Source organism: Vulpes vulpes, chromosome 3 (assembly GCF_048418805.1).
Source record: "Vulpes vulpes isolate BD-2025 chromosome 3, VulVul3, whole genome shotgun sequence".
Taxonomy (NCBI): Eukaryota; Metazoa; Chordata; class Mammalia; order Carnivora; family Canidae; genus Vulpes; species Vulpes vulpes.
This window is the reverse complement of record NC_132782.1, coordinates 134,400,746-134,689,103: the sequence shown is the minus strand read 5'-3', so window position 1 is coordinate 134,689,103 and position 288,358 is coordinate 134,400,746. Positions and strand designations below refer to the sequence as shown.

General features: G+C 37.1%; 1 protein-coding gene and 2 pseudogenes across 2 annotated transcripts; 2 read left to right on the top strand and 1 right to left on the bottom strand.

Annotated features, from left to right (window-relative positions):
• Nucleotides 1-108,322: 108,322 nt before the first annotated feature.
• LOC112924420 (tubulin alpha-1A chain-like) lies at nucleotides 108,323-111,890 on the top strand (annotated as a pseudogene).
• Nucleotides 111,891-154,809: 42,919 nt separating this feature from the next.
• Nucleotides 154,810-286,984, top strand: PKN2 (protein kinase N2). Of its 2 annotated transcripts, XM_026004831.2 has the most exons (22): nucleotides 154,810-155,173; nucleotides 203,655-203,955; nucleotides 221,362-221,516; nucleotides 229,551-229,668; nucleotides 229,982-230,127; nucleotides 230,213-230,426; nucleotides 245,538-245,723; nucleotides 246,876-246,985; nucleotides 263,325-263,468; nucleotides 263,765-263,840; nucleotides 264,635-264,809; nucleotides 265,047-265,173; nucleotides 265,657-265,787; nucleotides 265,870-265,945; nucleotides 266,023-266,114; nucleotides 272,551-272,727; nucleotides 276,070-276,132; nucleotides 277,062-277,138; nucleotides 280,629-280,771; nucleotides 283,955-284,062; nucleotides 284,275-284,355; nucleotides 284,441-286,984. In XM_026004831.2, the coding sequence occupies exons 1-22, from the start codon at nucleotides 155,126-155,128 to the stop codon at nucleotides 284,642-284,644; spliced, it is 2,952 nt and encodes a 983-aa protein (XP_025860616.2). In that variant the 5' UTR covers nucleotides 154,810-155,125; the 3' UTR covers nucleotides 284,645-286,984. The 2 variants fall into 2 exon arrangements, with proteins under 2 accessions (XP_025860616.2, XP_025860617.2); XM_026004832.2 differs by lacking the exon at nucleotides 263,325-263,468 and having other exon boundaries at nucleotides 154,905-155,173.
• On the bottom strand, nucleotides 176,051-177,213 carry LOC140598383 (glyceraldehyde-3-phosphate dehydrogenase-like; annotated as a pseudogene).
• Nucleotides 286,985-288,358: the final 1,374 nt, after the last annotated feature.

Here is a 288,358-nt window from a genome sequence, read left to right as displayed (position 1 = left end):
CCGGGGTCCTGGGATCAAGTCCCTCATCGGGCTCCCCACAGGGAGGCTGCTTCTCCTTCTACCTGTGTCTCTGCCTCTCTGTAGGTCTTTCATGAATAAATAAAATCTAAAAACAAAAAAACAAAAAAAAAAACAGGAGCTGATCTAGGTTGTGTGGATGTGAACTTTATTCATTTGGGGGAGGGAAGGGACTCTTTCAGAAAATAAAGAACAAAATTACATACAGATTCCTAAGTTCCCTCATTGGAACTTGGAAGGGGTCCTTACAAATAAAAGGCCAAGCTTTATTAGCTTCATGGTAAATTCCCCCTTGATGAAGAGCAAATATATAAACATGTAATGTACTCTCAAGAGTTATCAATAGAATTTACACCTCCATTGGCCATTTGGGTATAAGAAAAATATCAGAAATATGGAAACTCCATTAAAAGCCTCCGCTTTCTGCTATAATCATCTGCATTTGCCAAAATCTTGACTTGTCACAAGGAGCAGTTCTCATCTGAATATTCAATCAACAGGGAAATTTTTGTGCATGGGCTGTCCTCTCTCTTTCTCCCTGTCTTTCAACTGTTTTTACTGATTCCAAACCCTGACATTTTAGCAATGAACCTTTGCTTCATATCTGTCCTTTCAATAAGTTCCACCCAGAGAACTAGGCCATTTTCAAATGCTGGCACCCATATAGCTAGGATAGTAAGGTAGACTAGATGTGTTTTATCAGGTAGAAAAAAACAAGAGGGGGGAAAAAGCTGCTTTGGGGCAGTGTCCTTAAAAGTCTGGTTCTGACGCCAATATTGGCTGCTACATTTAGCTGCTTAGTTCCGTGGAAACCAGTTGTATGACTCTGCAGATAAAAGGCTGTAGACCTCTGGAATACAGGCAAGTAGCACCTCATTATACAAATAGAAGCAACTCAACTATGCATGCCCTCAAACTGAGCTCAGTGTTCTGCTGCATTTCAAAAATATCCATCTGTTCCAAGAGAAGAAACAGGAAGTTTTGTTAATTATCTCTCACAACCCACTAGTTAGTTTCCAGAAAAATCACTAAAGCCATCTTTCCTGAATAAATTTAACAAGTAAGTTACAAGATGCAGCACAGTAGATAAACTTTACATTACTCCTTCTAAATGAACCAAATCTATCAGTTGGCCAATTGCACACTCACTGCCTCTAAGTCCCTTCCTGTGTCCCAAGCACTCAACAGACATAATTATTTTCTGTACATAACTTTTTTTCATATGACAATATTGGTTGATAAAGCAATATCACATTAGCTATGTGCTAAACACTAGATATTACACAAGCACTCGAGACATATTTTCTGATTTGCTTTAAGCACAATTTTGTTTCAGGATTCCATTATAATATCTCACAAATTTTCACACTATTGAACAAAACAAATTCATGGAAAATATTTTCTTGTTAGTTATTAGCTAATTTAAATAGGTGTCTCTAAAACTTCTTCCCCAGTCCAATTATGTCGTGTTGACAAAGATCCATGCCAGAGTGCTATAATGGTATTAAGGATACACATGCCCAGTTGGACTCCTGCCATCATTCTATAAATCATTGCCAATTATGCCAATAAAGCAGCCTGGGCAATGATTGATTTCTTAGTTATGCAGTCAGCTGTTCTTCAACACTTTGTTTTCCTTCAAATGTCTCAACCATGGCCTCATTTCCTGAAATCGTGATGGTTTACATACCCCCAAAAAAGAGACATTTGTACACATCTGTTGGTGAGAAAGAGTTTAGAAATTCAGTGAAACCTCAGTAATTCCATCTAACTGTTGGGGAGGATAATCCAAATTTGTGAAAACCGTGGATTGTGAAAGAGTTTTTTTTTTAAATACAAAGTCTTTTTCTTTCCTGCTTTTATGTATCTATAACAATTCAAATTAATCTAACAAAGAATCACTTTTTGAAGGGTGCAGAGTCTGTGACATATATATGTCTATACAAATATAACAAATATTTAGAATTACGATGACAGTTTACTGTTAACTAGGGTCACTCCTTCAGCGGCAAAGTAAAGCATATTATTATGGAATCTTTGAAGCAATCGGCTTTTATTTTTAGTAGAATTATTTGCCAAAACTTAAATGTGTTTTTGATCAAATATCATGGATCAAGCCTGGATATTTGATATTTATTCAGATATTAAACACTAGACCCAGCTGGAAAACAAAGTGATCGAGCAGAAAGTGCATAGACCCTGAAGCCAAACAGACTTGGATTCAAATCCCAGCTCTATCCTTCACTAGGTCTATAGGATTTATCTGTTAATTCAGTCAACAAATATGTATTATACAGCTACTCTGGACTTCAGATACAGTGGTGGTAACTAGACTAAAGTCCCCATTTCATGAAGGCAAAATCCTCTAGGTTAAATTCCCTCTAGTGGGGAGAAGAAAATAAATAAAGGAGGAAAATAATTTCAAATAACATTAAATCTGTAAAGAGTGAGTAGAGGGAGGCTGCAGTGGGATAAGATGTTTAGGGAGTTAGGGAAGATCTCAAGGAGCAGACGATACCCCAGTAGACATCTAAATGACAGGAATGCAAAGGCTAGGAAGGAGCCGATTATTCAAAGCAAAGGGAACAGCACAGTGATCCTGAGTTGAAACCAGTTTGGTGTGTTGAAAAAAATGAAATAAGGCCACAGCACTGCTCTCTGAGTGACAACTGTCTTCAGATATGAGAAGGAAATAGCAATAATGCCAATTTTGCAGAATTATCATTAGAGATTTTCTTCTCAAAGTCCCTCAGGAGTGCCTAGCGCATCTTAGACACTCGAAAAAAAGTAAATGTTATTAACATTATCATTAATGTTTGGGGCCTCTGAAATCCTGTAACTAACTCAATATCTGCAAAACCACAAGAGGTTCACCACTCAGAATTACGGATAATTTCTAAATAATGCCAGTGAACTGTGTTTATCTAAAGTGCCCAAACTGAGTTTTGCTTTCTCTCAAAGAGGCAGACGTTCATATTTAACTTTAAATACCCATGAATATAGCTTTTCATTTTAAATACCCTTGAATATTTGTCCACTATGTTTGAAATATTTTGATAAAAACCAGCATTGAAAGGTGCTCTACAAATCTTGTGGATATGCAGTAAAAATTGATATTGATAAAGTGGCAATGTGACCACCTGGGTCACTTATAAATACACATATTCTCTATATTACCAATACACAAATGTTCAAGCGTGTAGACTGTGTCAGAATTGTCGTATCACTGTGATTAGAATGAAGTGTTTGTAATATACTTTCTAAAGTGGCTGCTTAAAATGGTTAATTGTCCTAAGCATAATCAAATGCATACACATTCCTCTTAACATTGAACTTTAAGTCACCCCTGGGTGATAACTGACTCAATCATACTACTTCATAATTATTACCCTAATATTTACTGAGGCCTAAGCTACTGAATTTTTCCAAACAATAAAAATGTCTGCACAGCAAGAAAGCCACTTTCAAATATGATTCAAGTTAAATAGGCAACACCTTGGAGCTCCAGAGAAAAAACAATTCAGTAAGTAATCCTGATTCAGTAAGAAATATTACCAATTAAAAGAAGCTATCATCTTTATTTAAAAATGCTAGCTAGTTGTCTAGAGATTAAATGAAAACTTGCCAATACGCATTATCTTCCCTATCTAGGTTGAGACTCTCAATCCACAGAAAATATAAGTCATCTCAGTTCCACTTAAACATCTTTGTCTTAAAATCAAAAAAGAAAACAGGGGCACCTGAGTGGCTCAGTCGGTTATGCATCCACCTTGATCTTGGCTCAGGTCATGATCTCTTGGTTGTCGGATAAAGCCAGATGCCAAGCTTTGCATGTTCAGCAAGAAGTCTGCTTGGAACGCTTTGTCTCTCCTTCTGCCTTTCCCCCTGCTCGTACTCTCCCTCTTTCTCTCTCTCTCCACCTCCCTCTTTCAAATAAATAAATAAGGTCACCTGAGTGGCACAGTCAGTTAAGCATTGGACTCTTGGTTTCAGCTGGGGTCATGATCTCAAGGTCATGGAATCCAGCCCTGCATCAGGCTCCATGCTGAGCGAAGAGTCTGTTGAAGTTTCTCTGTCTTCCTATCCCTCTGCTCCTCCCCACCTCACACATTCTCTAAATAAATAAATAAGTCTATCTTTTAAAACAAAATAAATAAATCTTTAAAAAAACGAAAATAAATTTGGGCAACAAAATAAATGAAGTACAATTGGATTATAATCCAAAATATAAAACAGATATCCATGAATCCATATTGGTATAAATAAATGATTGAATAAATGAGAGAGAATATGGGGCACCTGGGTGGTTCAGTCAGTTAAGAGTCTGCCTTCAGCTCAGGTAATGACTCCTGGGTTCTGAGACCAAGTCCCACACCGGGCTCCTGCTCAGAAGGTAGTTTGCCTCTCCCTCTACCTCTCCCCACTGCTTGTGATCCCCACCCACCCCCCTCTTTCCTACTCTCCCTCTCTTAAATAAATAAAATTTTGGAAAAAATGGAGACAAATCTCCTCTGCAAAAAATTTCCAAATAATATACATAGATATTCCATCCTCAAGAAGATGAAGCGTTACTCTGCACTTCTTAATTGTGGGTTATACATAGCAACATCCTTCCAAAGAGCAGAATTTGGAAAGTGGACAAAAGAATGTTAGTGGAAAGAGCTGACAAACACTACCTCAGCCAGGTGATCAAGGTGAACATCAATAGTGATGATTTATGTTAATAGTATACATCTGAGAGATGATGTGTTGGGAATGGTACTTTGTAATCTTCTTTCCAAAAATCTATAACCCCAATGGAATTATGAGAGAAACATGAGACAAATCTCAATGGAGAGACGGCCTAAAAAATACCTGACTAGCACTCCTCAAAACCGTCAAGGTAAGTCTGAGAAATTGTCAGAGTGAAGAAGAGCCTGGGACATAATAACTATATGTAATATAGTATCCTGGATGGGATCCTAGAACACAAAAAGGACACTGGGTAATAACTAAGGAAGTGTGATTAAAACACGGGTTTCAGCTTAAAAAAAAAGAAAAGAAAAGAAGGTACATTCACAAGTCTCCTAAATCCTTTGAAATGAGCTAAAAGAACCAGGAGTCAAATATACTATTTTCATTCATTGATTTTCCTTCTAGCACAGGTGGTTGGCTAACTCAACAGAAAACCACTACCAATAACTGAGAGGTAGCATTTGAGGAAAACATCAAAGCTATTAATACTGTATCCTCATAAATTGTTTTAAAAGTTTACTGATTTAAATAACAATGGTAACATGTGTAACTGATTTGGGAAAGCAACAAAAAAAACCTCAAGAGTCTCAACTACCCCTTAGAAATTGCTTTTTTGTGGAATGCTGCCCAGTGTGAACACTTACAGAAAAATAAGTTTAATTATTGGCAAATTTTTACCTATCCCATACTATCTACAAGGAGTCATTATAAGCCTTTTATATATATTAAGTCATCTAAGTCTCATGACATCATCATTATTATTATTTGTCTCCATTGTACTAATAAGGAAATTGAGGCACTGAGAGGTTAAGTAACTTGCCCAGTAATAAGACTAGTAAGTGATAGAGCCCCACCCCACCCCTTTTTTTTAACTGGGGCAGTATGGTTCCAGGACCTGGGCATGTTCTAAATGGGCTGCATATCATCCCCACTTGGTTCTCCTGAGGGCTCTTCCTCAACTGCTGGAAGTCTGCCCTGAGCACCTCCCTTGCCCTGCACCGAGTGTCCCCTTTGTCGGCCACCACCGCCACTGCTGGGAAAATTCTGCAGGATTTCTGAAGAGGCAAATCAGTTTCTTGTCCATAGTAGTTTACTTCTCCAGGAAGCACATTCTGAGATAGAGTTTTGCACGCAGGGTGTTGATTACAGAGGTCCCTCAGTGCCCACACCTGGAGAAGAGAGCTGGAAAGTACAAATAGGCAGAAGGAGAAGTCAAGCTGTCATGCAGGCCCTACCAACCTCAGCAGACCCACAGGGGCTCTGGGTATAAAATGGCCCTCCAAGCCATCTCCAGGTGGGCCAAGATAGCCAGGCTTTCATTAATTGCATGATAAATAACCTAATGGCCCTACCTAAGACCTGCTATGCTCAGCACTGAAGAAACCAACACTTTAGCCCCCTCTGTAGGCTGCCTATTCCAAAGCACGTGTGCTGCAATCCCTGTGGGCAGCTTTGCCCAAGCAGAGCCCATTTGGAGTAGGTAGTAATCAGAGTGATTTCATCTGACAGGTATCTCTCTCTACCTGTCAAGCATGAAGTTTGAAATTCCACCATTAGAAATTCATTCTTTTTTCTATTTTGAACCTCTTTTGTCATCAAAATGCTCTCACTAAATTGCAAAAAAGCCCTCCAAAAAGGCAATAGAAAGCATTTGCAGCTACTTCTGGTGGAACTTAATTGATTGTAGCTGTAAGCAAAGAAGAGAACACTTTGAAAGAGAAATGGGACACTAAAAGAAGAGGTAAGAGGGTGCCAAAAATAAATACTACCTTAATTCACAGGTTTACTGACAGTCAACTCTGGCCCCTAGTAACAAAGAAGTTACTCCCCTTCTCTTTATCTTCAGGTTATTTTAGTGCCCTCAGGATTCTCGGAAATAACATAAATATATTTCATGGAGCATCATATGTTTCATAATTGCATTGTAGTGCATAAACTAGACTCTAATTATTTCTCTGAAACCAATCTCTTCCCAATTGGACAATGTTTATTCCTACTTAGACCTTCTTGATTTCTATTGTGTAATGCCAGGGGGAAATATGCCTAGAGTCTCCTTAACACAGACTTTAGTCCTAGCAGATCATGGGTTCTCACAAATATAACTAAGGACTTAATATATACCCTTATATTTATGGATGTCAATGCAAGATGAAGATGTAAAAATTACTACAAACCAATTTACAGCAGCTGAAGCAAATTAGGGCTTTAGGGCTCATTGCAAAAAAAAAAAGAGAGAGAGAGAGAGGAAAGAAAGAAAAAAGAAAGGAAATAATGAAACAACCAGCTCTAGGCAAACCATATGTGCCATCCTGATTCTTTATTAATGGAAGCATAGCTACACGTTAAAGGGAATTTAGTTCCTAGGGCAAAGATGCCAGTAGTGATACACATAGATCGTAACTTTTCTTAAGGTGAGGTACCAAAAAATTGTACAGTGATTTAGAAGCAGTTTCGACAGCGCCATTCTACTCACATGTGTGAAAGACCTCTACGTTATTCTTGACAGTGCCCCAAACTCAGTGCAGTCTTTGAAATTTGGGGAAATGATACATTTTATTTTGCCAGTATTGGAAAACTTAATTATCTACAAAGAACACTCAAGATAGTTGGCATATTATGTCTTGACTACAACTGAGATCTTTACCAATTACCACAAAGATACTAAAGCTTGAAACATCAGTCATAGGTCAAAAGCTACCTTCTTCTAATATTAGTAGTCTATATGTGGTCACAATTTCCGTATAAGTTATGAGAAATTGATTGGAGAATGTGGCATCCCTGAACAAAAATGAAGCCTGAAAGGAACTTTCTGCTCAGATGACACCAAAAATGAAGCTTCAAATGAACAAATCATGTATTAGCTTTTATCAGTGTCTAACAGAGATTAAAAAAAAAAAGATATACAGCAAACATGTCACAAAGGTCAACTTGACCTCATCAAGTTTTAAGGAGTTGGATTTGTGACTCATAAGACTTGCTCAACTCTTAGAACAGATCCACCCATTTCAGAGTTTCTCTGAAAGGTTCTCCATCCCCAAATACTCACATCTTGCAAAAGTTGGTTCAGTGCAAAAGCAAAAACATGGAAACATCATTGTGAACAAGAATTGGGTCAAAACCTACTATGTCTTTGGCTCATTGGTATGATTCTCTTCTGATTCTCAACCCATGTGCACATGTTTCTTCATTTCTCCGGTTGACCTTTTTAGCTCTCCAAATCACCAAGTGTCTCTTAAACTTACCCAGCCAGTGACTAATCTTACATTTCAAAAACTTTATTATCAATTACATTGCATTATCATTTTGAATTAAAATATCATTAAAATAATATTGGAAAAGATCCAATTACCCAATTATCCCCATTATTTATAAACTGCCATTATGAGTAAAAACTACACTATAATTCTTATAATAATGCCCTAATATTAGTAATATTAGTACAAGTCTGTGTTCTTACCTACCATATTTGAAGTGGACTTGTTGATATTCCTTATCATTACCCACAATTTAGGTAGGTAACTATGATAATGAAACATTATCAGAGTTTGACCCTATAATTCGTTTTTCTTGAGAGGAATCAGCTACTCTTTGATTCCTCCAACTGCTAGTGATCAAGGTTGCTCTTTAACATTTGAAAATACCAGAACAAAACCCACCAATCACTAATCATCCATATACATGTCTCTCTGGAACACTCCATTACCAAGGCAATAAAAAATGATGGTGCTTTTGAGTACAGCATCAGTATTTATATACTGTAGATAGTTTTACAGTTGAACATGTTATTATGTTTATGCCTAGCAGTTATAGCCATGTTCCCTGCTTAGTGATGACATACTATAGGTGAGTACTCACAGTAAACTGACTAGAAATAATTCATACGCTATCATCATGAGATGGACAGCCTGACACTAAAAGTCCTATTAGCTACAACATTAAATGATCCTTTGTATATTACTTACTCCAAGATTAAAATACTCTGAGGTCAACTAATTCAAAAATTTGACGGCCTCACGATTATGCTACTTAATATGTTGATCTCAATGTGTGGATTTCATTATATTGCATTTTTAAATGATTAACATGTAGTTTGTCTAAGTTATTATGAAACCACAGAAGTTTTGATCCACCAGGTATATTGATCACATAATTGCCTAGTCATGTAATTCCCATAGTAGGTCTCTCACAAAGTTCTCTCAATTCCTTCCTTTCTTTCAATGTGTGTGGTACAGAATTCTTTCAACACGTGGTATGCACCTATCAGAAGTTGCACTACTCTGTTTTATTAAAAGGATGGAGGGTGTGATTTCCAATCCTTTATAATTTCCGGATTTACTAATTAAATTGCTTCAATCGTGTCAAAGGCACTTTTTATCACTTAGAATATTAAAATCAGCCCTTTTTGGAGAACAAAGTCAATCAGAAAAACTCTAAAAGCATGAAAAAGTGTTTCCTGTGTTCAGATGACTTAAAAGGAGCTCAAAGGAAATTCACCAAATTTAAATAAAAATTCATTATCCTAAAGAAAATAAGCCTGCAAATTAAAGCCACAGCAGCCAGCACCCTGACAACAAGCCTAGGTAAGAGGCAGCCCCACCTCCAACAGAACATTCTCCTACTATTCTTATTGCAATCTTTTTTCCATGCCTCTAATCTGTTTAGATGGATAGCAAATTCTTTATCTGATGTGGTCAGCAAATGGAGTGTTTTGACTAATGTGCTAGACAAGGACAACAGGAATTAAACATTTTTGACACCTATATGTGGCAAGCATGTTCCATTTTATTTTACATCATTTAGTTCTTACAGCGTTCTGCAAGGTAGATATTGTTATGTCCATTTTTCAGATCCAAAGACCAAGGGTGAGTGATGTTACAGAACTCTTCTGAAATCACTGGGCTAGCACATGAAGAGCCATGATATAAATCAAATTGTTTGATTCCAAAGCCCCTACTTTTGCATTTACCATGTTGAATATATATGTCACACTATATACAAATTACTACTACTTCCCAGGGAATTAGAATATGATAAAAATAAATTTGGGTCCTGGGAAATGTAACTTATTCTCTTTGAAGATTCAAAAAGCATTTAAGAATTTTGTCATGCCTCAGGGTCATCATTAGAAACATTAGTCATCCTTTCATTATCAATATATCAGAAGTGCCTATTAACAGAAGTTTATGGTTAATGGCATGACAAGGAATATATCTGCACGTGTGCCTGCTTTCTATAGGAACATGACAAATTTCAGACTTCCAAGGCTATCTAAGTAACCATTTCATGATTATACATTAAAATATGATTTCTCATTAAGCATGATTGTACGGAGCTGTTTGCACATTGCCCTCACATGAAGCCTTTGGAAATTACTCAATGCACGGAGCATGATATGCCCATCATCATACTTACCCTTTAAACTCCGTGGCACATTAAGTTCAGGCTTAACATCCAAATCCCCAGAGAGCTACTGCTTTTAATCCCTAATTAGGGAATGATCTCAAGTAGCCCCTAACATCATCCAAGGGAAAGGATTGTTTCAATTGTTTTTCCAATTTGTCAGACTAATAATAACCCTAAATAAAGTCACTTTCATCACATTACCACCATAGGGCCAAATACTGCTCAGCTCCTCTGAGGATATTTTGGGTTTTTGAAGAAATTTTTAATGATTGAAAGTTTTCCTGACCCAAAACATAAATTCTCTAACAACAGCCTTTTGAATCATGGCTTGTGGGTTGAAGAAAGATTGGGAAAACAAAGGCCTCCCTGGGCTTCCTTCACTCTTCATAGCATTTGGATGGCCTCCTACTCTACCAGGCTGACCTTGATTCCCTACACCCCAGACTTGAATCTCAGTGGACACCGGATCCCATGCCAAATATAAAGTTTGAATCATCTGTTTCAGTGTCTTTGTATTTCTTCATTGCTATGGAATGTTAGAATGGGCAAGCTTATGAGAGAAAAACAATAATGTACAGCCTATGCATATTCATAGTCTAAATGAATCTAGGTCTCTTGGTATTTTCTCCCCAAGTTCCATTTTAAATGATACAGCTCCCTGTCATAGATGGAAAATATTCCTTTTCAGATGACTTAGCTAAAACTATGATAAACAAACCCTTTATGATTTATAGTAACTTCCTAAAAGATCTCCTATTTGATATGTTGCAAAAACTAGGAAATATGCAACTGTTAATATCAGAGAAGGAGGTAATCTGGGAAAAATCATATGGTCAGATTTATTGGTGGTCTAGGAGATGCAAGGAAAGCCAAACAAACTTGAAAGTTTGCATAAACATGAAGCTTAGAATATATTTCAAACTTTCAAGGGCCAGTGATACTTGGGAAGGAAGAATAAAAATCTAGAAAATCGAGGTAGTTGCATTAATTTGCTGATATGGCAAAGTAACACAGAATGGGTGGTTTAAACAACAGAAATTTATTTTCTTACTGTTCTGAAGGCTTAAGTCTGAAATCAAGATGTTGCAGAGTTCATTTCTTCTGAGGCCTCTCTCCTTAACTTGTAGATGGCCATCTTCAACCTGTGTCTTCCATGGTCTTCGTCTGTGTATATCTGTGTCTGAATTTCTTCTTATAAGGATACTAGTCATATTGGATTAGAGCCCATCCCAATGACCTCATTTTAATATAATTACCTCTTTAATGACCCTATCTCCAAATACAGTCACATACTTAAGGCCTAGAGTTAGAATTTCAACATGAGGATTTGGGGAGGACACAAGTCAGCCCTTAACAGAAAGGACATGAAAAATATAATCCCATTCCAAGACTGCCTGTGCCCTCAGATGATTTCTGTTATGAAAGACGCAGAGCAAAGTGACCCATTGTGGAATGAGAGACCAGGACCTGAAGTATAGATACCAATGATGTTGCCATGGTTACATGAACAAAGGCAATATTAAAAGCAGCCTGAGTAGATGGGGCAATAATTTAATCATGAAAACTCATAATAAAAATTGTGAGGTTTGATATAAATTTTATAGATTTTTAAAGAAAAAGCACATATGATCTTCTATTCAAAATATGGTTCTTATGTTCAAATATACATTACAGACGCTTTCATTAATTTTATTCTATGTTTATTATTGACGCCCTACTACATGCTGTGCTATAACCAAAGCCCAAATAATAGCCAGTGTCAAGTCAGTGTTAAACCAGTTTACCTTTTGCTTTTATTGTTTACTTCTTTTAGTTTTTATCAAGAGTGGGCAACATAAATTTTAGCCAGTTTTCAAATGAAACACATAGGAAATAATTACATAAACATATGTATGCCATTGTTGTTTGTAGTCAAACATACCATGGCTAAAGCAAAGGTTTTCCTGGTGCTTCCATGTGTTTAGACCAGTAATTAATGAGTGTCCTTTCCTCAGTGGAAATATTTGGATTAGCAACAGTCACTATCAAGATCTGGAACCCTCACTGGTACCATGAAATTTATACTCAGATTGTGCCACTTAATGGCTCTGAAGATTTATATCTGACTTTTCCCTTAGTTCTAGATTTGAATAGCATTTCTAAGGAAATAACAAAAGGATGTCTGTAAATCAAGACATCCTCCTGAAGCAGTTTATCTTTATACTAAAAAGAAGTAGTAAGGAGATAGCCATGACTAAGTAAGGTCGTTCCAGGCTACCAGCTGGCTGCTGGCAATTCCGTGTCATAGGCTTTCAGGTAGTTAAATCCAATGTTCAAAATGTCATCTTAAAACACCAGAGCTTGGTAGGAAAGTTATAAAACCCACAAAGGGAGAAATCACTATAATATAGGATATCTCTGTTCAATCTTAATGGATTCCTATTACTCAAACAGATCATGTGACTTTAGAAAGTCTTTGTCTGCATTAAATTGAAGGATGGTTTCAACAAACTACAGATGCCATGGAGAGTAAAGATGGACATTTTTTTTTTCAATCTGAAAACATGTAATGGTTGCCTAGTACAGACATAAAAATCTGGCTGATCAAGTGACCCAAATTGACTTGTAAAACTCTTGAAAACAAACAACTTTTCATTACACATCTCATTTCTCATCTTTAAGCTTTGCCAGTGAGTATTCTTTCTTTGGAGAGCTGGTCTGATGAAAAACGCTTTTACTGCTCCATTTCTTGAAAACCATTGTTTGTGTTTCTGAGTTCAGTGAAAGTCAAAATTAGCCAGAGAGCGGGAAGAGTTAACATGCCAGTTCCAAAAATCCTCTAGAGATTATTAATCAGTTAGATGAGAGCACTGCCTGTTCTCCATGGAATCTTTTTCTTATAAGTGAAGCAAGTCTGGCATTGCCAGCAAATGTCAATGCCATGCAGAGAGAATAGATAAATTTAGAACAAATGATTTCCCAGTTAAATAGGGACCAACAGTGAGTTTATAATAAAACAATTTGCACACAGTTCGGAATATGACAATGGCAATTGTTCTTATGTTGAAAACAAATCTCTATTGATGTGTGCTTGTGGCAGAGTAGAGCATGTCCTAATATAGTCCTTCCCACATCTATATACAGTACCAGGAAGGCCATTTATAATTTGTAACACTTGCCCAGCTTAGACAAGATCATAACACATTGGGAGGCATGATTACACACAAGAGTTTTCAAACCCTTATTTTGAGCTGGAAAAACAGTATTCAGTACCAGACATTTGAAAGCAGAGAAAGAATGGAATGTCCTTTCATCTTCAGCTGGTGGTTGATGTTCCTGTTATCTGGAACTTCTGAAGATGTTTTAATCCTGCCAGAGCACTGACTCTCAACTGGCTGTACAATGAAACCAACTGAGGAGCTTTAATAAACTGATGTCCGGAATCCACCTCCAGAGAGCCTGATTTAAGTGATTTGGGGTGTGGCCAGGCATTGGAATATTTAAAAGCTCCCCCAGGTGATTCTAAAGAGCAGACATGATTCAGAAATTCTGTTGGGGAAAAAAAAAGAAGGAAATTATCCGATGGTGTTTTGTCATTTATAGCTATAAAAGTTAAATCTACCTAAATGGTTCATATCCCATCTTTACTAGCATCATAATAATCATCCAAATCATCACAGAAACATGAACAATATAATATCTGAAACCAGAAGGGACCCAAGAGGTCATTGAGTCTGAAGATTCTCCAACCAGGGGTTCTTGGGTTCCTGAGAGTCCTTTAAGTAGTATGTCAACCTCTTAAAATTGAAGCTAGGTATGTTTTGTTTTTGTTTTCGTTTTTGTTTTTGTTTTTGTGAAGAGTATCCATAGATTCCATCAGCTTCTAAAAGAAGGCTCTGGCTTCAAAAAGGTTAAGAACCAGTTATGTAGTCTAAGTCCTTCAATTTGCAGGCAATGATACTGAAGATCAACATGAAAACAGAAAAGAATATATTCCTCATCCCTCCATCTCTCCTCTCAGAACCAAGCCCATGACAGTCCATATGTTTTTGTACAAAACTGATTAAAAGCCAAACCAAAAAATTAACCTCTTAAAAAGACTGACATTCGGACTAAATAAAGATTTCAATCAGGTAGCTGAAGTGTCCAGAACTGCAGAAGTGGTAATATTTTGGAAGACTTTCTTAGACTTTACAGAGAAGAGTTCCACAGAATGAGGCCCCTGGCTAAGAACATTCCCCTCAAGGATTTCTCAGATTAAATATGAAGTCAAGAAGTGAGCAAATGTTAGCCAAGCCCAAGCAGAGATTATGTAATGCCCTCAATGTAGTGTTGTAACCTCAATGTGATTTCTCCAGAATTTGTATCATGTTTAATTTATACCATTCCATAACCCTAATCAAATGCGGTTCCTATGTATCTTCATTGATGATGACCTCATCTGAGTCCACAGCCATTCACGAGAAAAAGATTCTTCTCTAAGGGAGGTTACTGATATGTCTGCATTTCACTTACATAACACATTACAACTTTGGGTAGTAAAGACGAGAGGCTTTTTCTATAACAAAGACCCTGTCTAGACAGAATGATCATAGAAAATAGAACTTTATATGACATTTCTTTGTCTTTAGCTGTTGCTGAGACTATTGGGAATTACTCTAATATTTAATGTCTTCAATTTTCTAATTGTGGCATATGCTGGCAGAATTTTTTAGTTCCCTCTGGTAAAATATACATAATATTAAATACATAATATTAAAACTATTCTTCACTCAGTATCAATATACAGAGAAATCTATCAAATGAAACAGGTATAAGTTAGTAACTTTGAAGGTTGGAGTCAAACCTGTCTACCTAACTCTAGTTATAGCTGATACACTACAATGAACATGGGTTTTAGAATCATACTTTAATTCTCAGTCCTACTTTGGGGCAACTAGATGGCTCGGTCAGTTAAGCACTGGACTCCTGGTTTCAGCTCAGGTCATGATCTCAAGGTTGTGAGATCGAAACCTGCATCGGGCTCCATGCTGAGTACAGAGTCTGCTTGAGGTTCTTTCCTTCTCCTTCTACCCCTCCCCTGGATCAAAGTCTCTTTCTCTCTTTCTATCTCTCTCTGTCTCTCTCTCAAATAAAATGAATAAATAAAATCTTTTAAAAAAATAAATCAGTTCTGCTCTGTACTAGCTATGCGACCCTAGGCAAATACTGAGTCTATGAGACTCAATTTTGCTTCCATAAAATAGGATTAATTGTACCTCCATCAGAGAGTTGACGTTAGGTAGAGGCACTAACTACTATAGTGCCTTGAATATTACAGATACTCAAATGTGATTCACCTTCTCCCACTACCTTCTAAAGCTCATGTTCTTTGCACCAAACCAGGTGACTTTTAAGAAATTTTCCTATTTCTCTTCCTCACTACTAAAACTGAGCATTTTTTTTTCATTCCTAACCCATGGCAGCCTCACTTAAATGGTCTTTGATTTCTTGATTGTCTTTTAGATAGACTTTACATTTATTCACTGAAGCTTTTAAAGTACTAAGCAGAAAACATTGCATTAATGAATAAAAGATGTTGAATACTTTTATTCCCATGTGCTTTGCATTCTTACTCCAACTGCAATAATAGGTCAAAAATTAATATCATGAATTGAAAAAGGAAAGGGAAGAAGAAAAAAGAACCAAATCTAAGGGGAAACAAAGAAGAAATTTAGGAGAGAAAGAGGCATTTTGGCACCTAGTCATAATTCTGAGTTGAGATTTATTTACAAAGTGGTACCCAGTTTATTCACTCATTCACTAAATATTCTCCCGAGAAAGTAGATATTAAATGGAAGACTAAAGGATCAGAAAATGTCAATCTGTGAAGCAAAGGCAGGAAAAGGATCTATGCTAGTGGGGTAACATCCTAGGGTTGAGACTTGCTCAAGGAGCGTTTAAGAAACTAATGTCTACCAGCTGGTGTTTTGGAGTCCTACGAGATAAAGCAGTAAAAGGATTTCAATGTCATGACCATGTCATGTAGCCCTCGGACATTTTCTAATCTTAGTAAGTACATCTAGCGATAGAAGAAGAAAAAATAATGGAAATAAAATGCTTCAGAAGTACCCTAAGAACCTAAAGAAAATCGAAATAAAGAAAAACCTAAAATGGGCCCATTTTACGTTTTCCTCTGCTTTTTCACATGTAGTAACTTCCCAATAATTTGCAAAATGCTTTAGAGTTCCAAACAAACCTCAGACTACACACAAAAAGAATGGACAAGCCTGTGCTTCAGATTCCAGACTTGACGTATAATTTCTGCTCAGCATTCGACTGCTCAAGTCGCTTGGATGTATTCTCTTATCTTTTAATTTATCCAGCATTTTTAAAGCAGCAGACACAAAATTGTTTGCCAAAGCTCACAGGAATATTTTTTTCTAATGGTACATTGTTCCACCTGGCAAAAAGAGAAGCCGGTTACCGACTACCTCTTCCATAGATCTTAAGGATTGTCAGACCTCCCCGGGGACTCCCATCCTTGAATGTCCTACACCAGTAACTCCCTAGACTGGAGACGTGGCTTAGGCCTCGGAACACTGTCAGCACCTACAACACCATTGAGGGCTCATTTAAACTTGCACACTAGGACTTCACACGAACGACCCCGTGTGCGCAGAGGAAAAGGAACTAAATGGCCTGTTGCTCTCGGCCTCGGGCCTGCGGCGGGCTGCCCAGGAAACCGGCCCAACTCTGGTCCCCGGGGACTCGGTACACACTTGAAGCCGAGGGATCGCCGGCCCCAGCCAGCAAGACCGAGGGTCATGACCCCGGGAGTGCCAGCCTGCCCCGGCTATGGTCGAACTCGGCGGGCAAGGCCCAACGTTGTGACATGAACATCCACCTCCTTGTAGGTGGCAAAACCAGGGGAGCAGGAGCTAGTGAACAAACAAATGAAATAGATAAATGCAAGTGGGAATGAGTAGAAACTATGTTAAATATGAAGAGAAGGAAGCGAGTGAGGAGGCACAAGCGATGCAAACCGCATGCTCCTAGGAACAGAGCGGGCCGTTGGGCCGGTGATGCTAGGGATGCTGGGATGCTGGGGATGCTAGGGATGCTAGGGATGCTGAGATGCTGGGATGCTAGGATGCTACGGATGCTAGGATGCTAGGGATGCTAGGGATGCTGGGATGCTGGGGATGCTAGGGATGCTAGGGATGCTGGGATGCTAGGGATGCTAGGGATGCTGGGATGCTAGGATGCTAGGGATGCTAGGATGCTAGGGATGCTAGAGATGCTGGGATGCTGGGATGCTGGGGATGCTGGGGATGCTAGGGATGCTGGGATGCTGGGATGCTGGGGATGCTGGGGATGCTGGGATGCTGGGATGCTGGGATGCTGGGATGCTGGGGATGCTAGGGATGCTAGGGATGCTGGGATGCTGGGGATGCTGGGGATGCTAGGGATACTAGGGATGCTTCCAGCAGTGTCAAGCACTACTCCCTTTTTCTCCTCCTTTTTTTTTTTTAATGATATTGTGAAATATCTTTTTTTTTAAGATTTTATTTATTTATTCATGAGAGACAGAGAGAGAGAGGCAGAGACAGAAGCAGGCTCCATGCAGGGACCCCAGGATCACACCCCAGGCCGAAGCTAAACCGCTAAGCTGCCCAGGGATCCCCTCTTTTTTCTCCTCCTTAAACTACCATGGGCACCTCTGCACAAACTGCTATCTCCCTCCGAAGTTGAGCACAATATATCTTAAAGGCGTCTTCCCGGTTAATGCATCTTTACAATAAACTCTCCACAAGGTGTAAAGAACTGAAGACATAAATTGAAGTGGCTTTTAGTGGTGGCCGGGGGTGGGGGCGGGGGGGGGGGGTCGGATTGACAGCTTTGGAGATAGACGGCTGCTTTCCTCTCCCAAGGAGAGATAGAGCCTGAGAAGCAGGAGTGTGGGGTGTCCCCGCCTGCTTCCCCTGCCTTCACCCTGACCAAGTAACGGCTGCGAGAGGACAAGTCCCCTCTCCCAGCCAGCTCAAGAACTGCCACCAGCACCCAGGCGACAGGAGCCTTTCCCTTCCCGCCAGCAAGCCAGAGGCACCGCTTATTGCGCTTGGAACAGTGAGCAGTCAAACCAGAGAGTAATAACTCTTGACTACCCTCAGCCCCGCTGGATCCAAGGCGCAGAACCTAAAGTGAAGTTTCCCATTACGATTTCCCACGGCCGTCGAGCCCTCCGACGGTCCCCAGCGCTCAATCAGGTACCGCAGGAGAGTGTGGCTGTTTTATCTGGTTCTCCCAAAGATATTTGAAATGAGTACTCTGCCATCCATGAAATCAAATGAATCTCAGGGACATTTCTATTTATGCAGTGTGAGGGGGATCTTTCAAAAGAGAAAGGAAAAGCATAAAAAAGGATGGAATGTTTCCAAGAGAACAAGTAATGTACATTCTCCTTTCGGAAAGAAAAGCAGCAAATACTTATGAAAAATTGAGGGGCCTACGTTAAAGTGGAGTCTTCACATCACTTATTTATGTACTGAACTTGAGAACCACTAAAGTCATCTTCATCACATCACCTTAAAACGAGCAGAGACCAATATAACGAGACTATCAGATTACAGTCAGTAGATGTTAGGAAACATACGCTTTGTTTATCTTACACTTTCCTAAACAGTCATGCGCAGCTTTCTTTTGTTCCAGGAGTCATTCAAGCATATAATAAGGGTTCCAGCAAGTTGAAACCCTTGTATCTGGTTATTTTCAGGCAGTTGTAAACTTGCTGCCTCCAAGTCAGTAGTTTTCTTATGTTGTCAGCAAGGATTTTAAAAAATGCCATCATCCCAGTTCTTGTTAGTAAAGAGCTGCTCCATCTTTAGTCTTTCCCATTAACCCTCATTAACAGTTTGCACTTACTTTTAAAATAATTTTAAACATCTCTGATGCTTTCAAGGTAAAAAAGCACTTATACCGCAGTGTGCAGTTCTCACTTCTTGCTTCCTTAGCTGTTATAATTTCTCACCCCGGCTTTTTTTCTTCTGTACCTCCAAGCAAATCTACTATCCGCCTTATGGACCCTGAACTGGTTTTCCCATACATTTCAAACTTTGCCTTGTCTTTGGTCTTCTGTTGGTCCATGCATTCATTCACACAACAGACATTTCCATAACACCTCCTCGTGCCCTTACTTGTCCTACACGTGTGTTGGATCGAATTCGAGATAAAATATTATGCAACTAAAAAGGCACTAGAACAGAAATCCTGGATCCCAGTGTTAGCTCTGTCATCCATCAAGTATGTGACCTTGAACAAATCACTTTCCCTATATATACCCCTGTCAATAGGGGCTGGGTTATATCATATCTAAAATCACTTACAGCTCTGAAATCCTACAATATCATTGTGACCCCAGGAGTCAGTGCAAACAGACAAATCCATACCACCGTGTCAGTAACTTTGAGATACCAATTTAACTTTGAATCCAGGAGCTCTCCTAAAAGGAAAGTAAGGAAATCCTGACTTTGGTATTTGGGGCATATTAATGAGCCAGTGGAGGAGTCCTTGAAGACAGAGTGCTCAAATCCCATTTCAGAGACTAGTCTTGACTCTGCAATTCATCTACTTGCGATCTGCAATTCATTTCCAGCAGTTCTCCCTTAACCCTTCACTTCCACACAACCAGTGACTGCCCCCCTCAGAGTTATCAAAGGACTTTCACAGAGTTAGATCCATGAGTCTACTGTTATTCTTCATCTATCTTGACATGTCATCATCATCATCTGACATATTTGACCACTCCTTTCTCTGTTGGGCACCCACCTCTCTCCCTACCTCACTGATCACTCCTCATCTTTCTTTTCTGATTTCTCTTCTGTACCCTGAGCTCCTAATATTGACTGCTCCCAGCTCTGAGCTGTTGGCCTTTTCTGTGTGTGCTCACTCCCTTGGTGATCTTATCTAATCCCTTGGTTTTAAAATCTATCTATATGCCAAACCCAAGACCTCTTTCCTGAACTCCAGACTGGTATATGCAGATGGCTAATAGACTTCTAAAAAAAAGGGGTCCTGGCGATCCCTGGGTGGCGCAGCGGTTTGGCGCCTGCCTTTGGCCCAGGGCGCGATCCTGGAGACCCGGGATCGAGTCCCACATCGGGCTCCCGGTGCATGGAGCCTGCTTCTCCCTCCGCCTGTGTCTCTGCCTCTCTCTCTCTCTCTCTCTCTGTGACTATCATAAGTAAATAAATAAATAAAATTTAAAAAAAAAAAGAATATTAAAAAAAAAAGGGGGGGTCCTGATGTTCTTACCCAAATCTAATCCAGACAGTCCAGTTGATGTAAACTGCATCTTTTCAGATGCTCTGTCAAAAAAGTCTTTGGAGCGTTTTAGTCCTTTTATTTCTCTTATACCCTACATATAATCTATTAGGATACTGGCTCTAGTTTTAAAATGTAGCAGAATTGAATCACTTCTGGGACACCTGGGTGGCTCAGTGGTTGAGCGTCTGCCTTTGGCTCAGGACATGATCCCAGCCCCGGGATCAAGTCCCACATCGGACTCCCTGCAAGGAGCCTGCTTCTCCATCTGTCTGTGTCTCTGCCTCTCTCTGTGTGTCTCTCGTGAATAAATAAATATAATCTTAAAAAAAAAGAATCACTTCTTACCTCTACTGCCATCTCTCTCTTCGAGCTGCAATAGCTTCTAAACAGGCCTCCCGGCTTCTAGACTGGCTCCTTAGAACCTATTCTCGAGACAGAAGTCAGAGTGGTCTTTTGAAATACTAATTCAAGCCCTCCATTGGATCACTAATGTTTTCACAATGGCCTACAGGCCCTCCATAATCCCTCTGACTTCACCTCCTATCGCTTCCTCCCTTGCTCACTCCACTGCCATCAAGTAGCCCTTCTCACATCAAACACAACAGGCGTAGCCTTGATGCCAGCTCTTCTGCCTACACACATCTGCACAGCCAATCTCTTCACCTCCTTCAAGTCTTTGCTCAATTTTCATCTTTTCAGTGAAACTTGATCATTCTACCTCAATCACGTACTCCTGATTTTCCTTATCTGGATCTGTCTTTTCTTTTTCCATAGCACTTACCACCTTCCCATATTCTATATAATTTACTTCTATTTTTTGCTCATTTTCTGTTCTCCTGAACTAGAATGTAAATCATGGGAGGTCAGGAACTCTTTCCTGTTTGTTCGTCGATGTATCTCAAGTAACTGGAATCATATTGGGCACCCCAGAAGTGTGTTATATAGTGTGTTATATTTATTAAATAAATAAATAGATCACTGAGTTATGGGTAAATAGGAAAGAGTGGTTCTATAGCTATCAGATTATAGCCAACATCTCAAGAAGCTACATATGAAGTAATAAGCTTAATATAGCTTCATTCTAATTATTTAATCAATGCCCAACCCTGCTGTCCCTTCTTGATCATTTGATACCCCTGATGGATAGAGAGTGTTTGGAGTTCACTTCTCACTCTGGAGACCCTTGTCATTTGTCCACCAGAATTCTCGGAACAAATTACAACTTTGGGCTGTAGAGACCTGAAGAGTTCTATACTCATCTGGCAGACTTAGAATAAAGCTTATAAAATAACTATTGTATATCTGCTGTAAGAAGTATAAAAGAGAGAAGTAGTAATTAACAGGTATTGAGATCTAAGCCTATGACAGACGTTATTCTAAGGTTTCACAAGTATAAACTCATTTCTTCCTTGCAACAACCCCTATCTCTTGACCTCACACCTCTCTCCCCATTATTGGATGTGATCCATCTGTACAACATTCAGAAAGTGACAAAAGTGCAAGTGGGTTAAAAGGGAAGACACAAAACTAAAGAAATAGACCATGACCTTAATAACTCCTAAGAAAAATGTTACCTGTTAAGCACAGCCTCCATATCTCCATGAAGCCAGGTTGAGAAAACATTCATGTTGACACATTGAAGGTCGAATATTCAAGGGTAATTAGATTTCTCCAAGGTGAATCATGGAGATGGCCTACTTAGAAGTAGATATAGAACTTTCGCTGTCCAGCCATAAATCAATTCTAACATTCTTAAGCACATTTCTAAACATTTTTGCTTGTAGCTTCATCAATTATTTTACATATTTCCTGTTACTAGTCTTTTACAAATTTCATTAGGATCACAAAAAAATTTACTAACTTATCCATCCTCATCTTAGTATTATTTCTTATTTTTTTATTTGAGAGAAAGAGAGAGAGAGCATATGCACATGTACACATACACAGCGTGTGAGTGGGAGGTGGGGCAGAGGGAGAGAGAATCTCCAGCAGACCCCTGGGCCCTGCAGAGCATGGAGCCTGACAGGTGGCTCAATCTCATGACCCATAAGTTCATGACCTAAGTGGAAACCAAGAGTCAGAGGCTCAACTGACTGAGCCGCACAGGTGCCCCTTAGTATCATTTCAAGTAGTTTTTTATTACCCTACTTTCCCATATCCATAAATACAAGGGGAAAAAAAGGAATTTCAACTAACTTCTTTGGCATTACCCTTTACCTGTTTTCAATCATGGTAACCTTCTCAGAGTTGAAGACCTCCACTTGCTCAGACATTTTCATCAACTCATTCAGCATACATTGGTTGAATTGCAATGACAATGCTAAGTATAAAAAGGTGTGATCCACAGTCCCTGAATCAGGGAATTTAGTGTCTAATAGTAAAGGAAAAACCAATACACTGAAATAGCTTCCTATAAGAACCTCAATGTCCAGAAGCAGAGGATTAGAGAAATAAGATATTTATGTTGGTGAAATGGAATACTACCATTTAAATGAATAAATTAGATTTCCATGCACCAATATGGCTAGTTTTTAAAATATATTGAGTGAAATAAGGCAAATTTTTAAAAGATACATGCAATAATTACATTATGTTCTTTAACAAAACAGATTATAAAATGATATTTGCACTGCTTACAAATATACGGTGTGTAACAAAAAATAAGAAACAGAGCTTGAGAGGTTAGGTACCAAATTCAAATTAGTGGTTACTCCTAGAGAAGGAAGAGGTGAATGGGATTGGAAAATGTGTAATGTGAACCTCAACTTGATTGGTAAGGTGCTATTTTTTTATTTAATGAAAAAATATTTGAAGCTAGGATTTTTAAATGGTAAACTTTATTTATTTGGGGTAGTAGGATATATGGTATTTTTCTATACTTTAATGATTTTTCCCCCTAATGTCTTCCAAATTTAGAAATGAGAGAGAGGGGAGAAGGAAAGGTGTCACACTGAGAACTCTACTCACAAAAATGGGAAGTGACAAAGGCTACAGAGAACATACCAGAGATATATAAGCAGGCATCAACAAGGGAGCAGTACTAAGAAGGGCTGTGAGGTGACAGAGGGGAGAAACCAGAACGTTCCTGGGAGTCTTCCTAAAAATGCTAGAGTGGAGTCAGGCCTGAAGAATGACCATTGGGAAAGTTACTTAATCTCTCCAAAACTTGAACATGGGATAATATCTCCCTGGCTGCAGGATTTGCACAGGCTAGAGAAAGTATATTCAAAGATGCCCACGTATGGTAATACAGTAATGCTCACAAATGAAGATAGTGATTAATGATTATCACATGGGACAAAGACTCAGGTCTCCTGATTCGGGGGTCAGTGATCTTTTCATAACACCACATTGCTGATTTTGCAATTTACCGTTATTCTATGTTCATGTGGCCAAAACTTTCATGGTAATAAAGCAAGAGACCTCAGTGGAGTCCTGGGCAGCTCGCTGGATCTCAGTTATAAATTATGCCTCTTTAAAACAGCAGGGAAGTTCCTCAAAAAATTAAAAATAGAACCACCATATGATCCAGCAATTCCACTTCTGGGTATTTATCCAAAGAAAATCAAAACACTAACTCAGAAAGATACATGCACCCTCATGTTCACTGCAGCATTATTTACAATAGCCAAGACTTAGAAACAACTTAAGTGCCCTTCGATGGATGAATGGGTAAAGAAATTGTGGTGTATATATAGCTAACCCTTGAACAACACAGATTTGAACTGAATGGATCTACTTATACGTGGATTTTTTTCAATAAATACAGTACAGTACTGTAAATGTATTTTCTCTTTCTGCAGCTCATTTTATTGTAAAAATACAGTATATAATAGTTTAACATACAAAAATACATGTTAATTGACTGTTATCAGTAAGGCTTCCAGTCAATAGTAAGCTATTAGTAGCTCAACTTTTAGGGAATCAATAGCTCTACATGGATTTTTAACTTCACGACGTGGGGGCAAGGGGGGATAGCAGTGCCCCTAAACCCTACATTGCTCAAAGGTCAACTGTCTGTAGTGGAATATTATTCAGCTATAAAAAAGAATGAAGTCTTGCCATTTGCAATGCAGGTGGACTTTGAGGGCATTACGCTAAGTGAAATAAGTCAAAGAAAGACAAATGCCATAGGATCTCTCTTATACATGGAACCTAAAAGAACAACAATAACAAAAACCCCAAAACTGATCCTACAAATCCGGAGAACAGATTGGTGGTTGCCAGAGGAAGGGGTGGAGTATGGAAGGTGGGCAAAATGGGTGAAAGGAGTCAAAAGGTACAAACTTTCAGTTGTAAAATAAGTAAATCTTAGGAATTTAATGTATGGCATGGCAATCAGGATTAATAATATTGTATTGCATACTTGCAAATTGCTAAGAAAGTAAATATTAAAAGTACTCATCACAAGAAAAATTCTATATGTATGGTGACAGATGTCAACTAGACTTATTGTGGTGATCATTTTGCAATGTATACAAAGATTGAATTATTATGTCATACACATGAAACTAATATAATATTGTATGTCAGTTAAACCTCAATTTAGAAGAATATCTCTTTTTAGTGTGCAAAACAGCTGCAGACTCTACCTCTCACTCCATGCTGTTGATGGTTCTCTGGAATATTTCTAACTATTTTTGTCTGTCCTATATATGATCGTGAAACAGTCAAAGGTGGAACTTTTGGTCGATTGGCTTCCCAATTGTTGAGTCAGCTGCTGGCTAAAATTTGGAATACCAAATTTGTCTCAGCCAGGGAGTTAAAATAGGAGGTTACATGTTTCATGCCTTGGGGTCCTTGGTCTCCAATGTTTACAAAAAAAAAAAAAAAAAAAACAAGTGCACAGGACTTTGCTCACATTGCTGTTATTGATAAAGCATTCACAGATTTCCTCAAAAGACTCTAACATATTTTTCATTTTATCTAGGCTGTTATGCTTGTTATGAAAGCAAGTTTAAAGAGCATTTTTTAAAAAACACACTTCATAAGACTTACACAATGCTGTGTTATGTGAATGGTACATATTACTCTGAAAGTCCCCAGGCCTCTTTTATCATATCCAGTATCAGTAAAGGGAAGCTCCATCCACATGATTCCCAAGCACACCTCACTCCAAAGCAGATTGATGGTCCCTTGCCACTCTACTTAGCCAGCTGCAGCATGAGCTAAGCCCAAGTTTGGGTGATTGAATTATTTTTCTCAGTGAGGTTTTAGCAACCATTATCACTATCCCAGGAAGTTGTCCTTTCTTGGAGATAAATTGCCATAGGAAACTGTGTTCTCTCTTTTAGCACATATTTCCAAATTTCATTGCTCTGCATGGAGGGGAGAAGCATATGTTCCTTCTCAACACCACTCACTTCAAACAACTGAGAAACACAGGATTGTTTAGGCCACAGGAGCCATGGACATACACCATCCAGAAATCTTCTTTTGTCTGACAAAATGCCACAAACTTGCGTTGATAACATGCTATTTTTGTCCACCATCAACCCATTACCATGGCCACCAACCCTTCAAAACAACATCAGATTTCCAATCTCCCACACTTCTCCTATACCTTTTCTTTCATCTCCCAAAGAACAAAGAAACAGTTCTGTGATCTTATCAGGGTTAGTTAACAAAATTAATTAAAGGTGCTAACTCTATCACATTGTTTTTGGTTGCAGTAATGTTGTCACAGAGGGGATTTGAAATGGTCTAAGATGACATCTCAGCCTTTGAGAAAAATCAACACAAAGCCATAGCCAGGATTGGTTCTAGTGGTTGACATTTGGGTCTACATTCTAGACAAGGAAGCCAGAAAGAGGATAGGCCAAGAATCAGCAATTCTTTTAACTCAATGTCCTTCCAAAGCAATAGGGAAGCAATAGGGAGCAGAATATACCACCCCAAAATGTGCCTCTTTGCATAGGATTATTTTCAGCTTAAGGTAACTGAGAAGAAATAGATACAAGAAAACCTCTCTGTCCTCCCCCATTCACCTAAAAGCAGGATACACATTTGTAAAGGCGTCCGCTCTTCCCTCTACCAGGAAGGACAGATATTACCAAAGACAACTCTAGACCCTTACCAGCCTAGAGAAGGCACCAAAGGATTCTATATAACAAATTCCACTAACTAGAATTTATCTGCTATGAGTTCCCCATATATTAACTTCACCACAATTTGCTACCCTAGAAATTCAGTCCTTTTCCTTAGTCTTGTGCCTAGAATGTATTGTTCTTTTCTTAAGAAGTTATATATGCCCAAGTTCTAACCACTCCTTCGAGTTACTCATTACTGAGTACTCCCATGTGTACATAAGATGCACTTGTTAATAAACCTGTTGGCTTTTTCTTGTTAATCTGTCTTTTGTCAATCTAATTTGCAGGGCCCTAATCGATGAACCTAAGATGGGTAGAAGGAAAGAGAATTATTTTCCTCCCCTACAAGAGCATACTATAGGACAAAATGGGATGGTAAATTGCCTTTTTCTATTTGCTCTAAAGAGATTGCCCTTCACTGGGTTTATTGGTCTAGTGTCTTCTATGATTATAAAGCCTTCCAATAATTACAGGTAAGGGATAAATGAACATAGGAAAAACCATGATTTTCTTTCCACTTCTAATTTTGGAAACTTCTGAAATTAAAGGTATCTTTTCTCTTTCTTTAAGAGAAGCAGAGACCAGTCGGCACAGTATCTCTGATAATGCTTTAAAGGTAACACTTTGGAATTCATCCCCACGGATGGGCTAGGAAACAGCAGAGAAATCTGTGTATGGGACTTCGATTAGCCATCATAGTTTTTCATTTTATTTTTTGATTAACTTTTCTCATGCATAGCTGAAAAACACTAAACAGAATGAAAGGCAAGTTTTGTAATTAGACTAGATTGCCCAAGGCAAGAGAAAAAGAGAGACAAGCAAATCCTGTAATTCAGCTCCTAAGTAACATCCTCCACATGAGTTTCTTCATACATTTTTTAATCAGCTTTTAAGGTTTTGCATGTGTACATTGAAATGAGTGTTTCTTTTGGGAAAATGCATTAGTTTGCATCAAGGTTTTCATTCTCTCTTAAGCACACCTTCTCCCTCATATTTTAAAACATATAGTACATAAAGATGTGTGGAGGCAGGGAGGAATGGGAAGATATCATGAGAGAGAAACACATGATAAAGCTTACAAAGATGGGAAAATGTGGACTATGTGATAGAAGAGTTGAAGGAGCATACCCAAAAGAATATTGATGGCTCAATGTCACCCTGACGCAAGGTTTCTCTTTGCCTTTGGCCCAAGAACCTTTCTCATCAATAAGTTATGTAAAAGAATAAGCCCAGCCTATTGGTAACGAGTATACAAACTGAAAGGAAGAGCAAAGATGGTAAAATAAACATATTAAGATACCAGAAGGATTCAAGAAGTATAGACCAGAACTAAAAAGATGTAATTTAGTAAGGATAATCCAGTAAGGTATCATTCTACCCTGGGATAAAAACCTCAGGTGCAAATTCAAAAAATGGTGGAAAACTAGGAGCTCACGTCTGTATTAGAAAAAGTCCTGAATACGGAATTAAAGAACACCTGTGTTTTAAGTCCATTTAACTCCTTTATCTCCATCTGTTTTCTCATGGAAAAACGGGGCATAACAGCATCCACCTCTGGGGATTGTTAGGCCATTAAAATGAGATAACATGTGAGACCAAATCTTAGAGCCGTCTATGTGGACCAAGGTCTTGTGAGCCCACATGCAAAGTCAGGATCAGGTCAAGCAGTATCACAGCTCTACATGCTCAGAATTGGTCAAACCAAGGGAATAATAACACTGTGATCAGGAATAGGGGCCTTGATTTTAGAGAAAGGGAGGAGAGTCAGAAAACATTTATTGTGCCTCCATTTATGTGTGTAAGAGGAGGCTCTGAGGATATTCATGAGAAGCCCTGATCTCTACCCTCAAGGGGCTCTTAATCTAGAAACAAAGGACAGGAATGTTCCAACACACTGAAGTTGGCCAGTGTGTTGCCAGTTCGGTAAGCAAAGTCGATGAGAAACAGTTATCTGAATCACCCCGATGTCACCCACTCCATCTAACCCAGCGTTTGTAGCTACACAATAAACATTTTTTGAAATAATGAGTGATATAAATTTTGCCTGGAAAGGTGAAGATATAGGGAGAACAAGAAAACTCTCTTTAATATTTTGAAATTCTAACTTGAGAGAAGCATGTGATAAAGCTTACAAAGATGGAAAAATGTGGACTATGTGACAGAAGAGTTGAAGGAGTGTGCCCAAAAGAGTATTGATGGCTCAGTGTCACCCTGTTGATCTACATTCTGTAGCTCCAGAGAGCAGAAAAACGGAGGCAAAAGGTTGGGGTACAAGGAGGTAGATTACAGTTTTCTACGGAAAAACTTTCTACTAATGAAAGCTGCGAAATAGAAGGAACTAGATTAAGAATTGGTAAGTGCCCCATCACCGAGTGGGTCCAACAAGGGGTTACGCAGGATTGTCAGAATGCTGTAGAAGAAATTCCTACACTGGGCCATTGGCAGCTGAACTATGTGAGAAAAAATTACTTTGCATTTTAAAAGGGGCTCATCAGAGGATTAAAAGGCTATAGTCCTAATATCCTTAGTGCCTGTTTGCAAAACCCATCACAATAAGGGCTGGGAAATTAGACTGGGCAATAGCACTTGGTTCAAACAGTCACAAAAAGCAAGAGAGAAGATGACAACTTAAAAACTACCTTAGGTTATGATGAGGACTCCACTGACTGTGTGGCATCTGGTATTGGTATGTAGAGAGGTACAGTCCAGTCATCATGCACCACGACAGAAACTTCTCCTGGAGTCCTTGGCTCCGTCATGGAAGTTGGAATTAGAACAGCTATTCCATAGCTGGTCAAGTCCATAAAAAGGAATTTTTGCCAGTGGGCTTGCCGGAGAGTGTCATTGCTTCCGATGTAATAGCTCATGTAACAATTTCCAGATGCAAATTCATGTCCCCCAAGACAGTAACTTCTCTATGTCTACCTTGAATGAAGTGATCCAGCGGAATTAACCCCAGACCAGAATGAAAGGTACACTCATTCATGTCTTCCTTAGGGGCTGCCCTAAGTCCTTATACCTGGACACCTCGGGCTGAATCACCCATAAGAAAAATACTAAGACTAGCACTGCTGGTACTCACTCATGGCAGACACCGTGAAGATGCTACATGAATGTCCTATATTTGATAAAAATCACTCTATAACAGCAAAAATATTTATTGCTGTCACATTAGTTAAGGTTATGTCATCTGGGCCTGAGAATCCTAAAGCTTGGACTTCTTTGTGTGTCTCTGTTCAAAGATCACAAGCTATGGTATCTTTTGTGAGATATTTACATACATAATTAAGACAAACTCTCTGAGAACTTAAAGTAAGATTTGAATGGTAGATTTAAATCACCCCTTCAGGGAATTTGTGTACTTGTCTTCCTGTAAAAGTTATATTTTGTTCTGTTATGGAAAAAAAAAAAATCCCCTTAGGATACAAGAAGGAAAAAGAGAAAGGGAAGGAGGAAAGGAAGGCAGGCTGGCCAGCTAGACCTTTCTCTTTCCAGGCCTCATAATTGAGATCCAGGGTTTATGGACATCTGACAATGTAGGATCCTTTGACTGGCCCTGCTCTTTTACGTTTGATACCATATCAGGGACACTGATTGTACATTAAAATTAATATATCTGCTTATGATTCTTCATGGCTGTATGCACTGTTGCTTCACCTCCGGGCCTGCTGACTAGAATCAAGGTAAAAAGAACAATCCCAAGTTCTCTATCCAGAGTCGCACATAGAAACAAAACCGAAGGCTTAACACAAAAGGGAAGTAAACCTGCGAAAGGTCCATTTCCAAAATTAACAAATAGAGAAAGCCTGAAAACCACCTACCTTGGGGCCCCATTTCGTCTTCAAGAAAAATCAGGATCTCACTTTCCACTCGGAAGTTTCCATCCCAGGCCACTGCGGCAGCACAACGTTTCAATTCCATTATTGAAGGAATGGTTTGGAATATTCCCCGGTTCCATTTAACACATCCCCAAGCACATTTCCACGTGGGTAAGTGCGCTGCCAAGTCAGCCAGCCCTGCTGCACCCCAGGTGGGGCGGGGAGGCCAGCAGGGGAGGCCAGCAGGGGAGGCCAGCAGGGGAGGCTTGTTTAGCAACTTCCCTGAGGCTGTTGGGAGTTGAGACCAGGAGCCACTAAATGAGAAGTGCCTCTTGACGTTGGCAGTAAACTGAGCAGGACAGCAAAGGGCACAGCCCAGGGCCGGGGACAAAGGACAGAGCGGAGCCACCTGAAGCTGCTGCCACTCAGCAGGGTCCCCCACCCAAGGGCTGCCCCTCGTCCCTCCCTGGCCTCCTGGATGGAGGCCAGAACCCAGATCAGGGAGCCACACAAGGCCCTGCCATCGCCTCCCCGGCCTACATTTCATTGTTTCAGTAAACACAGTGAAAAATAAATGAGGTCGTGCTTAAGCTGTCCAAGGCCGCACAGCCTCACCTCTCTGGAGGAAGTTCTGACTGCGTGGTTCCACCTTCCCGCCACCTCCGTGGGCCACGAGTTGTCGTGATAAATTCAGGCCCATAGCCGCTCAGGCTTTACCGTTTCTCACTTAACTTCTTTTTTTTTTTCTTTTCTCACTTAACTTCTAAACATTAAGATAAACAGAAACCTCATCAGTAAACATTGTGACAGTTATCTTTTTAACTGTCATTTATATAAACTTTTGCACACCCCTTTCTAAGTCAAGCTCAGATGTATCGGTTGTTCAACTATAAACATATTTAGTGGAATTCTGTTATTTCCCCATATGTATATTCATTTGCGGGTGACTCACGTCATCCATCCTCATAAGCCGGAGAAGCTGCCTGTTGAGTCATTCACAGATTCAGGCGGTGATGCCGGTGGAGTGGGAAGCAGGTCAGCAAGGCGGGAGACGGGGCCCGAAGTCACAGTTCTGGGATCATTGCACTCTGGCTTCGGGTCCAGGAAGTGGCACAGAGCTTCTCCTGAAATAAAATCATCCCTTTCCCTTCGCTTGTTTTGTACCACCTAGTCCTCTGACTCTTTATTAAACATGATCTTTCCCATCTGCTCTGGTGAACGCTCAACACCTTGTGGACCAACCCTAGGCCGATCGGGTTTTGTGGGCAACATGATCTCGGTTTTATGCACACACTTAGGATTATCCCAAGGACAAAGAGGATGAACAATCCATTAACTATAATAAGCACCTAGGCATCTCCAGGTAGCTACAGCATATATTTGATTTCAAAAGAAAAGGCTGAATTAAAACATGTCCCAAAACGTCTAACCTCCAACATCTAGAAAGAGCGTTTTCTGTTCTCCATGCTCTGGTGAGCGGTGCCACTAGAAATCACGGCTCAGTCTCACTCAATCAGACTCTCCAGCCCTTAAATCTTATTTTAAGATCTGACACTACAGCAAGAAAAAGATCCTCTTGAAAGCCCTCTTCCTGATGATCTGTGGGCAAAGCATGCAGAATGAGCACGCGCGCACACACACACATGCACTCTTTTAAAGGAAAAATGCATTGTAATTGCTTTATGTAGGAAACTTGGTTCTTCAGTAACTTTATAATTACATGTATCCCGTTGCTTAAATTTATAAAACCTCAGTCATGACAATTTAGTCAAATATTCAGTTATCTGAGTCAATTTATATACCTAGCCAGTGTTGATTAGAGGCATTGGAAAATCATTGCTATTATTTACTCCAAAATTTACTGCAGTGCAAAGTAATCTACCAGGACCTCATTTGCCCGCATTATTGTAAAAGTTTTTCCTTACTTGATTTTGATAAGAATTCCTTCTAAGTACTCATCTTTGTGCCGCTGTTTTATTGATGAGCTCAGCCTACTTCTTTGACGGACCTTTCAAACAAAGATACTTGCCTTTTCTGTTGCTTCAAATCTTTATGATCTTGTAATAATAACGATTATGATGGCATCTGATCACACTGTATATATTAATGACAAGACATATCTGGCCACATGTCTTCACAGCTTACTGATCTCATTGATGAGAGCTGTCAGGCTGCCTCCTTGCAACTCGCATTTCAAGGTAATTAAAAACTAGCTTTTTTAGCAGCTTGAACTTTGTTTTGCAGTGAATTGGAAATATCGCATGCTGCAGAAATCCAGAATGTACCAGTCACCTGCTCGGCTTTATGCAACGGGAGGTGTGAAAACCAGGTACAGGAGTTAATCATGTACCCAGAGTGAGGGGCTTTCAAGCTCTTGCAGGTGTTTCTTTAGTTGTTGTTTTCACTCTAAGGAAAGAATGCTAAAGTGCAGAGCTGAGTGTCATCTTCAGATTGCAGCATAGGACCTTACTTACCAGGTCCAAGCCAAGGTGATGCCAAGATGAAGAACGAGACAGGTAGGCATAGATGAGCACAGGCTGTGCAGAAGAATGCACAAGCCAGCAGCACTGACCTCTGGGGACAGAAGAGAGGTGGGGTGGAAGGAAGAATGATCCTTCACTGGGTTCTCTTTTGTTCCATTTGAACTATTTTACCTGATGTTCATATTGCCTTAAAAACAAACCAACCAAGCGCTAGCTAAATAGTCTTTGCCCCTCACCCTCACCCCCCACCCCCAGCACTGGGACAAGCCACACTCATCCCCAAGATCAGCACTAGCAAAATGGTGCCGGGGCCACCACAGCTGTCTCTCAGAGGCCCAGCTCCTCCCTTTGTTTCCTCTCCACCTCCCACCTCAACCAGTGTCCTCAGACTCTCACCCGGCCAAAGCGAGTATCAAAGAAAACACCTGATTAATGAATACAGATGAAGGATAGCAGTTGTGCTTTCAGACATGCACATTAAAAAGCAACGACAGAGAGAAATCCATGGAAGTCTTCAGCGTTGAGAATGTCAGAAACAAATTTTCCTAGATTATACAATCGATTGGGGAAGATGCCTGCGGTGTGTTCGGGTTTGGAGGGAAGACGAGTATGTAAGCAGGGAAGAGGAGGGCTGTGATCACGAGCAGAAGATGGGGTCCTGTTCTGGAGGATGGCCCACAGGGCACTCAGCCGGCCTGACCAAACACACCTCTGTGCAGAAGCTGGACAAACGGGGTCCTTGATCCCAGTCCCTCCAGATGCTGCTGGTATCTCCAAGAGCCCTGAGTACAACGATATGCACAAAACACTACCACTGGGTACCTTCAACGTGGTACAGCAATTCCACCTGCAGAACCATGGGCTAGTGGAAATATTTCTGCAGGGTTCTTTTTTTTTTAAGATTTTTATTTATTAATAAAAATGGAGACACAGAGAGAGAGGCAGAGACATAGGTAGAGGGAGGAGAAGCAGGCTCCATGTAGGGAGTCTGATGTGGGACTCGATCCCAGGACCCCAGGATCATGACCTGAGCCAAAGGCAGATGCTCAATCATTGAGCCACCCAGGTTCCCTGCAGGGTTCTTTCAACTCTCTCCATGAGATTGCTCTAACCTTGCTTAGCTGCTTGCTTTTACTCCGTTCTGCCTTTCGATGCCCTCTTTGAACCCAAATGTTCTCCTTCTAGTCACACAAGCATGCATTAGAACACAGTAAGACAAAAAATTGCCTGCTCAAGGATTAAATTTTTCACCTCTAGGCAGTTAGCAAGGCCAAACTCATTAATCTCCTATTTGCTGTTTCCTGCGGTAGAATTTCATGGCACCGACCAGTGAAAATACTGGTAAAAGGCTTGTGTTCGGACTCTGTGGCTACCCTGCATGCCCAGGTTATTCTGCAGAGAAGTTGGCATGGAAATACCAGCTCCTATAGCTGAATATGCCATGCAAGATCTACTCTAAGACATCTGCTTTTGCCTCCATATGGGAAATTACTACATTGAGATTAAATATCATTGACCTTTTTTTCCAAAATGAAAACATCTTTATCGCTTTTGCTGGTTGTAAAATAATAAATACCTTACCTGCTTTACAAAACTCTAACACCAGAGAACAGGACAAAGTTGTGAATGAAAGTCCTCTTCATAATCTTCCCTGGCCGGATATCTACTGTTACCACTTTGGTACATATTTTTAGAGAGATCTGTTATATACAATCATTAATGAACATGCTATGCTAGATTTCTGTTCCAAGGGACAAAATCTAATGCAAACTATCTTCAGCACAAAAGGTTTCACATGACTTAAAAACTCCAGCTAGCTTCAGGCATAGCTTAATCCAAGGACTAAAATGATATTACCAGGATACGCTTTCTATCTACCTCTCACTGTTGCCATTCTTCATGATGGTAGTATTCTTGGGGTCCATCTGGTGTCTACCAGCAGCTCCAGGATCACCTGTCCTAAGATTAAATTCTAGCAAACAGAAGGCAGAGACTCTATTCCTACTATTTCTTACACAAGTCGTAGGATCTGTATGGATCAACGTGGCTCAAATGATCATCTCCAAACCAATCAATATACCCAGGAAAATGAAATACTCTGATTGACCAAGCCTGAGTCTCACATGAGCCCCTGGAGCCAGTTGTGAAATCAACTACTTCCTAATCACATGGACTAAGGGTGGATGCCTCCCAGAAAATCATGGACTGTTGACAGAAGAGTGCTGTCAACAATGCTAAGAAACAACGACAACAAATGTAGCAAATATATTTGCTTCTTTCACCATCAGCATCAGGGCCAGCTACAGGATTTGTGAGGTTCAGTTCATCTGAGGGGATCCGTGTTCAAAAAGTAGTAAAAAAGTGACATTAAGTACTAAAATATAAATCTGTTTCTGTTCTTCTTCAGTCTTTCCATCAACTGATCATGGTGGGGGTTTTTTGTTTTGTTTTGCTTTTTGTTTTTTTTTTTTTTTTTACTGTGTGATATTCTAAGCAAAGAAAAATTAAAACTTAAAATTATTAGCCTGGATATGGCCATTCATATATTTATTTTCTGTATCAGTTTCAAATGGAAATATACAGCTTTTAACTCATGTATGGATTACCAGAATTATACAACTTGCATTTTGCAGCTCATACCTGTACATGTATAGGTGGAAGCTAACTCAACTGTATTAATTTCACCCCTGGATAGGTATACCTTCTACAACACTGTCTCCCTTTAGCTTACCAGTAAGTTAGGGAAGACTTAAAGGAAATGTAATTATGTGTTTCTCTTCTCTCCCTTTACTTCTATGCCATCATTTCAGCACAAGTAGTTGGCAAATACACAGGTGTAAGACATTAAAACATGAATGAAAGGACGTGATGGGGTTTCTTGTCATCCACCTTTCTTAGAATGCCATTATATCTTTCTGCATTCAAAGCAAGTTTTGGTTTCCATGGAACACAATGGTCTCTTGGAGCTGTTAGGGCCCCCACCTGCTCAGCTGGAGATGGAACTCCCTTACCTTGTACCCACTTGAGTCTCACTAAACTCCACATGTGGTGGCTTAACTGGAATTCTGTGCTCAGAAGCACTGAGAATGCTGTGTGCCAATGGGATGGGAAAGGAGGCCAGGCACATTCACTGCATTTATCTTTTCTGCTCGTACATAGGTTCCATTGTCTTATCAAATTTCACTTATGAAACACAAATTCAAAAATAAAATTCTTGGGACACCTGGGTGGCTCAGTGGTTGAGCATCTGCCTTTGACTCAGGGCATGATCCCAGGGTCCGGGATCGAGTCTCCCATCAGGCTCCCCAGAGGGAGCCTGCTTCTCTCTCTACCTATGTCTCTGCCTCTCTCTCTCTCTTTCATGAATAAATAAATAAAATCTTTTTTAAAAAATAAATAAAATAACATTCTTAAGAATGCCAAGACAGCAACAGCCACATACTAAATGAAGTTCAGGACCTTCTGAGTACCAGACTTTACAACTGCATGGGTCACAGACCCAGGAAGCTGGCCTTAGGTCTCAATAAACAGAATGAAACTATTTAAATGACCAAAAGTGATTGAAAAGTTCCACAAACAGACTGAGATGTGGTTAAGCGAATCTGCTGCTCAGAAAGAAAAGGGAGGTTCCACAGAGAGCAGTGGTAACAGCTATGGGGAAAAAATAGAAGCCATTCAAATATCTGCCCTGCAATTTATGACTACTCAATCAAACCCATTACACATGTAAAATTCATTCATTTTTAATGATTACGTAGTATCCCATTGTATGATTGCACCATAATTTATTTTAACAGTCCCATATTAACATTTAGGTTCTCTCCAATTTTTCAATAAGACTTTTATGAATATTCTTGAAAATTCATCTGATTATTTCCTGAAGATAAATTTCTAGCAGAATTGCTGAGTCAAACAAGACGCATGTTTTAAATTTTTATATACATTACCAGACTGCCTGTCAAAATGGGATACCAGTTTATACCAGTAGCAGTGTATAAGAAAGCCTGTTTCCCCAAACCCTACACAGGATATTACCATTTGTTTTCTTACTTGCCAGTCTGAATGACAGAAAATGGTATCATTGTACTTTTTTGAATCATGGCTGAGGATAGGCATCTTTTTAGGCTTACTGTTAGATTTCATTTTTAACGTTTCTGAACATTCAAATTCTATGAGACACCCCCCCATCTCACATTCAATGAGAGATGACGGAAAATGAATGGACTGAAGCAGCATGCTATTATTTCCTACAAAAATGAGGGATGATAATAATAGACACCAGGGGTGTCTTGGTGACTCAGTTGGTTAAGCATCTGACTCTTGGTTCAGCTCAGATCATGATCTCAGAGTCTTGAGATGGTGCACCCACCCCCTTTCCAGGGCTCTGTGCTCAGCAGGGCATCTGCTTAGGATTCTCTCTCACTCTCTCTCTCCCTCTGCCCCTCCCCTCCTGCTCTCTCTCTCTCTAAAGTAAATAAATCTTAATAATAACAGCTACCATTTATTAAGCGCTTACTACACCTCATGCACTTTATACACATCATCTCTTCAAATCCTCACAATTTCATTGAGTCCTATAAATCAAGACAATGGTTACCTCCATTTTACAGAGGAGAAAACAGAGATTTGGAAGTTTTAAGTAACAGTTCAGTGGTAAAACAAGGTCTCTGTTGGAATGTGGTTCTGTCTGAAACCAAAGACCTTAAAATCCCCACTAAAGCCCCGCTATACAGCTAGATGCTCCGAAACTCCATCTAATGTTTCTGTTTTCATATTAATATGGCAACTGTTCTGCATCTGGTTGAATTAGAGCATAAAATAGTCCTTAACCACAGAATGGCATTGTCTAATACCTAGCAACTCCTGAGGATGTTAACCAAAAGGAAGAATGTTACCTAAACTCTATCTGTCTGGCCAGAAGCTGAAAGGCAACTAGGAAAGCTGAGTGTGCATCACTCATCTTGAAGCCTCGTAAAAGAAGGGAAATTGTATTTGCAAGTCCAATTTCTGAATGTTTGAGGAAGCCTCGCAGGAACACTGCAGTGAGGAGTTAAAATGAGGACCCTGAGAGGGGATGTGGATAATATAGTATGTGGGGCTCTCCACTGCAGGGTATGTAAATACTTTATACACTAATTCAATTACATTTTCAGATTATGCAGGAAGACTGATTTAAGCAACAGCCTGCACTGCTGTCCCATCACCCATGCATACATGCAGGAGAACAGAGTTAAGAGAGCTGGGTCGACCTTAACTCTGGATTTCTTGACTTTTATGGGCTTAAGTTGGAACTTTAATGTTTTATTAATGTCAAGTTTTTGGAGTTGGAATTCAAAATGTTTCAAGCAGAGATAAGATAAGTCTCAAAGACCTGGAAACTGTTCATACTGGAAGGTAGTAAAAAAAAAAAAAATCCACTATGTTAGACAAATTATCAACCACTCAAAGAAATCAGTGGGATTATTTTTGCATAAATTATTAACCCTGCATAAAGTGAAAATATTCAACCTGCCATTGTAAATGCATGGATGGTGTATATAACTATGAGCTTTGAAAGTCCTGTTCTAATGTATAACTAAATAGATTCTTAAATGGATCATCTTCAGAGAAAGGGCAAAAAGAAACCATAAATAAAGAGATTTGCTCAAAGCACAAAAGAAATGAGTGAACCTTTGCAAATGCCTCAAAGAGTCAAAAAATTCTAGGTATCTTTCATATTATTTATATCTCATATTGATTTATGCAAGAAGTCCCCTCCAAAACCTTAAGGCCCAGCCTGATTCTATATGTGATTTTCTAGAAGGAAATTCAAAGATGACCCAAGGTTGCAATTTGTGGTAATAAAAACTTTCCTATCAGACTGGTTCTCTTCTTTTTCGAAAGGTTTGGCCTTTGGAAAAAAGTGAGATTTATGTAATATATTTTTGAGGGAAAAGGAAAGAGCTATATTGAGGGTTAATTTCAGGGAGTTGTTTTTTTCATCTGAATAAATAAATATATTCGATCTCTATATTTTCCTTGAAAATATTATTTAATGACAGATTACCCTTTGAGAGACCAAGGATCAATGTGCTGCAAGCATTTTAATCAGGTTGCTATCATTAATGAGCGTTGGCACTTCTCCTCAGTGTTACTTCTGTGTCTACTGTTGTTTCTGACTTGCTTTACCTCCGTCCCAGTTCATTTGCAATGCCCACAGGTTTTATTTGGGGGGATTTTTATTTTTCTGGAAATGGAAGATTTTGAGTTACATGGTTTCATATTCATAAATGTCTTGACTATGAAGAATAAAGGGAAAAGAGATTTAAACTGGGCAAAAACACCGCTTATAAAACACTCACGAATAATCATCTCAACTAAAACAACTGTTTGTGTGAAGACAGAAGGGGCCAAATTCTGTCCTTGGATGTGCACACACAGCTCCCATTAGCTTTTGAAAACAGCTACGTGAGTATAGCCAAGGACAGTATTTAGCCCAATTTGGTCTAATTTATCCAGACGACCGCAGCCATGAAAGATAAAGACAGATTATAAGACATTTTGCATGTCAGTACAGTAGCAAGCTCGGGGTTTTTCCAGTCCTCAGGGATACCTTCATCAGGCCAAATGTCAGTGATCACATCTAAGAAGTTTTGAAAAGTACAGAGATCAAATTTACTTGCAATGCTGCTGGCCAGAATTGGCAGCCCTGTCTTAGAGAATGCCATTCTTTCTGTGTTGGGGACCAAACTCTCGCAATTTAAATTTACCAAAAAGAAACAGACTTAAGTCATATGCAAATGAAATTAAATGCTAAGATAAAAATAAAAGGACGTTGATTGTAAACAGTTTTTTTAAGGTCAGTCAAGAGATATTGAATTAATATGTTTTAGAAAGTCTTAATGCCCTAGTTTACAAGATATATTCCAAAAAGAGTGTTTTCTTATAGTTTGCTAAATTAAATTTCCCTCAAAAATGCTTATACCTCTATACATGGCAGTCTATACTGGCTATTTACTACACGATGGGGCTGAACTACTCTGTTTGAGCCAGTGCTTAGAAGGTTGGTCAAAGAAGTGTCGATTGCCCTGCCAAAGTGCTGCCTTTATGCAGCAGACATACCTTGACTATCAGATGGCCCATTCTCATTATACAATATTACACAATTATCCAAAAATGGGACTACCAGCCCCCTCTTTCTTCTTTCCCTGACATTTTATATGGAAAAAAAATAGTTTGGCAATCTATTTGATACATCCATGTTGAAATCAAACTGCCAAATGCACTCTGTTTATTACAGCTAATGGGTACCCAGACATATTTGCTTTCATGGTGGCCACTTATTTGACACCTCTTGATTCTTGGGCACCTTTACAATGCTTTTTGTCTGAGAGCCTGATCCAGGCCTTTTACATGAGTTAAATTCCTATTGACTGTCAATAGAATGTTGGAAGGAGTGCAAGATGTATCACTCAGGCCATCTCAGAACTTTTCAGGGCATGGTAAATATAGATTAAGGAGACAATACCTGGCATTTTCTTACCTCTGTGGCTTAGGAACAATGTTCTGCATATTTTTGCCGATTTCTTAATCTGTGTTTCAAAGTTAATAATAAATGTACCAAAGTGTTTCAAACTTTTGGGGGAGAGTTTGAGAAGTATGTAGAAATGCTTTTTTTTTTTTTGCAAAATCAGTCATAATAGCAATGATAGTTTCCATTTATGAAGCACAGATCATGAGCCAATTAAGATACTAGATATTTGACACATGATTTCATATGTGTAGCAATTCTAGGAAATGGGTTTTCCTGTTTCAGTTGTAAAATTTTTTTCTAAAAAGTGAGGGTTCAAAGAGGGTAAGAAACTTGCCCAAATTCATACAGCAAATGAATCGAGACAGAAGTGGCAGGTTGTTCTTCCTGCATGAAAACTGGACTCTGGGTTTGTGCTGGTCAGATCCTGGGGTAATATGGATCCAGGGTGAAATCCTCATCAAGAAGCACACTATGCTTTACTCCTATGCCTGCCCTTTTCTACAGTCATCAGAAAGATTCCTCGTTTCAGAAATACGAATTTCTCTGCTGCCTTTTCTCAGTATCTTCATGGCTACACATGTTTTCTGCTCCTTATAACAATAGGTGTCGTGGATTTCTCTGTTTTTGCTTTTGTTTTTCGAAAAAACAAAGAAGAAATGGAGAAACACTCACTACAAGTTTATATCCACAAATAAAGCTGAATTGAATTCATAATAAATGACCTCTCAAGCATTGTTTTCATTTGCTAGTGCTGTACCTAATGACTGACAATTTCCTCATCTTTATTCTCAAACAAGCTCAATGGCATTGGTGTTCTTTGCTCTGTAGCAAAGAAAGACAAAGTCAGGAATTTGCTTTATTTGACTGTCAAACTGATTTTTCAAGATTGGCAATTTGTATTCACACTTTGATATTGTTTGGGAACTCATCAGGGGCCTCAGTTACACCAAACAGGTGATAACACAAAAGCAAAGAACTATTAACTGTTTATCATGTCACCAGCTATGTTCCCAATATGCCATACAACCAACTGGATCTTTGCCAGCTGAATATTTAAAGTCATCCCTGAAACTTTCTCCTTAGGCTATTGTCTGTGATTTCTCCCTTTCTTAACGCCAAACCTTTTGAAAAATGAAAAGTCACTAGTGTTTAATCAGAATAATTTTCCAGCCCTCTCTACCCCTAGTCCTATATCCCTGATGAGTCAAACTGGTAAAGGCTAATTCTTTGGAATGTCTCCTTGAGCCCTTAAAATTCAAGGCTGCTCTTCAAGAAGAAAGTAAGATTGGTATGGGAAGCTCTCTGAGTACAATGATCCATGAGAAGAGATGACCACTCCCTGTCTCTCTCCTTTTTTTTTTTTTTTTTTTTTTTTGTCATTTTACTCCTTTGATCATTAAAGTATAAAGCAACAAGAAGTCCTGAGAAGAAAGGAACCTGGCATGCCTGCATAGAATAGTGTCTGAGAACCTGGTAGATGATCATTAAATATTTAGATGAATAAATGAAAAGTCATTCTGAATATCAGGGTTATCATGGAATTTTGATTATCCAAAAAGTCATGATTCTTTATTTTTCATGTTTTCATGAGGGATAAAAACAAAATCATGTAATTAGTATGATTACAGCAGGCTCATACTGCCTGTCTCCTTTCCCCTTCCCCATAACTAAAAATCTCCTCCAAATGTTTCAGGTCACAAAACCTGATTTTCTTCATGATTGGGACATTCCTATCTAGGCATGCTCCTACCGAAGATCTGATCCTTGCCCCTTTTAACACAGTAGTTTCAGACGGAAGGGTGGAAAGATTAAACAAGTAAATTTAAAATATCAGTAGGTAACAAATTTTATGTATTAAAAGAGATGGGACATCTCTTATCCAGAAAAAACCATGCCCAACACTACTGATTAGTTTACGTAAAACTGTATAGTGGTTTCTATTTATAATTTTTTCCAGTTTAAATTAAGCATGTAGAGGGAGACAAGATGGCAGAAGAACAGTGGTCATCATTTCATCTGGTCCCCCAAACTTACCTAGATAACTTTCACACGATCCTGAACACCTATGAATTCAACCTGAGATGTAAAGAGAAACCGTTAGAATGCTACAGAGAGAAAAGTGATCACTTCTTACAAAGTCATGGTTGATATTTTTGACTCTGCTCACTCATACAGCCATTCTGCACTGGAAAAAATGACTAGATGGAAGAGTTCACCATAGAAGAAAGAACCAGAAGTAATACACTCTGCCACAGATCTATGGATATGGATTTAAGTAGCATATCAGAGATACAATTCAAGGGTACAATTATAAAATTACTGGTGGCTCTTGAAAAAAGCATAGAGACCTCTAGAGATTCTCTTACTACAGAATTGAGATCTAATCAGGCCAAAATTAAAAATACTTTAACTGAGATGCAGTCTAAACTGGATACTCTAACTGCTAGGGTTAATTAGGTAGAAAAGAGAGTGACTGACATAGAAGACAAGTTGATGGAAAGGAAGGAAGCTAAGGAAAAAAAGAGAAAAATAATCAAGAACCCACAAGGAGAGGCTTTGGGAAATAAACGATAGTTTGAGAAGGAATAATACTCATCTTATTGGAATTCCAGAAGGTGTGGAGAAAGAGAGATTGGACCACAAAGTATATTTGAACAAATCATAGCTGAGAACTTCCCTAATCTGGGGAAGGAAAAGGCATTCACATCCAAGAGATAGAATGGACCCTCCCCAAATCAGCAAAAACCAATCAACACCCCAACATATTATAGTGAAGCTTGCAAATTTCAGAGATAAAGAGAAAATCCTAAAAGCAGTTTGAGACAAGAGATTCCTAACTTATATGGGGAGAAATAAAATAAGGATGTAGTAGAGAGAATTTCTAAAATGACGACCCAAAGATGCCCCACCCTAGTCCTTAGAGTGTGTTTATGATGAAACACCACACCCATGAATATGTTACAGTGCATGTCAAAGGGGACTCTGTAGATGTAATTCAGGTTACTAAGCAGATGTACTTAAAATAGGAAGATTATTCTGAATTATCCAGGCAGCCCCAATATAATCAGATGAGTCCTAAGAAGCTGAGAGCAAGGTTGGAAGGGTAATTCAGAGAAATCCAAAGTCCACAAAGGACTTAACTGGGTAGGAAAACAACCTAAGTGTTCATCAACAGATACTGAAATGAAGAAAATGCGGTACAAATATACAGAGGACTATTAAAACAAAGACAGAAATCTTTTCATTTGTGACAACATGATGAACCTGTTGAGCTTTATGCTCTGTGAAATAAACCAGCCTGAGGAAGACAAGCACTGCATGGTATCACTTATATGTGGAATCTTAAGAAAGAGAGAGAAGAAAGAAAGGAAGAAAGAAAAGAAAGAGAAAAGAAAAGAAAAAAAGAAAAGAAAAGAAAAGAAAAGAAAAGAAAAGAAAAGAAAGAAAAGAAAGTCTAACTCCTAGAAACCCAGAGTAGAAAAGTAGTTATCAGGGGCTAGGGGTGGGGGTAGGGGCAGTAATGGGATAAATAGGGAAAGGCTGATGAAAGGTTCTAAACTTTCAGTTAGAAAATGAAAAGGTGTAAGTATCTAATGTATAACACGGTGACTATAGCTGATAACACTGTATTGTATAATTGAAAGTTGCTAAGAGACTAGAACTTAAATGTTCACACCAAAAAAAAAAAAAAAAGTGATGTGATGGATGTGTTAATTTACTCAATGGGAAGAGTTCCTTCACAATACATATATATTTATTTATATATAATGTATACAAATATAAGAGTGTGTAGACATAAAACATACAAAAATATAAAATATATTAGAAATAAAAATATAGAGAATATTAAAAAAATATTGAATTATATTAAAATATTAAAATAGATAATATATCAAAATATATTTATATGTGTATAAAATCATCATGTTGTAAATATCTTACCATTTTATTTGTCAGCTACACCTCAGTAAAGCTGGGGGCGGGGGGAAAGAAGGACCTGATTTAACATTGCTGTCTGAAGATGTAAGAGCCATGTGAAAAGGGAAGGAGGGTGGCCTTCAACAGCCATAGGAGCATTCCTGGCTGACAGCCATTAAGGAACCCAAGACCTCAGCTCCACAGATGCAAGGAACTAAAGTTGGCCAACAACCTAAAGAGCTTGGAAGTGAATTTTTTCCAGAGCTTTCACATAGAAGTCCAACTCAGCCAACACCTCGATTTCAGTTTTGTAATACCCATAGCATAAAACTCAGTTAAGCCTACCTGGACTTCTAATCTCAGTGTTTGTGGCAATTTTTACTTCAGCGATAGAAAGCAAGTAAAAGGACAATAGGATATTTGCCTTCACATTATTAAAAATAAACATTTCTAAAGAGTTTCAATGGAAGAGAAAAGTTTGATTTGCAACTTTTTAAACTTAAAATAAATGAAGCAGTCTCCTCCGTGGAGACGTGCAGGAGGGTGGCAGGGGCAGGGCTGATAACCTGGGGAGAAGTGTACACTAAAATTAACAGTGAGCATTACCCAAGGAAGTGGAGTCACTCAAGTCGGACGGCACTTATTTTTTACCTGCTAGCCACAAGGCATCATGCTGTGCAAAGGGGATTGAAATTAATCAGACAGAATCCTAGTAAAAGATCTGGTAAGTAATAGAAAAATAAAATTAAAAGTGAAGAATGCTATAGTTTCTATAGGTTAAAGTGCCATGGTGAGATAGCAAGGAACTGAAGATAATTACAGAGGATAATTCAATCAGCTGCCAAGCCTTTTCCATTATTCTCCTTAATACCATTAAAATCCATCACATCTTTTTACCTTTTGCTGTCCGCATTACTGCTGGCTTGTATGAGGCCATGACCATCTGGGCTAGATTTCCATCACAGCCTGTCAACCAGCCTCCTGTCATCCCTCCACTACCCCTTGACTCATGATTTATTCAGCAACCTGAGTGATACTTCTAAAATAGGACTCAGATCATGTCACTTTTCTGTGTACTAATTTTCAATAGCCTCTCACTGTCTTTACATAATTTCCAAACTCTTTCAAATGGCTCTCATGGCACTCTATGACCTGGCCCCTGCTCTGTCCAGGGCAAGAGCTCTATTTCTTACAACACACTCGCCAGACTTTCCACTTCAATCACACCAAACAGATTGAAGTTATCTGAACATTCATGTTTTCTCTCTTTTGGACTTTGGGCCTCTTATCCTTGGCCCCATCCTACCTAGGTAGCTCCTAGTCAAACCTCAGTTCAGAAATAAGTGAAGTCCTCTTTGGCCCTTCAGGCCCAGGAATGAGTAATCTTCCATGCACAGACTTTATTTACTGATTGTACTTGCCTATTTGCTTGTCTTTCTTCTCCTTACATTGTAATATCTTTGGGGGCAGAGACCACATATTATGCCCCTTCGTGTCTCAAAGATTAGAGGAGTATGGGATGTCTCCGTGGCTCAGTCAGTTAAGTGTCATGATCCCAGGGTCCTGATATCAAGCCCTACATTGGGCTCCCTGCTTGGCAGGGAATCTACTTCTCCCTCTGCCTCTTCCCCTTGTTCGTTCTCTCTCTCTCTCTCTCTCTCTCTCTCTAACTCAAATAAATAAATAAAATCTTTAAGATAAAAAAAATAAGAGCAGTAGGCATTCAGTAAATATATGTATACTGATTGGTGTTCTGGAAGCATCAAAAAGTCAAAAGGGTCAAAAGTGCTGAAAACTGAGAAAATGTTGAGGCACCTGGCTGGCTCAGTCAGAAGAACATGCAAATCTTGATCTTAGGCTCTTTGAGCCCCATGCTGGGTATAGACATTACCTTTTTTAAAAAAGCTGAAAAAAATGTGGAAAATTGGAAATGGGGCCTTGGATCTACAGGGAAGTCATCAGTAACCTTAGCAAGACTAGGTGGTTCAGTGGAATAAGAAGAGAGTGGAAGCTAAGGAAGTAGAAACAGTTTTCAAAGTATTTCAGAGTTCAGGAGAATGTCTGAGACCCCCTTTTTTTGGTAGAAAAGACCAAACTTTAGCCCATCAGGTATGATTAGGATCCAGGATAAATGAGGAGGTACACAGAAGCAACAATCAGGGAAACAGACAAGACTAAAAATTGAGGATCCAGAAACAGGTCTTTAAAATGGGGTTAAAAACAAGGAAATAGAGAGCAGGGATGATGGGCTGGGAGAGGAGAATGAGGCAAGATGGGCAAGAGCTCCCAGGTGATTACCAGAGACAGGTGTGGGCTTTTCTCCTAATGCCCACTGCCCAGTGAACAGGGAGGAGGGTTGTAGGTGGAAAAGAGAGTTGGCTGGACACAGAGGGCCAAGTGTAGATACGACAAGAAGGGAGCTGGGGGAGGTTAAGGTAGTAGTAGATTGTGATCATGTCTGGAGGCCAAAGAGAGGGAATATGGGAAGAAGGAAAGAAAGAACTTGACATGTAGAGGAGAGGCCAGAGGAGATGGAAGCCAATGCACCCCAAAGGTTGACATTGGAATGAAGGTAAAACCCTCTTCCTTCAAGACTGAGGGAGAGACAGGTTAAAATCTGTGTCCTTCCTCACCTAGGTGAGTCTGTAGGTGGAAGCAAGGAATGTCCAAGGAGACTGCTCAGAAACTGCTATAGTCCCTGTGAATCATGAAGCCAGGCTAAAGCTGAGAATGAGAAGAATGACACAAGTTTAAAGGTTGGGAAGAGCTGCCTCACAAGGAATTTGAGGAAGCCAACCAGGGACAAGTAAGAAGATTGCCAGGTTGCACTGAGAACCCAGCTGAAGATTAGATCATTAAAGAATGATATTTTTCTGAATTTTAATTTCCATACACATGCAGGAAATATTGTCCTGCTTGTGTATGTTCCCCCTTCCACAAGAGAAAGAAACTGAGTTTGAAAGCAAGCAAGCCTGGTGGAATTACTTTTTATTTATTTGTGTATTAAAACAGTTTTACAGGTATCTGTGGTTAATTTCCAAATATTGGAAAATGGAGCATTTTTGTAAATCACAACCATATGTATTTTCCGCTTGTGTGTGTGCTTCTACCTTTTCACATTTGGTTAAAAAAAAAAAAAAAGAATTACAGGTGGGGGGGAAACATCAGCCAACAGGGTTTTGTGGATCACACAGCCCCATGCAATTAAGGCGCCATTGTTAATTTTCAAATTGTCATAATCCATTTGAGAATTTAAGACAATCCAAAAAACAATTATGACTGAATGAAAAGTGAATTGGGCAATCAACTGAGATGAAATTCAGCCCAGAGAAACAAAACGTTGAGAAAAAAAAACCTTGAATAAGGGAAGAATGAAAGGCATATGGAAGTGACTGATTATGTAGGGATGGTCTTTAAAGACCAAGGTTACTTGACAAGAAGGTGGTAGGGGTTTGTTTTACACTGAACGAGACTTAGTTATTTTGCTAAGTGCAGCAAATCTGGCTTTTTCATGCTTAAGTTGCATAATAAATATGTTGAAGCCTACCCAGATGCACATGGATCTAGCTATATGTTGTTTACCTCAGACTCTTGTACAACAATAACTAAACAAAGCCAGTCCCCACAGACATTATGGAGCAGTTTGCGGCAAATCAGAATTTCAATTTCTTATTCTGATTCCATGAAGGGATTAATTTGTGGTGCATGTAAATGAATTATTTTACCCTAAGTCAGCAAGTTCAAATTATCACATCTTGTATCTTTTTGTTTTTGAATTTGAAATAAATGTAGGTAGCAGGATCACCTTCATCAACAACCTGGAAATACTGTCTGGATGACTAGAGTAATGTGTGCTGAATGAATTTTTTTTTTAAGTGTTGATCTCTATAGTCTTACATTCCACCCAAGTAAATAGGCCCATGTGGAAGAGTCAAATATTGCATTATGACTCCTGCCATTTTAAATTCTTGCTAAACCTTTATTCCCCACCAAGCCATTTCCTACTATTCCATCTTTAGTCTATGCCTTTTTTAAAGGCATTAGCCAAGATTCGTCTCCAGTCTGATGCTTTCCTTGGCAAATCACATCCCATCATGATCTTTCTCAAGGTTTGAATTCCCTCTGAACTCATTCATTCATTCACTCACTCATTCATGCATCATTGTGCATTTACCATATGGGACCCGGATAGCATCAGGTTCAGTGTTCTCTGTGCAATAAAAGTGCATATATTCTATGCTTCCTTGGGGCCCTGGACCTATGCTAGGCACCATAAAGTTTATAGAAAGAAGAATATGTAATTATCTATTTCTTTCAAAAAGATTTAAAGCAACTGGATGTTTAAAACAAATTACAGTACAGTAATAGTCCACAAAATAAAAGAAAAAATCAAGTAATAAAGAGACAAAGAAAATTATATTAAAACTTTCCCCTGAGTTTCCAGCAGCTAAAAAAGGGAAATTAAATGGATCATAAAGCTCTCATTCTCTAATAAAAGAAATGCTACTACTAAAAAAAGATTCTGAGTTGAGCCAGGATGACAAAAACATAGCAGTATTGGTTCTATTACACAACCTCAGAATCCCTCTCTACACAGCATTCCAATGAGGAACTACTAATTTAGCAGAGCCACCACTCAAAATAAATTCTTCTCCCCATTCTTTATATAAATGATATTCTTCTGCCTCAAGAAATTTGCCATTTAAAAAATAATAATAAAGCACAGATACTGGTAAAAAAAATTAAAGCACATTTTAGAACTAAACTGTGTAGTGCTAAGTCTTAATATTTCTTTGTACCCCTCATAGCACCAAATGTAGTCCTTGCCCAGAGTGAAGGTATGAACACCCTTTGCCTGATTGACTTATTAATGTAGCATGAATTCAGAGGAGGAAGACCCTGGTGGGAGAAATCTGCGTTGAAGACCAAGAACTGAAACCAAACCTTGAAAGATGAGTGTTTGTTGAACGAGCACACTAAGATTTTGAGTCAGTTAACCTTTTGAATAGATTTTCTTTAAAATCATAAGTAAACTTATTGAATCTCTACTCTTGCTTAGTGACTTTTCCACTGAAGGTGCATTTTCCAATAATCCTCTGTTCATCTCATACTGACACCCCACATTCTTCTCCTTTCAGCCTATAATACATCAAAAATTCATGGTTAACAATTCAATTCTCTAGCCTCTATTAACCACCAACTCAAAGTGTCAAATGGGCACTTCATTGATATCCTCAACTTTATCTTCCTGAGATCCAACAGGTTCTATGTCACCTAAGGAAGGAGACGTTCCTTGTAAGGTTAAGTACTCTAGGGGCAGGGCCCCCGAGTGGCTCAGTTGGTTAAGTGTCTGACTCTTGATTTCAGTTCAGATTTTTATCTCAGGGTCATGAGTTCAAGCCCTACACTGGGCTGTATGCTGGGTATGGGGACTACTTTAAAAAAAAAAAAAGGAGCTCGAGGAGCAAGAAAACCATTTTAATTGTATCAGTAACCCACTCAACAGCACCTACCAGATTTGTCTACAAAATCATCCTTCCAGTTTTCATCAAAAAAAGGAACTCATTCTCATTTCCTCCTGTTGCTGGTAGTTAGAGTTTGCAATATGCAAAAGCCTATATGCTGTGGACCCCCTCAAATCAGTAAGTACTCAAAATTGTGTGCAAAATATGAATAAAATATTGATTTCATTAAAAATGTTAAGGACTACTTAATTCAAAAACATTTTATATGTTTGCATATTTATTTCTGAATTTGCATATTTGTTTGCATATAACTTGTAAAGATGAATGTTAATTATACTTTAAAATCATTTATAAATTGTAACTAAGAATGTTGTATGAATTTTTAAAACTGCCAAATTCTCAAGTACCACTAATTATAAAGTGTCATGTAAAGTACACTGGAGCAGACCTCATATTGAAAAAATATTGAGATCTTGACAAATAGAAAAGCAGAATTATTAACTGTGCTCGCTGATTAAATGATACCTGAGGCAAGTGAAACGTAAGTGACACTCTGTGCTTTTCCAAAGCATCCACTTACCTTCACTGAATTATGATGAGAAACCCATGCTCCGAACCAGACAAATATTTTACCTGGAGCCTCCATATCATCCCACATTTAAATGTGAGCTTCTGAGAGCTGTTCCACAGTCTAGCTGCGCACCTTCTAAAAATGACAAAGAAAGTTAAGTAAATAAGAATCACGATAAGCGGTAAGGCTACTCTGCAGCACCCTGTGTCAAATGAGGTGGGCTGAGAAGATCTGACTGTGCACTAATTGGATTTGTAAAATGTTTCAGAGTCATTTAAAAAACATTTACACAAGGTCAGCTCTGAACTGGTTTCCGAAAAGAACCATAGAGAAGAATGAAATGTCCAAGTAATTACACTGGACATGTAGATCTCACACTCTCTCTATTAAATTGGGCATGAAATTGGACTTTTTAAAAGTACAGGAGGTCTTGCACAATTTTCTACATTTTTGATAAAATGTTTAATTATCCTGAGCACAGATATGCCATAGATGGGAACTGCTGCTCATGCATTGTTTTTCCTAAATTAGCAACTACTGTAAGTCAATTTCTTTTGAAAAAGTTTTAAAGAGTTGCAGCTTATTGAAAACTGACTGGGTTTCAGAATATTACATCACCTAGAGTCCTGCCAACAGAAAGGGACATTGTTACCAGTCTGGCCTCCTCTACCACCACCCGGCCCCTGTCTCTATTAGTCTGGGGTTGATTCGTAAACGACTTACTACAGGAAATAATTATGCTAAATTATTCCACGTTGTTATATTATCAGTATCCTATCTGAATCCATACTAATATAATTAGAGATAAAGTCGACACTGAAATAACAAGTAGCTCTTAAAGTTCCATGCATGTTAAGTAGCATTTACTGTGCTGGAAGAACAAAACTTAGATCTCGAAAATAATTTGATATTAAAAGACAAAAGTAAACAAATTAGATTGTAAGTTTGTTTTTTTCCCCTGGGTATTAATCAGCCCTAGTAAACCTTGTATTGTACTCTTCAAATCTGTGTTAATCAGAATTTAGGTTTTGAAAAGCAAAAGGAAAAAAATTGTCTCCCTCTGGTGGGGAATAGAACAAGTTTTTCTTTCTTTCCTTTTTTTTTTTTTTTTTTTTTTTTTGGTAATTTTTTTCCCCTGTAGTCAATGTCAGATAAGTTTCATGATGTACTCTTGAGAAACAAGATTTCATCATCTTTTGAACAGGGCCAAGCATCAGAAAATCCAAATTCAAAAATGATCTTTACTTCTTTCACTTTTTTTTTCTGAAGAAAATAAAAGAATAAAAGAAGGAAAATATAAAACCAGCGGCAAGAAGCAGAAAGGCTTTGTATTTACATGAAATACTCAGCTTCTAATTGGATCGGGGTGCAAAAGTTCACTGTAGAATCTGTAGTTTTGAAATAATGCTGCTAAATAAGTAGTTTCAGAAAAGGAAACTCCTAGAAGGCCCCTTTCTCCCTTCACCAGATCATCTAAAGAGTTCACTGGCCTTTTTCCTGTCTTTATGATCCTGAAACACTTTCCCATTACATCACCTGTGATTTTGTTCAGATGTTAGTCTCTTCAGTAAGACTAGGAGCCCCCCGGGGTAGAGACTAACCTTCTGTATCTCCAGGTCACCAATGTTCAGCGTGGTATTTCACACAAAGTAAAACTTACGTTGTACAGGGCAGTGTCCAAAGCCTCAGACATAAACCATGGGCAAGATCCACCTGGTTCCTGCCTTGATGAAACTACAATCTAATGGAAAATAACGGATTAATTGAAAGTACATTTTACCATAGAACCCATACATTAAATAGGAGACTCCAGCCACAAAAGCCTACGCAATTCATATTGCAGTTGAAATGAATTAAAATTCCCCTTTATGTAGATTCATGCCTAAAAGCTCTATATTGTTATTCTTATTGTAATGTGTAGAGAGAATTTTGAGCTAGAAGTTTGTAGGCCTGGATCGATGCCTTCAACAAACATTCATTAAGTGCCTACTATGTGTCAGGCACTGTGCCAAGCCATGGAAACACATTCTGGTCAGGAAAGCCAGATTATAAATAAGTAAAAACAAACAAGCAAACAAAACAAAAAGAACTTAAGTTGAAGATAACTTGTCATTTGTGCTATGAGGGGAAAAAAATAAGGCAACAGAAGAAGGGTATAGTGATCAGGGTTCAAGCAGGAAATTGATTTTATACTCAATGGAGTAATTGAGGAGAGTTTAATAAAGGTACTGTTTAAACGGTGTGTGCAAGGGCTCCTGGGTGGCTCAGTCCATTAAGCGTCAGATTCCTGATTTCAGCTCAGGTCATGATCTCAGGGTCATGGGATCAAGTCCTGCATCAGGCTCCATGCTCAGCACCAAGTTTGCATGTCCCTCTCCTTCTTTCTCTCTCAAATACATACATACATACATACGTACATACGTACATACATATACTTTAAAAAAACAAGCAGACAGTGTGGGCAAAATGAAGATAAGCCAACACAGAACAGTGAAGTACCTTGGGACTAAAAAAAAAAAATGGCTCCTTAAACCACCCCTAGGTTTGAATGGACAAAGGAAAGGAGCAGTTAACCAAACCTGAAGAGAAAGTTCCACCTGAAGGAGGGTCTCCCAATAGGAACTGTGGCTTTTAGTAGTGAACAAGCCACCAAAGGCTTACAGTCATATTGCCAGGCCACCATGATAATAAATGCACTGACCTCAATTTCCTCCTTACTGCCAACACCCTGCCAAGTATCCCACTGGCTATACCCAACGAGAAGCCAGAGGGCAATGGAACTATTGATACTGTCTTTATAGGTCAACTCACTGGGGCAGGTAGAAAACAGTTCTAGAGGAGAAAACTGAAAACATGTCTATAGAGAGTCATTAGGTCACCCAATGTTGGAAGAGGTGACATTGGAGCGAAAACCAGGATACATTTGGGTGGGGTTCTTTTGTTTATTTTTTTAATGGAGACCAGTGCCAAATAGAGGTTTTGAGGCAAGAAAAATATTGGTTGTCTGACTCTAGAACTAACTAGATAAGTGATCTTGTACCAGTCACTTCATATTTGGGGCCACGTCAGTAAAACGGACAGGCTGGACTATGATGATCTCTAAACTTCCTTTCCACCTGACCCATTTGAGGATCTCTGAATTTCCTGATTCCACTTCCTCTTACTATCTCTATCATGATGCTTCAATGGCATGAGCATAAATTCAATGTTTATAAATTAGGACCTACTCAGATTTTCTAAGAGTTGACAGTCTCAGGGTGAGTCTCAGGGTGAGAATTAAAAGAACTGCCTATACTGGTCTTACTCATAGGGTTTGGAGTACAATCTCTGGCTCATGTGTGAGAGTCAATTAGGAGACCTGGCTCACATCACAACCAAAGTTGACACCTTCATGGAAAATGTTTTAATTAAAATTATCCTGAGTACAAGTTTTACTCCCTTTGAATAATTAAATAGTTTTTCCATTTTTAGTCAAAAGTCTTTCTAAACTGTATTTTTTTAAAATATACATTTTTTTTATTTGAGAGAGAATATGTGTGTGAGCAGGGGGAGGAGCAGAGAGAGAGAGAGACAAGCCGACTCCACACTCATTGATGAGCCCATTGCAGGGCTTGATCTCATGACCCTGAGAGCGTGACCTGAGCTGAAATCAAGAGTCAAACACTCAACTGACTGAGCCACTCAGGTGCCCCATAAATCATATTTTAAAGTTAGTGAAAGAAAATTCAAATAACATGGGTCTTTTTCTTATAACTAGAATTTTACTGTGACAGTCACAAGTGAAGTGCGTTCCATTAAATTATTATTCTCGTCTCAACTGACTCCTTGGCTGGGAATGAGTTCATACCCCAGTATTTGGGCTGACCTGTATGACTAGATCACCTGACTACATCACATCAATTAGCATGATATTTAGGTACCAACAGACTGAAAACTGGAAGACTTATTTTTTAATTTTTTCCTGTTTTCAAGGAACCTATACTGGAGTTCTACGTAGCATGTCAGAATTCAGCAGTAGAAAGGTAGACATTTGTCAGCTCATACTTTACGCATTCATTCACTTATTCATTCAGCGCTGACTTACTAAATGCCAGGCACCAATGTTTATGTGTTTAATGGTAAAGAAGAGCCAATCACTTCCTGTCTTCCTGGAGTTAATTCATCTAGTGGGAACTGCCACCACCAGGTGTCACTAACTCCACCCCTTACCGTTCACAGCTTTGGTGACCATGAGAACATCTTTCTAACACTGAAAAGCTTCGTATTCACTCATATTCATTCAAAAATAGATATATTTTATATTTTAATTGAAAAAATAATGGCACCTGGGTGGCTCATTCAGTTAACTGCCTGACTCTTGATTTCAGTTCTGGTCATGATCTCAGGGTGGCGAGATTGGGTCCTGTCTTGGGCTCTACACTTGGCAGGGAGTCTGCTTAAGATTTTCTCCCTCTCCCACTGTCCCTTCCCCACCCCTGCCTTCTCTCTCTCTCTCTCTCTTTCAAAATATATTGAAAACTTAGGATGCCTGGATGGCTCAGTGGTCAAGTGTCTGCCTTTGGCTCAGGTCATGATCCCGGGATCCTGGGATCAAGTCCGACACCAGACTCCACAGGGAGCCTGCTTCTCCCTCTGCCTGTGTCTCTGCCTCTCTTTCTGTGTTTCTCATGAGTAAAGAAATAAAATCTTTAAGAAAAGTAAAAAAAAAAATTGAAAAAATGTGTATTGACACAGGTTACTATGAATTCAGTAATTCTTTCAATAAATTTGTATTTAGTCACAATAGTTTCTACATACTTTTGTTTTGTTTTGTTTTAATAATAAATTTATTTTTATTGGTGTTCAATTTGCCAACATATAGAATAACACTCAGTGCTCATCCCGTCAAGTGCCCCCCTCAGTGCCCGTCACCCATTCACCCCCACCCCCCACCCTCCTCCCCTTCCACCACCCCCAGTTCGTTTCCCAGAGTTAGGAGTCTTCATGTTCTGTCTCCCTTTCTGATATTTCCTACCCATTTCTTCTCCCTTCCCTTCTATTCCCTTTCACTATTATTTATATTGCCCAAATGAGTGAGGCCATATAATGTTTGTCCTTCTCCGACTGACTTATTTCACTCAGCATAATACCCTCCAGTTCCATCCACGTTGAAGCAAATGGTGGGTATTTGTCGTTTCTAATGGCTGAGTAATATTCCATTGTATACATAGACCACATCTTCTTTATCCATTCATCTTTCGATGGACACCGAGGCTCCTTCCACAGTTTGGCTATTGTGGACATTGCTGCTATAAACATTGGGGTGCAGGTGTCCCAGCGTTTCATTGCATCTGCATCTTTGGGGTAAATCCCCAGCAGTGCAATTGCTGGGTCATAGGGCAGGTCTATTTTTAACTCTCTGAGGAACCTCCACAGAGTTTTCCAGAGTGGCTGCACCAGTTCACATTCCCACCAACAGTGCAGGAGGGTTCCCCTTTCTCCACATCCTCTCCAACATTTGTGGTTTCCTGCTTTGTTAATTTTCCCCATTCTCACTGGTGTGAGGTGGGATCTCATTGTGGTTTTGATTTGTATTTCCCTGATGGCAAGTGATGCAGAGCATTTTCTCATGTGCGTGTTGGCCATGTCTGTGTCTTCCTCTGTGAGATTTCTGTTCATGTATTTTGCCCATTTCATGATTGGATTGTTTGTTTCTTTGCTGTTGAGTTTAATAAGTTCTTTATAGATCTTGGAAACTAGCCCTTTATCTGATACGTCATTTGCAAATGTCTTCTCCCATTCTGTAGGTTGTCTTTTAGTTTTGTTGACTGTATCCTTTGCTGTGCAAAAGCTTCTTATCTTGATGAAGTTCCAATAGTTCATTTTTGCTTTTGTTTCTTTTGCCTTTGTGGATGTATCTTGCAAGAAGTTACTGTGGCTGAGTTCAAAAAGGGTGTTGCCTGTGTTCTCCTCTAGGATTTTGATGGAATCTTGTCTCACATTTAGATCTTTCATCCATTTTGAGTTTATCTTTGTTCTACATACTTTTGAAAGGAAGTACAGCATCCATTTGGGAGACATACTAGTTTTCTTATCAACAATACATCACATGTACGTGGAATTGTGGTCCTCTTGCAACAGAACTCAACCGTTCCCCCCAGAAACCTACAGACTTCAGGAGCAAAGATTCTCTGTTGAAGCCTGTGATGAACTGATCACAGCCAGACTGTGATCTCTGAATTGATCTCCTACTGTGTGATGCTCTAAGAATAATGCCATGTACACGTAGTGTTTGTATGTCAGTCTCGAGCAATTCTACTCTCTTGCCCCAGACATCTCACAGACAGTTTGTATGAAAACAGTTTCAGATGTTTCAGTTATAACCTCTTTCATGTCCCACCACCTTCTGACTCAAACACAACTGGAGAGGGGCACAAGGAAGGCTGAAATCATGAAGGAAATCCGTCCTCCTACCATAAAGGTGCTATGTTTTGGACAACGTGTGTGTTTCTGATTCTCTGTTTTCCCAACCTTACCCCCAACACCAGAAGACAATTCTCCATCCCTCAGTTAAGTGGACCCCTAACAGGTCCACCTTGCTAGTATGGCAGACATGCCCAAAGACATCCATATCCCAAAGGAAAACACAGCTTGACCTGTCATCAGGATACTCCACCGTGCTAGGCAGTAGGTAACAAGTACCAAACAGGTATATGACCCATGTGCTGGCAGAAAAAGAGAAGGTAGTACTGATTGTGATGAGGGAAGAGTTCCCAGAAAGGGAATTTTATTTGGACCTGAAAGAGGATAACTTCAACACTCCGTGGAGAGAGAAGGAAGATGATCCAGGCTGGAGGAAGATGGGAAGGGATCAAGAATACAGCAAGTGGCCTAGGGACTGGGGGGTTTAGTATGCGATAATTACTGGTTCAAACAGGTTGTAAAGTCAGTGTTGACCATTGCCTGTAGAAAGAGAGGGCATGCCAGTTGGGGAAAACAGCATCCCCCAAAAAGCAGATGGAAGAAGAAAAGAGAAAAACCCATGAGGACAGAACCTCAGGCAGAAAGGAGCTTCTCCTCATCCCAACCCTCTGGTATGATTCCTTCTGCTCTGATGATATTTATCACAGACCACCTTGCCTTCAGTCTTTTGTGTTCTTGTCTCTTCTCTGCTGGACTGTAACTAAACTCACCCAGGAGCAACAATGGGACAGAGTGGAAATAGCAAAGGATTTGTAGATAAACAGTTACGTTCAAATCCTAACACTTCCATGTATGTGACTCCAGACAAGTCTCTCAGCCTCTCTTAGCCTGCATTTCTCATAAAATATGGATGGCAATGCTTACATCTAAGGGTTGTTTTAAAGATGAAATGAACTAAGTAATAAGGCATGTGAAGGTCTTGCTTACATTAGACAAATAAGAAATATCTTTCTTCCCCGATCCCACTTCCATCTTATGTCCTTAATGCTTACTTTCCTGTCTTCCACATAGTTGGTGCTCATTATGGGCTGAGTACAAAGCAGTTGCACTGCATTCCAGATCACCCCAGATTATACTGCTTTGAATAATTTTGTTTGGTTGATAGTCTACAAAAAATTTACTCCAAAAATATTTATCAATCACCTTCAATGTCTGGCACTGCTAGGGCCCAGGGCCATAACTGCACATTCATCATGGGCCCTGTTCTCAAGGAGTTCAAGATTAGTGAGTCCTTCCTATGATGATTCATCCCCATAGAGGGACTTTTTAGGAAATAAGCCAATGGTACACTAAATGAAGCCATTAAACCTGAGTAATCCAAGAACATAATGTGAGAACCAGGTAGCTCCTGCAGGAGAATGTTTTGCTAACATTATGAGGGTTTTAGGCCAAAATAATGCCACAGTTAACATCAAGATTCTTAAGAAAACTCTGAGGAGAAAAGGTTTTATTCTAGGCTCACCAAAGCATGTTTGATCTTATTAGTGAATTGTCCTTTAGGTAGGATATTGATGAACAGATTTAAAACTGGTTCAAAGGCATAACCAAATTCTTGTGTACATACTTTTGTATAACTTCAGCAGCTAGGAAATGGCAGCCCCAGGTTATGATCCAAGATGAGGTGACTTTATGTAAGGTAGCACCAGGCAAGGTAGAAGCTTAGAGGAAAAAGGCCCAGTGACAGACAGCTGAATCAGTGGCCACAGTCACCCCTCAAGGACAGAATTTTCCACTATCCTACAGAGAGTAGGACTAAGTAAGGTGTAATTACAAACACAACAACCTAGAGGCGCATGATAGCAGGAAAAGATACGAAATCATAAGCTTGCCTTTGATCATCAAGACTAATAGACTGTCCCCTTAGAACTGAACTAGAGGAGCTCAAAGATCAACTGTAAATGAAATTAGGGAGAAATCCTCTCCCTCACACTGTCAATAACCCTATTCTCTCTCCTTGGCTTCCCTCTTCAGGATCTCAACCCATTCTTTTATCCTGCTCTCTATCTGCATGGAGAGAATATTCATAGAATCCCTCATATTGGAGCACCAGGGTGGCTCAGTTGGTTAAGTGTTGGACTCCTGATTTTAGCTCAGGTCATGATCTCGGGGGCATGAGATCAAGCCCTGTGTCAGGCTCTGTACTCAGTGCAGAGCCTGGTTAAGATTCTCTCCCTCTCCCTTTGTGTCTCTCCCTCCCCTGTTTGCTCACACGTGCACGTGCACACTCCAGCACACCCTCCCTCTAAAACAAATAGATAAAATCTTTTTTTTAAAAATCCCTCACATAGGCCAGATACTGTGCAAGATGTTTCACATACAGCATCTATTTAATTCTGTAATTACTCTAGGAATTAAGTACCACTGTTAGCTCCATTTTACAAATGAGGAAATCAAGTCTTAGAAAGTCTTCAGGTTCACCCACAACTCAGTGTAAGAGCTGGGATATGAACTCAGGTCTGTCTGAGGACAGTCTATGGCTCTCAGATTGTTCATGCTTACAATTTTTTACAAATTTCATTATTTTAAAAATTTAAGTACCTGTTTGAAGGTGACTTAAAGGTAAGTACCTTCAAACAGGTACTTAAATTTTTAAAATTCATGCTTCTGCAACTTTCATTCATTAGAGGCTCTTGATAATGAAAATTCCCTTTTGACCCAAGAGAATTGCATTTCTAGTGGTGAGATTTCAGCTGAGGTCCAGAGATAACCAGAGGCTAGAGAGGGAAGGTGGACAGTAAAAAATCATCCAGGTTGAACGTGAATCATACACTATCAGTGGCTATCTCAGCCAAGTCATAGGGCTACACGTGAGTAAGAAAGAAAATGTTTGTGAACTTGCAACAGAGCCTCGCAGTGGTTTGGTTGAAGGTGAATGATAGGGTTAGACAAAACTGTCTCCAGCTTAACCTCAGGTAAGGGAAAAAAGATGGGGATACTTTTCTGAATGGGAATGAGAACTGGGTGTACTGGCGCTGGGTTTTCCTTCTTCCTAAAATGCATCCCATGACCGTACTATTCATGAGTATAAATGTTGTCTAGCTTATTCCCAGTTAAAAAAAAAAAGCAATTGACCATATCCTTTCACCATTTTAATGTTGAGCCATTATAATCTCACATTCCAGTGGCCTTCTAACTGCATGGTTATAGTCTCCTTACACTTACTCTGAAATTGTTTTTCCATTGTTATCTTACATTATAGTCGCATCGTAATGTCATGTTTAAAGGTTCCCCATACACTTGTAATGAAATCGTTTTGCAGTTCAGAATGGCATCATATTGGCACTTTAAGCAGGGTATCCATCACCCTGTATTGATAGTTTTCACAACAAAACACCCTATTTTAGTGGCTGTGAAAGTAAATAGCTGTTGCCAGTGATCTGTTCTTCCATTTCAAACTTAAATGGTCTCATCTGTTTTATTTTACCTTGCAATTTTCACACCCACTCTGGTATGGGCCAAATTTATACTGTTTGCTTTCAAATGAGGACTGCCATTCCATTGGCTCATAAATGTGCCTATGACGAGCCACTTATCTGTTTTGGTTTGGCCTTTGTGCCATAGACAACTCCTTACAGTCTGAGAATCAATATGGTTTGGCCACTCCATTGGCAAGGCTAATGTGGATAAGTCTTCTGCTAATTGAAATCTGGAGGCAAATTATTCGGCAAATGTTTTCAAATCAAACTAACGGAGTATCGAAGTTCTTATATGTGATTCCTTCATCATGCAGTAACACCAAAAAAAAAAAAAAAAAAGAACTCTATTTCCAAACAGCCACACATGAAAAATTTGTGTCGTGTTTTAAGGCAAAGGCTCAAAGACAGGAAATCTGAGAAGAATACATGTTGCATTATTATAATTATTACCAAGAATTGGGCCTTTCTATGTAATTTTTTTAAGCGCCATCATCACCTGTGGGTGGTTAAACTTTGAGAGGTTAACAATTTGATTTAAATCTCCATTTCAGAAATTAAATGTTACCCAACCCAAGCCTAATCCAAACTAACTCTCACTTGGAAGTCGGCCAGGGCCAGTGCAAGTCTCCTGACAATAGGCTTCACTTTTGAGATCTTTCTATTCCCTGCTGTTAAAAGAGCCATTACTGCCTCTGACACCACTCCTCTATGGCTGTTCTGACGTTTTTTCACATGTCCAGCCAGAAGTCGGAGGAGCAAAAAGAGAATAGAAGCGATGCATTTTTCCAAGAAAAGATTTCTGCTAGCATTTTCATACTCAAAGAAATTTGGCATTCAGTTGGAGCTGGGAGCAAAGCTTCAGATAAGCCTTTATTTTATACAAAACTACTTCTCTATCTTTAGGAGCTAACACAGATAATGAGGATGACGCAGCCAGCAGATCAGTCCGGCCCAAGTGTTAAACACTGTAAATCCTCTTGTTTTAGGCTTTTTTGCCTGAGCTAATGCTCGAATACATTTTCTGTCAGGAAGAAAGCAGAAACAGCCACAGCAATGATTTTGATTCTTGGATAACCCAAGGTGCCTAAGAAGTGATAGCAAATTCTTTAGCATATCCCCCTGAATTTGAATTTGCTTTATGTAAAAAACAAATACATGCGCTCTCATTCCAAGAGATTATGGCTTGAATGGGAAAGCCAAACAAAATATGAGATAGGGTTAAGAATCCCTCCACAGCGTCCAGCCCAGGCCACCAACTCAGTGTGAAGCCCTCTCGATTCTCATTTCAATGCATTCAGAATGAACCCGAAGAGAACCATGCGTACCTGAATGACCACGCATGAAAAACCTGAATGCAGTTTTAAGATATAACCTTAATTATAAGCAGCTGAGCACTGCCTGAAAAAAATCTCCTATAACCTTGCAGAAGGGCATCACTACACATTCATGGTCTCTGAATTTCTCTGGCTTCAGGCTCTGATAAGCATTTTATCACCTTATAATCAGCTCCTTCCCCTACTCCTGAAAGTAACTGCTAATTCCAGATCTTCTCCAGCCTCCTTAGAGGCTCAGCCCCGCACCTCTCACTCACAGGAAGGGACACTGCCTCCCTCCTCACTGGGCAAATGTAATCCACAGGCATAGTCTCACCCTCCAGCTTTCCACCCCACTGCAGCCACATTTCCCCAGGAGTCTGCCTTTCAGACTCATCTCCCTCCTCTGGGACCTCATTTCATCAGTTGAACTCTCCCTCACTTATATCTCAACTTAAGCTCTTCTCTCCCTACAGTCTCCTTTTTTGCCTATAAACATATTCAAGTTGCTCCTGTTATTTGAAACAAAAAGCAAAAAAACATCTACCTTGAATCTTTGTCTCCCTTGTTCCCGTACCCCCTTCAGCTACGGTCCCAGCCTCTCTCCTCTCCCCACCATTATCTCCAGCTAAACTTGTCAAAACAGCAGTGTCCATTCATTTCCAGCCAGAGCTCCACTGCAATGTCTTCTAACCCCTCCTTCCTACTGGAGCCACCCTGGTCTCAGAAGTCATCTTTCTCTGTCCACTGAGACACACTGAATTATGTTGATAATTCCTTCCTCCTTAATGACCTCTACCCTCTCTTCAGAGCGATTCTACTATCCTCTCCTGACTTGCTTTAGTGCAGTCTAACTATCGTTTCTCTCCTTTTGACATGGGCTCCTCTTCCTCTGTCTACACTTCCAATGGTGTTTCTTCCCTTCCTGAATGCTAGTCTTCCTCTGCCCTTCTGTAACCTCTTCCACCCTTGTGACTCCAACTACTACATAAAAGGGATGTGTTCTCTGTTCCCAGCACTGATTTCTCCCCTGAATTTCATATTATACATATAACTGCCTCCTAAACAACTCTATCTAGATGCCATGTAGACATCATAAACAGCACGTCTAAAATGGCATGTACCATCTTCTCCCAAATCTCTCTCTTCCTCCTGAATTCTCTTTCTACATTGTTATCACCACAGTCCCCTGAGATGCCCAAACTAGAAACTTAGGAATCAACCTTGACTGTCCACTTCATTCTCTACATTAACCAAGTGTTTCTGACTTTATTAAAATGTTATTGAATACCATACCCTCCTCCCCATTTCTACTGTCGCTTCCTTATGTTAAACCCTGGGAATCAGAAACTAGTCTACTTAGTAGTTTCCCCCATGTGTCTCCCTTTAGATAGCCTTGTCACCTGCAAATGATCTTCCACAAAAACACCTTAGTTTCTGTCCAAAAAAAAAAAAAAAAAAAAAAAGTCTAATCACATCATTTCCCTTCACAAAAATTCTTTAATGTTTCCCTAAGCTATAAGATATTTTGTAGACTCCTTCTCATTTCTTACTTGGCCTTAAAAAGCTTGCCCCAGCTGACCTCCCAGCTTCATCTCTCTCTGACTCATATTTTATGATCTAGGAACACTAAATCTTTCACTATTTCTCCAAATACCACATAGCTTCACACATCCATGACTTTACTTGGGCTCTAGGGAAAATACCTAGGGTCCTTTCTTTAAGTTGACTTTGATCTATAGATCAAACAATGTATTTATTGGACTTTTTGGATGATACACTCAAATTACCTCGGTTAAAGGGGATTTATTATATCATAACTAGAGAAGTGAGAGACAGGAAATCCTATAAAGGCAATATAGAACCAGGTTTGTGAGAGAATGGAAATATTCTAAGTACAATAGCAACTCTAGTAGGATTACTCATAGTAACACTCCGCTGATACTCATGGAGATTCTCCTCCAGAAGATGTGTCTATGGCTCTTGGCTCAATTGTTCCACCATAGTGGCCCAGCTTTTTGTTTTACTGCTTTTGCTGCAACTTACTTGTTTACCATTACCATATTATGGCTCCTCTCTACTCTTCTTTCTATCCCTTAAATGCTTATTGCCTTCTCTTCTGTATGTCTTTCTGCTTTTACCACTTTCCTGCCTTATCAGTTTCTATATGCTAGAATTTAAACTTCTCATAGAGAGGATCAGATTAGTTGGCCAGATGCCATCGATACAGATACCATAGATACTTCTTTAGGTAGTATTGTCTCCCTTGACCATTTTATAAAAGTAAAGTTTCTTTTCCTGGGTGTGAGAGTCACATAGAGAAATTACGAAGATTCCTGAGGAAGTTGCCACCAAGAGGGTTGTAGATGTAAGCGTACCCTGAGATTTCACAAAATGAGGTAACAACTGGCAGAAACTCTCCATGACTCATAAGTTCACTTTTTAAATCCTTACAATAATACACCATCATAATAACACCACTTGTTGAGCAACTACTATATGACAAATAGTTTACATACATTATTTTTAATTCTTACCAAATGCTGGAAGATAGCCACTCTTAACACTTTGTTGAGTATCAGCAGGGATAGCTAGCATGCTTGGGGGTGCACAAAGGACCTAATAAATGCTCAAACCATTCAAATCCAAAAATACCTGGCTCTAAGGCAAATGCTATTCCCTCTGAACTTTGCTCTGTCTAGACTATATTCCTCCAGCCTCATGTCTTGAATTTATTACAGACCACTCTGTAATATCAGCTACCTCAAAGTTTTTCTTATTCCTTAGCCATTTCTTTGTATAATACAAGAATGAATTTGCATCTTTTGACACATGATAACTCAGTCTCACTGTCTAATATATGTGAGAACCTCTTCTCCGAATTTCCGTCTGTATCACGCTCAAAAATTGATCAAAGTTCAAAATTGACAGTACGATATCCTCATTAGTCCAGTTCTTCTCTCGAGAAGATGGCTTCAGTATAGAAATAGCCCAGCAGCATTTTTTCTTTAGAATGTGGCTATACATTAAATATACAAATATGCTGACATCTAAGTAATTTTAAAAAGAGAGAAATGAGCATGGAGTTTTAACTTCTTTTGGCTCAGTAAGGAGGATAGAAGAATTCATACTTTCAACAAATGTATGTAAAATAGACATGTGCATTTGAACAGAGTAGTAAAAATTTGTTTGACGGTGGGAATGCAAATATTCCCTTGTCTTTTTTTCTATGTGGAGTTTTTAAAACTGAAAACCTAAACACCATGAACGACTACGCACATCCCAGCTTAGCCCAGTTCAAATACCACTCAGAGGTGCTGAGCTGAGATCAGGGTTCTATTCAACTAAATGTAATTTCCAACATTTTATTTCCACCTTTCTGTTCAAATTGCACTATTCCCACAACTGCTCTCTTCCATTAAAGGTAAGGGCAATAACATTTCTACTTTTAAAACTACAATGATATTACAAAAGAAAAATAGTCAAAATTTGCAAAGTTCTTTTGGAATTCTCAATGGAAATGGAAACCAATCTCTGTTTAACTTGTCCTATAGCTGGCATCCCCCAAATCACTACCTGAGAATAATAGCTTACAAATTTTAACATTAAATAAATGTAAAGCATTAGAACTGATGCAAAGTACCATTATTGTGACATACTCTAATTTGAAAAGGGTAAATCAATTTAAGCCATTTTTGTTTCAAATCAGCTCCTTAGACTGTATACTCATAGTGGTTGCCAAGTTTCAACCCAAAGTGAATGTTAAGGTCTATGTTATTAACCCTTGAAAAATGAGCTCTATCATGGAAACAATGACAGACCAGGGGACTACCAGGTGCAGCTGCTGAAGCTGACAGTCAGTCAAATAAGAGTAATGCCTGGTTTCTTCATATGCAAATCACATAATATGTGCTTACCTTTAAAGGGCAATGTCAGATTATTGTAAAAAGTGTTTAGATATAAATACCTTTTTTTAAGAAACCAAATTCATTTATACTGAACTCTCTATGGCTGACATACCATGATAAATCACCTCATTACACAGGAAGCCACAAAGATGGCTATTGAGGATGAGTGTGATTGTAAATGAGCCTGCTGGAATTCTACTGTGGCTTGCAATGACCCTCAGTCAAAAGATACCTGTAGATCATGGCAAGAGTTTCCCTTGGAACTATCTGGAAATGGTGAGCAACTAGTACCCACACTTACAATGCTATCCAGATAAGTTTCCTAGGTCTTGAATTTTGATTCTTAAAATGAGGGTATTGGGATAGATTTTTCTTAGCAACCCCTATCAAACAAATGTAAGCCTTCTAAACGTGTTTTCAAGAGATTGAGAAAAGCACTTCAGTGAATCTGTATGCCAGGAAGAGTCACATGGTAGCCTCTGGATGCTGATGATATTCTAAATCTTTATCTAATAGTCATTACAAGGAGAGTGTGCATGCAATCACAGAGCTGCACACTGGAGACCTGTGTACTTTGTTCTCTATCAATTATTTTGTGACTTTTTAAAAAGTTAAAAAGCAAAACAGAACATTCTGACATCACTGTATCATTTTCTCAAGTGACAGCCTAGGACGAGAACTGCTAATACAAACTTTTAAGTGTCACTTCCCAAATTGGAGATCTGCTCGGAGCTCTCCTCTCCCGCCCTTGGCTCCTGAGCCTTTTCATCTTCTTCCTGTGGAAAGATGTCAAGGTAGAATTTTCCCTGGTGTGAATTTACTATTCAAATCCAGAATCGTGCATGCTAAAGTGAGATTTCCAAAAAAGACTATAGTGTTCTTATAGAGAAGAAATAAGATGAGAAGTTGTCCAGACAACGGGGGGGGGGGGGGGGGGGGGAGAAGGGTGGGGGACAGAGAAAGAAGGGGGAAAAAATAAAATGTTCTGAAGGACATACAGAGCTGGAGATCAAAGATCCCTGGTTTTTCCATCCTCAGGAGTCTTGATCCTCAGTTCACCCTTCCCACCACTATTATACTCTTATAACCTGCACCTCTCGCATCTGTCTCACCCCTCCTCACCTGCTCAATCACCAGCTATAGGACAAAAGGAACTGAGAAGTCCCCAGCTGTGCTGTCTGCCCGAGACAATGGGTGCAGTAACAATAGCTCAGCCTCATGTTTAACCATCAAATCATCCCTTTGATTTTCAATTTATTTTCAAGTTAGGAACTTTTCTGGTTCCTGGTAAAGAAAACCCAAAGCATATTCAACACCTGTGTTTACGCCGTATGCAGACACTTGAGTGTATGGTAAATGTGGCTTCAGGAGCACACGCTGTTCCTTATTTAATTCATCCAGCCCGACAGAGTTGGTAAGAATGAACGCAACAATAGTAATGTTTCATTTAGATCCACTGGCAGTTCTCATGATGTACACTAAAAAGATGTAATATATATTACAAATGTGAGAGCCAGTAGATACACAAGCATGCGTTTTACTCCAAGGTACATTAATAGAATGATAAATTCCATGTATTCAATCTACAAGAACCAAAATACTCTGAGTGAAGACATCTGTACAGAATTAGGTGCCAAATGAAATGTCACAATCAAATAAAACATTCTTTTATGAGAATCATAGGAATCTTTAGAGCTGGAAGGTTTGCTCTAATGTAGAGTAAGATTTGCTCCTTGACAGGCATCTAACCAATGTTTAAGAAAGATTAAATGACTTACACAAGGTCACACCTAGTTAACGGAAAAGCCATGACAAGAAATTTCCTTCTGTAGGCAGTGTTCCTTCTGCTGCACTATTATGGCAACTGCTTGTGAAACAAAAATTCACATGGGCTCACCATAACATCCTTGTGTGCTCATTAGTGTGCCCATGGCTGTTCTTTGTGATGCGTGTTTACAGTGTGTCACACTTCAGCTAACTTAGCCACACTCTTAAAGACTGAGTCTGGAACCAAACTGGATTCTTCAGACCTTTGAGTAGGTAACACAAATCCACAGCCCTGTGAGTACTCAAATGGTTGGTGATGGAGCCAAACATTGGCCATTTATGTCCTATGTGGACATACAGGGCCAACTTCTCCAAACAAGCAAGATTAAAATTATATTTATTTAATGTAGTACCTCTGTCCCAGCGAGACCAGCATAACATGAAAACCGAAATTAAGAGATATGTTACAACTCAGAACATTCCCACATAGAACTCAGAACCAAGGTACACAGATGCTAGGGCAGCAGGGAGTGGGAGAAAGTGACCATTTTAAGTTTCCAGACTCAGAGCACATCGGGTGAACCCCCATCAAGCCACAGCCACCAAAAGAGCTCCAAATTGAAACACAATTTTAAGGGATGGTCTAATCGCTGCAAAGAATATGGATTTTGAAGGATACCTGACTGACCCAGTCAGTAGCATACGCAACTCTTGATCTTGGGGTCATGAGTTCAAGCCCAACATTAGGCATAGAGCTTACTAAAATAATAATAATAATAATAATAATAATAATAATAATAATAATAAAGAATGTGGATATCAAAACTGCAATACTTTACCAAATAAATATCTGACATGAAATTACCAAAGTCTCAAACTGAAGGCCAGAAAGAACATTAAAATAAACATCCAGCATTGCTCCTGCCCGGTCTGCCTTTGAGAAATTAAGTTTGAGTAACACAAACCTCAGCTGACCTTCTGTACAGTAGCATAAAAGTCAGAATCTATGACTGTATCTCAACAAAAATGTTGCATGAACCAAGCATATGGGCTTCGATTCCAGTTTAGACAATACATTCTTAAAACAACTCTCAAGGACAGTGGAATACCACAGTAGGAGGTTGCTAACTAATACAAATGATTACAAGAATCGGTGCAAATAATTGCATTTAGGAAATTATCAAGGAAGCAAAAGAGAACCAAAAAAGCCAGGCTAACCCCGTACAGGTTGTCTTTTGTTCTTTTGTAGAAACGTGTAGCTGGGAACCACTAGCTGCACTGCCTTGGACACTAGTAAAATTCCTGTAGAGTGTTTTATAAAGGTAATGAACTTGTATGTGCCTCACTGAACAGGCCTGCTATTAAATCTTCCCTAAAAAATGGGATGAGATTGCTGGGGTGTTTTGTGAGCAATGTGAGCTTTGCCTGTAGCATAGTCAGGAATTTTAATCGCTGGCCCCAAAATTATGATTTTCACTAAGTAAAATAAAATTGAAAATAACCCAGCACACATGCCATATCATCAATTTTTAATCTGCCTTATTTTTAAGATTTCCCTTGTTAGGAGTAGATTTGGGGGGAAGGAGTAAAGAAGAAATCTCAAATGACAAATGTCCAGCCCTGACAACCCAATCGCAAACAAATTAAATGTCCATCTCTGTCACAGCTGGCAACCCCACTGGCCTGGGGGAAATCCTCTATGTTGTTCAGAACAAATGTATTGGAGGCTAATCAAAATCTAATGAATCCCTCAGGAAAATAGCTTCCTTAGTCCACATCTAAGAGAATTATACTCAATTTGGGGGAGGTGTCTACCAGTTGTTTTCTGATACAGCGATTGTTTTGTGAATACCAGAACTAGACACCCCCAGAAAGACATTTCAGCCAAGTCTATTATTCAAATCTATGCTTCACTCACCGAAGTGTCAAGGTGATGCATTTGCTGATCTGTCTCACAATACATTTTATTACTGACATGTACAGAGTAAAAGACCAGAGGAGGAAAGTCGGGCAGGGCAAAAGAAGCAATTTTTGACTTCCAAACAAAGCCCGCCTATAACTACTTGGACTGACCGGCTCTGCCAGTTTCTTTTGTCTAAAAGAATGAGAAAGAAAAAAACAAAAGAGAGGGGCAGATAAGGGTGAGTTTGGAACATTAATGTAATCTACAGAGGGCAAGAAAGAGGCACCGGAGAGTCATCACCAACATGAAGCAGATTTGTCCTGCATCCTGATTCCTTTCTGGACCTCTCTCACTGCTGGGAGACAAGCTCTTTCCATACAAAATAAAGGCCGTTGTAACTGTGTCAGATATTTCTCACATGCCTCCTAGGTCCCAGGCACTTTACACACTAAATCTCACAATCACCTGGCAAAGAAGGAGTTACTATTCCCATTTTATAGATGAGAAAACCAAGCTTCAGAGAGCTCAAACCTTGCTGAAGGCCAACCACAGAGTGATGAAGTGGCAGTGCAAAATTCAAACCCAGAGCCTAAGCCACTACCATAATTGAATCCTTCCCCACCACCCCTCCGCCCCAAGCTTCTCAGCAGTTCTCTCTCAGGAGGCTCCCGTTGCTTAGAGTTCCATGTTCCAGGAAGATTCAAAGCTGCCTCAGAGCAAAGCATCCCTACTTACAAACCATGTCATCAGTAACACAGGTAAAAATCATTTGCTTTCCTACTTTGCAGATTATATAATTAGTCAAAGCAAAGTGGGGCAAAGGCATGTGGAAGCAAAGAGCAATTTAGGGTTACACTTCTCTTATGTATATTCAGCCTTTGCACAAAGACTTATTGTTCTCACCTTTCTTGGCAGATGGAAAAGTGCTGGGTTCCAACATCATTTTAAGGTTTACAGTCCCTGGAAGGGCTCAGATGAAAATGAGGCAACATCCATATGGTTCTAGTTTTTTATTTTTTTTTCTTTTGGTTTTTTTCTTTAACAAAGAAGCCTACTACATACCTCTAATTAAAGTATATACATTAGCATTGGAAATGGTAATTAAAGGATTTAGACATATCTAGAGTCTTCTGACAACACATTCATTCATGACTATCTAAATGGTCGATTTGTTTCCTTGGGAATTCATAATTTGCATGCTATTTTATGGTCCATTCCAAAGACATGTTTTGAAGGGAGTGAAGACATCTCTGAAAAAAAATCTAGAAATTTAGCTTTGGGTTGATATGAATTTCTTTCTTAGTTGCCTGTAATCTTCCCAAGTACTGTATTAGTAATCTTTGTTAAGAGCCATGTGGCATCCACATATTAGCCCCCTTAGGAACCATGTGGTATGTATTGCCGAGTGGCACAGTAGCATGGGAGCAAGAATCTGGGAGCTAGAGTCAGAAACACAATGGCCTCAAACTCTAACTTCTCTTCTTGCTGGCTGTTGATTTAGGGTACATTATTTTAATCCCCCCCCCCCAGTCTCAATTTCCTCCTGTGTAAAGTGAGCTCAATAAAAATCACAGGGTGATCGTAAGGATTGAATAAGGTGAAGTATATAAAGCCCAACAGAATGCCCAACAGCAAGGTCAAAGGCTGTTCCACTCTATACTTTTTTTCTAGATTCTAGTAATATTCATTCAGTCTGTGTTCAACAAAGTTTGCACTTCTCCTAAGTAACAAGACACAGGTCTAAGATTCTTAAACAGGTCTAAAATTCTAACTAAAATGAGTAATTTACTGTCTTTTTTTTTTATTCTTACAGAGCTTATGGACTAGCAAAGGACTTATTTATATACTACTTACACATATATAGAAATGTTTCTCTTAGACATGTGATAAATAAAACTAATTGCTAATATGTATTGCACACTTTCATTGTGGCAAACACTGTGCTTTATACTACTTGGTTTAATGCACACAACCTTAATGTTATGGAAGATAGGAGTAAAATGCTATGAAATCCCAGAGAAGAAAAGTTATTCATACTAAGAAAAGAAATAATGAAGTCTCTTCCAAAACATTTGCGATATTTAAATCAGGTCCTAAAAGATGAGTCAGACTTTAATAGCCTGACATGTTTAATAGCCTAAGAGGGGAAGTCTGTTCCAGGTGGAGGGAATAGCAAGAGCAAACGTAAAGATCATAAAAGCATTCAGAAAACCACAAGGATCCCAGAGTGGCCACTGGACAAGGAGACAAAGCTGAAAAGATAGACTACAGAAGGCACAGAAGCCATGATAAGGACTTTAGATCATTCCCCGTGGGAGAAACTGTGAATTGCCTAATTGGATTCAACTTTAGAGAAAACCTTGGCAGGGATAAGGCAGATAAGAGAAAGGACTAACTGGATGTAGGAAGCCCCACCCTGGGCCTGGAAATGAGGGTTAAAAGAGTGCATATGTTCACCGCTGTCTCTGCCAAAAAGTGGGGGTAAATACAGTTCCTGCCAGTGGTGTTGGTGTAGAGAGGGGGAAATAAATGATTTGCACTGAATTTGTAGCTGTTACTGTCTTCCAGAAAGATCAGATTCCTAGTAGCCTATACTTTGGATTTCAAAGGCCTCCTGTGTGAAATCTAGTAGGCAAAGAAAAGGTGGTTTAATAGAACTTAGGAACCAGAGAGTAGATATGAGCCAAGTATAGGCCTTATGAAGATTCATACTGAGATTTTTAAACTTATCTGAGGCTTTTTAGTACACATCCCACTAGTAAAAAGCCAATCACTGCAAAGCATTACCTCCTCAAGACTTTATGACTTTTTTTTTCATGTTTGCGGTAGGTGGAAGGGTAGTGGATATCATTTACATGTTGAATGTCCCTCAGCTCCTCAAGGAAAGGTTCTGTTTATTGCTATTCTTGGTACCTCAGCCCCTACACCGGACATGGGACACGTGGAGAATGTTGCATAAGTCCCCTAAATGTTTAATTATTTAATCAATCAATTCAAGATACAAGACAGTTATAAGTTCCCCCAGACTTCACCTGGATCTAGTAACACGGAAACCACTCATTTAGCATTTCAGACAAGGGGACTCGGTAAGGTCCATTTCTAGGCCACCTGCATCTCTGAAAAGACAGTTCCCAGGCGAAGACTATTTCCTCCCCCAAAGCTCTGTAATATGCATAAGACAGTACAAAAGCAGTGGAACACTTGTTCCTAAATATTAGCTATTTATTCCACTCCTGTATATCTTCTAAGTATTGGCATTTGTGTGAATTGGTCTCTCCTAAACAAGTAAATGCCTGATGTATGGTAACATATATGATTTGTATATCTTTTTTGATAAGCATGACATGTACATGAAGTCTAGAAGTTGTTGCAAAACTCATTTACCTCTTTGAGTTTCCTTTCAGTCTATGAATGAGTCCCTCCTCTCTGATGTCCCTCTATCTTCACCTTCCATTTATGCCTGACCCTTCCACACAGTGTCCTGGCTTTTCTTCTCTTTACCTTGGACATGGTCTTTCAGTCAAGTGGTTCCAACCAGTTTTCTCTCTACTAGGCCTATGTATGGCTCTGTGGTTCTAGGGTAATGGAGGAAATGAAGGAAAATAATCATGCCTAGACCAAGCTCAAAGTTAAATATGTAAAAGACAAATCTCTCTTTTAGTTGATTGCATATTAAAGCAGAACTCCACTGTTATGTATATAGAGTCTTCCTGATTTGTTTTTTTTTTTCCCAAAGAATATCTTTTGTCATCATCAGCAGGTATGTGCCAGGGTTCCAGCAAGTACGATTAGAACCCCAGCCCAAGAAAGAGTTGGAGGAGAAAATTTGGATGCAATAGTATAAAGATATAAAGTAAGCAAAAATAATACAATGTTTTATGATCTTATGATGGGATTGTTCATATTTTAAGATTAAACATCTATCTAACAAATACCATTCAGTGGCTGTACCTTAAAACTCAGCTTAACCAGCTGGGATATACCATGAGCAGTGCTGGCATGCTTCAGCTAAATACATGGAATCTGATGTGGCCTTAATTTCTATAAAAGGACAAAAAAAGAGCTAGGGCACAGAAGACTTTGGGTAAAATTATGTTCCATGAAGCACGGCATTACTTTTAACTTTGCCCTCACTGGATATTTTACAGACCAATTTTTTTTAACAAAGGATAATTGTTGATTTATCTCCATATTTAAAAGAAAAAAAAATGAGGAAGTGAGCTAAATTTCAACTGAAAAAGATTTAAATTAAGTATAAGGTAAAATTTCATGGCTGAATTTAAAGGTTCTTCTTTAAATGTAAGACAAAGAGAGGGACTAGTCACAGAGAGATAGGACTTCAAGGCTTGTAAATAGCTAAATCACGTTGGAGGACATAGGAGAAGATTAATCATAAGAAACAATGCAAGGAAGGCAGTTCCTTGAGCACCCTAAGCTCCTGCCCATTCCATTCCTACTACTTAAAATGCCTTTCCCACTTGGCAAACTACTGTTGATCCCTCAAAACCCAGAGCAGATGTCACCTTCTTTAAGAAGCTATCCCTACCCTTTACCCTGGTCCATAGTTAATCACTCCTTTCTCTGTCATCCCTGTACTGTGAACATAGTTATGCTATTGCACTTCGTCTACTAAGTTGTATTTGTCTATCCATATGTTGACATCTCTCCCAGAAATATTAATCCCTTGAAAGCAGGCCAATCCCTTATTGATCTTTGAGGAAGTAGAATATCTGAGACCCAACAGGTACATTTTTCAAATTGTGTAACTGAAGAAGCAAGAATTCAATATGCAAAATTGCTAAGCAGTTCTTGGAACACACTCTGCACAGCCTGAGAAGCCACAAGAGGTTTGGTCTTCAGCACCCTTAGTCTCCTTTGGCAATTTCTTTCAGTCCTCTGATGTCAGCTGTTTTTCTTATGATTACTACATCTCCATCTCCAGCCCTGAACTTTTCTCCAAGTTCTAGACTCACATCTCCAACAGCTCGCTGAACATTTATTTCCACATGAGTAGCCCATGAATGCCTTGAATTTCACTATACCCAGAAAAAAACTTTTAATTCCTTTGCCACAAATTGACCCATCTTGCTGTGCTCTCTCTCTCCTTGGGTTCATTTCCCCCTGGATGACAAGCTGAACACCCAGAGTCACTCTATTATCTACCCTCTTCATTCAGTCGCCAAGTCCTTTCAATCTGCCTGTCCCTTCTCCGTCTCTCTCTTACTTGGGTCTTCTCTATTCCACTTCTACTGAATTACTTCAAGCTCTCAATATATTTCTCCTAACCAACGCGAAATAAACTACTCAAAGTCTTCCTGCTTCCAGTGTTTTTAACCCAACATTCATTATGCTGCAAATTACTTTCCTAAAACAAAGATAGATTCCAGTCAGTTCCGGGCGTAAAACATCACTGATGGCTCCCCACTGGTACAGCTACTTCTGGGGCCCCAAGCCCCTAGCAGTCTCTCCTCTTCCTGTCCATCCATCATTTTCTCATCCCTCCCTACACAGTGTGTGTCCCACACACACACACACACACACCCCACGGCCATACCTACCTACTCTTCAAACCCTCTCTATGCCCAGGCCCCAAGGTCTTTGCTCAGGCTATTCTACTGGACAGTCCTCCCTCTTCTCTTTCTCCATGTTCCTGTCAATGTTCTACTCATATTTCTTTTTGTAAGATTTATTTATTTACTTATTTGAGAGAGAGGGAGTGTGTGTGTGTGTGTGTGTGTGTGTGTGTGTGTGAGCAGGGGGAGGGGCAGAGGGAGATAAATAGACTCCCCACTGAGCCCAGATCGCCCCTCTCAACCCAGGACTTGATCCCAGGGCCCTGAGATCATGACCTGAGCTGAAATCAGGAGTCAGATGCTTAACTGATTGAGCCACCCAGATGCCCCCTCTTTCTCACATTTCTAAGCCACAATTTCTTAAACTGTACTCTGGATCCTCAAAGGGGCCAGAGATCAAATTAAGAGGATTTATGAACTTGGATTAAAGAAAAATTACATCTTGACTTTCACTAACTCCTAACTGAAATGCAGCACTTCCTTCTATTATGAATTTAGGGGACAAACTATAGAAACACTAGAAGTACATGTGATTTTGTCACAAAGAGAAATCAGATATATCCATATCACATTACAGTCACAGCAAATATCTTGAATTATCAACTTATGCTCATCACTACTTCAAAATTACAATAGTTATTAGATCTGCAACTGGAAATTTTTATTAATGCCTTTAGAAAGAAGTGTACTTATTACAACTTCACAATTTTTTTTGATATTTCAACAGCTGTGTTTCAATAAAATTGGTTTCCATTATAATCTTTGTGTCTTGTTTAATATGTTTCAAAACATTATTCTGGGAATGGTCAATAAGCACAAGAAAAGGTTAAGGAGGCCTCTCTGGGTTTCTCTCAAATTCTACCTTCTCGAAGAAGTTTTCCCAGGTCACCCCACCCCCACTACACACACGATTTAAATTAATATTTCCTTCCAGCTTAAACCCAACAGCTAGTTGAAACTCCCTCTGGGGCACTCATCACCCTGCCATCCTTTGCAGTTATTTATTAGTCATTTACTAGGTTTTTAAGGTCCTGAGAATAGGAACATTTATTTCCCACTTTTGAGTCTTTCCTGGAGTGTGTGTTCATGGTAGGTGATGAAACTGAATTGCACTGAATGCGTTCCTTTTTCAGGGAGCATTTTAGGTTAAAGGAATTCAAATTGAGAAAATAGATATGTTGCTGTGTATTTCTGTGGCTGACGTGAGCTTGCCAACGTGTAACTTGAACCAAATAGCCTATCCCCCTACCTAATTTCTGCATCTCAAAGCAAAACAGGGGAACATGGGCAAGGACAAAAAAGGTGACTCCAGAAATTCTCTTTTAGTAATCCAGACACATGACAATGAATTATACACACACACACACACACACACACACACACACACACACAATATAAGGTTTTCTTTCCAGCTCCATCACACAACTAACAGTATAAATGAGTTGGATTTGGACACTCACAAGATAACAAGAAAATATTTGGTATACAGACCATTCAATGGCCATCTATACTGCAGGGTCAAAAAAGTATTTTTGGAACAATGATTTTTATTGTTACTTGCTATTGCACGGCATAAGGTCTTTGTGTGAGGATATAAAATATTTCCTCCCCAATGAAGATATTTTACGTTCAGTGATACCCAAATCCATAACCTTAATCATGCGGTTTAAAGAAATAATGTACCATAACACAGGCAAGGGATACTCAGCTCTGAACAATTAAATGAGATTGATAAAAATCAACACCAGATAAACACCTTGATAGGCCTTATTATATGATGCTTGAGAAAAACAGAAGTTGCAAATAATAAAGCAGATATTTAAAAAATGCTGTGAAATATTTCAATTTAACACAGAGATAAATATTACAACCATGTGTTTAACCAAACAATCAGGAATTTGGTCATTCTTTTATTGTGTTATTAGTACAAAACCTAAGCCAGGAATATACATTTGCATATGCTGATATTTTATGATTCACAATTTGTCCTTACTTGTGCAAACTCCCTGCTCATTTTCTTCTTCCAGTTTCATCTATTTTAGTGTTCCCTGACACATTCTTGTTTCTTCTGATGACTGGCAAAGACACTACTAATACTGGTATAATAATAATAATAACATTAAATACCCCATGTCTGTATAATATTTCATAGCTGTCAATGTTTACCTACTAATATTTCAGCTTAAGTCTCACAAGAAAACTGTGAGCAGGACAGGATTATTATACTAAATATATGGATAAAGAGACTAAAACTTATGGAAGTCAAGTCATTTGTCCCAGTTCCCACAGTTTGTAACACAATCAAAGCACATATCTAGGCCTACTGAATCCAAATTCAGTTTTCTTTCCATGTTTCCATTCTAACTCAGGAAATAGTTGAAAATCAAATAACTTTATATGCATGATTTCTGAATTGAATTTCAGCCTTTCACCAATCATTGTGGTTAAGGGTGTGATAGACCAGCAGGCATTTAATCATTTATTCCTCTACTTACATAATGAACAATTTCTTAGTACCTCATATTTGCCAAACATATAAAATCACGTGGCAGGTCCACTTGTCTTTAAGAACTTAAGGCATTTACATTATATGGATACAACTGGTTTTAGATTGGCAATACTTAGATTGGTATTTTTAACCTTACAGTATAATTTTCAGAGGGAAGTCAGCAAATATGTGCTTCATGTTTGCACCCACTGTAACAGGGAGAAGGTGGAGAAGCATACCACATGGAAAATGAAAGGCTGTTGTAGTGAAGACCATGGTACACAACCCAGATGCCACAGTCCTCCCCACACCACCCCCAAGACTGATATACTCATTGACCCCGTTGCTAAGAGTAATGATGACAAATGGCTTGATGCTGAGTGCCTCAATAGTGGCTGCCCTTTGTTGACCAAGGCTAACAGTAAAAGATTCCATTACAAAACCAGACTCCTTGATAGCAGATGTGATAATAAGACACCAAAATTATAGAGGCCAGGTGGTAGAAGATAATCATCAAAATTAAGGTGGACATAGGAGCAAGATTGGAGTGGCAGTCCAGAGGGTTTGACCCACAGACCCACAGATGATTATTAGAAATGAAATTAGGGATCCCTGGGTGGCGCAGCAGTTTGGCGCCTGTCTTTGGCCCGGGGAGCGATCCTGGAGACCCGGGATCGAGTCCCACGTCGGGCTCCCGGTGCATGGAGCCTGCTTCTCCCTCTGCCTGTGTCTCTGCCTCTCTCTCTCTCTCTCTGTGACTATCATAAAAAAAAAAAAAAAAAAAAAAAGAAATGAAATTATTAGGGGCAAGATAGATGGGCAACCAAGAAAGGTACTACTCAATCTGTACAATTAAAAAAAAATCAGAGACAGGTGATCAGGAGACTGATGACATATAAAAAGTTGCAATCCCTTACCTAATTTTTGTACCTGTGGCAGACACACAGTATTAGCAAATATTTTGAAGAATTTTGGTCCAGGATCCATGTTGACATCTATATCAAGGACCCAAGATATCATTCACAGCCATCTATTAGAGTGGGGTTGCCTGAAGACCAGGTAATTTTAAAAAAGAAAAGTTCCATTCACCGAAGGTGTAGCCAGCGGTTTGGCGCCTGCCTTTGGCCCAGGGCGCGATCCTGGAGACCCGGGATCGAATCCCACGTCGGGCTCCCGGTGCATGGAGCCTGCTTCTCCCTCTGCCTGTGTCTCTGCCTCTCTCTCTCTCTCTGTGTGACTATCATAAATAAATAAATAAATAAATAAATAAATAAATAAATAAATAAATAAATAAATAAAAAGACCCATAAATAGGTCCTCTAATTGGAAGAAACTTTCATGGTGGTTGGTACAACCCCAAATTGGTTTCTTGGCCAGCCAAAATAGTAAACCAAAAACAACTTTACATCCTGAGGGAACTGGTGGAAGTTGGTGAAGTTGGTGCCACCCTTAAAGGCTATAGGACTAAAGGGGGGTGGTCCCCATCCTATCTCTTTTTTTTTTTTTTAATTAATTTTTATTGGTGTTCAATTTACCAACATACAGAAAAACACCCAGTGCTCATCCCGTCAAGTGTCCACCTCAGTGCCCGTCACCCATTCCCCTCCAACACCCGCCCTCCTCCCCCTCCACCACCCCTAGTTCGTTTCCCCGAGTTAGGAGTCTTTATGTTCTGTCTCCCTTCCTGATATTTCCCAACATTTCTTCTCCCTTCCTTTATATTCCCTTTCACTATTATTCATATTCCCCAAATGAATGAGAACATACACTGTTTGTCCTTCTCCGACTGACTTATTTCACTCAGCATAATACCCTCCAGTTCCATCCACGTTGAAGCAAATGGTGGGTATTTGTCGTTTCTAATGGCTGAGTAATATTCCATTGTATACATAAACCACATCTTCTTTATCCATTCATCTTTCGATGGACACCGAGGCTCCTTCCACAGTTTGGCTATTGTGGCCATTGCTGATAGAAACATCGGGGTGCAGGTGTCCCGACGTTTCATTGCATCTGAATCTTTGGGGTAAATCCCCAACAGTGCAATTGCTGGGTCATAGGGCAGGTCTATTTTTAACTCTTTGAGGAACCTCCACACAGTTTTCCAGAGTGGCTGCACCAGTTCACATTCCCACCAACAGTGTAAGAGGGTTCCCTTTTCTCCGCATCCTCTCCAACATTTGTTGTTTCCTGCCTTGTTAATTTTCCCCATTCTCACTGGTGTGAGGTGGTATCTCATTGTGGTTTTGATTTGTATTTCCCTGATGGCAAGTGATGCAGAGCATTTTCTCATGTGCTTGTTGGCCATGTCCATGTCTTCCTCTGTGAGATTTCTCTTCATGTCTTTTGCCCATTTCATGATTGGATTGTTTGTTTCTTTGGTGTTGAGTTTAATAAGTTCTTTATAGATTTTGGAAACTAGCCCTTTATCTGATACGTCATTTGCAAATATCTTCTCCCATTCTGTAGGTTGTCTTTTAGTTTTGTTGACTGTATCCTTTGCTGTGCAAAAGCTTCTTATCTTGATGAAGTCCCAATAGTTCATTTTTGCTTTTGTTTCTTTTGCCTTTGTGGATGTATCTTGCAAGAAATTACTGTGGCCAAGTTCAAAAAGGGTGTTGCCTGTGTTCTCCTCTAGGATTTTGATGGACTCTTGTCTCACATTTAGATCTCTCATCCATTTTGAGTTTATCTTTGTGTATGGTGAAAGAGAGTGGTCCAGTTTCATTCTTCTGCATGTGGATGTCCAATTTTCCCAGCACCATTTATTGAAGAGACTGTCTTTCTTCCAATGGATAGTCTTTCCTCCTTTATCGAATATTAGATGACCATACATTTCAGGGTCCATTTCTGGGTTCTCTATTCTGTTCCATTGATCTATGTGTCTGTTTTTGTGCCAGTACCACACTGTCTTGATGACCACAGCTTTGTAGTACAACCTGAAATCTGGCATTGTGATGCCCCCAGCTATGGTTTTCTTTTTTAAAATTCCCCTGGCTATACGGGGTCTTTTCTGATTCCACACAAATCTTAAAATAATTTGTTCTAACTCTCTGAAGAAAGTCCATGGTATTTTGATAGGGATTGCATTAAACGTGTAAATTGCCCTGGGTAACATTGACATTTTTACAATATTAATTCTGCCAATCCATGAGCATGGAATATTTTTCCATCTCTTTGTGTCTTCCTCAAGTTCTTTCAGAAGTGTTCTATAGTTTTTAGGGTATAGATCTTTTACCTCTTTGGTTAGGTTTATTCCTAGGTATCTTATGCTTTTGGGTGCAATTGTAAATGGGATTGAGTCCTTAATTTCTCTTTCTTCAGTCTCATTGTTAGTGTATAGAAATGCCATTGATTTCTGGGCATTGATTTTGTATCCTGCCACGCTACCAAATTGCTGTATGAGTTCTAGCAATCTTGGGGTGGAGGCTTTTGGGTTTTCTATGTAGAGTATCATGTCATCGGCAAAGAGGGAGAGTTTGACTTCTTCTTTGCCAATTTGAATGCCTTTAATGTCTTTTTGTTGTCTGATTGCTGAGGCGAGGACTTCCAGAACTATGTTGAACAGCAGTGGTGAGAGTGGACATCCCTGTCTTGTTCCTGATCTTAGGGGAAAGGCTCCCAGTGCTTCCCCATTGAGAATGATATTTGCTGTGGGCTTTTCGTAAATGGCTTTTAAGATGTCGAGGAAAGTTCCCTCTATCCCAACACTCTGAAGGGTTTTGATCAGGAATGGATGCTGTATTTTGTCAAATGCTTTCTCTGCATCTAATGAGAGGATCATATGGTTCTTGGTTTTTCTCTTGCTGATATGATGAATCACATTGATGGTTTTACGAGTGTTGAACCAGCCTTGTGTCCCAGGGATAAATCCTACTTGGTCATGGTGAATAATTTTCTTAATGTGTTGTTGGATCCTATTGGCTAGTATCTTGTTGAGAATTTTTGCATCCATGTTCATCAGGGATATTGGTCTGTAATTCTCCTTTTTGGTGGGGTCTTTGTCTGGTTTCGGAATTAAGGTGATGCTGGCCTCGTAGAACGAATTTGGAAGTACTCCATCTCTTTCTATCTTTCCAAACAGCTTTAGTAGAATAGGTATGATTTCTTCTTTAAACGTTTGATAGAATTCCCCTGGGAAGCCATCTGGCCCTGGACTCTTGTGTCTTGGGAGGTTTTGGATGACTGCTTCAATTTCCTCCCTGGTTATTGGCCTGTTCAGGTTTTCTATTTCTTCCTGCTCCAGTTTTGGTAGTTTGTGGCTTTCCAGGAATGCGTCCATTTCTTCTAGATTTCCTAATTTATTGGCGTACAGCTGTTCATACTATGTTTTTAAAATCGTTTGTATTTCCTTGGTGTTGGTAGTGATCTCTCCTTTCTCATTCATGATTTTATTAATTTGAGTCTTCTCTCTCTTCTTTTTAATAAGGTTGGCTAATGGTTTATCTATCTTATTAATTCTTTCAAAGAACCAACTCCTGGTTCTGTTGATCTGTTCCACAGTTCTTTTGGTCTCGATATCATTGAGTTCTGCTCGAATTTTAATTAACTGTCTTCTTCTGCTGGGGGTGGGGTCTATTTGTTGCTTTTTCTCTAGTTCCTTTATGTGTAAGGTGAGCTTTTGAATTTGAGATCTTTCCAGTTTTTGAATGGATGCTTGTATTGCGATGTATTTCCCCCTCAGTACTGCTTTTGCTGCATCCCAAAGATTTTGAACGGTTGTATCTTCATTCTCATTAGTTTCCATGAATCTTTTTAATTCTTCCTTAATTTCCTGGTTGACCTTTTCATCTTTTAGCAGGATGGTCCTTAACCTCCACGTGTTTGTGGTCCTTCCATACTTCTTGTCGTGATTAAGTTCTAATTTCAAGGCATTATGGTCTGAGAATATACAGGGGACTATCCCGATCTTTTGGTATCGGTTCAGACCCGATTTGTGACCCAGTATGTGGTCTATTCTGGAGAAAGTTCCATGTGCACTTGAGAAGAATGTGTATTCAGTTGAGCTTGGATGTAAAGTTCTGTAGATATCTGTGAAATCCATCTGGTCCAGTGTATCATTTAAAGCTTTCGTTTCTTTGGAGATGTTGTGCTTAGAAGACCTATCCAGGGTAGAAAGAGCTAGATTGAAGTCACCAAGTATAAGTGTATTATTATCAAGGTATTTCTTCAGTTTGGTTATTAATTGGTTTAAATATTTGGCAGCTCCCACATTCGGGGCATATATATTGAGGATTGTTAAGTCCTCTTGTTGGATAGATCCTTTGAGTATGAGATAGTGTCCCTCTTCATCTCTCACTATAGTCTTTGGGGTAAATTTTAATTTATCTGATATAAGGATGGCAACCCCTGCTTTCTTTTGAGGACCATTTGAATGGTAAATGGTTCTCCAACCTCTTATTTTCAGGTTGTAGGTGTCCTTCTGTCTAAAATGAGTCTCTTGTAGACAGCAAATAGATGGGTCCTGCTTTTTTATCCAGTCTGAAACCCTGCGCCTTTTGATGGGGTCATTAAGCCCGTTCACGTTCAGAGTTACTACTGATAGATATGAGTTTAGTGTCATCATATCTATTCAGTCCTTGTTTTTGTGGATTGTTCCACTGAACTTCTTCTTAAAGGGGAGTTTTAAGAGTCCCCCTTAAAATTTCTTGCAGAGCTGGTTTGGAGGTTACATATTCTTTCAGTTGCTGTCTGTCTTGGAAGCTCTTTATCTCTCCTTCCATTTTGAATGAAAGCCTTGCTGGATAAAGTATTCTTGGTTGCATGTTCTTTTCATTTAGGACCCTGAATATATCCTGCCAGCCCTTTCTGGCCTGCCAGGTCTCTGTGGAGAGGTCTGCTGTTACCCTAATATTCCTCCCCATAAAAGTCAGGGACTTTTTTTCTCTTGCTGCTTTAAGGATTTTCTCCTTATCTTTGGAATTTGCAAGCTTCACTATTAAATGTCGAGGTGTTGAACGGTTTTTGTTGATTTTAGGGGGGGATCTCTCTATTTCCTGGATCTGAATGCCTGTTTCCCTTCCCAGATTCGGAAAGTTTTCAGCTATGATTTGTTCAAATACATATTCTGGCCCTCTGTCCCTTTCGGCGCCCTCAGGAACCCCAATTAAACGTAGGTTTTTCTTCCTCAGGCTGTCATTTATTTCCCTTAATCTATCCTCATGGTCTTTTAATTGCCTGTCTCTTTTTTCCTCAGTTTCCCTCTTTGCCATCAACTTGTCTTCTATGTCACTCACTCGTTCTTCCACCTCGTTAACCCTCGTCGTTAGGACTTCTAGCTTGGATTGCATCTCATTTAATTGATTTTTAATTTCTGTCTGATTGGATCTAAATTCTGCAGTCATGAAGTCTCTTGAGTCCTTTATGGTTTTTTCTAGAGCCACCAGTAGCTGTAAAATAGTGCTTCTGAATTGGCTTTCTGACATTGAATTGTAATCCATATTTTGTAACTCTGTGGGAGAGTGGGCTGTTTCTGATTCTTTTTTTTGAGGTGAGGTTTTCCTTCTAGTCATTTTGCTCAGTGCAGAGTGGCCAAAAACAAGTTGTATTGGGAAAAGGAGAAAAAGAGAGAGAAGGAAAGAAAAGAGAAAAAGAAAAAAGAGAAAGAGGAAAAAAAAGGGGGAAAAAGAGAAGAAAAAGAAAGAAAAAGAAAGAAAGGAGATAAAAGAAAAAAAAGGGGGGGTGGGGCGCGGTAAGCAATCAGAAATCAAGAAGAAAGAAAGAAAAAAAAAAAGCACAAAACAAAACAAACAAATAAAAAAAAACACACACAAAAAAAAAACCAAAAACAAAAACAAAAAAAACCAAAAGCAAAAACCACGGGGGAGTATCTTCCGATTCTGTGTACTTTAAGTCCCTTGACTTCCCTTGGAACTGGTCCCTCTCGCTGGTCTTCTGGGGGAGGGGCCTGCTGTGCTGACTCTCAGGTGTTAGCACTTGGGGGAGCTGCTCTGCCCCTGCCTGGTGCAGGGCTCAGTGGGGGTTGTTCACCCCGTGAGGCCCCAGGAGGAAGCCACAGTGGCGGGGGCAGCTCTGGGACCCTGGGGTCAGCTCCCGCAGTAGCTCCGGGTCTCTCCGGCTGCAGGGCCTGGGGGCTCCCGGGCGGGGCCGCTGATCTGCTCAGTTCCAGGCAGGAGCGTCCTTGCTGTCCTGGGCCCTCCCGGCCTCTGCCTGTCCCAGGGGAGGCCGGATCCTGGGCTGTGTCCCGGCGCCCTGTGCTCCGGGGCCTGCGCTGTTGGATTCGCGCTCCCGCCCCGTAGCCCCCTCCGCGGAGCCGCCGCCCGAGCCCCTCCGAGCTGTTCCCGGAGCCGCGCCGCCCCCTCCGCGGAGCTTCTTCCTCCACCCGAGCCGCCGCCGCTGAGCTGTTCCCGGAGCCGCGCAGCCCCCTCCGCGGAGCCGCCGCCCGAGCCCCTCCGAGCTGTTCCCGGAGCCGCGCCGCCCCCTCCGCGGAGCTTCTTCCTCCGCCCGAGCCGCCGCCGCTGAGCTGTTCCCGGAGCCGCGCAGCCCCCTCCGCGGAGCCGCCGCCCGAGCCCCTCCGAGCTGTTCCCGGAGCCCCGCAGCCCCCTCCGCGGAGCCGCCGCCCGAGCCCCTCCGAGCTGCTCCGGGTCCCGCCGAGCGCTGCAGCCCTTAGGGAGCTCGGCGCACTCTCCGGGGCGCAGTTCCTCTGTTACTGTCCCCGGGAGCCCGAGGGCGTCCCCGCCTTTCTGGGGATCCTGCTCCAATTCCCCGGGAGGCCTTTCCGCGGGAAGGTCGGTGCAGCTCCTGCTCCTCCGGGACGGGGCTCTCCTGTCCTGGGGACACTCGCCCCGGCCTCAGCCCGGCTCCTCGCGGGGCCCCTCCCCCTCGGAGGCCTTTTGTTTCTTTATTTCTTTTTCCCCGTCTTCCTACCTTGATAGAAGCGCGAACTCTTCTCACTGTAGCGTTCCAGCTGGTCTCTCTTTAAATCTCAGGCCGAATTCGTAGATTTTCAGGATGATTGGATGGTTTTCTAGGTAATTTGTTGAGGACAAGTGACCTGGAGACCCTACTCCTCCGCCATCTTGCCCCTCCCCCCCCATCCTATCTCTATATAATTTGCAAGTCTGGTTCCTCCAAAATCAGATAGATTCTGGAGGCTTAACAGTAGACCACCACAAACTCAACCAAGCAGTCTCAATTGTAGTTACTGTGCCAGGTACATATCTTTGCCAGACCAGATGAGCACAGCCTCAGGCACATGGTATGCAGCCATTGATCTGGCTTATGCATTCTTTTCCATCTCTATCAGAGGCAGTTCTCACAACAGTGAACATTCACAGTCTTGCCCCGGGGCTATGCTAACTCTCTCACCCTATATCATAAAGTGATCTGAAAGGACCCAGATCATCTGAGATGCTGCAGAACATCACATTTGGCCTTCCATATTAATGATAAGTAAATTGAGCTGGAATATTGACAAGCAGCAGTATGTTGGAAGCTTTAGTAATAAACATAACCCTCAGGTGGGTAAAGATAAACCCTCCAGAGATTAAGAGATCTGCAACATCAGTAAAAGATTGGAGGCCCAGTAGTCTGGAAGCATGCCAGGATATCCTCCCAAAATAAAGATGAAATAATTGCATCTCCTACCTCCTACCACGAAGAAGAAAGCTAAATGTCTGGAAGGCATTTATGAAGGCCTGGAAAAAGCATATTCTACACTTACACTATTGTTCTGACCCATATACCAGGAAACATGAAAGACTGCCAGCTTTGAATGCACCCCAGAGCTGCCAAAGTGTGTGTAGCAGGTCCAAGTCATGGTACAAGGAGTTTTACCACGTGGGCTAGATTTAGAGGACACAGCAGACTTTGTGGGCTTATAGGTAACTGGTGGAGTGGCAGAGGGGAAACACTGTGTCACACCACTAGCAGTGGACAATTAGATACCTTTCAAAACACACACACACACACACACACACACACAACACAGCTCTTAGTGTGCTGCAGGGCCTTGGTAGAAATAAAATGCTTGAACATAGGACAATAGGAAGCACACTGTTAGGATGACCCACCATGAGCTAGACTCTGTCCAGCTGCAACAGTCGGAGCTATGGTTCATCTCATTAACCTTCCTCTTGAAAGTTTCCATGCATGAAAAGAGGCCCACCAAAACCCTGAAAGAGCTATCTCTAGAACTTCTACAAGGCAAATGGACCTGAGTGGCACAAGGAATGGACCTCAACTTGCATTCACTGACTGGTCAAAGAAGGTATAAAAAGCTCAATCCCCTTGGCTCACAGCCATTTTAGATTTGGAATTCTAGTAAGGGTCAGCTGAGGTCTGTTTTTGACATGAGAGCTTTCATTTTCCCTCTTTCCCATCCTGCATTCTTCACTCCCTTACAGGTGTCAATTCAAGAGTACTCCCTAGTAAACTTTCTGCATGCTAATCTCAGAATTTTCTTCCCAAGGAATCTGACTTGGAACAGCTGTAATTAGACCAGTGATCTTTCCTTGATATACTCTCTTTAACAAGAAAATCTTTCTTATAATACGAGATTTAAGGAGAGTCTCGAAAATCAAAACTCACATAGCTATCCCTAGTGGTCAGTCCACAATTCAAGAATTTAACCTTGAATTGAATTGTCTTTACAAAACTAAAGTTAAGACTAAAAAGTCATCTAGAACATATAAATATTTATACTTTATGTTGTTGTAGCTCTTTATTTAAAAAGCGATTTCATTACTTTATAAACATATTTTCCATTCTATAAAATCAGCATCACTGCTACATTTTCATACCTTTCTTCTTTCATAAAAATATAAAACCAAAGACTTTGATTTTCATTCAGCCTCTAAATCTTTCTTTTGAGAAATAACTATAAATGCCTAAAACTCTATTTGCCAATATTACCAATCCACCACTAAAGCTTTTGATGAAAGCAAACATTAAACAAATAATGACATAAATGATTATTTGAATAACAATTGTGATAAGTGATTAAACAAAAGTATGTTGTATGCACGTGCAAAGAAGGCCCTAACATAACCTGAGGTATCTGGGTTTCCTTGGGGCTATGGTATTTAAGTCTATCCAAAGAATGGATGAGATTAGTAAGATGGAAGAGGGGAAAAGCGATGTACAGCAGAGACAAGAGAATAAGATATAATAGAATTTCAAGATGGATGGAGGAGATGAATATCTTTCTTAGTGCTTTTTTCTTAGCCCTTCACAGTATGTTTCCAAATACACTGAACACTTAGGGTTAAGCGGCCTCATAAAACTAGTGACAGAGTATTCCTCAGTCTTTGGCCCCATGGGCAAAATGATATGAGTCACCATTTCCTTTTGAAACACAGGAAATATCCCCATCTTTTTGGGTTTTAAAATATCATCACCACAGACCACTTTGAACATGTTACAATTTTGCAGCCACAGGGTTTAATTGCTTAATAGAAGAGTCCATGGTCTATACTCTAGCGGTTTAAATGCCAAGGAACAAAGAATGTACATTGTACAAATGTGGAGATGCTCCATCACATTTGCTTTTCTGCATTAAAGCAGAATCCCATTCCATCCCCTCTATATACTCTGTTCCTTAAGGACAAGAATCACACAGAAACCAGATCTCACCCATCCCTGTATCACCAGCACTTAGCACAGGACCTGACACATAGTAGATGCTACATCTAATCAATCAATTAAATCAAAGCTTTAATAATAGTCATTTGTAATGAATCATACATTGAAATACTAACAGTGATAGACATGGCAGGGACATTTTATCGACTCCAAAACTTAAAGAATCTGTAGAACATTTTTTAAACTTAATTTACAAATTTAAAAAAACCTTCTATGTAATAATTTGTGATTAGCTATTGCTTTTGTGTATAACTAGTAACAGATACATAGACAATGCTTTCACCTGAAATCAATCTCTTGAAATGAATCCAAGCTAAAATAATCCATCCTGTTGATTCCTTAGCAGAGATTTCAGTAAAAAACTCCAGGAAAACCTTCAGTGTCAAGTTATGCTAGTGGAGGCCTAGAATATCTGGATGATATTTCAGCTTTTCACCAGTCTGTCCATCACTCCACTCTCAGATGACAGGTGCGTGTCTCCTGAAAGTGCCACCACACCTTTTTGTTAAAGTATGGAAACAACTGCTACGTGATTTCAATCATTGTCCTGTCATCACATTCTCAGCAGGTTATTTGGGGGCCAAGTGGCATTTTGTACTACCATATATATTTCAGCAAAGTGTAATTCTCCTTTTTAGTGACTGCATACTATAAAAAGGGTATCACAGAAGCCATCAGTATGATATTATGATAAAAAGAGTTTTATTTTAAGGGAAAAAGAAAAATCACTGCAAAAGTGAATACAAACTTTCTTGAGAACAAAACAAAAAGTAATTAGGACAATAGAAGCATGGTATATTGAAGAGAACTTCGGGCAGGACAATTTGACGGAGAAAAAAATATCCTATATCAAAATTAACCCTAAATATGTGTGTCCTTCAAATCAACTATTAACAAGTGATCCGGTAAGCAAGCAAGGTCAAGTTCTCTCATGGTTCTTAGGAGAGACTGTGAAACATATTAAAGTTAAATGATGTTTTAGACCATGGTTCCATGAATGTGTACTAGCACTAAAATCATGGACAGGAAAAATTCAAGCATAGAAGTTACGGTAGTCTATGCCCTACTTAACAAAATAACTGATAAACAGTATTTCTCTCTCTCACTCAACTGTAGAATTATACATACTAATATGTATAATGTATTGTACATACATGTGTAATATATACATGCTGATTTTAATAATAAATGAACAACTTGAAAACAAATTGGAAATTGATTTAGGGCATTCTGTTTCAAAACTTGAACATAACATACTTTTAAGAGTGGGGCACTTACCGTCACACAGGAATACTTATTGAAACACACATTTTTAACACCAGGGCAGAGCAGACAGCTTCGATTACGAAACCTAGAGGATATTTCATTTGATTGCACCAAAAGATGAAAAGGCAAGAAAGAAAAAGGATGAAACAATTTCAGATGCTTTCAATGGCATTTATCAAATCGGAATGAACTGCTTTTGACTGTGGGTGTAATAAGTCAGAAGGTATTCACTAAACCAAAAGGCAAGAACTTCTGTTCCACTGTGACTAATTCAACTTAATGAAATTATTTTTTTTAAAAAAACTATACATATGAGATACAAGAAGAAAAGGGAAGATGATAGAAAGGCAAGCAGCAGCTAGTATAGTTCATGAGAAGACAATGGCCGCAATTTTGAACCGATTAATGTTAGAATTTCTGCCTGACCTTGAATTTGACAAAATTCAATATAAAGGCCAAGCTTATAAAAGGACTTCAATTATAAGAGGTTATCTAAAAAGTGCTTAAACTGGTTTTCAAGATGAAATACTAACTGAAGTTTGTATTTATTTCGTAAACAACCATGTTAACCTTGCTATTTGCACTGCCAATGACATCTTCCCAAGACTATAGAATCCCTATGCTATAAATCTTTATAGATAAGCAGCTCATTCCTTGTTTGTCAAAGTGTGGTAGGAAGTTGTACCAAGAAAATAATATAGAAATGAATCAAATGCAATACTGTATATTACAAAAACAAAATATAGCACACGCCATATACTTCATAATAATCCCTTATTCCTTAGAAACAAAACTGACATCATAGTAACCAACACTTAAACCTCTGAGAATGATCTTAAGAACTAATAAAAGTTAACAGTATTAATCATCTCTTGCATGTGCTTATTGCTTTATAGTTTAGAAACCTCTTTGGCCAGTGTTCTCTGAGTTGATCTTTACAATGGCCCTGTAAACAGGTAAGGCATCTAAGACAGAGAGGTGACTTAATTTGCTCAAGGTCATATGGCTAATAAGAGGCAATCTTAGAATTCAAACAGAGTCCATTTTTTCCAACTGAACTATTTCTCTGCAGTTATTGTGTCTCTTCCGGAATAGGAGATATGCAAACAGAGAATTTTGCAATGTCAACACTCCTAAGATTTAATGTGATCTGTTATAAAGGAACAGAAGACCACAATTCTTTCAGCATTTAATATTTCCTCAAATTATCTTCTACAGATTTAAGGTTTCAACCAAGCAATATTGCATAGAATTTCTTATATAGTAGGAGACTTCTTATGAAACGTAATCAGGGCCAGTATTACGTGTAGCCAGTATTAAGTATTAAGCCAGTATTAACTGAAGAAATCAGTGAAAGTATGAAATCATTAAAAGATAATACTTGAAATATTTTATTTTGTTAAAAATATAAATGTTTTACATGTTTTATATAAAACATGATACAAAATATTTATTCACCAATTTATTAAAATGTAGAACCAGAGGCTTGTGTTTGAGAATGGATGGGCCCAGTGATTGCCATCCTACATATCTGTCTTATAACAACTCCATCTATAATTTATCATATACAATTTTCAGTTTCAATTTATTCAATTTTGAAGCAAGAACTTAATTAGTTGAGGAGAAACTAGATTTGTCTCGTCTCAAAGTATCTCACCTGAGACAGATATTACCTAGAAAGGGAAAGATAGAGACTTTACAGAAATCCAGCAGACACCACCTTAACCAAGTGATAACAACACCACCAATAATATGTCAACATCATGAACTCTTTGATGTGATGCACTCAGGATGATAGAACATCATTTTTGTGGTATTTTTGCCCAAAAGGCCCCAAATCATTGCATCCTGAAAAAAACATGAGACAAACCCAAATTGAATGACATTCTACAAAATAACTGATTGGTTCTCCTTAAAAGTATCAGGGTTACTAAAAACAAGGGCAGATTGTAGAAAAGTTATAGAGTGGAGAAGATTAAGGAGTAACAGCTAAGTGCAATGTAGGATCCTGGATTGCATGCTGGAACAGAAAAAGGAAATTAGTGGAAAAAGAGGTAGAATTCAAATAAAGTCTGTAGTTAGGTTAGTAGTTTAGTAGTGTTGTGCCAATGTTAACTTCCTGATTTTGTAGATTGTACTATGGTTATATGAGATTAACACATTAGAGGAAGCTGGTGAAAGGTACACAGGAACTCTATGTACTATTGTTATAAACTTGTAAGTCCAAGTCAAAATAAAAAGTTCAAAACAACCAACGCACAAAAACATTTGCAAAGCAATCTAATGGCATACCAACAAGAAGGCAGCCAAAACCCCAGGAGAAGAAAGAAACAGAGTGGAAAATGAAAAGGAAACAACCAGATAGTAGTAAACACAGAGAGAAAAGATTTTAATTCAGTAGTTGATCAAAGTAATGCAACTTAAAACAATGAGATATTTTTGTCTTCATATTGGCACATTAGTTTTACATGTAAAATTCAGTATTTCATGTGTACTGTTCAGTGTGTGAAGATATAGTGAGAAAGGGATTCATAACCACTACAGGTGAGCATGTTAATTGGTAAAAACTTTACCGGGAGAAAAATTTAAAATTTAAATGTGTATATGCTTAGGACCAGCATTTCCATTTCCTAAGACTTTATTTTGAAGAAATAAATGTCAAGAATACAAAAGATGTTCATTGCAGGGCAGCCCAGGTGGCTCAGTGGTTTAGCACTGCCTTCGGCTGGGGTGCAATCCTGGAGACCTGGGATCGAGTCCCACGTCGGGCTCCCTGCATGGAGCCCGCTTCTCCCTCTGCTTGTGTCTCTGCCTCTCTGTGTGTGTGTGTGTCTCTCATGAATAAATAAATAAAATCTTTAAAAAAAAAAGATGTTCATTGCAGTGTTATTTATAATCATGAGAATTTTTTTTTATTGATTTATGATAGTCACAGAGAGAGAGAGAGAGAGAGAGAGGCAGAGACACAGGCAGAGGGAGAAGCAGGCTCCATGCACCGGGAGCCCGACGTGGGATTCGATCCCGGGTCTCCAGGATCGCGCCCTGGGCCAAAGGCAGGCGCCAAACCGCTGCACCACCCAGGGATCCCCTAATCATGAGAATTTTTAAACAACCTAAATTTTATCAATAGGAAAAGGTTAAATTATTACAATGTACCATATAATAGAATATTATGCAATAGATTTTAAATATCTAGATTTATATTCATTGACAAAAAGAGAGTTACATGAATTATTATGTGAAATATGATTATAAAAGAACATTTATTATAATTATCCATTATAGTTCAATTTACAATATAAAACATTAATAGTATGTATGAATATATAGAAAATGTGAGCATGTATATGTACGTGTATGTGTATATATGTATATGTATGCACATATATACACATACGTATGCCTGGTCTTTTTATTTTTTCTTTTGTAATTATATCTTTTTTCTGTAATTGACATGTATTAATTTTGCAATAAACTTTTTCTTAATTCATGGCCCACCTAAGCTGCAGTTACTTTTCAAGGATCTAGGTTTGTGTGAGGCGGATCACCATTTCCATTTAGGGACAGAAGGGAAAACCATCTATGGGATGTGCTTAGGGTTTCAGGAATTGGCACTAGGTGGTACACTGTTTCTCTAGCAGATATTCAGACTTTAAGACTTTTTTTTTTGAGTAATCTCCACACCCAATATGGGGCACAAACCTACAACCCTGAGAACAAGAGTTGCATGCTCTAGCAACCAAGCCAGCCAGGTGCCCCCAAGATATTTTAACTTTCTAAACATGCTTAGTGCTGTGACCTCAGATATAATAACCAAGTTCCATATTTGTCTCTTTCATTTAAAATTTATTTTACCTTCTTCCAAATCACTTTAACTTGAATCAATTAAATTGACTTACAGTAAGTACTCCATTGCCTTACAGTTGGCACTCAAGAATTTATTGTTGGAAAAAATAAGGCATAATTAAAAATGAAAATGACATGTCAAAAATTGCAGTTTCTTCACATCATTTTGTCATCTTTCTAAACAAAGTTGGACTGGTTTCATAGGGCCTTTAAAATGATACTTTGCATTGTGAATCCAAGGAGAGGATCAGCATTTCCCAAATGTATTTCAATTCCTTTTTTTATAAAGCATCTTTGAAGGAATGACATTCCAAGGAATACAATTTGGGAAATCCTGTCCTCAACGCTTGTCTGTCTTATTTAATGTAATCACCCTAGTATCAACCCAGCTGAAGTTTCAATCTTCCTCACTCCTTGTTGTAGACTTCATCTTGGCTGCATTCGTATTCCCCACAGCCACCCAGTCCCATATTGGCATTGGCTGTTACACTGCCAGCCAGGTGCTGGAGTCTGTCAAATACAAACTCTCTGTACTTAAAGCACTTCTCTCTGACTGTCACCAGGCTCCTTGCAGGTGCTGATTAAGTAGATCTTGCTCCTATTCATACCTGATTTCCAGTCTAAACTGAACTCAATTTAAAGGCAGAAACATGCCTACTCCCCAGCTTCTAGTTCATGTGAGATAATAAAATCTCATTTCTCTGGAATGCCTATGAAGTAGAGCTAAGAAAGTTGATCTACCACTCATCAAGGCACACAATGAAAATGTTCTCATTATCTAAAGAAAAGAAAAAGTCAACCAGGAAGATATGCATCCTATATTACACATCGGGTAGTCTTATCACTACTAAGTAATGGTTTGCAGAAGCATGTATTATTGCCCAGCTACTTGTGTGTCTCTTCCATTAGACGGTGAGCTTTTGGGGAATAGGAAATATGGGTAGCTCATCTCAGTTCCCCCGATAACTAGCATGGCATCTAGAAGATTATAGTCCTTATTAGAGATTTGAAGAATGAATAAAGTAATAAGTGAGTAAATGAGTGCATAGAGTGATATGCTTGTTAATAAATATTCAAAGGAGCAGCTTCGTTCTAATAATACCAAAAAATCTTTATAAATATATGTTAACATTAAAATGGTTTTCTCATTCATTCATTCATTCATTCATTCAAAAATGCTTATTATGTTCATACTGTATTTCAGACACTGAGCTAAGGCTACTAAGACGAATAAGAATTAATTCTGTCTTCAAGAAGTGCACAGTGTAGTGAATAGAAATAACTTGCATTTACCAAATGCTTTTTCAAATACTTTCATGTTTGGTATTATAATAATCCAATGAGACTATTATCTTCCATAACTGCATTTTAAATCTTTTAAAAGTCACCTGTAGGTACAAAAGAATCCTTATAAAAATGTGTAAGGCAAAAGGCATAATGGTATAAAAAGCTTTTTTGTAGACACCACCCAATTTAAGAGCAAGAATATTTAGGTCTTCTCTGTCTTCTTTCATTTCCTCTAAGAGGAAATACAATCCTGATTTTTCTCTTTATCTTTGCCTTATTTTTATTTATACTTAACCATGTTTGTATTATTAAGAAATGTATTCTGTAGTTTTGCATGGTTTTGTACTTTGTTCAAGTGGAAACATACTGGAAACTTACTATTTCCGTTCAACATTATACATTTTGCCTTGTACATGTAAGTCTTAACCAACGCAGATTTGATTTTTTTGTATGTGGTGCAAGATAGGGTTCCAATTTCATCTTTTCACATTCAGATAACCAATTGTTCCAGTAGCATATACTGAAAAGGTTATATTCTTCTAAGCAATTTGCAGTGTCATCTCAGTCATAAATAAAATTTCCATTTTTGTATTGGTCTGTTTCTGGGCTCTCTTTGCTGTTTCATTGGTCAGCCTGCATAGCTCTGCACCTAATCCCAGGCCTTCTGAAGAAATAGAACTTTGTAATAGATTTCTAATTACTGATAAGGAAGTTTTTCCACCCTGTACTTCTTTATTAGGAATGTCTTATTTATTCATAATCATCTGCTCTTGCATATAAATTTTAAACTCAGTTTGCCATATCTCCTTTTACATGTAATTGAGCTGAACCTCAAAGTAGCTCAAAGTGAATTGTGGTGATGCCAAAATTTGAACCAATTCTAGGGCTTTTTCTATATAATACTCAGAGAACTACTCTTAAATATCCCTATCAAAAAATAAACTAATAAAGCTACTTCAGAATGTATCATGCAACTAACTTATCAGGAGACCCATCAAAATGCAGTATTCTTTAAAGTAAGAGGTTCCGAGATCCCTGGGTGGCGCGGTGGTTTAGCGCCTGCCTTTGGCCCAGGGTGCGATCCTGGAGACCCGGGATCGAATCCCACGTCGGGCTCCGGGTGCATGGAGCCTGCTTCTCCCTCTGCCTGTGTCTCTGCCTCTCTCTCTCACTGTGTGCCTATCATAAATAAATAAAAATTAAAAAATAAAGTTGTTTAAAGTAAGAGGTTCCATGGCCCATTCTAAGATTCTTTAATGGATTGTATGGCAAGATTGCTAAGTGTTTATTCAACATCCATTAATTCTCACATTATTACTTACTGATAGAACATATATTTTGCTGGACAATGAGGGCAAAGTGCCCAGCTAATAAAAACTAAATTCCCCAGCCTCCATTGTAGATAGTTGTATATATGAACAGAGGTATCCATATGCCAGGGTTTCTGGCCAAGGAGATATAAGCAGGTGTCTGAAGGCAGGAAAAATAAAAACCATTTAAGAAGAGGGGACAGATTCAGCTGGCATGCCCTTTCTGCCCTTTGTGCTCTTTTTAATTTCTCCTTCATGCATCCTCAAGAGCGGGTATGATGGCAAGTCCCAGAACAGCTGCTTGCATTTGACCACAAAGGAAAGGCTAACAGGAATTGCAAGAACCTTAGAGACCTGATATCTTTGAGCCTCTGTACCATCCCTAACTTCCTCCAGAAAAATAAACACTCTCTTGCTTAAGTCACTATTGCCTGGGTTTTCTATTATACACAGCCAAAGGTAATCTCTACTTGATGAAAGAGTAATCAAGTCCATATTTACTCAAAATTATATCTACTTAGAGGTATCTCATCAATTCTATATATTACAGAGCTTTAAGGCTTCACTGGCCCATTATATCAAAGCTCTTTTCCGGAACACAAAGGAGGCTCCACCTACAGGCCCTCCTACTACTCATGCGATGGGTTACCCACCTATTGAAGTGAGAATATATGCCTCACATAAACTTCCATTGTTATTCCCTTTCAATTTCTCTTATGCTGGGTTTCAACATATATGACTATCCTAGCAAGCACATATCAACACTTCAAGTACCTTTCAGAAAATTTGTAAATCCTTAGAGGTCGGCAGAATGGTAGAAGGCATTTAGCCTAACTTCCCTTGCAATGCGTGGAAGCACAGATGTCTGTCACTGTACAGACACTGACCATCTGGCAAGACAGCATGCTAAGGATGTAAAGGATTCAAATGTTAAGATATAGCTCCTGTTCTGAAAGACTTGGTAATAAATGTGATAAAGACAACAGACCTACTTGGTGATTCAGCCTTCTGGGGTCAGGACTCAAATAACCTTGGGATAAGAAATTGAGTGCCAAGGTCGATGGGAACCTGGTAATATTTTGCTTATCTCAGATGTCAGAGAGAACCTGTGTCCTTAATTTTATATACAAGACCTCTGTTCTCTTTTATCCCTATTCACCTTATTTTGCCTATGAGTACTCCCCACCTCATTCAACCTGTAATTTCTTTTGAAAAAAAGAGCATAAACTGATTTACGTGTTACAGTAGAGAGACCATTTGTTTTTGAATCCCAAATATTGGTTTCAAGACTCATTAGCTACATGATCTTTAGCAAGTCATTTAACGTCTCTGAACTCCATGTTTTCCCCCACAGCCTGAGGTTAAAGCCACTTACCATGCAGTGTTCTTGTGACGGTCAAAAGATAAAAATGTGAATTCAACAAAAACAATTCATTACGGGGCTATCATGAACAAATACTATGCAAAATACAGCAAACAACAACAACAACAAAAGTCCCTATAGTCCCTACACACATGTAATTAGAATATAGTGACTGAAAAAGGTATGTATAATAGTGTCAACAGTGAGTGTTCATAAGAAAAAGGGGGGTGTGTAATTATCATCATAATCAAAGACAGGGCATTAGGAGGTTAGGTGCTAACTTTTCCGTAGGCTCAACAGAGGAGCATCATCTGAGCAAAGTCCTGTATGAACTGAGGGAGTGACCTTGCAGATATCAAGGAGGAAAACAATTTCAAACAAAGAGACTAAAAAAAGCAAAGGCCTAGAGGCTAGAATGTGTTCAGTGTGTCAAGTGCCAAGTGGGTATCCAGAACGTGAGTTCCTCTGCAGTAGTGATATTTCCAGCTGCCAAAGCTGCACCACCTCTCCATCTCCTTTATTCTAGATTCTGTGGAGCATGTCACAAGTTCTCTCTCTTTCTTCTAGATTCTCATAACACACTTTCTGTCTTTCCTTTTAGCCCCAGCCTAGATTGTCTTTACATATGCTTAAAGTTTCTCTTTTTAAGTTAACAGGCCCTGAGAGCTAAATATGTGTCAAATATTTAGCTAAATAGTTTGTGTATCTAATTTGATGCTCATGAAAATCCTACCATATGGTTATTAATCTTGCTCCAAATGTGGAAACAACTTCGGGGGGTTAATATGGTCAAGTTTGCAAGGCTAATGAGAGGCTGAAATGGACTTGGAACCCAAGCCATCTTAAATTATGGCTAGCAGATTAACCACTATCTGTCCCTTCCTTATTAATTGAAGAAGGACCCCACAAACCTATCAATGAATAGATTTAATAGAGTCTTTTTCAGGGAAAATCAATTTTCCTAAAGGGATGATTCCCAACCCCAACCTTCCGTAACTTCTAGATGTTCATCTTCTTTCCTTCTCCCTTCTTTCCTTCTTTCTTTCTTTCTTTCCTTCCTTCCTTCCTTCCTCCCACATTTGTTGAGCATCAATTATATGCAAGGATTATGCTAGGTTCTAGATATACAGTAAGTTGCTAAAAAAGAAAAAAAAAGAAAAAAAAAGGCCTCTGTCTAGTGAGTTAAAGGGATATGAAGACCCTGAGAACGAAATTTATTTGCTCTGTTTTAAGAGCATATGATGTCATACAAATAGAATAACAAAATAATTATAAATAAGCCATTAATACCAGCATCTCAATTGCAAAGAGAGGTTGAAAATCACCTCTCTGAAGAAGAGGCAGTCTAAAGCAGTCTGCCTCTGACATAATCAGGTCCTGTTTACTACTCCCATGAGAATTCTCTCTACAATAGATTTCCAGGTATCCCATCCTAAGAATTAAGAGGCATTAGGTCCAAATGTGTTATTTATTGAAGGTTTCCATATATGTGCATTTTTACTACTTGGTGGTTGAAAGGCTACAAACTAAATTTCCAAAACCATAAAAATTTAAAATGCTACTAACTTACAGAGAACTTACTCTTTCATTTCCTGCCTCCTTCAGCCTTATTGGAGTTTTATCTTTCCTCTTTCCTCTGTGCATACTGGGCTCTGTGTGCCTATGTGAGTGAGTGGCTAGCAACCACCAAGACTGTATTGGTATGTTCTTATGCTCCACAGAAGATGAAGTCTTGTCCTTCCAATACAGACTGTAGGCTGGCAAAACCAAGAAACATTCAGGATATCATACTCTGTAAGGCAACAATGAATTTTATAAAGTTTAAATGATCTCTAATGACTTTGGGGAAGAAAATCCCACTTAACACAATCAGCATTGTAGAACAGAATTTTCTGGGGATGATGGAAACATTCTGTGCCTGTACTGTTCAATATAGTAGCCACTAACGATGGCAGTAGAGCATTTGAAATATGACTGGTGTGACTGAGGACTTGAATTTTTAATTTCATTTAATTTTAATTAATTTAAATTTTAAAGCCAGCATTTGGCTGGTGGCTCTCATATTGGTCAGCGGAGACACATTAGAGAAAGATTTTTCATTATTTTTAAATATACTTAATGGCTTTAAGACCTCTAAATTTCTAAGCTGATTTTTTTCATAAAACAGTAACTTCATAATCCCATCTTAGGGTTTCTACTGCTAATAAAAAGGTGGCAGTAATTTGATTTATTGTAAAATTACATTTTCTTCTTGAATGGCAATTGCAGATTTTATAGCTTGTTTGTTAATGCCACAGAATTAAATGCCCTACTTTAAAGTGTTTACATTTACCAGAGCAAGATTTGGGGGGCACACAGAATTTTAATATTCAAGATGAGATTCCACCTAAAAATCAGAAAAAAATAAAATAAAAGCATTTCAGTCCACCAATGAATGAATAACTAAACAAAATGAAGAATAGCATTCACCCTTAAGAAGGAAGGACACCCTGACACATGCTAAAATGTGGACGAACCTTGAAGACATTATGCAAAGGGAAATAAGCCAGTCATAAAAGGGCCAAATGATTCCACAAATAGGAGGATCCTAGATTCATAAAGACAGAAAGTAAAATGGTGGTTACCAAGGGCTGGATTGAAGGGGTAATGGGTAGCTATTGATCAATGGGGACAGGATCTCCGTTAGGGAGATGAAGAACTCCTGAGATGGATGGTGGTGATGACTGAGCAACAGTATGAATGTAATTAATGTACACTTTAAACGGGATAAAATGATAAATCTTATGTATATTTTATTACTATAAAAAATTTAAAAGATTTTATTTATTTGAGAGAGAGAGAAGGAACATGAGCTAAGGTGAGGGGTGCAGAGGGAGAGGGAGAAGCAGACTCCCCACCGAGCAGGGATCCTGACGCCGGGCTCAATCCCTAGACCCCATATTATGACCTGAGCTGAAGGCAGGTACTTAACTGACTGAGCCACTCAGGCACCCCACCATAAAATCTTTTAACAATTCTAAAAAAAACAAAAAAGCATTTCAGATTGTGAACTCTTGCAGAGCAAGTGCACGTTACAGGGTAGTTACCCCTCAGTCTGACTAAAGCTTATGAAGAAAAAATAACTAGATTTAGCAAATACTAGAAATCCAAGATTCCTGATAATTCAAACATTCTTTTTTTTAAAGATTTTATTGATTTATTCATGAGACACAGAGAGAGAGAGAGAGAGAGAGAGAGAGAGAGAGGCAGAGACACAGGCAGAGGGAGAAGCAGGCTCCATGCAGGAAGCCCAATGTGGGACTCGATCCCGGGTCTCCAGGATCATGCCCCGGGCTGAAGGCAGCACTAAACCTCTGAGCCACCCGGGCTGCCCTAATTCAAACACTCTGCTTGAGAGTTTGTGACCGAATAACTTTTACTTCACCAGTAGGATTGACCTACACAAATATTGAGTTGCCTGAGTACACACCACTGGCAGCAACTGGGCAGATTCTGAGAGATTCTGATCTAACTTAAGAACTTCTGAAGAAAGAATGTACAAAGTACCCAATTCACAAATTGATAATGTGCAGGAGGAGGAGGGAGCTGTCACCGTAGCACCTGTTAGATCTTGTGAGTAGGGTCATGTCAGAGGTGCTCACAGTTGCAACTCTAAGACCCAGAACATACCTTTATGTAGTGGACATTCAATAAAGGTGTGGACTGAATAAATAAGTGAAAATAATGAATGATTGAGATATGACTGAATCAATAAATAACAAAGGATTCCAATTTGAGCCTAAACTGGATCTCCACATGTTTGGACTGGCCAGGAAAATTTATGGGATATTATACATGAAACCTATTTATATATGAAACTGAGAAATAGTTCTGGGAAATAATTCTGCTAAGCATTAAACATACAAGCTTGATTCAATAATAAAGTTTCAGGGGTGCCTGGGTGGCTCAATTGGTTAAGCATCTGCCTTCAGCTCAGGTCATGATCCCGGGGTCCTGGGATGGAACGCTGCATTGGGCTTTCTGCTCAGTGGGGAGTCTGCTTCTCCCTCTGCCCACCCTTCCCCTCCACCCCGCTCTTGTGCTCATGCTCTCACTCTCCCTCTCTCTGTGTATCTCAACTAAATAAATAATATCTTTAAAAAAGTTTCAGTCATCAGAATAGAAGAATGATTTTGAGAACATCAAGGTCTGTGTTACTCAGAATTGTTTTCTATCCCAACACTTACAATCTTTCCATGAGTCTTAAGGAAAGAAGAAACCATGTTGCAAAGTCAGACTTACTGAAATGTCTAGAACATGTTGAAAGCCCTCATCAGTACATCATCAGGACCAAAGACTGAGGGTAGGAAGAGATTTATAATGAAGTTGGATGGCTGGTAGCTTTAGTTAATGCCAATGGCTTTAACATTAATGGCAGGCATAAGGGTGCACCAACAGTTTTGGAGAAAACGCTTTGAGAGTGACTAGAAATTACATATGTCACAGACTTTAGTCCCCTCAAAATGGACATCAGTGAAAATATTATTTGTAAGACACTTGCATATAGTTTCATGGATTTCAAGTTTCTATTGTCATAGTCTAAAAGAATATTCATAATTATGAAATACATCCTAAAGAGTTTCAGAAATATTTCAGGGAATTTTTGTGGATTCCTGGAAGTGGATAAATGCAAAAGTTCAATAAGTATTATCCGTTATCATATTGTGCCCTGGATTGATGTTGACAGAGAATGGGTAGTTACTTGAGCACTGACAAAGAATGTTAGTGGTCCCATTTTTGACGGCACATAGCCATCAAGGAAAAAAGAAAAGGACCACCCTTCCCAGTCTCCCTTGCAGCAATGAATGACCATATAATTCAATTAGAGCCAAAGAATGTGGGCAGAAGTAAAATATCCCCCCACAGGGAATATTTGGCAAATCTAGAGTGATTTTGGTTGTCACAGTTGGGAGAAGGAAGATGCTACTGGTATCCCGTGGGTGGAGGCCAAGGATGTTGCTAAACATCCTACAATGCACAGGACATCCTCCCTTCCAACAAACAATAATCTTGCCCAAATAGCAATAATCCCAATGTTGAGAAACTCTAAATTAAAGAGGAGAGACATTTTCTCCCCTTCTTTACCCCTGTCAGGTTGGAATTGGAACATAGTAGTGACCCATGTTGGACCATAGAGATGGAAGCCACACCCTAGAGATGACAAAGCAAGGCAGGAGTCTGGTCCTTTAGAATTTCACAAGGCAGAGTCACCACACTGTCTCAGCTTTAAACAAGAGTGGGAGTAACCTTCATTCTTTTTAACATACTGTTGTTTTGAGTCCCTATTTTACACACCTGAAGCTATATGCTAACCAACGGAAAAGCTAAACTTTACTGAGAGTCCTTTCAAGTGGAATGCCAAAAGAGAAGAAAAAAAATCAAGGGTAACAAAAATCTTTTCTTTGCTATTGAGCATCCATTTCCCCATTCATTTAGTAGCAGAACTCTCTGGGGAAATCCTCCCATCTCGATTCTCTGGCAACTCAGTTGGGTAGGAATGGTCCCACTCCTCACCTCCATGGAGGACCTTGGTTAAGTAAAGCAAAATCTCACAACCCCAGCTCCTTGGCCATGGTGATTATCTCTGAGAAAGATAAGCCTTCACTGTTCCATTGGATTTATAGCTGAAAATATGCAGCTCAGAAATCCTGCCACCCTCTCATCTTATTAAAGAGGCAACCCACAGGGATCCCTGGGTGGCGCAGCGGTTTGGCGCCTGCCTTTGGCCCAGGGAGCGATCCTGGAGACCCGGGATCAAATCCCACGTCGGGCTCCCGGTGCATGGAGCCTGCTTCTCCCTCTGCCTGTGTCTCTGCTTCTCTCTCTCTCTCTCTGTGTGACTATCATAAATAAATAAAAATTTTAAAAAAATAAAAAAAAAGAGGCAACCCACAGATGAAGCTGGCACACAAAGGAAGAAAATTTGAGAAGTAATAAGAAAACCATCATCAACCTGGATCAGACTGTATCCATGACAAATCCTACCTCTGGACCTTTAAATGTATAAACCAATCAATGTGATATTTACACAAATTTATACTAGGTATTCTGTTCACTTGCAACTGAAAGTTTCCTAAAAGATATAGAAAGGTTTATGGTGGAAAAAGTTCTGATAAGAGAAGGTTCACGTTTTGGGCCTTTTGATTTCAAACTCAAGGGTTTGAACCTCATCTGCAAAATTTCCTGTGGCAGGAAAATAATTACAACAGAAGTTCTGCTGTTGCCTGATACATCTTTACTAGGGGAAGTGTGTATGAAGATATTTGAATCATTAATGTCTCTTGGCATGATATACATCTCTTAGACTTAAGAAATAGCACTGCTACCTTTACACATGACATACCAGCTTCGCTTCACCATACCTACCTACACAGATATTCAAATTGGAGAGACTATTTTCCTTTGCTTTGTCATCCTTGTGATTAATTGTTGGCCAAGGCTGGAGATGCTTAGCAATTATTCTGACTATGTTTACTCAATTTCCCTAAGAATCATAAACTGTCAGCCCTACATAAACAGAAGTTTGTACTGGGGTTTCTTAAACTTCCACTTCATTTGCCCTTTTCTTATTTCACAGTTCCAGGTTTCCAACCATTGCCTAGGACCCTGTTTTGAGCTCTACTAGTTGTCAACTTCAAGGGAACGCGAGGAAACAATTCATGCTTTCAAGACTCAACTACTCTAATAATAGGACTTTAGGAAGAGGTCATGGCAGGTCATATCGACAATGATTTCAGACTAGAGGACTTGATCCATCAAATGAGACAAAGAATATGCTTTTGTCCATGATAAGAATTTGAGTAGCCTTGTTATTCTGTATTGTTAAAGGTAGTAGTCAGCCCGCGTGTTTGTTCTTGATCTTCACATATTCTAGTGGTTATGTTGCTCCTCAGGGACTCGGGACCACATATTAGAATCAGGTCTAGCCTGTATTTGCTTTAGCAGCTGCGATTTAATAGCTGTGGAAGCAGGAAAAGGTATTTGGCCTCTCTGCAACCCAGTTTCCTCCTCTTCAAAATGAGAAGAGATGGGATTTTTTTTACTGAGTACTCTGACAATTGCAGTGTTTCAGTTCAAATGCCATGCCTTAAAAACCAAAAGCTTTCGACTCTTAGCAATCCACTTTCCAGAGGTTGGGGAAAGGAAAAAAAAAAAAAAAAAAAGACAAAGATTGCTGCCACGCGTAGTACAATTCAATCTAAGACTTGAGGCCAAAGAACAGCTGCAACTGGATAAACTGCACACCTTTCATATGTCGGATATTCTATGGAACTAGCTACTATACTGTTCATAAATAATTCAGATGAAGATTTCTCACCTGGCAGAGCAGCTACCTTGAAACTTTTGTTGAACTACACTGACTCTTGCCTCAGGGCCTTTGCATTGTGTTCTTTCTACTTGGAACATTCAATCACCTTTCTTTGTCCTACTACCCATACTTCCCATGATCCTTAACATATTTCCCATATTTTCTCATGAGAGCTAAAAGATCAACTCTCCCTCCAGGTACCATTTTTGTGGAAAACTTTCCCTAACCACAGCCCTACTTGATCCAACCATCCCACAGTTCCCTTCTCAATTATAGCCTTTATCAATCTGAATTTAAATTGTCTATGTAAAAATAATAATAATAATAATAATACATTGTCTATGTACTATTTACACAAGAGTGTAAGTTCTATGAGGGACAGGGAACATGGACATTATAGGCAAACATGAAGTACTCGATAAATACTTGTTGAAAGAAGGAAGGATAAGACAGATGGATAGTTGAATAGTGGGAAGGATAAATAGATTAGTACAGTGAATCTCCTCACTGTACTAATCTTTTGCAAATTTAAAAGGTGACAGGCCAACCTACAATTGGAAAGCTTGTTTCATTTTTGAAGTATTTTCACACCTGTTACTTTATTTTACCTTTCTGACTGAGAAAGATAACAAGGGAAGACCTCTCTTTTAAAATAGGAGTATAGGATACCATCCTTGGTGCCTCGGTACCATGTCTTCTTCTCTACTCACTGTCAAGGAGGAAGAAAAGCACCCTCTGGACTTAACACTGCCCTCTTCAGATTTCCCCGTCAGTGTCTTGGGAAACCAATGAGCAAACTAACATGGCTTCTTACTCCTATGAACCTCTAGAAGATTTCAAACTCCTCTTCAAACAACAATGAAATGTCTCCCTGCTTGGTGCCCAAACTCCATCAATATAATGACTTCACAGTGACAGATGATCCTATCTACTAAAGGAGGTTCATATATGTTGCCCACGTTGGATTCAGGTGCCTCTGCCTTTTGTAACCCCTCTCTATTTTCTCGGCTGACCAATATTGACCCATAGGTAGGGACATCTCTATGCCCCTATTCAGCAGGAAGGAATTGCAGAAGATAAGACCTTCCACCTTCATCAACTCCTAAGGATCAAAATTGTTCAGGGGAGAAATGATGAGGGAGCAGAGGGTAAGCTGAGGACAAAGCACAAGGACACCCTGCACCCCATGGATGGAGAATGTGAAACATTCTTCCAGGAAACTTCCAACTATCTTAACATTAATGCTTTGCTAGAGGGACAAACAACCTTGATACAAACAACCTGATAATAGCAAGGCCTCCAGTATCCTGGGGGTCTGCTTTAGTATATGAAAGTCCTTTTGGACATTATCTCTCCCCACCCCATATTTTAAATCAACCATTCTTCAAAACCCCAGTGCAGCAGCTCTTTCTGCCCACAAGTCCTGTCCCTGCGCTTTAATAAAATCACCCTTTTGCACTAATAATAATAATAATAATAATAATACAATGTGAATGTAGGAGCACCTGGCTGGCTCAGTCAGAAGAATGTGTGGCTCTTAATCTTGGGGTTGTGAGTTTGAGTCCTTCATTGGGTGTAGAGATTATTAAAAATAAAATCTTTTTTAAAATAAATAAATAAAACAATAAAATAAATTGTGAGCGTAAAGATTGTTTAAAAAATAAGAGAGTGCAGAAAGCTTAAGATGACTTAAGAAAATATAGCTATATATATGGAAGTCTGGGTTTGTAAACTCTTTATTTGTTTTGTTAATCCACACTCCTCTCAAGTGTTTGAAGCTCAGGGGTTCTGGCACTAAAGAAGGCCACTGAAAAACCCAAGTGGTGTGACTCTCTGTATACAACATAAAGTTATTCTACTGCCATCTTAAAAATCTTCAATCATTTGTATTAGTAAAAATGAAGATATATTCAATGACGTTATCAAGAAAACAAACTAGGTTAATTGAATATAACCTACCTATAAATATACATGATTGCCTGGACTTACACAATGGTCATGTGTTTTGCATATTGTTGTTTTCTAAGGGAATGTGGATTGAAGTTTTGATTGATTGTACTAATTCTCAGATTCAAACTGAGAACTATGTAATTCTTAGGCCCCTTTCATGTCCTCTATAAGCCTTCCTTGGACGTCTTGAAAATGACTTTCAAACGCTGAAATTAGTTTTCTTTCTAATCCCCTAGAGACCAGTGCAGTGAATTTCATCATGCCATAATGATTAAAAATGCTAAAATGAGTCATGATATAATTAGGAATTTCTTTGTCCAAATCAAGCCCCATGAACTCCATCTAACATCGGTTTCATTTATAAACACAGTCCATCATCCATCTTAATGCTGAAGATGAATTTTTGCAAGGCAACATAAATATATTATAACTTTAGGTATATTTATTAGTCAGCCAAAAATTTTTTAAGGTAAATGATAGTAAAGTATCCCAGGTGATTTGGCAGAAAAAAAAAAAAAAAACCATAGTAGGAGAGAACAAGAAAAGCTATAATAAGAACTAGAGGGAAGCCAGTATAGCCGAAACACAGGTGACAAAAGGAAGAAAGGCTTACTGTCTTAGCAGCTGGTAGAACAATTTCTCTAGGATTGTAGCACCATATTTTTCAAGAAATATTTTAACAAGCTACTTGGGATGAGAGGTGAGACTCCACGAGACATATTCAAGCTAAAAATGATAGCACTAAGCAAGAATGGAATCTCAAAATAGAAGGACACTTTGTTTTGTTGAACCCTTGGATAGAGTTGGGAATGTACATTTATAAACAAGAGCTGGAGCAAAGCCAAATCACTCAGGATAATAAAGAGATGAGTATAAAGAGCTTGGTACGGGGGCGAGGAAGAGGGGGAGTAGATCCAGGAAGGCTGTATACCTTGGAGGAAAAGTAGAAACAAAGGGGGAAACAGTCCTAGAAGTGTCAGAGCTGAAAAGGAACTTTGAACAAGAAATGTCAAATTTTGAATTGGGGGGTTGTTACTATACCATACATGCTAGAAGATCCCTTTCATCTTCTCTGTGAATTCTGTGTTTCTTACCAAAACTTTTGTAGAAGTGGACTTAAGATAATGTGAAGATATGCAAAAGTTCTATGTCCATGTGGGTGTAAAATAAAACAAAGGTTGCTTTTGTAGAGGAGACAGCTGGCATCTGGGCTTATACGTGGTGTAAGAGGAAAATGTAAGAGGGATGAGCCTTGAAGAATAAGTAGAATGATTTCACGAGAGGTTGTGTGAGTCATTTTAAAATGTATAACCCTTGGAATACCTGGGTGGCTCAGCCAGTTAAGCATCCAACTCTTGATCTTAGCTCAGGTCTTGATCTCAGGGTTGTGAGTTCAGGCCTCGTATTGGGTTCCACGCTGAGCATGAAGCCTGCTTAAAAAAAAAAAAATTATGCCCCTTATCTTAGGGCAAATAAATTTCAAATACTTAAAGAGAAAAATAATATGATCAGGATTATAATTTAGTAAGATGACTCTAGCAGCAATTCAGAGAATGGGTTGGAGGAAGCAATGGTAGAGGCAAAGGAAAGTTGCAAAGCATTGCAGCCGTTGAGGCAAGACATGTTAATGATCTATGCTGGTTAGAGTAACAGTGGAGATGGGGAGAACTGGACAATCTAGACACATGAGAAAGCTAAAATCAATAGGTCTTGATGATTGACAGGTTGTAAGTAAAAGATTATCAACCTCACAGTTTGCCCAGGACTAACAAGGTTCCCAAGACATGAGACTTCCAGTTTTAAAGGTAAGAAGACAGCTCCAGGCAAGCCATTCAAGTTTTCATGAAACTATAGGGATTTCGTACTAACACCAAGAAAGCTCTAGGAAAATGGGGATGAACCGGTCACCCTAATGGAGGTTGAAGTTATGGGTGAGTGAGGGTGGCATCTAATTTTTGGCTAGGGAATGGAGGTACCAATCACTGAGATAGGCAAGGCTGGTGGGAAGAAAATGCTCAGTTTTATTTGGACATGTTGAGTTCAGAGGCTTATGGAACACCAAAGGAGAAATGTCTAGAAGACAGTTAGGTCCTTTTAAGATGCTGGTACCTGGCAGTTTCTCTTACATTGACCACCTAATAACCACCTAAGAGTCATACTGTAAGAAGCAACAACCTCTTCTCTTCCTTTCTGCCATCTGCTTGGCAGCCACAAAGCAGCAACCATGCATGAATGCATCTCCATCCATGTTGGCTGGGCTACTATCCAGATTGGCAATGTCTGCTGGGAGCTCTATTGCCTGGAACATGGCATTCAGCCTGATGGCCAGACGCCAAGAGACAAGACCATTGGGAGAGGAGATGACTCCTTCGACATCTTCTTCAGTGAGACAGGTTCTGGGAAGGATGTGCCCAGGGCAGTGTTTGTAGACCTGGAACCCATTGTCATTGATGAAGTTCTCACTGGCACGTACCGCCAGCTCTTCTACCCTGAGCAGCTAGTTCATCACAGGCAAGGAAGATGCTGCCAATAACTCTGCCGGAGAGCACTACACCATTGGCAGGGAGATCACTGACCTTGTCTTGGACCAAATTCAGAAACTGGCTGACCAGTGCACAGGTCTTCAGGGCTTCTTGGTTTTCCACAGCTTTGGAGGGGGAACTGGTTCCCAGCTCACCTCTCTGCTAATAGAATGTCTCTCTGTTGATTATGGCAAGAAGTCCAAGCCAGAGTTTTCCATTTACCCAGCCCTCCAGGTTTCCAGAGCTGTAGTTGAGCCCTATAACTTCACTCTCACCACCCACACCACCCTGGGGCATTCTGTGCCTTCACAGTAGACAATGAAGCCATTTATGACATCTGTCATAGAAACTTCAATATTGAACACCAACCTACACTAACCTAAAAAGGTTGGTAGGTCAAGTTGTGTCCTCTATCACTGATTCTCTTAGATTCGACAGAGCCCTAAATGTTGATCTGACAATTCCAGACCAACCTGGTGCCCTATCCCCACATTCACCTCTCTCTGACCACATGTGCCCCTGTCATCTCTGCTAAGAAAGCCTACCATGAACAGCTTTCTGTAGCAGAGATCACCAGTGCATGCTTTGAGCCAGCAAACCGGATGGTGAAATGTGACCCTCGCTATGGTAAGTACACGTCTTGCTGCCTGTTGTACCATGGTGACATGGTTTCCAAAGATGTCAGTGCTGCCATTGCCACCATCAAGACCAAGTGTGCCATCCAATTTGTGGATTGGTACCCTACTGGCTTCAAAGTTGGCATTAATTACCAACCTCCTACTATGGTACCTGATGAAGACCTGGCCAAAGTACAGCAAGCTATGTGCATTCTGAGCAACACCACAGCCATTGCTGAAGTCTGGGCTTACCTAGACCACAGGTTTGACCTGATGTATGGAACACATGCCTTTTTTCACTGGTATATGGATGAGGGCATGAAGGAAGGAGAGGTTTTTGAGGCACATGATGACAAGGCTGCCCTTGAGAAGGATTATGAGGAAGTTGGTGTGGATTCTCTTGAAGGAGAGGGTAAAGAAGAAGGAGGAAAATGTTTTTATTATGGGTACCTTAGCTCAAGTCTTCTGGGAAACACACCTGGAGGACTAAAATACTATTCTTCATGGAGCAACTGGGCGGCACAGTCAAAAAGCCAGTTCTTGGTTTCAGCTCAGGTCATGATCTCAAGATCACGGTGTTGAGCTCCATATTAGGCTCTGTATTCAGCGCAGAGTCTGCTTGAATTTCTCGTTCCCTTGTCTTCTGCCCCTTTCATTCATACCCTCTCTCTCCCTATAATAAATAAATAAATCTAAAACAAAACAAAACACTGTTCTTCATTTGTAAGGTGCAAGCCCAGGGAAATAAGGGTAAGGAAAGGAGGAACAACACAAGGAGAGACTCAAACCAATGTGATGAGCTGCACCAAAGCACTGACTGCCACCTTATAATGATCTGTGAAGAAACACAATAGAATGCTCAGCAGGTGTAACTGCAGGCCTTTTTGAAGGGCTGTACAAAGGAGATACACCTCAGAGTAGTCCACATGGCTTAGATGGGAGCATTGGGAATTTACTTTATCCTTTGCGACTCTTGAATCTCATTGGTCAATATTTCTCCTATTAGAAACTTACTCCTCCACACTTTCAGGCTATGTCACCTAATCCCCTTGCAGTCATCAGGAAGTTGAATTCCATGCCCTGAGTATAGTTATTAATGCAATCTGAATATAGTTATTAATGCAATCTGAATAAAACATTAAACGTACCCTGGAACAGAGAGCTCAGTGTTTGGGCCATGGGAGCCATGCAGGCTCAAGTTTCCAACTCAGACTGCAGCCAGGGTGCAGCGATGGCAGTGGTGACAGACAACACAGTCCAGAGTCAAGCAATATCTTTATTTTTAAAAGTAATCAAAAGAGTCTAAGAAGATGCCCAAAATTTGTTTCAAATTAGTAGACAAGATTCAACACATTTAAATGTCATTGGAATTGAATCAATAGAGAAGAAATTGAAGGTATAGGAGAGAAGGGATCTCACTGACAGAAAAAATAGGTAGAGATACAAATAATTTCACAGGAAAGGTGAAAAGTGATTGTACATTCCCTACATAAACTCTCTTAAAACCCCTCAGTCCAGAAACATATTTATTTCATGCTCACGTCTTGAGCTGGGCACCATGAGAAAATCTATACTGTAGTCCACTAACCTTGATCTAGCCTTCCTCTGCCTTTAGGAATCATATGATGCAAGTTAAAGCCTTGTGCTTTTGAGAGCAGAGACAGAGATATAGTTTGGAATAAGCTATAATAATCAAATGGTATCAGTTGAATCACTATATTGCACACCTGATATAATATAACTAATGTAACATTGTGTGTTAACTATACTCCAATAAAAAATTCTTAAGATAAATAAAACCCCTGGTCCAGAACAGTTGGAACCCTTAGAGCTTTGGCAAAAGCAAACTTGAAACTTTTCTTGGGAATCTTCCCAGGACCAAGGACTCCCATGAAAAACAACACACAGGAAGAAGCAATCCATGTTGAATAAAAGAAAACCCCCAAAACAGATTTTCAGAGTTTTCATCCTTAAGAACCAGAGAAAAAGAAAACTCTGAGAGAAACTTTAAACATATTTAAAATGTTCAAAATGATAAAAGAAGAATAAAATAGAGGAATAAAAGGACTATTTTTTAAAAACAGATGATAATGACACAAAATTTCTGGAAATGAAGAAATACAATCATTAAAATCAAACACATAATGGATGGGTTGCATTGTAGACACTGCTGAAGAGAAAACTGATGAATTAAAAGATGGAACCTAGGAAATCAGCCAAAATACAGTTTAGGGAAAAAAAATGGAACACATGAAAGCAGAATCAAAAGAAATCATGGATAGAATAAGAAGTTCCAACAAACAGTTCATAGGGATTTCAGAACATCAAGAAGCAGAAAGATAGAATATTTGAAGACATAATGGCAGAAAATGTTCTAGAACTAAAGAAAGATCCATGTATGAAGCATGGTGCCTCTCAGTCTTAGCTACCTGTCCTACCTATCTCTTGTTTGAGCTAGTGTTGCACTGATTTAACTTTGTGCAGGCACAACCTTATTACACCTTATCTCATGCCCATGCTGCTCACTTCTCACTTGTTGCCCTCGGTGTTCTGTGTTGATATAATGGCAGAGATGCTGCAGTACCCATATACCCCCAATATGATGTCAAAAGGAAGCACCGGTAACACCACCAGACAGCAGTTTTTCTTCTAAAATTTAGGTTTTGTCTAGTATTCTCAATACATGGGCTAGGAATCATTGTTCCCACCACGGACCCTAGGGCTACCGTACCCACCTGATCATGTGAGTAAACATTTAACTATCCCAAGTGGTGTTCATTTCATTTCATTCTTCACAATAATTGCTACAAACCCTTCGATTCCACTTGAAACAATGGCAACCTGTGTTTGGACAATACTAGCTTCCTGATCTTTATCAGAAAAAAAGATGCCCTCATTGTCATTTGAGATTGTAATCGGTTGAAGGATTTCATACTACACTATGGGATGTAATACAGTCCTTCCAGCTTTGTAGTTAAACATGATTTGATTCTTAAAGGAAAAATCATTTATAATTTTATATTTACTTTTCAAGAAACAAGTTTATATTGCTTCCATAAGACAAATGATCAAGATAGCTCTGATACCCAGGATACAAAATCTCAGGTGAATCAGTACCATGTACAGCAATGAGCTAAGGAAGTCACTTTCTGAAGGTTTCCAGTCTCCTAACTTTGCAAGTCACCTCAAGGAAGAGGTAGGGGAAGGGATAGGTTTACTCTTTGTGTACCTTAGGGAGCACCAGAAGGGAGGTTTCTTCCTCTTCCTTTCCTCCTCCTCCTTCTCTCAATTCTTTTTTTTTTTTAATATTTTATTTATTTATTCATGAGAGACACACAGAGAGAGGCAGAGACATAGGCAGAGGGAGAAGCAGGCTCATCGAGGGGAGCCCATTGTGGGACTTGATCCCAGGACTCCGGGATCACGCCTTGAGCTGAAGGCAGGCCTTCAATCACGGAGCCACCCAGGTGTCCCTCCTCCTTCTCTCAATTCTACCAGATGGAGATGTTGGTGATCTGGTAATCCCAGAAGCTCTATTAAAAAAGACAAAAACTTTGAATTGCACCCCATCCCACTCCCAGTGGAAAGTGCATCCTGGAAAAGAGTTACAAGTCAAAATCTATTGAGATTCCAAACCAAGACACAAAACAATCCCTCTTGTAATCCTCTAGAATCTCAATAACAAGACCTTCTCCCTTTCTCCCTTTCTCCCTTTCTCAAGGACGTCCTCATCCCAGAAGAGGGTGCTATCTAGGCCACTAGAAACATTTCCACCCAATTCCTCCTCTTATGCTCTAGAAACTGAGAGAAATTGAAGAAAAAAAAAATGAATGTGACGAAGACACAAAGATATGGGTGGAAATTTAGTATATTAAAGGTAGTATATTAAATTTATGCAGGGACACCAAAAAATGAATTTTATTTTCTGATAGAAGACTCAAAACTAAATTCCAGGGTTCTTTTCCCTTTCCCTAAACTCTCTTAACTGTCACAACACATTAATTCATGTTCTCTGTCCTCATTCTAAAATATAAGACTTATGACCGAGTACACCAAACATTCCTGGCTATTGGACTATGTTCTCCCACACCTATACCTTCTCTTCCCATCAGCCAAGTTGTCTGTTTATCAAAAATCAGTTTATGGAGCACCTGTGTGGCTGAGCAGTTGAGCATCTGCCTTTGGCTCAGGGCATGATCCAAGGGGTCCTGGATCGAGGCCCACTGCCTGTGTCTCTGCCTCTCTCTGGGTGTCTCTCATGAATAAATAAACAAATCTAAAAAATAAATAAAATAAAACCCCTAAAACTTTCTTAAAAATCAATTTGTGATGTGTTTTCCTTATTCTAATTGCTTTATTGAGTTAAAAATGTTATAAACTAATGAAGTATGCGTGAGAAAAGAGAGGTAGATTTTGGTGAAATTTAAACTGAATGCTTTGTAAAAACTAGATAAAGGCAGTTGCTAAAAAAAAAAACTGCTGTCAAGTTAAGTGAGTGAGATAAAAGATTGGTGAAAAAATTAAGATCTCAAGGGATATTGCACTAAGGTTGATTTGCAAATGTCTTTAAAGTTTTGTTCAGCTCTCAAGAAACCAAAACTGAAAATTATAGACAATGAATTACGATTAAGATTAAAGCAAAAATAAAACAACTTAGAACAATGAGGGGATTCACACATAAAAAAATAAAACAAGGCACTGGCCTAATATCAAAATATCCATGCATGTATGTACATCTTGGGGGTTTAATATAAAATAAAATGTCAATGTGTGTCACATTTTGAAAGAGTCCCTACTTTGAGTCTTTAAATTCCTTACCATTCTCTAGAGCCTTCCACTGTGCGATACTTCCATGCTTATCTTCCAAATGCTGTGTTCATTGGCTTCCCAATGCCTGCCCACCAAATGAAACTCTGGGGTCACAGAAAATTCTACCTAATTTTATCTAACTTGATTTTTTAATTTTATTTTCTAGCTGTATAATTTATGGGTAGCCCAACCAGATTCACAGTTCTCTGAACCCGTGTTCTAAATTTAAGCTCATGCTAGTCTCTTTACTTGGAAGAAAGAGAGGCAGGCAGAGAGGGAGGAAAGAAGGAAAGAAGGCAGGGAGGGAGAGAGGAAGAATTAGCTGGATGAGGAGGCTCCAGTGACAGGTGTGAGGCAGTGATGATTTCATCCCATCACAGAACCTCTCAAGGCATCTGACCTCCCACTCAGCTCTAGCTCCCCACTCAGTACACGGATTCATGATGATGTGCTAAAGTACTGCTAAATGTGGCAAGCATGGGGAATACATCAACAGACATAGATGACATCAATCACGGAAGAAAGCAGAATTCAAAAATACTATAAGCAGAGCGTAGGTAGCTAACCTTAAAAGGAATAGATATAAATTTTGAGTGATGTAGAGAACTAATGTTCATTTGACTGTCTTATTCTGTAAATTTGCTCAAGTTCACAATAAAAGGAAAATTTTGAACATATGCAAGATGCTCTACAAGCTGAAGACGTTAGTTACAACGTGAATTAGGGGAAACTAAAGTGTTCTGGGTTGGGAAGGAAAAGACAGGACCATTAGTTAGCAACCAGTTGAGCCCCAACCTGGGAGTTCTTAACCAACAGGCGATGTGATTTCAAAATAATTTCTAATATATTGAATCTTTTTAGTCCCTTCATTTCTCCCTCATTCCTGAACCAAGATGGAATTAATAAATCGATTATTTTTCTATCCTTTTACTTTACTTTCCTGCCTGTAATTTTATTTTTCACTGGTTCGATAAAGTTTTTCTTAAAAGTGACAGAATTATGAAAACTCTAAGCTAGAAAAGACCTTGAGCAATTATCTTGCACTTCCCTACTTTTAAACAGCATCACAATAATGCTATCCCAGGCAGATGATGAGCTATGTTATTTTTTTAAACCTCCAGAGGAGAAGATTCTACAATCTCCCAAAGTTAACTACTCTCACCGTCAGGAAATTCTTCCTTATATAATCTCAGTCTCTCATGCTGTTCTTCAAATCAGTTTCCACTCGGCAGAGCTGAGTCGATATTGAGAACAGCTGGTCTTTGGCCTCCACGTAGCAATTCCTCATTGCTGCCACTGTAACGTAATGAGATTGAATTTGCTGTATAGCTTTGATTTAGTCCTTAGCTTATATCTTTCTCCAAGCTGATTAACCCCAACTCCCCAACCTACCCAGAGAGTTCATTCATATTCTTATCTGTACTCCTGAATCACATTGTAAGGATCTCTACCAGAACATTATCACAATTTAGTGTGGTTATATGTTTGCCTGATTGGCTCCCCATACCTCCTTCTGCCTTATTTGTGTACCTATCTCTGTGATTGGCATATAATAGGTCCTCAATGAGTGACTTGAATGAATCAATGAACTGATGAAATGGCATCCAGATAACCCATTTTCTTCTAATCATTCAGCCATGGTTGTGGCGGTCTTCTGTTAAGTTTCTTTTGACAACAAGGAACAGAAACCAACTCTAGTAGTTTGAGGAAAACCAAGGAATTTATTGCAAGAAGACTGGAATATCTTACCAAATCTAAGGAAGAATAAACCAAGGCTCAGAAAGGGTTAGAAGTAGTGGAGTTCCGTGTATTTCTTCTGCAGGAGGTGGTAGGTCTTCCTTCCAGAGCAACTTCCAAGAATGCTGTTGCTCTTCTGGCAACATTTCCAGTTTGTAAGAGTGACAAACTGATTGACTTACCTTAGATAAGATGAAAGGCCTGTGCCAGTGAGCCATGGTCCAGGAGACTCTTTCCTAACATGGAGATGGCTGTCAGGGTGGAGAGAGAGCACAAACAGAGCTCAGATCTGCACATGGAGTGGCTCCTTCAAGACGGGAACCCTGCAATGTGGAGTCACCACAAGAGATGCCTCCTATAAATACTTACTGATCCTTCAGGCCCACTGTCACTGTTGAGTTCTTGGGAAGATGTGAGAGAGCTGAATAAACAAGGTAATTCAACCTTATTTTTTTTATTTTTTTATTTTCTGCCTATTTTTCTTCCAGCCTCTGATACCATGATTTAAGAAGATAAAAACCTGCCTTACTCAGTTGAAGTGTAAATTTCCTTTGAACTATGGATCAGTGCTTGAGCTAATGACAAATATTATCACAAGATTTATGGCACACAGAAAAGTCTTTCTTTCTGAAATTTGGTGCACTTTGTATGTCACTGAATTGGTAGCAGACTCATACATGAGATACTCAATAACAAGGAATAAATAGGTAGTGGCCAAGACTTCAAACACCCTTCCGGTTGGCTCAGCAAGGTTTCAACAACCTGTCTTGAGTTTCCTCATAAAGAAATCTGCACCAAAAAAAAAAAAAAAAAAAAAAAAAAATGGAGAAGGAGGAAGAAGAAGGAGGGAAGAAACAGTGAATGGATCAGCTACATACTAGTAACACTTGGCGATAATTTAGCAGTCTTCAATTTAAGTCAGATTCTTTTATAAACCTTATCTCATTTTGTAATTGAGTTAAACAGCTACAATAGGTGAAAACAAACAAATTCTTTCTAGTTCTGCCCATGAAGAGGAGTCCATTTCCCACTCCTTGAATAGGGGCTGGCCTCAAGATTTGGTTTAACTGAATGAGGAAGTGACATTGAGTAAGTTCCAAGCCTAAGTCTCAGGAGACCTTGTGAGCACACCACATAAGAGGACAAGAAACCATGTGGGAACTTCTGAGTTTTGGGGCATTTGCTACATAAAAATAGATCACCTGTACACCACCAAAACATATAGCTAATATTAGACTATAGTAAAAGAACTACGGGTCTAATAAGGCATTTACAATATATATATTTTTCAAAGTATCTCTTGCCTTTTGCTTGGTATGGAATAAATCTACAGTCTTCCTTCAAAAATTTTAATTATTTACACCACACACACACACACACACACACGCCTATATACATATTTTTATAACCCCTCAATTTAAAAACATGTTAATCTTGATTTCCTAACATTTGGAAATAACGTTCCTGTTCAGACTGGCTAATGCAGGATCATTCTTCTCCAGGTCTTTAAAGACATTTAGACAGTCTATAAAATCTTCTTCAGAATGTAAGACCATTTTCAAAATCCTCGCTACTCTTTTTGCATCATTTACGGAGAGAATTAAACTTATGTTTTATATGTTTCCAGTTCTGTTCTCCTGAGTGAGTTATCTGAAAGTTAACTGGGTAGTTGAAATCGATGGACCATCTCCCTGGTTGTGGAGACTTGGCTTCGTTCCACTTCATCATCCCTGACTTCTTGATTTGGAGATCTGTCACAAGCTCCTGCTGTGAGATCTTCTTTATTCTGTTTTCCTTTTATCTTTACCCAGACACTTTCAAGAATTCTTTGTTCTTCCTATTTCCATAGTTACTTTGGCATTTGAATATCCTCCTATGCCTCATCCTGCTAGATAGAGAAGTCTATGGATGCTTAGTTTGAATATGGAATGAGAGCTGGGATACTTAATAAGTAGCACAGAAGCCAGCCTAGAAATTCCCACAGCTGGCCATATCATATAGCCTCTGTACTCCTTATTTTACTTTGTTTTTGATAATATTCTGCTTCTCAAAGACTTAAACAAGTCACAAGTTCTTGCCTTAAAAAATCATATTCACTTTGTATGACTCCACCTTTTATTCATTTTTAATCTAATACCTTTATCCTTTGTAAGTTTCCACTTTCTGATTTTCTTTTTTCCCATGATAATTTGCTTTCTATTCCTCATTCACTCTACTCCCCTCCCTTTTATCTCAGAAAAGTAATCACCCAGATAAACCATAGACCAAAAAACCAAACTCTGTGGAACCAAGTTAGAACATTATTTTAGGATAATTCTTCAAACCCTACTATTCCCCCAGGCACCAGTATACCATAGAACCACATCCTTCTCATCACATTCACAGCTTGCTCTTCTAGAAAAAAATAACGCTTTTATGGAAGAGGGGATGTTAGTGTGCTTCATGAGGAGACGGAGTCACTATTGACTAAAAATATTGAAAAGAAATTCTTCTAATTTTTTTATATATGGAATTTAGATTAGAGGGGAGGGGAAAGCAGGAAAGACAACCATTTGATCCCATTCTTCAAAAAGCACTACCAAGCACCTTGGCAATATCACACTGTATTCCAATGCCTCAGTTTCTAATATGCTTTGCATAAATCGTCCCATATGTGAAGAGGGTAAGGAGATAATAAACGAACTTTGTACATGAAAAACTAATTTTAATACACTATACAAATGTAAGAAAAAGTTATTTCCTTTTTACACATAAGCAAAAGGGGGGGGGGAGTCTGAAGGTTGAAAACCTGCCCAATCTGATACACCTGGTCTCCTGACTGCTAGGAACTTTTGCATCACACTCTCTTCCCACAAGGCAAGGATACATGGAAATCACTGACTTGAAAGAGTTTACAATCAGTTATAGAAAAACGTCATACACACAAAAGAGCAAATAATATCATCATCATCATCATCATCATTTAGTGGTTTGCCTTGTTCTAGTCATTGTTTTACATACAATGATTCCTTTGATTGTCTCTGTGGTCTTCTAGAGTAGAAGTAACTCCAGCAAAGAGAGGTTTAGTGACTTGACCAAGGTCACTAGGAAGGTGAACGGTAACACCAGGATTTGAAGTCAGAGCTATGCCTAGCTCCAGAGTCTATGTGTTGGACTGCTAGGTTCTACTAACTCTCTATGAAACAGTATATAGAGTGCATTCCATATTCATGGTTTAATAAGCATGGTAGAGTGTCAGGGAAATTCATTTTGAGGGAAAGAAAGAAAGAAAAAAAAACACAGGCAAGCATTCATCTCACCAAAAACAGAAGAAAAAAAAAAAAAGAAACAAAACAGGGATGCCTGGGTGGCTCAGTGGTTGAGCTCCTACCTTAGACTCAGGGCGTAATCCCGAGTTCTGGGATCGAGTCCTGCAGGGGGCTCCCTGCGAGGAGCCTGCTTATCCCTCCACCTGGGTCTCTGCCCATCCCTCTGTGTCTCTCATGAATAAATAAATAAAATCTTTAAAAATAAACTAGTATAGAACAAGAAACTAGGATAAGATTTTTATTTAACTGGCGGAAGCTAAGAAAAGATCATAGCAGAAAACTGAAAGTCTGTACTTGGCATTTTCAGGAACTGCCAATTAAACCACTCTGACCAAAGCAGAGGATCGGGGTAAAGGTATAAGGATGACGTCTTAGGTATGTACATGTTGTGGCTGGTGTACAATGAAAAGTTAAGTTAAAACTCAGTAATAAACACTGGGAAATCACAAAGGCTTCTTAGTAAGGAGCTAAAGTCCTTACTAAGATGTGATGTGATAAATGGACGAGATTCAGGAGGGGAAGACACAAAATCTGCAGGAAGGAGTTCAGCAACTCTTGCAAGCATCCTGGTGGCATGAGGTAACAAGGACTGGTACTAGAGTGATGTGGAGGGGAAGGGGAGGATGAAGAGGCCAGAACTGACATTATTCACAGAACATTCACAGGTCCTGGTGACAGGATGGGGAAAACCCTGGATGTCCAAGACATGACCCAGACCCTCACACGATACATACTGTTCCCTGTAGAGCTCCTGTAGCATTAGAATTTGCAACCTCTCAACTGTATAGCTCTGGGAGAGTTCAGCAAAGGCATTTGCCTGCAGGAGATGGAAAACCAAAGAACTGTGGCCCCACCCTAAGCCAACAAAAAGGAATAAAAAATGAAGGAGATGTCTAATAACCAAGAGAGGATTTTTTTTTTTTCGAATAAAGGGGGCTTTAGTCATTAACAGCAACACCTTGAACAAGCAATTTATATTTTCTGAAACTCAGCTTCCTGGCTTGTAAAATGAAACTAATCCCCCCCCCCCCAAAAAAATTGTTGATGCCATTTAATGAGTCATGCTGCATACAACCCTCAGGATAGTGCCTGGCATTGAGTAGATACTAGTAAATGACAATAATTATAATTGTAGGTATTCTTTTCTGAGGCAATTACAAACTTGAGGTGCAAATGCAAGCTAGTGTTTCTGTGTATTTTATTCATGTATGTGAATTCTGTGTATTTTTATTCTGTGTATTTTATTCATGTACTAGCTCTGTGCAAAGCATCAGAAACACATAAAGAATAAACTTAGTTTACATCCTTGAGAAATTCCTTGGTAAGAAGTAGAATAGGGTGAAATGTATTAATAGAAGCATTTTTGAAGTGGACAATACCATCTAAGAAGAAAAATTGTGAATCAAAGACTGGGAAGAGGGGATCCCTGGGTGGTTCAGCGGTTTGGCACCTGCCTTTGGCCCAGGGCGCGGTCCTGGAGTCCCAGGATCGAGTCCCCCATCAGGCTCCCTGCATGGAGGCTGCTTCTCCCTCTGCCTGTGTCTCTGCCTCTCTCTCTCTCTCTTTCTGTCTATCATGAATAAATAAATAAATCTTAAAAAAAAAAAAAAAAGACTGGGAAGAGACAAAATTCAAGACCAGAGTCAAGAAGAAAGTATATGGGGAAAATGTCACAAAAGGTGAAAGTGAAAGAATAAATCTTAGATTATTTCTTAGATACAGAATTTGACATTTCTGGAAAGATACAACATTTCCCACTCCACAGAATAATGACTATCCACAAATAATAACTATGTAACAACTAACTCATGTATCACTTACTGCCTACCAGGCACTATTCTAAGAGCTTTATACATATTAGTTCACTTAATTTGCAGAACTTTTGACATAGCTTCTATGCTTTCACTTGTAAAAATGAATAAACAAAGGCCCACGGAGGTCAGTAATTTGTCCAAGATTAGTTGACTACTAAATGGTGGAACTACAACTTAAAACTAGGCACGTCTGGCTCCATAGAATAGGCTTTTAGGGGCATCTACTGTTAGATCCTGGAAGAAGGGAGGTATTTCATGGCATCTTACATCTTACTCTTAACATCTTTGGAAGAGTAAAAGAAAGTGTAATATGGCCAACCCAGTATGCCATTTTCCTGGAATATGTATGCAAGTAGCTTGATGGAATCTGTCCTTCCACTTTTTCTGATCAAACTTTGCTATCAGGAAAGACCAGAGTAAAACCATGGGTCTGAAGTTCTGAGGAGAAAAGTAACAAGCCTCAGGCATGCCTAGGAGCAAGGCATGCCATCCCTGCTTTCCAGGTGAGTGCTGGAATTCTGGGAGACAAAGCTGAATTGAGGAAATGAAAGACTGACCATCAAAATGAGGTTACAGAATGGGATATGGGTTGCTGTCACACTTAAGATATTGGAATGAAGACACCCTCCCAGAGTGAGTACAACGCTGCTGAGTCAGGGAAGAAAGAGGTTCCCGATGGCTTGCCAGATGAATACCTGGCTCCTTGATACAATTCAAGGGCACATCAGATGGACACGAAGAAACCCCTGAATACACAAAACAAAGTCAGTAATAATACCCGGAAATTTTTATCGAGTGGTTGTTCTGCATCAGATACAGTTCCAAGTGCCTTCCATGCAGTGTCTAATTTAGCCCCACAATTCTATGTGCTGCTGATGAAACCGAGATACAGAGGCCACACAGCTTTTGAGTGCTGCTGTCAGAATTCAAACCCAAGTAGCCTGATCTAGAGCCCCTGCTAACTGGAACAATTTATTACATTCAGGTACACAAGTAATCTTTATCTTTTTCACATTTCTTTTATAACTGGAAGTTTGTACCTCTTCATCTCCTCCACCTTTTGACTGGATTGATATTTTTCACACAAGTCAGAGCACTTTTCAGGCCTTATTAAGCCCTGAGTCAAAAACCCATGTTCTTAACTGGAAAAGAGCTAATCTCTTCATTAGTCTTTGTCTCCCACTAATCCAGGTTAGGCCTAAATTTTCTTATATTTTCAGGATGATATATGGGTTAAAAATACAGTTATAGGTATAGATATCAGCACTGATATCTATAGTTCCTAGACCGATTGAGGAAGAAACAATGATTTAAAATTTGAATTGGTTAGCAAATATGTCTTTAACTCTATGTAGATTCATTAAGTAATGATTTTTTTTCTTCTTATGTGGAGTAATTTTCTATTAACTAAAGTGGGACAATAAGACAGGGAGCCTATTAAATACTTTTTTCTACCTACCAGGACAAAATTTGAATAAAACCTCCAACATGAAAAACTAAAAGCTCTTCACTGAAGTCATATAACGGTTCACCACTAGATGGAGCAACTAAATTTTAAATTTTTCACTCATGGCAAAACTTTAAGCTTGTTTTGAATTTGGTCCTGATTTCAGGTCACTCATTTCTTATCTGCTCCCTTTTCTTTTTCTTTATCAGATGTTTGGACACTTATTATAGTCACTAGCAGAGAAAATTTAATAAAAACATCCTGCTGTTAGTGCATTTGATGCTTGTAAACCTAAAGCTCTGTGTAAAAAAGATGGACCACAGGGAAACAAAAATTCAGAATTTCAAGTAAAATAAATTAGAAATTCAACTTACACAGATTTTAACATGCTTCACAACTATATTAGCTGCTCTCCTATCTGTAATCTGCTAGTGAACAATGTGACCCATCCCGTTGAACCAAGGAAAAATTACCTCTGACCTACCAGAACAAATGTCACACTGTTTATGTGTAGATGTCCTCGTGTACAGATGGCTTTGTGTTAAACAAATGCACACCTGGCTGGAAGAGCTGGGATGATGTCTGGCAGTGTGGCATAGGAAACACAACAGTTCAGAATTGATAATTTCTGCCTAGTTCAGGAGAGTTTTTCTAGACCATGTGCATTATTCTCTCAGTGAAAGCCAGAGCAATCATCCATTCATTTAATAAATATTTATTAAGATTATATGCTGGGCATTATAATCTGCACTCACTTTTCTTTTTTTTTAATTTTTTTAAATTTTTATTTATTTATGATAGTCACAGAGAGAGAGAGAGAGAGGCAGAGACACAGGCAGAGGGAGAAGCAGGCTCCATGCACCGGGAGCCCGACGTGGGATTCGATCCCGGGTCTCCAGGATCGCGCCCCGGGCCAAAGGCAGGCACCACACCGCTGCGCCACCCAGGGATCCCTGCACTCACTTTTCATCTCAGGGACAGAACCTTGTCTCAGAATTAGGCCCAGGCTGACTGTGCACTGAAAATTTCAGCATCACATGGGTCTGTTCTGGAAAAACAAGATAGAAGGACAGCTAGAATGAGTGAAATAAGTGCTGAGACATGATAACAAGGGTGATAGAAGAAGGGGATTGAAACCAAATGGGGACACTTTCCCTTTATCCACTACTGACTATGGACGTCAACAATCCTAGACATAGATACTAGAGATCCATGTCAGAACCACACAGAACATTAAGATTTGTTTTGAGCATCATTAATAAGTACTTGTTAGTTATATGTTAATGTTTCAGGTTGAGCCATTTTTATCTAACTTTTTTTTTTGTCATTATAAAGACTTGAACCAAAGACTACTTTTACCACTGTGGAAAACAGTATGGATGTTCCTCAAAAAGTTAAGAATTGGGGCACCTGGGTGGCTAAGTGGGTTAAGTGTCTGACTCTCAATTTTGGCTCAGATTTTGATCTCACAGTCATAAGATCAAGCCCTGCATCGGGGGCCTGAAGCCTGCTTAAGATTCTCTCCATTCTTCTCCCTCTGCCCCCCTCCTACTCCTGCTCACACTCTTTCTCTCTCTCAAAAAAAAAAAAAAATTAAAAATAGAACTACCCTATGATCCAGCAATTGCACTACTGAGTATTTACCCAAAGAATACAAAAACACTAATTCAAAGGGACACATGTACCCCTAAGTTTATAGCAGAATTATTTACAGTAGCCAAACTATGGAAATAGCCCAAATGTCCATAGATTGATGAATGGATAAAGATGATGGGATATATGATGAAATATTATTCAGCCATGAAAAAGAATGAAACCTCACCATTTGCAATGACATAGATGGATCTAGAGGGTATAATGTTAAGTGGAATAAGAGAAAGACAAATACCACATGATTTCACTTGTTTGTAAAATTTAAGAAACAAAACAAATGAGAAAAGGAAAAAAGAAAGAGACAAACCAGGAAACAGACTCTTAATTATAGAGAACAAACTGATAGTTACCAGAACGGAGGCTGGAGGGGATGGGGGTGAAACAGATGATGGGGATGGAGGAGTACCCTTGCTGTGATGAGCACTGGGTGATGTATGGAAGTGCTGAATCACTATACACTAGTGATATACATTAGTTTACACCTGAAACTAATTATCACACTGTACGTTAACTAACTGGAACTAAAATAAAACCTTAAATTTTGTTTTAATTCTTAAAAATAAAAAATAAAGAATACTTCTGTATAACATTAAAAATTCTCTGTCTAGACCAATAACAGGAGTCAAGATTCTATTGATCAGAAGAAGCAAGTCAGGTAAGCAGCCCTCTTGACAGAATGATACCTCATTAAAGCTTTTCCTGCCTGAAGGGGACAGCTCAAACACTTTCCTCATGGGCTAGTTGGGTAGGCATCCACCCAAAGACCATTTAATTTTATCTCATTTAGTGTATGAATAAGCTTGATTATTTGGTTTCTTAGTCCTTAGCATATCTGAGATAACAAATGAGAAAGAGAATGACAGTAACAAATATTTACTGAGCACTCATTATTTTTCCAGGCATTGTTCTAAGCAGTTTTATTTCACTTAATCCTCACAACAACCTCATGAGCTAGGTGCTATTATGATCCACCAGTTCACACATGGGAAAAACTGAAGAGCAGAAAGGCTAAGTAACTTGCCCAGGGTTACATGTGACAGATCTGAAGTGTCCACCCCAAGAGCTGGGCTCCAGACTTACTTTCAAGATCACTAACTACTGTGAAGAAGGGCTGGTAATTTGCAGGCCTGTAGGAAGCAGCAAGAAATGGCCACAGCTAATCGGACAGCAAGAAAAGAGAGATGTGTGGAGGGCGGCTATACAAATTTAAAATGCACAATAATCTGAAGTCACTTAAAGTACCAGTAAACTGCTCTTTAATTACATATTTTCTGGATTTTTCAGGACACTTCAGATTTAAGTATGCTTCCATAACCCCATAGGGCTACTCAATATTTTCACACTGTTTTCCCTAATTTTCAACTCAGAAAATAGCTACCCAAAAAAACCTCAAACTTAATCAGCATTAAATACAGCCTAGCAATGATTATACTGTAAATCAGAGTTCACGAGAGTCGGTTCTGAGTGTGCCTGTGTCAAGTTATCTGAGAGTAATGTGTGCCCCAAGTACCAGGGACCATGATGTACAGAGCAGTATTTCTTCTGGACTCTGAAGAGCATATGCAGATGGCCTCTGCTAAGGGGAAAGCTTCTTAGAAAGAAGCTACCATAAATCTCATTAGGATGGCAGGCCATATGACCCATCCCCAGGAGAGCCAAAGTTACTGGAAGTGTGGGAGTGCTTACTAAGGAGCCAGGTCTCACTGCCAGTCTTGTGGCTTAACCCAGACCACACATATATCTCAGATGAGGATAGAGAAAAGCTGTGATAATACACACTGTTACCCCCACCTGTAAGTCAAATGGACACAAAAGAACCCCTGTATAATGCTGCTTGGCTCCACTGGGATCAATGTCCCTAGCCAACTTTTCAGGGCAATTCTCCCTTTCTTCCAAGAAAGGAAGAACTAGGGATCCCTGGGTGGCGCAGCGGTTTGGCGCCTGCCTTTGGCCCAGGGCGCGATCCTGGAGACCCGGGATCGAATCCCACGTCGGGCTCCCGGTGCATGGAGCCTGCTTCTCCCTCTGCCTGTGTCTCTGCCTCTCTCTCTCACTGTGTGCCTATCATAAATTAAAAAAAAAAAAAAAAAGAAAGGAAGAACTAGAAAGTCTTTGGGGAGCTCTGTCAACTTCCCACAGGAAGACAAAAACAATACTTTAAAAAGTTCAGTGTACAAATGATTCTGAGAGTGGGATGGGTACAAGGGTGGGTGCAGGTGCTATGATACCTGTTGTTAATATGATTTGGGACTGCCTTTAAGAAAAAGAATCCAGGGATCCCTGGGTGGCTCAGTGGTTTGGCGCCTGCCTTTGGCCCGGGGCCTGATCCTGGAGATCCGGGATCGAGTCCCACATCAGGCTCCTTGCATGGAGCCTGCTTCTCCCTCTGCCTTTGTCTCTGCCTCTCTCTCTGTCTCTCTCATGAATAAATAAATAAAATCTTAAAAAAAAAAAAAGAAAAAGAATCCAAAATCATGAATATAAAATACTTAGGTTAAAAATGAATATTCATACTGAATAAGAAAAGGAACTGTAACAAATGACAGATTTTGAAAAGCTGACAAACATTCCCAAATCCAGAAAAATAACAGAATATTTTACAAGTTAATCTTATGACATAATCTATAATCTTTTTTCCTATATTTTTGGCTGTATAATCTCTGATAACATCTGTAAATGACAGTAATTTTACAATATTATCTATAAAGGAAATTGAAAGATAATCTTTCCTCTAGAACAGTTAAGTTTTTCTCACTACTGATAGGTTAGAAAAGTTTCTTTCAAGTTCGCTGCTCACCATTCCCAATGTCATTTTTAGGACTGTTGTCAAACTTGGAAAATATCACGTTTTTATCATAAACAAACTGTAAGATGGCAGGGCAATTCAAGTTTTCTTGGCAGAGACACACTAAGGTACTCTTTGAATTCATGACACTAACCTATTCCTGGGGCCTTGGAAGGAGCCCAACAGGTGGTAAGCCCTGAAGCTTAAGCCTTAATAACTTCATGATAATGCCACTTCTGGGTGAGCAAATAATTTCCAATTCTGATTTGAGGAGACATAGAAAGCTCAGTAGAAAGTATGTGTGTGGGACCATCTCGTAGTGTAATACTTCCACAAGTAGCCATTTGGAGACTTAGGGAATCACTTGTAGTCTCTAAACAACTAAATCCCACAGCATAAGCAACAATTCAGAAGCTTCCTCTGGGGGATAAATCTCTGCAAGTAAACTAAAGGAAGCATTGCATGAATCTGGACCATGTCAGTCGGTAGAAAGAATGGCCTGAACTATTATAGAATATTGCCCAAGGGCAAAACATACACTTTCTATTTCCTTTCCTAAGACCTGATCCCTTTATAGTGGGTTAACAAAGATGCAGAAGACAAAAGCGCATCATAATGGGTGGTTTTCAAAAATCACTGCTTCACTTCATTTATAGAAGACCCAAGAAACATGGTATAGTAATAGATGGAGGTCCTGCCTGATAAAACAGTGTATGGGCTTTGGAATCAAGGGGACTTAGAAGCAGATCTCACCACCCAGTTTTATAATTTATTAACTCATGCTAGCCTTGTCTCACATATACCCCCAACACACATCCAATCCCCTTCACCTCCACGCAATTTTTAAATCAAATTCTGGAAATCGTTGACTATTCATTGGTAAATTTGCTAGAAGGTAGGAAAAAGGACTAAAGGAAAGGACTTGTCTTAATCAGCTTGGCTGCTATAACAGGACACCATAAAATGAGGAGCTTATAAGCAACAGAAATTTATTTCTCACAGTTCTGGAGGCTGGAAGTCTGAGATTAGGGTGCCAGCACAGTCAGGTTCTAGTGAGAGCCTTCCTCCAACAACCAGTTGAGTCCTCACATGGCAGAGAGCGGAGCAATGATGTAAGCTCCCTCCTGCTCTAAGGGCATCAATCCCATCCAGGAGGGCTCTACCTTCATGTCCTCAGCTGACCCTGATTATCATCTAAAGGCCCCATCTCCTAATAGTTTCATATTGGAAGGGGAAGGAATCAACATAGGAATCTTGGGGGAAACAAAAATTCAGTCCCTGAAAAACTAATAATAACCATAATATCACTATTATACTTTTGAAATAAATAGTAGTTCTGTAACATCAAGATCTAGTCATATACTTCTGCTATCAATGAAAAAAAAAAAACAACAGAAAACTAAAAAAGTTGAAAACAAAAGCCTCAATGAGCTGACAGTGAAAAAGATTGTGTTTAAATCTGAGTTTTGCCTAGTGTATGACCATGACAAATTCTAGACTTTGATTTTACCTCTCCTAAAATGAAGAAAATGCCTGGCCCACTTAACTCTCATTCTCTTGTCATGGTTACAAAGAACAAGTTACTTAACTTCTCTGAGCTTTAACAGGTCTTGTATAAAATGGGAATAATAATAACCACCTTATAAGGAAGTCATGAATATCGAAGAAGTCGAAACAGATGAAGTACTTGACGACCGTCACTCCAAAAGAAATGTTACTTCTCTTTCTCTTTTGACTCCTCAAATCAACTTAAAACACCACTGTTCCATTTATTAGTATACAATCCATGCTTTGATTTTCTCCCTCATGTATTCACAACAACCTGGAAAAGTAAATACCTGAGGTTGTGTGTAATCTAAGGCTCAGAGACAGATGGACTTACCCCCGGGGCACAGCTGTTAAATGCCAGAACCAGGATTTGACCAGAAAAGGCTCCTGGCTCCTCCTTGTTCTTTTGAACCTGTGACAGCAAATGAAAGGCAAAGCTTTCTCCTGAATATTCTGTTCACAGATGTAGGAGAACATGTAATAGTCCTAAGGAAAAGTTCCATCTAAAAATGTCACATATTTTAACTTGTTTGAACTAATGGGGAAAATTAAGCTATCTCAAAAACTCATTTCTTTAGGTGTTTAGGACACCAGAGGTTTCAGTGAACATGAGTCATGTGAAGGTTTTAAAAAATTAACTACATTGAAGCTCAAATGCCCAACTTATTACACATATAAGGTAAGTTTCTAAGCCTAATGTTGAGTGCCCTTAAATAGATAATCACATTTAAAATCTATCAGTGAGGATTCAGTGAGGATATCAGGCTTAATTTTTTTTAAGATATTATTTATTTATTTATTTATTTATTTATTTATTTATTTATTTATTTATTTATTTATTTTAGAGCAAGAGCAAGGGAGGGGGGCAGGAGAAGGGCAAGGGAGGACTCCTAGCTGAGCCCAGAGCCCCACGTGGGGCTCCATCTCACAACCCTGAGATCATGACCTGAGCTGAAATAAGAGTCTGACACTTAACCTACTAAGCCACTCACACACCCTTGTTTTTTAATTTCTAAACAAAAATGCTTATATTTTTTCATAAACAAAACTAGAAACCATTGCCTGTAAGAAACAAGGCAATTTTCCCCTTTATTCCCTTTCATTATTTTTTTAGAAAAAATGAGTGGGAAATATCAGAAAGGGAGACAGAACAAGAAAGACTCCTAACTCTGGAAAACAAACTAGGGGTGGTGGAAGGGGAGGTGGGCAGGGGGATGGGGTGACTGGGTGATGGTCACTGAGGGGGGCACTTGATGGGATGAGCACTGGGTGTTATTCTATATGTTGGCAAATTGAACACCAATAAAAAATAAATTTATAATAAAAAATAAAAAGAAAATAAAAATAAAAAGAAACAAGGCAACCTGACCAAATGCTTATTTTAATTAGTGTTCCTATTATAATTCGGGTTGCAAGTGACAGGATACCCTCAGAGTATCCTTCATTTTGTGGATTTAGAAGTAAAAAGTCAGAGTGTTGTGGCCTCCCACCCTTCCACTAGGAACCCAAGCATTCATTTACCTCATTCACTCACCATAATGCCTTCTGGGTGAGTGCTAAGTCCTTCTGAGCTACAAAACCTGTGCAAAATATCATTTTATAGCTCAGTAGTTTTGTATGTTTGTTTATGAGTCTTACATGTTTCTTCTTAAGTTGACTGCTAGATATTTCATGTAGTTTGTTGCTCTTGTGGGTGAAATTTCCCCCTTTAGATTTTCTCACTGATATATAAGGAAATTGTTGTGAGCCTAGGGTAGACCTGGTTGAGAGGACAGAGCTATGTTGTCAACTCAGTGTTCTCAGACAATGGATAACCATTATCCACCAGGCTGCATCAGAATTCAAAATGACCCTGGAGAAGAGTTGGAAACAAAGAGCACAGTATTGAGTGGAGGCAGGTACAACACAAACAACAAGGACAAACTGAACTATCAAAAAGGAAAGGCAGAAAGGGACTGTGGCTAGATACACATATAGCAGCAAAATGTGTGGGGTCAAAGTGAATAATTAGCTGACCACGAATGAGCAATGAAGCACTGCACTTTTTTCTGGTATGCAAGGACCATCAGGCCAGTTTCCTTGTGTGTTCCATGCTAGTGGATCCTCTACCATGACACATGCTAATTCTGACAACAACTTCTTTTTTTGAGGGTTTTTAATCCATTTTATTTCCAAATCAACAGCGATTGATACTACAGAATAGTAATTTAACAACTCTCCAAATGTTTCAACTATAAAGGACAAGGCATATTTTATCCAAGACCTGTCTCCTCAGTAGATTGAGGAGCTGTTACCCCTAAATCTAAGTTTGTTTACTATGTTAGATACTCAGGGGAAATAACAAACAACAGCAGCAACAACAAATATCCCTGGGGGAACATTTGTGCCTTCTCTTCACACCTGGACCTTATTTGTAAATGACCTTCCTTTCTCACCATGACCCCTATTGTTGAAAAAACTCCCCATCCACTCCTGGTATCCTGTGTTAGCTACTGCAGTTCCGTTCCTGGCTGTTCCTGGCTCCCATTCATGTTAATCCCTTGATGGTACTCTCCCGGCCACCAAAAACTTCTTATACAAAAATTTTCTCTAGTTTATTAGGCATTAGTCTGCACCCTGGCAGACACTATATTTACTGGCTGACCCATTAGCTATGTAAAATATATATTACGTTTTTTTTTTTCACCCAAAGACATTTTGTTGAAGAGGATTTTAATATCTTTTTTTAAGTTCTGGTATAATAAACCTACATTTTCAGATGTCCAATATGCTGATTCAACAATTCTATACATTACTCAGTGCTCAGCACGGTAAGTGTATTCTTGATCTCCTTCACCTATTCCCATCTCTCCACCCACCTCCCCTCTGCAACCAACAGTTTGTTCTCTATAGTCAAGAGTCTGGTTTGTTGTGGTTTCTTTGACAGCAACCACTTTAAGAGCAAAGTAGAAATCTTAGAACCAAAGGTGACATAAGAGCTAGAAAGAAGCATATAAAGTAAAAAAAAAAAAAAAAAAAAAAAAAAAAAAAGAATATGGAATTACAGACAAGATAAAGGAAAGGCTCTATAATAACAGGACAGTGGCCAAGAGTGGCCGTGTATACTGATGGCAAAACAAGAAAAAACAGGCTCAACCTGTGACTTGAAATCATGCCATAAATGGCAATGTTTTTAGACAGCAGATTTATTAATCATTAAAATGGATTACTACATGAGGTTGTCAAATGTCCTGGTCTGAAAGTATAATTTATTAAATTTTTCTGTTGTGCTGCTTGATTCTAAGAATACTGACAACTTTAGTGATCTCGGGCTGTTTTGAAGATGCTAGTGGCTAAGCTCTCCACAGCTGAGAAGTAAATAATTCACCTTACTCCCGAATACAAACAAAAGGACTTTATAGTCCAGATAGTGAGTGGCTGGGAACAATTAGAATGTTTATCTTACAGTGTTTAGTAAGAGGGACACAGGGTGTTTATTATGCCCAGCAACCGTCCAGGACTCGTCTGTGGTGTCTGCTGTGTTTCATAAGGGAAGACAAGGAGAAGCAACTTGGAAGTAAGGTAGGATATTGTTGGATCAAATTCAAACCTACCTCTTAACCAGCTCTGAAAACAGACACAGAAGGGATACCCAGCATCTGAGCATCTGAAAAACAAGCATTTATGATTTTCTTTTTTTTAAATATTTTGTTTATTTATTCATGAGAGACAGAGAGAGAGGCAGAGACATAGGAAGAGGGAGAAGCAGGCTCCCCGCAGGGAGCCCAATGTGGGACTCAATCCCTGGTCTCTGGAATCACACCCTGAGCCAAAGGTAGACCTCAACCACTGAACCACCCAGGAGTCCCAGCATTTATGGTTTTCAAACCAATGCTGGTAGAGAGCGGCAAATCCACTGAGAGAGGTTTGAGATCAGGTACTTGAGTTTAAGGTTAGTAGAGCCTCTTACAGAAAACACTAAGACCCAGCGGGGAAAGACAATAGCAGTGCTAAAGATTATACTAGAGCCTAAAAAATTATTCCATGCTCCATTTAAAGGTAAAGAAAGAGGGCAGCCCAGGGGCTCAGCAGTTTAGCACCGCCTTCAGCCTGGGTTGTGATCCTGGAGACCCAGGATCAAGTCCCACATCAGGCTCCCTACGGGGAGCCTGCTTCTCCCTCTGCCTGTGTCTCTGTCTCTCTCATGCTCTGTGTCTCTCATGAATAAATAAATAAATAAATAAATAAATAAATAAATAAATAAATAAATAAATAAAATAATATTTAAAAAGTAAAAAAGAGTATGCTCTGTGTCTCTCATGAATAAATAAATAAATAAATAAATAAATAAAATAATATTTAAAAAGTAAAAAAGAGTATAGCTTTTCTTTGATGGTGTTCTCAGGATTATTTGAGGTATGGCCTCTTGAACTGCCCTTGGTCAGTATAACATTTTTACTCTCTCCCTTCTGAAGGATGTTGATTACTCAGCTTTTTGTACACATCAGTATGTTTTTCCTTTCCTATAATCCTATGTTCTTTCTTTTGTAATATGCTTTTTTCTTACTTAAGACTTTTTTTTTTCAATTTATTACACTTACGTGACTGATTGCTTCCTATTGTTTGAAAGTGAACTTAATCTCATGACAATGTGCAGACAGATCTGTAACGCAAAATGACTTTTCCTAAATTGGCTGTCTTATTCTTTTCCCACTTTACTTATATCATTTCTTGACCTCTAAGATCACAATGCTAGCAATACTGAGCAATGATACTATGGAAGGCTGGATGCAAAATTGGAAATACATGTGGTAGCGTCAAGTGAATAATTATAGAAGGAATACCTAGGATACCTACAGCACAGAGGCTTCAATTGGTGTGGATTTGAACAAAACTCATGCTCCCCTCTTGAATACAGGGAAGTAATATTTTCTTCCTTCAGTTTTCTTTTTCAAATCTTTCACGAGATGTGCTTAGAGTATTGGGTCAATCCTGACCTGGGGCAGAAGAGAAATGCTTCCACTTTTTGCATCTTGCTGAGAATGGATCTTTGCACATAGGTAATAAATTATAGGATAAATCAACATATCTCTGCACAGAGAACAGTGACACACTTTTGTTCATGTTCACAGGGAGTCTTTGGTTTGGTTTGGCTTTAATAGTTTTTGAAATATTTTGTGAGAGCCCCAAGTTTTACAGTTAATAAACAATAACAAGATAGTATTTTTAGAGCCATTTTCAAAAGATGAAAATAACGCAATATTTAATAGTTCAATGAATCTAAAACTATTAGATTTGAATCATGGGATTTGGCAGGAAGAGCAAGAGATTATTACTCTGAAAAGTTATACCAGATTACAAAGGGCACTTATGTTATACCAGTAGATTGCACTTTATCTGGGAGATAATAGGGAATGGAGTTGGGAGTACCAAAATCTGATTTGCATTTTAGAAATGTACCTTCAATGGCAGTGTAAAAAAATGGATTATAGAAAAAATGAGACTAGAGACAAAAACTTTTCAGGAGGCTTTTTCAAAAGTCTAGAAGAGATGAGAAGCACCTAAGAGAGAACCTTAATGCAAAGGCCATAATGATTATGAGAAGAAAACTAATCTGAGAGATGTTTGAAAAGTAAGTTCAATATACATTAGGTGATGAGTTAGATGACAGGTAAAACACAGAAGTGAAGACAATTCTGAATGTCCTGGCTTAATCAGTTAGGTGGCTTGTGATGCCACTAACTGAAGTGGATAATATAAAAGGAAAAGCAGATTTGGGGAAAACAAACAAACAAAGAAAAAAAATCAGCTTTAAAATACGTAGGGCTTAGGTAGAAATACTTGGTTGTTTGTTGGAAATACTGCGTTCATTAGGCCGAAGATTTGAGCAGGATATATGTGTATGTGATCACCTAATGGGAGCTGTGAGTTAGTTGGCTACATGGGGAACACCGGGTCCTGACCAATTCCCAGCCCAGCACACCTGCATGTTACATCGCAGCCCCATCAGTAACTGTGACAATACAGTGATTTTTCAGAGATGTGCTCTCAGCACTCTCCCCTTTGAGTGTTGAGAAACAAACTCAATGATAGAATTCCTAAGGGTGGCAATATTTAAGGCACTACTGTTTAAACTTCAGTGTGTATAAGAACACACAGCAAGCTCACTAGGAAGATGCCTATGACCCACCCCCAGTGATCTGGATTCAGTGTGTGGTGTTGCAAAAGCAACACCTGGTGTTTCTTAAATATGCTGAAGTTTGAGAAGTTCTTTTAGAAGATCTAATAAAAAGGAAGAAGAGAAAAGTAGTCAGAACTTTACATATGTGAGGTTTGCCTTAAAAACAACCATGTGTTTAACTCACATCAGCTTATTTCTTTTGGTTTTAAAGTTCATGGTTTCAGTCAAAACCTAGAGATTCGTTTTCCTAGAAAACTTTATAACAAATAAACTTGCCTGCTTTGAGTCATAACAGCATATTTCCCTAGGCTGAACAAGGGAAAAATTTAAAGTTAAAAACAAAACAAAACAAAAAAGTGAGAAGCAACTGATTTACAAAATTTGAAAATGACTAATTTAAAATTGTGGATCATTATGTTTAATGGAAAGGGTCCAGAACTGAAATTCAGAAAATTTGCATTACTTGGCATTACTACTAACTTTGGGCAAGTCTTTTGAAATTTCTAGGCCTTCCTATTCCCATTTATCACAAGAAAAGAGTTGAGCTGGAAACATAAGATTCTGGATAAGATTGATATGTGGTCTTTTAACTTGTATATTAGGCTGAGCCAAATGAAAATGATATTAACCAAAAATGGCAATTTCATATGGTCCAACATATCTAGAACAGAGCTGACCTTTTAGTCCAGGGGCTTTGTCCACTCGCTCACACAGTCAGCTTGCTTCATTTTGTCCAACTACAACCAACCTTTCCTCAGGGCCAAAGCAGACCTACCTTCACATCATTCAGGTTCTGTGATTTCCGAGGTCAATAACTCTTTTCACCTCTAAATTGAAAAATCCTGGAGCAGGACTCAGGTTGGCATAGCTTGGATCATAGACTTACTTCAGCCAAATGACTCTATCAGAATAATATTACTAACTGGAAATGGATCATTTTCCTACTCCACTGACCCGAAGGCTAGAATAGTGTAAATGGCAGCTGTCAGTTCCCTAAGGAGGTGTGGTGGTGAACAGACAAAAATTAGATATTCTTTACATTGTCTGTATGTCTCTGGGTGTGTCATGATTTAAAATATATTTTATTCACTGGAAGGAGACATTATGACTAAACTAAGCCAGAAGGAAGATTTGGATTTAAAATCTTTGTGACTCGGGAAGTTATTTTCTTCTTTCGAATCTATTCTCTCATCCAAAAACTGTATTATAAATACTTCAAAGGGTTACCATGGGATTATATGAAATTACATGTGTGAAACTTCTTTGAAATTGTAAAGCACTGTGGAAGTTAAGAAATTTTTCATTCAATAAACATGTATTGAATGCCTACTGCGGGTTGTGACTTTTAGTAGGTGCTGAGAATATTAAGACAAATACAATATGATAGTATTGCTCTTTATAACATCACATAAGATCTGGATAATATCCAGTATGTAAATAAGCTCAGTGCATCTTAACTTTTTAAATATTTAAAGTAGACCAAATACTTGACAATTGAGTCAGCGAATACAGAAGTTTAACAAATGCAGGGATAGTTTATATACCATAGACTAAAGATATTGTTCAAAATTTGAGTGTAATATGAATTTATTTAAATTTTATTTTTAGTAATCTCTACCCTCAATATGGGGCTTGAACTCATAGCTCTGAGACCAAGAGTTACACATTCTTCCAACTGAGCCCACCAGGTGTCCCTAAAATTAATTTCTTTCAAGCAAACCCTCCACTTTTTTTAACCTCTATACTTTCCATAGCACTAGGTTTGTTTCTGCTTGCCTTTTTTTTTTTTTTTTTAAGATGTTATTTATTTATTTGACAGAGAGAGAGAGCACAAGCAGGGGCAGCAGCAGGCAGAGAGAGAGGGAGAAGCAGGCTCCCCACTGAGTAGAGAACCCAGAGTGGGGCTCAATTCCAGGACCCAGGAATCATGACCTCAGCCAAAGGCAGACACTTAACCAACTGAGCCACCCAAGCTCCCCACAGCTTACCTTTTGAACAAATCATTTCTTCCCCAAATTTAACATTGATTGCCTCAACAGTAGCTTTTTTCAAAACTAATCCTGTGGCTAATACTTTACTGAACCTGAATACAGCAATTCTTACCCCCAAAGTCTCCCTCACATGCTATCCTCAAACTATTTCCAGACACGTCAGTTTTGAACTTGATTCATGTTAGTTTCTATTTTTATCTTTTCTTGGCATAGTTCTCCTTTAAATTGTGTTGTCCCACTCAAGCTCATGCTTGGGAAAGGGTTGATAAAACTGAGACTTGTCTGTGAAATGATCTCACAGTTCTCCAGCCCTTCTGAATTTAAATTACCCGTTATCATTTGGAACAGCCAAACTGATTTCTCATAGTGGTTTATATTCCCATCATCCTGAAATACATTTTGAAATATGACTTTTTGAAAATCTTAACAAGATTAAACAACAAATTATGAGAGACTTTTCAGGAACTTCCTGTTAAAATAATATTTGCTTGTTACGCACACAAGTTTATATGCTTGATTGGCATATAAATACATGTTTATTCAGCATGAATGGCCACATTGCAGTAAGTTCCCGCCTCTACCACAACTGTATAAAATTCCCCAAACTAAGGCTGGCTTAGTGTCATAATGCCACTACTTATTACTGGTAGGTTATACCAATTGCTCTGAGTTTTGTCATGAGTTCTTGAAATTCTTTGACTGGCTTTGTTTATTCATTTCTTTCGTCAGCAAATATTTACTGAAGGTTTACTATATGCCAAGTGCTATTTTTGGCTGGGTGAGTACAAAATTAATAAGGCACAGTTTTTGCCTTCAAGACCCTACAAAGTAAAGGAGACAGAACTAAAAAGACAATTACAATACAGGAGATGCAATGGACAATGGAAACTGTAGTTTGTATCTGCCTTCTTCTAGTTCCTTCAGACAATCCCTCCCCCAATGCCTTGGTCTGAAAGGGCCAATCACAGTGGTTCAGAATGGACACATAACTAATCAAAGACCTCCTCAGAAGTTTTCTGTTGGAGTTAGAAGGCGAGGAATATCCCTAAGTTACTTTTGGATCACAAGATCTAAGAGTAGGGCGTGCAAATGATTTCACTATTCATGTTAAGTTCCAAATGAAAATTTGCTGATGCCATATTCCCCCCCATGTGGGAAGAACCAATATAGGAGATACCAAAACTAACATACAGAAACAGAGGAAAACAAGACCTAAGAGATGGAGAAAGCCTTGCTGGGCTATGGGTCTGGTATGCCCAAGGCTGTCACTCCTGTAGACTTAGAGCTATGCTATGTGTGGTTGCAGGCAGTCCTGCATTAGTATAGTGGTTCCATGATCATCGGAAATCCAGGTTCCTTCTGTCTTTCTGCTCTGCAATCCTTAACAATGACTTCCATCCTCATGTAGCAACTGCATTTTTTTAGATGGGCAAAAGACTCACCATTTCCTATAGTCCCCATTATTCCTTAATATCTCCCAGACATGTGTTCTGTGCCAGATGTCATTTATTCTTGAGCTCACACTGTTGTTTTCTTTATGCTCTCTGCCTACTTCATTCGTATATGTAACTTCGAGACTACATTCCCTGATCAAAAGAGAGAGAGACCTCTACTCAAATATATCCCTACTGAGATTAAGCAAGAAGTCCAACCACTCTTTTCTTGTAAAGCTTTTGGAGAAAAAAAACAACAATGACAACTTAACCCACTAATGGTAGTGTTCTCCATTTCAGTATCATGGAACAATACTCTATTTACCTTTTGGGAAGGATATGTGGTATATTCCAAATAATTTTTAGGATATAAATGTACTTTTATATACTTTTAGTTTGCTGATAGTACTCTTTTTTTGAGAGAGAGACAATTTAAGGTCCTTCCTATGATAACATCATTCTCTCTTGGATTCCTATATGCTTTATTGAGTGAGACAAAAAAAGGGGGGGTCAGAATTACTGGTTAATTCACATAGTTTGAAGCCCATTTATGAGTATATATTCATATATTTATGAACGTGCCACATATTTGGACTTCCCTAGCAGCAAAATGTTGAAAATATAACCCTGAAGCAGCAGCAGCAGCAGCAGCAGAATGTTGAAAGTTTAACTCCGAAGCAGATAGACATTATGGTAAAGCTCTGAATGGGATAGGAAGTAGAAGCCAATTGTCATCCCTAAACAAGCAAATGATTGAAAAATTCACATTAAGTGCCAAATGAGGTTAGCATGTTGGCCAACTGGGGCCCTGTGTGAACTTTAGTATATGTCAGTAGTCTCTTGGGAAAGAAGGCCCCACTTTATGATTAGGAAGAGAAGACTGAAGTTGGGTTTGGAGACATGGGGGTTGTGGGTAAGGAGAGAGAAAGAGAGAGGAATCTACCTTTGAGACCACAGCTCACTCCTCTAGTAATTCAAAAGGAACAAGCTGTAAACACAGAGGATCTAAAGTTAGGTGAGAATTCCAAATGAGAGATGGTGGTGCCAGAAATATAAACACTGCTACAAGATTTAATGAATAGAAAAAAAACCAGAAGGAATCTGGGCATTCAGGTATAGCTCCTAGCCCTAATGATGAAAAAAAAAAAAAGAAAACCAACTAAGAAAAAAAGTGCAGAAGAAAGAGTGCCAGAGAATTTGATACTAATATTGTCAACAGTAAGTAAGTAGATCCCAACAGAAGAAAATTGGGCAGGAATAGCTGATCCAAATATCCTGTGATTTTTCGGAGAATATTTAAGTATGAGATATGAGCCTATGAAATATATTGGGGATCTTGACAAGGGAAGTGGCAGTAGAAAAAAATAAGGGATGGATATAAGAAACACTAATGAAGTAACAAATAGACAAAACTTGACAATGGACAATGGATGAGGTGGGAAGGGAGAAGAGAGGTAGGAATTAAAAATCACTAATTATTTTAGGCTTGAATAACCAAAAGAATGAAGATGATCTTCACAGAAATAAGAAAAACCTGAAAGAGAGACTAGTTTAAGGGGAAAGGTGATGTTCTCAGCTCTAGATAATTTAAGTCTGAGGTATATGTGAAATATTCAGAATATTCAGTAGGAAATAGGGGGTCTGAGGCTGAAGTTGATGAGAGAGGTCAGTCTAGAATTCTAGATTGAGAGCTGTCTCTCAGTGATGTTAGTAGAAGCAGGAAAAGTAGATAAGATTACTGAGGGAGATGTTAAGGGCCAAAGATACTGTGCTAACCATAATCAGGCAGATTAAAGATATTAAATCATTAAAAAAAGATATTAAATCATTGTTTTGAACTGGTGATCATTTATTGCCTAGACACTAGGGATCCTTGGCTTGAATATGAATTTCAAAAAGATTAATTCAGTAAAGAAATTATATATAAAGAGTAAGAATATTTGAATACCAGAAAGTTGCTCCTAACTAGCGTTATAAGCTAAATCTAGTGTCAGGTACATCAAAATTTAAGATTTCCAGCCAATACTGAATGAATAGGTGGATGGTCTCCACATAACATTTTTCCTTAAATCTATTTGCAATATGTTTTTTAAAGAGAATTTCAAGGGACACCTGGGTGACTCAGTGGTTGAGCATTTGCCTTTGGCTCAGGGCCTGATCCCGGAGTCCTGGGATTGAGTCCCACATCAGGCTCCTTACATGGAGCCTGCTTCTCCTGTCTGCCTCTCTTTCTGCCTCTCTCTGTGTCTCTCATGAATAAATAAATAAAATCTTTTTAAAAATCAAGAGAATTTCAAGATCATTGCTCAATTTTCTTATTTTTATAGTTTTAAGTTATGCAAATGAAATTTGTTCTTTCAAGTATGTTTAAAGAGTTTACTACACTGTATAATCCAAAATACCTGTGCTAATGTTTAATTGTATAAAAAACATTATGCAAATGCTTAACTGAATAAGAAAATAAGATGCCATTATTAATGACTTGTGAATATAATTAGAAATGAGTAATTAGGAAAAATATCATAGTAATAAGAAGTATATTTCAAAAGTAGTACACTTCAAAAATAGTACACTGGGCATTTGAAAATAAGCCCTTTATATGTCCTTTACGTACCAGCAGAATGTACACGTGGTGTTCCTGCCTATAAAGATGGTTTGAAATAAAAAAGTAGGGGTAAAAAGGTCACAGTGGTCTCCTAGCTCCTTTGTAATTTTACTATAAAATACTACATTCTATCTATTACATAGATTTGAATTGACTGGGGATCGAATAAAATATATCCCCAGAGAAAGCCTTATCCACTATAAAACAGGCTATAATCTTATTCCCAAAAACCATATATATAAAGGAATTTGGTGCTTTTTATCAAAGAGGAAGATTTTATTACTATAAAGGAATATGTAGTCAATAAATATTAGAGAAGTCTTGAAGGCATGGCCTCATCTATCTGAAACTGAGCCCTGAGACTGTGCCACTGGGTCCACAGGCAGAAAGTAAGATTCTTGACTTATCCCTTATTTGTTGTCTTATAGATCCAAAAGGTCCCAGGCCTTCCTAGACAATGAACCAACAAAGAAATGTTGGATGTCTACTATAAGTAGGTGTAACAGGAAAACGAAAATAACCTAGAGGAAGGTGTTCAAAATGGTGTCCACTGTAGCTGAGGACGTGACAGAAAAAGGAGAATTACTCTAATGACGTCTCAAATCATATTTTCCTAGGAACTGCCTCATTCTTCTTGTTTGGCTTCTGCACATGTGTTCTGCTTCAACCCATTAGTAAATGGGTTTTAGCATTCAGAGCTGTATCAGTCAGTTACTAGCTTTAAGAGAGCATTAGGTGCTGGAGTCAGACAGCTTTGGATCCATTCTGTCTCTTCCAGCAGTGAAGCTTTGGACAGTTCATTTAACCCCTCTGAGTTAGTTTCCTTGCCTATAAAATGTAAGTTAAGTACTACTGCTACTGTATTGGGTTGTTGGGAAGATAAAATATAAAGTATTTAGAATAGTATTTGGCATAAATGTTTACTGTTACAATAATAATATTATCATTACTGTTGACATAAAAACATATTTGATCCATGCAAATACACACACTTGCAAGTCACGTGATGTCAAATATGATGGTTGGGTCCAATAAGTAAATGTGTGTTTTATTTAACTCCTAGTTCTCCTATAGTTTCATCCTGTAGTTCTTTATTCTTTACCGTTTACTCTTTGTGGTTCAGTTAAACAGATGCCAAGAAGGTGAGACAGAGAGGTACAAGATAGTGCAACACAGGTAAATCCAACAACAGAAGAATTGTAGGGGCAGTTTTAATTGTAGAAGCTCTAAAGCTAGAGCTCAAACCTTAGACTCTGCTTGTTGGAAGTGGAAATGAACTTTCTTTTATGTACCTGGTCTCATCATGTTGATCAGATCTACAAGATAACTCAAAAGAAGAAGCAAATGGGGCCCTGAGGCATTCCCTTGACATTTAAGAAAATTGAGTTTGGATTACCTGTAAAGAGATCAACAATTGCTGGACAGAGTTGAATAAACCATCCAATTAATCTAATTCTAATATATACATATACCTGAAAATTATTTCTCTTTTTTTTTTAAGATTTTATTTATTTATTCATGAGAGACAGAGAGAGACAGAGAGAGGCAGAGACACAGGCGGAGAGAGAGGCAGGCTCCATGCAGGGAGCCCGATGTGAGACTCGATCCCAGGACTCTAAGATCATGCCCTGGCCTGAAGGCAGGTGCTCAACCACTGAGCCACCCAGGTGTCCCTGAAAATTATTTCTCTTGTTTTCAATTGTTAAATGTAAAAATCAGAGAGCTATTTTATTTTTAAAGATGAGAGTAGAGGGATCCCTGGGTGGCGCAGCGGTTTGGCCCCTGCCTTTGGCCCAGGGCACGATCCTGGAGACCCGGGATCGAATCCCGCGTCAGGCTCCCTGCGAGGAGCCTGCTTCTCCCTCTGCCTGTGTCTCTGCCTCTTTCTCTCTCTCTGTGACTATCATGAATAAATAAATAAAATCTTTAAAAAAAAAATAAAGATGAGAGTAGAGAACTGATAAATTTGATTGAAAAAAAAATGTATAGATTTGAGACAAGGAAGACTTTTAAGTAAGACTAATTTAGAAGGAAAATATGGATATTTTTTCCTTCAAAAATTTTAAGGTTAAGATTGTTTTCTTGGGATAGGTTAGGTACAAATCACCTTAGAATTATAAATCCAAACCCTGAAATGAATAGAAGCTGTAGCTGTGGGATATTACCCATATTCTACATGTCTTACTTCACCAATCCATTTCAAGTAATTTCTAACCATATGGGGTAAAGAAAGAGGTGAGTAGGGGAGGCCAGGGGGCCTATGTCAGGGGGAAAAATGATAGTATATTGAAAAACATATTTTGCCACTTAAAGATTTAACTACTATTGGTCTCCAAGCTATCTCCATCAAAGAGACCACATCAGTATCACAGCAAGTGTAAAGGGAATGGATATGTAGAAAAAACCCTGACTATCACACTTCAAATCTTTCCCAGGAATGTCCTACTTTTTATCCATTAACACTGCCTTAGGCAGAGGATGTCCTGTATGAACTGCATACAGATAACAAATCAAATCTTTAATGCCCTGAGTTAGCTTTGCTTTTTATGCAACTCTTTATAATTTCAGGCTTCATTTACCTTTCAAAGAAAAACAAATGAATTGAGTATACCATTATAGCTAAGGAATTTAAATTCTTAGAGCATTTAAGTGATAGGAGAAGGTCCAAATTGAAATCACCTTTCACTTGGTAGCTAGGGCAAGTAAACAGGTGCTAATGAAAAATGACTCATTCAGAGTTGCCATTACTAGAATTACTAGTCTATATCAGGAACCAGTGAGAGGAGAAAAATGTGTTAGAAAGGTAATGAATGGCTTTGGAAAGTTAAAAGTAAAAAATGTGAGACAATGTAAAATCTGTTAAATAATCAACAGGCTGTAAGAAATTATTTGCTTTATTATTCTGTTCACTATAACCACATAAGTCTAAACCAAGAAGTTAAAAACAAGGAAGTCTAGCTTCTCTACTTGTTATTGTAAGCAAATATTACTGAATTTTAACATTGTACAGCTATACCTGAATGATGTCTACACAGTGAATTTTGACATAGTCGTGACGTAAATGGTATCTTTTAAAATAATGAACTAAAATTTTTAAAAAAGATTTCTATTTATTTGAGAGAGATTGCGAGAGAGTGTGAGTGGGGGTGGTGAGCAGAGGGAGAGGGAGAAGCAGACTCCCTGCTGAGGAGGGAGCCCAACACAAAACTCGATCCTAGGACCCTGGGATCATGACCTGAGCCGACGGCAGGCACTTAACTGACTAAGCCACCAAAGCACCCTCACTAAATATTTTTAAAGAACATTTAATTTTCCCTTATTTTGATTATTGTCTGTGTGTCTATACTTCTTTGTCTTTTTCACAAATTGATAACTATATTATATATGGTGATTTCAAATCTTAATATGGCTTACTCAGTATCAAAGTTTATTGTATACTCGATTAATGTAACATATTTTATTAACTTTCTCAGTAAAAATAATTATTTTTGAACTGTGTTTCAAATCAGGAAGGCATGCATACCTCAGGTGAATAATTATTTACTCTAAATACAGATTTTCTCAGCATAAAAAAAAAACAGTGAAAGGAAGATATTGATAATAAAGGCAAGCCATTTACCAATTTCCATGGAGAATTTTTACTAAGATAACTATAAGGCAGAACAAAATTAAAAGCATGCCATAATCTTTTGAGTAAAGGCCCTTAAAATATGTTTATATATATACATATACCTACAATAGGGGGAATAATGTCATTATATCTACAATACTATAGCCTTTAATAAAAATTAACTTGTAAGGTTGGCCATTTTCATTCTTTGTTTTAATATACGTTTTAGCTTTCCGTTCTTAGCATGTAAAAAATAAGAATTTTCCTATGTAGAAAATGAACTCATGAGAAAACTCTTGTATAAATTCTCTGCAGCCCCAATCTCAAGTCAATAGATTAGGTGTCCACATTGTTTGCAACTAAGTCACAGCTGTCTAAATTGCTTCAGAAATGTTTAGCAGACTGCTTTATAGCAGGATAACACAGTTTGAACCCTAGTTTCTTGAATACATCTTGCTGAGAGTTTATCTCATTCAAATGATGAAGGCAGCTGAAGCATGGTATTTGAATCACCCACATTTTGCTCTAATAATGAAGAACTTTAGGATGCCTATCATTGTGATAGGCAACACACTAAAGCAATTGAAATGTGGATCTTATATTTTACACCATTGAAACTGCTTGCGTATGTGGTGTGGTGATAAGATACTTTAAAAATAAAATTTCATTTGGTGAGAGGCTTACAGTTAAACTGTAAAAGCAATACACAGATCATGTGAATTACCAGCATATAAAAATAAATATGCAAATGACTGTAATACTCTTCTCCAAAATAGCATCTTTAATAGGAAACCCTTCATAAGAATCATTATAAAGTGACATATTTTAAAGCCATCCTTATATTTTATAAGTACTTATAACTAGCAGTTCCTAGTTTTAATTAGAAAATACATGTGCTTTCAGGTATACCTGAATAAACTGAATACCTGAATAAAATATGAACATGAAGAATGGGTACACATATACACTTCTACTATAAATTTCAAAATTATTATCAATCCAACAAGTTATCATCAAGTACTTTCTACCTATAATGAGCTTTACATATGCTAAATGCTGTGGAGATTACAGAAGTCTGTTTTGTTGTTTGTTTGTTTTTTTTTTTTTTTTTTCCCCACTCAGGAAGCTTTATATCTACTTGGGAAACATAAGAGTGATTATAACTGGGTCCTAAGGTGTGTGGTTTACAGATATAATCCCAGTAATTTATAGGTACTCTATAAATATTGTCAAATGAGTGGAGGAATTAGAAAAACTAAACTTTGCTTTTAATTGATCAGTTTAGAGAATTTCGATTAAATATTTCAGAAAAAATCTATTAATGGCAAGTTTGGGAAAAGGGCTTATCTATATATCCAGCTTGGAATGTATGTTCCAATTTTCTATTGCCATGTATATCTACTGCTTCCCCTACCCCTAAAACAAACAAATTCTTACTATGCTTACAAATTTGGTTCAGGAATTTGGACAGGGCAAAGCAGGGATTGTTTGTTTTCCTCCATAATGTCTGTGGCCTCAAATAGAATGATTCCAACAGCTAGTGACTTGAGCGGATGCAGGCTACAATGGCAGAGAATGGGTTTGTTACCAAGATGGCTTCTTCACTCACCTGTTCTGGTTCCTGGCCTGGGATGATTTGAAGGCTGAGCTCAACTGGGACTGTTGACCAGAACACTTACATATGACCTCACCATGAAGCTTTAGCTTTTCGGAGAATGGTGCTTGGGTTCTAAGAGAGCTTACAGGGAATATTCTAAGAAAGCCATCATTTAAACATAGGAACACTAGCTATGAGTGTTAAAAAACGTATGGTCCTTTTTATTTTTTTTTTAACTAACACACAAATGTATTTACTCTGGGACCTAGAGAATCTGACAGTTATAGATTTGGAACTTGTATTTTAAAGTTTGAGAAACAGAACACTTTGCTGATTGCAAAACACATTAGCTAAAAGTCTATGCAATAAATACTGTGAATTGTCCATCAATGTCCACCCTGTCCCTCTTGTTCAGTAAATGAGTTGTGATTGGGCCATGACTAGTTAGAAAGCACATTTCTCAATCTTGCCTGAAGCTAGATGTGGTCAAATGAGGACATTTTCACGATGGAATGCGAGCAGAAATGATGTGTACTACTTTTGAGCCTGGACCTTAAGACATAGGACATTAGATCCTCTATGTTCTCTTTTCCTTTCATAAAGGTAGATTATGGAGTTCCCTGACCTAGCTTCAACCATGCAGTTGAGAATAATGCCATAGCAGATAGTAGAACAGTAAGATAGAAGGAACCTGGATCCCTGGGTGGCCCCATGGAGCAGAGCCAATTTGATAACTTGAATTGCTTACCTTGTGCAATCCTCATGTGTGACAAAATAGCAAATTTCAGTGTTCTCTACACCATCTGTCTGGAGCCTCTTCATTACAAGTTTAGCTTTATTACTAATTCAAATAATAGATACATTGTTGAATAATAGCTGGGTGCTTAAGAAATGACAGATGAAAAGCTACCTCCTTGTTGTCCATGTGGGACCAACCCTTTAATATGTATGGTGTAACCAATGTTAACTTCTTTGTACCTATTGATTTTTATTACCACTGTACAGTTGCAAAAGAATTTTCCTCTAAAGGAAGCACAAGTAGTAAAATAGTCAGGTACATAAACTTTTTCATATTATATACTTTTTTCATTTTGACAAGGACAACTGAAATTTCTCATACACCATACCAATGTTTCAACTAAAGGCCCAAAACCTTGTAATAATTTTAGCACGGTCCTAGATCTTAAACTCCAGAAGTGCAGAGATCACATTCCCATATCCACATGTAGAGAAACTTTACTAATCCAGAATCATCAGGCATCCTTCTCAAAGTGCGGTTCAGGGGATCTGCAAAGTCAAGTTCATTTTCATTATATTAAGATGTTACCTGCCTTTTCACTCTTATTCTCCCACATGTATAAGATAGTTTTTCAGAGGTTTTATGACGTAAGATGAGGTTTTCATAATGAAATATGAGTTTGTCTATTATGTATCTTAAAAATGCTTTACTTTTAACTTCGAGTACAGAAACATCAGAAGATATAACCCATAAAAACAAAATCTCTTTGGAGTCTGATAATTTTTTAAGAGTATAAATGGATCCTGAGGGTTAAGATAAAAAGTTTAACTTCTCAGTGGTTGTTAAAACTTACTTTCTTTTTCATTACTTCAAATACATAAAACTCAAAATGTTACCATTCATTTGGCGATTAGGTTTACCAAGCTAGGAAAGTGGCATTTTCCGGTATCCTTTTCAGGAGAACATGTATATTTGGGGGAGAAAGTTCCAAACAATCTTATTTGTAATAACAGTTAAGAATCAGAAGAACCTGAGTATGGTCAAACTGTAACAGCCTGGGAAAGGAGGAGGATTTGCTTATTAACCTATTGAGGGTGGAAAACCAGAGGTAGATCCAGATTCAGGAGGAACCTTGAACTATAGTGTGAACCCTCTTAAATCTTTGGTGCCACGTTAATGTATTCACAAAAGCTTGATGAGAGTTGGTATTGAGTAACGGTCATGGGTTGAGCTTCAGGTCTGTATCAATATAGACAGAACCAAGGGATATAGGCAGTGGGGGGAGTACTGTGGGACTATTTGAAAGGGGGAAAGAAACAGGCAAATGTGTAAATAACCTCTCACAGTTCCAAAAATTGGATTGGGGGAAATAGAGGCTCAACTTTAGAGGCTATGACACAAGCTTATCTAATTTTCTGAGGGACAGAGGAGTTCCTAGCTGATGGCTATCCTAAAATACTTCTGTAATACATACAGAAACACACACACAACTCATATGCTATCCACTCACAAGAGATACTATTGTAGGCCATATAAGACACATGGGCTCTTTCTAGTGACTTTAGGTCTAAAAAGAGAAGAAAAAATTTATACAAGACTTTACAAAGAAATGCCCAAATTGATGTATCAGGAAAGTTTTGTGGGAAGATTTATATCAGGTTTAATCCTTGTTTGTAGCCTGTACATTTGCTGATGTTGGGGTCTTTGAGGAATAATAAGTAGACTGGATAGAGAAAGAATCATTGGAAGAGGAGAAAGCACAAATTAGACTGGTTCTACCTCCTTCTACCCCATAGCGAGAGCCATGGTGTCACTTTCCTCTGATGGTTCTCAACTTGGCTGAATGGTCTAGTTAGGGCTGTTTGGTTAATAACACACACACAATTAGCTTCAGTAAAAAGGGAGACTTATTAGGAGAACACAGAAAACTCAAGAACAAATAGAAAATCGAGTAGCTGGACTTCCTAGAAAACTGGAACCAGCAAATTGTAAGACATCAGAAACCAATTCAGCTATATTTCTTCCACCATCCTAGGACTACCTAGTCTCTTACTGCTGCTTCTTTTTGCACAGCGGTGGATCCTCCTATCTTTTAAATCTCTTGGCTTCTCTCAATTTTCAGCGGCATGACCCTATTATAAAGTACAATCCTTTTTTGCTTGGAAAACTGAAATGACCTCCTAATTTTTCTCCCCAAAACTACTCTTTCCCATTTCTAATCTGTTGTTCTGACCACAGCCAGAGAGATTTTTTTTCTTTTTTTTTTAGAGAGAGAGAGTGGGTGGAGGGTGGAGGGGAAGAGGGGCCAAGGTGGAGGGAGAGAGAAAATTTTAAGCAGGCTCCATGCCTGTCATGGATGGAGCCTGACACAGGGCTCAATTTCATGACCCTGAGATCATGACCTGAGCCGAAATCAAGAGTTGGATGCTTACCTGACTGAGCCACCCAGGTGCCCCTCAGAGAGATTTTTAAAAATATTTAATGGTTTTCCATTCCTCCTAGGATGAACATCAAACTCTTAAACATGGTATGGAACTGGATTCCTATTCACCCACATCCAGTGCTCCCCCTTTTATAAGATTTTATTTATTTATTTGTTTGTGTTTGTTTGTTTATTTATTTATTTTTGAGAGATACAGAGAGAGAGGCAGAGATGCAGGAAGATTTGGAGAAGCAGGCTCCCCTCAAGGAGCCTGATGTGGGATTCGATCCTGGATCCTGGAATCACACCCTGAGCCAAAGGCAGACTTCAACCACTGAACCACCCAGCCATCCCTCTAGTGCCCTTTTTTATTGTGTCCCTCTGTCAGAGGATTGTATGGTTCCTGCCCCTGTTACTTTCAGGTATGGCAAAGGTTTTGCTGAAGAAAAGTGAAAGTGAAATGTGGGCACACACTTGAAGAATCATCAGGTGATTTACTACTTTTCTTTTCCTTTTGCCATGACAATGGCAATGTTCCAGATAAAGACCACTCTGTCAGCCAGAGTACAGAGCGAAGATGACAGGCAGCAGAGCCTTGGTGGCATACTGTAGCATGAGATAAATAAGCCTTATTGCAGGCCACTGATATTTTTTGAATCATTTGTTATTCAGCGTAACTAGCCTATCCTAATTGATACACATGGTCTTATTGCTCAATCTCTTTGATTGCTATTGTTATAGCCCTACTAGCCTTTCGATGCTTACACAAGTTTCTCCCCCCTGCCTTAGAACTTTATCTGTTATTGTTTCCTTGAAAAGTTTTTTACACCCTTTTTTGCCCAGTTAATATTTACTCACCAGTGAGATCTCAGCTTAAGTGTGAAATACTCAGGAAAGGACTGCCTGACCCATGTTCAAAGTACTCTGAATTCTAGGTGCCTGGCTGGTTCAGTCGGAGGAACATGCAACTCCTGATCTCAGGGTCATAAGTTTGAGCCCTACATTGGGTGCAGAAATTATTTAAATAAATAAAACTTTAAAAAAAATGCAAAGTATCCCAAATTCACCAGGCCATTATGTTTCCATGAAGACAAAGACCAGGTATGCCTTAGTAAGCATTGTATTTCCAGTGACAGCAGGTGATTTTCCAGTGGTAAATCACCTGCTGGTTCTTACTTCTTTTCTCTTTCCAAAGAGATGATTTTTATGCATCTTTGTACATATGACAGAAAATGGCCATTCTAGTCCTTGAAACACCACACCTCCCACTCTATGGCCACCAATTGATCAGTATTCCAATATTTTATTTCCAGACTCTTGGAGTGAGAATCTTGTTGGCTAACCTTAGACATGTTCTATCATGATCTGCCTATAGTTTACTGGAAGATCTAGGTCAAGCAGAATCGACATAGCTACAGAGACTTCTTCTCAGGTACTAGGGGAAGTTCAAGAGGAAAGGAAGTGTGCAGACATCCCCCAAAGTATCTGCTTCAGTCACAACAGCTGACTCTGTTGTGACTTTCACTTTAACAATCTTGCTCTCGGGGGATCCCTGGGTGGCGCAGTGGTTTGGCGCCTGCCTTTGGCCCAGGGCGCGATCCTGGAGACCCCGGGTCGAGTCCCACATCGGGCTCCTGGTGCATGGAGCCTGCTTCTCCCTCTGCCTATGACTCTGCCTCTCTCTCTCTGTGTGACTATCATAAATAATTAAAAAAAAAAAAAACAATCTTGCTCTCAAAATTATCCTCATCCATACAAGGCAACAATCTCTACAGGGGGTTCCTTAATGAAGAAATTGGTGACCAAGTAGTTCTGACTGTCTGAGTTTTGTGTCTCCTATGGAGTCTGTCACTTGATTACCACTGCTACTTCACTTTGATCCCCTGGGAGCAGGGGGTAACTCTTCACCTGTTCTATTAACACTAACACTGAAACAATGGTAAACAAAACCCAAACCAAAAAACCTTTCCCTTGATACTCCATAATGTTGTTGGGAGAGATAAGCTGGAATTCTTAAAAACATTTTAATAAATATTAAGCAAGAGCAAAAGGGAAATGGAAGACATAAGACAATAAAAACACTGTAGCTCACAAAGAAAAGGTTCTAACTCTTTCCCTGGATATATAGGTCTTATCTTATTACATTTAGGATCAAAGGGAAAAGAGCTTTATCATCTGAATATCTGAATGTTTCTCACCAACAGCACAGAAAATAACAACAAAAAAATAAGTTCAGCTCTACGAGGATTTTTCCTGTTACATTTCTTCTACTTACAAAGGAAAACAGGGGTGCCTGGGTGGCTCAGTTAAGCATCTGCCATAGGCTCAGGCCATAGGCTTGATCCTGGGATCAAGCACCACATCAGTCTCCCTGCTCAGTGAGGAGTCAGATTCTCTCCCCACCTCCACCCCCACTGCTCATGCTCTCTCTCTAATAGATAAATAAAAACTTTTCAAAAAGAGGAAACAGAAAATAACATTTTTTATCTGATTATTGTTAATTGAAACTACTTCAACATGTTTGGTCATTTCTACCTTTTTTTTTTTTTTTTTTTTTTTTTTTTTTTTTTTTTTTTAGAAAGATTTTAAGTAATCTCTACACCCAACATGGGGCTCAAACCCACAACTCAAGATCAAGAGACACATGCTCTACTGACTGAGCCAGCCAGGCATCCTGGTCATTTCTATTTCTTAAAGACCAAGAAAATATTTTAAAGGCACCTGCATAACTAGTGATACAGTCCAGATATTTTTTGGTTTTTAATTTCTTACATGGACGTTTGTTTAAAACAAGAAAAACAGCAAAGCTTTTTTTTGTTGTTAATATAAATTAGAACATAACTTGAGGTAACATACGTAGGATTCCCTAAAAACATTTGCAAATAGGGACGGAATACAATTAATCTGAATCAACATATGTTTCCACTAAAACCTTTTCACATGTGCTTCATTTTGATAAGTATGTCCCATGTCCTATTACATTTTTTTTTTCTAAACAGAGACTGTGAGCTGGGTTGTAGTTTTTAGCTTAAATTAAACTAATTTTATGTTTAAACTGTCACATTTTCCAGATTGTCATGCAGTTTTTATATTATCTCACCTCCCTTCTGTATGCACTATTTTCTCCAGCATACCTAATCAGAAATAATTCCTATAGCTTTAAAAACTTTTTATATTTGTTACATTTACATGTGATATATAAAATTAAAATTATTATCAATATCTTTTGAGCTCTAGAAATACGTAAAGTTTAAAGTCTTTTTCTGTGGTAAAAAATAATGAGAGACTATAATGCTTTGAGTTCAGTTTAAATGAGAATTCTATTTTAAAGTATTTATAGTATCACGGTGTAGGTTAAAACAAGGCTGGGACTGGCAAATACATTTAGGTTCAGTCTCCATCTCTGTCATGCTCCTTATTAGTTAAGTAAATTATGGCCTATTTTCTTTACCTATATTAAGAGTCATTGCGGATATTTTAAGTCTCTTCTAGTTCAAAAATTCCATGGTGCTAAAATATGAATATTTTCTTATACCTGAATTTTTTAAAAAGAATACTCATTAACTTTGTTTCTAACTCTTTACACTGATAAATTTTTTTAAAAGATTTTAAAGTAATGTCTACACCCAATATGGGGCTCAAACCTATGACCCCAAGATCAAGAGTCATATGTTCAACCAACTGAGGCAGTCACAAGCCCCTTTACATAGGTAATTTTTAATTCCATCATTAAGTACAAACTATATGCATGCCAGGCATGTCAAATCCATTCAAAAGGAAGGCAGGGCAAAAATAAGCAAAATATATCTGCATGCATTTATTTATTTTTTAAAAAATATGTTATTTATTCATGAGAGACACAAAGAGAGCGAGAGGCAGGCTCCATGCAGGGAGTGGGACTCTGTCCCTGGACTCCAGGATCACGCCCTGGGCTGAAGGTGGGCGCTAAACCGCTGAGCCACCCAGGAATCCCCTCTGCATGCATTTAATGCACTGAATTGTACCTTTAAAATTGTTTAAATGATAATTTCATGTTATGTGATTTTTTAAAAAGATTTATTTATTCATGATAGACATAGAGAGAGAGAGGCAGAGACACAGGCAGAGGGAGAAGCAGGCTCCATGCAGGCTCGATCCCGGGACCCCAGGATCATGCCCTGGGCCAAAGGCAGGCGCCAAACTGCTGAGCCACCCAGGGATCCCCATATTATGTGATATTTTATCACACACACATTATATATGTATACATATTTGAATACAGTGCTTCCCTAACATTTTGTGCCTGCCATTTAGAATTGCATCATATTTATTTGGACACAAGTCTGTTTCTCCAAAAGACTCAATCACTCCAAGGACAAGGACTCTCTTAATCTTAGCTGTAACTCTAGGGCCTAGAACACTGTCTGGCTCTTAGTTACCAAAAAGGGCAATCATGTCCTGGCTTTTCCAAGTGTTGCCATTGCATATATTTTAATTATCATTTCAATCAAAGCAATGCATGAAACATTTAAAATGCTGCAAAAAAAAAAAAAAAAAAAAAAAAAGTAAAATATACAGCAGAAAAATTCCCTGTCGCATATTAGGAGTTGGAGTTCAAAAACCCAGTGGCCACAGACGCTAGATCTTCAATAAATGTTTGTCAAAGGAATCCAGGAGAATTGAGAAGACAAAGAGATACACCAAAGTGCCAGCATCCCCCCCCCCCCCAACAGATCTATCTCACGCGGAATGTAAGCGAAGTACAAGACCGAAGTACAAGATTTCTTAAGAAATATGCCAATTAAGGCTTTCAAGGATAAATAACCCTTAGCGCTTTCTCCACGTAGGTTTTAACAAAGACGTGGTGGTATTCCAGCCTCGATCTAAAGTGAAGCAGCTGCCTGGAATATCCATTCACTGCTCAAACAAAAAGGTACCTGTTTGGGCACTTTATTGACATTCCTGAATACTACAGGGTCGTTTTCTTCAACGACAACTTAACACTATCCCCTCGCTGTACGTCGCCGATAGACAGGTGAGCTTGGAGGGTGCCCGCGGTAAGGGCAAGTTGGCTGTTTTCCCTTCGCGGGAACTGCCCTGCCCCGCCCCACCTCCTGCAGTTTGCACTCGGCTAAAACCACCCAAGACCTTGCGGATCAGACTCTAAAGTCGGGGGCGTTCCGCGGCCCCAACCTTCCTGGGCAGGTCGGCGCTTGGGGAGGCGCATCTTACACGTCGTGCACTGAAGACGCCCAGAGATCCCGGGGGCCTTCAGTTCTCGGGGAGGTCCGGGCCGCGCCCCGGTTAGGGCCGCGGAGCACCTGGCCCGGCGGGAGGGCGCGCGGGGCGCGGGGGGCGGGGGGCGCGGCCTGGGGCAGGATTAGCAGCTGGGGCCGACGGGAGGGCCCGGCAATGACCTGCACGATTTGAGCCCCGAAACTCTTTGGCCCGTGGAGGTTAGAAAAAGCGGCTCGTTTACGTTAGGCCTAAATAAACTTCGACAAGTGGAGTGCGGCGGGGGGGGGGGGGGGGGGGGGGACACACACAAAAAAACAAAAAAACCCCAAAGAGTAAGCTCCCGAGTTGTAGTGTCCACCGGACGGCCGTTAAGCGCAGCAGAAAAGCGGGCGTGTGGTTTTTTTTTTTTCTTCTTCTTCTTCTTCTTCTTCGTCTTCCCGCCTCCCAGGAGACGCGAGGCCAGTCCTCTCCCCTCGTGTTCACCCCGGCGGGGTCCTCTCCGCCCCACCTCCCCCCGGCCCCCGCCTCGCGACGGGAGGTAGCGGCCGCGGCCGTCACGTGTTCTGGCAGCCGCCAAGTGAGGCCGCTTTTGCGACGCAGTGACAGCCAAATGGTGCGACAGGAGGAGCCGCAGCTGCGGCAGCAGCGCCCCGCACCGAGGAGCTTGAGGCGGCTCCTGGCGTCGCCCAGAGGGAGCGACTGAGCGAAGCGAGTCCGGCGCGGGCGGGCGGCGGCGGGCGGTGGCGGGTGGCGGGCGGCGGGCGGCGGCGGGCGGCGAGGGGGAGCCCGCTACGAGTGCCCTCGCTCCCCGCCGCTCTCCATGAACCGGGCGAAATAAGCCGCGCCTCCAGCAGGGGCTGCGCCTCCATGAATCCCTAGGCTTTTTTTTTTTTTTTTTTTTTTTTTGCCCCCTTTCTTTCCCCGCTCCTCGCCCCCCCGCTCCGGGTCCCGTCCCGCCCTCTCCCCTCGCCAGCGGCGGCCGCGGCCAGGTGCGGAGCGCAGAGCGGAGCGCAATGGCGTCCAACCCCGAACGGGGGGAGATCCTGCTCACGGAGTTGCAGGTAAGGGCCGCGGCCCGGGCGGGAGGCGCTGGCGGCGGCGACGGGGGAGAACGTGTGGCGCGGGGCCGGGGGCCGGGGGCCGGGGGCCCGGGGCGGGGGGCGGGGGGGCGTGCGGCCGCCGCGCCCCGACCCGCTAAGTGCGGAAACTCGGGGATGTCACTCGGGAGCGCCGGCCCGCCGCCGCCGCTGGAGTCCGACCTGCCTAGCATCCCGGAGGCGGGGGCCGCGCGCGTGGGGGCCGCCCGAGCCCGCTCCCCGCACCCCCGCCCGGCGCGGCCCGGCCCGGCCCGGCCCGGGAGCCGCCCCCTCCCTGGGGTCCGCGCGGCCCGCGGGCGCCCCCCGCCCCGCCCCGCCCCTGCCCGGCCAGGCCCCGCCCCGCCTTTCCCTCGCACCCCGCTCCTTAACCTCCCTCTGAATGACTCCCAAGCTGCTTTCTTGTCCCTCCCCTTCCCCTCCGACTCCGCACAAAGAGCGCCCCCATAACTCCCAGCCCCCAAAGTTTTTTTCTTTTTCTTTTCTTTTTTTTTTTTTTAAGCGTGTCCTACCGAATGCCGCCTCCCTTCGCTAGCCCCTCTCCAGGTGACTCCGTCTCTTTCCCCTGCTGCGGGGGCTCCTTTCTCTCTCGGCCTCTCTAACCAGATGATCTAGCTCGACGATCCCCTTCTCTGCTAACTCCCGGCTCAGATCCGGAAGCTCCGCTCACAGATGCTGATGCTTTTTCGGACTTTCGTTTTCCCTCCCGGTTTGAACACCAGAGAAAAGCCGCAGCAGTTGTTTACAAAAGAGCAAGCCGTAGACGGAGGGGAAAGGTTGGGCTCCACATGCCCGCAGAAAGAGAACAAAGTATGTCCCTGAGCTAGTGAGGTCTCTGCCGAGTAGCAGGGTTATTATCATTATCGTCTTCCATTTGCGGCTGGATATTCAATGATGTAGGCAGGAATTTTGTCCTTAAGTCTGTGCTGTGCAAGGATACCTACGCTCCTCTATGGAGTTTATTATTATTATTATTATTTATAATCCGGGGGTGTCCCAGAGATGTTCACATCTGGATTAAAGTTTTACCCTTGTTTTCTTGACTTTTAGCTTTATTTTGGTGTGTTTTACTGTAGACACCTTTAGCTATTCGAAAATTGAAGATAGGATTTAAGACAAGAAAAAATACACATACATTTCTTTTTTTTTTTTTTTTTTTGGTTTTTTTTTTTTTTTTTGTGGTGCTTTGGGCAGTTACTTCTTCTTGAAAGACTTAATCTAGATACTGAAGGGTTGATTCTTCGTGATATCAAAATTAAGTGTTGCAACTGCTAATTTCCCCCCCCCCCATAGATCTTTTTATTGTGCAGTTAGATGTAAGCTTGAAGGCATTGTTATAATATTTGACATTTAGTGACCAAAAGTACAGATTTCAGCAAAGCGTACCAATGCAGGCTTGCAAATTTGGAATCCTTTGAATCAGCTTTGAATTTCATGTCATTGAATATGTTGCCATATAGTAGTCTAATTACTTTCACCCTTTTATGACGTCTTACAGCATACCGCATGTGCTAACTGAATGGAATTTATTGTTTTATTAATTAACGTGAGCTTTTAAAATGAGGTTTGTTTGAGGCACCTCGGAAATGCTTTCCCGCTGCCTAGTTTTGAAATATGAAACACATACTTTGGTTCTGAGAAAAATCCACTAAAATGGACAGGAGCATTTTTTCTTTGAATGGAGTGGCTTCAGAATTATGATGTATTTGGCATCCTAATTTGTATTTTATAGAAAACTATAATAGAAGACACTCATTTTGACACTGGACCTGAAAATATGTTTTCAGATGTGTTATAAGTACACTTAGGGACTTTTAATAGGATCAATTTTGACGTGAAGGAAGCAAGTCAAAGAGAGAAGAAATTTATATATGAGTATTTTAAAAATGGGATCAAAGTAGGGGAACACCTAATCTATAGTTATATTACTTTTAATAAGTCTAACTCCTTCCAGAAAAAGAATGATTTTTAGTGTTACCTTATAAGTTGATAAGTATGTCCAGAGCATTTTTCTTGGTATATTTGACTCTTGGTTTTAATAAAAGTTATTGCATTTGGACTTTATCATATGTATTAAATTAATTGAGAACATTGTTTATATTTACACTTAAGATAAATGGTGATAAAATTTGCTTCAAGTATATCCATCTATTCAAATCTTTTACTGTTTCACTGGGTCATGGAACTAGTATATAGTAGCCAAATATTTATCAAACTTGTTTGGAGAACCAATTTTTAAAAAGCCTCTAAGTTTGAATTTATTTCAATCGAGAAAGTAATATGTAGTTCTTAATGCCTCTCTGACATACTGATTTTAAGTATTATGTGGCAGGCTTTAAAACTGGTGTTTAGTAGTTAAAAACTGTTACTTTGCCATATCTTGTGTCAGATTCTTGTGTCACTCTGAAAGTTACATGTTACAACCTAGGTTTAATGAAAGTGATGCTTACTTTTAGAAACATTGTATATCCAACACTTTACAACCATTTTTCAAGTTATATTCCAGGATTTGAAATACTTTACTATTTGAGTTGGAATTGGGTTATTAGTAACCTTAAGTAGTGGAAAGACAAAACAAAATCTGAAACCATAGTGTTTTGCCTTTATTAATTACTGTAATATTTCTCTGGAGTAATGTTTCTAACTCTTGCTAGTAATTTAGGAGGATTATTCAACAAGGAATCATTAATAAAGTACACATAAACTTTGATGGCTAGAGGCTTCAATGTATAAGGAAGAATATTTGCTCTAGTAAAAATAAAAATAGGCTGTTAAAAATATAAACTTAATTGGCAGTTTCTAGTTCCTATCTTTTGTAACCAGCTTGTTTTTATCTTGTTCTCCTTGTTTTTCATTTGAAGTAGAAACAGATTTTTTTGTGGGGCCAAAGAAATTAAAGTTTATTCTTAAGGAAACTTGATTAATGAAAACTATATAAAGAATCTCAAAATGAAAATATTGGCTACAACAGTAATTTGGTAGACTGCAAACCCAGATATTGAATACCATACTATTAAAGTTATCTTGTTGATTTTTTTTTAAGATTTTATTTATTTATGACAGACACACAGAGAGAGAGAGAGAGAGGCAGAGACACAGGCAGAGGGAGAAGCAGGCTCCATGCAGGGAGCCCGATGTGGGACTCCATCCCGGGTCTCCAGGATCACACCCTGGGCTGAAGGCGGTGCTAAAACGCTGGGCCACTGGGGCTGCCCATATCTTGTTGATTACCAGTGATTTATCTTCATCAAAATGCCTAATAAAGTATTGGGCCAAGCATCTTAAATTCCATTCTCAGCAGATTTTAAGTAGAGGTGACTTGCTCAAGTGGAGGGTTGAGGTAGTTAGCCTTAAATTACAGGGATTAATTTCAAGAAACATTTATTATCTACAAAATCTATTACATATTATAGGATATAAAGATGAGAAGATATGACTAGAAGAGAGTACAAATAACATTTTATGGAACATTTGCTATATATCAGTCATTGTACTTGGTGCTCTAAATACCGTTTTTAACCTTTATGATAGTCCAGTAAGGTGGGTATTGTTATTTCCATTTAACAGATCAAGAAACTGTTTAGGAATGTTGGATAGATAGTTCATGGTTACACTGTAAACCTGAGTTTGAAATCACATCACTGTTTTCTGCTATACCATTTTTTTTTTTTTTGAGCTGCCACAGTTCTGTGGACCCATAAATATTTTGGATTGCAATGTTATGTATGAACTTAAAAAAAATCAGCCAAAAATGTAATTAACTATAGTTAACTTTAATGCAAATTTTATACTCTTTGTTAGGTTCCTCTATAACAAGGAAAAATGATTTATACTGTCTTTTGGTAGTCTGTAACTTAGTAGTGCATTATTGTTGGGAATTAGGTGTAATATTCTATAGAGACTAACAGTACAAAATAACCTTTCTGCAGGTTTTCATCATTTAACAGTTACTGTTTCTGATGAAAGTTGTTGAATGTTTGCTGAAATCCTTTCAGAAGATTTTGCATTTGTTTGTAGTCTATCTGTAAGATAAACTTACCTTTAAAATTTTAAGCTCATGTGTTACCAACCAAGCTATGTGTTTGGCACTTAGTAGGCACTCAATAACATGTTGATGTGATGTCCTCCATTTGTCACCTACACTGAGAAATGTCTTGACTGTTGTGACTGAAGTTGATGATAATCATTGCTCTAAGAAATTAGTTTTCTTTAATTTATATTTTGAATCCTTTGTCCACAAAATATTTCCTTGAAAAGTTCAAAAGGGATTTTTGCAATAGTTACATTACACCTACGTACAACATATTATTTTACCCATTTAGTGTGAATGGGTAAATGGATGTCACCTAATTTTGCACTGATGCTGGAAAGTAGAACATCTCTGTTGTGAGGATTAAGATTTTATGGTGGGTTGGGAATGTAGTATGAGAAAGTAAGCAAGATAGTAAAGTGGATTTTACAGTTCTTTTCTTTTTTTTAAAGAGAGAGCACAAGCAGGAAGGGCAGGGAGAGAAGAGATGATCTTAAGCAGGCTCTACATTCAGCACGGAGCCTGACATGAGGCTTGAACCTACAATCCTGAGATCATGATCTGAGCCAAAATCAAGAGCCATTTCTCTAATTGGTGCTTAAGTAAGTGCCAACTGAACCATCCGGGCATTCCTGTAGTTCTTTTCATTGTAAACATAATACATGTTCATTGTAGAAAATCTGGAAATACAGAAAAGCACAAAGAAAATAAAAAGTGCTCATAGTTCTGTTACTCAGAGATAACTGACAAACTATCCTAGCTTTTAAGTCCCAAGGCATTTCAGTCTATTTCCTCCCTGTCCCCCTCTTTCCTAATTGAGATATATTTGATATACAATATTGTGTAACTAGAAGGTATACAATGAATTGATTTAATACTTTTCTTCCCTTTCTCCACCTACTAGATTTTTTTTTAAAGTCTTATTTAATCATGAGAGACACCGAGAGGCAGAGACATAGGCAGAGGGAGAAGCAGACTCCCTGCAGGGAGCCTGATACAGGACTCAATCCCATGACCCCGGAATAATAACCTGAGCTGGGGCAGGCGTTCAACTATTGAGCCACCCAGGCATCCAACTTATAAGAATTTTAAAGAGAAATGAGGTTCATGGCATTTTAAGATAGAAGTAGATATAGATTAAGAAAATTTCTTGCCACTAGTTAGAGATATGTGGATCTAACTGGCTTTATTGATTTTTTTATATCAAAATGTTTTGATTTGAGTCAATACTTTAAGATACAGTTGAGAAGAAAAGTGAGTAGAGAATGGACTTAGTAATAGACAATGATACATAGCATCAACTCTGAATAATTGATACAAAGTGGTTTTGATACAATGTGGTTTTTCAGCTTAGATTTGATTGTTACTACTCTTACAGAATGCTACATACTTTATTGAATAAGGCATGTCCTTATTTTTTAATTTTTTATTCGTGAGAGACACACAGAGAGGCAGGCTCCCTTTGGGGAGCCTGATGCAGGACTCTATCCCAGGACCCCGGGATTGTGCCCTGAGCTGAAGGCAGATGTTTAACCACTGAGCCACCCAGGAGTCCCCTCAGCCATGTCTTTAAGTAACTTGCCAAATACTTTCTAATTATGTAATAATCTATACTGAAACTAGTGTTAGAAGATGATGGCTCTAAATAGATTGTTTTTCTGTCATCTCTAATTAATGTAATACAGATTATTTCTAGTTTTGTACAACTTGACTATTCAGATGTGATCAGGGTTGAAATGGAGAGGTAGGGGGCCACTTTCTAAGCACTGTCTCTTTACACCCCAGGGCTTTGTGTTTGACTCCTTAGGCTCTTTTTTGCTTTTCAAATTTGGCAACAGTAGATTTTTATGCCTTTTATCAAGTTATTCCTGTGTGCCCCCTTTTAAAAAAAATAGTGGAGTAGTAGTTTATAGAGATAAATATCACTTAAACTTACATGTGTATGTGATATTTTAATAGAACAGTTACTTCTGGGGCACCTGGTGACTGAGTCGGTTAACCATCTAACTCTTGATTTCAGCTCAGGTTATGGTCTTGGGGTCCTGGGATTGAACCCCGCCTTGGGCTCTGTGCTCAGCACAAAGTCTGCTTGTCCTTCTCCTGCTTCTGTTCCTCCCCCACTCATGCGTGCTCTCTTTCTCTCTCTCTCTCTCTCTCATTCACTGTCTCTCAAATAAAATCTTTAAAAAAAATGGTTCTGCATCATTTCCTTGTAAGATGTACTGCATCAATTATCAAATGTCCATTGTATTTCAAAAACCAATTTTCTATGAAAAAATCGTAACATTTGATATGATTAACTTTTGATATAGAGCAGAGTTCATACTTGGTAGCAAAGTTGAAAAGTAGTTAAAAGCTTTAGAAAGATATTTAAAATTTTGAATAGGAAAACGTACTAATGAAAAAGTAACTTCTAGTATCTTAGAAAAGCAGAAATAGAAAACATTTATTTTGATATATGTCTAGTATCCCTTAATTTTATCTAATAAAATTTTACTTGAAATTAACTACTGTCATGTTTGGTTTTTCACAATCTCACAAAAATTGTGTAATGTTATGTATATAAATATTGTCTTTAAAATGAACAGGAAAGCACAAATAAGTATATTTGATCAGAATAAATACCTTAGATTTGAAGGTAAATGTTGGTGTTACATTATAAAGATGAAGGGATACATAAGAATTACATAACATATACTGTTACCAAGATCTATTTTAGAAACTTGGCAGTGATTTTCTTTTAAAGATTTTATTTATTTATGAGAGACACACAGAGAGACAGAGAGAGAGAGAGGCAGAGACATAGGCATAGGGAGAAGCAGACTCCATGCAGGGAGCCTGATGTGGGACTCGATCCCGGGTCTCCAGGATCACACCCGGGGCTGAAGGCAGCGCTGAATCGCTAAGCCACCAGGGCTGCTCCTGATTTGCTTTTTCTAATTAGTTAAAGTTTTGCTTTCCTGGCTCACAAACACCTTAATTAATTAATTAATTAATTAATTAATTAATTTTTGTATATATATTTTTTATTGGAGTTCAATTTGCCAACATATAGTGTAGCACCCAGTGCTCATCCCGTCAAGTGCCCCCCTCAGTGCCATTCACCCAGTCACCCCATCCCCCCGTCTGCCTCCCCTTCCACTACCCCTTGTTCGTTTCCCAGAGTTAGGAGGCTCTCATGTTCTGTCTCCTTTTCTGATATTTCCCACTCATTTTCTCTCTTTTCCCTTTTGCTCCCTTTCACTATTTCTTATATTCCCCAAATGAATGAGACCATATAATGTTTGTCCTCCGACTGACTTCACTCAGCATAATACCCTCCAGTTCCATCCACGTTGAAGCAAATGGTGGGTATTTGTCATTTCTAATGGCTGAGTAATATTCTATTGTATACATAAACCACAGCTTCTTTATCCATTCATCTTTCAGTGGACACCGAGGCTCCTTCCACAGGTTGGCTCTTGTGGACATTGCTGCTAGAAACATTGGGGTGCAAGTGTCTCGGTCTTTCACTGCATCTGTATCTTTGGGGTAAATCCCCAGCAGTGCAATTGCTGGGTTGTAGGGTAGCTCTATTTTTAACTCTTTGAGGGACCTCCACACAAACACCTTAATTTATTGGAAAGTTGTTATGACAGAATTTGGAATTTGTTTTAGATTATAGAAGATGTACTTACGTATCTAAATATCATACATACATGTGTTAAATGTCATATTTTACACATTAACCATTTTGTTTTCCTTTTTCTATAGTTATCTTAGTGGTTCTCTGAGGAGGTGCTTGTTTTGCCTGTTTCAGAATTTTCATTGAAGTAATTTCATTAAATTTGGGTTTGGTTTTTTCCTCTTATTAAACCTTAGGCATACTGCATTGGATTAATTATCCATCTATCTTTCATTATAGTAAGCACCCATGGAACACCACTCACTCCCAACCTCCCCAAAAAAGCTAGGACGTTAACCTACTGCTATCTCTACCTTCTTGTCTACTAAGATCGTGATCATCTTGAGGCCTGTGTTCATTCTCTTGTTTGATATATATGCCTTTGCTGGATATGTAATTTGAAAAGGTGTATCTTTTATTTTAGTTGCTTTTGTATAATTGTGTTGAATATAATCTTTCTGAACGTGATTTTTCACCTGTGACTGATTTATTTTGTTATTGCATGTTGCTATAGTAATTTTAATTTCTGTAAAATATTTCATTGAGTAAACTATTAGCACTCTTCCCTTGTTGGATATTTGGAGGATATTAATTCACTCTTTCTTGTTGAGCATTTAGTTACTTTCTGGTTTTTGTAATGGGAAACGATGAATGCTACGATGGGTATTCTGTGCATCTTTCCTATTATATACATATAAGAATTTTTATTATATACCTGAAGGTAGAATTGCTATCTCACAGGGTAGGTGAATGCACAACTCTAGAAGGTGATGCCCAGCTTACCAATATGGTTGCACCAATTTATATTCATATCAGCAATATATGAAAGATCCTTTGATTATCCATCTTCTCTGACATTTGATACTGTCTTCTAATTTTTACAAATCAGAAGAATGTAGAATGCTGTCTTGTGGTCTTGATTTGCATTTTCCAGATCATCACTGATGTAGAGCATTTCTTTTTATGTTTATTGGCCTTTTATGGTTCCTTTCAGTGAAATTCCTATTCATGTTTCTTGCCTATTTTTCTCTTTTTTCTTATTGACTTATAGGAGTCGTTTATATTCTTCATGTTAATCCTTTGTATATATTGTGAATTATCTTCTCTCAGTTTGTAACTTTTCACTTTCTTTTAGCGAGTTTGTAGGAGGGACGGTTTTAAATGTTCTACCATTTGGCAAATATTTAGAATCATTTATATCATTGTGATCAGCAAGCCTGCACTTAATCTCTATTCTAGATTTTCTTTTTTTTTTAATTTTTATTTATTTATGATAGTCACAGAGAGCGAGCGAGAGAGGCAGAGACACAGGCAGAGGGAGAAGCAGGCTCCATGCACCGGGAGCCCGATGTGGGATTCGATCCGGGGTCTCCAGGATCGCGCCCTGGGCCAAAGGCAGGCGCCAAACCGTTGCGCCACCCAGGGATCCCTATTCTAGATTTTCTATAGAAAGGGTAAACTTCTATGAAGTTTATCTGTGGATTCACAAATTGTCCAAATGAACAACTGTAGAAAGTTGTATAAAATATTGTGTCACTTAACACATACCAGGCGCTCAAAGGTTAGTTGATTCAATTAAAGCATGCATTTATAAGCAGAAAAGTAGTGAAAATTATATAGTAAATAGTTTATGAACTGCTGAGTTTTCCCATTCCATATCTCTTTAGTGCAAACTAATTATTAACTATTATTATTTCTTTAAAGAACAAACTGGATCAGTTATTTAGTTATGTACATAGATTGTTAATAAAGTACTAGAGTTGATTAGATTTAATACTGGAGGGGATCCCTGGGGGACTCAGTGGTTTGGCACCTGCCTTCGGCCCAGGGTGTGATCCTGGAGACCTGGTATCGAGTCCCCACATCATCGAGTCCCACGTCTGGCTCCCTGCATGGAGCCTGCTTCTCCCTCTGCCTCTCTTTCCCTCTCTCTCTCATGAATAAATCTTTTTTTAAAAGAATAAAATATCATTTTTAATTATTTTATTTTATGGAAATAAAATATTGTAGAATTTACTGGTATTTACAAACGTGGAATCTTGTTCTTGTCACTGCTGTGGTATCCTTTTTTTTTTTTTTTTTAAAGATTTTATTTATTCGTGAGAGATGCAGAGAGAGGCGGATACATAGGCAGAGAGAGAAGCAGGCTCCATGCAGGGAGCCCGATGTGGAACAAAAAAACCTCTAATTTTAATTTTAGTTGAATTTGTCAATTTTCTCTTGTTATAATTACTTGCTGTGTAAGAAACTGTTCCTTACTTTGGGTCTAACAGTCAACTATTCTTTCTACTAAGAGTTTTGGAATTTTATTTTTTATATCTAAGTCAACATATCTAGAGTTGATTGTTGAATACAGTGTAAAAGGTCTGAATTATTTAATTTTTAAAATATTATGAAATATGTATCAATATTCCTTATAATGTAAACTTAAAGTAGAATATTTTTCAGTTTTTAAGGCAGAAACATTTCTGAATAGCCTTATTTAATTTTTTGCAAGTTAAAAGTTAAGAGTACATCATATTAGGTTATGTAATGAATTATACTTGAAGTTATCCTTACCTAAATCGTTAGTAACTTACTTTTTCCTTACAGTACCAGTTTGTGGTTTTTCTGTTCTTTGTTATAATCCCCTGCAGCCTTTGGTCAATAAGAAACTTGATTTACTCCTTGTTAACTCCCTGTCATTTTCCCCAGATAAAGCTCAGACCTTCTGTATTTCCTAAGTCGATCCATTCCTGCTCCTTTGTTCTCAGCAAATCACTTAACCTAGTCATTGCCTCTACTGCGTGGTGCATAATATTTAATAATGTGAGTTTCCTCAACTTTTTTTCACCTGGCTTTAAGATTTCTTGGAATTTTAGCCATTGGTTTTTGTTGTTAATCAATTTTAAGGAAAAAATGTTTGATCTCACTGAGGTTATAATGTTCTAGGCTTCTGCTTCCTTTGGAATATCATTTCATTCTTTTGCAGGATGAGGCTTTCATTTTCTCTTTGCCTAAAAATAACTTCACATCTCTCCTTTTTTTTTATCAGTACTTTTTCTTTAATACTGTTCTTTCAAACTTATTTTTATTTTTTAGAGATTTTATTTATTCATGAGAGACACAGAGAGAGAGGCAGTTCAACTTTATGTAAATGGCATCATTCTCTTTATGCTCCTTTGTGTCACTTTTTCATTCAGCACTGTATGATCCATTTATGCTGTGCCCTGCAGTTCATTCATTTTTACTGTTAATGTGATATTCAGTGGTGTGAATCTACCTCATTATGTTCTTTTTTTGATGGTCATTTTTTCTTAAGTTAAAATACACATAACGATGTACCATCTTAACCATTTTTAAGTATGTATATATCAGTAGAATTAAATAATTTACATTGTTGTACATAATATAAGACATAGGCAGAGGGAGAAGCAGGTACCCCATAGGTAGCCTGATGTGGGACTTGATCCCAGGATCCCACGATCACAACCTGAGCCAAAGGCAGATGCTCAACCACTGAGCCAGCCAGGCGTTCCTCAGAGTTCTTTTAATCTTCACCTACCTTAAATTTCTTAGTTGTGTTTGTATTCTACTACTTTTTTCTTAACTTTTAAAAATATTACTTCTGTCCCAATTATTCTGTTGAAATTATTCTCATAAAAGTATCAGTGACCTTCTCCCTCTAGTCCGTTGAGGCAATTGTTACTGCTTCAGCTTCCTGAAACTCTCTTGTCTAAATTAAGCTTCATGGACCCTGCACAAAAATTCAGAAATCCAGAAGTTGGGAGTGCCACTTGGGGGCCCTATGAAAGAACAAATATATAAGAGTTATAAAGCAATATACATACTTGAAGAAGAGATAGGAAGACAGGTAGCCCTGGAAAGCAAGCAAGCCTCTAGTTTCCTATTCAGTAGTCATGGGATAGGGACATAACTGCACAATATTGGCTACTTTTCTTTTGTCATAGTCTGCCTATATTTGCTACTATTGCTACCTTTTGATGACTCATTCCCTAGTTTAAATGTTCTACCTGTTTCTAGCCTATTTGTCTTCTCATTTATTCTTCAGATTAACCACTCAAATTAGCCAACTTGCTTTTCAGGATTGCATGAAATAGAAACCCATTTAAATTAGCTTAAACAAAAATTGGATTTACTAGAAGGCTACAGGGACATCTCACTTTATGCGAAGGTGGGATATGTCCCTATCCCATGACTACTGAATAGGAAACTAGAGGCTTGCTTGCTTTCTAGGGCTACCTGTCTTCCTATCTCTTCTTCTTTAAGTATGTATATTGCTTTATAACTCTTATATATTTGTTCTTTCATAGGGCCCCCAAATGGCACTCCCTACTTCTGAATTTCCATGAGCTCTACAAGTCTAATATCTACAGTTAAGTGACTCACTAATTCTATGCCACAATTATAAATTCTTAATGAGAAAATTTGTTTGGCCCCATACAGAACATATACACCAGGTCCAGTAAACTATGTGGAGGAATGCAGTTCTCAGTACCAGTAATGGCTGCAGGGACTCTTGTAGGAGTTTGGGATGGGAACTATTCTCTCAGAAGGGAGTAAAGGTTAGAAAGCACATCTGTTGAAACCCTTTTAATGATCTTCCATTAATTTTACAATAAAATATATTAGACCTTACATTATCCAGCCCTTCTCAGTCTTTTCAGATTTTTCTCCCTGTATATTATTCTGTCATATTAAACTATTTGTAGTTCTTGGAACTACACTGCTTTTACACCTCTGTATCTTTGCCTTTGCCGTTTCTGATTTTAACAGTGACAATGATCATCTGCCTGGAAAGCTTTTGGCAAAATCTACAATTTACTAAGAAAAGCATGTATATTGATTGAATATATTCATATCCTATACTCAGAAATTTTACTTCAGATACATTTTTGATAAGTGAATTAGTGATTGGTCATGCAGCATTTGATCCATTGGCAAATTAGCCTAGTCACCATTTTATGGGTCCTGTTAACTGAATATATATCACTTAATTAAGTTCTATGTGTGTCTCTTACTTTCAATGCAGGAACTAGGTCTTACTCATCTTTACATACCTAGCACCTGGCCTACTGCTTATGCTTGATAAATGCTTGAATAAATACATGACTGATTTCTATTACTGATTTACTATATCTGACTTCTCTATATTTTTAAAGGTTATCATTCTTCCCCTGGTTGCCCATGCTAGAAATATACTGGTCATTTTTATTTGACTATCGTCAGTTGATTTTTTTTTTTTTTTAATTTTGTAACTTGAATTCATTCATTACTTTGCTACTATCCAAGTTTGGGCCCATATTATAATGTGGCCACTGCAGTGTTTTGATATTCCACCTCTTTAGGCTCTCTGTCTTCTTTAGATTATGTATGACTGCCAGATTCAGAAGTTGTCTCCAATATTCAGTGACTCCTTACTGCCTCTGAGATATAGTCCTAATTCCTTAGCACTGATGGGTGTTGTTGTAGTCCCCAAATACCTTTTAATTCTTGACTATTTTCACGTAAGCAGCTAATTTTTCAGGCACTCCACAATTAGTAATGTTTCCTTACTATATATTCTTGCTATATTCTTTCTGTTGGAATGCTTTTTTAAGGCCCAATTCAGATTTTTTTTTCCATACTTAACCTCTATCATGTATAATCTGTCCTCAAAACTTAAGTAGGATGTTTTCTATCTCATGATATTTATCGTACATTGCATTGCACTGTAGTTGTTTATATTCTGCATTTTGTCTCCTTAGTTGAGTGAAGTTACTGAGAATATCTTATCGTTTTCTTTTGCCCCTTTAGTTCTGAACAGAGCAACTTGTTCATAGCAGCTGCTTATCAGTGTTTGTTGAATAAGTCTCTTGTCGGAAAAGCCTCAGGTTTTACATTTATTAGTTTAAACTTTTTTCTGCTTTTGTTCTGGTATTTATGAGGGAGCATAACTGCATTGCATCATTTTTCTTTAGGTAGAGCCACTTGACAGGTACTTAATTTTATTACCTTCAGTCATAATATTTGAGTTCCCCATCTCAGACTGAGAATTTTCCATTGGCAGAAGGGGCTGTGTCTCAATGTAACTGAAGCAAAAACAATAAAAGTAACAAGTTTTGTTATTAAAAACAAATAACTAATTCATATTGGTCTTATATCACTTAAGACAACTATACTGAAGTAGTGCTATTATCACCACTTTACAGGCAAGAGAGATAAAGTTCAGAAAAGTTAAATAACTTATCCATAGTCACATATTAGCCTAAACCACAGTCTCTGCCTTGAGTGCACAAATTCCTCTTAACCCATATGTTTTAGTTCTTTCTTTTGGCATTTTTCTCTACTTCCTTTTATCCCAGATGCATCTCTACTTCAGTAACCACAACATATCTCCTGTCTGCCCAGGTCCTTACCCTAGCTCTCTACTTTGTGCAGCATCTCTTGTATCTTTCCTTGCCAGTATTTGCTTTTTCATTAGGATTGTTCTTGATAGCTAGCTAGTTGATCTGAAAAGCAAATTCATGTTGAAATCTTACCTTCAAGCTTTAGGTAAGATAGGTTTGAATTCACAATCTTACACCCTTGGAAATCCTAAGTCTCTTCAAGATTTCTGTTTTCCTGGTGGTGGGCACTCAAGTTTATGACACTCTCTGCTCTCTGGGTTTTTGTTTCTACATGTTCATTGACATACAAATATTTTACTGATTTCCAAAAAGATAACCATACTTAGTCCTTCCCCCCATGGTATACTCAATTTCATTTCCTGTAGCTGGCTCCCCTCTCCTTAGCTTCATGTCCTTTCTTCCTTATTTGCCATCAAAACTCCAAGTTCTCTCCCTAAGGAAGAACAGTCTCCACGGATTCCTCCTCTCAGATAGCATAGCCAAATTCCTCAAATATTCATTAAACATATAATGATTTTCCTTCTCCGATTGACTTACTTCACTCAACATAATACCCTCCAGTTCCATCCACATTGAAGCAAATGGTGGATATTCATCGTTTCTAATGTCTGAGTAACATTCAATGGTATAGAGACTCCTAACTCTGGGAAATGAACAAGGGGTGGTGAAAGGAAAGGTAGTCAGGGGATGGGGTGACTGGGTGACGGGCACTGAGGGGGGTAATTGATGGGATGAGCACTGAGTGTTATACGTTGGCAAATCGAACTCCAATAAAAAATATACAAAAAATTAGACATCACCAAAAAAATATTCATCAAACAAAAGGAACTTACATATTTAATAGGATAAATTCTTAGAAAGTAGATATACCTTTACATAGCAAAACTTCTTGGTGAATCAGTAAAAGTTATTTATTCTCTTGGGAGCTTTGAGGCAGAAGAGGGATTCTTTTATCTGCTAATGAGCCTGTATCAGTTAGAAGTATCTGTTACAATAAAGATATTTGAGCCTATCTATTCTTGATGCATTATCAGTTTGGTTACTGAGGAAAAGGAAACCTTATTGAGCTTTAAAAAAAAAAAAAAAAGTAAGCAGTTTTTGAAGATACTCAAGCATGTTAACAACCACTGGGTCATAGACCAGTGCTGTTCATGATGGTATTTTCATGTTAAGGACAGCATTTGAGTATGTATTCTGAATATACTGATATAAAATTGTGAATTTGTAAGTAGGAGGGGGTTGACTCTCCATTCTGAGATTTTTGCCTTTTCTACTCTTTCTTTCTTGATGTTAATATCTACTGTCTTTTAAGAAATGATGAAGATAATTGATAGTAATATCTTAACTGGCAGTATAATAAATCAGTAACTCTATATATACCTGCCAAATTTCTTTTTGAAATTTACTGATCAATAATTTGAAGGCCTCATTAAAATCACTGATTAGTCTAGTAGGTAATTCAAGTTTTGTACTCCTATAGACCTAGATGTAAATCCCATATTTAGCACATATTAGTGATCTGGCTTTGGTATGTGTTATTTAGCAACATGAGGCAAGTTTTCATGTAAAAATAGGGATAATTTCTGGCTCAGAAGGTTACTGTAGGGGTTTTTTTTTTTGTTTTTTTGTTTTGTTTTTGTAATGATTTACATTGAGTGCCCGGGATATAGTAGATAGTAACTCCTCCCGCTGTCAGATTCACATTTTAGGATTACTTCATTTTTTTTAACTTTTTAATTTTTTAAAAAAGATTTTATTGGGATCCCTGGGTGGCGCAGCGGTTTGGCGCCTGCCTTTGGCCCAGGGCGCGATCCTGGAGACCTGGGATCGAATCCCACATCGGGCTCCCGGTGCATGGAGCCTGCTTCTCCCTCTGCCTGTGTCTCTGCCTCTCTCTCTCTCTCTCTCTCTCTCTCTCTCTGTGTGACTATCATAAATAAATAAAAATTAAAAAAAAAAAAGATTTTATTTATTTATTCATGAGAGACACAGAGAGGCAGAGACATAGGCAGAGGGAGAAGTAGGCTCCCTGTGAGGAGCCCGATGAGGGAGGATCCTGACCTGAGGCTAAGGCTGATGCTCAACCACTGAGCCACCCAGGCCCCCCGCCGCCCCCGCCCCCCCCCCCCCCCCCCCCCGACCTTTTTCCTTTTTTCTTTAAATACTGAAGTTGTGTGGCTGACAGACTGGTTTAAGTTAGTTGTAAGAGACATAGATAGCTGATCATGCTTTTTTGGCTAATTGTTTTCCCATCTTTCTTCTTTTGCACCACAGAAGGTATAATGAGGATAGCTGTTTGAAAATGTGTGTATTTTCATGGTTGTCTTCATTTAAAGTAACAGTATGCTAAGATTATGTGTGTAAGGATAAAGAAATCATAGGTTTATGCATAATGAACTTCTAGGGTTGAGCTTTCATTTAAGAATCTGTGGTGTGTCAGGGAGGGTGGGGCAAGATGGCAGAGGAGTAGGGGTCCTCAACTCACCTGGCCCCACCAACTTACCTAGATTACTTTCAAACCATCCTGGAAACCTGTGAATTTGACCTGAGATTTAAAGAGAGAACAGCTGGAATGCTGCAGAGAGAAGGGTTTTTGCTTCTAACAAGGTAGAAGGCGGGGCGGGTGAGGGGAAGAATCTGTGGTGTGGGGGCACCTGGCTGGCTCAGTCTGTAGAACATGTAACTCTTAATCTCAGGGTCATGAGTTCAAGCCCCATGGTGGGCATAGAGCCTGCTTTAAAAAAAAAAAATCAGTGGCACGTTGTCATGCAGGAAATATTTATTGCAAATATGGAGGTATGGAAGTATTCAGTGATTCTGTGGAACTGTTTAAATAAATTCAGATCTGTATTTTGTTCTTTCCCAGAGGCTTTTAGACTTTTTATAAATCTGAGCTAAGATTACATATCTGCAGAGTCCACAGTAGTCCTGCACATTTCAGCACTAAAGAAACAGATTTATACTTCTGAATACTAATAAATAATATCAATTCTGTAGTTGAATATGCTTGAGTTTTGTGTAAATTACAGCAACACTCCAATTGTTTGTTGCTTATTGGTTAGCATAAGTGACTTTCTTCCATTTTGTTGCTATGGAAACCTTATCTCTGAACTCCACCATCCAGAATATGTTCATTTTACTATAAATTTTTGTTCTGGTGCATGTTTTCATTGTGTTAAAAACCTCATAAAACTTTACACAACATCCTACAGTTAGTTTTGATGTGTTCTTTTAAGGGTGGTAGAATAAGCAACAGGAACCTTATGTCAAATCTAAAGCAAAATTCTTACTTTATCTTATCCCTAAAAGCACTACACTAATAAAGGAGGCAGGTGAGGGGGTGAATACCTTTCCTTTTGCTCTCTTTGAGGTTGGCAAGATGGTGGATAATCCTTTATTTTAGTATAGTTTAATGGTAATTATAGAGAAGGAACTAGGTAGGGTTGGTTATAAAGATACCTCATAAAATAAAGAGAATAATGTTGAAATAATATGAGTAGTGTTACTAATAGTTATATGTGAAGAAGCATTTTTGAGTTATAAAGCACTTTCACTGGTATTTCTTTAGTTCTTAAAATGACTCTTTGAGTTAGGAATGGGGAGGGATTATTATACCCAGTTTTCAGGTGTTCATTTTTCCTCAGCCAATGTCTCCTTTAACCTAAACTCTTCTGATTCCCATTCCTCATTTTAGTACTCCACACAATTCTAGTTTTATTAACTTTTAGAGTTGTCGTTTTTTTTCTTTAGTATACCTAACAAATGTTAACATTTTCAAAGTTATGTTAAAAGTGAATGTGAAAAATACTTTATTCCCCAAGAAAACTCAAAATAACTATAAAAGAGACTATGTAATTTGCCACCTAGTTGTAAGTATTCATGGTATCATCAAAGTTCTTTGAGTAATTTTTATAGCATAAAAATATTGTAGAGGTGTGGTGATTCCAGCAGAAGAGTGTGTAACTCCTGGAGAGTTTATCATGGTTTAAAAGTACATGTAAAATTTAATATTAAAGCTGTTACTGATGAAGTTGAATGATGTTTTCTATATTTATAAATTATAAAATTATATATAAATTAAGAGACCAATCATGTTACCTACAAAATAGACTTGCGAAGAGTGTTTTATACACACATGAGATATTTTAGTGAAGTGGAAAAATACTCATGCTTTATGTCTTTTAAAAGAATAATTTATTTATATTGATATTAAAATTTAGTCTGTACTTATTTCTCATTTATGTCTGTTTGTGGGGGTAAAGATCCTATAAATAAAAATATTTCTTAAAAAGCTTAAGAATAAACTTTTTATAAGCCCCTTCCACATGAGCATCTAGCAGCTTTCCTGAAATATTTTCTGTAAGATGTTAACACATAGTGTTCATAACATTTGGGTCTAAATATATCGGATAAATTTATGAGGAAAAGGATCTCTTTTGTTTTTGTATTCTATGTTAATTTTATCCTTCTTTCTTGTGTATGAGTTACTTAGTTATATTGTCATCCCTACCCTACTTTTCCCTTGCTATGCTCTTTACCACCTGAGGGTGTACTTTTATTATGCCTTTTCACTAAAATATATGACTTTCCACTAACTTAAAGAAGGTAAAAATAACTGGACACAAATAACAAATAATACATTTCTGGATTCTATTTCTCTTGTTGCTCAGTGTGTGACTTGCTCAAGGCCAGCTCTGTAGACCGTCTCTAAAACCAAATCAAACAACAAAACACCAAGCACTCTACAATTCTGCTTTGACTTTGTCTTGTGACTACTTTGTCTTGTATACTAGTCCAGCTTGATCTTGTAGAAGTGGAATGCTCAGCTTTCAGTTACGATGTGGTGATGTAGTACAACTTGATTCACTTTGGGTTTCCTATAAGTTTTTCTCAGCAAATCTGCTATTGCCTTCTCTGAGAAACACTTTATTCCCTGTATTGGTGACTTCATATTTTCATTTAGCTGTATTGTCAACAGTATTTACTTGGTCAAGTTGTGATGTGTAAACGTTTTTTAAATTGTGATAAAATATGCATATTTACCATCTTAACCATTTTGAGTATGCAGTTCTGTAGCATTAAGTACATTCATCATATTGTGCAACTATCAGCACCATCTACCTCCAGAATTCTATTATCTTAGCTGAAACGCTGGTCCTGTTAAACACTAACATTCTATTATCCCACTCCCCAGGTCCTGGCAAACACTATTCTACTTTTTGTTACTGTGCATTTGACATGTAAGTGGAATCAGTCAGTAAATACCCTTTTGTGACTTGCTCATTTCACTTAGCGTAATGTCTTCAAAGTTCAGCTATGTTGTAATATGTCAGAATTTCCTTCCTTTTTAAGCCCGAATAATATTCCATTATATGTATATATCACATTTCATTTATCCACCTATCCACCAGTGGATACTTGGGTTGCTTCCTTGTGATGCTTTTTTTCTTTTTTAAATGGGTATAGCACTTTTGGAGGTTATTGTACCTAGTCAGAATCTTTTGATAGTAACTGTTGTTCAGTACTGTAGTCATAAGCCACATGTAGCTGTTAAAATTTAAATTAATTAAATATAAATAGAATTTAAAATTTAATTCTTCAGTCACACTGGCCACATTTTAAGTGCTCAGTAGCTACACGTGGCTAGCAACTGCCATGGACAGCATTGATACATAGAATATTTTGATTATTGCAAAAGACCTATCAAACAGCCAGGGGTAATGAATGCAAAAGCCTATTTTAATACCTTCAATTTAGAGAAGACAGAATAGTCCTTTATGGACTATAGAAATACTTTTATTTACATTTGAATAAGGAAATTTATAGTTTAGCAAATAATTATATCTGTTTAAAAACATTTTTGCAGTGAGTTTAGTGGTTTTTGTTCACACTCTGAACTGGAACGTGTTAAAAATACTTTGCACTAGATGAATTTTAAATAAACTAGTTTTTCAAGTGAAGTTAATTGGTAATCAGGGTCTTAGAAGTTTATATTAAAAATGTGTAAACTAAGGATCCCTGGATGGCTTAGCAGTTTAGTGCCTGCCTTCAGCCCAGGGCGTAATCCTGGAGTCGGGGGATCAAGTCCCACATTGGGCTCCCTGCATGGAGCCTGCTTCTCCCTCTGCCTGTGTCTCTGCCTCTCTCTCTGTCTCTCATGAATAAATAAATAAAAATCTTTAAAAATATATGTAAACTGTCATGTATACGTATATCAAAGATTTACAGAAAAATTGTTTGAATTTAAACCCCTATTTTGCATCCATCATTCTTTTAGGGTCATTTGTGTTAAGTTACATTCTTTTTCTAGGACTTGAAGCTTAATTCATCTCAGGTGTAGAAGACAGATGATTAGTAATGATTTGTCTAGTTTCTGCATGTTGAAATCTTAGAACAGCTTATCCTCAAATTGTTTTAAAAATTTTTTATTTTAATGGGAAATTCTGTATTGGTAAACATTTTTACTCATGGAGATTAGATGAAGCTCTTTCACCCCCTCCCTCCCCCCTTTTTTTCTTTTTGTCAACCTCAAATGCCATCTTTAGGGGGAGGGGAGTATGTTGTATATGTGTGTGTAGCATTCCCTTTATCACTCTGGATTGTATGTTTTTATTAATAACTGTTGACCTATCTTAAAATTACTTTTTTTTTTTTTTTTTGGCTGGGTACAGTATACTTTATTGATGGTACATGACAAGGTAGGGCTCCCCAAACCCCTCCCCTTCCTCGGGGTCTAGGATGTAAATTGGAGGTCAGGAGATTCTCAGTGTGTTGGGGGATTAAGTTAGGGCAGGGACTCCCCAGCAGCTGAGGGCCTCTCTCTTCCTCTTGTTCTTGCTGGGGCTGGTGGTCCAGGAGGCTCTTACTCCTTGGAGGCCATGTGGACCATGAGGTCCACCACCCGGTTGCTGTAGCCGAATTCATTGTCATACCAGGAAATGAGCTTGACAAAATGGTCATTGAGGGCAATGCCAGCCCCAGCGTCAAAGGTGGAAGAGTGGGTGTCACTGTTGAAGTCACAGGAGACAACCTGGTCTTCAGTGTAGCCCAGGATGCCCTTGAGGGGGCCCTCCGATGCCTGCTTCACTACCTTCTTGATGTCATCATATTTGGCAGCTTTCTCCAGGCGGCAGGTCAGATCCACAACTGACACATTGGGGGTGGGGACACGGAAGGCCATGCCAGTGAGCTTCCCGTTCAGCTCAGGGATGACCTTGCCCACAGCCTTGGCGGCGCCAGTGGAAGCAGGGATGATGTTCTGGGCAGCCCCTCAGCCGTCACGCCACAGCTTCCCAGAGGGGCCGTCCACGGTCTTCTGGGTGGCAGTGATGGCATGGACAGTGGTCATGAGGCCCTCCACGATGCCGAAGTGGTCATGGATGACTTTGGCTAGAGGAGCCAAGCAGTTGGTGGTGCAGGAGGCGTTACTGACAATCTTGAGGGAGTTGTCATACTTCTCGTGGTTCACACCCATCACAAACATGGGGGCATCAGCAGAAGGAGCAGAGATGATGACCCTCTTGGCCCCGCCCTTCAAGTGAGCCCCAGCCTTCTCCATGGTGGTGAAGACCCCAGTGGACTCCACAACATACTCAGCACCAGCATCACCCCATTTGATGTTGGCGGGATCTCACTCCTGGAAGATGGAGATGGACTTCCCGTTGATGACAAGTTTCCCGTTCTCAGCCTTGACTGTGCCGTGGAATTTGCCGTGGGTAGAATCATACTGGAACATGTACACCATGTAGTTGAGATCAATGAAGGGGTCATTGATGGCGACAATATCCACTTTGCCAGAGTTAAAAGCAGCCCTGGTGACCAGGCGCCCAATACGGCCAAATCCGATCACTCCGACCTTCACCATCGCGTCTCGGGGACGCGGCTGGCACTGCACCAGAGGACGCGGCTGTCTGTCGAACAGGGACGAGCAGAGAGCCTAAAATTACTTTTAAAAAGATACCACAAGATATTTTTAAATGTTTGAAACAGTTTTTGAGACTGTTTGTTTAGAATTATTTTAACTCAGTAAAAATTGCTTAAGCTTGAGAATGCATTTAAATCTAGCATTTTTTAGGTAATTAAAAACTATTAAATCCTTGAGTATATTGGGGCACCTGGGTGGCTCAGTGGTTGAGCATCTACCTTTGGCTCAGGTCATGATCCCAGGGTCCTGAGATCGAGTCCCTCATTGGACTCCCTGCAGAGAGCCTGCTTCTCTGCCTCTCTCTCTCTCTCTCTCTCTCTCTCTCTCTGTGTGTCTCTCATGAATAAATACATACAATATTAAAAAAAAAAAATCCTTGAGTATATTGTTTGAAAGAGTTTAAGCCAAAAGAATAAAATCCTTTATTTCTAAGAATAATGGTTTATCTATTTCTTATCAAAAGTAAATAGGAAGTTTAATCTTAGTTTTGGAAATTCAGTAAAAATTTTTTTTAAAGATTTTATTTATTTATTCATGAGAGACACAGAGAGAGAGTCAAGGACATAGGCAGAGAAAGAAGCAGGCTTCATGCTGGGAGCCTGATGTGGGACTTGATCCCCAGACTCCAAGATCATGCCCTGGGCCAAAGGCAAGTGCTAAACCACTGAGCCACCCAGAGATCCTCTCAGTAATTTTTTAATATCAAAACTTCTGTTATTGCATTAACTTAGAAATAATTTTCAGGTAAAACCAATATTAAGGAATAAAGAATTAGGCTGTTCTGATCTTGTGGAAAGAGAAAAGAGTGGTATTGATAATAACTCTGAAATAGGTATCTTTTTAGGCTTAATTACTGGCATTGAGCTAAGAAATGGTACCAGTTCATACTCCAGCTCTTTGAAATACAGAAATTTTTGTTTTTCTGTTAATAATTTGGCTTATGGGGATCCCTGGGTGGTGCAGCGGTTTGGCGCCTGCCTTTGGCCCAGGGCGCGATCCTGGAGACCCGGGATCGAATCCCATGTCGGGCTCCCGGTGCATGGAACCTGCTTCTCCCTCTGCCTATGTCTCTGCCTCTCTCTCTCTCTCTCTCTCTCTCTCTCTCTCTGTGTGACTATCATAAATAAATAAAAATTTAAAAAAATTTAAAAAAATATTTGGCTTATGACAGTTACAGTTAATGAGCTAGTATAATAATAAGTGGCTGAAGCTGAGGAAAGTAAATTATTTTTTAAATCTAGATATCATAACAAAACCTTCAACAACCAAGAGAATAAGATGGATTTAAATGGAAGGGAAAGTGTTCTCTCACTATAGATATTCTTCTATACAAATAGCAGATACAATGAGTTCAGGAAAAGTTACTAAACCAGAATTTCACAGTTCAGTTTTTGAATACTCACATTTTGTTTTTATCTGATGACACTTGCAACAATTTTTTTTAAATATCTAGGTGAGGATATAATTCATTAGTCAGTTGGAATGCCTATTGTATACCTGCTATTGTAATCAAATATGAGTAAATGAATTGTGCTAATATTGTGAAGTTAAAACAAACACATATTTTTCGTTTCAGTAGTTCCAAGAGAAACTTTCTTTATTAATCTCGAAAGTTGCATTATTAAGATGTGTCTTTGGGAAAGTCATCCTGAGTGGTGATCAGTTCTTATGATCTAGGCAATCTTATGATTGGCAAATAGACATCAAATGAAAAAAAATTAAGATTTTATTTATTCGTGAGAGATACAGAGAAAGACCTAGGCAGAGGGAGAAGCAGGCTCCCCACAGGGAGCCTGTGGGACTTGATCCTGGATCCTGGGATCATACCCTGAGCGAAAGGCAGACGCCCACCCGCGAGCCACCCAGGCGTTCCTAGCCTCTTCCTTTTAGAATACATTGTTAATTAAAACTTACTAGGATGAGGCGCCTGGGTGGCTCAGTGGGTTAAGTGTCTGCCTTTGGCTCACGTCATGATTTCAGGCTTCTGGGATGGAGCCCCTCATCAGGCTCCTTACTTAGGGGAAAGTCTGCTTCTCCTTCTGCCCTTCTCTCTGCTCTTTCTTGCTCTCTTTCAAATGAATAAATAAAATCCTTAAAAAAAAAATTCCTTGAATGGTAGAAATCGTGTATGTGTGTGTGAATGTAAATATACATGTATCCTTCTAGACTTAATGGTTATGAATATTCCTTAATGTGTATAAATGTTGAATCACTGTGTTCTACATCTGAAACTAATACAATGTGTCATCAGCAGTTCAATTAAAAAAAATGTTGTAATACCTATTGCTAACAGTTTAATATGGTAGACACAAGGGACATGAAATTGTGACTAATACAGCTGAGAACTAACTTTTTAGTTTAATTAAATTTAAATTTAAATATATGTAGCCACAAGTGGTTAGTTACTAAACTGACAGTGGAGGTCTAGAAACAAAATTCAGCTGCTAAGACAATCCTTATTGTCCATTTTGAATTCTTTTGTGTTAATTACCAATTACCTGGTCATATTCTTCAAAATATTGAGGGAAAGCAACTCTAATATTTTGCATTTCCTTATCCCAGAGTGCTCTAGATAATGGCAGAAGCAATCCATATATAATTCATATTTGGATTAGTAGGGTACCTGGGTCTATAATTTTTCTTGTCTTTTCCTTAAAAAAAAAAATAACAAACAAACATGATCCTTGAACTCATGACCTGGAGATCAAGAGTAGTACACTTAACTGACTGAGCCACCCAGATGCCCTGTTAAATTTTACTTTTGATGTGTTTTTACTTGTTTTGTGTATTTGAAGGAAGGCCAGTTTATTAGACAATATTAAGGAGTATGTAAGAACAAAACTGATTGTCATTTGGTTATATTCAGTAGCATGACTAACACTAATGCTGATTGCCATCCTGGGGGTGGAGGGGCTCAGATTATTCATTAGTAAGTGTTTCCTTGATACATTAATGCCTTAGTGACATCCCATAGATCTGCAGTGGTAGCCTACCTGTTATCCTCTATGGTTTTTGTGGTTCAACCTGTCTAACCTGTAATTCTTTTGTTAATGTGAATAGAAATAAGGAAACTAGTTATGGGTATTACTGGTTCTCTGTAGGTTTTTGTTACCTAACCTCACCCATAATGGACTAAGTCATTTTATAAACTTTGTTCCATTTGGTAATAAAGAGTAAGAGTTCAGAGTCTTATGTGGCTGTTTATCTTCCTTTGCAGTGCTGCTTATACCAGAACAAACCAGAAGTTTGTTCTTCATTTTGAAGTATGTGACCTGATGTATTGTGATATAAGTCATACTTCAAAATTATCAATTCTAAATTGTGATTAACAAGTAGTTTTATTAAATATTGATTCAAATTATAATGCCTCAATAATGGGGGATGAAGTGTATTTTCCAAATAAATTAGTCTTAATCCTTTAAAATATTGATATTTAAGACTTTTCAGAAATAATGTAGTATATGTCCCATTTTGTTCCCTGATTTACCTAATATACATAGAAAGTTGGACTTTTCTTAAAAGTATGTAGTATTTCTTACTCCTGTACCAAATGGCCTTAGTGGTTAGTATGATTTTTTTTTCTTCTTTTTCAATCAGCTATTACTTCTCCCTTAATATGTCAACTTTGAGCAGCTAATTTTCCATTCAGCAAATATTTACTGACTATCTTCTATATTCAAAGTATTATTCTGAGGCTTGGTAATATAATAATGATCAAAATATTTAAAAATGACCAAATGTACTTCCCTTTTCTTATGGAACTTAAAATATGGAGAGGAAGATAGACATTAAATAATTATACAGGTATATTGGGACTCATAAGGGCTGGTGGATATTGGGACCTGCTGAATCAGGATAATGAAGGGAAAAAAGGAAGTCTACAATCCCTAATTATCATTAAAGCAAAAGTTGTTTATAGGATTCAGAATGGACATCATGTAAACTTTGAATTAAAATTAGAACCAATTACTGTTTTGGAAAAGAAACCAAACAGTTTAAGAATTTGCTATGAATATTCCAGCAAACCAGTGACAGAACCATGACTAGAATTTAGGATTTCTTATTCATAATCTTTCTTTCTCTCTTTCTCTTTTGCCTTTAGTATCCCATTTTTGTTGGATCCTTCTAGGTACTTTGGTTGTGAAACATGTTTCTGTATTGGAAGTATTTGAGAGCCTGAGATTTGTACATATTGTCTACTAAAATAGAAAATTTTCAATTCTAGGGCAGCCCGGGTGGCTCAGCAGTTTAGCACCGGCTTCAGCCCAGGGCCTGATCCTGGAGACCCCGGATCCAGTCCCACATCGGGCTCCCTGCATGGAGCCTGCTTCTCCTTCTGCCTGTGTCTCTACCTCTCTCTCTCTCATTTTCTGTGTTTCTCATGAATAAATAAATAAAATCTTAAAAAGAAAAAGAAATATTCAATTCTAGTTTTGATAGAGATACCATTTTTACCAGTAGTAAACGTGAGATAGGATTGGGATGCAAAAGTGATTCCATATTAATGAAGTAATTAAACCATAGGTATTTAAGTTATTACTTTGAATATATACAATGCATTTTAATAAAAAGAATATATATTTAGAATGCTGCTTTTTTTTTTAAGATTTTATTTATTCATGAGAGATGAGAGAGAGAGAAAGAGAGAGAGAGACAGGCACACAGGCTCCATGCAGGGAGCCTGACGTGAGACTCAGTCCTGGGTCTCCAGGATCAGGCCCTGGGCTGAGCCACCCGGGCTGCCCTTAGAATGCTTTTTAGAATGCTTATAAGATCCTTTACAATTGTAGATAGAAATGTGATCATAGGGAGGCCCAGGTGGCTCAGCGGTTGAGCACGTGCCTTCACACCCAGGGCATGATCCTGGAGTCCCAGTATCGAGTCCCACATCGGGCTCCCTGCATGGAGCCTGCTTCTCCTTCTGCCTGTGTCTCTGCCTCTGTGTGTGTGTGTGTCTCTCATGAATAAATAAATAAAATATTTAGTAAAAAAAAATGTGATCATATATAATTGTTGAATAAGTAGAGAGATGAATCTCTGCAAGTTTCAAAGCTATAGGAGGAAAATGAATTTGGAGGTTTGAATTTTGTTAGAATTTGAGGAGGAAGAAACTATTTTATGTAATTTTCATTACCGTTTACAGTTCTAATATAAACATATGTATGAGTTCTTAAAATTATACTTGGTATGTTTATATATGTCTAGGCTTGGTAAGAGAAATGGAAACAATGTGGAGAAATCATTTTTAACCTACTTTTTTTTTCCCCTTATGAAGACTTCATAATTTTATTAAGAGTAACTTGTGACACATTATTGACTTAAAAATTATTTCTGTTTTATATATATTAGTGATTTTATGAGCTTAAAAATCACATTTTCAAGATAATATGATTCTAGTTTTTAAATAAGTTAAGGTAGATACACATCCATGAACGTACATCTCAGCCACCAATTTATAGGAAGCATGGCTTGATCATCCTTGTATCAGTATCTAGAATAGGACTTTACGTATAGTAGATATTAATAAATTGTTGCTGAATGAAATAATTTAAGATTTTATTTAAATATTTGAGATAGAGGGTGAGAGCGCATAAGGGGGGGAGGTTGGCAGAGGGAAGAGAAGCAGACTCCCTGCTGAGCAAGGAGCCCTATGTGAGGCTCTGTCCTAGGACCCAGGGATCATGACTTGAGCTGAAGGCAGATGCGTAACCAGCTTAGCCACCCAGGCGCCCCTGAATGAAATAATTTTTAAAAGCAAACCAATATCTGAGGTGTAAGATGGAAGATAGAGTGTCTATATGCTGCCAAAGCTGAATTATCATTTTTATCTGATCAGGCTATTGGCCACCCCTTCCCATATATGTTTTTGTAGTACCTCATAGAACATGACTTGTAGGAGAAATGTGCTTGGCAATTACAGGTATTATATTGATGATAACAATTATTTTATGGTGATATTATTATACTATAAAATTTCAAAAGAACTAAAGCACACCATATTCTGAATTGTTAAGAATGTGCAGGATTTCTTTAGATGTGTAATTCCTTCAGTTTGTTATAAATAATTAAAAACATTATATTAACATAATATGCCATGAAATATAAAGTATTTTAAATTAAAATTAAGTCAGAATCCACTTAGGACACCAACTTAGGCAGATTTTACTTGACCCTTAATATTATTTGTGCCGTTTTGTTGTATTCTGATATATTAATATTTGTGGACACTAGCTTTACAAGAAGAGAAAAAATGAATGAGCTATTACTAAGAATTTAAGTAATAGCTAGGAGACTTCATTTTTTGGAATTATAAAAGAAGCTTATATATTATATTGGGTATAAAGTTAAATATGCTTAATATTTCTTACTTATTGAAATATACCCAGTAACAATTTTAAAATTCCAGTCCAGGTGGCTCAGCAGTTTAGTGCTGCCTTCAGCCCAGGGTGTGATCCTGGAGACCCGATATCGAGTCTCAAGTCAGGTTCTCCCTCTGTGTTAAGAGCAGAGGCTCTTTCTGTCTCTCTCTGTGTTTCTCATGAATACATAAAATCTTAAAAAATTATTATTGAAATATAATTGACAGGGTGTTAGGTTTCAGGTTTACAACATATTGATTCAACAATTCTGTACATTACTCAGTGTTCACCATGATAAGTATAATTACCGTCTGTCACCATACAACTTTATTACAGTGTTACTGACTGTATTTCCTACGCTGTAGTTTTAATCTCCATGACTTATTTATAAGTAGAAGTTTTTATCTCTTAATTCCCTCTGTTTTGTCCATCTGCCTAACCACCTCCCTTTTGGCAAGCACCAGTTTATTCTCTGTATTTAAGTGTGTTCTTTTGTTTGTTTGCTTGTTCATTTGTTTTTTAGATTCCACATAAAGTTGAAATCAAATGGCATTTGTCTTTCTCTGCCTGACATATTTTTCCTAGCATATACCATCTAGGCCCACCTGTGTTTTCATAAGTGGCAAGATTTTATTCTTTTTTATGGCCGAGTAATATTCGTGTGTGTGTGTGTGTAAATACATCTTTATCCATTTATCTGTTGATGAATACTTGGATTGTTTCTATATCTTACCTATTTGTAAATAATGCTCTAATAAACATATTGATGCATGCATCTATTTGATTTAGGGATTTTGTTTTCTTCAGATAAATACCCAATAGTGGAATAATGGGGTCATGTGGTATTTTTCTTTTAAGCTTTTGAGGAACCTCCATACATTTTCCCACAGTGGTTGCACCAATTTACCGACCTTTTTTTTTTTTTTAATCAACCATTCTTAACATGTTTTCAGGAAAGTGTATTCTCAGAGTAGAAAAATTTTTAAGAGGTTGAGAAGCCATTATCTGTACTGTATTATAGAAATACCAGACAGAAGACTGTCCTACTTAGATGGCTTTCTGGGAATTCTACAGATTACTTTTATCTACTTCCCCAATAATGGAATCCAGTGTCTTAACTATTAGATATCTTTGTTTTTCTTTATTTTTTGTATTATTCCTTTCTTGTTTTGTTAAAAATATTGTAGAAATACCAAAAGATGCATAGAGAATAATAAAACAAAGCACTGTGATACTCAGCTAAAGATATAAATATTACCAGTGCAACTGTCTAAGGGTACCTCTCTAGAACTTCTTCCCTTTTACCCCCAACTACTATAATAAATCTAGTATTTATCATTTCCATACCAGAAATTATTTCTTGGTGAAATCTTTAACTCTAAGATTCAACCTCATAGTAATTATAAAATATTGTATCTTGTGTCATCAGTGGACACGAAGACCAATATGAAGGAGAGTGGGAATGTTGAACTCAGTTTGGTACACCACGTTTTTATCTAATTACTTGTATAATACTTTATCATTCACTAATTTTTAAGTTGTTTCAACCAAGTCACTTGGCTCTTTGTTTCTATTTGTAAATAGTTGTAACTTATCTTGCACTTAACTAGATTTACTTCCATAGGGATGTTCTGTTGCATTGTTTATATAGTTTCATTGTTCCTTCCCTACCTCCCAACTCTCAGTAAATGACAACTTGCTTTATGTTTCTTCAACTTAAAACATTATATAAGAATCCCAAGTTTGATTTCCTCCTTCCTTCTCTTTCTCTTTTGGTATTTCAGTGATTTAATCACTTTAGTCCTTTGAGACAAAAACCTTAGTTCTGCTATACTTGTAGGTTTCATTATTTTATTAGAACCTTTTTTGTCACAGTTCTCGGCCTCTGCCTGAGTCACTTCTCCACCTGTCTGCCTCCATTTTATTGTAATCTTCACAGCCAGAATTTCCACATTTTTCCAAAATGCCCTGGCTTGGTGATAAAGCCCCTATTGAGAAGCTCTGACCAGGGGAAATGACTTTTAATTCATATTTAGAGGTGAAAGAAAACCATAATGTAGAAGTAGACCCCCCTTTTTTTTTAACTTGTTTTTAAGAGTCTCGTTAAAATATAATGATTACTAATGAATGTATGAGATTATTATTCTTGTTTCTTATATTGTTAGGACCGTAGACACAAAACAGCTTATATAGTTTTATCTCCTGGGAAGTTGAGGAATGGAGGAGGTTCAGAATGAAGAAGATCCCCTGCTTTACCTTCAGAGGTGTGCAAACAAATAGGATCTAGGCACTGAGGAAGATTTCTCTGATCATCCAGAGATCTGCTTAAATTTTTAACATGGTTAATTTTGTACAAAGGAAGTTAATTTTGTATTCCAGGAAGTTAATCAAAATCTTACTTTACGGTTTTTTGTGAACAGAGTATATTTCCTAAAGAGTCTTTTTTTGCACACTAGGCTCCAAAGAAATAGCTGATAGCTAGAAGGAAATTGGTTGACAACAGGCTTGACCTACGTGGATTCTGACTTTGGGTCCTTGGATGGATTTAGGGATCTGTGAACCTCCTGAAACCTCTTCCCTCTCTGTGTTTGTGTACATGTTTGTTACACACAAAATATTCTGAGTCCATTGCTTTCATCAGTATCCCAGTGTAGACCTATAATCTATGCCCGAACCCCTGACCCCAACTCCACATAATACAAAAATATTTAAGAATCACTACTAGTGAAAAATTGATAAAATTGATCATTGGGATGGTGATTAGATGTTCCTAGAGTAATTGGTAGTTTTGGTACCTGTCACTTGATAATGAGCCCCCTGATTTAGAATACTGACAAGATAACGTTTTTTCTATTTTAAACACATAAAGGTCTAAGAATTTAGAATGTAAAGATAAAGTAACAGGCAATTAAGTAGTCATTAAAAGGACAATTACTAACAATTCATATTTTGTTGCTTACTATATAATTTCCTTTTGTGTTTGAATATGCTTGTGACTTAATTGAAAAGAACAATTGTGACTGAAAGCCCTTTCCATACTATAAAATGTAAAGATTATCTTGATTTCTAACTCTAGATGTTTGTATTCCCAATACTTTTTTTTCTTTTTGTCTGAAACTTTTAATATACCTAGCACTTTTTTATTGGCAAAGGGGTAGAGTTTAGGGTTTGGATATAGGGGATTATTAGTCTAGCTATGGACTTGAAGCACATTCCTTTTTTTAATATCCTCAAAAATATTTATTGATGAGCTATGATGTGTCAGACACAGTGCTGGGGACACAGTTGTGAACAGGATAGATGCTGCACCTGCTTTTAGAGAGTTTATCCTACTGTCAAGCAAGGAAGACAAGTAAGGTATCATAATTAAGGATGTGATAGGAAACAGGCATGGGTACTGTGTATCACCTCACAGGAGTATTGGGGCAGTGGTTGTAAATGGTATTGTGTTTTTAACTTTGATGTCCACATGGTCATTGTGAGTCCACAGAAGTATGATTGATTTTTTTTTTAATTATGACTGATTATTTTAGTGTTTTTGTAACCTGTAATATTGCGAATTATTTTATTTTAGTAGTTTCTGGTAAATTTTTTAGATTTTTTTTTTTTAATGTAGATGACCATTTAATCTGCTACTAGGGACAATTTTACTTACTCTTTTCCAATCTGTATGTCCTCTGTTTTATTGAAATGGTTAGAATGCCCAATACTGTGTTGAAGAACATTGCTGAGAGCATGTGTCTTTATCCTGATCCTGATCTTGGGGGAAAGCACTTAGTCTTTCAATATATTACATATGCTAGCTGTATTTGTAGAATCTGTATCAAGTTTAGAAGTTCTCTATTCCTAGTTTACTAAGAGTTTTTAATTATGAATACCTGTTGAATTTTGTTAAATGCTTTTCTGCATCAGTTGGTATGATTGTGATTTTTCATCTTTATTCTTTTGACATGGTCAATTATATTGATATATTTTTGAATATTGAACCAGTCTTGTATACATGAAATCTTTCAGGGTCATAATATGTAATTTTCTTCATTACTGGATTCAATTTGCTTTTTTTTTGAGGATTTTTACATCTAAATTCATGGGATAATTTGATCTTTGTGTTCATTTATTCTATTAGAGTAACACTGACCTTTTAAAAGGAATTGGGAAGTATTCCTTCATATTTTCTGTAAAAGATTGTCTAACAGTTTTAGGATTGTTCAGATTACATATTTCATATTGGGTGAGTTTTGGTGGTTTGTCCTTTCCAAGGAGTTGGTTCATCAGAGTAGTTTAGATTTATTTTTAATTCTTTTAATGGCTGTAATATTTGCAGTGACATTCACTGTTTTATTCCTGGTACTGTATTTTGTGTCATTTAGATCTTTGTCAGTCTTGCTGACAAAGAGGTTTACCAGTTTTATTGATCTTTTCAATCAACTTTTGTTTCATTGTTTTTTTTTTTCTGTTATTTTCAATTTCATTGCTTTCTGCTCTGATTTTATTGTTTCTTTTACCTACTTTTGATTTATTTTGCTCTTTTTCTATTTCTTGAGGTGGGAGTTTAGTGACATCCCACACATTTTGTTACATTGTATTTTAATTTTTACTCAGTACTGTGTATTTTTTTTATTTTATTTATTTATTCCTGAGAGACACAGAGAGAGAGAGAGAGAGAGAGGCAGAGGGAGAAGCAGGCTCCATGCAGGGAGCCCGACGTGGGACTCAATCCCGGGTCCCCAGGACCATGCCTGGGGCCGAAGGCAGGCGCCAAACCGCTGAGCCACCCCAGTACTATGTATTTTTAAAGTCTCTTTGTTTAGTGGAGTAATTAAAAAATTTTTGATGGCGGTGTTTAATTCTTCTTGCTGGTTTTCATCTTGTAATTCTGTTTTGCTGAGAGAAGAGTATTGAAGTCCTCAGTTATAATTTTATGTTTTTCTATTTTTCTTCTGGGTTCTGTTAGCTTTTGTTTCTTATACTTTGAATCTATGTTGTTTCTACATTTAGGATTACTATGTCTTCTTGATAGATCATTTTATCATTTTGTAATGAACATCTTCTGCCCTGATCATTTTCTTTGCTTTGAAATCTGCTTCTCCTAATGTTAATATAGCCACTGCTGCTCTTATTTTGATTAATGTTTAAATGGTATGTACTTTTCATTAAATCTACTTATGCCATGATAATCAAATTTAAGGTATTATAAATAGCCTATAGCTAGATTTAATCCATTATGCCAATCTCTGTTTGGAATTTTTATATTTAGAGCATTTACATTTCTAGTAATTATTGATATGTAAGAGCTTAGGTCTGCTAGATCACTGTTCGTTTTCTGTTTGTTCCTTCTGCTACTTCTGCCTCTGTTTCCCTTTTGTTGTCTACCTGTGGTCTTCCTGAACATTTTTTTAGAATTCCATTTTAATTTTTTATAGTATTTTTGAGCATTTCACCAGGTTTTTCAGAGTGGTTCCTTTGGTTATTACAATATGCATGTGTAACTTATTTTAGATACTATTGGTATTGATTGACATTTTACCACATTTTGAAAAAAAAAATTTATTTATTTGACAGCACCTTTGAGCACACAAGCAGGTGGAGCCACAGGCAGAAGGAGAGGGGAAAGCAGGCTCCCTGCTGAGCAGAGAGCCCAAAGTGGGGCTCAATCCCAGGACCCTGAGATCATGACCTGAGCTGAAGGCAGATGTTTAACTCACTGAATCACCCAGGCACCTCACCATATTGCCACTTTGAGTGAAATATAGAATCTTACTTCTACTTAGGTTCTATCCATTTTAAAATTTGTTTTTTTTTCCTCTACTTTGAGCACATCAAATGATCATATGAAAATTCATGAGGAGAATGATAGTCTGTTACATTTAGCTCTATTTATTTTGTCTTCTTTCTTTCTGAAGTTAATATATCTCCCTCAGTTACCACTTCTTTTTAGTTTGGAGAACTTCTTTTAGCCATTCTTTAAGACTGCTGCTGACAATTTCTCTTAGTTTTTTCTTTGAGAATGTCTTCATTTCCCTTTAATTTCTATGAATATTTTCACTGGGTATAAAATTTGAGGTTGACAGTTTTCTTTCAGCATTTAAAATTATACTGCTTTCTTCTGGCATCCATGGTTTCTGTTGAGAAATGCATCATTTCTCTCTAGCTGTTTTTAAAAATGGTTCTTTGTATATAGTTTTCATAAATTTGATTTGATATATCTTGGCTTTCTTTGAATGTCCTTAGGGTTATCCTTTCTAGGATTTACTGAGTTTCTTAACTCTATAGATTTATGCCTTTTGGCAAATTTTAGAAGTTACCCCCCCCCCCCCCATTTTTTTTTTCAATATTCTCTCAAACATACACTTGCTCTTTTCCTTTTGGGACTCCAGTAACACAAATGTCTGATCTTTTGTTCTATAGATCTCTGTGCTTTGTTTTTTTCAATCTGTTTCTTTTCTGTTCAGATTTTCTTCAAGTTTAATGAGTCTTTCTGTTGTTATCTTACTATCAAGCTTATCCAGTGAGCTTTCTATTTTAATTATATTTTTCAGTTTTTGCAATTTCCTAGTTTTTTCCCTATCTTCTATTATTTGCTGAGCTTTTCTGTTCATTTTTAAAATTTTTCTGTGTTTTTCATTTATTCAATTGTTGAAGCATTTTTAATGATTGCTTTAAAATCTTATTAATGAATTTCAGCATGTGGTATGTCTTCATTTTAGCATATATGATTATCTTTTCCCATTCAGTTTGTCATTTTCCTGGTTCTTGGGTGAGTGTTGGTTTTTTGTTTTGTTTTTTTCTTTTTATTGTTATTCTGGACATTTTGACTATTATGAGACCTTGTATCCTATTTAAATCTTCTATTTTAGCAAGTACTCACTCTGTTTAGGTTTAGCACATATCTCTTGGCCTAATTTTGTGGGCTGTAGTTCCAATGATTATTCCTTTTCCAGAGCCCTCACAGTATTATTCTGGTCGGCTCTATGTACTACTTGAAGGCTTTTCCAAAAAAGTTGGGTTTTATGGTGTAGTCTGTTTCTCAAACTTTTTTTTTTTTAAGATTTTATTTATTCATGAGAGACACAGAGAGGCAGAGACATAAGCAGAGGGAGAAGCAGGCTTCATGCAGGGAGCCAGATGTGTGACTCAATCCCAGGACTCCATCCCAGGATTAAGGGATCATGCCCTGAGCCAAAGGCAGATGTTCAACCATTGAGCCACCCAGGCATCCCTTCTCAAACCTTTTTGCATATGAATTCTGGTCAGCTTGATCTGTAGATTGGTTCTGCCAAGTCATGGGTCTGTGCAGGACTTCTTATGCAGGCTTAATGGGTTCTTTTCTCCAGCTCTCTCTACCAAGGTCGTCTTTTACTCCACTGTCTTCTTGGGGTAGTGAAGAGGACTGCTTGTTCCTGCTATATAGGGGTAGAATTCTTGACTTGGTCTCCAGTTGGTCTTCATTGACAGCACATCATTGGAAGAGATGATTGCTGTCTCAGATTATTGCTGTTAGATGAGGAGCAAAAGCCCAGAATCCCTCTCATTGTCTGATGACACCATGCAAGTGGTAGATGGGAGTTTCACCTTGTCTTGTCTTTAACTATTGAACATGGGGGCAGGTCTCTGCTGACACCACATTGATGAGGGAAGGGGGCATCATCCTGATTTACATACTCTTATTGAGTAAGAGTATATATTCTGTGCTTAATCTCTACTTAGGCTGCTTTGACTAGGAAGGAAAGCTACATACCAGGCCCTCTACTACCTCAGGGTCAGGGAAAGCAGACCACACTTCCTACTTGGTCTCTGTTGATGCCTCTTCCTTGATGGGTAAGAGGAGCCCCTTTCCGGACCTTTTTATTCCCTGCTGTATCCTTCAGTATACTCACTTCAGCTCCACTGACACTGTACTAACAGAAGAAGAGCACTGCCTCAGGGTACTTGGTGTTGCCATTCTACCCTGAACTGTTTACTGCTACCAATTAAGTCCAGACTCCTCAGATGGGGGGCTATCCATGGTGTGTGGCTGGGATAGGATGGGTGTTGTCAAAAAGGGGTTCTGTCCTGTTGGGCTGTTTACTGTCCTTTCACCGTTCTAGAGAGAGCAGACTCTTTTTGACCTTTTTTTTTTTTTTTTTAACTTTGGCTTTGAAGGTTCTTGTCTGGTACCCAGTGTGGATAAATTGTGATAAAAAGAAAATCCAGAGAATTTACCACCTTGTATTCCTCAAGACCTGCAGTTTCTAAATGCTTTGCCTTTTTTTCACCTCTCAGAGTCTTATGATTGCTGTTTATTTCCAGAGTGTTTAGTTATAGGTATCAGGCAGGAGAGAAAGAAGTGAGCATGTTCCATCTTGTCCAGAATCAGAAATTTGACAAGTGTGATTTTTGTTTTAGTTTCTCAAGCAGGAACACCTCTTCCTTTCACCTTATTTGGATAACTCTTAATCATCTCTTGGGTCTCAGAATAAAATTTGCATCCTCAGCCTTAGGGAGGCTTTCCTCCATTTTGTGGGTTTTTCATTGTTCTGTCATGAGTTCTTTCATTGCAGTTATCCCAGTTTTTTAGTTGTGGTTTACCTGAATGTTTGTCTTTTCTCTAGATATAAGCTCCTCGTTAATGAATCTTATTAGAAGGTAAAGTCCACACTTCACTCATTTATATAATTCTCAGTTTCCTGCACCAGCATCCCATCCTGGATGCCACATTACATTTAGTTGCCACATCTCTGTAGGCTCTTCTTGGCTGTTTTAGTTTCTCGGACTTTTTCTTTCTTTCTTTCTAAAGTGATCATAACAGTTTTGAGGAGTACTAGTCAGGTATTTTATACATATCCCTCTACTGGAATTTGCTGTTTTTCCTTATTGGCCAGAGTTGTGGGATTTGGGTAGTTTATTTCTACAGTGTTAAAGTACCATTTTCATCATATTGTGTCAAAGTTATATAATATCAACATAATTTATCACTGTTGATATTAACCTTGATTACCTGAGGTAGCATTTGTCAGGTTTCTCCTGATTATAAAGTTACTCTCTCTCTCTTTTTTTTTTCTCCTTTTCATACTGTATCCTTTGGAAGGAAGTCACTATGCACAACTGACATATAAGGAGTTGGGGAGGTTGGGTTATCCTCCTGTTTGATGGCAGAAATACAAACACACACTTTGCCATCAAAGAAGAGGAGCATAACCTTATATGTTAGTACATTATATGTATTGTACATGTGTATAACATATATACATATACACATACACACACTATCAAAGAAGAGAAGCATAACCCCCCTTCTATGTCAATTGTGCATAATGACTTCTTCCAAAGAGTACAGTGTGAAAAGGAGGAAATATTCATATATATCTCTAAAATGTGTATATGTATACATATATATTATTTTGAATTCTTATGTACCAGAGATTTATTGCCATTAATTTGATTATTTATTTATACTAGAACGGACTGATATTTATTTTATACTTGGGATTATAATCCAATATTACCTTATTTTGTTACTAAAATTGTTCTAGCTTTGGCCAGCAGTGAGGGTTGGGGAGGCTCTTCCAGCTGGCTCTTGTGTCCCTCTGACATACCTCCATCAGTGTTGCATTTATTGCTTTGTTTTGAGTACTTTACTTTCTTGGACTGCAAGATGCTCCAGGTTCATTTTGAGCTTTTTCTTTTTCTTTTCTTTTTTTTTTTAGATTTTATTTATCTGACAGAGTGTGTGCAAGCATAAGCAGGGGGGAGCAGCAGCAGAAATAGGGAGAGGGAGAAGCAGGCTTCCTGCTGAGCAGGGAGCAGGACGTGGGGCTCTATTCCAGCACCTGGGATCATGACCTAACTGAAGGCAGATGGTTAACCGACTGAGCCCCCCAGGTGTCCCCCTTTTTCCACTCCAGTCCTGAAATCAACCATTTCTTCAAGGAGTCCATTTCTTTTATTGGAAACTAGGGTCAGAAATCAAGATCTGGGCACTGTCACTAAAAGTTAGTAAGTAAGGTAATTAGAAAATATCGTTTAGGGGGTCAGAGATCTGAGAAAGGAACGCAGGCTGTTACAACAGAACCAAAGTGCATTACACATATTTATATGAAACAATCTCACTGAAGAAAGTGGTGGGAAAAGGTGCTAACCTAGGTAAACTTGAAATTGGAGAGAACCTGCAATACCAAAAGCAAAAAAGGTGCATGTAAGCACTGTACTGTGATTAAGATATGGGCTAACAATTCTGATCCTGCTATACATGTATACTAGAATTGAGTAAGTAAGTGGATGGCAAGTAGTAGAAGCCAGGTTTCTTACTGGAAGGAAATTTACAGGTGAGCAAGAGAAAGAGGCTAGAATGCTACATATAGATTATGGATTAGCGTTGGAGATGTCATTAAGTCCTAATACAGTATAGATGTCCTTTTTTTCCCCTTCACTGTGGATTCAATATCTGTGAGAGCACACATAATAGGTATTCAGTAAATATTTGTGGGATGAATGAAACAGTCATGTTTGGCCAGGATGTGAGACACTATGGTTTAGCTTAGTCAGATGTCCATACTTAAATCATTCATCTGTTGCCAGGGATTATAGGATTATGTAAAAACATTGACAACCTCACTAGAATCACATAGTTTGAGATAAGAAACATTTCCTAGAAACTCAAGGGAGAAAAGTGTGCAAAATAAGACCAAAAATGACTAGTAGCTTCCTTTGAAAGAAAAGTAGAAATCTGCTCCATTAGGTTCAGTTTTGTGGTATAAAATGAGGTTATTTTAAGTGGTAGTGTACACAGCCACTTACAAGGAATATTGATATTGGGAAAAAATCACCTGTATAGATCTGGAATTGCAGTTATCATTACTAAATTGATAAAGCTTCATGTTTCAAAGCAGGAAGCCAGATGTATTATTTGGCACTCTGATTTGTGATAAGAGAAATCTTAAGTCAAACTAAAGCAAAAGAAGAATTGGTTAGCACGGTAACTTAAAAGTTTAGGGGTATGGGAATATAAACATGATTGGATTTAGATGCTCAGCCTGTGTCCACAATGATCTTTTTCTCTTTGATTTTCATCTTTTCTCTGGGTTAGTTTTGTCTTGTGGTTATCTATAAGAATAGCACTTATCTTCATCAGTAACTTTAAATTTTTATCATGTTTGCAACTGGTGTTCTCTGGAGAAGGACTTCCTTATCAATTCCCTTGAAAAGAACATCTGAATGGGCCTACTTCAATCACATAACTAATCCTAAATCAGTCATTGAATATAATCATGTACATGCAGCTTATGCTTAATTTTGTCACAGGGATGGCGAGGAAGTAAGGCAACTTTTTTAAGTAAGTCTATTTTAAAAAGTAATGATTTTATATTTTGTTTTATTTTTTAAAGAAGAAAATTGTCTCCACCTACATCCTTCTTGAAGTATGGCAGGGGGCATAAGGTGGGAAAGAAAAGGAAAAAAAAAACTTTAACATAATAACAGTGTTATTGACATCCTCATTACTCAAATTAGATTGTTACGCTTTTTATCTATTGGGATTAAATTGTTATTGAAGAAACTTTAAAGTGATCATTATTTCTTGCCTGGATTACTGCAGCAACCTCAATCTCCTATCTGTTAAATGTAACAAACTCCTTTCAAGATTCTGTGGGTATCCTAGGTGTTTTGTTTTTGTTTTTGTTTTTTTCTGTTGATCTTGCCTGTGCTTACTTATATACAGCTGCATTCAGATGGTGCCTAAACTGGACTGGAATGTCCACTGCAGATTTACATGTCTAGTGCCTTAGCTGCAAAGGCTGGAACAGCTGGAGTGCTTTGATTCTTTTCCACATGGCCACTCTCCACATGGTTACTCTCATCTCCCAGGACATTCTCTCTAGCAGAATAGTCTGGACTTCTTTAGTATATGTGCTGCCGAAGCAAGCACAAGTCTGGACTTCTTTAAATAGTATTTGGGTTTTTAAGAGTGAAAACAGAAGCTATGCTCCTCTTGAAGTCCATGCTTGTGTCTCTTTGTCTATTACCACAATGTCACTATCATCACACTCTCAGAGTAAGTTGAAAGGCTGGTTTTCAATTAGTGTGAAAATGGGGCTTGCATAAAAATGCAGGGAGGCAGGATTCATCCGAGACTGTTTTATAAATGTCCACGATACTTTCATAAAATGGGTTTCCCTGCTTTGCCCTGCTCACTCCTCAGTCTCTTAATACAAGAAGTCATAGCATATCACTTATTTGCTTAAGTTCTACCCTGTTTCACTCAGTGAAAACCAAAGTCTTTATATTGTGTATAGGGCCCTATGTGATCTTTGGTCAGATAGAAATTTATATTCTATCTAAAACAAATCCAAGGTAGACAATGTAGGACTGAATAGCAGCAGTTCAGTAAAGCCATCAGGGTCCCAGGTTCATTCTCTGTGTTTTGCCATCTTTAGTATGTTGGGTTTTGTCCTGTTTGTCCCCTTATTGTCACATGATGGCTCCTTCATCTTCAGGCCTTAGGTCTGCATTCTAAGCAAAAAGAGAAGTAGATGCTTTCCCCAAAATACTAGGCTGGCTTCTCTTTGGAAAAATTGTCATATGGATACTTCTAGCCGCCAGAGAGTCTGGTGAAGTGAGAATTTCATGTGTACTTTGCTGCATCTAGCAGAGTGGAAGTTTTTTCAGTAAGGATAAAGGGAAGATGGATATTATGTAGGAATCTAGTACTATCTGCTTCAGTGCTATGTGCCAGGAACTGCACTGTTATTATGAAAACATACTTCTTAGTCCTAGACATAGCTATCATGAGACTTAGAAATAATATAGTCAAGGTAGTTGTAATAATTCCATTTTCTAAGCTTTAGCATGGTTGCAGTATCAGAATACACATAGCCAGTTTGACTCCAAATGCTTAGTTCTTGCCATCATACTACATTCTAATTGAGCTTTCTGTTATACATACATACATAAACACACAATATGGCCTACATTTGTGTAAATCTGTGTTACTTCTTCAGATTATGTTTGGTTTTCATGACTATCTACCTTAAATTGAATACCCGAAAGAAAGCAGGATTGTGCTCTTTTCCATTGCCTGGCATTCAGTGAACATTTTGAATAAATGAAATAAAAAAAAAATACCTGGAAGAGAGGAAAGCCAAACATCATTTTGCAGATGAGCAAACTGGTACAGGGACATGGGGATAACGTACTTGAATTGCATAGCTAGGGACATAGAGCTGGTGTTAGAACTGGTTTCTTGCTTTCTGGCTGAGAGCATTCTCCCCTGAGACACAGGGATTGGATTAGCATGAAATTAGAAGAATTATGTCCTGCCAATATTCCTGATTTAAGGTATATAACATCTGTTAATTAATGCAAATCAGGCCAAGATGTAGTTCAAAAATAAGGCAGTGGATACTCCTAAGATCTCCTCTAAGAAGCACCAAACTGGGAGTCAGGAGACTGGTATGGTAAACCTAGCAAGGTCACTAACTTTTCTTTACAACCTTAGGCAAATTGCTTAGCTGCTTTGAATCCACTTTCCTCAAAGCTAAAACAAGGTAGTTAGGCTACTTGATCTTTGAAGTTCCTTCTATCTGAAACATTATATGAGCCATTGTTCCCAGTGAGTTTTTATGGATGCTCTAGCATTTCTTGGCATCTGTCAAGTCAGACTGTTTGATCTATAGTGTAGAGAAAGTAACAGCTTTTTTACTTCTTCTCTGGGAACTTGGCCAGTGAGAAGTAAACATCTTTCCTATCTCTCCCTAAATGAAGTATTTGATCATAAGTGACAGACTTTTTTCTCCAATTTGTTCTTTGAATCTGATTGTATTCTTATTTTACTCTCCTTCTTAACTAAACTGTTTGTTAAAATGTAATAATTTGAAAATACCAATTTATGTTTTAGTCTACAAATCAGAATTTCATTATTTTATAAAATAGTTGTATTTATTAAATACATTTAACACATCTGTGTATTTGAAATATTTGGCTCACACATGATAATGGTGTAATTAGAATGGATCATGTAGTCTTTTTGCAGTAGGATTGTATTGACTCAAAATAACCTACATAGCAAATATACTATAGAGTATCAGATATCTGTTTAAAATTTACATTTGCCAAAACTGAAATACAGTGAAAGTTATTTTGGGTTTCTTTTAAATAATGTTTTTCCCTCCTTATTAGATAGGCAGCATATGTTCATTGCTTAAAAAAAAATAGAGCAAATTTGGAAAACTTTGAAAAATAAAATGAAAATACCCAGAAATAATTATTAATATTTTGATTTTTTTTTTGCTAGCCTTTTCTCCCCCATTCTTAAACATAATTTGAAATAAAACTGTGTGTACATAGTAGCAGTGTATGGGGCTGTACATACTACTGTGGAATAATAAAGGGTGAAAACAAGAGAAATATTTTCTTATTCCTTAGGCTGTTTAAAATTCTTTTGTTGTAACACTTAGTAGCATCCTAAATTTTTTCTTTCTTATAAATTGGTTTAAACTCTGCTACTTGTAAGTCCATGCTTGTAACAGTGCCTTGCATATATTATTGATTATTTTAAAAATTATTGAATTGACCATTCTATACAGTAATAATTTCTAATTATTGCTTAGATTGTATTCCTAGAATTAGAATGACTAGAAGAAAGAAAATGACTATTTTTAAATTTCTTATTACAGATTTCCAGCTTTTATAAAGACTTAGGGTTTACATTTGGATTATTGCTAACATTATGATTAGAAAAACCTTTGTTTCAGAGGTAACAGTGGCACGTTCTCTTGTGCTGCAGCACAGTTTTGTCTTTATATTAACACATACATGATTAATGAACAGGAGAATGATGTAAATGTAATATGAACTCTGGGTTAGTTTATCTGTAATTTTTCCCAGAATGTTAATATTTTGAGGCAGTTAAAAAAATTTTTTTTTAAAGAAAGCCTTAGCAATATATGAAGACCTTAAGATAAAAGCTCAAAATCTTACAGAAGTTTGATAGTTTGGGCCTCTGTTATCACTAAGGAAAAGTCTTCTGTTTCTCTAATGATCATTCATTTGTTGATAGAGTGCCTTTCTCTCTGTTTATTTCTGTTATTTTCATTTATCTTACTTACAATTTGGTGTGGCCTTCTAGTCCAAGGATTTATATCATTTTTCCATTCTGGAAAATTCTCATTTATCTTCACGTAGTACTTCTCCCTCATTTTCTTTATTCTCTTATTCTGGAGCTCTTCCTAGATGGATCTTGGATCTTTTCATTTTATCTTCCATGCCTTTTAGTTTCTCATATCTCTATATGTTGAATTCAAAGTAACTTCCTCAGTTTTCTTTCTGTCAGTAAGCTAATTGATTATCTTGGTCTAATCTGCTATTTAGCCTACCCACTGAGTTTTTCATTTATTTTGGTTCCTTTGAAATTCATCTAATTTTTGCTCTTTGTTTCTTACTCATTAGAGTCTCTATTCCTTTTTTTATTTAGCCACTTGAAACCTGCTTAACTAAAAATCGTTTCGGTTGTTCTATTTTAAATCCTGAGGGTATTAATTTTACTGATGGTTTCCTTTTGTTTGGATTTGATCTATCTGATTAAATGCATTAAGCATATGGATGATGTAAAATTTAAAATAGAATTAACCATGAAAGACCTGACATATTTTTTGAACAAGTATTTTGTGATGGTGGATTTAAATAGATAAATAGGGTATAAGAAAGACAAAGTAAAATGATGTAAATAGCAAAGTGTTCGATTAATTTGACTAGAATGGAATGGCTAGCTTAAGATTTCAGTGATAAAAGATATGAGAATTAAAAGGTTTCTTTTATGTGTAGATAATTGGAGCATCATGAACACTGTTAGGAGTTTGGTTTTATGCTTAGGACTAGTTCATTTTTTTTTCTATTTATGTACTTTCTGAGCATATTAATGAATTTTAAAGGGAGTTTGTGATTAGAGGTTGGATCTAACTTTGTTTTGAAAAGATGAAAAAAGATACCTACTGTTTAATTTGGGAGTAGTCATGAAATTTTATAGAGTAGAAAACAGTTGTGGGGATCCCTGGGTGGCGCAGCGGTTTGGCGCCTGCCTTTGGCCCAGGGCGCGATCCTGGAGACCCGGGATCGAATCCCACATCAGGCTCCCGGTGCATGGAGCCTGCTTCTCCCTCCGCCTGTGTCTCTGCCTCTCTCTCTCTGTGACTATCATAAATAAATAAAAAATTAAAAAAAAAAAAAAAAGAAAACAGTTGTGAATGGTGGATCAAAGTGTTAAGCTTGTAAACATGATATAGACAGTTATTATTGTCTGTAGTAGAACCTACTGAGACAAAGATTATCACTGAAGGTTTTTACTGGTTAAATAGCTATTTATTTTCTGAGGCTAATTTATTTTACTTCTGTTGGGAATATTATTTCATTGCCTAGTATTAATTTTGGCATTTATGATATAATTGTTTTATTATTTTTTTAGGGTAGAGACATAATTTAATAGATAAAATATCTCATTTCACTTGTTTCAAAATCAAGAAAATTACATTTTCCAGTAAATTTCACAGGTTAGGGCAGCCTGGGTGGCTCAGCGGTTTAGCGCCGCCTTCAGCCCAGGGCCTGAGCCTGGAGACCTGGTCGAATCCCACATCAGGCTCCCTGCATGGAGCCTGCTTCTCCCTCTGCCTATGTCTCTGCCCCCCCCCACCCCCGTGTCTCTCATGAATAAATAAATAAATAAAATCTTTTAAAAAAAATTTCACAGATTATTGCAACTCACATTTTTAGGAAAGGAGTAATAGTACTGTAATCTTTCCTGTCCACAGTCAGGGGGACATTTGGTTATCTTAAATTATTGATTATATTGTAGATATTCTCTTGCTCCTATTCAAAAAATATTTAAACCATGTCATAACAAAATATGGGAGTAAAATATGGTTACTTAAAATGTAGGCCTATGAAAAAGAAGAGGAAGCAAACATGCTAACCAGCTATGGTTGAATATCTGTTTTGCCTTTGAGTTTCCTAAAGTATAAGTTCTCTTTATCAGAAAGAGGAAAGCAGGAGTTTCTCAGCAGTGACAGATTTTCCTGAATTCTAAAAGAATATTAAGTAATATAATGGACTAATCATTAAGAAAACAAAACAGAACTACTCTACCAGGTATAAGCTGCCTTACACTCAAATTGCTCATGGTGTTTGAGGTAGTGAAGAGAGGCATCTAATCTAAATTCAAAGAGGGCACAGTCAGGAAATTCTTTCCCAGGAGAAATTGGGGTCAACTGTGAAACAAAGTAAAAGTTAGCAGAGAAGGGACTAGGAAGTTAGTTGAAGAAAAGAAGGAAAGATGGTATATTCCAAAGATGCAGCATGTATTAGTTGCTGAGCCAAGAGAGATTGTCCCTAGCCGTAAATTCTGTAGTTTGATAGAATTGGAATTTAGTGAGCCAATTAAAAAGAAATGAGAGTTGGTTGAAGTAGGCAAAAGACCTTCAAGGATTCACATCAAGTACTGATGCTATTTTATATTGCAAGAGTTTTTTTGTAACCACCTTTTATATTTTAGTATCACAATTCTCTCTGAGGCTAAACTCTCTGTGGTACCTCAGCAACACTCAGGATGTTGCAGTGTATTTGAAAATTTCTAGGGTGACAAATAGTGACACCATTTGTTGGAAATCACGTAAACCAACTGGAGTCAGTTAAGTTTCAATATTAGATTATCCTACATTCCCTTTGTATGGAGGAGCAGGAATTGAAGGTGGGAGTGTCTGATTTCAATCTGATTTCAAGGTTTGAGAAATGGTGAAAGTACTAACATTAATACATAACTATAGTTGCTAAAGAATGAAAAAAATGTAATGTTTTCTTTCAGTTTATGCTATTTCAAATAGCTAAGTTGTTATAATTTAAGTATTAAGTAATTAGGGCATTGCTATTCTGTATTTAGTATTTGTATTCTGTATTTAGTACAGAATTGTTAGGTATTTCTCTTGGCCTATAGGGCATACGGAAAAAATTACTGACACACTAAGGTCACCACAAACCAAGAAATTTAGGGAACCTCTAGCTTAGTACATAATCTTAACAAATTTATGAGAGCAGTTCATGTTTTCTAAGTCTGTAAGGATTGAAATAAAAATATCTGAAGGAATGCAGTTAGCTTAAACTTTTTCATCTAATCATTATTTGCCTCAATCGACTTTACCTGAGGCCAGATAGCAGAAATTTGGCATTTAATTTTTGACAGTGGTCATGTGCTGTTTTTGATAACCAGCCAAAGGTAGATTCATAAACTTTGGAAACTGAATAAATGGATGATAGGATTTATATTTCACTATAAGTAATGAAAAATCTAGATACTATTTTAGCCCAGATAGAAGATCATTCTATATCTACATAAATAAGGATCTGAAATTTAAGGCCAGTTAGATATAGATCACTTATTTCAGGAATTCTTAATCTCCAATCCTTGGAACCTGGAAATTGTATATACAAACATGAAATTTTCTTTGTTTTACTGTTTGTCAAGAGTTCAGAAGGGATTCTTGGCCCTAAAAATGTCAAGAATAGATTTATCAACTACTTCATTTTTTATATTGCATGCGTTTTGGCACAAGGTAAATTGGTCCAAAGCCAAGACTAGAGCCCATATCTTCCCATCTATTAACCAGCTGTTCTGCAAGATGACCTGGTTTTTAGCGGTTAAGAATTAGATGTAAAAAGTATTTGCACCCAGGAATTTAAACAGAACTTACTTATTTGGTTATGATGGATTCCTAAAGAAATTAAAGAAAATCTTTTAATTAATTGGATCTATGGTTTAAAAGGTACATAATAAGGGTGCACAGTGAAATGTCTCTTTTCTAGAACCTTCATAAACTCAGTTCCTTTTCCCAAAGGTAAACATTACTTCTAATGTTTATGTTTGAGAAATTAAAAATTTAAAAACCAGTAGTATTATAATAATGGAGTTTAAAATAACAAATGAAAAAAAAAGTCAAAAAAAAATAAAATAAAATAAAATAACAAATGACATATAAATAGCAAGGACATAACTTTGGTTTGTTTTAAATGTAGATTTGATGTGCTTACCTAATCTGATTTTTATTTTAAGATGAATACTGATAGTGTATATTGTCTTAGCTTCTATCAGTAGGACATAATTGAGACATATTTTCCAGTAATGATTTTTTTTTTTAAGATTCTATTTATATATTCATGAGAGACACAGAAAGAGAATCAGAGACACAGGCAGAGGGAGGAGAAGCAGGCTCCATGCAAGGAGCCTGTTGTGGGACTCGATCCCGGGACTCTGGGATTAGGCTCTGAGCCAAAGGCAGATGCTTAACTGCTGAGCCACCCAGGCATTCCATAATGATGTTTTTGTAGTGAGTTAACCAATTTATCAATTGGGATAGTTAGCCACGAAATAATATAGAGTTCTAAGTATAGTCTTTCCAAATCCTAATGCGTTTAATTCATTAATCAAAAAGTGTCCATAAAGATACAACTTTATTTTTGCCAATATTAGTTTTTTAAGAGGTTTTTTTTTATAGCAGATTAAATAGGATTGTATGTTACCTATGGAATTTAGTAATAATTTTCACTTATTGAGTGACTGTGCAGTGGGCCAAGAATTGTAGTTGGAGCTTCACATAAAATCTTTTGGATTATCACAGTATCTCTGGAACGTGGCAGTATTATATAGATTTTATGGACAATTAAACTGAATGTTTGAAAAGTCAAGTAACTTGCTCATGATTCACATCTTAGGTGTTAGGATCTAACTTGGGTTTATAGGATATCAGAAATCTACTGTCTTTATACAGCCCTAAGATGCTTTTGTGTGTAGATGTGTTTACTTTAATATAAATTTATCAGATAATGTTGTTTAGTGAGTGGACAGAGTTTTTGAACTTAGGATTTTGTATGGTGATAATAAAGGTAACTAGTCTGTTGCTTATTAAGGAAGTAACTAAATGTAATTAAATGTAATATACTTAATAAAGAATCACTGAAAAAAAAAAAAAAAGAATCACTGAATACAGTTTTGTTCTTGTGCTGAACATTTTACTGAGCAGCTAACTTTCCTAAACTACCACATTTATATCTTTTCCCTTTTTTCTGTAGGGAGATTCCCGAAGTCTTCCATTTTCTGAGAATGTGAGTGCTGTTCAAAAATTAGACTTTTCAGATACAGTGGTGCAACAGAAACTGGATGATATCAAAGATCGAATCAAGAGAGAAATAAGGAAAGAACTGAAAATCAAAGAAGGAGCTGAAAATCTGAGGAAGGTCACAACAGATAAAAAGAGTTTGGCTTACGTGGACAACATTTTGAAAAAATCAAATAAAAAATTAGAAGAACTGCATCACAAGCTACAGGAACTAAATGCACATATTGTTGTATCAGATCCAGAAGATGTTACAGGTATATATGTATTTTATTTGATATTTATATAGTACATTAATAAGAACTGTATCATCTTCAAAATGAATAAGCTTTGTTACATAATAGTTTTTAGCTTTTAGGAATTATATTTTCTCTGATTGTTAAGGTTTTGTTTATATTCTATTCAGAAGTGCAGTGAATTGATGAATATGAAAATTGGAATGTTTACTTAGAGATGAGTAACACTGCTGTCTTTTCTCTTACCCTCTGTCAGTAAGACATCACTGAGAGTTATTTTCCAAGATTAATGTTTTGTATTGAGTCAACCACATGCTCTTACCTGATTCATCCTTGTGATCAGCAACACGAGTTTGCCAGATGACTTTTTAAAGTTAAAAATGTATTCTGTGACTGAGGGATATTTTTATTCTTTGCAAACGTAATTAATCAAACCTATGACCTTTGTTCTGCATGCTCTAATAACTAAGCCACCAGACATATTGTTTGAAAAGGAAGAAGAAGAAAATTTTAAAAACCAAACATTACTTTTTTTATTAAATATAGAAAAGAAAAGGAAAATATAACCCATAAATAACTCCAACCTAAGATTTTTAAACAATGGATTTAACAAATGTTCATATTGGAAATTTTTCAGTGGTACAGAAAGTAAAAATAGAAAAATTACCTCTCTCCACCTAGGCTCTCTCCCTAAAGGTAGCACTTACTAACTTTTTGTATATCTTTCTAGAAGAAAAATTCCCATATTTGTACCAATATTTATCCATTTATATATGCATTCTTTCTAAAACTTTTTATTTAAAAAAATAATATAAGACACATTAGTCTAATAGTTTTGTCTTTGCAAAGATAGTATTTTGAGCAAAGTTTGTAATCTCTATAGTCTTCAGTGTCTTCATTTGCAGATAAAAGGAGTGGTATATGTACAGTAATGTATCCAACATCATAGAAATTTTGGAAGTATCTGTGAGATTAGTTAATAAAAAATAATAGATATAGGCAAAAATGAGTAAGAACCTCAAATTACCAATCTAAAAAATTGGATAAAATACTTCAGATATTCTGTGTACTTAATAAAACTTACTTTAATGCATCAGTTTCAACATCTGGGATTTACCTTAGGGATTTCATTTGGAGACTCTCTATGTAGAGATTTCAACCGCATAAGAACAACTGAATCTTAAAAATGACAGAAATCATAGAGAAATCAGTCTTCTTATTTTAAAGCCAAAATAATCCCAAAGATGTGAATTAATTTTCCCAGAATAATAAAGTTAGCTAAGAACTCTTAAATTCCTCATCTAGTATTCTCTTACCCACACATTCAATAATTATATATAAATGGAAATTCATATTATGAAAACGCTTTTCTTAGCAATATCACATAAACTTAGAAATAGCTTGTTCTATTGGAACTCTGCCAAGCTCTGCATTTTTTGCCCATTACTTCTTTAGGAGAAGTCTAAAATAAGAAATGGTGCTGGAGCTTTAAACTCTGTTTATTTAGAGAAAACATTTTTTTCCTCACAGAATACTGATAACTACCTTGTAATTGGAATATTGAGAATTTTTGCCACACAAAGAGTAACACATTTGGTTTCCCAGTCCCTTTTAAAAAATTAACTTTACTGAAGTATAAATTACATGTGATAAAATGCCTATCGGTGGTACTCTTGAATACAATAATTGTCAGGCTCCAGTCCGCATCCCTGGCTTTAGGCTTTAGGCAACCATTCATCTACCTTCTATAGGTTTGTCTTTCTTAGAGTTTCATATAAGGAAATGACCTTGAAGTCCTACTATCAAATTATTTTTCTTTCTCAAAAGCCAATTCAGATATCACTGTGAAATCTTCCCTGACTTTCTCTGATTATCTTTCTTTGTTCTGCTTTGTACATTCATTGTTGTATCATGTTACATTGTAATTGAACATGTTTAAATCTGTACATGTTTAAATCACTAAACTGCATGTTCCTTGAGGATAAGACATGTTTTTATTCACCTTTTTTCAAGGCTAATCATAGAGCCTGGAACATAGGACCTGTTTAGTTGTGTATCTCAAAAAAAGAAAAACCAGCAAATAAAACTCTTGTATTCTTATAATTAATAGCAAAATAGACTTTATCATAGTGCTTTAAATATTTAATAGCTTAGGGAACAAAGCCTTGAATAAAAGTTTTAAGTTAAATCAGTTTTCTTTACTGATCTTTCTTTTCTTTTCCTTTTTTTTTTTTTTTTTTTTTGAGCCTAGGGGCCTGTGGGTGGGGCAGTGCAGAGGGAGAGGGGGAGTGAGAATCTTAAGCCGACTCCATGCCCAGCTTGGAGCCCAATGCAGGGCTCAGTCTCACAACCCTAAGATCATGGCCTGAAGTAAAATCAAGTCAGACACTACACTGACTACATGCACCACCCAGGTGCCCCTTTTACTATCATTTAATATTGAATTTTCATATAATTGCAGGGCAAATGTTACATACAATATAAATTTCTACTATGATTTTTTTAATACTTTATGTGGAATAAACTTGACAATTTTGTTAAAATTGGAGTTCATTAAAAAGTAGTTCTCTTTGCAAATGGTATAGTCACACAACTTGGTAATAAGTTTTTTTTTTCCTTTTTTTCCTCATTACTTATTTAACAACAGTAAAAGCAAACAACAACACAAGATTATAGGTGGTTCAACATTAATTTTAGTTTGGATTGTCATAAAATTGTACGTGTTTTATATTGTGTATTAAGGTAAACAAAATCATTTATTTTAGATTAGGTCTGACAAGATTCAAGGACATAGTTCTTTGCTTTTAGTTCTCTAAAGTATGTGGAATAACAAGTGTTCCTCTCATCTTGGCGGTATACAAGCAGAATGACTCAAAGAGGGATAAAATCTAAGTCTGCATTGTGTGAAAAATTACTATGTAAGTAGTTAGGAGACCTGCTTAATTCACCTCTGCAATAATTAACTATTAATCTTTAGTTTCATATTTGTAAAATAAGGATTTTTATTCAAGATAAACTTCAAGACTTCTAAAACTCTGAGATGTTGCATGTTATAATATCAAGATCTGATCATTTGGGACTGTTATTGGTAAAATATATGAGAGTGTTCATTTATCCTTAAGAGTAGCAAGAAATTATTTTTTTTGATGTTTTCTTCATGCTTATGCCCTCTTTACCTTCTATATACTTCAAGATAGTCTCATCGGTATTATTATCCCACATGGGAATTATACAGATATTGTTAGAATGAGGCTGAATGCATCTTATGAAAAGATTACTGGATCTTTGTAAAGTGGAGTGGCAATCTAAGTCTTAGTTGACACTTGAGACTCCTAAAGGAAATATTTGGGAAAGAACCAATATCTTGAATATTAAACTTTTGTGTGTCATCCCTAAAGAAGAGAGTAAAAATATTTGTCATATTTTGTTAAGTATAGCCCAGGCCCCTCTGTTTTCATCTTATTTCCTTTTCTTCTACCTCTACCTGTTTCCATTCTCTTATGTTACACCAAACTTAGACTGTTTTTTACCTATTGAAGTAATGGATATTTTCTTTACTATCTAGAATATCCAGAAGTGAAATACTGATTTAGTATACAACTAATAATATTGGTAATTTTTTAGAGTTAACCTTAGAAATTCCTCTAAATTCTGAGATAATGACTATGTTGAAGGAGTTTTTTTTAATGACTAAGGTGCAGTTTATAAAGTCTTTCTTGAATAGAAGTAAGAATTTAATTTTTTTTATTCTTGGCCTATCCACATAAATGTGGCATAAAAACTGTAGTTGAATTTTATATGTATTAAAATATGTGTGAAATCTGTGGCCTGGTTTGTTACATAATTCTACATATTTTTTGTTTCTGACTGAATTTCTCATTCTGAGGTAACCGTACTTTGTATTAAGTTTTGAAGTCTTAAAGGATTGCCATTGAGTAATTGTGATCATTAATTAGCAAGTCACTTTTAACATTCATAGATTTGTTTCCTCATCTTTAAAATCATGAGATTACATGTTTTGTAGATTCCTAATACTTACATTCTTTGATGATACACTTTTCTAAAACTAATATGCAGTAAAATTGATTCTTTTTTGTGGTAAACCATTTCATAAATTTTAACATATGCCAGGTTTATCTAAACACCACAATCAGAAAAAAGAACAGGGCTTTTTCTTTATAGTCAGATCCTCTCCCCATTCAATATCCCTTGGTAACCTCTGGTCTATTCTCTGTCCAGATTGTTTGCTTTTCAACAATGTCATATAAAGGAAGTCATAAAGTATGTAATCTTTTGAGACTGCTTCTTTCGGAGTATTGCATTTTGAGATTCATCCAGGTTTTTGCATTTATCAATAATTTATTCTTTTTTATTGCTGAGTAGTAAGTCTGTTATATGGATGTACCACAACTTGTTTATTATCTAAGAACATTAAGATGGTTTTCCAGTTTTTGTCTATTATCAGTAAAGCTACTAGAACTACGCATTAACAGGTTTTTGTGTGAACATGTTTTTAATTCACTTTAGTAAATACTTAGGTGTGTGATTGCTAAATCATATTATAGAGTATATGTTTAACATTAGAAGAAACAAAACAGATGAACATAGAGGAAGGGAAAGGAGAGAGAGAGGGAAGCAAACCATAAGAGAGAACAGAGTTGATGGACGGAGGTGGGCTGGGGATGGGCTAAATGGGTGATGTTAATTAAGGGAGGGCACTTGTTATGATGAGCACTGGGTGTTGTATGTTAAGTGATGAATCACTAAATTCTACACCTGAAACCAATTTTAATCATATTTGTTAACTAAAATTTAAATAAAAACTTGGAATAAAAAAATAAAAACTTCAAGATGTTTTCAGTAGTTGCTGTATCAGTTTTCATTCTCATCAGGACTATATGAGAGCTCTAGTTGTTCCACATCCTCTTCAGCACTTGGTATTATTAATATATTTTTTAACCAGTCTTAACAGGTGTATAGTGATTGATGACACACATTATTGTAATCAGAGATAGGAACAAAGAAAAAGTAGCAACGTCTTTAAGAGAATTTATGAAAGAGATATGCATGCCTTAGGTAGAGTTAGGTACAGAATGAAAAAGTTGTCTCTACCAGGAGATACAATATGCAGTTTTCAAACTTCAAGGTGTAATATAACAGATAAAGCGATTCTGAAATTTTTTAATGCCTCATTTGCTTACCTTAAGTATTACATCTCACAATCTTATCTATGCTATTTTTGTAAAATATTAAGCTAAACCAGAGGTTGTACTAGTTATAGAGGATCTCAGCAACATTACTTTAGTTGATGACATATGAGAAAGGTCATCCTGAATACACAAAAGAACTGATTAAGCATCCATTAATAGTAAATGAGCATTTATTATAGTCTGAGCAGGTTCTAACAGCTGTATAAAGTAAGCGTATTTGTTTAAACACAAATGCTTAATTTGGGGAGAAGTATGAGTTAATATAACTGTAATACATGGCAAGATTCTGGAGAAGTTTATTCTTAAAATATCAATTTATAAGTACCAGGTGAAAACCAGAATGTTGGCAAGTGAACAGTAGTTAAGACTTCAGATGGAAGTTTGTGAAGGAGATAGATAAATAGTATGCAGGGGATCCCTGGGTGGCGCAGCGGTTTGGCACCTGCCTTTGGCCCAGGGCGCGATCCTGGAGACCCGGGATCGAATCCCACATCAGGCTCCCGGTGCATGGAGCCTGCTTCTCCCTCCGCCTGTGTCTCTGCCTCTCTCTCTCTCTCTCTCTCTCTGTGACTATCATAAATAAATAAAAATTAAAAAAAAAAAGATAAATAGTATGCAAATGCTTCAGCATACTACTCTGATTAATATAAATTTGGCTAGGTTTACTTCAACTATATTTCCTCTTGCATTATTTTATTTTTAAAGATTTTATTTATTTATTCATGAGAGACAGAGAGAGGCAGAGACATAGGCAGAGGGAGAAGCAGGCTCCATTCAGGGAGCCCGGCATGGGACTCAATCCCCTGTCTCCAGGATCACATCTGGGCTGAAGGTGGCGCTAAACCGCTGAGCCACCCGGGCTGCCCATATATTTTTCTTGTTTGTTTTTTTTTTTTTTTAAATACAGTAAGTAAATAGCCTGTGTTCTATAAGCAGACATCCTGGTTGTACAAGTAGCACTTCATTAATATTGAGCATTGGAAGCCAGCTGGGTATAAAATAAAGATCAAAGCTTATATGATCTGAGATCTCATCCACATTGGATCATTATTTAATTGTGTGGTTGTATACCACTTGCATCTCCTCCAGGCCTTGTTTTTCTCGGTTGTGAAACCTGAGGATGGACTATTTATGTCCTTTCTAGGGTGTTTTGTCAATAAAGTGTTTTTAATAGCTTGATGGAAGGTCAATTATGAGCACCTAAGCTCTTCTAATTCTAAACATGAAACATCTTGTTGGACGTAAATAGAATCTGAGGAAGCTTTCTTGGGCCTGGGAAGACTCAGGTCATACCTCAAGAAGAATCAAGGAAACAGTTTAAGGCTGGCCCTTAAGTAATCAGGATCATTTTAAGCATATGGACTGCTCCTATATTCTAGAACTCTAATTCATCTTTGAAGCCAACTACTCAGTTGTGGTTTTAGAGAAAATATTGAAAGCACCAAAACAGCATATCTGTTGCTCTACACAGTGTTGGCAAAACTAGTAACAAATTTAATTTTTACTCATCATTCTGGCTCTGGAAAATCTCAACGCTAGGGATATTTTAACTACATCGTGTTTTTTGATGACTTCCAAAGTAGTACACCTGACTAAGCTCTTTAACTTTGTTACTATTTTGTCCTTTGTCCTTTGCATAATACCTGGATATATATGATGTACGCAGTTCCCTGTGTTATATTCCCTTTGATTTCTGTTTTTCAGCTAGACTCTGAATGATTTTTTTTCCCCTCTTCCCATACCATACATGCAATACTGTAACTCCAATTTGCCTAACTCCTCTTAATTTGTAGGCCATTGCTGTCCATATTCTAGTTCTATCATTTGATCTTCAGGTCCATGAATTAGATATAATTATTACCTGCATTTACTGTTTCTTTTTTTTTTTTTTCCTACTTTCTACTCTACTGAATCTGGGATTTGCATATTTCATCAGTTATGATAATTTCTTAGCCCCTGGGTTTTTTGGTTTTTGTTTTGTTTTGTTTTTAATATTGCAGCTCCTGTATTCCCTCTAATCTTTCATTTTGGAACTCCAGTTAGATACATGATAATTTCTTCAAGTATATCTCCATTTCTCTGGTATTCTTTTTACCTGTGTCCAGTTTGCTCTTGATCACATATATTGTATTTCTGATTTCTGTTACATATTTTTTAATACTAGAAGTTCTGTTTTGTTAATCTTGGTAATTTTTGATAGGTCTTATCCTGATCATTCCTTTGATACCCTTTGTATTTAGTTTTACATATTAAATATGCTTTTTTACACTCAGTATAAGATAATGACAATAAGTGAAATTTTTTTTTTTTTTTTGAAATAAGTGAAATTTTTGCCATACTACTCCTGTAGCTTTTTTCATTCATGGTGAATTTTTTTTTTTCTACCTGAGCTTTGTGGTTTCTAATTGTGTACATACTTTCACTAGAACTTTGTGGGAATTCTTCTAGGTCTAAATTAATTCATTAATTATGAGAGAGCACAAGCAGGAGGGACAAGGGGAGGGAAAGAGAATTTCAAGTAGACTCTGCACTGAGCACCAAGCCTGATGTGGACCTAGTCCCATGACCCTTAGATCACGAACTGAGCAGAAACCAAGAGGTTGTCCAACTGCACCACACAGGCGCCCCTTGGTCTGAATGTTTTCAAAGAAGATTTGCATTTCTTTTGGTAAGATACCTGGAAGTGTTATCAATTAAAATAAATTTAAGCCAAATTTTTGGGGACCATGTAGATAGTATGATTTTCTGTGTCAAACCTACATGAGAGTAGTAGGAATTTAAAGAATATCCATTCTCCTTCCCCACCATCATCCCAAGCCAGAGACAAGTCAACAAATAATTCGGCCATTATGGATGGTACCTTTTAAGATGTCTGTCTTTAAGTTTTTTCTTAGATGCCTGGGTAACTCAGTGGTTGAGCCTCTGCCTTTGGCTCAGGGTATGATCCTGGAGTCCCCGAATCAAGTCCGGCATTGGGCTCCCTACAAGGAGCCTGCTTCTCCCTCTGCCTGTCTCTCGTCTCTGCCTCTCTATGTGTCTCTCATGAATAAATGAATAAAATCTTTCTTAAAAAAATTAAGTTTTTTCTGATCTGATTGCCCACTTTGTAGGTTTTTCCCACATCCTTTTTTTGGGCTCTTACTAAAATCCAAGCTTTAGTCCACCAGGATAATAAGAGCTTAACAAGTCTCTTTTTATCAGAAAAGCAAAAGCATTCTCAGAAAGGTAAAGCTACAGATATCTACTTATATCTGCCCTGGAATTTGGTCACATGCACCATGTGCCTTCTTCCTAGCTCCCAACTGTGAAACTGAGAAATTTTGTTTTCCCCCTTAACTTGCCTCTTATTTTAAGCAAGAGAGAGCGAGCATGGAGTATGAAGTTAGTACTTAACAAAGTGCAAATATTTTGGACTATTTGGGTATCTCATAGCATTTTATTTTTTGGTTTTATATTTTTTTATTTTTTGGAGTGGGGGGGGGCAGGCGTGCAGAGAGAGGCAGAGGGAGAGAGAGAATCTTAGGAAGGCTCCATGCCAGCACAGAGCCTAATGCTGGGCTTGATCTCAAAACCCTGGAATCATGAACTGAGTGGAAATCAAGAGCTAGATGTTTAACTGACTGAGCCACACAGGTGTCCCAGCACTTTGAATTTTATAGGAAATTCTCTTTTTAAAAAGTTATTTTTGGTGAAATTAATTTCTTAAAATATTCCCCATTTAATATAATTTTCAAATTTATTGATATAATTTATATAATATCTGTGTTAGCCATTTAAAGTCAGCATATATCTGTAGGACTATTCCCTCTTTCATTCCTAATATGGGTATGTTCTCCATTTTTCTTCCTTGACCACTTTTCTAAGGCTTCTCATTATTCTGCTTCTTTACAAAAAAAAAAAATTTTTTTTTTTTTTCACCGAGTCTTTCTTCTGGGTATTTGATTTTGTTAATCTCTGCCCTAACGTTTAGTACTTCCTTTCTCCTGTTCTCTTTGGTTTATTTGGCTATTTTTTAAAAAGTAACTTGAGACAGATGCTTAGAACTTTAAATTCTCTTTTCTAATATATGTTCAGGGTTTATGAATATCCTCTCAGTATTACTTAACTGCATCACAAAATTTTCCATACGTAAAATTTTAAAAGTTTATTTTTCTTGATATATAATTGGCATGTAGCATTGTATACATTGAAGTTTACAACAGTGTTGGTTTGGTACATTTCTATATTGCAATATGATTACCACCATAGCATCAGCTGACACCTTTATCAAATCACATCTTTTTTTGTGGTAGGAACAATTAAGATCTAGTCTCTTAGTACCTCTGGTAGGAACAATTAAGATCTAGTCTCTTAGTACCTTTGAGGTTTATAATAAAACATTATCGTCTGTAATCACTCTACTGTGCGTTAGATCTCTAGGACCCATTTGTTTACCAATTCCATGTTTGTACCCTTAACACATCCTCAATTTTTTCACCCTCAGCATCTGGTAACCACCATTGTATATTCTATTTTGTGATATCTCAGCTTTTTTAGATTCTACATATAAGTGATATCATACAATATTTGTCTTTCTGTGTCTGACTTACTTCATTTAGCATTATGCCCTCAATATCCATGTCCTAAATGGCTGAATAATACATATTCCATTTTGCATGTGTGTATATATACATACATGTGGTACACACTCCACACCTTCTTTATCCATACTACTATTGATAGATCCTTAGGTTGTTTTCATTTTTTTTTTTTTTTAATTTATGATAGTCACACAGAGAGAGAGAGAGGCAGAGACATAGGCAGAGGGAGAAGCAGGCTCCATGCACCGGAGCCCGATGTGGGACTTGATCCTGGGTCTCCAGGATCGTGCCCTGGGCCAAAGGCAGGCGCCAAACCACTGCGCCACCCAGGGATCCCCCTTAGGTTGTTTTCAGATGTGATTAGGCACATTCAGGGTGGTATGGCCGTAGACTTTAGGTTTTTTTCAGATCTTGACTATTGTGAATAAATGCTTCAATAAACATGGGTGGTGTGCACATATCTCTTAGATACGGCTTTATTTCTTTTAAATATATACCCAGGAGTGGGATTGCTGAATATGGTAGTTCTATTTTTTATTTTTTGAGGAACCTCCATACTGTTTTCCATAATAGCTAAACCAATTTATATTCCAACCAGCAATATACAAGGATTCCTGTATCTCCACAGCCTTCAAGGATACTTTTTCTTTATTTTTTTTTCCTTTGCAGAACTTTTTAGTTTATGTAGATTGAGTTTATTTTTGCTTTTGTTGTTACATCCAAAAAATTATTTCCAAGACCATTATTGAGGGCTCTTTCCTACATTTTCTTCTAAGAGTCTTATGGTATTAGGTCTTGTGTTTAAGTCTTTGATTCATTTTGAATTACCAAGATTTGTCTGCCTATTACTGGGTGCTAATGTGGGCGAGACTGCTCCCAGGTCCTTTGGCCTCTGGTACTGTATACCACAAATTCAGCAAAGGCATTTCTTTTCATACATGGGTGTCTAATTTATTATTAAAAAAGGAGGAACATCTATGACCCATCATGCTGATACCACCTAAAGTTTTAATCAGTTTGAAATACTTTCTCATTATCATTATGTTTTTGTTGTCTCATGAACTATTTAAAAGTGTGTTTCTTAGTAATTAAACATGAGACTTTGTAGTTATCTTTTATATATGGATTTTTTTCTACATTTTTTTTCTAAATTAATTACACTGTACTCCCTTGAAATTTGCTGAGACTTTGTTCTGTGTGCGCCAAAAAAAAATAATGCATATTCTCCAGTTGGGTGTTATTCTTAGTATATTTATAGGTTAAGAATTTATTTGTGTTAAAATCTGCATCTTTACCTGGGTTTGTGTCTGCTTATTCATTTCATTACCAAAAACACTGTTAATACTTAGTGGAATCTGGAGTTGCTGTTTTTTTTTTAATTCTTTCAATTTTTGCTTTCTTTTGTGGCCATGTTTTTGAGCACCTACAAATTTAGAATTATCTTTCTGGTGAATTGAACCTTCTATTGTTATGACATGAATTTCTTCTCTCCAGTAATTTTTGTGCTGAAGATATCTTTTGCCCATTATAAATATAGTTTGGGGGTTGGGATTATTGATGGCATGGAATATCTTTACTCTTTTACTTCAGCTTTTCTGTATTACTATGTTTTAGATATAGATATGTCTCTTGTAAACCACATATAGTTGCATTTAGTTTTATTTGTTTTTACCCAGGCTAATTTTTTAATCATTGTAAGATCTTTGTCTTTTACCTAAATCATTTAGTCTATTATATTTAAATAATTACTGATGTAATTGGGTTTGTATTTTGTGCTTTCAGTGTTTCCTTTTCTTTCTTGCCATTTTTATAGTCAATTATTTTGGAAAATTTGGTTAATTTAGTACAAAATGCATGCTTATTAAAGACTCGTGTTAATCACTGTTCTTTCCCATCTCTATATAATTCAGAGGCCTTAGCATACCTCGGCTTACCCATATCTGTTATTGTTGGCTTATTTTTTATTCTTGCTTTCTTAAAACTCTTACATGGCTTTTTAAATTGATTTATATAGTACTCATTTAATGTTTTTCACATGTAGGGCAGCCTGGGTGGCTCAGCAGTTTAGCGCCGCCTTCAGCCCAGGGCATGATTCTGGAGACCCAGGATTGAGTCCCACGTCGGGCTCCCTGCATGGAGCCTGCTTCTCCCTCTGCCTGTGTCTCTGCCTCTCTCCTCTCTGTGTGTGTGTGTGTCTCTCATGAATAAATAAATAAAATCTTTTTAAAAAATTTAGTTTCTCACATGTAAACCATTTTCTGTGCTCTTCATTCCTTATTTCTCTTGATATACCAATTTGTGTATCACTTTGAGTTTTATTTTTAAGAGTTTGTGACATTCTTTCCATCTTGGTAGTGTTTTAGTTTTTCTTCATTCTTGCAAGGTATTTTCACAAAATTTGCAATATAAGCTTGATAATTATATCTTATAGAGAAACTCATTCTGTTTTCTAGCTTTCATTGCTATTTTTGAAAAGTTCTCTGTCTATAGTAGCTTCTTTAGAGGTACTCTTTCATTGACTGCTCTTAAGATTTTCTCTTTGTCTTTGATTTTTTTTTTTTTGAAGTTTTACCATGATGTGTCTAAGTATGAACTTTTTTCCCTATATATATCTGCTTGGAGTTGATTGGATAGCTTGACGTCATGGATTGGTATCTTTCATAAGTTCTGAAAAATTTGTCTTTTTCTCTTCACAGAAATGTCTTTGAATCATCATTTTTCCTTTTTTTCTTCTGAAATACAGTAAGATATATTTAGATATTTTTCAGTCCTTTGTCCTTTTAATCTTTTATTTTCTGTTCCCTCCACTTCATTTTTAAGCTTACGTATTTTTCAGTACTAGTCTGCTATTTTTCTGTGTCTAATTTGCTGTTAAACTAATCCATTAAAATAGTTAAGTCTAAGTCCTAGCACTCAAGATGCTTGTAGTCTCAGAGGGAAAACAGACACGAAAATAGACCATTTTAATACTGTATAATACATATATTTCAGTGAAGGGAAGAAAAAAATACTTAAAGACATATTATAAAGGGCACCTGATCAGATTGGGGGATGGTTAAGGAAGAAAAAAATGTTGCCTAAGCTAAGTTAACAGTAGCATGAAGGAAAACAGGTACATTGCATTTTGGAAAGATAAAGATTTTTTTAAAGCAAACATAGAATTTGACAAAAAACAGTAATGGAAAGTTAGCTTAGAGCTAGTCAGCATAAAGCCTTTATTTTAACGCCTAGTTATGAAAGTAGGACCTTATTTGGGACTCTTTTGATCTAATACATAAACATTATACTAAAAACCTTGTTATTTGGGGTATCTGGGTGGCTCAGACACTTAGGCATGCCTTAGCTCAGGTCATAATCCCAGGGTCCTAGGATCCAGCCCTGTGTCAGGCTCCCTGCTTAGTGGGGAGCCCGCTTGTCCCTCTGCCTCTCCCTGCGTGTGCTATCTCTGTCAAATGAATAAATGAAATCTTAAAAAAAAAAAAAGAAAAAGAAAAAGAAAAACCTTGTTATTTGTATAACATATATTTTAAATTGTATGATAATGTTTAGAAGATAAGAAGTGCAAATAATTCCTGTAATCCCAACCACTACCACCACCACCACCGACCCCCCGCACCACCACCACCACACACGACTGGTTTGGTAGGTACAGCAAATAAATGCAGCAAATGGAGATTTGACCTGATTCTCAGTCATGGGGTTGTTTTTTTGTTTTGTTTTTTTCAAATTTTTATTTATTTATGATAGTCACACAGAGAGCGAGAGTGAGGCAGAGACACAGGCAGAGGGAGAAGCAGGCTCCATGCACCGGGAGCCCGACGTGGGATTCGATCCTGGGTCTCCAGGATCGCGCCCGGGGCCAAAGGCAGGCGCCAAACCGCTGCGCCACCCAGGGATCCCAGTCATGGGGTTTTTAAAGTGGTAAAGTATGTACTTAAGAATAGATTCAACATTTGCTCTTAGAGTGGAAAAATAATTTCATCTTACAGAATTTTTTTACATTCCCTTTTTTGAAAGGAGAACATTAATGGGGAGTTCTGGTTATCCCTGTTTTGAAATATGTTTCACCATGAAGAAAAGTTTAACAAATATACTGGTACCCATATGTTTTATAATGCTAGAATTTACCGTAACCTATAAGAAAGGAAACTAGAGAGAAGAAAAGTAGTTCGTTAAAAGGAAAAATAGGCAAAATCTGAGTAGACAGCAAAATGGTTCTCTAATTTCTAAATAAGTGAAAACTGGGCTTTATAAAACTAGACCTATCTAAAGTTAAATTTCTGCCTTGGCATATAGTTTTATGACTTTTGCAAATTACTTGATCTAAGTTTTAGTTGTTTCTATTTGTAAAATGAGGTTGTGTTACAAACTTTTGTGAGTTCCTTTGAAGATTAAATGAGGAGAAATACCAGCTACTTAACTGTGCCCTGACATGTAATTTTATTGAGCCCTAAACATTGGCCTAAGCACTATACAAGGCTTATCTTCACAATAACCTCCAATTTGTGGCTAAGGAAACTGCAACAGAGAGATGTGAAGTAAGTATATGATCAAGACCACACCAATAAGCAGTAGCCACAGGATTTTAATCTGGGCATTCTGACCTTCAGAGCCCAGACCCCTAATCATTATGTTATTTCTTATGTTTTTATAATCCTTATTAAAACTGAGGACATAGTTTTCCATAAAAAATAGTGTTAGGTTTTATAATATTACAAATTCACAGACTATTAGAATCAATGTATCTTTCCAGTATCTTAGTACAACCTGTTTTAATGTGCAAGAATTTCTTATATAGCGTCTTTAACAGATTATAATACAGCTTTTGTGTAAATGCTTCCAGAGACAAGGAATTCTATTACATTCTAAGGAATCTTTTCATTGTTAGGTAACTTAAAATGTAAGGAATTTCTCTTTATGATAAAATTTTTATCCTCACTACCTTTACCTATTTGTTCTAATTCTTTGCCTGGTGGGGAAATAGTAAGTGGATAGCTTCTTTCATAAGCATATAATTAAATATTTAGGCAAGAATCTTTTCTCTTTCTCACCCTAGGCTAAACACCATCAACTATTTTACAGACAACACATTTCCACACATTTCTCAGAGGGCCTTCTATGAATGCATCCCAGTTCTTTTTTTTAAATGTGCTTACTATAAATTAACTTTATACACCAAATTTTATGTGATTTTGATTTTTTACAAAAGTATCATTTATGCTAAAAAAAAAAAAAAAAGAAGAAGAAGAAACCCTAACTGTTCACAGATCTGAATACACCTAACTTTTTAGTCATTACTGTAATGTGCAATTCATTTATGGACACAACAGGAGATATGCTTACACTTCATATAAGGACTACTACTAGTTAATGTTTATTGAATATTTACTAAGCACCATACCTTTTTCTAAGCTCTTCAAATGTAATTTATTTAATCACAATAATCCCGTGAGCTTGATGCTATTTTTACTGTTTCAATAATGACAGTGAGGCACAAGAGCTATTAAGTAGTTTTACCCCCTATTATATGGTTTGTACTAAATCTCAGTTCCAAACCTGAGATTCAGACCTAGGTACTCTTAACCACTCCGATATATATGTCTTAGTTCAGGCTGCTTCAACAAAATACCATGGATTGAGTGGCTTAAATAACAGACATTTATTTCTCACAGTTCTGGAGGCTGGGAACTCAAATCAAGATGCCAGCAGGCTCAGAGTTCTGGTAATGGACCTCTTCCTGGTTTGCAGACAGCATCTTTGTATCCTTACATGATAGAGAGACCATCCTGATCTAATTACTTCCCAAAGGGCTCGCTGCCAATACCATCACATTAGGGCTTTAACATGTGCATTTGAGGGAACATTAACATTCTGTCCATAGCAGTATGTTAAGTAGTTCTTTTGTGAGCCTGATCTGAAAAGTTATCTATACTTAATATTAGATTTTTAATATGAGTATGTCACCTATAAAATCAACATTTGGACCAGCTATTTTGTAATGTGGGGAATTCAGTTACAATAAAAACTTTTCTTGAATTTGAATCTCAGCTAGTAACTGTGACTTTTCTGTTTTGTGATGTGTAAAACGTGGATAATATCTGTCTCAAGTTATTTTAAGGATTAATATGCATACATATACATATTTGTGTATAATTATACTGTTATATATGTAAATATGCACACGCAGAGTCTAGTATAATATTTACAAGGTTTTTAAATGGCAAAGAGGCAGCATAGCACAGCAATTATTAAGGTAGACTTTGATATGGAACTGACTTACTAGATCCATGACCTTGGGCTGGTTTCTTAACCACTCTGTGCCCTAGTTTTCTTTTTCTATAGTATGGGTAGTGCTTATTATAGAACTGTTTATGAGGATTGATGAGTTTATAGAGCCCTTACATCAAGACTTACACTTTGTAACATAGTATATAAATGATAAAATGGTATTTTATGTCAGTATCTAGCATAGCACCTATATTTTTGCAAGTTAATTAAATTATGTTGAGTTTTTAAAAGATTTTTTTTAAAGGAATTTATTTATTCATGAGAGACAGAGAGAGGGAAGACTGGTAGAGGGAAAGACAGGCTCCCCACAAGGAGCCTGATGCGAGGCTCTATCTCTGGATTCTCGGATCATGACCTGAGGCAAAGGCAGACATTCAGCCACTGAACCACCCAGGTGCCCCTGTTGAAATGTTTTAAACTCACTCATTTTTTTTAAAGGAATGTAAACACTCATTAAAATCAGTTGATCGCACCATCTTTTATTGCACTTAACCGTGAAGCAGAAAGGTTAAGTAACTTGCACTTTAGATAATTTTCCAATGATAGCCAAGTTACTTGGCTATAACTAAACCATGTCTAGTACCCTAGTCTTCTAGGTTCTTTTTTTATAAGCAAGGGACCTATAGTAGATAAAACACAAGATGATGAACTTCAATATAAAGAATTTTAGTTATATGGTAGAAATAGTTCAACAATAATGGGTTACCCAAAATAATTAGAAGGTTCAATTTGAAGTTTTTGTTTTTATTTTAACAATAGAAGCACTTCTGTATGCTTTATAAGAAACCATGGACTTGAAGCTTTAGATATCCCCCAATCAGCAATGTGGTATCATTCAATCGGTATCCTTGACACACTTTCCATTGTGAACATCCTCCTAGTAGAAAACAAAATGTGAAGTCTTTAATACGTATGTTTAGGTTATTACTATAAAGAATGCTGGCCTTCTATTTGAAATACCCTTGGTCCTATTTACAAAGAATTACTTTAGAGGAATTTGTATAATGTTTAAGTATGCTTTGTTCTCTAACCAATCAGGTAGTAAGTAGAGATTTAGTTCAGTAGTTGAATAGACGAGTCAAATTATTTTAATTTAAACATAATAGTGTTGGGAAAACTTGAGGCAATGATCTAATTCAGTTACAGACGCAGTGTATTCCTGGCAGATGATCTTGCAACTCTGAACATTTTCTTGGCTTGAAATCTTGCATTATCTGTAAGCAAAAGGAGATTCCCTTTAGGTGACATTAAGCTCATCTCAAACCTTATAATTCTTTATTCTTTGAGAATATTAACTTTTCATTTTAAGCAGCCTAATTTGTAATTTTGACATACTATTTAATTTACAGATTGCCCAAGGACTCCAGATACTCCCAGCAGTGACCCTCGTTGTTCCACTAGCAGTAATAGATTGATGGCCTTACAAAAACAGTTGGATATAGAACTTAAAGTAAAACAAGGTGCAGAGAATATGATACAGATGTATTCAAATGGGTCTTCAAAGGTAAGTACTATAAATGTAAATGTATACAGTCCTCATTATTTGCAGATTCCTTATGTATGAATTCACCTACCTGATAAAATTTATTTGTCACCCCAGCATCAGTACTTGTGGCACTTTCACAGTCATGTGGACATGCACAGAGGGCTGAAAAATGTGAGTTGTCTGATGTGCATGCTCCCAGCTGAAGTCAAACAAGGTGCTCTATCTACCTTGTTCTTTAAGGTCCTACACTGTAAACAAGTATCCTTTTCATGGTCTGTAGTACCACAGTTTTTACATTTTTGTGCTTACTGTGATTTTGCTGCTTTTAAACAATGTATTATGATTTCTAAGACCATTTTAGCCTTCAAATTTGAAAGTATTGACAATAGAACAAGTTAGAAAAAATAGTTTTTTAAATTATGTTTTTAAAATTGTTTACTCCTACCAAAACCAATCAAGAAAAAAAATTTAGCTATATGAGTTAAGGGTACACAAGAGCTCTCCATGTTTGCAACTTTCCTGTGAACCTAACATGTTCTAAAACAAAAAGGTTATTTTTTAAAATTTAGACTTTAATGAATTTTCCATCACTATATACAGGTTTTTAGGAAAGGACAAATGAAAAAACAGGACATTCTAGTGATAGCGATTGTTTGGAGTAGAGCTGTGGGTTCTTGGGGAATCTGGAATGGGCATGTAACTCCTAATGGAAAATCATTTTATGACAAGCAATTGTTACTAATGGAAATATGTCCTTATTCTGCCATACAATGTAGAAGAGAAAATGCTGGGAACCACTGATCCAGATTATTTTAAAGGTTCTTTCCAATATAAGGTTCTATAACTGAATTTCCAAAAAGTCTTAGAAAGGTGCACTTATAAAATTTACTTTGGTATTCTCAACTAATTTAAAGCTCTTGCCTCTGCAAATTAATGTTTCTTTCATATTTTAATAGATATTTCCTAAGTAATTTCAGAATAAAAGTTACTAGGTTATATTTTTGTTTTGTTTTGTTTAAGAATTTAAAATGGGGGGGGGGGGTTACTTGATTCCATGCATCCTGCCTACTCAGCCAAAGAATCTAGAAAGATGCTAAAAAAGAAATGTGTCTATGTTAATAAGATTTTTTAAGTTTAATAATGAAAATTAGATTACATACCATATTTCAAATGAATTTATAAGTTATTTTTAGAGAAATAGATTTGTTTCTACTTGGTATATTATATGAGACTTACTAGCATATTTTATTCACTTTAAACACTCATAGGGTATGGTAGAGTTGTTTCCTCTGTTAGGTTTAGTATTGACCTTTAGTTTTGAACATTTTTCATTTTTATCAAATGTTATTTTGGACTTTTTGTTTTAAGGCAAATACTATGTTCTTGGAACTGTGAATGTATCATATTATGCTGGGTGTTTTAAAATTAAATTTATTCAGGACGCCTGGGTGGCTCCACAGTTGAGCACCTGCCTTTGGCTCAGGGCATGATCCCGTGATTCCGGGATCGAGTCCCACTTTGGGCTCCCTGTGTGGAGCCTGCTTCTCTCTCTGCCTATGTCTCTGCCTAAGAAAATCTTTTACATTACATTACATTACATTACATTACATTACATTACATTACATTACATTACATTACATTACATTACATTACATTTATTCAGGAGCACCAGGGTATACTCAGTTGAGCCACCGACTCTTGGTTTTAAGTCAGGTCCTGATCTCAGGATCATGAGATTGAGCCCTGCATTGAGCTCCACATTGAGCAGTGGGTCTGCTTAGGACTCTCTCTTGCTCTCCCTCTGCCTCTCTCTCTCTCTCTCTCAAAAAAAATAAATCTTAAAAAAATTAAATTTACCCAGCTACTACCATTTGGAGTAACATTTTAAAATATAAAGTTGATGGATTAGATTGATAAGTTTATGAACCTTTTGAAGTTAAAGGAAAAATGAACGTGTATATTGATAGATGGATAAATGAGAAGGCCATAGGTTTCACTGTATTCCCAAAATGATCGGTAATTGCCCCCACTCCACCCCCAATTTGAACAGGTTTATGGACATATTAAAAGTAAAACAAATAGGTAACTTATGATAACCACAGGTCCAAAATGAACAGAACTATGAGCATTCTACTAAAACAGATAATTTTCCAATAGACTTTTTTTTTTTTTTTTTACGACTTATGTATTTATTTGAGAGAGGTGGGTGTGGGGATAAAGGGAGAAGGAGAGAGAAACTTTTAGCAGACTTCAAGCTGAGTGTGAAGCCTGATGCAGAGCTCAGTCCCACAACCCTAAAATCACAACCTGAGCTGAAATGGAGAGTTTGAATGCTCAACTGACTGTGCCACCCAGGCACTCTAATAGCCTTTTATTTTTAATTAGGAGATTTATTAACTTGAGAAGGGGTCAGGTGGAGGTCCAGCTGCTAAAGGCTCCAAGGTAGACTTGCTAGTTATTTCTGTGTAGATTTGGTCTTGTTTTCATTTCTCATTTTTAAACCTCTCAGAGGGTCAAAGTCTATCTCTATGAGATTAGGGAACATTGTAAACTCTGAAGTTATGTGGAATATTAATTTATTTGTTAAGGACTTAACAGTTTGTTAGCTATTTTGCTGGGCTCTGGAGTATAAATGTAATAAAATTAATGCCTTATAACAAAGTAGGTACTTAACAGATAATTACCCTGCTTTCAAAAACTTCACTATCCAAAAAAGGTACATGTAAATAATTACATTATGTAATAGTGGTATGTTTGTTACTTTAGAATCAGTGAATAAGAATCACTTAACTGCCATTAGAAATTATTAAAGTCTTAATATGAGATTTGAAGGATGGTTTGGAATTTAAAAGGTAATTACTTTCTAGGGAAGATGATATGGGTAAACCCAGTGATACAGAGTAATGAACTATTGAAGAGCATGGCTTAGTCTTAGAAATGGAAGTGCTTCTCTATGGCTATAGCAGGAACTCTGAACTTCTTTCTTACCCAACGTATCTGAGGTAGGTAGATAGACTTTTAACAGTCGCAGGCATCTTCAGTGGAAGGCCGTGCCCTCAGGGGTAAATGAATCTCAATCTCCAGAAGAAAGCACATTTATTTTGGGAAAGGCTTCCAGATTATTCCAACAAGACTCTCCCCCTGCCCCCCATTCTCCACCAGTAAAGCTTTAAGTGAGTGACTTAAAGTGAGAGGTGTAGCATAATTGAAAGACAAACCAGATTATAAAGTACTTTGGACAAAATTAAGCAGTTAAGATTCTATCTTATAAGATACATGGAGCTACCAAAAGACTTTTTAGCAGAGTAAATACATAATCATATTTGAAATTTAGAAAGTTCACATTCATCTTTCTCAGACTTGAAGAATTAATTAGAGAAGGGTCAAGTATTTAGGTAGCAAGTTTAAGTAGGAGTTCATTCCCCTTGTAATAGCAGTAAAAGCAAAGAAGACAGAGTCAAGCTATTTAGGTAGAATAATTATGTGGTGTCTGGTTATGAGAGAGAAGGCAGAGTCAAAGATGATTCTTAGATCAAGTATGTAGGCAGATTGGTCAACGCTGGTGCCCTTCACAAGGATAGGTAATTTCCAATGGGGAGCAAATTTAGGGACAGGGATTATGAGTTCAGTTTGGTGGTAAAAATCATCTTCAGGACTCTGGTTATTGAATTCTCTATGACAAAACTACTACCCCAGCACACATGATAGCCAGAGGAGGTGTCCTTCTAAAAGCCAAGTCATATTTTCACACTCTTGTTTCAGAACCTTCAGTTGGCTTTCTGGCATGCTTAGAACAGAATTCAGAGTCCTTATTGTGGCTCTGCAAGTTCATACATGATTTACTCTGGCTACTTTCTGATTTTATCCTTTAAAAAACGCTTTCATTCTCTCTCATTATACTCTAGCGATATCATCTTCTTTGCTATCTCTTGAACATATCAAGCACACTCTTACCTCAGAGGCTTTGTATTTACTGTGTCTCTGCCTAGATGTCTTTTCTTTCAAGTACTTTCATGCGGCTTTTTCTCTCACTTCATTACAGTTTCTGCTAGGTGCTAACACTCCAGCAAGCTCTTTACTGCTACCCTGTATAAAATAGCAGCCCCGTCTCTCCTTATCTCTTTCATTGCATTACTAATACCTGAAATTATAATTTCCACAATTTCTTTATCATCTTTATCAATATTAGAATGTAAATTTTATGGCTCTAAGTAGCACCATGGGTATTCAGAATAATCTGAGGGCTTGATAAGACATTTCAAAGAGGGGCACCTGGATGGCTCAGTGGTTGAGCCTTTGACTCTGGTCATGATCCCAGGGTCCTGGGATTGAGTCCTGCGTCAGGCTCCCCTCAGGGAGTCTGCTTCTCCCTCTATGTCTCTGCCCCTCTCTCTATCTCTCATGAATGAATTAATGAATAAATGAATAAATAAATATCTTAAAAAAAAGACCTGTCAAAGAGATGTTTTCCATTGATGTATTAAGATGACAAACCCAAGGTATTTATTAAAATATGGGGTTCTTGTTAACCTCTTTAAATGCATCCAAGTCTTTTCAGACCTTTTCTTCAATTGGAAATATCTGACCATCTATCCCAGTCTCACTCTCCTCATCTGTATTAATAGCCCAAAAACCTTTCTGGTTTCCCTTAGCTAATATTTATCCATCCCATCTTCCTTTGAATTTTCCTGGGTGCTTTAAACATTCTGATACATACAATAATTATTTGTGTCTGTTCAACCAAATTATAGCTTTTAAAAGGTAAATCCTGACTGATCTTTGTATTTTCACTGGATGTAGCCACATTAAATACATGCAAAGTAAGCCATAAATATGTGATGGAAAAATGAAGATAATGATTGGCTTATTTATTTCAGAAATCCATGTGTGATGTAGTTTATTTGTTAGAATGGTCCCACTATGATTTAGAAAATAATAACAATTACTTTTTATAAAACAAAATATTATATAATTGGAATATATTATAAATGTTTTAACTTATAATTTTAAAATGTTGTACATTCAAAATACAACTATCAGGCATTGTAGAATGCTAATTACCAATAAAACTATATGAAATTGCTATCTTTGTAGTTCAAAATTGTTCAGGTATTGGCATTTTCATGATTCAACCTATTATACATAAAAATCTTTCCAAAGCCTTAACATAAAAGCAAATATTTCTGTAATTCATAAACCAATTCATATACTTTGTCGTTTGCTTTGAATGTATTAGGTGCTCAGTAAAAAATCCATTGAATTCATAGAAGCATAAAACTGACCGTAAAAATTTATTGAATGTTGGAAAGCATAAGACTGACAAGTAGTAACTGTAAATCACCTGTGATTGGTAATGTCCAGTGTCACATTTAAAAAAGCCTTCATCATACTTTGACATCTGTGCAGATCTCTCAGAAGTTTGGAAAAAGTTGATTACTTTTAAAATGAACTAATGCTCTTCTTTGCATGTTGAACTGAAATAGTTAAGAAAGCATTTCCAAAGAAGTAAATGACAGAACTACTGTCTTCTCACATGGTGGTAAAACTGTAAAAGGAGTGGCTTAATTGAAAAGCATGGTATTATATAGTTTGCTTGATATTTATACATTTATATTAGGACTTCATTGAAATAAGATAATCATCTTTATTAATCTGAAAGAGAACATTTTAATGCCAATTATGTGCTAAGCAATAGAATTTCAGTTTTATCTAATGCTTACAAAAGCTCCATGTTTTAGAGGGGTTTCCCCATTATATAATTTCTGCAAGAAACCCAAATCTTGCAGAAGGTTAGGTAACTAACCCTAGTTTAAAAAGACAGTAAGATTTGGACCCCAGTCTATCTGATTGTGAAACATATTTGCCTCATTAAATTAGGAGCTTTGGAATACTAAAAGTTTTTCTCTTACTCTGATGAGATTTCAAAGAAACAGAAAAACTTTCAAATCTTCAGTTTGTCTGATGTACCTAATACTGGAAAGGAGGGATTAAAGTAAGAGAAAAATATTTTCATTTTAAATTTGGAAGGTGAATAGGTATATTCTCAAAAGCATATATAATTAGTCATAGCCAAACACCAGACTCAAGCAAGTATTTTTAATGGTAAACCATAATTAACAAATACAGTATATGTGTTTACTTCATGGTGTAAATTGATATTTAAGAGACTTATAGTAAACTATATGGCCCAACTCCTTCAGTGTAAAATCTGAATATTTAATAAAGAATGAAATCTGACTAGAAGATCTTTATTGAATTGACTGGCCTTCAGAGCAGGAAAGAAATGGAAGAAAAAATCATAAATATGCAAACTCCTTTTTCTTCCACTGTATTTTAGCCAACCTAATTTGGTATTTATCATAAAACATATCAGCTCACTTTTCTTTTCCTTATATAATGGCAGTATTGTCTTTCTTCCCTCACATCTTCATTCATTTATACTGTGTCATCTTCTTCATTTATACAGTGCCATAATATACTGTGTGTTTTTATTGAAATGATCTGCACATCTGATGCTTGTTTCTTAGCTTCTAGTCTTGAACTCTTCAGAGAGTATAGGTTGATTATATCCTATTTTATTTCCAAATCAGTACTGATTACCTTAGTGATAAAAGTAGAGGTGCTTAAATAATAAGCAAAAATTGGCCTTTTTCGTGAATAAGTGCTTCCTAACTTGATGCGTAGTTTTGTTTATCATTTGTTTTTTTTGTGGATTGAAGCCTACTAGACTTTGACAACTAATATAACTAAGCAAGAGATGGTATTAACTTGTTATTTATTGCATACAAAATTTTTTTATTGCATAAAAATATTGCTGTATTAGTTTTCTATGGCTGCTTCAAGAAATTATCATAAATTTCATGGCTTAGAGCAACATAACTTTATTATTTTACAATTTTGTAATTGAGAAGTCTCATGGATCTCACTGAGGCTAAAGTCAGGCATTGGCAGGGCTGCATTCCCTTCTGAGGGATGTAGTGGAGAATTTGTTTCCTTGATCTTACTAGCACGTAAAGGCTTCCAACATTTCTTAGCTTATGGCTCTTTTCTTCTCGGTCTTTGAAGCCAACAACGGTGGGTCCAGTTCTTCTCATATTGCTCTGCCCTCCTCTTCTGCCTTTCTCTTCCACGTTTAAGGAGGCTTGTGATTACTTTGGGCCCACCTGGATAATCCAGGAAATTATCTGTGTATTTTAAGGTTGGGTGGTTAACAACCTTAATTCCATCTGCTGTCTTAGTTTCCCTTTGCCATCTTGGACATCTTTGGGTGGATCATTATTTAGCTGACTACAATTCCAAAAATGGTAAGTTTTCATGCCTCTCCATCAGTAATGTTCATTGTTACTGGAACTAAACTGAGATATGGTAGTAATGTTATTTCATGTAATTCACCTTTCTTGAAGTTTTAAAAAATAACAAGTTTATTCACCATAATTTCCTCCCTTGCTTTATTGAGAAGGTCTTATTTTTTGACATTCAAGAATTTCAAGAGAGACTTTTCTCATTATGTCACTAATGTTGACAAATGCTGTTTCTTGTTTCCTTTATCAGATTTAAGGGAACACAGATACCAGCTATGATTAGTTATTTTAAAAATTTGCCTACATATGTGAAACTATGAGAATTTAACTGTAATTTTTTTTAACTGTAATTTTATAGAAGAGGAAGAGATTTTCAAAATGTTTAGGCTTAGTCACTGAGGCATCTATCTGTTACATACAATGCTTCTGAGTATGAGATTATTGACCATGGTACAGGAAAATTCTTCATATTTTGTGTAAAGTGAAAAAGAGAAAATTATAAATGTGAATTTGGAGTTTTTAAAAATAGTAATAAGACCCACTTGCTTTTTCTCAAATTGTCTTACTGAGTTGTTTTTCTCATTTATAGCCCTATCAGTTTGGTGGCTTTTTAAAATAAATGTACTTACTTAGTGTTCTACTAACTCTATTTTTCACTTGCTGCCAATCATTTGACCTTATTTAGAAGCTATTGAAAATGTTTTATTTTTTTTCTTTTCATCTGCTTACCATTTCAAACTTATTTTAATAGGATCGGAAACTCCATGGCACAGCTCAGCAACTGCTCCAGGACAGCAAGACAAAAATAGAAGTGATACGAATGCAGATTCTTCAGGCAGTCCAGACCAATGAATTGGCTTTTGATAATGGTGATGGAATAGAGATAAATTGTCATTCTTATTATTCTGGGCATGTAAATTTTATGTAGGAAAGAAGCACTGGTTCAAAATTAAAGAGGTGGAGGTATTATGGTTTTGTCTTGAGTTTTGATGGCTGAAATGGAAGGCTTTTTATTTCAACATTGTGTCTAAGTATTACTTCAATGTTTATTGACTTCTTAATAATGAACTTTCTCTTAAGTTGTAAGAAATCATTTCCTTTTCATGAGTTTTAATCACTAATCACTACACATGAGAATACCAAATAAATGGTTCAATTGCTTTTTTTTTTCCCCCCCTCTAGCAAAACCTGTCATAAGTCCTCTTGAACTTCGGATGGAAGAATTAAGGCATCATTTTAGGATAGAGTTTGCAGTAGCAGAAGGTGCAAAGAATGTAATGAAATTACTTGGCTCAGGAAAAGTAACAGACAGGAAAGCACTTTCAGAAGTAATTTTAAATATTTTAACTTAATAAATACATTATTCAAAGAATGTAATTATTTTAAATGACAATTGTCTTTTCCCTATTCAAGGCCCAAGCAAGATTTAATGAATCAAGTCAGAAGTTGGACCTTTTAAAGTATTCATTAGAGCAAAGGTTAAATGAACTTCCCAAGAATCATCCCAAAAGCAGTATTATTATTGAGGAGCTTTCACTTGTTGCATCACCAACACTAAGTCCACGTCAAAGTATGATTTCAACACAAAACCAGTATAGCACACTATCCAAACCAGCAGCCCTAACAGGTAAGTTGCATACATCTCCTAATTATTTTTGGTGCATCTCTTTTTTGTGTATATCTGGTCCTGTTTTAATAAATGAATAAGAAAGTATGCACAGATTTTTAAAATATTGTGATAAGATACACATAACAAAATTTATTATCTTAACCATTTTAAAATACATAATTCAGAAGTATGTATGTATTTATTTACAGTGTTGTATAAACATCACCACTATGTAGTTCCAAAACATTTTCATCATCCTAAAAGGAAACCCCTTTTCCATTGAGTAGTTACTATTCCCCATTCTCCCAGTCTCTGGTAACCACTATTAATTTTCTGTCTGTGTATATTTGTCTGTTTTAGATATTTCCTATAAATAGAATTGTATAATTTGTGGCCTTCTGTGGCTTCTTTCACTTAGTGTACTTTTCTCAAGGTTTGTTCTTGTAGTATATATCAGTATTTCATTTCTTTTTATGGTAAATAATATTCCATTGTATGTAGATATCTACTAAGTTTTCTTTATCCATTTACCAATGGATGGTATTTGGGTTGTTTCCACCTTTTTGACTTGCGGATCATGTTGTTATAAACATTTATGTTTTTGTTTGAACATCTATTTTCATTTATTTGGAGTATATACCTAGGAGTATAATTAGGAGGTCATGTGGTAATTCTGTGTTTATATTTTTGAGGAATGGTCAAACTGTTTGCCACAGTGGCTGCATTATCATTTTATATTCCCAAGAGCGCATATACTTACCAACACTTGTTATTTTCCTTTTTTTTTTTTTTATTATGCCATTCTAGTAGGTCTGTTATTGAAAGTGGGGTAGTGAAATCTCCAATTATTTATGTGCCTATTTCTCCTTTTAATTATGTAAATGTTTGCTCCATATATTTTTGGGCTCTGTTGTTAAATGCACATGTTTGTAAGTTTTTTAAATCTTCTTGATGGATTGACTCATTCATCAAAATGTAATGTCCTTCTTTGTCTTCTGTAACAGTTTTGGATTGAAAGTCTATTTTGTCTGATATTAGTATAGCCACCCCAGCTTTCTTTTCCTTGTTATTATTTGCACTGAATGTCTTTCTCCATCCTTTCACTTTTAATCGATGTCTTTGGATCTTAAGATACAGATTTGGATCTAAAGACATTCTAAAATGAATCCTTTTAGACAGCCTGTAATGTTTTTTTTAAAATCAGTTCCTTTTACTTAAACAGTGTAATACATATATATTTTAAGGTAATTACCTATGTGGCAGTGCAGTTCTGATGCTGACTCCCTAGAATTGGGTCAAATTTCACGTGTTAATGGCACAGTCCCCACAGACTGCCCTTCTTTCTGACACAAGTTGTAAACTTGGAGTTTCCCTAATGATCCACACTTCTGACAAATTGGCTACAAATTCAGGGGTTCCACTACCACCTCAGGCTCAGTAGTTTATAGAACTCATTCATGGAACTCAAGAAAGCTCTGCTTACAATTACAGTTTTGTTTTTTGTTTTTACAATTACAGTTTTATTATTTATTATAAACACAAATTAGAAAAGACACATAAGGAGAGATCTGGGGGGTCCCAAATGTGAAGCTTCCTGGTCCTCAGCATGTATCGCTCTCTTAGCATATCAATTTCTGTTACCAACTAAAAATCTCACTTCAGCTGTGATTATCCACAGTTTTTATTGTGGCTTCATTATGTGGAAGTGATTGGTTGAATCATTCAACCATTTGTTTGAAATCAACTCTAGTCCCCCACCCCTCTCTGAAGGTCAGGAGGTCAAGCTAATATTGGCACCAACCCTCTAATCATATGGTTGTCTTTCTGACATAGCCAGCCCCCATCCAGAAACTGTCTAGGGGCCCACCATGAATCACTTTGTTAGTATTAACTCAATCTGATACCTGAGGAACCCACCGTAAATAACAAAGACACTGCTATCACTGGGGAAATGACAAGGGTTTAGAGGCTCACTCCCAGGAGCCAATAACAAAAACCAGCCAAATTCTTTAACATACACAAAAAGCCTTACTTCTGCCATTTTATTATTTGTTTTCTACAGGTCTTAATCCTTTTTTTCAGAATTCTTCTGATAATGCTTTCTTTTGTGTTTGAATTTTTCTAATTTACAATTTGATTCCCTTGTTTCCTTTTCTAGTTCTATTCTTAGTGGTCACTGTAGTGATTAATAGCCTGAATTTATAAGTCTTTTCCACTTTAACTTCAATAACCTGCAAAACTCCCCTCCTATATAGCTGTTTCTCCCTGTTTTTATGATGTTGTATCACAGGTTACATGTTTATACACTGTGTTGCCCATTAGCTTACATTATAACTATTTTATGCATCTGTCTTTTAAGGCACAAAGAGTTATAAACCAAAAACACAGTAATATTGGCTTTTATATTTACCTGTTATTTTTTTTTCTCCAATTTCAAGTTACTGTCTAGTGTCTTTTAATTTCAATCTGAATGACTTACATTAGCACTTCTTCTAGGCAGATATCCTAGTGACAAACTCCCTTAACTTTTGTTTCCCTGGGAATTTTTTTATTTTCTCCTTTATTTTTGAAGGTTAGTTTTGCCATATGTGGAATTCTTAGTTGACAAGTTTTTTTCTTTTATTAGTTTACAACTGTTATTCCAGTCTGTCCTGGCCTTTGTACTTTATGATGAAAAATCAGCTTTTATTTTTTTTTAAGAATCCCTTGCAAGTGGTGATTTGCCTCTCCCTTGCAGTTTTGTAAGATTTCTGTCTTTGTTTTTTTTTTTTTTTTTTTTTTCACATTTTGGTTATAGTATATCTCAAATAGTAATCTCTTAAGTTTACTCTACTTTGCATCTTTGACTTCTTAATGTGTAGATTTATGTCTTTCATCATATTTGGGACATTTTTAGACATTATTTCTTTACATATTTTTTTCTGCCACTTTATCTCTCTTCTCTCATTCTGAAATTCCCATAGCATGTGTATATATATTCTTCATGGTATCCCAGAGGTCACTTTGTCTCTGTTCACTTTTTTTTTTTTAAGAACAAATGTTTAGGGGGATCCCTGGGTGGCTCAGCGGTTTGGCGCCTGCCTTTGGCCCAGGGCATGGTCTTGGAGTCCCGGGATTGAGTCCCACATTGGGTTCCCTGCATGGAGCCTGCTTCTCCTCTGCCTATGTCTCTGCCTCTCTCTCTCTCTCTCTCTCTCTCTGTGTGTGTGTGTGTGTGTGTGTCTCTCATGAATAAATAGATAAAATCTTTAAAAAAAAAAAAAAAAGAACAAATGTTAATTGATGTGCAGACATTTTAGGGGCCCAGAGACACAGGTAAATGCAAACACAGCTTCCATGGGTATCTGAAATTACAAGAGTAAGTCAAGCATCAAAAGTCAGAGTCTTCCTACCAGCAAGCTCCTATGAGCCCTATCCACCAACATGAACCATGCCTCTCTGGTTTGAACTGTCAGGATTTCTCCCAAGAGCCTGGCATTAGTAGAGCTCAAAAAGAAGCTTCTCATAAGGGTCTTTAAAGTTATCAAGCCAGGCATCAAATTGGTTAACTCAGTTACAGACTATCTTTAGTTTCATCGTTTTACTTCCTGCTTTTTATTTTGTTTTTAATTAGGAGCATACCCATTTAGTGTTGTTATATCATATTGATCAATTACACTATCATTATAAATATTCCATTTTATCTCTGAAAATATTCAGACACACAGTTTACTTTGTCTAATGTTAGTAGAGCGCCATTATTCTTCTCATGCTCAATGTAACCTAGCAAAATGTTTTCCTAGGATTTTTTCCATCCTTTCATTTTCAACCTATTTTTTTTATTTAAAGTGAAAATTTTATATTCGTTATATAGATGACTCTTCTTTTTATCTGTCCTGAAAATCTGATTGAAGTTGTTAGCCTGCCATATTTTCCCGTTTTTAAACAGCTTTTTTTTTTTTAATGTGACTTAAGCCGTGCTTTATTTTTTTTTTTTAAGATTTTATTTATTTATTCATGAGAGACACAGAGAGAGAGAGAGGCGCAGAGACACAGGCAGAGGGAGAAGCAGGCTCCATGCAAGGAGCCTGATGTGGGACTCGATCCTGGGTCTCCAGGATCACACCCCGGGCTGCAGGCGGCACTAAACTGCTGCGCCACTGGGGCTGCCCTTTAAACAGCTTTGTATACATAAATTGCCCACTCTTGATGAGTACAATTTGGTAACTTTTGATACAACCCCCAAAAGTTTCCATGTGCCCTTTATAAACTTTCCTTTTAGTATTATTTTTATTCTTTTTTCTTTTAGTATTATTTTTAATATATATTTACTTGATGTTTGAATAGCATCTTTCCTGCCCTTTGTAGTTGTTCATAAAATAAACCCTCTGTTTTTCCATTTCATCTCCCATAACAGTCTTTTAGTTAGGCCTGTATGTGTGTGTGTGTTTATTGCTTTCTTTAGAGAATCAGATATCCATATTGAACTTATTTACAGTCTATGATCCCAATGTACTCTTAACTCTAAATCAGTCTAAGAATTTTATGAAGAAATATTTTCAGGGCAGCCCCGGTGGCTCAGTGGTTTAGCGCCACCTGCAGCCCAGGGTGTGATCCTGGAGACCGGGGATCGAGTCCCACATCGGGCTCCCTGCATGGAGCCTGCTTCTCCCTCTGCCTGTGTCTCTGTTTCTCCCTCTCCTCTCTGTGTATTCTCATGAATAAATAAATAAAATCTTTTAAAAAAAATTTTTTTCAAATCTTTCCACTCTACCTTTTTGTATTCTTGTCGTAATATATTTTAGTTCTACATATGCCTTAAAAATCATCATCCTTGAGTATTTTCTTCATCTTGTACTTAAGATTTTCTCTATTTCCTTTTAGTCTATAAATTTCCATTTAGCATGTATTTTAAAGAAGATGTGCTAGTGTCATTCTTTCACCTTTTTCCTGTATTTTTCAACTTCATGTTTTAAGAATATATTAGTGGATATAGAAATTTGTATTTTTTTTTTCTTTTGGCTCTTTAAAATGTGATTTCATTTTCTTCTGGCTTCTATTTTTCTATTATAAAAAGTCAGCTGTAATTTTTATCAATATATTTCTTCGTGCAATCCCCCTCATTACTCAGCTACTTCAATAACATAGAATTGTGTTCACTCTCTTTTGTTTCTTTTCCCTCTCTGTTCCTGTGACTGGGTGCTTTTAATTGACCCATCTTCGTGTTTGCTGATTTTTCTGTTTCCTCAAATCTACTACTGACCTTTTCTAGTGAATTTTTAAAATTTCAGTATTACACTTTTCAACTCTAGAATTTCATTTCATTCTTATTTGTAATTCTGTATCTTCCTTAATATTCTCTATTTGTCAAAATACAATACTCTTTTCTTTCTTTTGTTTGTTTGCTTTGGGGCTTTTTTTGTAGGTCTTTGTATGTAAGATACTTGATATATAGTCCTTGATATAAAATCCTTGTCTAGAAAATCCAATGACTTGGCTTCCTCAGTTTCTATTAATTTTTGTCTTTTTTGTCAATCAGCCATGTTCCTTTATTTTCTGGCTTACATCATAATTTTTTATTAAAAACTGGATATTGTGAATATTATAATGTGTAACTCTGGAAGATAATCCCCTTCTAGAATTTTTTATTGTTGTTTATGTGGAGTATAGTTGTTTAGGGGCTTTTATAAGCTGTTTTGTAAAGATTGTATTCACTGTCATGTATGGTCACAGAAGTCTCCATTAAATTAGTAGTCAACTAGTGTTTTGTCAGACATTTCTTTTAATGCATGCAGGCAAAAAGAAAAAAAATTGCCCTGCTTTTGCAGCTGGGCTCTGTGTTTGTGTGCTGGGGCATATCCTTAATGGTCAGTCAGGCATTGTCAACTATGCCTTTGCTCACACAGAACTCGAAGATCAGCCAGATATGAGAGCTTAGGGCTTTCTCAGGTCTTTTATGAGAATGTCTGTTTCTCCTAGCCTTCTAGTTTCCCAGTGGAAGTATTGCAAAGTCCTTATTTTTCAAAACGTCTTACTCTGTATTCTCTTCCAAGACTCTTTGGGATATCTTATTGTTTGTCCCAATTCATATCTTTTTCCCCAGGCTGCAGTGTCTGGTTCATTTGCTATTAAATGCTCTCCACTTAGCTATTTCTCTGCCCTTAGAGATCTCCTAGATAGGCAAAATACAAATAAACAGAAAAACATACCTTTGTGTTAGTCCTTTTAAGGGAGCCCTCAGTTAGGTCAAAGCAGATAACCATACTTTTCTTGCGCATGAATTTTTATCTGTAGACTGCTGTGTTGATGACCATCAACAAGCCATTTGGGTAGGGGGAGGATGAGGCAAAGGTAAGTTAAAATACCACAGAGCTCTCCTATTTAGAGTACTCATTGCTTTTTTTATTAAGCATTTGCTTGGCTACAGTAAACCTTTGACTGTTTTGCAAATGTCTCATACACTTGACTTAACAGTTTTTGCTACTTTGTGGTGGTTTTGTTTGTTTCCCATATTTCTGGAGAAACTGCCTTTGGACTTTGCTACTGCACCATTTTCTTTGACCATCAGCTACAAAGGTTTTTATGGTCCACTTGAATGTGAAATATTTTCATTACACTGACTTCTCTCACCCCTAGAAATCCTTAAATTATCAATGGAAATGTCAACAAAGGCTTTTCCTTAAAAATGATGGTATTTGATATTTTGAGGATGTGACAGTGTTCTTCAGAATTGCAAAGTATACTGACACATTTTAGTAGCTTTGGGTATCATTGATCAGTTTTATATTTTGCCGGACGTCTATATTAAAACTTGAAGGACAAATTTATGGTTAAACTATGCTGTTGCCACTATTAGAATCAGTCTAAACCTATAGTTACCAAATTGAGTTTCTAAATCTAATGTTATCCTGGGATGCCAGAATGAATTCACAAAGTACAACAGGATATTTTAACTTTTTGAGGGAAACAGTGTATTTTCACTTCCTCTGGTCACCAAAATACTAGCTCAAGGTACAGCATGAGGTGGAGCTATATTCCTTTCAGTGATGTCATTTATTAACATGCCTGGGTTTTCTTGCATTGCTCTGATAATAAATACCATGTGAAAATCAATGTGGAATAGAAAAGAAGGTAGCAGTTTCCAATCTAGTTCCAGAGTTTGAGAAGCTGTACTGTGCTCATTAGGTACAAACATCCCATTAGGAGGTAACCATGGTTTTTTGCAAGTGAAATAAGATTATTTTCTTTCAAGTTATGTGTATTGTTTTTGTAAGTAGTTACTAGTTTGTTGCAGTATCCTTTGAAATAGAACTGTTAGGTATATTTTAGATTAGGAGCCCAGTGAAAAAATTGAGACACTGGGGTGCTGTGAAATAAGAAAGCTTGGGAACCTTTGGTCAATATCCTCCATTATATTTAAAATGTTTTAAATGTTTATTAAAGTGTTTATCTTTCCAGTCACATCTTCTATAATTCCTACATGAATCTTCTATCACAATTAAACTGGTTTGTGCACAGTCCATGTTTAAGATCCCTGCCTTACTATCCATCTTCTTACTGTATTTTTAAAAATTAGAACTGTGAAGAACAAAGACCTTATCATCTATCTACATGTAATCCTAGCCCCTAGCACAGGACACTTTATAGATTCAGAAGATACTTGGTAAAGATTATTTGATGATGAGGAACTGTACTTATTACTTAAGTTTCACCATTGTATGGCCCATTGCTGAACGCATTAATAATAATAGAGTGTTTCTGAATGATTCATTGATAAGATATGGTTGTCAAATATCTGGAAATAAACAATATCTCTAGAAGAGTAATAAAGCTACATTTTAGAAAATCAGCTGATATGACTGGAGATTTTTTTTCCTTTTCTATTCTTGTTGGCTCCTCTCCCCAATTCTTTTTTTTTTTTTTTTAATAAATTTATTTTTTATTGGTGTTCAATTTGCTAACATACAGAATAACACCCAGTGCTCATTCCGTCAATTGCCCCCCCCTCAATGCCCGTCACCCAGTCACCCCAACCCCCCGCCCACCTCCCTTTCCACCACCCCTAGTTCGTTTCCCAGAGTTAGGAGTCTTTCATGTTCTGTCTCCCTTTCTGATACTTCCCACTCATTTTTTCTCCTTTCCCCTTTATTCCCTTTCACTATTTTTTATATTCCCCAAATGAATGAGATCATATAATGTTTGTCCTTCTCCGATTGACTTATTTCACTCAGCATAATACCCTCCAGTTCCAACCACATCAAAGCAAATGGTGGGTATTTGTCGTTTCTAATGGCTGAGTAATATTCCATTGTATACATAAACCACATCTTCTTTATCCATTCATCTTTCGATGGACAACAAGGCTCCTTCCACAGTTTGGCTATTGTGGACATTGCTGCTATAAACATCGGGGTGCAGGTGTCCCGGCATTTCATTGCATCTGCATCTTTGGGGTAAATCCCCAGCAGTGCAATTGCTGGGTCATAGGGCAGATCTATTTTTAACTCTTTGAGGAACCTCCACACAGTTTTCCAGAGTGGCTGCACCAGTTCACATTCCTACCAACAGTGCAGGAGGGTTCCCCTTTCTCCACATCGTCTCCAACATTTGTGGTTTCCTGCTTTGTTAATTTTCCCCATTCTCACTGGTGTGAGGTGGTATCTCATTGTGGTTTTGATTTGTATTTCCCTGATGGCAAGTGATGCGGAGCATTTCCTCATGTGCTTGTTGGCCATGTCTATGTCTTCCTCTTTGAGATTTCTGTTCATGTCTTTTGCCCATTTCATGATTGGATTGTTTGTTTCTTTGCTGTTGAGTTTAATAAGTTCTACTTAGATCTTGGATATTAGCCCTTTATCTGATAGGTCATTTGCAAATATCTTCTCCCATTCTGTAGGTTGTCTTTGAGTTTTGTTGATGGTATCTTTTGCTTTGCAAAAGCTTCTTATCTTGATGAAGTCCCAATAGTTCATTTTTGCTTTTGTTTCTTTTGCCTTCATGGATGAATCTTGTAAGAAGTTTCTGTGGCCAAGTTCAAAAAGGGTGTTACCTGTGTTCTCTAGGATTTTGATGGAATCTTGTCTCACATTTAGATCTTTCATCCATTTTGAGTTTATCTTTGTGTATGGTGCAAGAGAGTGGTCTAGTTTCATTCTTCTGCATGTGGATGTCCAATATTCCCAGCACCATTTATTGAAGAGACTGTCTTTTTTCCAGTGGATAGTCTTTCCTCCTTTGTCGAATATTAGTTGACAATAAAGTTGAGGGTCCACTTCTGGGTTCTCTGTTCTGTTCCATTGATCTATGTGTCTGTTTTTGTGCCAGTACCACACTTGACCACAGCTTTGTAGTACAACCTGAAATATGGCATTGTGATGCCCCCAGATATGGTTTTCTTTTTTAAAAATTCCCCTGGCTATTTGGGGTCTTTTCTGATTCCACACAAATTTTAAAATAATTTGTTCCAACTCTCTGAAGAAAGTCCATGGTACTTTGATAGGAATTGCATTAAACATGTAAATTGCCCTGGGTAACATTGACATTTTCACTATATTAATTCTTCCAATCCATGAGCATGGAATATTTTTCCATCTCTTTGTGTCTCCCTCAATTTCTTTCAGAAGTATTCTGTAGTTTTTAGGATATAGATCCTTTACCTCTTTGGTTAGGTTTATTCCTAGGTATCTTATGCTTTTGGGTGCAATTGTAAATGGGATTGATTCCTTAATTTCTCTTTCTTCAGTCTCATTGTTAGTGTATAGAAATGCCACTGACTTCTGGGCATTGATTTTGTATCCTGCCACACTGCCAAATATTTGTATGAGTTCTAGCAATCTTGGGGTGGAGTCTTTTGGGTTTTCTATGTAGAGTATCATGTCATCGGTGAAGAGGGAGAGTTTGACTTATTCTTTGCCAATTTGAATGCCTTTTATTTCTTTTTGTTGCCTGATTGCTGAGGCTAGGATTCTAGTACTATGTTGAATAGCAGTGATGAGAGTGGACATCCCTGTCTTGTTCCTGATCTTAGGGGAAAGGCTCCCAGTGCTTCCCCGTTGAGAATGATATTTGCTGTGGGCTTTTCAAGATTACTTTTAAGATGTTAAGGAATATTCCCTCTATCCCTACGCTCTGAAGAGTTTTGATCAGGAATGGATGCTGTATTTTGTCAAATGCTTTCTCTGCATCTATTATCCTCTCCCCAATTCTTTAACCAGTTGGAGTCTCTCTTTTTCTGTTCTTCATTGCCTTATGAACTTTATTCAAAGTGATGTAAATCACCAGTGTAAAAGGAAGTATCTTACAATTCTTAAGACATTTTGGTTTTTAAAAAAATTCCTTTTAAATTCATACTGAAACTTAGAATTAGTTAATTCTTGTGAACCTTAAACTAAATGTAGAGTAACTAGGAAGAGAAATAGTATTGGGCTTAAATGAAGAATTATCATGGACAGGGCAGCCCAGGTGGCTCAGCGGTTTAGCGCCACCTTCAGCCCAGGGCCTGATCCTGAAGACCGGGGATCAAGTCCCACGTTGGGCTCCCTGCATGGAGCCTGCTTCTCCCTCTGCCTGTATCCCTGCCTCTCTCTCTCTCTCTCTCTCTCTCTCTCTCTCTCTGTGTGTGTCTCATGAATTAAAAAAAAAAAATTATCATGGACAAGTAGCAGGAGCATTTACCCTCCTGAGTTTCTCACTGCATGCTATTATTTGTGGTTTGTCATTTATACTCTGATTTCTTTTGTGGTTGTATGGTTATAAATTGAAATTTGCAAATTTGGTGCTATTTTGATCTAAGGTATTAAATTTTTTGGTCCACATTTTGAGACATCTGTTAGTTTTTATGAAAGAAAATTTCCTCAGAATTAAAAAAATTGTCAGGTACTGAATTAGTAAAATGGATATAAAATAGTTTTTTTCAGAATGTTAAAAAAATAAAAAAGCGTTTACATGTTCTAATGGAGTTCATAGCTACTGCTTATGAATATAAACATTTAGTTTTTGGATTACTTGTTTTAAAAATTTCATATTGTGGGGTATAAAAATAAAAAATTAATTTTAAGCTATTTCTAATATGGTTATATACAATTGCAACTTGTCACCTCATGAAAAGAACTTTTAGATGCTTAATAATGAGCTTAAATCCCTCTAGATTTCTTTTTCCTAAATGAAAGCAGGTGTGCTAAGCATTGTCATCTCCTAATATATTGAAATTACTAAAATATTTAATAAGCTACCAGGGTTTGAAGTAGTGACCAAATGTTTTCAGTTTCCCCAGGATGACTTTTACAGCTAAGCATGTACAATGGAAATGAGCTAAGTTTGTCAGTTTAACAATAAAAAAGCAAATACAACACACAGACACAAGTTGATTCTTTTGAACTAAAATTAAAATGCTATCTATTGTATTTAATCTGCTTTAACACTTCACAATTAAAGAAGATTTCCATAGCCTAACCAAACATTAAATTGGAGCTTCCCGCTCCATCTTTAATAAGTTCATTGAGACATAATTTATATACTGTAGGATTCACCCACAGTTTTAGGGCTTTTAGGAAATGTATATAGTTGTCACCATCATCAACATCCAGTTTTATTTGAAGTGCATAACTTGAAGGTTTTTGTCATAATTTTATACTTGTGAAACCGTCACAACAATCAATATAATGAAAGTATCCATCATCCTAAAATTGTCCTTGTGTGCCTCTGTGTAATCCCTCTTTCCTGCTCTTCTCATGCTCTCCCTACCCACATCTGTCTCAGGCAATCATTGACCTGTTTTTATCACTTGCTATTAGTTTCTATTTTGTAGAATTTTATATAAATGGAATCATACAGTTTATACTGTCTTCTTTTGGGAGAGGGATTTCTGGCCTTTTTCACTCTGAGCAATTACTTTGTTATTCATCTATGTTGCGTGTATCAATGGTTCCTCTCTACTATTAGTATTCAGGTGTGGATATTCCACAGTTTATCCATTCACCCATGAGAGATATTTGATTTGTTTCCATTTTGTAGTTTTTCAAATATAGCTGCTAATAACATACTTGTGCAGTTTTTGTGTAAATGTATATTTCACTTGGGTAAATACTTAGGAATGATATAGCTATATCATATGGCAGCCTACTGATAATGGATTCTTTACCCATTTTAACATCTGCAAAGTCTTCATGTTTGGAAGATATCAGTGTGTCTAGAGTTCTAATTTCACAGTTTATTTGCTTGTTCATTTTCTCAGTACTTTAAAGTTGTTGCTTTTCTATCTTGCTTTCATGGTTTCTAATGAGTAATCCACTGCCATCCTAAACTTTGTAACATGTCTTTTTTTCTCTGATTGCTTTTAATATTTTCTCTTTATTTGTTTAGAGAAATTAAGACTATGCTTTCATGTGATTTACTTCTTTTTCTTTTGCTTGGTTTTCATTGAAATTCTTGGATACTTCCTAGGTTTATAACTTTCATCAAATGTAGAAAAATTTCAGCCATTATTTTTTTCAAATATATTTCTGTCCCCAGTCTCTGCTCTTCATCAGGGACTTAACTGCACATATATTAGGCTACTTGAAGTAAAACACATTTTACATTTGCATTGGTTTGTTTGTTTTCCCCTCAAGTCTTTCTCTTATTTTTGATAATTTCTACTGCTTCAAGTTCAGTAGCCTTTTCTTTGCAATGTATAACCTGCCACCAATCCCATCCCAGTATATTTTTCCTTAAATCTTAAACATGGTAGTTTTTATCTCTAAAATTTTGTTTTGGATCTTTTTTATTTCTTGTCTGTCTGTATTCAACTTTTTGAACAGATGGAATATAATTGTAGGAATGTGCTTATCTGCTAATGCTAACATTTATGTCAGTTTTGGATCAATTTTTATTTGATTTTTTTTTTCTTAGTATGGATCATATTTTTCTGTTTATCTGCTTGCCAGGCAAGATAGACAGAATTTTAAGAATGATCCATGGAATCCCTCTTCTGTGAATATGATGAGATATTACTGGTGATAATATTATGTTATATGGCATAGGGGATTTTGCCTATGTGATTAAGGTTACTAATCAGTTGCTTTTGGGTTGAGGTAAAGGGCAATGATCTGGATAGGCTGATTATGATCATAGGAGTCTCCTAAAAGTAGAGAATTTTCTCTGGCCAGTGCCAGATAGGGAAGAAAGATCTGAATCATGAAAAGATTATATGTGTCATTGCTGGCTTGAAGATGGAAAGGGCCAGCTATGTAGTGAGGAATTCAGATGGCCTTTAGAACTTGAAAACCACTCCTGGCCATCAAGTAGCAAGGAAATAGGGACCCCAATCCTATGTCTGCTAGAAATTGGATTCTGCCAATAACCTGAATGAGCTTGGAAGCAGATTCTTCAGAGCTTACAGGTAAGAGTCCAGCCTGACAGACATGATGATTTTAGTCTTGTGAGATTTCTAGCAGAAAGTGCAGACAGCCTACCTAGACTCTGACCTACAGAATTGTGAGGTAATAAATGGGTGTTGTTTTAGGCCAGTATATTGTGGTAATTGGTAATTCAGCAATAGAAAACATACATTCCCAGTCATCTCTGACATTGAGTATTAGCTTCTTGGTGCTAGATATTTTGGTATTCCTGTAAGTACTCTTGAGCTTTGTTATAGGTCACAGTTAAGTTCCCTGGAAATAATTTGATCTTTTGAGTATTGCTTTTAAGGTTTGTTATGCAGACCAGAGCATCATTTAGTCTAAGGGTAATTAATCTCTGCTACTGGGGTGGGACTGAATAGCTGATCAGGGAAACCCTCCCCACAACTTAGTTCTTTTGTCTCTTGAGAGTTGTTTTCTTTTATTCTGCCTGAGTCCTAGCCACCTTGGTCAATTCAGTCTTCATTCTGTGTCAATACTCTCAGTTCTAACTCTTTAACCCAGGGAGTCCACTTGGCTGCACCTAAACTGCCCTTCCCTGTACTATGTCCCAGATATATTCAAGGAAGTAAATTCAAGCAGTCTTAAGGTTCATCTCATTTGTTTCCCATTCCTTGAGTATCTGTGTTCTTCATTGCCTGACATCCAATGTCTTTAATTCTTTTTTCACTTTAATTTTTTTTAGTTTGAATTGAGCATAAATCCACACTTTTTTACTTTGTTAAAAGTCCTTTGGTTACTTTAAATAATTAAATGTTTAAATAAAATGAAGCTTTAATTGTTTAATGAGACCAAGAAATACTCTTCCTTAAATGTTATTCACTGTCCAATATCTAAAATTTTAATACTGCAGCACCATCTTTAAATTCTAGTATACAAAGTCTAGCCCAAATGATGACAAAGCTGTATCTCTGGATGGACTCACAGTTCCTCATTTTCTTTTGAACACCTTTAGTATTTATTTGCCTAAGGAAATTGCAATTATTTTATGCTTAGATAATTAGTCTGTAATTATTTCACTTGCTAAACTATTAGAATGGAAAGTTAATATTATTTTACATCTCAAATAGAACAGAAACCCATTTATTTATGCAAAAGAAAAACCCTTATAAAGTCCTTTTCTGTGTTAACTATATAACTACTAAACACAACAGTTTTCCTTGTTTCTAATCTAATTCCTGTATGTTCATTCTAATAGGCATATTATTTGGCTTTATGTTTCTCCTCCCACATGGTCTGTGACATAATTCTGTAATTCTTCCATGTAATTATATAAATGAGTATTCAGATGTACAAGAGTTTATGTAACTTGTTTTATGCCTTGCAGACAGACAGTTTTTTTGGGAGGTGCTATTCTTTCCATAAAATTTCTTATAGCTGTATTAATTAAGAATTTTCAATAAGTTTCTCTAATTAAAATAGGAAAGATGATTAGTTACCTCACAGGTCCTCTGGGAGAAGAGATTTTGTTATTTTAGCACATCACCCCTCCACCCCCGTTTCTTTTTATCAAAGACATAGTTCTATATTAAGAATTGATGTTCTGGGATGCCTGGGTGGCTCAGTCAGTTAAGTGTCTGCCTTCAGGCTGGGGTGATCCTGGGATCCAGCTGGCTTGGAGCTCCCTGCTCAGCAGGGAGTCGGCTTTTCCCTCTGCTCCTCCCCCTGCTTGTGCTCTGTCTCTCTCAAATAAATAAATAAAAGCTTTTTAAAAAATTGATGTTCTTATTTGATGTTTGTTGATGATAAACAGGTACTTTGGAAGTTCGTCTTATGGGCTGTCAAGATATTCTAGAGAATGTCCCTGGACGGTCAAAAGCAACATCGGTTGCACTACCTGGTTGGAGTCCAAGTGAAACCAGATCATCTTTCATGAGCAGAACAAGTAAAAGTAAAAGTGGAAGTAGTCGAAATCTCCTAAAAACCGACGACTTGTCCAGTTCAGTAACCAGATTTTTTTTTTTTAAATCATATAACAAATTAAAGGGTCTATACAAAGGACATAGCAATGGGGACAGCAATGGGAAGAGCCAAAGTTGAACAAAAAGCTTTACAATTACGATTTCTATAATTTAATTTTTAAAATCTTAAAAGCTATACTGTAAGAAAAACAACCAAATTTATTGAAGTTGTATTAGGAAACTGAATGACATATTGCATTAATTCTTTAGGAAGAATAAAATTTTGAATATCACTCTATATGCCAAACTGAAGGTGTTCAAAGCCTATTAGACTTGATTCTTTTAACAGTATAGTGACACTTCTAAATTAACATTGAGATTTTGATAATCTTGGGACCAAACATGTCTACTAGGATAGTAGCTCAGTTAGCAAACAAATGGAGGCATGGATGGAGGTAGTAAAAGTATGAGGCAACAGGTTTATGAAGCACTTTGGAGACATTCTAAAATGTAATTATGAACTCTGATACAAAGGTATAACTGGGGGGTAGGGGAAAAAAGGCCTGTGACAATTCAACCTGCTACAGAGTACAGAAGCGAGTATGTCAGTGTTTTCCTGTATATATAGAGAGATTTTAGGAAAGTTATGAAAATAAAAATTGCCTGAGGTAACAAGCTCTATAAATAGAAGTGTAGAGGGAGAAAAACTAGATGATTAGTATTTACATAGAAATATATACACATACAAAATAGATAGCATTTAATCTTTTTGTTTTTGTCAAACAAAAAGGATAAGTTGGGAGCATCTAGTTGGGAGTGTATGTACGTTTAAAAGTACCCAGTTAAGATTCAAAGCTTCTGGATAAAGAAAGCCCTTACTTTCAGGGCACCTGGGTGGGTCAGTTGCTTAAGCTTTCTATTCTTGATTTCCACTCAGGTCATGATCTCAGAGTTGTGAGATTGAGCCCAGAGTCAGGCTTCACATTGGAAATGGAGCCTGCTTAAGATTCTCTCTCCCTCTTCCTTCAGCCCTCCCACCCCCTCCTCTCTCTCCTTCTCTAAAAAAAGAAAAGAATAAAAAAACAAACACCTTATCTGAGAGGATCATAAGCTTCTGTTGTTGTTAAACAGTTGTACCTCTATTTTAAAGGTTTTAAAATATTTAAACAAGTCTATAAATTGTATTACAGATGATGTATGTGCAGTTTTGAAGCTAGATAATACTGTGGTTGGTCAAACGAGCTGGAAACCCATTTCTAATCAGTCATGGGACCAGAAGTTTACACTGGAACTGGACAGGGTAAGATGAAAACATTTTACTTGAATTTTCATTATATTTATCATTCATTTTGAATGTAAATTTTATGTTTGAAGAAAGGCTTTGAAAAGTTTTGTTTTTAATGCAATAAAAGAAGAATCTAGGTATTCTTGACATTCCTCATCTGGTGAGTAATATAAGTCTACCTTAAGACAGGTGAACACCAGAGTGCTGCAGTAGCTTTTTGCTTATGCAGTGATTTGAAAATGTCTAGTTTGTATTAACCTAAAGACAAATGAGTGCTAATATTAAAATTTATTTATTTTAGTAATGCACTCTCTAATAACTAAGGGAATTCTTTTGACTCACCATTTGTAGGTGATAGTATCAAAGTTGGATTTGAAATGTGCTAATGTGCTCACTTACACAGACTTCCATGTGTCTCAGTGGCTTTCATGAATGATGTGAATGTCTAGAATGCAAAATGTAGCTGTAGAATCAACCAGAAGTAAATTTGGTCCACAGTAGATTCAAGTCCATGTTGCTAACTTTTTTATTTATATTTTAATCCATTCACTGGGGTATAGGACAAAAATATTAGAACTTAAACCTAATTTTGTCTAAAAACTAAGAAAGATATCAAGATGTTTATCATTTAGTACTTCGGTTGATATAGGTGTCATTTTTTAAATTCATATTTTACTGAAAGCAGATTTACAGTGCTTAATGATGATATGAGGTGGCGATTACTGCTCTACACTACTTTAAAAATATTTTTCCTATTTATTTTTTCCTTTCCTCATAGCCAGCATCCTAATTAGGCCCTCTTCATTGCTTTTCTTGATTCAAAAAATGCATATACTTGAGCAAAATACTTCATCTTTATGTATACCGATTTTCTTAGCTTTAATACCAACGACTTCAGTGAGATGTATAAAGATTAAATCCATGTAAAAATCTTAGACAAGTGTAAAGAACTTGATTAATGTTAGCTTTTCTTTTGTACTAAAGTAATTTACTAACTAGTCTTCATGTGTCTGAATACCAGACTGAATTTCAAAGAACACTACATTCATCTTGGCATTCATTCTCTCATTTAAGATCATTCATTCATTCATTAAAAATTATCTTGAAATTATTCACTCATTTACTCAACAAATATTCATTGGTATCTACTGTATTCCTGGCATTTCCAGGTAGTAGATTGGCAATGAACAATATAAACAAGGTCTCTCAAGGTTCCTCAAAGAACTTATATTTCAGTGGTCTTCAGTATGTACCTGTTTAGTTGCATAATTTTTTACCATTACATCTGAAACTGTAAAAGTTTGCCACCTCATTTCCCAAATATACCTTTTTTGATGATTTCAGTTAAAATGATGTTGAGGTCTTAGAATGCTAGGCTAAGGTGTTTATACTTGTTGGTATGGAAGATGGGATGGAAGAGACATAACGGAAAAGTTGGTCTTGGAATTTGTACGAAGAACGAATTTGACAGAGGAGGAACTAAAGGTATACAAATTGGCAGGCAGCTACTCCAGTGCTATAACTGTAAGATTAGGAGAGCTTGAAGTAAAAATTGGTAGTAGGGATCGAAAAAGATACATGTAGAAAATGAAGGGAAAAAATAGTATTAATGGGGCCCAAGGTGGCTCAGTTGTTTAGGCATCTGCCTTTAGCTCAGGTCATGATTCCAGCATCCTGGGATCAAGGCCTGCATCAGGCTCTCTGCTCCACAGTGAGTCTGTTTCTCCTTCTCCTTCTGACCCTCTGCCTGCTTGCATATTTTCTCTCTTTCAAATAAATAATAAAATCTTAAAAAAAAAAAAAAAACAACCTATCTAGTTGGATTTGAGTACAAGGGAAGGAATTTGTCTATAATTTGCAAAGAAAATGATGCCACAGTGATTGGAAAAAATCTGTATTGGAAAAGGATGGGTTCTATGCCTAATTACTTAGCAATTAAATAAAGATGTAGAACTAGAGGTTAGGGCTAGATAAGTAGCTTCGAAGATCATTTGAGTAGAGGTCACAGTGAATGTCATCCAAGTGGGTAAAGTCAGTCCATTCATTTCAAAATATTTATTGAATCTCTCATATGTACCAGGCTTTTTACTGTGTTCTAGATTTACAGAGATAATATACGCTCATTGCTGTAAGAGAACTCTTAGGTTTAACAATCACCGATTTTCTGTTCTGTGCCAAGCACCATTCTAGATACTGGTAATGATTAATGAAAACTCCAAAGTCCATATCCTTAGGAACCTTATATTCTAATGAGGGAAGATAATAGTAAACAAGTAAAAAAAAAAAAAAAACACCTATAAGTACAGTGAAGGAAGTAAATAGGGCAGTGTAATAAGGAGGTGGAGGCTACTTTAGATGGAGTAATTAGGGAATCTCTTTGAGGATGCTATATTTGACCTGAGACCTGATGAGTGAAAAGTTACCAGACTTGCAAAGATCCAAGGGAGAGTGTTCCCAACAGAAGAGACAAAATATACAACCCCTGAGGTGGGAGAGAACCTGATATGTTTTAAGAATAAAAACTGGGAGACAAGATCAATGTAGAGTAAAGTAGATGTAGTTACATGCCAAATCACTAGGATCTTTATAAGTTAAGAAATGAGAGACAATTGAAGGGCTTTTAATAGCGGAGTTGACATCATTTGATTTATCTGTGGTAAATGATCTGCTAGAAGTACCATGTACTATAGAAGCCAATAAAAGACTAACATATAATGAAAGAGTTTGTAAAGGAAGAAAACAAAGATCTAACAACCAGATCTTAAGCAGTATCCCAAGGGTAGGAGGAGAAAGGTTTGCCAAAGAGAAATGAAAAACCTTGAGTTGAAACAGATCATACCTTAGATAAGCATTATAAAAGTTTATCCAGTGAATAATTGCAGGAATGGTGAGATGATGAAAACCCTGTTACATATCAAACAATTGAAGAAAAATGGGATTTTTAAAAGTCTGTTAAGGAAGAAATTTAACAAAGATTTGACAACTGTCTTTAAAGTTAGAAGGAGGAATGTGAGGATAAAGTTAGGGTAGTGAGAACAATGAGATTTCAATTTGTGTGTTTATTCTAATTGATCGGTAGTGACTTCCTAGACCTCACTGTTAAGGTTTACAGGATGGGACTTGGTTTTCAGAGGTTATATTGATCAAGCAGCAATGTTTGCCAAATTCTTGGAGAAGTAGCAAGTGACAAGTTGTTGTACATGTTGCATCCTTAGATTGACTATATACTTTGTGTCTGTGGAGGACAAACCAAAAGTCAATGGATGGCTGATTTTTTTTCATTACAAAGGATAATATGTTAAAAAAATGAAATGAGCTGCTATGGAAAATAGTAAGTTCTCTCTCAATAAAATTGAGTGAGCAACTTCTAAAAAAGATTTTCAAGGAATTTTTATATCAGAAAAAAAGTTACACATCCAAGATTTTTTTTTGACTTTGATATTTTCTCTTTCAGGTAAAAGAACCAGCATTGTTACATGCTACAAATTAGCTGTTTAAATAGACCAATATAGGGGATCCCTGGGTAGCTCAGTGGTTTCATGCCTGCCTTTGGCCCAGGGCACGATCCTGGAGTCCCGGGATTGAGTCCCGCATCAGGCTCCCAGCATGGAGTCTGCTTCTCCCTCTGCCTGTGTCTCTGCCTCTCTCTCTCTCTCTCTCTCTCTCTCTCTCTCTATCATAAGTCAATCAATCAATCAATCAATAAATCCAATATAATTCAGTCAAGCCCACTAAAGAGGGAAATAACAGTTGAGGTTGTAAGTATGGATAGATATAGTTTTCATGTCTTGGTTATATTTGTGACTTCTTTCTAAACTGTGTGAATACATATAAATATTTATGACCATAAAATGTTTCTTTCAGTTTCCATTCATTTATAATGTAATAGATTATGACATTGGCTTTGAAGCCAGGCAAGTTGAGTTCATTGTCTATCTGCTACTTATTAGCTTTTGATAGTAGACAAGTTACATAACCTTACTACTACACATTTGTTTCACCATCTCTGAAATGGGGATAAGACCTTTGTTAACCCTAGAACAACACCTGTTTGAATTACTCAGGTCCACTTAATACATGGATATTGTACAGTAAAGTACTATAAATCTATTTCCTCTTATGATTTTTTAATAACATTTTTTCTCTAGCTTACTTTATTATAAGAAGATAATGTATAATACATACAAAATACATTATCAGTTTCCAGTCAACAGTAGACTATTAGTAATGTATTGGGGAGTCAGAATAATCAGATTTTGACTGCACAAGGTTTGGTGCTTTAAAACCCTTCCATTGTTCAAGGGTCAACTGTAATCTTTGCAGAATTATTAGAAAAACTGAGGTAGTGTATATAAAATCCCTTTTGTTGCCTAGTACATTCTAACCACTTGATGGCGTTAATTCTTTTTTAGCCCAAGGCTTTGATGTGTGGGTGGCTATGAATTTAAGTATAATAGAAGAGCATGGTAGGTAATGGGGAATTAATTGGCTGAATGTCATTTTCTTTCACTTCAGGGCCTATTTAAAGTAATTATAGGATTTTTGATGAGTGATATGATCAAAATGAAACTCAAAGAGGGGCACTTGGGTGATTCAGTCAGTTAAGCATCCAAACCCCTGATTTCAGCCCAGGTTGTGATCTCAGGGTTGTGGGATTGAGCTTTGCGCTCAGTGGGGAATCTGCTCAAGATTCTCTCTCCCTGCCCCTCCCCTTGCTTATGTGTGCACCTGCTTTCTCTCTAAAATAAATCTTAAAAAAAAAAAAACTCAATTATTGTTAGAGGGAAAACAACTAGATAGATTTCTCTTGTAGACACATTATTATGTTTTGTAGAGTTTTATATTTAAAATAGAACTTAAAAGTAACACATATATACATATAAAATTAATAAAAAAGAACTCAAAAGTAAGTTACCATCATTTTATAGTTAGGGAAACGGAGTAACAGAGTAGTTACATTTTAATAAATTTCAGAGCTGGTACTAGACCTCAATACTCTTCAAAATGGATGCTCTTTCCTTTAAGGTAATTTGAATGAGATAGATAACAGTCATGCAGAGAAGGAAATAATAGAAGAAGATGAAAACTTGAAAGAGAGAAAATAATTTAAAATAACCCACACTACAAGCTTCAAAAACTAGAAAGACTGTTTGTTGATTGGTTCCTCTCTACTTGCAGTAGTGATCTTCATCTAAAATTGTTTTTTTTTCCATGACTTTAGACAGTCTTCCCACTTTGGGTTAGACTTCCCTTTCAAAGTTTGAAAACAGTGCATGAGCAAGTAAAGCTTTTCATCCTTGAGGCCAGCTAGACCTTCCAGGTTCCTGATGGGCATGTTACTTGTCCTTAATATGATTATAAACTTCTGTTTGGCAGAGACTACATTCCTTATCATGATAACTACTTGTGTTTGCACAGTACATTTCACTTTTTCATGTAACTTTTACCCTTTTACTTTATCCATTATATTTATAGAATGTTTATTTATGGAAAATGTTTATTGAAATATTTATAGAAAATGTTATTTTAAACTGTCTGACGTGTTCATGCCTAGCATTTTGCCTCAAATGTCAAGTTTCTTTTCTACAGGATTCTGGAACTAAGTTATTTATACTATTTCTATCCTTTTCAAGATACAAAGATTCATAGGTCTTTTTGGAGTTACGAGATATTCTGAAAATGATCTAGACCTAGAATAATCTAAGAAAACCCAGATTATGTTGCTGGGAGGCCAGGGCTCTGTAGAATTGTCTTAGGGGGCAACACAGAGACTTTTTGTTTGTTTTGGTATCCTAGCTAAGATATCATTTGGAATTTGCCACTTAAGAAAAACAAAGCTTTGAAAATTGCTGATGTAATTCAGCCCTCTCATTTTATAAATTAATAAGGAGTATGGCTAAGGATTAAATAACTAGCCTAAAATATAATCCAGGATTCTTTTTTTAATTTTTACTGATGTGTAGTTGACACGGTATTACATTATTTTCAGGTGTACGATGTGGTAACACAGCAAATCTGTTCGTTAATGCTCTGCTCACCACAAATTCAACTACTTTGTCACCATACAAAGCTATTATAATACCAATGACTGTAACCCTAAATCTACTACTCCCGGTAACCCATCTTGCCCATTCCCACAGTCCACCCCCATCCCTCTGGGAACCATCTGTTTGTTCTCTGTATTTATGAGTGTGTTTCCCTTTTAATAATAACCCAGGATTCTTTTTTTATTTTTAATTTTTTTAATAAAGTAATCTCTATGCCCAATGTGGGGCTCCAACTCACAACCCCAACAACAAGAGTCACTCCCCTCGACTTCCCCTTTCTATATTTTCTTATAAAACTTGGTCCTTTTTAATGTTTATTTTAATTACAAGTGGCTATCAATTTCTCATTTTCCCTGAATTCCCTCAGTCTTCCTAGGGGAGCCCATAGAATAGGAATACAAAGACATTTTAACTTCTATTTATGAGCTGTCTGACATTGACCATACCGTTTAATCTGAGATCCTGTTTTTTAACTTATAATGTAACTACAGGGGCTCTGAATGGCTCAGTCAGTAGTGCATGCATCTCTTGATGTCAGGGTCATCAGAGCCCCATGTTGGGTGTAGAGCCTACTTAATTAAAAAAATTTTTTTTATAATATTTACCATTCTTACCTTTTTACTGCCTCCTAGTTCTGTCAAATGACACATCATAGTATCTTCTGAGGCTATGACCTCTGAGACTATGAACTGCTTCCCTACCCCCGCCCCCCATCTCTATCATCTCTTGATCACCAGTTTTCAGTATTCCTTAAGGACTTTAATTCTTGGCTTCAACATTATTCTAGGGGATTGGAGTGGGATGGGGGCTATATATGTAAATAACTCTCTTAGCATAAGATCATTTTCAGAGTTGTTTGAATATCTCCGCTACAGTATACCTTTACTCCTTGTCATTTTAGCAGTGAACTGTTCTGAAATCTTAAGTTTGATATGCCAGACTTTCACCAAATCTTTTATTTCCCTAAATGAGATAGTTACATAAAGTACCTATATTAATGGTTATGCAGTAAATGATAGCTCATGTTATTATTTGTTACTCCTCTGGTTCTCTTCCTTATTACCACAGAACTAGATATTTGATCAAATATATCCATTTCCTTGATTCTTCAGGAAGGGGCTAAAGAAGGGGCAATCAGCGCCTTACAAATTACATTTTTTCTGTGTACCCTAAAACTGGTGTCACCCTGAACCATTTCTTTACTGATGCCCTCACATCAAGCATCCTTCAATCAGAAGGTGTGAACCTGTTGCAGAAAGCCTCAACAGCAAATCAGTCCTACCATCTGTCTTTTCTAATCTACTGAATGCTGCTGAAATATTAATCATACCCATTACTGTAAATTTTCATTTCTAACCTCATCTGGGCTTGTAAAAGTTGTCCTGCATTTCATATCTTAATCCCATTACCAGAAGCTTTTCTTCGACCTATCTTTTCAAGTCTTCTATCCCACCTTAGACACCTTTCCTTCTGTTTTATAGATAAGACTTAAGATCATTAGAATGCAGCTTCTTCAAATTCTTCCATCACCTGCAAATATTTCTGTATCTTCCTCACTAGTTTCAGAAAAAGAGATTTCTCTCTATCCTGTAAGGAAGAATTCAATTTGTTCTCCAGTTTCCATTCTTTCTCATCTCCTAAATCCTGTTCCATCAGTTACTGCAACTGTCACATATATATATATATATATATATATATATATAATATATATATATATTTTTTTTTTTTTTTTACTTCCTTTCTTCTCACCTCTGATTCTTACTGTGTCTATTCACATTCCTCCCATTAAAAATTTGGTTTGGGCAGCCCCGGTGGCGCAGCGGTTTAGCGCCGCCTGCAGCCCAGGGTGGAGACCGGGGATCGAGTCCCACGTCAGGCTCTCTGTGTGGTGCCTGCTTCTCCCTCTGCCTGTATCTCTGCCTCTCTCTCTCTCTCTCTCTCTGTCTCTATGAATAAATAAAATAAAATCTTTAAAAAAAAATTTGGTTTACTTCTTCATAGCTCTGTTGATAGACCTCTCTTTTATAGTCAAGATTTTTGAAGTGTAGTAATTTGTGCTCACAATCTGTTCTTTTTCTCCCTATTATACATTATACTGAAACTTCTGCTGTAGTAGGTCCTAAACAACACACATTACATAGTGTCATTTAATCCTCACAGTAATCTTATGTGTATAATTATTATCACTGTTTTGGGGATTACTGAAGGTCCAAAAGTTAAATAACTTTTTTTGCTCACACAGCTAGAAAGTAGTGATTCTGGGAATCACAGAGGCATCTGACACTAAAGCCAAGTCTTACCTGAAACGAGTATGTTCTTTTTAATAGGCTAACACGTCTCTGTTTCCAGTATAAATTTTCTTAATCACATATCACATATGTAATAATAATAGTAATAGTAATCATAATAAAAGCTGACATTTACTAAATAGTATGTGCTGAGTGTGTATTAACTCTTAATTTTCATACAGCCCTGGGTGTTTTATGACATTATTGTACATATTTTACAGATGAGCATACCAAGGCTCAAAAGGGTAAATAATTAGTCCAGGGTCACAAAACTAGTAAGTGATGGAGAGCTAAGATTTCAACCTATTCTACAGAAAGTCACTGTGCAGTACCAAGCAATCTTGGTTCTAGAGGCCTTATTTTTAACTAGTATATAGCCTGATTTGGTCTGACCTCCACTCCTCTATATTTTAAGTCCCTTAGTGGCAGCATATAATTTCTAAGTTAAAGACCAAATACCTTTGCAAGTCATACAAAGCCCTTTGTGACCTGTCTGCCCATCTTCACATCTTTATTTCCCAAAGTATGCCTATTTCTATTCTAGGCTTTAGCTAGATGAAACTATTTCCTGCCCCTACAATATACTTTATGCATGCTTAACTTTGCACATTCTTTCCCCTTTGACTACTGTATTCTCTCCCCCTTTAATTTTGTAATTTGTATCTGAAAACCCAATTTGAGCAATTCTTATCTTTTCTGATTTTCCTACTACTTTTCCCTTAGGAAAAATTGGTCAGTTCTCCCTTTTGTGTCATTGTGCCAATTGTATATGCCTCTCTGTTGCCAGTATTTATTTACATTTACATTTCCCCAACAAAACTGCGAAAAATTTGAGAACAAGACCATACATTGCTTCTCTTTGTATCGTTATCACAGTACTTAGTATAGGTATTCATTGAGTATTAACAGAATGAATGAGAATAACTTCTGCAAAAATATCTTTAAAACTAAAAAGCAGGTTTTTTTCAATTCCCACCCCACCCACCCACCCACACACACTTCAGCATACCCAGGTGACATTCTTGTTGGTACAGTGATTCCCAAATAGATTCCCAAAATGACACACATTAGAATCTGAAGGGCGGTGGCATACACAATTTGAAAATATCTTCTTTCTTACCTATTCCCAACCTCCCCCATACAACTGAGTCTGATTTATTTCCTAATGTCTTACCTGTTACTCTCCTATAGCACAGTATAGGTATTTTAGTGTTTTTCTACCTTTCTGATCTTTAAAGTAATGCTCAAAGGCCTATATTTAGCATTGTGAGAAATACAAAACAGCAAGAAATGTTCTTTCCATAAAGTTCCCTATGGTTTGGTAGATTAAAAAAAAAAACAGTTTGAGACAAAATAATGAACTATTAAGTTGTGTTTCAGAAGCTTAGAGAAGCTCATGCCTAACATGAGCATGCATCAAAAATTTTAAAATACATGAGGATACAACCACCATCAGTAAGCATCAATAGATAATGGGATTATTTCTTGTAGAATATAAAATAAATGTTTAAATTATTTAAATAAGTAATAGAGGAATTTGGAAACCTGAGAAAGGAGTGAGTGACAATCTAAGTAAAGTTTTTTATAAGTAAAATGAAATAGTAGACATCTGAGATGTGCTTCAAAATAATTGGGGTAATGGTGGTAATGAAACATGATTGCCATTGGTAAATTGTTGAAGCTTGGTGGGAAGCAGAATGAAATAAAACTTAACAGAAAATCAGAAATACAGGGATGCGGAGGTGGCTCAGTGGTTGAGCGTCTGCCTTCGGCTCAGGGCATGATTCCAGGGTCCTGGGATCAAGTGCCGCATTGGGCTCCCCTCAAGGAGTCGTCTGCTCCTTCTGCCTATGTCTCTGCCTCTCTCTCTGTGTCTCTCATGAATAAAAAAATGTTTAAAAATAATACTAATAAATTTAACAAAAATCAGAAATACAACATTTGTAATTGAAAACTAAGTGGGTGGGTTAAATAACAGAAGAGTTAGTAGTGTGGAAGATCAAGTTAAAGAAGTTGCCCTAGTGAAAGACAGAGATGAAAACCATAGGGATCCCTGGGTGGCGCAGCGGTTTGGCGCCTGCCTTTGGCCCAGGGCGCGATCCTGGAGACCCGGGATCGAATCCCACGTCGGGCTCCCGGTGCATGGAGCCTGCTTCTCCCTCTGCCTGTGTCTCTGCCTCTCTCTCTATCTCTCTGTGACTATCATAAATAAATAAAAATTAAAAAAAAAATTAAAAAAAAAAACATGAAAGAGAGGCTAAGAGACATAAAGAATAAGATGAAAATAACTAAGTGAAGTTCCAAGATGAGGGAGTGGAGAAAATGGGGCAGTGGTCATGTCTGAAGCAATAAAGACCTAGGATTTTCCAGAAATGATGACAAACATGAATCCTGAGATTTGAGAACACAAATCCGTAAAAAGATAAATAGAAAGTTATACTATCTAAAAACTCAAGGGAAAGACATACGAACTAGATTTAGTCAAGATCGCCTTTGTGAGAGAGATGGATGTTGAATTTGGTCCTGATGAAAAGAAAATTTGGACTGGTACAAGGGAAAGAGCAGTTTGAAATATCATATGACAATACAGGTTTTGGCTGGGGGGATAAAATACAGTACTAGATGTAGAAACGATGTATTTAAAAACACAGGCAGGAAAAATTTATAATAGGTTTGGAATAATAGAGTTTTGGAATTTTTTATACAATATTAATTAATATAAATAGGAAACAGTTTATATATAAAACTGTTAAAGTACTAGCTTGTATCATAATTGTTTACTTCTCTTTTTCTTTATGAAGAGAACATTTATGCACATCTATAGGAGGCAGACTTTTCAAACAAAGATCACAACCTCATATTCTTTATTATCTCAGTCTCCACCTCTCTCTGTATTTCCCATCCTCCTCAAAGATCTTAAATATTCCCTCTTTTTGTCACATTTGGTTCAGCTGGAAAATCACCCTTATTGGACTCCTGAACTCAAAAGAGATATACCATTTCCTGATGCAGTTGTTTCCTGTTTGCCCCTAGTGGATTTCAGTGGCTCCCTTCCCAATGCTGTGCTTTTCCGTGGAGGCTGACAGCTGTGAACTTGAACCACTAGGCTCTGACTTACAATGCAAGACATTGTTAGGAAGTATGAGACCAGGAGGAGAGGGAAGTCAAGATGTTTGTTTCCCTCTTTCCTGGCCTATTTTCACAGCATTCATTCAACTATGGCCACAGCTCCTATTGTATAGTCCCTTTTCCAAAGTTCAGTTCTCATTGGTAATTATTGCCTCTTGCCCATTGAGGCCAGGGGTAGTAATGGATTTCTACTGTTGCTAGATGTCAGTTGCTTCTCATCCTTATTGGTTCCTTAACCTTAATCAAACCTCCATAAATAGCCAATTTTTGAAATTCAAACTCTGGGGTGCCTGGGTGGCTCAGTCCTGGTATCAAATCTGCTTCTCCCTCTTCCACTGTCCCTTCTCCCACTTGCATGACTTGTGAGCACGCACGCCTCTCTCTCTCAAAGAAGATCTTTTGATAAATAAATAAAATTTACTCTCTTGAGTCTGCAGTTTCTTTGCTGCCAGGACCCTAACTAGTCTTTCTCAAGCCTGTGTTGTCTTCAGAAGCCCATGGAAGGCCAATTAATAGACAAATTAATGTGATATCTGCCATATTGTACATTTACAAAGTCTTACTTTCCTTGGCTCTTTAATTTTCCATGCTTTGCTTTTTGCCCCTTTGTTTTTCTTTTCAGCAATGAACCATAGCTTTCATTTTCTTCTCTTGGAGGTTCCCAGACTTTCTCAATTCACAGCATCCTCGGTGTTCTAGTTTTTATTTGTTATTTTTTTTAATGATGTGTGACCAGGCCAAAAGAAATGTCCAACAATTCCATTTGTTAACAAGTACTTACTAACTGAAAAGCTTCTGTGCAGCAAAGGAAACATGAACAAAATGAAAAAGCACCCCACAGAATAGGAGAAAGTATTTGCAAATCATTGATAAAGGGGTTAACAATCAAAATATATAAAAAAGCTCTTATAACTCAATAGCCAAAAAAAAAATCTGATTAAAAAATGGACAGAAACTGAGTAGACATTTTTCTAAAGAAGACATTCACATAGTCAACAGGTACATGAAAAAGTACTCAACATCACTAATCAAGGAAATGCAAGTCAAAACCACTGTGAGCTATAGCTTCACACCTGTTAGAATGGTTGTCATCAAGAAGATGAGATAATTGTAGACAAGGATGTGGAGAAAAAGAAGCCTTTGTGCACCATTGATGGGAATGTAAATTGATGCAGCCATTATGAGAAATAGCATGGAGGTTTCTCAAAAAAATAAAAATAGAACTACCATATGATTCATCAACCCCACTCCCTACTGTATATTCAAAAGAAATTAAAACAATATCAAAGAGCTACCTGCACTTCCATGTTCATTGCAGTATTATTCACAATGGCCAAGTTATGGAAACAGCCGGTCTGCCAACAGATGAATTGATAAAGAAGATGTGATGTGAGATATATATGGAACATTAGTCAACCATGAGAAAGAGGAAATCTTGCTATTTGCAACAACATGGATGACCTTGAGGACATTATGCTAAGTGAAATAAGCCAAAGATAAAAATATTGCATGGTATCACTTATATGTGGAATCTTAAAAAAAAAAAAAAAAAAAAAAAACCAGAAATGACGTAGAGAGGTGGTTGTCAGGAACTAGAGGGTGAGGAAAATATGGAGAGGTTGATAAAAAAGTACAAACTTTTATTTATAAAATGAATAAGGTCTGAGCATCCAGTTTATAACATGGTAACTATAGTTAATAACCTTGTATACATGAAATTTACTGAGAGAATAGAACTTGAAATGTTCTCAGATATAAAATATTGAAGTGATAGATGTATTCACTAACTACTCCCATGTATTCCTGTGGGAGGAATCTTCATAGTGTATACATATATCAAAATATCATATTTTTAAAAAATCATGATATGCACTTTAAATATGTCATGATTCATATAAAAAGTAGTTACTTTAAAAAATATATTTAGTATTTATGTCCTAAAAAAATTAGTACTTTTTGAGTGAAAAAACTGAGAGAAAACATTTTATTTTTATGTAACCAGTTATTTACTGGTCTGCCTGTTGTATACTGTAGTTTCCCAAAGCATGGGATCAGATTGAACAAGGCACCCTTGTGTCCTCTTACACATTGATTTGTTTTATGTGGAAAAATCAATTGGGGAAAATCCAGTTTAGCAAAGTTAAGATGTCATCAAAAGGAAAGCAGTACATTCTGATGTTGAAACTGAACTTAACCATGAGCTAGTATTTCTTAGAGTGTCCCACAGATGTCACTGTGTTTCCTTTGTAAAGTTAAAATATCCTCCATTGCCCCAAGAGTTCCTCACAGTTTGGGAATGTCAGCATTCTTTGTGCTTCACTTTTTATGTTAGATCTGTGCCAGGCTTTTTTTTAATGCAGCACATTTTTTAAGTTGTTCTCTTCTCTCTCCTACTTATAGGGCTAATTCAGTGTCTTTAAAGGTTTTATTTATTTATTCATGAGAGACCCACAGAGAGATGCAGAGACGTAGGCAGAGGGAGAAGCAGGCTCCTCACCGGGAGCCCGATATGGGAATTGATTCTGGACCCTGGATCACTCTCTTGAGCCAAAGGCAGACGCTCAACTGCTAAGCCACCCAGGCATCCCCCCGTTGTCTTTTTCTGTTTACTTTCAGGCCTTATAGAGACTTTAGACAGATCAAACAGGTGCCTTAGATCTACCACAGAGTTTTCTCTTTGATCCTAGGTTCAAATTCATAGTAAGACCAAGTAAAGCACAAGCTGGAACAAAATAGCTCAGGTATTTTGGTTATGATTTTACTCCATCTAGAATTTTGTTTCTCTTAGAGTTTGACATTACCTAAAAGGATGTCCTTTATAGAACTGGCCTGCTTCATCTGGAAAGTTGCCAGCAAATAGGCAGTTACACTTAGAGTTTAAATTCAATAAACATTAGTGACATCTCTTTATATAAAAAGTATTTTCCTTTTGAGGAGCTCTATTCCTGCTTTACCTATCCAAATCACACTGATGTTAGGGATTGAATTAGGTTTAGGCTTCTGTGAAACAATGTTAGAAGTATTGACATAAAAAAACTTGTCTACTATAGGTCAGTCACCCTCCCCCCTTAATTTGTAGAGAGTCCTATTCACAAGGAACAGTGCAAAGTTACAAAAAGTGAAGAGCTTTATACCTAAAACCTCAGTGTAGAACGCCAGGAAAGCTAGCCTCCCATCTCAAATGTTAGCTCTTTTCTAACACCCTTCAGTTTAAGACATTGAGTGAAGTAAAAGCAGAAACAGGAATGAGTCAATATGTTTTATCGGAGTTGCTAGAATAAATACACATGAAGTGACTTCTCAGTCAGAAAAAGATACAATCTTAACTTTGTGTTAAGTGTTGGCAGTGCCTAAAGTATAAGAACTTCTAACAAATACTAATTCCATCCCCAGTGTCTATACCCCTTGCGTCTGTCTGCCTAAGCTATCACAGGTCTTCCTTCCTGACATTAGAATAAACAAGAGAAAATATACCTCTCCTCTAGTCTGAAACAGTGTAAATTACCAGTCCCTGATTCAGTTATTCTTCTGGTTTATTTCCTAAAATAAATTCCCAAAATACTTAAACCTTTGATTTGAATAGATGCCATTTGCTGATCTTTAAAGAATTATACTCTACTTAAACTTTTGTGACAAATACTCTCATAGTAATTCTATTTCAGAGAGAAGAAATGAAGGAGGTAGGCAGCCCTGGGTTCACATACTGCCACAGATAGCTTTTTCTGATTAGTTAAGAGACCTTCTAGTCCAGTGTGTCTTGACTCATTTTTTTTTTCATGTTCTGTTTTTTATAAGTGTTTTTTTGTGTGTGTGTTTATTTGCATCAATTCATTTTATTTAAAGTAAAAAGATTTGTTATTGGGTATACTATATAATAGTCATAAGTTCCTAAATTGGAAGTTCTTATATAAAAGAAGTAACTCTTACTTTGTTGAGCCTAAGGGGTGGAAATGTTTAGCTCTTCTTGTGGATGGTCTGTGAAATCCTGAAAAACAAAGTAATGGAGAAGTCTAGTGCTCTCTAATTAAAATGTATGTAAATTATAACATATATGTAGAGGTCAGTTTATGGCTTGACCCCCACCCAGTTTATAAACTGTGTTTAATTGATAAAACTTTATGTTTTTCCACATAAACATTATTTTTAATGATTACAGAGTATCTCTCATATGGGTATGGTATTATATACTTGTCTCTAGTTTCTGGATGTTCAGGTTGTTGCCAATTTGCTACCTTTTGCGGGGCAGAGGGTGGGGTTATAGTAAGTGGACATCTTTTTTTTTTTTTTTTTTTTTTAAACAAACTTAGTCTGAATTTTCCTTTCTCACCTGCACAGGCCCCTGCTATCACTAGTCCTGTTACCTGGTGGTACTCTTTTGAAGATTAAAGGACCTAATATTTTTAAAGTGCTTAGCACAATGTGTGGCACACTGTAATTACAGAATAAATACTATCTGCAGACCTCTGACTCAAGTTGGGACAAGGAATTAAGACAGTTTTGAAATGGGTTCTTTGAAGAGAGCACTGAGGTCTTTCAGTAGTAGCACAGTAATGATACCAAGAGGAAAAGGAAAATCAGAAAGACTGAAGCAATGGCATTGAGAAGAGTTTCTGTGGTCATACATCTGTATTGGTTGTTCCTAGTTGTGTATACTTTATAAAAAAGGAATATCTTAGCTGGAGACTGTTGGAATGTAAATTTCTTCCTTAGAGTTAAAATATAAGTTTATTAATATATAGTAGAGAAACATTACAAAGCATTCTTTAAAATAGTGTGACTTTTGTGTGTGTTATCTTTGTTTATTTGTATTTTATATTTTTTGTGATCTTTTATTCAAGTGTGTGTCCAATGATGTCTTCTGTTTTCTTTATTTTTTTTTAATTATCCTAGTCACGTGAACTGGAAATTTCAGTTTATTGGCGTGATTGGCGATCTCTGTGTGCTGTAAAATTTCTGAGGTTAGAAGATTTTTTAGACAACCAACGGCATGGCATGTGTCTCTATTTGGAACCACAGGGTACTTTATTTGCAGAGGTAATAAATGTATTTTATTAAATATGCATTACTATAATTGAAATTATATATGTAGGCAGCATGATGTAGAATGGAAAGAGTATTAGGCTGAACAACAGACAACTTGAATTCTTTTCCCAGCTCCACTACTGCATAGGTATTACCTTAAGATAAATCATTTATCCTCTATAGGTCTGTTTTCTCACCTAGAAAATGAGAAGTTGGGCTTAAATTATATCTATATCTTAAGTTTCCAAATTTCATGAACCATAAATCCAAAGCTATACTCATGTCAAATTGAATTTTCTTCCCTGCAGGTTACCTTTTTTAATCCAGTTATTGAAAGAAGACCCAAACTTCAAAGACAAAAGAAAATTTTTTCAAAACAACAAGGTAGTTACTAAGGAATCAAATACAGTGTCTTTTAGTGTATTCTTATACATGGGAAATCTGCATTTAAAAGTGATACCCATCTTTGTTTTTTTGTTTTCCTTTTATTCATTCATTTCTAACTTTTTTTATTAAGGAACATTTCAAACGTATCCAAAAGTAGAGAGATTAGTACCATGTTCCATCACTTAGCCTCAACAACAGTTCATGGCTGATTTTATCTATATCCCATCCATATATACCTCAGATTACATGAAGCAGATGTGTATACTGGTTATACTGGTTAATCCATATACTGGTTAATCCATAAGTATTAAAGTTAGTATCTCTAACTTTTTTTTTTAAGATTTTATTCCTTTATTTGAGACAGAGCATGTGAGAGTGCACGAGGTGGGGAGAGGCAAAGGGAGAGGGAGAAGCAGAGTCCCCACTGAGCAGGATGCTCCATGTGGGGCTTGATCCCAGGATCCCGGAGATCAGGACCCAAGCTGAAAGCAGATGCTCAACCTATTGAACCACCCCATTCTTTTTTTTTTTTTTAAGAGAATTATTTCTTAAACTTTAGCCGCATATCATTGTTAGACTTAAAAAAACTAACAGTGTCTACTTATTTATTTTTAAAACTATATTCACTATTTTGCACTAGCCTTTAATAACAAATAGTTAAGAACTTGTAAGTGGCAAATTTTATTTGTTCTTAATAAATTATAAACCAATGAATGTGGATTTTTAAATTATGGCTTTTCGTAACATATAAAAATTACTTATTCTATTTTCTTTATTCACAATATCCACAGGTAAAACATTTCTCAGAGCTCCTCAAATGAATATTAATATTGCCACTTGGGGAAGGCTAGTAAGAAGAGCTATTCCTACAGTAAATCATTCTGGCACCTTCAGCCCTCAAGCTCCTGTGCCTACTACAGTGCCAGTGGTTGATGTACGCATCCCTGAACTAGCACCTCCAGCTAGGTATGTGTCTAAGATTTTTAGCCATCGTTCTTATGAAATAGTTATTGTAACATTCATATATACTGATGACAATGAGTCTATTAAAAGTCTGATTTTTTCCAAGTAGTATTTTGAAATTAATGTTCTGCTTACTTTAAAAAAAGTGTAAAAGATAAAATTGTTTGCTTTACTTTCAAAGCTATTTAGAATATATACTTTTGATTACTGTTTTTGGTGAATTACTTTATCTTTTGTAAGTGATTCTACAGTAACCAAGTTGGACTTTGATCTCGAACCTGAACCTCCTCCGGCCCCACCACGGGATTCTTCCCTTGGAGAAATAGATGAATCTGCTAAATTAAGAGATTTAGATACACCAGCACAGGTAAGGCATTTTAAACCTTGTATAATTCCTTTTACCAAATGAATTATTGATAAAAGCATCATACTGAATGAGATGTACCTTTCCATTAATTAAAAAATTGTGTGAACTGTGTTTTTATGTTTCTTGTGAGTGAAACATAAAACCTCTGGATGCTCATGGGCCAGTACAGATAGAATAGGCTGCTGAAGCTAAAATCACAGGAACATGGTTGATATTAGATGATATATTGCTTCAAAAACTCTATCTTGTAACTTGGTTAACATGATTTCTAAATATTCATTGAAGATGACAGTAATGTGTTCATTTTTCAAGTATTTTAGATAAGTGTAATATAGAATAATAACTAAGAATAAATATCCATTTTCTGAATTTTACATTCTTGCTAATATTTGTATTAGCTTTTGACATTTTTAAACTTTATCTTTACCAAATAATTCATTTCTCAATATTTCTATAATTAAATAAGTATGTAATATTTTATAGGATTCAGAAACGGTTTTTGATATTGAGAATGACAGAAATAGTATACTTCCGAAATCTCCATCTGAATATGAACCTAATATTCCTCAACCAGGCCTAGGATACAGTGGTATTCGAGAACTTGAGGATAGAAGGTAAAGAATATATATACAGCTTTGCTACTACATGTTGTAACCCATGGTTTTGCCTTATTTTTAATTGACGTACTGTTTTCAGATCTCAACAGATGTTTCAGTTTAATCTACAAGACTTCAGATGTTGTGCTGTCTTGGGTAGAGGACATTTTGGAAAGGTAATCTCTTAAATTTTCTTGGATTGACTACAAAGTAATAACTCAAATAGAAAATACTTATTTTAATCTCATTTCAGGTGCTTTTAGCTGAATATAAACACACAAACGAGATGTTTGCTATAAAAGCTTTAAAGAAAGGAGACATTGTGGCTCGAGATGAAGTAGACAGGTTAGTTTTTTTTTCTGAAGTTCTAACTTAAGATCATGAAAATTGACGTATATATTGGAACAGCAAAACTTTCCATTTCCATAATATGTGGAGAAACTAAATTAATGTAGCTATACTTGATGTAAGGTAGGCATTAATTATTGTTTTTTCTTTCTAGCCAACTTCTTATGAAGGTTTATTGGTTAGTGGCTACCAAGGAAAGATGATGAAATATTTAAGTTAATTGTATTAATTTTTTTATACTTGGAGATGGTAAAGTGTTTATATGGAATAGGAACTGTTACTCATCTGTGGTTGGGGGAGACTATTTCCCATTTCATATTACAGAAGTAATACAATGTCATTTACAGGTAATCTGCACTCAACTTGAATGGTTAATACATTCTGCTTTTTAAAATGCACCAAATCTATTTTTTCTTTCATTTTTCTTAGTGATATTTTTTGACCAGAGCATCTTACCTGTCTAGGTTTAATAAATATAAATTGATATGGATACATCATTATATGCAATTTTAAAAATGCAGGGATTTGGGGGACAATATTATAATTAGGTTAGAGAATATCTTTAAAAAGACTATCTTAATAAGATGATTAAATATAAAATTATTGTATAACAAGTGACATATATGACAGAGACTTTCATTTGGTATTTATAAGCAGTATTTGTTTTAAACCACTTGAAAGCATCAGTTGATATTAATAAAAGACAGCTCTATCTATGAAAAGAGCCTAAGACTATGAAAAGACTGGCTTCTCTATTTGTGGTTGTTCCTTAATTAATGCTTTGACCCCAGGGCAATTCACTGAACATCTTTGAACCTCCGTTAACCTGCATATTTTTAAAATATATATTTTTGGTAATCCTCACCTTAATGAATTGTATTAAGTGCTACACGCATACACACACACACCCCAAATTGCTATTTTACTTTTAATGTTTTTTTTCCCATCACATGGGAAATTCTTTCTTTCCTTTTTTTTTTTTTAGGTATTTATTTATTTGAGAGGTTGAGAGTGCATGCACACAGGCTGAGGAAGGGCAGAGTAGACTCTGTGTTCAGCACAGAACCCATTGTGGGGCTTGATTTCACGACCCTGAGATCATGACCTGAGCTGACATCAATAGTCTGATGCTCAAACTCTGCCACCCAGGCACCCCAGGAAGTTCTTAGAATTAGGATAGATTTTGAAAACAAAGAGAGTTTTTTATGTTAAAAAAAAAAATTCCTTTTTGGTTTGCCTATTTTTTACCTGTTTTCCATATCCCTCAATTACATCAAAATAAACTATTTCTTGATATGTAAAACTACCCAGAGAGGATTTCGTTGAATATTTATACAATATTCTGTGCACCATATGATGTGTACAGAACTGTATTTTTATTTTACTGAAGTAGTTGGTTAGGGCAAACCTTTAATCACACTGTCAGTATGTTTATAACTGCAATAATAGTAGGATCAAATATTTTTCTTTTATGGAAGAATGTTTGCTTTATTCCAGATCCGTGAATGGTAAATTCATTTTTTCCCAAAAACAATAGTAAGCTGGTACTACCTCTGTTAATCTTGGTGGTTTATATAGCTTCCTGCTGCATTGTTACTACTTTGAGCCAAGTCTTTATAGAACACTTTCTAATTAAATCTAGACAGAATAACATTAATATTACTAATACTGAAGAATGTCCAGATCAGAGGATGGAGCTCTAGCCAGAACCTAGGCTATTACCCTTACTGAAAATTAATCCAGCCTTGGTGAAAAGTTGATAAATGATCCTTACTAACTTCAGTTATAAATCCACATATAACATGGAAGTAAAATAATCTTCAGTAGGACTGGTACAAAATAGAGAAATAGAAAATCTGTAGTGAGAAATAAAACTCACTGTTAGAAGAAATTTGAAGAAGGCAGCAAAAAGGAGTAATCAGAAGAAAGCAAGAAAAGAAAAGAAAACTAAAAAATAGATTAACATATTTTGAAAAGTAATATTTAAAAGATTTTATTTATTTATTCATAAATAAGACACAGAGAGAGAAACAGGCTTTGGCAGAGAGAGACGCAGGCAGAAACAGAGGCTTAGGCAGAGAGAGAGGCTTAGGCAGAGAGAGATGCAGGCTCCCTCCTGGGAGCCTGATATGGGACTTGATCCCAGGACCCCCAGGATCATGACCTGAGCCAAAGGCAGACACTCAGCCACTGAGCCCCACCCTATTTTTTTTTTTAATGTTTCCAAAATATTTAATGACAGTTTCCTTTCTAAGTTTTCTTTCTCTAGTCTGGATTTTATTATTTAGCTTAGAAAACTGCCTATTTTTTTTTTTAACAGATCATAGAAAATCCAAATCAACCTCTTTTTAAAATGAAAATTATGGACTAACTCCAAAGTAATAAGATTCATGTACAAAGATTGCATTCCCCACCTACCATTAGTAGAAAATTCTCTGTGAGTCCTGTCTATGCCTAGTCCTGAGTAAGAATGTTACATTCATGTCCCTGTAGTGCCTCTTCACTCAGCTTTCTTTTTTTACCAGTTTATAATTCAAGTCAAGAGAATATTAATTATATTGGTTGGAAGTATATTCTTGCAGTCATAGAACAAAAGCACAGCTGACCAGACATTATATATTGGGGCATCTAGATGGGTCAGTTAGTTAAGTGTCTGACTTTGGCTCAGGTCATGATCTCAGGGTCCTGCAATCAAGTCCCTAGTAGGGCTCCATACTCAGCGGAGAGTCTGCTTCTCCCTCTCCCCTTGCCTCTTCTGCTCATGCTCTCTCTCAAATAAATAAATAAATAAATAAATAAATAAATAAATAAATAAATAAATAAAATCTTTAAATATAAAGAAATAAATGTTTATGTATAAATTATACATTTATTTCTTTATATTTAAAAATCTATGTATGCATATAAAATATATACGAATATGATTCAACCTAAGACCTTAATCTTACTAACAATGTTGTTTTCCATTGACCAAAATAACTATTTATACAAGTTTTTAAGTTCCTGGCATGTCTAATAATGTACTGAACTCTGAAGGAAGTGCACAAAAAATGTTAGGATAGAACTAGTCAGGGACACCTGGGTGGCTCAGCAGTTGAGTCCCTGCCTTTGGCCCAGGGTGTGATCCTGGAGTCACGGGATTGAGTCCCACATCGGGCTCCCTGCATGAAGCCTGCTTCTCCCTCTGCCTATGTCTCTGCCTCTCTCTCTGTGTCTCTCATGAATAAATAAATAAAATCTTAAAAAAAAAAAAAAAGATAGAACTAGTCAGGGAAATAAGATATAAATACATTAGTTATGTAAATAAAAGAGGCTAGCTATGTTTGAGTTTAAACAGTACAGATAGTAGTAGCTCAGAGAAAGGGAAACATGGTGTGCTGATGGATTTAGGTAAAAGATTGGATTTGTGCTGTTCTTTGGCAGATAGAAGAGGCTTGGGAATATGGAAAAAGGTTAAGTGACAATTTAGAGGGAAATGTTCTGGACAGAATGAATAAAATTTGAAGTTTTGAATAAGGTTGGATTGTTCCATGAACTTTTAAGATACAATTTAGATAAGGTTGGGAAAAGTTAGACTCTTACAGAGTAGCTTTTTGGTGTACTGTAAAATGCTTAAAATTATTGTGACAATTTTGGCTCCTTATAGACCTAACAGTCTTGTGACATCTATCTAACAAGTCCTCATCAGTATTACTAGTCCTCATCAAAGCATTCCTATGAATGGCATTAAAGCCATTTTTTTTAAAAAGATTTATTTATTTATTTATGATAGACATAGAGAGAGAGAAAGAGAGAGGCAGAGACACAGGAGGAGGGAGAAGCAGGCTCCATGCTGGGAGCCCGACGTGGGACTCGATCCCGGGACTCCAGGATCGCGCCCTGGGCCAAAGGCAGGCGCCAAACCGCTGAGCCACCCAGGGATCCCGGTATTAAAGCCATTTTAAGAGGCATTCTGATCGGTGATGGTCCCTCTTTTACATCATTTACATGTTCAACAGAGGTTTAATCTAATACCCATCAATGAAAATTAGTGATTCACCCATAGTAAATTAGTAATTCACCCATAAATAAAAACCATATAGACAGTGAAGAGGCTATGTTTGTTATCTGCTTGAGCCCAAACATCTTGTCATTTTGTTTTTATTTTGTCTGAATATCTTATCTATAGTACCCCAAATTTAGATTGATTTCATGAATCCATTGCTTTAGAAGCCATGTTATCAATCTTAAATTGGACACTATTTTCTGATATATTTAAGTGGTGATGAAAATCAGAGCTATTAACTTGTTCTATGAATTTATTTCTAATAATGACTCACTTTGTAACAACACTTAGAAATCTTTCCAAATATATGTAGACATAACCCTAAAGCTTTAAAACAATTATAATAGGGCTTTCTGTTTCTGAGTATGTATAAACTTATAAGTAGGTTGTATGAAATCAGAGAGAGGCTAAGAGTTTGTCTAGAACATGACCTTATTAAGTGGGGTTTAAACACTATTTCGTAATAGCTGCATTTACTGTCAGTATTTAAAACTGAATAGATGTTTTGGTTCATAGTCCAGAAGACTATGCTATTAACATGAATGCTATTAATATAGCATTAAAAATTCCATGCATTAAAAAAAAAAAACATTCCATGCATCTTCTACATAATGGGCATGCTCTTAAATGTTTTCAAAATTATATAAATTGTTTTGAGTCATACCAGTGTAGTCTGGATACCCAAATAAAGGCTTTTCCTTTAAAATTACCTTTTAAAAAAATAACTCCTTCTTAAAAGGTTCAAAAGAAAGAAGAATGGATCTACCACCCCCGAATATTAGCATTTTTGACATTTTAAAACTAACAGTAACAACAAAAATCTAAGCAATCTTCTAATTTTAAAAATACAGGCATTGTTAATGCTTTTAAACCAAGTGCCTATTTATATTAGAAACATAACCTAATTGTTAATAAAATGTATATTAATATCTTCATTTTGATTAGGTGCTTAAAGTATGTTAATTCCAACTTGTAATTGAATAATATCTGGGGCCTGAATGTCTCAGTTGGTTGTGTCCAACTCTTGGTTTCAGCTCAGGTCATGATCTGAGGGTCATGAGATTAAGCTTTGCATTAGGCTCTGCAGTTAGCTCAAAATCTGTTTGGGATTTCTCACTCTCCCACCCTTTCTGCACACTTGCTCACTCTCAAGTAAAAAAAACTTTTAAAAAAATAAATAATATTTGATCTGATTTTATTTTATGTTGAGTGTTACAGTCAATTTGATTACTAAATATTTTCAAGGAAAGGAAGAATAGTATTTTTTGCTATTTAGACATATTAATGTTCCAGAGTCTGTAAGGTTAACCATTGTTCTTTGTAGCAGCTTGTAAGAGTCATAAGCTGCTACAAAGGCAAAATCTGTGAGCTATAGATTTTACAAGTTAGATCATTCTCAAGAAGCTTCCTTGAAACATGTTGGTAGAATTCTCCATATAGCCTCTTTTTCAGTCACCCTTCTAAATTTAAATTTTATGCAACATATCTTTATCTCTCAAATTCATATTTTATATGAAAAAATATTTGAATACTTTAGCCTATGAATTATACATACAGTCCTTGAAATTACCTTCATCACAAATTTTATATTTTTAGAATTATTCTTGAAGCCCCTGGGTGGCTTAGTTGGTTGAGCATCCCACTCTAGATTTTGGCTCAGATCACGATCTCAGGGTCCTGGGATTGAGCCCCAGGGGCTCCCTGCTTAGTGAAGAGTCTGCTTCTCTCCTTGTTCAGCCCCTCCCCCATGCACATGTGGCATGTGCTTTACTCTCTTCCTCTCTATAAAATAAACCTTAAAAAATTTTATTTTAGTTATTCTTTATTCTTACTGATTCCTGATAAATGTTCACAATTAACCTCTAAGTAAGACTTTTTATTTTTTATATATTTATTTATTTATTTATTTTTAAGTAAGACTTTTTAAATTAACTATGACCACTAGCCCTGTAGGCTCTACTCTATCAATGTGAACTCTAATCTTTATGTCATGCTAATCATATATTTTAGTTTTCATTCATATATTTCAATTAAAGGAGCACCTGGGTGGCTTAATAGTTGAGCGTCTGCCTTTCGTTCAGGTCCTGATCCCAGGGTTCTGGCATTGAGTCCCGCATCAGGCTCCCCATGGGGGGCTTGCCTCTCCCTCTGTTTGTGTCTCTCATGAATAAATAAAATATAAATAAATATATAGATATATTTCAATTAAAGTTATGTATATCAAGTAGACCAAATTTTTTAAAGCAGAACTAAGGCACATTTTATGGTTTTAAAGTTATAATAGGTAAGAGCTTTGCTTATTTTAGAGTTCACTAATTTAAAGAATGTTATTTCCAACTAGAACTTTTTTTGAAAAACCTATTGATTTTTAAATATTTTCTCTTACAGCCTGATGTGTGAAAAAAGAATTTTTGAAACTGTGAATAGTGTAAGACATCCCTTTTTGGTGAACCTTTTTGCATGTTTCCAAACCAAAGAGCATGTTTGCTTTGTAATGGAATATGCTGCCGGTGGGGACCTAATGATGCACATTCATACTGATGTCTTTTCTGAACCAAGAGCTGTGTGAGTATGCTTTAGACATTTCTCTTGAGTTTTTTTCATGACAGATTTTATGCCGGGAAGGAAAAAACTCTGAATTTATTTTCTTTCCAAATGGAAAATATATTTTTGCAAAGAATATGAGAACTTCCCTCACTTGCCTTTTTGCCATATATAAATGTATATGTTTTACTGTTTTCCATGTTGAAAATTTTATGGATTACCCTAAATCATACTTGATAATTTAGATACACAATTTAGTAAAATTTCTTCCAGTTTTTCTATTGTATTTTCTTCCTAGGGAATGCCATCTAGAACCATGGCTTTAAATACTAATTATACTCAAAGTATATTGTTAAGTGAAAAAAGAAAGTAAAAAGGAGTCTCCTGTGTATTTGTATGAAATATTTATATTTGCATTTTAAAGGGTAATAAATTAAAAGGTATATAGTAAGTACTTGTTTGCATGTGCTTATGATATTTCTGAAAGGACATAAAAGAAACTTTTATGTATATTGCGTCCAGTGAAAGATATAGAAAGCAAACTTTTCACTCTGTTTTTAAAGTTTTTGAATTCAATATTATATGAAGGTTTTGCTTTTTGAAATGCATAAAATAAGTAATAGGAGATACTTGAGATTAAATATATCTTCCCCCCCTACTATTATCCAACACAGTTTAATAGCTCTTCAAGTAGTTGAAGCTAGGACTTGAATATGGGAAAGTGCTCTGAATAGACATACACACTGTATATGCTGATGTTTACCAACTTTCTATCTTCAGCCCTGACTTCTTACCTATCTTCCAACTCTAATAGCATTCAGCACCAACTTGACTTTTCCATACATATGGCTAATAAGTATTTCTCTTTGCACGCTGAATTCCTGATTTTTCCCATTTCCCCCCAACCTTACCCACCACTCCCAGGCCTGCTACTCTTCTAATCTTCCCCTTCTTCATAAATGGCAGCACAAGTTGTTCAAACTAAAATATAGGGAGTCATTTTTTTAAGGTTTTATTTGAATTACAGTTAGTTAACATATAGTGTTATATTATGCTTCAGGTGTATACTATAGTAATTCATACATCACCCAGTCCTCATCACAGGTGCCCTCCTTAGTCACCATCACCTATCTAACCTATCCCTCCACCCACCTCTCCTCTGGTAGCCATCAGTGTGTTCTTTATAGATAAGAGTCTTGTTTCTTGAATTGAGTCACTTTTTTTTTTTTGAAGGAGTCACTCATGATCCTCTTTCCCTCACATAAAACATCTAAATTATTAGTGGGTCTGATCAACCTACTTTCAAAACATCTCAAATCATAAACCATTAATAAAACTTTACTGGGTATATTCTTGATTCATCACCTGTCTATATTCTGACAACTGACATTTGTGTAACATTTTCACTTTCACTCCTTTATTTGATTCTCAACATGATGATTAGAAGTATAGAGAGCAAATAGGAGTACTCTTGTACCTTCACATTTCAGATGAAGAAATAGAGGGATTAGTTCTGATGGTTAGTGAAGCTTTCAAAAAGAAGACAAAAGCCAGAAAGTAGAAGTCTTTACTGAATATTTAAGAATTAAAAGCAGAGCATCTCGACTATATCTAGCCTGTGCTAACTGAACATGGAAATCTGTTTTTATTTTGCTATGCTCTGCCCTTTTTAAAAGAAATTTAAAATTCAGTTCTATCTTAAGGAACTTTGTTTATGCTGCAAATACAGGTCATATACAAACAAAACTGTTAAGCCCAATTGAATACAAGAATAAATTGCTATATTGTAATACTTCAAATCTGAAATACTTCCCCTCGTATAAGATCCCATTAGATTAGATCAGATCTCACCTCAAATGCTATTTCTTTGAAATGCTTTCCTGAGTACCATATCAAAAATACCACTACATGATTAATGTCCAAATCAGATCAGTCCTATTCTATTTTCTATTTTATTATCTCCATCTCACTTTATTTCTACCTGGAATTATCTGTTTATTTTTTATGTGTTTATTGCCTGTCTCCCCCTCACTCAAAGGGAGGATAATGTCTATTCTGTGTATTAGTGGGACACCTAGAAGTGTGGTTGGCACATACTAGGTGATGAGTGAATTTTTATTGATCAAGGCTGTAGTATCAAAAATAGTTTGTTTCCTAGCTGTGCACCATTAGACAAATGAGTTACTCTCTGAAAGCTTCATTTTCTGCTTTTGTAAAAGATTTAAGGGCTTGATTTGAAGGTTAAATAGGCTGATAAGTGAAAATACCCAACATAGTACCTGACACATGGTATAGTAAGCATTCAGGGAAATATTTATTTTAAACAACATACCCATTATTTGTTGAGTATCATTTGGGCAGTTTGTTTGCAAAAAATGAAATAAAAGATAAATCAAGATATTTTTATAATTGCTATAATATTGTTTTGTCACCAAAATAAGTTTGCTAAAAACTTAAGTGTTAAAATAACTACCTTGGGACACCTGGGTGGCTCAGTGTTTGAGCTCCTGCCTTCAGCTCAGGGCGTGATCCCAGGGTCCTGGGTCAAGTACCCCATCAGGCTCCCAACCCTCTGCCTATGTCTCTGCCTCTATCTCTGTGTCTATAATGAATAAATAAATAAAATCTTTAAAAAGAAAAAAAAAACTACCTTAAGCAATTTTAGATTCACATCTGTTTTAATGGACTTCAGCTAAATTCTTTAAACTTCCAACAAATAATTTTAAGAGCTAATGTATAATTATTTCTAAATATTTGCATTTTTAAATTCTCCCAAATTATGGTCCCATTTTTTGTAAATATGATCATTCTCTGATTTAAATTGTGTGTTTCTCTATTGCTAAGAAAAGAAATTTCAGTATCCATAATATGACATTCAGGGGTCCTTCACAACGTTATCCCAGGGTATCTTTTCAACCTTGTCTTCCACTTCTTTCCCATTCTTACTTCAGCCACAACAAACTTGTTATTGATTGTCAAACGTTATCCGTTTTACATCTCTTTTGCTTTCCCTCTTAGCGAATAAATGCGCTGTATTTAAGCAGTTCTACCTTTCACACTGTCCTCGTGCCCTTAATGTAGATTGCAATTTCTCAGGATCAAATGTCTACTCTAAGGATTTTAGTGACACCACCCCTAGGCAAAGTTAATAGCTTCCTTTGTAGAAATCCTATTTTTCTTACTTTTTAATTTTACCCCTGATATTTAGTATACATCTTACTGTGTCTAGCACATAGTAAGGACTAAATAAATATTGGTGAAATTAATTAACTACAGAATTCTGCTTTGAAGCATAAAAGTATAAGCTGGGATTCGAGAGCAGTGGAATTTATTAAATTTCTTTTGATTTATTTCTTCAAACAGGTTCTATGCTGCATGTGTAGTTCTTGGGTTGCAGTATTTACATGAACACAAAATTGTTTATAGGTGAGTAAAGTTTTGATACTTTCTAATGGCTTACCTTGGTGTGAATTTGAGTTAAAAATAATTTAAGAAGGATATTTTGTGTTTAATCAGCTTTTTAATTTTCTCTTTCAAATGATAAGTGACCTCCAGAAATGTTAGGTTCCAATTTTCAAAGAAATAGTTAACACAGTAATTATATGATGAACCTCTTTGTTCTTGTTCTTCTGCGTATTACCTAACTAAAAATTGTAAGTTGACCTATGACAAATTCACCAACAGTATTCATTCTGGTGATTATTTTATGTTCAACTGATCTACTGCAAAAAACTTTGATAGACCAATTCTACTCAAAATTTGTCCATGATAAAATAAGTAGCTTGTGTCTGAGTATAAAATATCTTCCTTAAGTATTGCTCTGAACTAAATACTGTACTTGGTGACATACCTGATATATGTATTAGTGGAAGTTCCTTATCAGGTTGCTAGTAACTATTTGTTACTAGCCCAGTAGCCAAGCAATGGACTACATGTCAAATAGTATTGCTCTGGATTAGACAAATTCAGGAAGGCCATGGCGTAAGAATTAGAAAACTAAAAACATTAGTTTATTCAAACTTCTAACAATATTTTCAAGGTAAGGGTTTCCTCATGGTCCTAGTTTACTTAAAGGATAAGATATTTTTGACTTTTAAATCTTTTAGTATAGATAGATAGCTTTCTCTTTACTTTGCATTATTCTCTTAGAAGGTTAAACCAGCCCTCTTGATACTTTATTAAAAGTGTTAGCTTGAGTTTTTTCCTATGAGTGGTGTGTTAGCAAACTTCAAACTTAGTCTAAGTCAGATTTATCACAAATAACAAATTAATAGAACCAGAGTTAAAAATGCTTGAACTCCTTTTATGTTTTAAAATACATTTTCATTTTGCTTTTTTTTTTTAATCCTGAACAGAGATTTGAAATTGGATAACTTATTGCTAGATACAGAGGGCTTTGTGAAAATTGCTGATTTTGGTCTTTGCAAAGAAGGTAATTGGAGTTCCTTTTCTAATAGATTACTATCCCTTGTACTTTGGTACTTTCCAAGTTTGTCTATGAAAAGTAAAATATTTCTAACTTTAATTGATTCTTTACTAAGATGTTATGGACTGTGTAACTTGATTATCACATAATTAAAAATTTTTTTGGATACGAAATAAGGTTAGGTTTTCAGAAATCATAGTATAAAACCTAAGATCCTCTTTGTATGATTAATGATTCTGTCACTACTCTGAAAAAACATTGGTTAAGTACCAAATTTTTTACTTTTCCGAGACTATACAGAGTACATTACATAGGCCTAATAACTTTTCTCCAGCTTCTTAAAACTTAAAATGTTTTTAAATAGGAAGAAAATACACATATATTTCAGAATCCTTTCTCCATATTCAAAAGTGAATAAATAAATAAACTGGGGAAATGTGAATCAGAGGTGGGAAAAGTGTAAAGACTGTAGGCTTAGGAACAGACAGCTCTAGGTTTGAATCCTGGCTTTGCCTCTTACTGTGTTTTGGGATGAATTACTTTGGAACCTCGTTCAGTTTGTGTCCTCAGATATAAAATGAATATAATTCTTCTTGTTTAAGAGTATTTTGAGAATTGGAGATACGTGGCATATAGTAAATAGGTACTCACATCTTGACATTTAATACATTGCATTGTAGTGAACATTGTTTATGTCTCCCTTCTACACTGGGTAGCTTCTTGTTTCTTACTCAGCTTTGTTTCCATAGTGCATATATAACATAGTATTTGACACATCTTAAGTATTCAGTGAATGTTTGATTAATATAAGTAATTGGGTGAATGAATGAGTGAACTTTGTAAATATATTTCCATCAGTTACCCACCAACCTCTTAATCTGAATCCAGTAATACTTATTTCTCTTACTGGATTTCCTTGTATTGAACACTGTTGATATAAATGCTTTTGTTCCCCAGAGTTTGTCCTTAGCCTATTGCTCTTCACTGCTAGTTTTTAACTACAGGCAATATGCTAATAATTACCAGATCCATTATTCCTTTCCTAACATATATATTCAACTATCTACTTGACAGCTTTGGTCAGTAGTTATCTCTAACACTATACAAACCAAAATCATTTCTTTTTTTCAAATAGTCTAGTTTGTAGTTGATGGTGCCACAGTCTACTCAGGCTCCCAACTTGAAAATGTGTTATTATCTTGGATTCTGTTCTCTTCACTTTTCCACATCAAATTAATGGCCAAACTGTGCTGACATCTGCCTTCTTAATATTTCTTAAATTTTTCATTTCCCCTTTACTATTGCCAGCTATCATCTTGTTTGACAAAACTAATAGCCTCTTTGCCTTTCCTCTCTCTAGATTTTTTTTTCTGCTTCAAATCAACCTGTCATGTAGTTGCTAAAATGGAAAAAGGGCCCATGTAAATAAAAATCCGACCATCGGGATCCCTGGGTGGCTCAGCAGTTGAGTGCCTGCCTTCGGCCCAGGGTGTGATCCTGGAGTCCTGGGATCGAGTCCCACATCAGGCTCCCTGCATGGAGCCTGCTTCTCCCTCCGCCTGTGTCTCTGCCTCTATCTCTCTGTCTCTTTTTCCCTTTGTTCATTTGTTTTGTTTCTTAAATTCCACACGAGTGAAACCTTATGTATTTGTCTCTCTCTGACTTATTTCAATTAGCATTATACTCTCTAGCTCCATCCATGTTATTACAAATAGCAAGATTTCATTCCTTTTTATGACTAAATAATATTCTGTATTGTGTGTGTGTGTGTGTGTACACATCTTCTTTATCCATTTATCTATCAATGGACACTTGGGCTACGTCCATATTTTGAATATTATAAATAAACATAGGGGTTCATATATCCTTTTAAATTGTTTGAGTGTTTTTATATTCTCTGGGCAAATATCCAGTAGTGTGATTACTGGATCATAAGGTAGTTCTATTTTTAATTTTTTGGAGAACCTCCATACTGTTTTCCACAGTGGCTGCACCAATTTACATTCCCACCAACAGTGCATAAGGGTTCTTTTTTCTCCAGATTCTCGCCAACACTTGTTTCTTGTGTTTTTTAATTTAGCCATTCTGATAGGTGTGAGGTGGTATCTCAATGTGGTTTTGATTTGTTTTTTCCCTGATGATGAGTGATGTTGAGCCTCTTTTCATGTGTCTATTAGTCATCTGTATGTCTTCTTTGTAGAAATATCTATTCATGTCTTCTGCCCATCTTTTAATTGGATTATTTGTTTTTCAGGTATTGAGTTGTATCAGTTCTTTATATATTTTGTTTGCTAACCCTTTATCAGATTGTCCTTTGCAAATATCTTCTCCCATTCAATAGTCTGTCTTATACTTTGGTTTATTGTTTCCTTCACCGTATAGAAGTTTTTATTTTAATGTAGTCCCAATAGTTTACACTTGCTTTTTTTATTTTTTTAAAGATTTTACTTATTTATTTATTTATTCCTGAGAGACACAGAGAGAGAGGCCAGAGACACAGGCAGAGGGAGAAGCAGGCTCCATGCAGGGAGCATGATGCAGGACTGGATCCCAGGACCCTGGGATCACAACCTGAGCCAAAGGCAGACGCTCAACCACTGAGCCACCCAGGTGCCCCTACACTTGCTTTTATTTCCCTTGTCTCAGACGTATGTAGAAAGACTTTGCTATGGCCGTTATCAGAGAACTTACTGCCTGTGCTCTCTTCTAGGATTTTTATAATTTCAGGTTTCACATTTAGGTCTTTAATCCATTTTGAGTTTATTGTATGATGTAAGAAAGTGGTCCGGTTTCATTCTTTTGCATGTAGCTGACCAGTTTTCCCAGCACCATTTGTTGAAGAGACTTTCTTTTTCCCATTGCATATTCTTGCCTCTTTTCTTGAAGATTAATTGGCCATATAATTGTGGGTTTGTTTCTGGGGCTTTCTACCTGTTCCATTGATCTGTGTGTTTGTTTTTGTGCCAGTACTATAATGTTTTGATTACTATAGCTTTGTAGTATTACTTGAAATCTGGAATTGTGATACCTCTAGTTTTGTTTTTCTTTTTCAAGGTTGTTTTGATGGCTAACTCCTAGTTATCCAAGGATTTGCTTTTCTGGTATTTTCTATACCAAATGTTATTTTTGTAATGAACCAAATAAAATATTTGAAAGACTGAATTTGAAAGATAATAGAAATTGAAGCTAAAAATCAGTTTTTTGTTATAACTTCTTAGCATCACTTCTAAAGTAATGACAAGAAAGAGAAAATAAGTAAAATGAAATATAAAAATTTTATTTATTTTTACCTATTAATTAAATAGTAGAGTTAAGTATTGCACAGTTTTTTCTACACCAGTCCTAACATTTTCTTTAGAAGTCTGATATATCTTGAGTTTGGTCACCATACACAAATGTGGAAATTTAATTTTGTTTCCTAAGGATATAGTCTGATGTTTTATCTATCATCTAGGTTTTTTCTTTGCTAACAAATACTTAAATTTTACCTTTTCAGGAATGGGATATGGAGATAGAACAAGCACATTTTGTGGCACTCCTGAATTTCTTGCCCCAGAAGTATTAACAGAAACATCCTATACAAGGGCTGTAGATTGGTGGGGACTTGGTGTTCTTATATATGAAATGCTCGTTGGTGAGGTAAGCAGTATAAAATAGATGAGAGAGAAATGAGGAAAGATGACTGAAAGAACAAAAGATGTCATTTATAAGTGACTTAATAATGTCTCCCGCATAAGTAGAACTTAAATTTTATACACATTTATAATATACTAATAATTGCCTATGATTCTATCTTGTACTCTATACCTCTATACCTGTAACAAAAAGTCAGCTGTGTGTTGATCAAAATACATATTATCTTCAAAAACAGTACCTCAGAGTTAAAAAGATTAACATTTTTCCCCTCCTTTTTTTTTTTTAGATTAACTTAAATTTCTTGGGGGGAGGGGGCACCTATGTGGCTCAGTCGATTAAGTGTCTGACTCTTGGTTTCAGCTTAGGTCAAGATCTCCATCATGAAATCAAATTCTGCATCCAGCTCCTTGCTCAGCATGGAGTCTGCATAAGATTCTCTCCCTCTCCTTCTGTTCCCCCACACACACCCACTCATGCATGTGTTCTCTCTCTCTCTCTCTCTCTGAAAAAATTAATTTATGGAGATAGCTTAGTTTTACACAGAAATTGTCACTCCTTAGGAAATGGTGAGTTATATCTAATAAAGCAGCAAGAATTGGCTAGTCTATTTTGTTATAAATTGTTGGAAATGATAGAGTAGAATTGGGAAAGGGTAAATATTTAGACAAGTCATTGAAAACTGCTTAGAGGAGCTTACTGATTTGGGGTTATAAAAAATGAGGTTGGTTCATTGTTTTTGCAGGTTTCCCAGTACCAGCAATCTTCTTGGAACATTCTAAGCATGAATAAATTAGTAGCTGAATAAATGATTGACCAAATTATTGAATGTCAGAAATTTCCAAAGTATTACTCTGTATTATCATTTAATGATATTTCTTCCAGACAAAGGATTTTGATCCATCCAAACTATAGCCCTTTTGGTATGTCAAATTGGAGTGGATACTTAGAAGAGGAAAAGAAATAGCTAATTAAAATGTTTACCATGTGCCAGGCACTATATTTATTTACTTTACAAATATTAGCTCATTTAGCTTTTCAGCAAACTTTAACAAGCTCAATACTAGTCTTAGGCCCATTTTAAGGTATATAAATGGAGGCACAAAGAAGTTAATAACGTGCTTGAAGTCACAGAGCTCTCGTGTGATGGAGCTGGGATTTTTAAGGCTCTCTGTTTTAAGAACCTCTCTAAACCATTATGCTTTGCTACCTCAGAGTGTGGAATTAAGTTACCAAAAATTATATGCTTGCTTAAAATTTATTCCACATATTAGAGCTGATAGGCAAAAAATGTGAGTTTATTATAAAATACTACAGAATTAAGAACCAGTTGATTCTATCTCCTCCTGTCCTAAAATGACTAGAAAACTTTGCAATGGACAAATGAAGCTCCTGTTCTATATTTTTTTAAAAGAGCCTCTAATTGATTAACCTCCTAATTACAAGAATATAAAAGACAAGGGATTCAGCTCTTCCATCACAAATTTTTATTGCAATATCCATTCTCTTTAGCACCTTTGTAAGAGGATAGTTGGGATAAGAACTGAACTTAAAACTTAACCATCATACTTTATAATTTTTTTTATACTTTATAATTTTATAGCATTGGTAAAATTTTAGCAGTAACTACTAACTGTGATAAAAGGTTTGGCTAAAGTTTATATCTAATTTCTCTATTATTACAAATTGAAAACTCACTGGATATATCATACATTTTCAAATTTGTTTTTGAAATTTGTATTTATGTTTCTTTGGGTTTTGAGAACTAGAAAGACTCCAGGAATAAACTAACATACTAGGTCCTCTTTCCCAGTGCCAAATGAGAATGAAAGTATCAGAGAAGTTTAAAGTAAGCTTAGATACTGAACAGACCATTGCATTCTTTTTATATTTGCTTAAAACACATTTGTTAGCATTCTGTTGTTAGTTCTACTAGCTTATAATCGATTTGCAGAAACAAGGAATTTTAACACCTTAATGAATATGTGGGTATATCTTCACTATTCAAGGATTTGTATTTTTTAAATACAAAATTGATCAGAGAGACCAATGCTTTGTGTTACCACTTGAAATTCTGAATTTTCCTCTAATTTGCAGCTGTCTCAATCCCAGAAAGAAATTATATTATCCCACATAGTAGATATTTCATTTATCTATTTGATTTATCTATTCTGAGTGAGTGAATGAACAAATTAAGGTTATGATCATTGAAAAGTTTGAAATTAAAAAAAAAATGAAAAGTTTGAAATTTCCTTAGATAAGAGCAATAAAATTGGCAGCTCAGCTTTAGGAAGTTGGGTTCTAAATTCATTTTCATAGATTCAGATCAAAGATCTTTCTCTTTCCAGTAGTATTGCTTTCTCTTTGGTCCTTAATCATTAATAACAGGAAGTAAGCCTGTAAAGAAGAAGTAAATCTAAGTCATCTCAGATTGTGAGGTAATAAGCCATATTTCATAGCCACATTTCAACATGGTTTAGCTTGTCCCTTTGTGCATCAAATTGTTATACTGAATGTAATTTAACTACTTTTTTATGACTTAGGGTCATTACTTTAAACTCTGCTTCCTGAGATACCCTAAGACTGGTTGTATATCAGGCTTAAGTCTAAAAAGCCTAATGTATGCTTATGAGTGTAATTTCGTTGGCATTTGCTTCTTAGTGCAGTCATTATATCTTTAAATCTCCTATTGTGTTTTGCTAATTAATTTGTTATTGACTGTGACATTCAAAGCACATCCATATTAAATGTATTCCCACAAACTCTCTGCTTCTATGGTAACACTTATTACTGTATTTACCCATTTCCTTCTGTCTTTCCACAAGATTGAGCTTCTTGAGGAACATGTCGATTATCTAAATAATTTTCACTATCTAGTAGCACTCAAAATATTGACTGTTAGGCCAGATACATGAATGAAATAAAATAGAATGGAATTAAATGAAAGATTGTATTAGTAATATAACCAAATTTGCTATTAAGGTCTGGGAAATAAAGTTGAAGAAGATTTCAATGAGACTATGTGATGTATCATCTGGGTAATAGATCTATTGTGTATTTTTTCTGACTTCTTGTAGTCTTTGTTTGGTATTTTGGTATTTCCTCACTACCTGGTTCTTAGCTGTACTTTGGATGAGTGATAAGATTTTTTGAAATTCATTTTGACTTACTCAAAGATATTTCTTCTAGTCTCCCTTTCCTGGAGATGATGAAGAGGAGGTTTTTGACAGTATTGTAAATGATGAAGTAAGGTACCCAAGGTTCTTATCTACAGAAGCCATATCAATAATGAGAAGGGTAAGAATTAATGATTTATAAACTATTTAAATTTCTTATATTGAAGGACATTTCTCAATTAGAATTTTAGAAGGTTTTTATTTTTCACTTCATACATGTTACATAGTTTAGACAAACACATAAGAAAAAAACAAAGTCTTTGTAGGTTATGAGAATCTTTATCAACGAAGTCACTGGTTTTATTTTAACTTTTATACTTTATGTTGTATTAGCTATTAAGAAGAAATCCTGAGCGGCGCCTTGGAGCTGGTGAGAAGGATGCAGAGGATGTAAAAAAGCACCCATTTTTCCGGGTAAGTGTGAAAGTTTAAAATTTTTTGTGAAACTAGCAATTAGATATAGGAAACTAAACTGGTTATTTTATATTTTGCAATCTAGCTAATTGATTGGAGTGCTCTCATGGACAAAAAAGTCAAGCCACCGTTTGTACCTACCATTAGAGGACGAGAAGATGTTAGTAATTTTGATGATGAATTTACCTCAGAGGCACCTATTCTGACTCCACCTCGAGAACCAAGGATACTTTCAGAAGAGGAGCAAGAAATGTTCAGAGATTTTGACTACATTGCTGATTGGTGTTAAGTTCCTAGACACTGTGAAACCAAGCACACTAACTCACAAGAAGACCTCTTAACAATAGCAACCCTTCATTTGCTGTCTGTGCCACCAGTAGCTTCTGAGTTTTTTGTTTAAACACATGAAGATATCTTTAAAAGTACTATTCTAAAACCTTCTTGAAAGTGGTTTCTTAATGTATTTTCAACGTAAATCTGAGCACTGGAAACAGTTTCATGGAGTTTAAGTGGAATGAACATCGGCCATGAAAACCTATCACAAATGAATACTTTTGGATCAATAGTCTATTTTTTAAAGAAAGAAAAAAAACAACCACTTTTCCACAGTCCCTATCTATTCCTTATGCCTGCCTTAAGTGGAAGGAAGATTAATCATTTCATGTCATTTAGCTATATTTTACAAAAAAGAACAAAAAGGGCTTGGGATGCTGTTATTATTCACACATAGTAATTGTTAGAATAAGGCAAATGCTCTTATTTTTTTAATGAAATTACTGTAATATCAAAAAAATGTAGTGGTAGTTTGTGCTCCTTTTTTGGCTTTTAAAAAAAACAACTTGATATCTTGTTTTATAAATTTTCTATATTTATTAGGAGAAAATTTTTATTGCCTTATCTTTCCAACCATGTAATAGAGCCTCATAGCTTTCCAACAGAGCTACTTGCCAAACAATTTTTTGTTTATTAAACCATGTTGAAACAGGAACAACTAAAACATCAGCATTTACTTAAAATTTTACGAATGAGGACTTCTGATTAGCCTGAACCAAGATACTGTATTACCTATATGCATTCCCAAAGTCTAGACAGTTAATATGTTCAATCATACCTTCTTCCAAAATCAGTGAACTAATTACTCCTTTTTTGATACTCATTGTACATTTACCAACCCAATTTATCTGTTATGTCTACTGTAGAAGGGAACTATATCTGTTAAAACATAGGGATTATCATTGTATACATGCTGTGAACATGTATATGTGCAAGTTGTAATGTATTCTGTGTTGTAGGTTTATTATTTAATTTCACCCCTTCATCACTTTTGTACAGTGGCCAAGCAGACACCTCAAACTCCAGCATTTACGTTAAGTGCATTTGTACATTTTAGGCTACTGGATCCAGATTTTATATTGGCAGTTACTGAGGGCAAAAGCAATATATTGTAACAGAATGTATAAATATTTTTGATAAAACAGTCTATATTTTATAAAAACTATTATAACACTAAAGCTGTACCTCAAAAGTCTCAAAAATAATTTGATCAAATTCCTTTTACAACTTTTCAGAGGATCCATTTGTGGCTTTTTTTTAATGCTCTTATAGGAAAGTCTTTTGGCAAGCCATGACTCTTCCACTTGCCTGGAGTTTTTTTGGTTTTTTCTTTTTTGTTAGTTTTTTCATTCTTTTCCTCCTAGTCTATGACCTCACTGTTTTTCCTTAGTTCAATAATAACATCTTTGATTCCATGCTCAGCATGTTAGGATCATCATATCTCAGGAATAGCAAGTTGTTAACTAACCATACTGAATTAACCATTTAATCACAGTGATCTCATGTCTTAAAAATTATTCAAATTTAAATTCTATGAGAAACATAAAAGCACATTGATTTATAAAAGATTTATAAATATTTCAGTCTTGCTAGGGTGTGTTGGCATATTTTTGTGTACTCTGAGAACAATTAAAATTGTTCAGAGATAATTCATATTTCCATCCAAATTGATTATTACCCAAGATTCTTTGGGGAAATCTTAGAGAAAGAGGGAAGGATATGTTATTTAAAGTTATTTTAAAATGCCAGTTAACTTACTTGTTAAAGGACAGTAGAGGATCTTATCTTAATTGGCGAATTTACAGTGTTAACACATTTAAAAAACACTAAATACTTTTGAGGTACAGTCTGCTCACCTTTTCTGGTTCTCAAATATGCATAGAAAGCAATGTCTAAAATAGGCTTTTAGCATTAAAAACTGACATAGCATTTTGTAACTACACAGTGTACAGAAATTTTTAATTAAAGTCAATCACTAAAAAGATTAGAGGGCAGGGTATATCACACAATTAAGCTGAAGAAAGCACTAATATTTTCTGTAGTTTTTAAAATATATATATATATTTTAGTCAGATTTAAAAATTTTAAACTCTATAGAGTGTAAATATATTTTGCTATTACTGTATGTGTAAGTGACTGCTCAAGCACTTTGTAAGGAAATTATTAGTATATTTTAGAATGGTACACTATGCATTCAAATGAAATGTGCCTTTATGTCATTCTAAGAAAAAGTGTTTTGCAGTCATAAATTACCACAAATGCACAAATTAAAGTTTAAATAGATTATAATTTGTAACTTTGGTTTTTAAGTATTATTTCCTTTTGGAAACTTCCTGTTGGTCAAAATATGTCTTAGCTCAACTATACTCAGGATCTCAAAGACTAACTGCTTAGCTTTCTTGCAAGTGCTTTTTGTCTTGGTAGGGCAAAATCTGATTCAGAGCAAATTGTTCACTTCACTGTTAGTAATGGGGAAAATTTGCATTCTACTTCTGTAAGATCAATAATGTCTTTTATTCAGTGGATATTATAGGATATCTTCAGTGTGCTACACACTGAGGATAGAAAGGTGAAAAAAGATCAAAGACTTAATAAATGAAAAACAGTGTGCATTAAAATGCAAGCACCAGTAATATATGTAGTATTCTCTTGTTTGAAGTTAACTTTATTTTAGGACCTGACCTTTCAGAAAACAGGCAAATGAAAACAAAATGCTAGTCATTTTATAGTCATCTTATTCAAGTATTCCAAACGGAATATTTTAGGAATATAAAATGATCCATGCTAACCCTGTAACACAAACCGAGGTCACAGTGAAATTTCATTATATGTTGACTAGGTGAAAGCTGATTCAAATCTAACAAAATTTTTACAGGTGTTGATGATCTTCCCAATGCAACTGAGGGTGAGTATGAGAAGCCCAAAAGAACAAATACCAATTCATAGATCGTAATCTTAATTAGAATTCTTATTTACTTTCTAGCTCTCTTTTGAAATCTAATGTATCTCTGAGGTAATGGCCTTATATGTATATAAATATATGTATTTATAAATATACATATATAAATCTATACGTATAAAATAGAGGTAAGTTCTTAAGTAACTTCAAAGTGTCAAAAATCTTGCATGATTTCCACTTCCTGTATCATGACTAAGCTCCTAAGACCTCCAATAAGACACATAATTTGAGGCACTGCTGGTCTCACTAAAGGTAAGAGTGGTGTCTGGCAACCCCTCACCTCAAAACAGACACACTTGAGATTCAATCTGGATAAGCTGGAGCTTTAGCACCTACGAATTAAGGAGTACTCAAGCACAAATATGAGAGCACTCACAGGTTGAAATTGGAAGCTGAGTCCACAGAGTGGACCAGAGAAGTAGGAAGTTGGAAAGAGGGTAAGAGCCAGAATGGCAAGGAGCTAGCTTTGGACATGCTGGCATTCAGGGAATGAGTTTACCAAGGAAGGATTCCTTATAGTTACACCATTATGAAGATGATAAACCTTGCAATAGCAGTACTTATGTTTTGAGTTAAAATCCTCTAGAGGCGCTCAAGTTCTAGTTTGCAAGTCACTATTTTTCTACTAGTAAAATGAAATGCTTTTTGAAGAAAGCTTCTCCAGAATGGGAACATAGGACTTCCACAAATTAAGACCAAATAATACATAGT

What these genes read in the sequence shown, in the direction of transcription:
- PKN2 (XM_026004831.2), top strand. Translation starts at nt 155,126, where the DNA reads ATGGCGTCCAACCCCGAACGGGGGGAGATCCTGCTCACGGAGTTGCAG. An exon ending in CGAGAACTTGAGGATAGAAG is followed by an intron (nt 265,788 to 265,869) that starts GTAAAGAATATA and finishes TACTGTTTTCAG; the next exon opens with ATCTCAACAGATGTTTCAGT. An exon ending in CCATATCAATAATGAGAAGG is followed by an intron (nt 284,063 to 284,274) that starts GTAAGAATTAAT and finishes ATGTTGTATTAG; the next exon opens with CTATTAAGAAGAAATCCTGA.